General features: G+C 36.6%; 3 protein-coding genes across 15 annotated transcripts; 1 reads left to right on the top strand and 2 right to left on the bottom strand.

Annotated features, from left to right (window-relative positions):
* Nucleotides 1–32,445: 32,445 nt before the first annotated feature.
* On the bottom strand, nucleotides 32,446–50,591 carry DR1 (down-regulator of transcription 1). Its single transcript, XM_057717742.1, has 3 exons — nucleotides 49,998–50,591; nucleotides 41,671–41,834; nucleotides 32,446–34,482 (listed from the first exon to the last, which is right to left on the bottom strand). The coding sequence occupies exons 1-3, from the start codon at nucleotides 50,215–50,217 to the stop codon at nucleotides 34,336–34,338; spliced, it is 531 nt and encodes a 176-aa protein (XP_057573725.1). The 5' UTR covers nucleotides 50,218–50,591; the 3' UTR covers nucleotides 32,446–34,335.
* Nucleotides 50,592–133,275: 82,684 nt separating this feature from the next.
* On the bottom strand, nucleotides 133,276–254,682 carry CCDC18 (coiled-coil domain containing 18). Of its 12 annotated transcripts, none has more exons than XM_057717685.1 (30): nucleotides 254,502–254,682; nucleotides 253,990–254,065; nucleotides 253,160–253,295; nucleotides 252,140–252,314; nucleotides 249,740–249,898; nucleotides 245,470–245,576; nucleotides 244,098–244,226; nucleotides 221,258–221,354; nucleotides 219,368–219,489; nucleotides 217,788–218,079; nucleotides 214,979–215,103; nucleotides 213,982–214,139; nucleotides 206,715–206,935; nucleotides 205,690–205,800; nucleotides 205,099–205,230; nucleotides 187,690–187,824; nucleotides 187,442–187,519; nucleotides 182,173–182,289; nucleotides 177,554–177,721; nucleotides 174,972–175,114; nucleotides 171,858–172,021; nucleotides 171,439–171,652; nucleotides 168,029–168,128; nucleotides 164,886–165,002; nucleotides 163,711–163,854; nucleotides 161,902–162,105; nucleotides 159,777–159,914; nucleotides 154,779–154,979; nucleotides 141,291–141,758; nucleotides 133,276–133,404 (listed from the first exon to the last, which is right to left on the bottom strand). In XM_057717685.1, the coding sequence occupies exons 3-30, from the start codon at nucleotides 253,291–253,293 to the stop codon at nucleotides 133,390–133,392; spliced, it is 4,368 nt and encodes a 1,455-aa protein (XP_057573668.1). In that variant the 5' UTR covers nucleotides 253,294–253,295; nucleotides 253,990–254,065; nucleotides 254,502–254,682; the 3' UTR covers nucleotides 133,276–133,389. The 12 variants fall into 12 exon arrangements, 8 of the variants coding, with proteins under 8 accessions (XP_057573668.1, XP_057573650.1, XP_057573661.1 ...); XM_057717667.1 differs by lacking the exon at nucleotides 133,276–133,404 and adding an exon at nucleotides 134,805–134,943; XM_057717678.1 differs by lacking the exon at nucleotides 133,276–133,404 and adding an exon at nucleotides 134,805–134,943 and having other exon boundaries at nucleotides 161,926–162,105.
* Nucleotides 254,683–255,872: 1,190 nt separating this feature from the next.
* TMED5 (transmembrane p24 trafficking protein 5) lies at nucleotides 255,873–273,496 on the top strand. 2 transcript variants are annotated; one of them, XM_057717659.1, is made up of 5 exons: nucleotides 255,873–256,348; nucleotides 261,785–261,882; nucleotides 268,142–268,325; nucleotides 270,134–270,186; nucleotides 270,567–270,765. In XM_057717659.1, exons 1-5 carry the CDS (start codon nucleotides 256,169–256,171, stop codon nucleotides 270,628–270,630), a joined length of 579 nt encoding a protein of 192 aa, XP_057573642.1. In that variant the 5' UTR covers nucleotides 255,873–256,168; the 3' UTR covers nucleotides 270,631–270,765. The 2 variants fall into 2 exon arrangements, with proteins under 2 accessions (XP_057573642.1, XP_057573638.1); XM_057717655.1 differs by lacking the exon at nucleotides 270,134–270,186 and having other exon boundaries at nucleotides 270,569–273,496.
* The last annotated feature ends 14,862 nt before the right edge of the window (nucleotides 273,497–288,358 follow it).

Genomic DNA, 288,358 nt, shown 5'->3' with positions numbered 1-288,358 from the left:
AAAGGTGGGAACACAGCCCGACGCATTCGCAGACAAGAAGCAGATTAAAGAAGCAGATTAAAGTTTTACTGATCTCCACACATCCAAATCAGATTAAAGTCTTACTGAGCTCCACCCACCCAGCCCTACTCACCTTCAGTCCCTCCCATCAGGAAGCACCCACGAGCCTCCTAGATAGCTTCCTCCACAAGAGGGCAGACAGCAAGTATCAAGTAGTATCAGCAGTATTTCCTTCTGTGGAATTGAAAACCACAGCCACAGAAAGAGAAAATGAAAAAGCAGAGGACTTTGTACCAGATGAAGGGACAGGATAAAACACCAGAAAAACAACTAAACGAAGAAGAGATAGGCACCCTTCCAGAAAAAGAATTCAGAATAATGATGGTGAAGTTGATCCAGGACTTTGAAAAAAGACTGGATGCAAAGATCGAAAAGTTTACCAAAGACCTAGAAGAATTAAAGAGCAAACAAACAGAGACATGCAACACAATAACTGAAATGAAAAATACACTAGAAGGAGCCAATAGCAGATTCACTGAGGCAGAAGGGCGACTAAGTGACCTGGAAGACAGAATGGTGATAATCACTGATGCGGAAAAGAATAAAGAAAAAAGAATGAAAAAAACTGAAGACAGCCTAAGAGACCTCTGGGACAATGTTAAAACGCACCAACATTTGCATGATAGGGGTCCCAGAAGGCGAAGAGAGAGAGAAAGGACCTGAGAAGATACTGGAAGAGATTATAGTTGAAAACTTCCCTAACATGGGAAAGGAAATAGCTACCCAAGTGCAGGAAGTGCAGAGAGTCCCAGGCAGGATAAACCCAAGGAGAAACACACCAAGACATATAGTAGTCAAACTGACAAAAATTAAAGACAGAGAAAAGTTATTAAAAGCAATAAGGGAAAAATGACAAATAACTTACAAGGGAATTCCCATCAGGTTAACAGCTGATTTCTCAGCAGAAACGCTGCAAGCCAGAAGGGAGTGGCATGATACATTTAAAGTGATGACAGGGAAGAACCTACAACCAAGAATACTCTACCCAGCAAGGATCTCATTCAGATTCGACAGAGAAATCAAAAGCTTTACAGACAAGCAACAGCTAAGAGAATTCAGCACCACCAAACCAGCCCTACAACAAATGCTAAAGGAACTTCTCTAAGCGGGAAACATAAGAGAAGAAAAGGACCTACAAGAACATAAACAAAACAATTAAGAAAATGGTAATAGGAACATACATCTCGATAATTACCTTGAATGTAAATGGACTAAATGCCCCAACCAAAAGACACAGACTGGCTGAATGGATACAAAAACAAGACCCATATGTATGCTATCTACAAGAGACCCACTTCAGACCTAGGGACACATACAGACTGAAAGTGAGGGGATGGAAAAAGATATTCCATGTGAATGAAAATCAAAAGAAAGCTGGAGTAGCAATACTCATATCAGATAAAACAGACTTTAGAATAAAAAATGTTACATGAGACAAGAAAGGACACTACATAAAGATCAAGGGATCAATGCAAGAAGAAGAGATAACAATTATAAACATATATGCACCCAATATAGGAGCACCTCAATACGTAAAGCAAATGCTAACAACTATGAAAGAGGAAATCGACAGTAACACAATCATAGTAGGTGACTTTAACACCCCACTTACACCAATGGACAGATCATCCACACAGAAAATTAATAAGGAAACACAAGCTTTAAATGACGCAATAGATCAGCTTGATTTAATAGATATCTACAGGACATTACATCCAAAAACAGCAGATTACACATTCTTCTCCAGTGCACATGGAACATTCTCCAGGATAGATCACATTTTGGGTCATAAATCAAGCCTTGGTAAATTCAAGAAAATTGAAATCAAATCAAGCATCTTTTCTGACCACAATGCTATGAGATTAGAAATCAATTACAGGAAAAAAACCGTAAAAAACAAATACATGGAAGCTAAACAATACGCTACTAAGTAACCAAGAGATCACTGAAGAAATCAAAGAGGAAATCAAAAAATACCTAGAGACAAATGACAATGAAAACACAACGATCCAAAACCTATGGGATGCCGCAAAGGCAGCTCTAAGAGGGAAGTTTATAGCGACACAATCCTACCTCCAGAAACAAGAAAAATCCCAAATAAACAATCTAAACTTATACCTAAAGAAACTAGAGAAAGAAGAGCAAACAAAACCCAAAGTTAGTAGATGGAGAGAAATCATAAAGATCAGAGCAGAAATAAATGAAATAGAAACAAAGAAAACAATAGCAAAAATTAATAAAACTAAAAGCTGGTTCTTTGAGAAGATAAAATTGATAAACCTCTAGCAAGACTCATCAAGAAAAAGAGGGAGAGGACTCAAGTCATAAAATTAGAAAGGAAACAGGATAAGTTACAACAGACACCACAGAAATAAAAAGCACCATGAGAGACTACAACAAGCAACTGTATGCCAATAAAATGGACAACCTGGATGAAATGGACAGATTCTTAGAAAGGTATAACCTTCCAAGACTGAATCAGGAAGACATGGAAAATATGAACAGACCAAGCACAAGAAATGAAATTGAAACTGTGATTAAAAATCTCCCAACAAACAAAAGTCCAGGACCAGATGGATTCACAGGTGAATTTTATCAAACATTTAGAGAAGAGCTAACACTCACCCTTCTCAAACTCTTCCAAAACATTGCAGAGGAAGGAACACTCCCAAACTCATTTTATGAGGCCACCATCACCCTGATACTAAAACCAGAGAAAGAAACTACAAAAAAAGAAAACTACAGACCAATATCACTGATGAATTTGGATGCAAAAATCCTCAACCAAATACTAGCCAACAGAATCCAACAGTACATTAAAAGGATCATACACCATGATCAAGTGGGGTTTATCCCTGGAATGCAAGGATTCTTCAATATAAACAAATCAATCAATGTGATACACCATATTAACACCTTGAAGCATAAAAACCACGTGATCATCTCAATAGATGCCGAAAAACCTTTTGACAAAATTCAACATCCATTTATGATAAAAACTCTCCAGAAGGTGGGCATAGAGGGAACCTACTTCAACATAATAAAGGCCATATATGACAAACCCACAGCAAACATCCTTCTCAATGGTGAAAAACTGGAAGCATTCCCTCTAAGATCAGGAACAGGACAAGGATGTCCACTCTTGCCACTACTATTCAACATAGTTTTGGAAGTCCTTGCCACAGCAATCAGAGAAGAAAAAGAAGTAAAAGGAATCCAAATTGGAAAAGAAGAAGTCAAACTGTCACTGTTCACAGATGATATGAAAGTATACATAGAAAATCCTGAAGATGCCACCAGAAAACTACTCGAGCTAATCAATGAAGTCGGTAAAGTTGCAGGATACAAAATTAACACACAGAAATCTCTTGCATTTCTATACACTAACAATGAAAGATCAGAAAAAGATATTAAGGAAACAATCCCATTCACCATTGCAACAAAAAGAATAAAATACCTAGGAATAAACCTAACCAAGGAGGTAAAAGACCTGTACTTAGAAAACTATAAGACACTAATGAAAGAAATCAAAGAAGACACAAACAGATGGAGGGACATACCATGTTCTTGGATTGGAAGAATCAACGTTGTGAAAATGACTATGCTACCCATAGCAATTTACAGATTCAATGCAATCCCCATCAAATTACCAATGGCATTTTTCACAGAACTAGAACAAGAAATTGTACGATTTGTATGGAAATGCAAAAGACCCCGAATAGCCAAAACAATCCTGACAAGGAAAGACGGAGTTGGTGGAATCAGGCTTTCTGACTTCAGGCTATACTACAAGGCTACAGTGATCAAGACAGTATGGTACTGGCACAAAAACAGAAATATAGATCAATGGAACAGAATAAAAAGCCCAGAGATAAACTACTGTCAACTAATCTATGACAAAGGAGGCAAGGATATACAATGGAGAAAAGGCAGCCTCTTCAATAAGTGGTGCAGGGAAAACTGGGCAGCTACATGTAAAAGAATGTGATTAGAACACTCCCTAACACCATACACAAAAATAAATTCCAAATGGATTAAAGACCTAAATGTAAGGCCAGACGCTATAAAACTGCTAGAGGAAAACATAGGAAAAACACTCTTCAATGTAAGTAACAGCAAGATTTTTTTTGATCCACCCCCTAGAGTAATGGAAATAAAAACAAAAATAAATAAGTGGGACCTAATGAAACTTCAAAGCTTCTGCACAGCAAAGGAAAGTATAAGCAAGATGAAAAGACAACCCTCAGAATGGGAGAGAATATTTGCAAACAAATCAACAGACAAAGGACTAATCTCCAAAATATATAAACAGTTCATCCAGCTCAATATCAAAAAAACAAACAACCCAATGAAAAAATGGGCAGAAGAGCTAAATAGGCATTTCTCCAAAGAAGACATACAGATGGCCAAGAGGCACATGAAAAGCTGCTCAACATCACTAATTATTAGAGAAATGCAAATCAAAACAACAATGAGATATCACCTCACACCGGTCAGAATGGGCATCATCAGAAAATCTACAAACAGTAAATGCTGGAGAGGGTGTGGAGAAAAGGAAATGCTCTTGCACTGTTGGTGGGAATGTAAATTGATACAGCCAGTATGGCGGTTCCTTGCAAAACTAAAAATAGAGTTACCATATGACCCAGCAATCCCACTGCTGGGCATATACCCAGAGAACACCATAATTCAAAAAGACACATGCACTCCAATGTTTATTGCAGCACTATTTACAATAGCCAGGACATGGAAGCAACCTAAATGTCCATCAACAGATGAATGGATAAAAAAGATTTGGTACATATATACAATGGAATATTACTCAGCTGTATAAAGCAAGGAAACTGGGACATTTCTAGAGACATGGATGGACTTGGAGACTGTCATACAGAGTGAAGTGAGTCAGAAAGAGAAAAACAAATACCGTATATTAACACATATACGCGGACTATAGAAAAATGGTACAAATCAACCAGTTTGCAAGGCAGAAATAGAGACACAGACATAGAGAACAAACATATGGACACCAAGTGGAGAAAGCAGGGAGGGTTGGGGGGGGAACAAATTGGGAGATTGGGATACCAAATTGTATGCTCTAAACATATGCAGTTTATTGTATGTTAAAAAAAAAAAAAGAACATTTGTCTCTTCTCCCCCAGTTATTTATTTCAATCATTTATCTATACCACTGTGGACTCACAGATATGTAGTTTATACTTTGGGTTATAACCTAATACCACATTGTTTTGTTGCTCAAGTTGTTCCAGCTTTGGTCATTGGGAGTTCCTTCAGTTTGACTCGTGTCACTTTGACATGCCCAATTATTATTATTATTTTAGCACTTCCAGACTTTCTGGTACTACAGGATGCTCCAGGCTCATCTCATGTTTCCCTGCCCCTGCCAAGCCATTTCTCTTAGGAGTCCAGATTCCTTTTAGCAGAGAATGGTATTTAGACACTAAGATCTGGGTGTTGGCAGTGCACATTGCTATTGGTCCTTGCTCATTCTGAAGTTGATATAAAATTTTTCATCATAATTTTAAATAATTGTAAAAGACATATTTTCCATTGCATTTTAAATACTGCCTTTAGAAATAGACTGTGACTTTGCTCTTTTAATTGTACAAAAAAAATGAATCTACATATCTTAACAATTTGATACCTACCATTATATCATAGACTGATTAGCTGTTTACCCACCTACCTCCTCTTCTTCATAGGCACGAAGCATCCCTTGAAGTTAGATGTGGCCATGTAGACTGAATTCTGGACAACAGAATGTGAGTGGAAGTGATTTATGTTGCTTCCCAGTCTGCAGTAAAAACTACCAGTGCATGATCTGTAATCTGCTCTCTTCCTGCTTCCACCAGCTAGACGTTAAGTAACTACTTTGAGCAAAGATTCCTTTCTTCTTACAACTGCCCTCCCATCACCACCAGCTACTAGACTTTTAGGTCAGAAATTTCTATTTAAGCCACTGAGATTCAAAAATTGATTGAAAAAAACATGGCAGATCAATTTTTTAAAGTATTGAGGACCCAGAAATTGACTCCTTAAAAACTATCCTTCCTGTGCACCCTGAGAGTCTTGGGGTGTCCCCCACGGTAAGCATTCATGTCTTTGCAAACACTGAGAGATAGTCTCCATGTCTCTTTTGGGTAGTTGAGGGGCACTGTTCCATACTGTGAAGACAAGTAGCCTGAGTGATAAATAAATCTGTATTGTTCTGAGCCACTAAACATTTAGGGTTGTTACTGCAGCAAATTCTAGATCATCCTCATTTAAGGTGGAAATTCTTATCTAAAATGAGGTGCTGCCATAACAAAAACCTAAAATACTTAAGAGACAGATGGCGGGCAGCAAGGAAACTATTTTCAGAGGATGGAAAGATAGCAATCCATTGTATGCAGTGGTGAAACATTTCACAAAACTATTACCTACAGCTAAGCTGGAAGACAGGTCATATAATAAATTTGTAGCTTAAGGGGAAGATCAGAAAACAGAATGTTGTGTGTTCACTGCTGTTGGCTACATTTGGCAAGATATTACAAAAAAAAATGATGAAATGGAAGAGGAATTGACCAGTTTGCAAGCAAGGACGAAAGGAATAAAGACTCTACCAATTTGAGGACTTGTAGAGTTGAAATAGGCAACTACTTCTCAACCCCAAATAGTTCAAGATAGAATTGACAAATGCTTGGCATGACAAAGGATAACTAAAACTCAGCCTGGAAGCAGTGCATCAAATTAAAAGAGTGGCTGTTCTACCAATTTTCAAAAAAACTTTTAATGAATGGATTAATATGTCCCAGATCAAAGATCCAACCAACTAAAGCTGTTTGGACACTGTGGCTTAGGGAAAAGGGACTAAGAGAAAGTGACTCTCCCATCAACACTTGATAAACCTATGTCATCACTGTGGTGGGCTTGGTGGCAGGTGGGGAGAAGAGTGGGAGAGGGAGAGAGAGGAGGATGCATAGGGGCTAGAAAATAAAGAATTATATATTAAATGAGAATTATATCTTGAAAGGAAGTATAGAGCCGATGAAAACGACTAGTTTGGGGTTTTTTCCCCTCCTGATTAAGTTTCTGAGAGAGTTGTACTTCCAAAATAACCACTAGCCTAGACTAAAAGAGATCACGACTTTTCACCTTTAGACTAAAGGAGATCACCTTTTCATCTTTAGAACTCTATATGCAGAAAGCAGACTAAGAAAGCTGAGCAGCCCCTAAGGAGGGCATATTCCCCCCAATGCCCATTCGAGAAGTAACCAAGGAGGATAATGGGAAAGGAAAAATCAGCCGCAGAATCACGAATAATGGAGAGCAATGAACAAGGGAGTCACCTCCAGGCAGCAGAGTCAGGGCTTAATGAAGGAATATTCCCCACTCTCCAGGATGATAGAGGGTCCTCAGAATAGCTGCCCAACAGGATTTGAGAACTACCACAGATGAGAGTCTGCCTCCACTATGTGTCTCCTTCCAAAAGGGAATCTTTGCTATGGCTATCCTGCCCGTGGGCACAGATAACTTGTCTTTCCAGGCACAGGTCTTTAGACCAAAAGGAGGCACATCTGTATCTAATGTAGTGATTACTAACCATCACTCAGAGATTCTGAGTTTTGAACTAGATATCCTGACTAGATGGTGCTTTTGGTTTTTCTACGTTGGGAAGGAGATAAGTATTTTGCAACAAAAAGGAGAATTAAATGAATATTTGGTGACGAGAAGGGCAAGTAGCAAATATTGCTATTCCCCAATATTTCTGATTTCCTTCCTTCCAGGCACACAGTGGGACTACACTTCCTTGCCCCCTTGAAGCTAGAAGTGGCCATGTGATTTGTTTTGGCCAATAAAACTGAATAGAATTGAGGAGTGTCACTTCCAGGGGGAAGTCTTAAAGAGCCATTGCATAATTTGCCCTTATTCCTCCTCTGGTTATGGTTCTGTGATGTTTCAGATAGTGAAGCCTCTGCCAACCTGCTTCTTTTAGTGAGAAAAACATGGAGCAGAGCCCCCGAAGACGGACACACAGCATGAGTGAGAAGTACACTCCTGTTTTAAGCCACCAAGATTTTGGGGTTACTGCAGCAAAATCCAGTCTGTTCTGATTAACACAGAAACAAACAAACAAACAAGATAAATAGGAAACAGCTTGTCTTCAACTAAAAAGGAAGGAGAAGCAAATATTTTAAAATAAGAAAATCTAAAAAATAACAATCTTTAAAATTAGATTTTTTTCAAAATTTGGCTAAGTGTCCAGAAACACAGTCAATGCCTAGTAGAAAATTGGAAAACCTTCTCTTCATTTTAGACCTTAGAGCTTACAATGAATGTTTAAAGAAACTTCATAATTCTAATACTTATAGCCTGGCTAGATTACAGGCTATAGCAAAACACATTAAAAATAATTATGATCCCCAGCTTACAAGAGCCAAGGTGGACTGAGTTGTAGAGAACAGATTAAATTAAGTGACTCCTTAGAGTGATAGCTGAGGTGATATTAGTGTTGAGATTCCCACTGAGGGACTACGTCCTTTATACATACTCACCCCAGAACCTAAAATTGCCTGACATAAAATAGGCACATAGTAAATATCTGAAGCGTAAGATTCAGTTGAACCTAGTTGCTCACTTGAAAATCTAGTCTCCAAGACCAGCGTATGGAGCTGGGCTATACCCAGTGGGCTGGAGGTATTGGGGGAGATGATTCTGATATTATGGTAAAAGCAAGCTAGGTTGTTAATCCCCTGATCTTTGTTCCAGGAATAACAAATAAAAAATCCTAGTATCCTCTGTTCATATTGCTAACTACTCCTCTGTCTTTGTAATTTAGTTTAATGAGCCATGTTCTGGGACTTGCCTGGTGGTCCAGTGGTTAAGACTTCACGCTCCCAATGCAGGGGATGCAGGTTCCATCAGGGAACCAAGATCCCACATGCTGTGTGGCTCGGCCAAAAAACAAACAAAAAAACCATGTTCCATGTGTGCATGACTGAGAATTTTCTATGACTTCAGAGAGCAGCTACTAAGTTCATTTTGAACATTTTGTAGGGTAAAATAATTTTAAACAGGCTTTAACTGTTAACATCTGAAGACATGAAATTTCATGTCCTAGAACAAATCCCCAACTATTTTCTAAGGAAAACTCTGTCCCACCTAGAGAGTATTATGCTCAGTGAAATAAGTCAGAGACAGAGAAATACTATGATTTCACTTACATTCGTAATCTAAAAAATATAACAAACAAACAAAACAAAATAGAAAGACTCATAGAAAACATACTGGTGGTTGCCCGGGGTGGGGGGTAGGATGGAGAGAAATAGGTGAAAGGATTTAAGAGGTACAAACTTCCAGCTTTAATATAAATAAGTCATGGGGATATAATGCACAGCATAGGGAATGCAGTCGATAATATTGTAATAACTCTGTATGGTGACAGATACTAACTAGACTTATTGTGTGATCATTTCATAATGTATAAGAATATTGAATCTCTATGTTGCACACCTGAAACTAACACAATATTGTATTTCTTTTTAAAAATAATAATAAAAGATGGGAAAAAGATGGCGGCGAAGTAGAGGGACGTGGAATGCATCCCTCTCCACAGATGCATTGGGAACGCACCAAAGGACGCAATAATTCCCACAGAGAACCAGCTGAACACCAGCAGACGGCCTTGGACACCAGAAAGGTCCACAAGGAGCCCGACATAACTGGTAGGGAGGCATCTACGACGGCTCAAAGAGGGTGAAGCGGCGGAGCTGTGGCAGACGGGAGGGAGTGAGAAACATACGGAGGGTCCGCAGCGCAGCTTAGCGTTCCCGGACCGAGACATCGATCCACTGCTAAACAGAGGGTCCGGGAGCAGGAGCGTGGGAACCGGAGAGCTGGTTCAGGGTGAGAAACATTGTTGCCAGTAAGGTGACGGACCAAGAGGACAGGAGGGAAGAGGTCCGCGAGGAGTGCCCGTCCCTGAGAGCTGCTCGGCCATGATGGCAGCTGGAGGCTGCAGGCTCACGGGCCGGGGGGAGGAGCCACGCGCATAGCCTCTCTCTCTCTTTTTCGGCGCCTCTGCAACAGGCAGTGGAGAGACGCCCTGTGGGCCACCTAAGGCGCTCAGGAATAACAAGCACCCTCAGGCACTCGGGCGGGGCTAGATTAAAACCCCTTGGAACTCCGGCAGCATGGAGGCTGCCGAGAAAAAAAAAAACCCAAGAGAGGCCCAACTCTAAGACTTTCTGTTTATACCTAAGCCACCAGCGTCCCTCTGCAACAGGCACCTCCAAGCCCGACTGAAACAACAGTGCACCACTACTCACTCATTCCCAGGGGAAGGAGCCACTATTGTACCCTCTCACTCCCCACACACCGACGCCTACAGACGAACAATAAAAGAACCTCTGCTGGTCACAGAACAATGCAAAAAAACCCAAGGCGAGTAGAAGGACACTTAGAGCTGAGACTCTAAGGAAACAGAAATATTAGCATCAATTCCTATTGAACTGGTCCATTCTGGGATCAGTTCTGGATTTTTTTTTTTTCTTTTTTTCTCTCTCTCTCTCTTTTTTTCTTTCTTTCTTCATTAAATATGATCTTAGCCCTAAGGGATCTACAAGTTTTATAACATAATTTTTTAATGATATTTTTTATTCTTTTTTTTTTTTGCCTTTTTGCCTGTTTATATACTTCTATATCTAGCTAAGTTTTTGGTAGTATAGACAATATATCTCTCATACTTTTCTTTCATCCCTATCTTTTATACATTTCTATTCCTTTCTTTTTATTTGCATATTTCCAACCACATTACGCTCTTCTGTTCCCTTTTCTTCCAGCTATTTTTAGTTTACTTTATCTTAACACACCTATAAGCAACACTATCGGTCTGCTCAGACTCCTTCCTCTATTCTCCAGATGATGCACTGCCTTGGTATTTAATATTAGGCTTTTGTCTTTAACTTAGTTCTTAGTACAGTTGTCTAATTACATTCTGAGAATCTCCATTCTCTCTGGTGGTACTCTGGCTCTTTTTATATTTGATCCTACCTTACAAAATCTCCCTGGATTAATGTTTGTATGTGTAAGGTGTTATTTGTTTCCTTGTTTGCTTTTGCTTTTGTCTCTGATTTGTTCTGTTTCAGTTGTCAATTTCTGTTGGGTTTCTCTTTGAATATCTGATAGCACACTGGGGTTCTGTCAGGTCTTTCTAGAGCCTTATGTCCTAACGGATTCAGTAATTGTGTGTCTTATACATGTATGTGTTTCCTAGACTTCATATTCGTTTAATCCAATACTTGGACATTAGTCTGAGGCTTGGACAGTCTTCTATAAACACCTCTATCTCCAGGACAAGCAACCCCAAAAGGTTGGATACCCATGAGGAAACAAAGAAACACCATGCAGGCAAAGGAGCAGGAAAAAAACCCACAAGACCAAATAAATGAGGAGGAAATAGGAAAAATGCCTGAAAAAGAATTCAGAGTAATGATAGTAAAAATGATAAAAAATCTCGATAACAAAATAGAGAAAGTACAAGAAACAGTTCATAAGAATTCAGAAAAACAAACAGCAATGGATAACAAAATAACTGAAATTAAAAATACTCTAGATGCTATAACCAGCAGAATGATGGAGGCAGAAGAACGAATAAGTGAGTTGGAAGATAGAATGGGGTAAATAAATGCCACAGAGCAGGAAAAAGAAAAAAGAATAAAAAGATTAGAAGACAGCCGCAGAGACCTCAGTGATAACATTAAGCGTTACCAACATTCGAATTATAGGCATCCCAGAAGAAGAAGAAAACAAGAAAGGGTCTGAGAAAATACTTGAAGAGGTTATAGTGGAAAACTTCCCCAACATAGGAAAGGAAATAATTAACCAAGTCCGAGAAGCACAGAGAGTACCATACAGAATAAACCCAAGGAGAAATACACCAAGACACATATTAATCAAACTAACAACAATTAAACACAAAGAAAAAATATTAAAAGCAGCAAGAGAAAAGCAACAAACAACATATAAGGGAAAACCCATAAGGATAACAGCTGACCTCTCTACAGAAACTCTGCAGGCCAGAAGGGAATGGCAGGATATACTGAAAGTCCTGAAAGAGAGAAACCTACAGCCAAGAATACTCTACCCAGCAAGAATCTCATTCAGATTTGAGGGAGACATCAAAAGCTTTCCAGACAAGCAAAAGTTAAGAGAATTCAGCACCACCAAACCAGCCTTACAACAAGTGCTAAAGAATCTTCTCTAAGTAGGAAACACAAGAAAAGGAAAACACCTACAAATACAAACCCAAAACAATTCAGAAAATGGTAATTGGAACACACAGGTCAATAATCACCTTAAATGTAAATGGATTAAATGCTCCAACCAAAAGACACAGACTGGCTGAATGGATACAAAAACAAGACCCTTCTATATGCTGCCTACAAGAAACCCACTTCAGACCAAGGGATACATATAGACTGAAAGTAAAGGGATGGAAAAAGATATTCCATGCAAATGGAAGTCAAAAGAAAGCTGGAGTAGCAATACTCAGATCAGACAAATTAGACTTGAAAGTAAAGACTATTACAAGAGACAAGGAAGGACACTACATAATGATCAAGGGATCCATTCAAGAAGAACATATCACAATGGTAAATATCTATGCGTCCAATATAGGAGCACCTCAATACATAAGGCAAATGATAACAGCGATAAAAGGGGACATCGACAGTAACAAAATAATAGTGGGAGAATTGAACACCCCACTTACATCAATGGACAGATCATCCAAACAGAAAATCAATAAAGACACACAAGCTTTAAATGACACATTAGAACATCTCAACTTAATTGATATTCATAGGACATTCCATTCAAAAACGACAGACTACACCTTCTTCTCAAGTGCACATGGAACATTTTCCAGGATAGATCACATCTTGGGTCACAAATCAAACCTCAGCAAATTCAAGAAAATTGAAATCATATCAAGCATCTTCTCAGACCACAACGCCATGAGACTAGATATCAATTACAGGAAAAAAACTGCAAAAAATACAAACACATGGAGGCTAAACAATTCACTCTTAAACAACCAAGGAATCACTACAGAAATCAAAGAGGAAATCAAAAAATATCTAGAAACAAATGACAATGAAAACACAACAACCCAAAACCTATGGGACGCAGCAAAAGCAGTTCTAAGAGGGAAGTTTATAGCAATACAGTCCTACCTTAAGAAACAAGAAAATGATCGAATAAACAACCTAACCTTACACCTAAAACAACTAGAGAAAGAAGAACAAAGAAACCCCAAAGTGAGCAGAAGGGAAGAAATCATAAAGATCAGAGCAGAAATAAATGAAAAAGAAAGGAAGGAAGCCATAGCAAAAATAAATAAAACTAAAAGCTGGTTCTTTGAGAAGATTAACAAAATTGATAAACCATTAGCCGGACTCATCAAGAAAAAAAGGGAGAAGATGCACATCAACAGAATTAGAAATGAAAAAGGAGAAGTAACAACGGACACCTCAGAAATACAAAACATCATGAGAGACTACTACAAGCAACTATATGCCAATCAATTGGATAAGCTGGAAGAAATGGATACATTTTTAGAAAAATACAATCTTCCAAGACTGAACCAGGAAGAAATAGAAACCATGAACAGACCAATCACAAGTATGGAAATTGAGGCAGTGATTAAAAATCTCCCAACACACAAAAGCCCAGGACCAGATGGGTTCACGGGCGAATTCTATCAAACATTTCGAGAAGAGCTAACACCTATCCTTCTCAAACTCTTCCAAAATATTGCAGAAGGCGGAACACTCCCAAACTCATTCTATGAGGCTACCATCACCCTGGTACCAAAACCAGGCAAAGATGTCACAAAAAAAAGAAAACTACAGACCAATATCACTGATGAATATAGATGCAAAAATCCTCAACCAAATACTAGCTAACAGACTGCAACAGCACATTAAAAAAATCATCCACCATGATCAAGTGGGATTTATCCCTGGGATGCAAGGATTCTTCAATATACGCAAATCAATCAACGTGATACATCATATCAACAAATTGAAGGATAAAAACCATATGATCATCTCAATAGATGCAGAAAAAGCTTTTGACAAAGTTCAACATCCATTTATGATAAAAGCTCTCCAGAAAATGGGCATAGAAGGAAATTACCTCAACATAATAAAAGCCATACATGAACAACCAAAGCTAACATTGTTCTCAATGGGGAAAAACTGGAAGAATTCCCTCTAAGAACAGGAACAAGACAAGGGTGTCCACTCTCACCATTATTATTCAACATAGTTTTGGAAGTTTTAGCCACAGCAAGCAGAGAAGAAAAAGAAATAAAAGGAATCCAAATTGGAAAAGAAGAAGTAAAATTGTCACTCTTTGCAGATGACATATTATATATAGAAAACCCTAAAGACTCTACCAGAAAACTGCTAGCACTCATTGATGAGTTTAGTAAAGTAGCAGGATACAAAACTAATGCACAGAAATCTCTTGCATTCCTATACACTAACAACAGAAGAGCAGAAAGAGAAATTAAGGAAACTCTCCCATTCACCATTGCAACAAAAAGAATCAAATACCTAGGAATAAACCTGCCTAAGGAGGCAAAAGATCTGTATGCAGAAAACTTTAAGACATTGCTGAAAGAAATCAAAGACGACACAAACAGATGGAGGGACTTACCATGTTCCTGGACTGGAAGAATCAACATCGTGAAAATGACTGTACTACCCAAAGCAATTTACAGATTCAATGCAATCCCCATCAAATTACCAATGGCATTTTTCACAGAACTAGAGCAAGAAATCTTATGATTTGTATGGAAACGCAAAAGACCCCGAACAGCCAAAGCAATCTTGAGAAGGAAAAATGGAGTTGGTGGAATCAGGCTTCCTGACTTCAAACTATACTATAAGGCCACAGTGATCAAGACAGTATGGTACTGGCACAAAAATAGAAAGGACGATCAATGGAATAGAATAGAGAACTCAGAAGTAAGCCCAAACACATATGGGCACCTTATCTTTGACAAAGGAGGCACGAGTATACAATGGAAAAAAGACAGCCTCTTCAATAAGTGGTGCTGGGAAAATTGGACAGCAACATGTCAAAGAATGAAATTAGAACACTTCCTAACATCATACACAAAAATAAACTCCAAATGGATTAAAGACCTACATGTAAGGCCAGACACTATCAAACTCCTAGAGGAAAACATAGGCAGAACACTCTATGACATACATCAAAGCAAGATCCTTTTTGACCCACCTCCTAGAATCATGGAAATCAAATCAAGAATAAACGAATGGGACCTCATGAAACTGAAAAGCTTTTGCACAGGGAAAGAAACTATAAACAAGACTAAAAGGCAACCCTCAGAATGGGAAAAAATAATTGCCTATGAAACAACGGACAAAGGATTAACCTCCAAAATATACAAGCAGCTCATGAAGCTTAATACCAAAAAAGCAAATAACCCAACCCACAAATGGTCAGAAGACCTAAATAGACATTTCTCCAAAGAAGACATACAGATGGCCAACAAACACATGAAAAGAGGCTCAACATCACTCATCATCAGAGAAATGCAAGTCAAAGCCACAATGAGGTATCACCTCACACCAATCAGAATGGCCATCATCACAAAATCTGGAAACAACAAATGTTGGAGAGGGTGTGGAGAAAAGGGAACTCTCCAGCACTGTTGGTGGGAATGTAAGTTGATACAGCCACTATGGAAAACAATTTGGAGGTTCCTTAAAAAACCACAAATAGAACTACCATATGATCCAGTCATCCCATTACTGGGCATATACCCAAAGAAAACCATAATCCCAAAAGAAACTTGTACCATAATGTTTATTGCAGCACTCTTTACAATAGCCAGGACATGGAAGCAACCTAAATGCCCATCAACAAATGAATGGATAAAGAAGATGTGGCATATATATACAATGGAATATTACTCAGCTATAAAAAGGGATGAGATGGAACTATGTGTAATGAGGTGGATAGAACTACAGTCTGTCATACAGAGTGAAGTAAGTCAGAAAGAGAAAGACAAATATTGTATGCTAACTCACATATACGGAATCTAAAAATGGTACTGATGAACTCAGTGACAAGAACAAGGACGCAGATACAGAGAATGGACTGGAGAACTCGAGGTTTGGGAGCGGGCGGGGGGTGAAGGGGAAGCTGAGACGAAGCAAGAGAGTAGCACAGACATATATATACTACCAACTGTAAAATAGACAGTCAGTGGGAAGTTGTATAACAAAGGGAGTTCAACTCGAGGAGGGAAGATGCCTTAGAGGACTGGGGCGGGGAGGGTGGGGGGACTGGGGGGGGAGTCAAGGAAGGGAGGGAATACGGGGATATGTGTATAAAAACAGATGATTGAACTTGGTGTACCCCCCCCAAAAAAAAAAATAATAATAATAATAAAAAAAACTCTTGTATCTCTTGCAGCTGGGATCATAACTCAAGGCATTGTTAGACTGGGAATCAGACTCCCCTACTCCACCACACAAAGCCTCATGAATCCAGTTATTCAACAAATACTGAATACTGCCATGTGCCAGGCAATACAATAGGTACCAAGGATACAAGGGTAAGCTAATCACAGTCCTTGTCCTCAAAGAGCTTACAGTCTTGTAGGGATCTTACCAGTGATAAAATGGCAAGCACATAGTAGTGGTACCTAATTTGGAGGGAGGAGGTCATCAGGGAAGATTTCTTAGAGGAAGTGATCATCTAAGTTGAAATATACATGATTAATTTCTTAGACAGTAAGTGCCAGGAAAAGCAAAGCTTTCCTTTTTCTTGAAACTAACATGTTTCTTCTTAAAGACAACATGAATCACATTAATTGTTAACTCTTTTTGCTTTGACCCCTAATACTTTTAATTTTGCAATTTAACTCTAATTATGTAAGATCTGATAATTTGCATATCTTCATTCTGAAATTCTTCGTGGCCTTGATTTTCCTTTTATTCTCTTCCTGCGTTTTAAATGTCTATTTTCTGTTTCAAAGTATATGTATTTTTGAAGCTACCTCAAATTCCAATCTCTTCTGACTACATTTAAAAACAGGAACAAAAAATTCCCATATTGAGCTTGACCAGGAATAAATGTAACCTTGGATACCGTTATAAAAAATGTCTTAAGGAAGGCATAATTTTCATTCCTGCTCTCAGCCATTACTCCCCGAGGGGAAAGTGAAGTCAGTAAGAGATATCCTTAAATCCCAGATCTGCCACCTCCTACCAATATCACCTGAGACAAGTTACTTAATGTTAGCTTACCCAGTTTCCTACTACTTTAAGTAGTGATAACATCTAATTTACAGGGAATTATGAAAACTACGTAAATAACATATATACAATGTCCAAATAAATAAATGTCCAGCACACAGTTACTTCTTACAATCATCATTATATGTTAGGCATATGGCATTCTTTCTTGGTTGCCATTGAAGGATCTGTCATCTGTCAATTTGCTAAAACCTTTGTTGAGTCTGTATGTTGTCAACCAGATCTAAATTAATAATATAAGTTAATTTTTCATTGTGCCAAGTAGTACTTCCCAAACAGAACCCATATTATGTTAAAAAACATTTCAAAAGTATTTCTCTTATTCCAATATTTTGGGATTTAGTAAATTTTATATTTATTGTCATAATGTTCACAACTTTGAGATTGGGTTCACACCCATCCTGACAGAAGACCCTTAGACTATTCATTGTAAAGCTGTTTTTCTTGCTCTATTGTTCTCCTAATTGCTTTTCTCCAGGTTTTAATTTTACAGCTTTTCCCCAGTGTCCTTCTTAGACTGGAGATCACCCACAATATTCTAGGTATTGATACTCAATGGTTTTCCTTAATCATAAAGGCAATGCACATTTTTTTTTAAAAAAGCAAAATGCAAATACAAAAGTGTAGAAAGGGCAGTGTCTTCCTTTGCACTCTAGAAATGTTAACAATTTTAGGCCCTCTTGACCTTTCATCCTGTGCATATATGAATTTTAGGTTTGTTTTTACATATAGAAGGTCATGATATATGTTCTATTCTGCATCTTGCTTTTTCTCTCTCAAAAATAAATTGTAAATAACTTCCACATTGCTTTTCCACTTTTAAAAGGTCACATGGTACAAAACATGGAAATAAGCTAAGTGTCCATTGATGGATGAATGGATAAAGAAAATGTGATACACACACACACACACACACACACACACAGAGGAATATTATTCAGCCACAAAAAGAAGAAAATCCTGCCTTTTGCAACAACATGGGTGGATTTTGAGGGAGTTATGCTAGTAAAATAAGTTAGACAGAGAAAGACAGGTATTGTATGTTCTCACCTATATGTGGAATCTAAAAAAGCTGAACTCAAAGAAATAGAGTGTAGGATGATGGTTGCCAGGGGCTAGGAGTGTGAGAAATGGGGAGATGTTGGTCAAAGCATATAAACTTCCAGCTACAAGATAAGTAAGTTCTGGAGATCTAATGTATAGTATGGTGATTATAATTAACAATACTGTATTATATACTTGGAAATTAAGAAAGTAGATCTTAAAAGTTACCACACACACACACAAAAGATAATTATGTGAGAGAATGAAGGTGTTAACTAACCTTATTGTGGTAATCATTTCACAATATATACCTGATCAAATCATCATGTTAAACTTACATATGTTATAAACTTACATGTTATCTCAAACTTACATATGTTATACGTCTATAATATCTCAATAAAGCTGGAAAGCAAACAAAAGATCGCATGGTATTTTGTGGCACAGAGTATCATTGTTTATTTATCCAGTCTCCTACTAATAGTTAATTAGAAAAGAGAATATCTGTTAAAAATAATTAGTGCAATCACCAAATTTTTGTTATACAGATGTTTACTGCAGTAACAATATCTACATCTATCTATATCTATCCTTGTGCACTTGGTTATTTCTTTGGAATGAAATCCGAGAGGAACTGCTGTATTTTATTTGGTTTCAATAGGTATGCCGCACGGTTTTATGTAAGGGTGTGACAGTGTCTTCTGATCCCGCCACACCCAGGATACCCGAATGTTTGTATCAATCTTAGTTTTAAGTCCTATGGAAAGAATTTTCAGGGACTCTAGGATCTTTTCCTGAATTATTACCAATACCAATTATTTCATATGTTTAGTTTAAAATTTTAAAAATATCCTTACATTAATTAAGATATCTGCCTGCAACCAACAGAAGAATTGACTTACAGTTTATATTACTTCCTGAGGCTGCTTTAACAAATTAGCACAAAGTGGGTGGCTTAAAACAACAGAAATTAATTTTCTCACAGTTCTGGAGGTCAAAAGCTCAAAAGCAAGTTGTCAGCAGGACCGTTCTCCCTCTTCAGGCTGTAGAGAATCCCTCCTTGCCTCTTCCAACCTCTGGTGGCTCCAGATGTTCCTTGGATTGTCACTGCATAGTTGTAATCTCTGCCTCTGTCTTCACATTGTCTTCTTTGCGTCCATTTTCTCTTCTCCTCTGTGTATCTCCTACAGGACACTTGCCGTTGGATTTAGGGCCCACCCAGATAACCCAGAATGATCTCATCTTAAGATCCCTAACTAATTACATCTGCAAAGATCCTTTTTCCAAAGAAAAAGGTTCTGGGGGTTCGGACATAGATATATCTTTTTATCGGGGCCACCATTCAACCACATAGTGGCTTAAACAATGAAACCATTTTAACGATCTTATATAAAAAGAAGTCTGTATGTAAGAGGCAATATAGAATGATGTGGCTTAATGATCTCATCAAAGACCTAGACTCTCCATCTTTCTCCCTCCACGATTCTCAGCATGTTATTTTTGTTTTCAAGCTTGCCGCCTTATAGTTATAGGACAGCTGCCCCAGCTCCAGGCTTCACATCCCTTACAGAACAGTAAACATAGCAGGAAGGGAGAAGAGGAAAAAAAAAAGTGACTGTTTTTCCTTTCAGGGAAGAAAACCTCTCCCGGAAACCTCCACAGCTTCCCTCTACCCCCCATCATGTCCAAGCCAGATGTATTATTGGCAGAGGGGAATAGGGGATGCCATGACTGCCTTACATCTATTAAGATACATGCCCTGGGGTACTTGCCACACTGAAACCTGAGTTTTGATAACAAAAAAAGAGGAGGGAATGGCTGTTGGGTAGCAACTAACCAACATTTGCTACAATTCCTAAATGTGTTTCCTGAAGATCACTAATAAAAAAAACTCACCATCCCTTTAATCTACCAATTTACACCACTTCCTTCAATCAATATTTATAACCTATACCTTGGGTACTGTGATAGAAGTGGGAACCTCAAGATCAAGATACAGTCATCCTCAAGGAGCTCTTGGATGAGCTGAATAAAAAGATAAATACATCTATAATTCCAGTACAGCATGACAAATGCTATATTAGAGGTATGTGCATGGGGCAGTGGGGGAATAGATTGCAGTATCTTGAAAGGCAACCCTTGAGTTTTTGAGAAGCAATTAAGCAGAGAAAATGTGGGGGTGGGTAATGGCGTTTTAGATAGAGCGGGTACAAAGACAATGATGACTGGAGACCACCACCACACTTTAGCGGAACTACAAATATATTAATGAAGCTAGAATGGAGAGTTGTGTGGGTAGAAGAAAGGCAAGTCAAACCAGTGAAGTGGGTGGGAGCTAGATGGTGAAGGGCTGTGTATACTGAAATAGGAAAGTGACATGATCTTAAAATCTATTGGAAGCAACTGAAGGATTTTGATACAAGGAATGTTCAAATTAGATGGTTAGGATTACTCCTGACAATGGCTGGATGTTTCTGATTGCATGACTGGGTAAGATGGTGGTGCCATTCCTAAAGAGAGTAAGCAAAAGTGGAGGATTGAGAATTGGGAAAATGATACTGAGTTCAGGTGTGTATTCTGAAATTTGAAATACCTAACTCAAATGGATTCTTTTTTCCTTTTCTTATTCCTTCTAATTTACATGCAATCTGTCATGAGTCATGAATTTAAAGGCCTCCCTTTGGAGGTTTTATTTCCAATTAAAAATATATATATATGTCCTAGGATTAGAAAGGAATACATAAAAATGTTACCAGTGACTGTCTTTGTGGTGAGATTATATGACTTTTTCAAAATACTTTTCAGCATTTCCCAAAGTGAGCATGTTCCATACATTTAAAAACCAAAAAACCCTCAATTCTAACTGCCTGAGATGTTTCTCATTCCAGAGCCAATGTTTTCCCCTCTAGCCATGGAATCTTTTTGAGTAATTTTAAGTACAGTCCGAGTTTCTTACTGTCAATTAAAATTTAAAATTTCACCATTCAATTTTTTGGTCCTACTTCCAATTTCTTATCAACACAAATTACAATTTTGCAATCATTTGCTTACCAGTCTTTCCTATAGATTACGAGGGCCTCGTAGGGAAAAACTCTGGCCTTATTCATCTTGGTAGACACAGTACTAGTGGATGGATATTTAATAAATATTTACTGAATTAGGGTGCACCTTTGTGTTCCTAGTTCCCAACACAGTTCCAATGCCTAGTAAACCTAAGTAAAGCTGTATTTCAACTTTTGACCAGTATTCTACCAAAATCATACAGTCACTACGTGGCAAAAAAATTCTATTTTCACAAACTACAGTATTCTTTTTGTTACACGATATACTATGCATGTGTATAATCAGCATATTTATACATACACATTTATAAGTACACATAATGTTTTTCCCTAATAGACTTAAAGATTCTTCTACCTCTGTATCTTTGAAAGACTGGCAAGTCACATAGTTTTTTTTTTTTTAATTTAAGCTCTTTATTAGAATATAATTGCTTTACACTGCTGTGCCAATTTTTGAGGTACACCAAAATGAATCAGCTGTATTTATACACATATCCCCACCCTCCTGTGACTCCCTCCCTATCCTGGCCCTCTAAGTCATCACCAATCATCGAGTTTGTCTCATGTTACACAGGGACTTCCCATGAGCTATCTATTTTACATTTGGTGGTGTATATATGTTAAAGCTACTCTCTCACTTCGTCCCAGCTTCCCCTTTGCACACATAGCTTTTCTAATTTACTAGTAAGAAAGCTGAAGCTGAAAGTTACCTAAGATCACATAGTTCTCTAAAAGCATAACTAGTTCTAGATAGTGGTTCAAAAAAGCTCTTTTTTTATTGCCTCAAATATTTAAAAGCATGAGACAGAAATGCTTCTACCCTAAAATTCCAGCCTGGACAGAACTGTGGCAGCAGCTTTAATCACTATGTTCCTTTATAAGCTATGTTTATAATGCCATGTTCCAGATATTGTGATGTGCTGGGAAACCTAGAAGTTTCTTCAGACCCTCTTGGCAACAGGGTTCCTGTTTAGGGTCTGTCAACTGTGGCCAAATGCAAGAGATGGGAAAGCTAAAGGAAGACAGAAACAAATTTCTAGCTCAGGCAGTGGTGGCACCGGCAGATTGTTGTACCCTTATAACAGTTGGCTTCTGTGGCACCTGGGTAGCAGCTAGACATGAGCTCCTTGTAGTGGCTGCATTAGCGTCACTGAAGCAGAGGAGCACAATTCCTTTCAGTCATGTGTAGTATGGGTTCTTGCACGAGCTGCTTTCTGTTCTGCAAACGACTGTAGGCTCCAAGGGAAGAAGCAGCTTCCTAGTTACTCACCTTTGGGCAACATCACCTCCTTTCCGGCTTTCAGCCTTTGCAACAATTTTGCTACCTAATTTCCTGTATTAACTCCCTCTTATCCACAAGGAGCTTCCATTTTTCTGATTAATTATGTGGTATAACATTTTATCTGGTTTTCCTACAAACAGAGAATGTGCTATGCTAGGAAAAGTATTTTTGCAGATAAGTTACAAGTTTCAGGACTAAAGTACCAATTTTCCTAAAAATTTTTATTAAATGATTCATATGTGGTCCTTTCTTCCTAAATGGAATACTTGAAATGCAGTATTTTCTCCCTTTCTATTACCACCATTGAATCTTTACTGAGTATCTCCCTTGTTTTAGGCCCTACATGAAAGCTCCAGGAATAGATGGTGTGCAGTACCAGGCTAATTAGTACTGACCACAAGCATATACTTCTAAGTTTGATTGCAAAAATCTTTACTGTGACAGTTACTAGAGATAGATGATGATGATGATATGATTCCTGTACCCACGACATTCTCAAAGAAATAGATGTAGGAAAATTAATTATAGGGAATGATAGATACAAAAATAAAAATATGAACCACAGGCACAGACTGCACAGAGGAAGAGGTTACTGACTGTGCATTGGGGGCATTAGGGGAGGCCCTAGATGTGGGCTGAAATATAAGCTAGATGTGGGCTGAAAAGGAAAACAAGGCATTCCAGAGCAAAGAAACAGCATACGCAAAGACAAATGTAGCTAGTCTCCAGAGACAGCTCCCAACAATTTGTCCCTTTCCTGTATATCTTCTCCCTTTGAATATGGGCTGGCCCTGAAATTGCTGTGACCAACAGAATGTGGTGGAAGTGATGTTCTGGGAATTCTGAGCCCAGTGCTTAAGAGGACTAGCAGTTTCCACTTCCTTCCATTCTCTTCAGATTCTCCTTCTTAGAATCCCACTGTGCTCTAAGAAGTCCAAGCCACATGGAGTAGAATCAAGGAGCTGCAATTGACCACTCAGGATGAGATCTGTGCCAGCCACCAGCCATGTGCATGAGCCATCTGGACATTTCTCCCTAGTTCAGCCCCCTGATGACTATAGCCCCAGATGAAATCGTGTGAAGCATAACTACTCAGCTGAGCCCAGACAATTCACAGAACTGTGACAAATAATATGACTGTTGTTTTAAACTGCTGAGTTTTAAGTAATTTCTCATGTAGTAATGGGGCTCCTGTATGAGTGAAAGTCAGCAGATGACTGGAAGCTCTTCATCATAGAGCAATATTTGTTCTCCATCATTGGGCAATATTGCCCCTTTTTTGTTCTTCCAATAATTTTATTACCTAATTCCTTGTATTAAATCACTCTTTACTTGAAATACCTTGAATGGCCTCTGTTTTTCTGGTTAATCATGTGGTATGACATTTTGTTATCTTACATTCCTAAAACCAAAAAATGTGCTGTGCCCTGGCCGGGGGGGTGGGGTGGGGTGGGTTCTGATCATTTCCACCCTTTTAGTATTGAAATATGACTTTCCAGAAATTTTTTCCTAAATAATTTATACATGAAAATTTCTTCTTAAACAAAGCACACAAAATGTAATTTTTTCTTCTTTCCCATTATTGTCACCGTCAAATATTTACTGAGTACTTGCTGTGTATGTATTATAGCAGATGGTATGAAACATTAGGTGAAATGAGGACTGACCAAACACATATTTATAATTTCAACCTAAAAAACCTGTCCTATGTCATTGCTAGGGATACTGAGATAACGATGATATGGGTCTGTCCTCCAGGAGCTACCACAGGCTACAAATAATAGATTTGTAAACAAATTATAAGATGGTATTATGGATTCAAAAATAGAAATGTATACCACAGGCACAGATAAGAGAAAAGGTGATTACAAATGGAAGCTTCAGGGAAAACTTTTAGAAGCTAAAATTTAAGCTATATGGTTAGAAGTTTAAGAAGGGGAAATGTCATTCAGGGGGGAAGAAGTGCATGCAAATGCAGGAAAGTGGAAAAGAGATGGCATTATTCAGCTTGGATTTCAGTATAATTGAGAAAGTACAGAAAAAGTTGAAACATGTTGTGAAAGATACTTTATGTAGGAGTTTGGAATTTATACTATGATCACCAAGAAGCAGAGGAGTCTCATATTCACATCTGTATTTCAGAAAAATAACATAGGCAGCAATGTGAAGGATGGATCAGAACAAGGAGAGACTGGCAGCAAGGCCAGTTAGGAGGCTTCAGCAAGATTCAAGTGAGAACAATGATAGGGTGTGAAATGAGCTGTTCAACCCTGGAGGCACCATGACTGGAATACTGTAAAAATAAATACTATTTTTCCATATAAACTGTATAATTTTTTTGTTCTAGTTCTGTGAAAAGTGCCATTGGCAATTTGATAGGAATTGCACTGAATCTGGAGATTGCTGACTTCAGACTATACTACAAAGCTACAGTAATCAAGACAGTATGGTACTGACACAAAAAAAGAAATATAGATCAATGGAACAGGACAGAAAGTCCAAAGATAAACCCATGTACATATGGTCACCTTATCTTCAACAAAGGAGGTGAGAATATACAATAGAGAAAAGACAGCCTCTTCAATAAGTGGTGCTGGGAAAACTGGAGACAGCTACTTGTAAAAGGATGAATTTAGAACATTCCCTAACACCATACACACAAAAAAAACCTCAAAATGGATCAAAGACCTAAATGTAAGGCCTGACACTATAAAACTCTTAAAGGAAAACATAGGCAGAACACTCTATGACATAAATCAAAGCAAGATCTTTTTTGACCCACCTCCTAGAGTAAAGGAAATAAAACAAATGGGACCTAATGAAACAAAAGTTTTTGCACAGCAAAGGAAACCATAAATATGATGAAAAGACAACCCTCGGAATGGGAGAAAACATTTGTCAATGAAGCAACTAACAAAGCATTAATCTCCAAAATATATAAACAGCTCCTGCAGCTCAATATCAAAAAAAACAAACAATCCAATCCAAAAATAGGCAGAAGACCTAAATACCCATATCTCTGAAGAAGACATACAGATGGCCAACAAACACATGAAAAGATGCTCAACATCACTAATCATTAGAGAAATGCAAACCAAAATCACAATGCGGTATCACCTCACACCAGTCACACTGGCCATAATCAAAAAATCTAGGAACAATAAATGCTGGAAAGGCTGTGGAGAAAAGGGAACCCTCCTGCACGGTTGGTGGGAATGTAAAGCGATACAGCCACTATGGAAAACAGTATGGAGGTTCCTCAAAAAACTAAAAATAGAACTACCATATGACCCAGCAATCCCACTACTGGGCATACACCCAGAGAAAACCATAATTTAAAAAGATATATGTACCACAATGTTCATTGCAGCATTATTTACAATAGCCAGGACATGGAAGCAACATAAATGTCCATTCTCAGATGAATGGATAAAGATGTGGCACATATATACAATGGAAATTTACTCAGCCATAAAAAGGAGTGAAATTATTTGTAGTGAAGTGGATGAATCTAGAGTCTGTCATACAGAACGAAGTAAGTCAGAAAGAGAAAAAACAAATACCATATGCTAACACCCAGATATGGAATTTAAAAAAATGGTTCTGATGAACCCAGTGGCAGCGTAAGAATAAAGATGCAGATGTAGAGAACAGACTTGAGGACATTGTGGCAGGGTGGGGGGGGAAGCTGGGACAAAGTGAAAGAGTAGCACTGACATTTATACATTACCACATGTAAGATAGCTAGTGGGAAGCAACTGCATAACACAGGGAGATAAACTCGATGATTGGTGATGACCTAGAGGGGTGGGATAGGGAGGGTGGGAAGGAGGCTCAAGAGGGAGGGGATATGGGGATATATGTATAAATACAGCTGATTCACTTTGTCGTACAGTGGAAACTGGCACAACAGGGTGAAGCTATTATATGCCAATAAAGATCGAAAGAAAAAAATAAATACTACATTGAAGGTGGAGGCAGCACTTTCTCCAAGCGCTTCCTCATATATTAACAGCTGTTGACTTAGTACCATTAAGAACACAATCCTTAATTTTAAAATTCTAAATAACGGGCCACAGCTGCTAGATCTTGTTTCCTATTTGTATAATAGTAAGCTTGTTATTGGGATATGAATAGGGGACTTGCAATGAAAAATTTTAATCTGGACTTGTTTTTTGAGAGCTTACTCCAAAAAAATACAAAATTCTGTAACATTTAGATAAGATGAAATTGTAGAAACCTGATGCCGGGTCACATTTTCCTTTAGGCTTCCAAGTATTTTGATCAAAAGAAAAGTCCTATATAAAGCATATACCATAAATGAACTTTATTAAATAGCTTCTGTAACAATACTTCATATTCTGCATAACACTGAGTGAATCATTTGGACAACAGTGTGCAGAAAAATGATGCTAAAAATATTACCAGTAAGCTCTACAATTTTCTTGCAATAGCACACAATTTGCTATCTTCAGGCAGATTTATAATTTTTAAAATAACCTTCAAATAAAAGTATAAAGATTCCCAGAATACTTTTGTGGGGAAAGCAGAATGACTTAGTTGAAGAAACATAATCCTCAGAACTACTTAGATTGGGGTTCAAATTCTGATGCCTTCACTTGCTAGATGTTACTGTATTACTTAATTTCTTTTAACCTTAGTTTCCTTACTTATAAAATTTTATAATAAAAACAGATCAAGGACTTCCTAGGTGGTGCAGTGGTTAAGAATCCGCCTGCCAATGCAGGGGACATGGGTTCGAGCCCTGCTCTGGGAAGATCCCACATGCCGCGGAGCAACTAAGCCTGTGCACCACAACTGTTGAGCCTGTGCTCTAGAGCCTGTGAGCCACAACTATCGAGCCCGTGTACTGCAACTATTGAAGCCCATGTGCCTAGAGCCCGTGCTCTGCAACGAGAAGCCACTACAATGAGGAGCTCGTGCACCACAATGAACAGTAGCCCCCGTTCGCAGCAACTAGAGAAAGCCTGTGTGCAGCAACGAAAACCCAATGCAGCCAATAAATAAATAAAATAAATGAATACATTAAAAAAAAAGAATAGAGTCTTCTTTAAAAAAAAAAAGAAAATGTAGGTTTAAAAAAAAAAAACAGATCAAATTGTAGGGACTACAATTATATGTATGATTCAACTGCACATATAAACCTAACACTACTAGGCTTGTAAAACATACCCTATCCTATGTAATGCATGAAACAAATGCTTCTCAAGAAAATACCATTGTTGTCTCTTTTTATCTTAACTATACTGTATATTACTACACCTTACTACACACCCTAGAAATTTATTAATGACATAAATATGAAGTTAATGGTATTTTTATAGGCACAAAAAAGGCAAGAAACTATTAGAAGATAACTGGATAACCAGACAATTTTGAGTTCGCCATATTTTCCCCTAGGAGCCAGAGGAACCTTAGCTGTCTGAACGGCAAGCAGTTTCTTCTTCCATTATGAGATATATCCTTTCTGATTCTCTCCCTCCACTGTCAATCCTCAATAAAAACCTCTCAATCACACTAAAATTGTTTCTGACAAATCTTCTAGCTCCACTACTAATTCCCTATCAGTGACAAACAAGTGCTATTCATATAAAAGTATAACAAAAGCAAGAAACACACTAGATAAAATGAAATTGAAAGGAAATAACCATGGGCTGTATTATTTTCCACACTCACAACATTATGCATAAGATAAGAAATTTCAGAAATAAAATATTGCATCTTGGATGTCTACTATATTTAATGGTATAGCTGTGTTACCAGTTTACCACTCTGGACTATCGTTACCTACCTTTACAGAGGTGATAAGAAAATGAAATAACATATGTAAAGATCTAATACAAAAGTGTTGGTCCCCTTTGTTCATGCCACATTTATCACGTAAAGTTTTTTTTAAGATTTTTTTGATGCAGACCATTTTTAAAGTCTTTATTGAATTTGTTACATTATTGCTTCTGTTTTATGCTTTGCTTTTTTGGGCCACCAGGCACGTGGGATCTTAGCTCCCCGACCAGAGATCTAACCCGCACCCCCTTCACTGGAAGGCGAAGTATTAACCACTGGACCGCCAGGGAGGTCCCTATCATGTTATAAATTGTCTTTATATGTGCATTCATATTATATTGCTTTCCTTTTACTTCTCAATACATTCAGTCCACTGAAAAAAACATGCTTGTTTGGGACCAAACAGATTTGTAACCATGTTCATAGCAGCATTATTCATAGTAGCCAAAAGGTGGAAGCAACTCATTCACAGACAGATCAATAGATAAACAAAATATAGCATATACATGCAATGGAATATTATTCAGCCTTAACAAGGGATGAAGTTTTGATACATGGATGAACTTTGAAAGCATTATGCTAAGTGAAATAAGCCAGACTCAAAAGGACAAACACTGTACGACCCCATGTTTGTGCGGTACTTAGAGAAAACAGAATACTTACCAGTGGCTGGGTGGAAGGAAGAATGGGTAGTTATTGTTTAGTTGGTGCAGTGTTTCAGTCTGGGATGATGAAAAAGTTCTGGAAATACTGGTGATGGTTGTACAACAATAACAATGTACTTAATACCACTGAACTAAACACTTAAAAATGATTAAAATGGTAAATTTTATATGTATATTTAACCACAATAAAAATATTTTTTAAAAAATCATGACTTAAAAGATATATATAGTAATGAGACAGTATACCTGATCTATCTCAAACTGGGTGTGTCCAGGATCTCTGAGTGAAAAACAGCAAGGAGGTAAATTTCTAAGAACTGGACTTAGGATCCTAGGGCGTGAAGGGATCAACAGATGTGAAGTTAAGAGCCACCTTTAAGATTTGACTTTTCTGGAAATACATTTTAATCCTGGGTCTATTCTCTCCAAATCACCCTGCTTTTGTCTTTTTCTATGAACATCATGTTTTGCTTCCAACAGAGGTCCAGTTTCAGTCTTTCCCCTCTAGTACGCTATCCTAAAAGTAAAACCCTGGATGTTCTAAGGCAGTGGTTCTCAACAGGGGTGATTTTGCAACTTGAGATGACATTTGGAAATGTCTGGAGACATTTTTAGGTGGTTACAATGGGGCAGGGGGTAGTGGTTGCTACTGGCATCCAGTAGGCATAGGCCAGCGATGCTGCTAAACTTCCCACAAGACACAGGGCAAACAGCCTGGCCCAAAATGCCTATATAATGCTGGGTTGAGAATCCTGTTCTAAGATCCTGTTTTAAGGTTTTACTAAGTTGCTTGATTTCTGGTGGAAACTGATAAATTAAAATTCACCTCTTTGATTCCCTACTTTCTGTTTTCATTTACATCCTTTATAGGAAAAAAACAAACCTAAGCACATATGCTAAGGGTAGGTCTTTTATTTTGAGGAAACAGGACAAGTATCAGTGGAGACACTTTTATGACAAGTGGGGGGTAGGTGAGGGGAGGCTATTTACGCTGCCATTCTCTTCACCTTGGCCAATCCTACCCATGATACTCTATGCCATGGGGCAAGATGAAAAATAGAGGGGGACAAGGTGTTAGGGAGAGAGAAAAAGGAAAAAGAATCCAAGTGAAGCCAGGGGAAGGTAGTGCCTATTGGACAATTCTTCCCAGTGGCCATTTGGATAAGAGAAAATATCTGCGTAACCAAATAAAGGTATAACAAAAAACTGTTTAATTCAATTAAAAATTTAAATCATGGATTTTCTACAACATGCTCTTTTTATTTTATTTATTTATTTATTTATTTATATTTTATTTTTTTTGGCTGCACCACATGGCATGTGGTATGTTAGTTCCCTGACCAGGGATTGAACCCTCGGCCCCTGCACTGAGTGCAGAGTCTTAACCACTGGACCGCCAGGGAAGCCCTTCAACATAGTTTTTAAACAACATACTGTTTATGATTACCTAAAATTTGCATTTCTTCTGAGGAGCAATAATCTAATGAATGCACAATACTACTGTGTCAATAACAAGAACAAATACTTTTGCTTTTATTTTCCTCTTGTATCATACTAAATAACAGACCTGCTGTAGCAAGTATAACTCATTTGATGTAATTTAGGAATTTCAAGAAACTCATTAACATTCTCAGGCCACTAGACCATTATAGTAATTCATTATTATAGTACACATTAAAAGGGTGTCTTCTTACAAACACTTTGGAAAGCTGACTACATACTAAACACCGAATATAGGCACAACCCATGACCCAATAATTCCACTCCCAGGTATATATTCAACAGAAATGCATATATATATATATATATATATATATATACACACTCACCAAAAGACATGTAAAAGAATGTTTTCCACAGCATTATTCATAATAGCCCAGCACTAGAAACTATGCAAATGCCCATCAATGGTAGAATGGATAAATTCTGTATATAATAAAAATAGATAAATTAATGAAATACTATTCAGCAATGAGAATGAATGAACTACAAATACATACAACAATATGAATGAATCTTGCTCTGGTAGGTTGAGCAACAGCCTCCTAAGATAACCAGGATTGAAGCCCTGGAACCTGTAAATGTTACCTTATATGGCAAAAGAGACCTTGTGGATGCAATTAAATTAAGGATCTTGATGGGGGATTATCCTGGATTATCCAGGTGGGCCCTAAATGTAGATGCAGAGGAATATTTGACTATAAAAGAAGAGAACATAATGTGATGATAAAAGCAGAAGCTCTGAAACATGGAAGAAGAACCCACAAGCCAAGGCTTATAGGCAGACACTGGAAACTGAAAAACAGACAAGGAAACAGATCCTCCACTCACAATTTCCAGATTCAGGAACCAATCTTGTCTTTGGCTTAATGAAACTGACTTTGGACTTCTGATCTTCAGGACTGCAAGAGATACACCTGTGTTGTTTTAAATCACTAAGTCTGTGATACTTTGTTACAGTGGCATCAGGAAATATACTCACAAATATAATGATGAGCAAAAAAAGATGATATTATGTATGACTGCATTTACATAAAAGACAGGCAAAACTGATTTTAGAAGTCAAAATAGAAGTTAATTCTGGGAAGGAAGAAGAAGATAGTGTTGAGACGGGGCAAAAGGAGGGCTTCTGGGATGTTCATAACACTCTGTTTCTTGATCTGAGGGCTAGCAAAACGCATACATTTAATTTGTGAAAACCCTTATTTATGTACTCTTCTATATGTATAGTATACATAACTTTAAAAATTGATGCCTTTTCAACACCTATCAATCTGACAGTCTGCTGAAAAAGACATATATTCAAGGAGGTGGGGGAAATACTAAGCAATAATGTTATTTCTCAAGAACCCTAAAGATTTTGTTTCTCGAGAAGATTTTTAAAATAGTTAACAACAAACAGAATATAATAGTTAACTGCTAAAAAATAAGCTAAAAGTAAAACACTGCTTAATTAGATTCTGTTATGCCTGCACCCTAGGACTGTAAATTACAAAAATACGAGTAAAACCACCTTTTCTGAAATAACAGTAAACAAAGGAGAAAGTCAAGTACCATATACCAAATGGTCAAAATGTCTTTTGGGCCTAAGATTCTTGAAACTAGTAAAAATGGTAACAACAGAAATCTTATGCCATTAATCTATATAGATCATTAAATATAAAAACAATTTATAAAACACATCAGATTTTATTGCTTGAAGAATACAGCATATGAAAATCACAAGAATGTCAAAATGAAAAGTCACTAGGATTCAAACATATAATACATTATTATCAGATGCAGTAAAATATTAATTAACCTGAACTCTGCATCAAAAAGGAAAAAAAAAGGATGGAAAAATATCTAAGTTGTTTACTTAAGAAACAGATATACTTAAAAGAGAAAGTATAAGGATGTTACAGTACAAGTTAGAAAAGCCAACACTTATTAACTTATAATTTCTTAGACTAGACTACCTTTGGTACTTAAACTTTTAAAAAAACAGTCCCTTCTATCTTGTCCAAACGCACTTCATGGATACAATATCAACTTCAACTCAAAACATTCAGCAAGATTCATATATTTGTGGCATGGAAGAAGTGTATTTAATAAATGTATGACAATATGTCACTTTTTCTAAAACTGCAAAATATCATTAAGAAATCTAATACTTGTAAACTTTACTTATTTAGCTCTTTAATTAAAATTGGAATCCTGGCAGCCACAATCTATCTTTAGACCTGGTGAATATACAAATTTAAATGATTTGGCAACTGACATAGGAATTTAGATTACTTCATACTATCTTAAGTGGCTTTTCCAGTCTGTTTTCAAATTCCAACAATAGGCCAGTTGTTCAACACACCAGATTCCTATAAAAATCACTACCACACTTTATTTATTAGAACCAAATTAAAGCTTTTCCCTTTAATGAGCAGGTTGAAACTATATTTCATATAGGACTGATCGATTATGACACTTTCTTAAACAAAACAAAACCAATCATTTTTTAAAGCTCAATTATGATGGAGACAATGATGCCATTCCAAAAGGAAGCATTGGACACTCTAGGCCATCTAGTCAAGAAATTGTAAAAGTAATGCTAAAAACAAACAATAAGTAAACTATAACTACAAGTTAAATTACAAAAAAAATCCCTCTTATAGCAAGCATGCTCATTAACTTTCACTTCTTTCCTCCAGCAAAGGCTTGAATATTCATGAACCTTAGTTAAACCAACGGAACCTAAGCAACTGTTTCACAAGTTCCAATAAACACGGATGGACCAAGCAAGTAATACTATTAACAATTATTGGAGTGAAATACTAAGAATCATGACAGTCCTCAAAACTGGGCAGTCTTTCAAATGTAATAGTATAGCTCAAGATGAATTATGCCATAATAAAACTTTAGTCTTTACCTCTACATAAAACAAAAACAAAATCAAGAACAAAAACATAACCTACCAAATTTTACAATTACTATTGAACATATTCTTCCTAGTTTTTGAATGTCTTGTTTTGAGATTTTTTAAACAAGTATATTTACCTGAGCATATATATTTATTGCCTATATATATACTCATTTTAAAAGACAAAAAATCCAGATACTACATAACTGAACTGTTTTTTTCACCAACCTGATCTAATGTCTACTGCATCACACAACACCTCCCCCCCAATAATTTAAAATTCCCAATTTTTAGTTTAGTTAAAAGGGCAGAGGAAATGCAAATGCAGGTTTAGAGCTTCTGTATAAATTTCACTGTATTTTTATAAACTCGAAGTTTTCTGTAACACTGTTTATTGATCAAATAAAGGACTCACTGCTATCTAAAATTTCATAAACACCATTAAAAATTCAAAATTGATATTATACTGAACCTTAAATTTTCAATAGTTCAAAGAGACAGTTTTTACACGAATAGCACACAATAGATGAAACTTAACAGCAGATATCTCTAGAATACCAATGGCAAGTCCACCAAGATGCATACAAAATTACAGATAAGCATTTCTTTCACTGTTTTCTTGTGCAGGGAAAAACATTTATAGAGGAAATAGAAACTCAGCTGGTGAATTTCAGATATCATCATCATCTTCTTCATCCTGAGAAGATCCTGCCTGGTTGGATGCACTTGCTGAAGCAGCAGCAAGCTGTGCTTGTTGGGCAGCTTGCTGCATTTGAAGCCATTCCTGTTGGGCCAATTCTGCTTGTTGCTGTCTAGCCTAAACACAAAAAACATTAAAAAAAAATAATAATTTTTTAAAAAACCTACAACATGCACACTTTGTATATTAAGCCAATCGCAGTCATTTTCAAATTTGGATGTTTTCCAACTACTGTATAGTTGTTGTACATCAGAACAACATGAACTCTATAAGAAAATATGATTTAGATATTTTCCAACTACTATATAGTTGTTGTACATCAGAACAACATGAACTCTATAAGAAAATATTATTAGAGATTACTAATTAGAGATTCCAATTAGAGATTGGAAACTCTCTTAAGGAGAGTTTCCAAAAGTTTCCATAAAAGTTTTCAAAAAAAGTTTCCTTTTATGCTACATAATAGTTCAACTGAAGAACCTAAAAAAGTTTAAAGAAAAATCACAATATTCTCTCTTTGGTTCCTTTTCCCTGTGTTTCTCTCTTTTGTTTTACTTGATTCTTCTGTCCTCTCAACTTATAATTTTGATGTAAACACTTGCAATCTAAAAATTATTTCTGTGATTTAAAAGTTTGCTAGCACAATACCCCTGTTAAGGAAAAGTACTGTACATGAATGCAACAGCTACCTTGATATTTGTTTTAAGTTTCCATCTCAGTTCCCTACCCTACAGATACATCTCTCTCTGCCTCTGTCCCTCTCCTCCTCTCTATAAATACACAGGTACGTACACACACACAGGCATAGAACATACCCTTCCCACATACACACTAGTGAAAATATACTTATCCAGTACTGAATTTAAGTGGAATAGTTAAAATCCATTCATTTGAAATATCCTCTATAAAAACCACCACAGGATTGGAGAAACCAAGATGCATACATATGTATTACATGCCCTGTTGCATGAGCTAAGTTAAGGCTCCTTCCCAATTTAATTTCACCCATCAGCAGAAAAACCACACCAAGAAGAGAAAAAATGAATCTGTTTTTGAAAAGATCACATAATTTCCCATTAGAGTTTACCAAAACAATGTTGTTTCTCCATTTCTGCCTTTCCTCAGAATTAATCTTTAAGCCTGGCTCATACCCTCCTTTAAGAATGGCCAATTGCTAGTCATCATTTAAAAGACATATCAGTTTTTCTTGATCCTCCTAGATCACATTTTCGGCTCTATTTCACATTCTATAATTCTCTATGCATTCCCATATCTATCCATTTTGTTCTCTAATTACCTAAGTATACATCTTTTTTCTCCACTAGACTTGAGAATAGAAAACGTTTCCATATTTATTGTTGCATTCCCAACATATAGGCCCCCACTAATTTCTGAATGAATGAATGTTTTGTGGAAAAACAATGATGCTTAGCATAACTTTAAGATTTTACCAGACTTCCTTGGTGGCACAGTGGTTAAGAATCCACATGCTAATGCAAGGAACGGGGTTAAATCCTTGGTCTGGGAAGATACCACGTGCCGTGGAGCAACCAAGCCCATGTGCCACAACTACTGAGCCCATGTGCCACAACTACTGAGCCCACGCACCTAGAGCCTGTGCTCCACAACAAAAGAAGTCACCACAATGAGGAGCCTGAGCACGGCAATGAAGAATAGCCCTGCTCTCCACAACTAGAGAAAGCCCACATGCAGCCATGAAACCCAACACAGCCAAAAAAATAAATAATTTTTTTAAAAGATTAAGATTTTACTGTGTACATTCCTAACTTTTCTTAATAATCTGTTGTGAATTTATTATCCAAACATTCCTAGGGGAGAATTACTACGCTAAAAAAAAAAAATCATTTAATTGTTACCAATTTAGTCCAAATTTCTCAGCCTAGAGTTCAAGACCCTCCAGATTACTGTCTGCCCCAATGTATTTCTCTAATCTTCTTTCCAAACATTTATCTTGTGCTCCAAAAAACAAACCAAAAAACCCCTAGAACATAAAATGTTGCCCAAACACACATCATACCCTTCCATTTTTGCTACCTTTACTCATGCTGATGATAGTCATTCTATTTGACATCTCCTCATTTTCACCTACTGAAATTCCACTCTTTCTTTAAGTCAAACTGAAATACTACTTTCTCCATTAAGTTTGTTCCTGATTCCTTCCAGTATCATTCAGGGTCTAATCAGGAGATAGAAGTCACACTAGTTAGGGAAGCAGAAAGAATGTAATGTAAAAGATTATTAACCAAGTATAAAGTACTAGGTAACTAAAACGGCAAGAAATGAACACTAAGTTATGCGGGTGGCAACTACAGGAAGCAGCCACCAACCCTAAAACTGGGGGGAACAAGGGAAGAGGCTGGGATTTTTAAAACTTAGAAGCTTAGAGGAGCAACCCATGGAACTGAAACTCAGACTTCTAAAGAAGGGGCATGGATTGGCTGTACTACTACCTGAGGAAGGGGATGCATGTTCAGGCTGCTTCTGTAAGTGTTAGAGAAACTACAAACCAGGTTCAGTTCCTGCTACAGGAAAAAACTGATGCAGCCAGGGTGAACCATCACTGTGTTGCTCAAACGAACTTGAAGCCAACTGAAAGTAAAAGAACGGAACAAGTGCCTTCTTCCACCCAACCGTGTAATCTCCCTCTAGAGCCCCCTACTGGCAGCAGAGTCTAACAGAAGTCAGAGAGGCGGAAACGTGATTGCAGAGTACTGGGCCCAGTCTCAAAGCAGGGTTTCATGCTGAGATAATCGTTCAGTAAGTGGCACACTCCTACACCACTAAAATCTAATGTGATGTCTCTGTACTTGGGGATCTCTTTTTATCTTCCTCATGAGAGTAGTCAACCTCATGTTACAGTTGTTAATGTACCATATTATACCTCCCCTACAAGACAAAAACGTTTTTTGTTTGTTTCAGAAATTAAAGACCAGGTACTCTAGTAATTACTACTACCCATTTTTATAAAGAAATATGGAAAATATTTCCATAACACACAGGCATACTTACTTTTACCGCAGGAATACCCAGAGTTCAAAACAGACTAAGAATACTGCACAGAAAATACTTGAAAATCGTAAGGCAAACCAAATATATCAATTTAATCAACTTAAGAATACCTATTCTGTGGCCTAATCGACTATAAATAGGTCCAATTTTGTGGCACAGAAAAAATAATTGAAATAATTTCAAGTCTCTACACAGGTTTTATTGCAAAGTTGCTTTATCTTGTAGTTTACTCAATGATTTGCAAAGACATGTACCAGTTACACTTAAAATTTAACTGACTTTTAGGTCCATCACCCCATATCAGCACCCATACTTTTCTCTCTGAACATAAAAGCATTCTGGTGCTTTTAAAATCAATGTTGATTGGTAAATATTATTTGTATTCATTTCCACAAATTGAAAATTTCAGTGGTATTTGTTCTAATTTCTTTTTTCCCCTCTTGCTTCTTACCCAATCCATCCCAAGTATTTTCCTTCTAAAATGGAAGAGTGAAAGAGAAGTAAGTAGGCATATACTTCCTAATTCACTCTTCTGCAGATATTCATTATGTTTTAAGATTCCCACTTCCATATACAAAAATAACTCATTTATAATTTACAGTTATCTTTAACCTCATATTAGTGGTACCTCCTTTTCAAATATTTGCTGCTAGCAGTGAAAGACAGCTTCAAATGAGGATGCTATTGTGTTAGTATGTAAAATAAAGTCTAAATGATTAAGTGAAATGAAAGTTTTGAAAAAGATGTTATAATAATTTATCAGTTCCTTTTATATTTAAGACTAAAGTACTTTGTGCTCTAGGGAAAGTACTAAGTGGCTGCTATAATTCTACTTCTCTGCTGATTTTTCTCACAACAGCAAAGAAATACTAAGGTATTTTCACCCATAGGTCAGGGCAAGAAAGAAGGGAGATAAGGGGGAAAAAAAACCAAACAGATGACAAAGGTAGAGAGGTAAAGACAGATTTGGCAGGCAGTCAATAACTTCTTTCATTCATCTTTTTGCCCTAGAAACAATAACATGTTCATTCCACTTGAAAGTTGCAAAATAAATTTAAGCAAACAAAATGGTGGCTAGAGCATTAGCACAGTATGGTAGAAAGAGCACAGGTTCTGGAGTCAGAAGATACTTACGCATTTCATTTGTTTAAGTCAATCTTTCCCAGTAAACTAAGCTTCATAATGATAGAAACCATGTCTCTTTTTTATACTATGATAAGCCTACCACCTAGCACTATATCTGGTAAATAGGGAAGACTTTAATAAATATCTGTAGAGCAAATGATTTCATGCAAGCTTCTCCATCTCTGACTCTGTTTCTTAATGTGTAAATGGGTACAGTAAAATTTGTTATCCATTAAAAACTCTGCAAAATATATAAAGTATTCAGCAGAACATCTTCCTTTTATCAAATATTTACTTTGGCACCCTGTAGATGATATGCAATAGTAAAGACTCAATAAACAACAAGCCATTAGCTTTTTAAAAAATTTATCACTCCTTTGGTACCTCATATTCATATGGATTATAACATTGCTTGCATGTACTCATACCCTGCCTCAAAGTCCTATTTATAAATTGGACTTTTTAGCACCTATTCATAAATTGTTGTGAGGATTAAATGAAATTAATACTGGTAAATTACTTGGCAACATGATTAACACATGGTTAGAACTCAATAAATGTTGGTAAGCTTTTCTCTTCCTTACTAATTTAAATGGTATCTGGTGTCTAGTGCTTAATAACACTTAAAATTCAAATGCTTTTTAATATAAACCAAACTGGTTGTTATGACTACAAAGAGATCAGTTATGGTACTAATCTGGAAGAGATGACCTAAAATGGTATTTCCCAATTCTAATGGTAATTACAGTTAAGTGGTAGCAATTCTCACCTTTTCTATTCAAATCAAACCTGTCTTTCAATTTCAAATGAGAAGCAAGAACTATTAGGGAAAAATAGCATCATCTTCTCCCCACTTTTTTTTTTTATTTAAATAATGATGAATAGGTTCTTTAACCTCCTCAAACCTCAGAATTATAATTTGGAAGATCAAGGTTGAAAGAAATGATTTCGAAAGTCTCTTCCACCCCTAAAGTTCTGTGCTTCCTTGATTCATCAACTCAATTCAGTCATCCATTCAACAATTCATTGACTATTCCCCCTGTACTAGTTACCAAGTTAGGTCAGTGCTAGAGATAACAATTAATAATGGGTCCTGCCCTCAGGGAGCTTACAGACTAATGGCAAGGACAGATATTTATAAATGACCACACAGCTCTATTCCCATGATGAAATAATTATCTCTGTGGAACTGAAACACTCCATATTTTACATCCTTTTTGCCACAGAACCACCTCTGACCCAACGATTTAGGTCTAACTTCCAAGATCGTCCCACTGAAAAGTGAGTCAAATGCTACATTTCAAAAAAGTATTTATATACAGACAGTTTGCTTGAGCAATCTGAGCATTTTAGTAGTATCCAAAAATGGAATGGATTATTTTTTAAGCTGTTATCAAAAATTTTCAAGTTCATAATTCTTTGCCCCTACCTTTGCAGGGTAGGTAGGGAAGAGGTACAGAGAAGAGAAGTAAAAATACCATTAAGGTTCTCTCAGCCCCTGCTGATAAATTTAGCCTTGAACAGTGATTTGCATTCTTAATAATCAGGTTATTAAGCTCTCAGTCTTATGTGGAGTAAATATTCAGTCACATTCAAGAATCACTGTAGGGATTTCCCTGGTAGCACAGTGGTTAACAATCCGCCTGCCAATGCAGGGGACATGGGTTTGATCCCCGGTCCAGGAAGATTCCACATGCCATGGAGCAACTAAGCCTGTGCACCACAACTACTGAGCCTGTGCTCTAGAGCCTGCAAACCACAACTACTGAGCCCACGCACTGCAACTACTGAAGCCCACGCACCTAGAGCTTGTGCTCCACAACAAAAGCCATCACAATGAGAAGCCCGCGTACCACAACGAAGAGTAGCTCCCACGTGCCACAAGTAGAGAAAGCCGGCGTGTAGCAACAAAGACCAAACGCAGCCAAAAAAAAAAAAGAATCACTGTACGCTGTAACTGTCTTCTCCCCAGCTTCAAGGAACCTGGTAGAAAAGAAAGGAAGGCCAATTTTTCTCTCTCAACTTCTTCCTCTTGTTCTTGCCCTACATGCTTGTGGGTACTCTGGGCAACACCCAGTGCATCCCACGCTTGGGAGTGGAAAGGACTGATGGACAATTTTATTGGTCTTTGCCATCAGCATGGAGTATATGTGCATATTGATTGCGGTGTCTATTCACTCCACGTGGAAGCTGTGCAGGTGGGCTTCTGCATCCCCTAATCCTCATCCCTAGGTATTTTTATTAGGTAATAAATGCTGCCAGCCTTTAATGCCTCTGCTATAACACCAAGGCACAGTGAACCATGGGGAGGATACGATGGGTGAGAGATACTATAGCAGTCATCTTTGGAAAATATGACCTTCCACAGAGGATGACTCCAAAATGCATTACAGAGCTGGCTTCTATTTTGCCACCAAGGGAATGAAGAAGGTACCCAGGATTCTGAGGATGGGCCAAGGCAGGCCCAGAAGATGGTACAGAGGTAACGCTGGGGAAATTCTGAGAGGCTAGCCACAAACTCCACTCAATCCCAGCTCCCTGTGGTCCCTTCCTTTTTGAAAAAAATAGAGGGGGTGGGTATTAGTACTCGTTTCTAACCCTTCACAGACTGGGCATTAGAACTGTGACAAGCAAGAAAGGAGGAAAGTTTTCTCCCTTTCTCTGTTCCACTGGCCCTCCAAAGTTTTTTTAAGAGTAGAATGTTTTAAAGGTTATTAAAGACCTAATTTAACTACAAAGTAGATGTTGATCAGATTTTTCTTATATGCTATTCAGCTAAAAATTTGATGCAGTATTTTCTCACCAGTCCATCATTTTAAATCTTGAGAATGTTTAGGTAAACTTTTCATGGTTTTAAACTGTCATTCAGCCTGAAAAAAACATCAAAGTAAAATCTCAGTAGTTATTTGGAGCTGTTCTCCTCAGAAAACAGGTTGCTGCAAATATTTGCTTTTTATATAAAGTAAATAACTGGCCAAATAGAGTCAAACTGGCCAGACCTAACATCAGAGTATGATCAAATGATCAGCCACAGAAAGAAATTCTTTGGGTACATATGTTGACTTAGTAAATGCTTTTAGAAACCAGAATGATTTTGGTTAGCAAAAAGTGTTGGATTCAGATGAAAATGATTTAAAACATGTTACTTACTTTTGCAAATAATTCCTGTTGCTGTCTCAATAACTCTTCTTCAGGAATGCCAAGGTTTTCCAAACGAGAATTGGCCTTTCTTCTTTTTAACGCTACTGTCTTGCATTCTTGTAAGACTTCTTTTACTTCACTGATATAAGAGCCAAAGCCTAAACTGTCTAGTGCTGGGGAAATAAAAATATGAAAACATGAAAGTGTGATAAAACACATCTTTTCCCTCACCTATAGAACATTAAATTTTGTGAGGGTTTGGCCAGGGGTGGAGGGGAAGGTTGTTGTTTTCTAATAATTTTACTTACTTTATAGCTGCACAACAATCATCAGTATGGCTAAGACAAAATATTTTATCAACTTTCTTAATATTAGATTGCAAATCAGTTAAAACTTAAGGAAGATTTCAAGGCACTGGCCTTCACGTTTCCCTTTCTTTCTAATTTTTTAAAAACCAAAGCATTTCCTGTGAGGAAAATAAAGTCCAATGTAAGAACATGTGGTTTTAGTAAGAAAACATTTTTCCTATACCACTCATAGTAAATCTAATCATTAAGTCAGTCATTTTCTCAAAGAATACAAAAAAAAAGCAAATATTTGGAATATATTTGTTAGTAAAACATATTTTGTGCCATTTGGCTTAGAAAAAGTAGGCTGGTAACACATGCTCTAACTTTCAGTAAGATAGGATGAAAGAATAGATAAGTTCTTTTTTTGTCTAATATACCAACAGGAAACACATTTTTAACAAACATTTTTAGCAAACACGCTCAAACTGCCGAGTTTAAGAAATAATGGTGGAAATAACTTACGAAATTCAGCATTTATATTCAGCCAGTTTCCCTTGAAAATAAAACTTAACAGGAAACACTATACAAATATTTAAAGTGACGTGGCAGAAAAACTGGAATAAAGGAAGACTATAAGGATAGAAGAAACTTTAACAAAAAATTCTCTCCCTTTATTTTTTCACATTTAGAAAGAAAAATTTATAAGAAAATAATGCCTTCTGTAATCCAGAAAAACAAAGCATAAAATTTCCTTTTTGGCTCACAGTATTTAAAATTATATAGTTTTCTATATGTTGACTAATGCCCCCAAATCATATTTTGCTTTCTGAGCCAATGATGAAATACAGGTAGTGAAAAACACAGTAAATAAATCAGTTCATCAGTTCTTACAGTCTTTCAACAATTATGATGAGCCAGACTCCCTCAGTAAAGATGCCCTAAATTCTGGACTTCCCTGGTGGTGCAGTGGTTAAGACTCAGCTCCCAATGCAGGGGGCACGGGTTCGATCCCTGGTCTGGGAACTAGGATCCTGCATGCCGCATGGTATGGCCAAAAAAAAAAAACTGCCCTAAATTCTAAATTCTAACTTAGGGATTTGCTCTTCAGGGAAAACACCAAATATACCTTTAAAAGCTACATTCCCATGTAAACTGTGGTTGTTAAGGCATTTTGAAGATCTACAACTTTAATTATTTCATATATTAAGCTGTTTCATCAACTGTCTTTAAAAATAATGTGATGCCAAAAAGCAGACTGCTATTACTTGGAATTTTAATTAAGTTAACTTACAGACCATCCCCTTGTCCTCCCAAAATTTCAATAAGACATTATTCTGAGTTCTGTTTACCAACTTCACCACCACCTAATTCCTGGCCTCAAGGAGCTTGGGGTATAGTAGGAAATTAAGTGAAAATTAGGCAGCCTGAATTTTTTACTTGAATTGACAAGACATTATTTTTTAAGTGTCAATGCTAAAAGCCAAAGTTTTTGTTTTATCTTTTTTACCTTTTCTCTTTTTTAAAGTCACAAGCATAATAGTGCATTTTCAATAATACAGGCTAGAGATAATACCAAAAGAAATCAGTAAATGACTTACGGTGTCCTGCCACATTCTAAAGAAAAGTCTTATTTCCTTAGCCCTACAACAAGATCCTCCAGGATCTAGCCTCACTTTCCAGCTTTATTTCCACCATTAAATCCCTACATACTTTGCTAAACCTGACCACTCAGTGTTTCCCAACAGGCACCAGTTTCCCACATTCATCTGAGAGTAATTCATTCAAGGCCCAGATTAAATTATATTTTCAAATTAAGCTTGCCTGATCCTCCTACACAGAAGTAATCTCCCCCTTTTGAAATCAGATAGACTCAGAATTTGAAACTTGGTTGTCACTGTATTTGTATAGCCTTGGATATGTTGCTTAATACCTCTAAGCTTCAATTTTCCATCTCTAAAATGAGAATAGCATCTATTTCATAGTACCTTTCTACAACAAGAAGCACTATAGTGGTTAACCCAGCTCTGCCTCATATTAGCTGTGTGATTCAAGATAAGTTCCTTTACTTCTGTTCCTCTAAAACAAGAATAACAGTACCTACATTTCATGAGATCAGGTTGCTGTGAAGAATAAGCGAATTAATATAAACACAGAGCTAAGAATAGAGGCTGGCCCACAGAAGGAGCAAAATAAAGTATTCACTACTATATTTTTATTGCTTTAAGGACTGTAGGAATCAACAAGTAATTAATCTAAGGCATTTAACACGTAAGAGTCCCTTAACTAACTTGGATGTATTATTCATCTTTATTTTTATCTTTTTTTTAAAAAATTTTTTATCATATTTTACTTCACCTGTGTATTTTTATCTTTTTATTCATCTTTACTTTTTCTCTAACATTTAAGAGTACTCTAATAAGTGTACAGGACCTAAATAAATGTACACCTATGCATTATCACACCATTAAAATCAAGCTGAACAAGTATATTAAGTTTACAAAACTAACAAATCAATACAATGGAGAGACAACTCTTCAAAATGTCATGAGTTACTAGACTAGACATTAAAAATTTCAATCTACTTTAAACCATGAAGGGCTTGGGTTAAAAATTAAAAAAAACCAAAAAACTCACCTTTAAAAACATCTAAGATTGAGAACACTGCTTTCAAAAAAAAAACTGCAAGTAAATTCAAGGTTAATATTTAATATTATTAAAAGAGCTATACTCTCAACACTGAGTACAAACACTGTACTCTCAACAGAATGGTTCAACAGGAGCAGTCATAAATTTAATTTCAAAACTGCACTGACTTTAAACCTAATTTTAAACACATTTTGGCTAACAGATATGAGTAACTAGATATAGCATTTTCTAAATAGGGATATTTTACCTCATCTGTTATCATGTAGTAGTAATACCTCCATTTTACATAAAGGAGAATCTTAAAGGATAAGGCACATGGCTCCTAAGCAGGGCCATCAGTTAAGAGTTGTGCAGGTTGTTCAGTGCACAACAGCACGATATCTGAGCCATTCGTACTGTAAACATCAGAGATTCGTATGCTTATTATGGCACTTTTTCTGGCAGATGGTAGTAAAGGTTTTTAAGGAAGGAGTGCCTCAACACCCATTTATGATAAAAACTCTCCAGAAAGTGGGCAGAGAGGGAACCTACCTCAACATAATAAAGGCCATATGTGGCAAACCCACAGCAGACATCATTCTCAATGGTGAAAAACTGAAAGCATCTCCTCTAAGATGAGGAAGAAGACAAGGGTGTCCACTCTCACCACTATTATTCAACATAGTTTTGGAAGTCCTAGCCATGGCAATCAGAGAAGAAAAAGAAATAAAAGGAATCCAAATTGGAAAAGAAGTAAAACTGTCACTGTTTGCAGATGACATGATACCATCCATAGAAAATCCTAAAGATGCTACCAAGAAAACTACAAGAGCTAATCAATTAACTTAGTAAAGTTGCAGGATACAAAATTAGTACACAGAAGAAGTGTCTTTTTCTAATTTGTATAAAGGGATTTTATGGACCATTGATGGCCCTGGCTCTAAGGATCTCAAAGTAAACGCCAAAACATAATAAAATAAAATAAATAATAATATATATATATTGTAAATTTGTGGATAAAACACATATCGCTTGTTTCTCATAAGTCTGTCTGCTACCCTCCACCATTTATCTTAAAACTGTACCCAGAAAAGCACAGGGCATGTTAGGGGAAAAAAACAAACAAAACACATTTGAGTGTTTTTTTCAATTTGAAAGACAGATATTAACAAGACAACTGCTTTAAAAAAAAAAAAAGGTAAACATGTCCACTCAACAATTTTAATACAGGCGTATCTTGTATTTTACAAAAAATTACATCCTCCTCAAAAGTTTTGTTAAAACATGAATTTGTGTGAATTACTTTATACTTCAAATTCATAATGCATGCTTTTCATTAAAAAAAACCCAAAATATAAAAAATAACATTCTCTATTTTCTCTTGTTTGTATGTTAGGGGAGGGAGGTGATGTAGTTCACTCAAACACATTAAGAGGATGTAGGCCAAAGAGACTTTGTGGCTTACTGGCCAGACAAAGACCCTTAAGAATCATGTCCTCTATGGTATCACCACTCCTGGGAATCTGGGACAACAAAGAGAGATGGATAACAGCAAGAATCAAATATCATTCATTTTTATATCCTTAGCAGTATCTAGCACAGTGCCAAGTACACAGTAGTATTCAAAAGTAACTGTTGGGTGGCGGAAGGAAGACAAAAACAAAAGACACACTAATTTTATAGAAAACAGTAAAATCCTAACTTGAAAAGCATCTTATCATGTGATAAACTGGGCAGTGCAAATTACATGTGACCCTTCAGAAAAAAATATCAGTATGGATGGTTATTTAGGCAATACAATATCATCCTCATTATTACTACAACTTCTCTGCAATCACTCAGATCCTCTGATTTCAAACTACTTCACGTCCACTTTCCAAAAGAGACTGTGTGGCTTAAGCTTTAGAGCAAAGACACTCAAAGTGTGGTCCATGGACTTGTGCCAGAACTGCCTATAATGGTCTGCAATGAGTTAAATACGGAAATTCAAAGTAAGCATCTTAAGAACGTTCACAGCAAAACTGTAATTCTGTGAAGCGATGGCTATGTTAACTAATTTTATTGTAATTATTTCATGATACACACACACATCAAATCATTATGTTGTAAACCTTAAACTTACACAATATTATACATCAATTGTATTTCAAAAAGCTAGAAAAAAAAAGAAATTTCATAGCCATTTGACAGAGTAATTTTATTTCTACTGAATGCCAAAAATTTTCATTTTGTTTTTCTAGTGATCCATTTTTATTGCATTTTACCAAAGTACCAACGTGAGAGGGATTCAAAAAAAATTTTTAAAGCCCTTCAACAAAGATAGCTTTGAGCAATACAAGTGCTGAAGAAGTGAATCCTCAGAGACTTTTACAAACTTTCACTACTTTCAGTTACTATCCTCAAAAATATGAGAAAAAAATGTAGCAAGAGATTTAAAATGCAGCAATAAAATAATGTCACCTAAAATATTCTTATTTAACTTTGGCTTTACAAATGACATCAGGATGTAAGGTTAAACATAATAGACTTTCTGCTTTATATTTTCATCAGTATCACTATCAAGCTTTAAAATAATTACTTATTGTAGCATACTTCATGTAAGTTTCTCAATCCTGACTGATTCTCAATAATTGCTAATTATACCTGAAATCATTAAGTATTATTTATACATAAACGAGGAAACCTTAATTAACTGATTTGCCTAAGGCCAAAGACTTTCCAGTAAAGAACTTGCAGCCCTCAACTCTCAATGTCAATTCTTTCCATAATGCAACAGAACATGTTAGAACTCATTTAAGGATATGTGTTCACAGAAACCCAGCAACGAAATAAAAGGAAAACCTTTTAAGCTTAGAACTCCCTCTATTTGTGTGTATGTGAACTTCAATGCAAAGTCCATGTTCTTAAACTCAAAATAAGTAAAATATTTAAATAATTTTTTTAAAAGTTTTAACTAGGGTACATAATTTTAGATTTACTGGCAATAAAATTATTTCAACTTTAGCTTGCATAACTCAAATGCTTAATTTCCTCTGACAAGGTAAAGCAAAGTGACAAGTGAACAAGTGAAATGACCTGAAGCAAAGTCTAGTTCATTAAAGTTATTACCAAAGAAATCCAAACTTCGACATGTGAGAATCAAACCACTTTGAAACATACATTATTCCACTTGGATATATCTTATGTTCCCAAATAATCAACACTGACAGAACAGCATAAAAAATGTCATACCCAGCTTTCCAGAGTTAGCCTATAAAAACACCCTTTAAACACCAAAAAAAAAAAAAAAAAAAAAATACACATCATAAGGATTTCTTTTAAAAAAGTTTAATCACTCAAGACAAAAATTTCTTTAAATGATTAAGCAATATGAGCTCAATATGAGATTATAAATATATAAAATCTAGTCCCCTAACTGGGGAGAATTTTGGGTTAAATGTAGGTCCTATCCACTTAACAAAGGCAATGTTAAAAGAAAAAAAAAGGTAAATTTATAAGACTGTAACAGGTTAATACATTTTTTTTTAATTAATTATCCTCAGTACACAAGGAAAATGCTTTCACTGGAACTTTCTGACTCATACGTTAAACTGAATTTAGCATATTTCAAAGTTGAGCTATTTAGCATACTGCTCACTACAGCTGCACTTTTCTTCCATCATGTCAATCAGAAATCTAAATATATCTTAGAAAAGAATAAACTCTACCCAAGAAGACAGACTGTAATGTGTTATTAGGTTTTTGGAATGATCCCCACTTCTGTGGTGTAAACAAATGTTTAGCCAGATCCTTTTGAAATCTTTTGCAATTTTCATTAGAAAGGAAATGTTGATAAAAGATCCTTTTTCTCTTTTATGAGTTGTAAAAGGAAATTACAGCTATTTGTGTTGGATAATCTTGTGAAAGACTTGTGACAACAACTGCACATGCAATGTAAAAATAAAAACAGAGGAAAAATAGACAACTTGGCCTTCATTTTACTTGCCTGAGTACACTAAACAAGTAGAAGAAAATACTAGCTTTAAAGTCAAATATACTTTTTCCTAGGGACTTTTTTCTCCTTATATACTAAAATGGAAATGGCAGAGTATATTTTAAATCTACCTCCCACACATCATTAAGGATCAAAAATCAATCATTTAATCCTTTTGTCAATATTGACCGTAAAATACTGCATATGGTGAATATAAGCAGATGTGTTATCTACCTCAGAATAACAGGAAAGTCACCTTTTAAGAAGTTAAATTATAAAAATAAAATGGTAGACAACCTCCTGCCTACCAAAATTAAATTAACCATGACTTTTTTTTCTGACTTCAAAAGCAATCAAGAAATTATTAGAATTTTAATTGGGTTATTATAAAAGCCAAATTATACCTCAAATTAAATGCAACCTTTTCCATAAGAGTATATGTACAAGTCACAGAAAGTGCTGCCCAAAACATTATGACTAATAAATGTCTCCCCATCCCTGAAACAAACCATCAGAATATAGTCCCCCAAATCCCTATTAACTGAACTAAATCCTTTCCAATATAAGAGAGAAGAAACTGTTAAACTTTCAGAAGTGCTGTTTAAGAAAAGCTTAAATGTATACATTTACATGGGGATGACAGCAGGAAACAACAGGGAAATGTTCCACGAAAAAAACTCTCTCACAATCTTTCAACCCAAGTTTTAAAAATCTATCTCTATGGAACAAAGCAAGCTACAGAAAAAAGAAAGGAAGGAAGGAAGGGAAGGAAGATTAAAGAACACTGCCCCTTTTCTTACAGAATAGAGAGTGCTTTGGCAACTTGCTGATGAACGATAGGACCATGAAATCATTTTTAAAGCAGAAAACATACTCTATTCAACACTAATAAACTTTACAACGCTGAACATTCACGTTAAGAATGTTTTTACTAGTGTTCTGAAAATTCATCTTTTCCTCTACACTGGTGAAAAGGTCGGGTAGGGAAGGGGTGCCCTCTTCACTCATGCTTCAACTTCCTGTCTGAATTCTAATTCTCCAAGGCAGAACTTCTGGGTTCCTCCCTCAGTGGTCATGATCGAGGTTCCACTTTAGGGCAGGCACTTTCTCAGTTGTCACGTCTAGGTTCCAGTTCTGGCAGGAAAAATTCTTGTTGCTTGGGCTTACCTGGCTATAAACTGAGACCGCTACTACTGCTTTATTTGGGGGGGATGTTAGCTGACCAAATCGTTTGCAATCCTTATCTGCATTCGCTGTTTGAAAGGGACCACAAGAGTACTTACTACACAGGGATTTTAGGGCACCGTCTGCCTCCCTGTCCGCGTGGCTTTTTCAGTTAATAGTACTAACCATGGGACAGGACTGAAGGCTTTGACACGAACGGGTCACGCGACTAGCAGGTTGTCCCCGGCCCCTCTCTGAAACAAAATCCCACACATAGCACTTACCTTGTATGACGTGCTCTGGCGAGATGGTCTTCTTTTCCGATTTGTTGCAAATCTCATTGGCTTCAGAAGATATAAGATGAATGAATTCAGTGCAGCAGTTCACCACCAGCTCCCGGGCATCGTTGGCCACCCGGACATTGGGGAGTGTCTCTTTGATCATCTTATTGATAGCAGCTCTGGGTATAGTGAGATCATCGTCGTTGCCAGACGAGGAAGCCATCGTACCTTCCTCTCGCGCGCGCCCCGACTTTTGAAAACTCCCCAGCTCTGGTCCACTACTCCACGAAGATTTTTCAAAAGGCCGCCCTCGGAGAGCGATCCGGGGGGGCGCTCTGAGAAGAGGATGCAGAAAATTAAGGGGCGGAGGGTGGCTCGAGAGGGCGGGGGACACCCGTGTGTGTGAAAGATTTAGGGCGAGGTTGGGAGCAAATGCGGGGGGTGGGGGAGGGTCGAGGATTCTGGGGACAGCACTGCTCAGCTAGCAGAGGGGAAGGCAAGGTGGTCCGGAAATCTGAGCGCTGCAGAACCCCCTTCGTGTCTCCTCTGAGGGGCGTGCGCTGTCGCTTAACCGTTCCCCAACGGCGCCGGGGGCACTGGTCTGGCCGCGGTACAGCGCGGACACCCACCGGGCTGGGCTCTACAGAGCCGGAGCCCCCGCTGCCGCCGCCGCCAGCAGTCGCTGCCGCCGCCTCGGCCAAACCATCCTTCAGACACCCGCGCCGCCGCCTCACAACATGTCGGCCGCGGCCGCTGCCGGAACGGGGGCGGCCTCCTGGGAATAAATACGGACAGAACCAGGCACAAGGGGAGCGCCAGTGGCGGCCGCTGTGACCGTTTAGCCCGAACGCAGATCGTGGAAGCCGAAGCCGCGGTAACGGTGGTCCCTCCAGAGGCCAGAGAAGAAGGTGTGCTGGAAGCCTCTCCCGATACCCTTTGCGCTACCGGAAGCCTCGCCCCCACATGTTCCCCGCCTCCCCCCGCCCCGCTCCCTTCCAGACCGACTTCCGGGGGTGGCTGCCGCCCTTCCCCCACCCGCGCCGGCGGGAACCGCCCGACCCCTCCGCCAGCAGCTTCCGCCTGCTGCCGTCCCGGCACGCGCCCGGGGATCCCGCCCCTTCGCAGGGACAGTGGCCGGGCGCGCGCGCGCGGGCGCCTCCCGGTACTGGAGAGCCCCAGGCACGCGCCAGGGCTTCGGCGCCAGACTCGGGATGCGGTGGGTGGGTGGACCGGCGAGGGTGGATCGCCGCCTCTGCCTTCTCTCAGCCTGGTGAGGCCTCGGAACACTTTCCTAGCCACGTTTGGAGACAAAGGAGCGCTGGATTTCGTTAAAAGAACTCTCTTTTCTATCCTCAAGAAGCCCGAATTGAGATTGCAAGGAAGAGGAACGAGGCCTAGCCTCGGGAATGGGATATGGGAAAAACAGAACCCCGTGTGCCTGTGTCTGCATCGTCCGGGGGAGAAAGCTTTTGATGATATCTAACAGACTTTATTCGGGTCAAATCTCTCTGTGGTCCTCCACCCATTTTCAGGTTTTATGGGAAATGAAACATTCAGAGAAGTGACTTGCTCTCCCAGCCAATACTAATAGCTAAGCTGGAAACTAGAAATAAGATCCAGAGTAGTGGAAAGAAGTTGTGTACAAAGAGCCAAATTACAAGCTTCCAACGTAGACATTTTTCATGGTGTATTGCACGTTGGCTTCTAATGAATCGGAAAAAAAAAGTGGGTTAGAGTATCTTAAGCAACTCTGATTTTTGCTTCTTTCTAGGGAAGCAAACGTGTGTCAAGTTCTTAGCAAAAATTGCCTTATTTTTAAAAACTAAGTTTGCCATACTGTCATTTTGAAGAAGAGGCTGTGTTATAAATGGCAGGGTGTTGCAGTTTTTAAAAAGTAAATGTGATACCGTTTAAATCAGTTTGGGCACTTTAGTCGAATACGTTGTTCTTACATTGGCTTGTTTGAAATGTGTTCTTAAAGCTTTTTATTTTGGTGTAAGATCCTAGATGTGGCACCTTGAGGAGACCTTGCTTAGTTACACTTTTTTTTTTCCATTTAGCATTTTCTCCAGTACACTTGCAGGTTCTTTAATATCTGAAGTGTAGACACTTGTTTTTCAGTGTTACTAAGTTTAGTCAAAACAAAATTTCTTTGATAAGACTATTTTAAAAATTTTCTTCAAAATAGGAATGTGAAACATTTGGCTCAGATGTTGGCTCTCTACTTAAAGTGTTTTTGTAAGTCAGTTTACTGTTAATTGAAAGAGTTATAGTCTATTACCAAATGTAAAATAGATAGCTAGTGGGAAGCTACTGCCAATCACAGGGAGATCAGCTCCATGCTTTGTGACACTTTGTGAGGACCTAGAGGGGTGGAATAGCGATGGTGGGAGTGAGGCTCAAGGAGGGGATATGGGGGTATATGTATACATATAGCTGTTTCACTTCGTTGTACAGCAGAAAGGAACACAACCTTGTAAAGCAATTATATTCCAATAAAGGTGAAAAAATAAGGAGTTCTAGTGTCTCAATTTATCCTGGCCTTACCAGCTTTGTCAGTCCGAAAAAGCTAGCTAGCAAAAAATGTCCCCCAGATTATTACAGTCACTGACCCAACTCTTACTGTTCCTGAAAAAAAAGTAATAATGATAGTTTTGCTTTTCCATATAATTTTATGCTGCATAGGCTTATAGGGTTATGATACATAAACCAGTAGAGCATACGTGTTGTCATACCAGTAATATTTTATTACTACAGGGTTCTGTAGTAGCATAAGCAAGGAATGTGTAGTAAAGAAACCTACGTTCCAGTCCCAATTTTTCGTTACTTGAGACAGGCCACTCTCCAAGTTTCCTCTTCTTCAACTAGAAATGGAAATGCTATATAATTCAGAAGATTCACAGTCAAATGAGACTGTGCAAATGAGCACTTTTAAGCTTATGAATTATTATGTAGATGTGTTTATGATTGTCATCTTTACAGGTGTGGGCAGTCTTCAACCACTAATAAGCCATACATAATATAGCTGAGAGAAAATTTAATTAAATGCAAATAGTAGGGTGATACATCATGAAATACGCTAAGCTGGATCCCAAATTTAAATGATTATTTATAGAACAATATATCCCTATTATAATTAGGCTTTTGAAAACAAGGATAACATCTCTTTAATAAGCTTTAAAGATTTTAGAGAGAAAGCATATATATGAAACTTTTTCATGGTATCCCAAAATTCCCAATATGAAAAGAAGAAAAGCTGTTTCTTATGATGAGTTAGTCTAACTCTACAGTAATCTTAAAACGTGTTAATTTATAGATGCCCAGGTTTTCAACTAAAATTACTGACAATAGTCTTATACCATTTGTAATTTGAAGTTATTTGAAAATGCAACCAATACTCTCCATTATGCTCATGTGTTATTACTGACACACCAATTGCCAGCTGGTGATAATTCAAAATTTTTAAATAACATTTATGTACTTCTTTTATGCTTAGCAATATGCTAAGTACCTTTACCTGTATTTTTCCCAAGTACTTTTACCTGTATTATCTCATTTAATCCTCAAAGCAACCTTATTTGATAGATATCGTTTTAACCTCTATTTTACATATAAGGAAAGTGAAACTTGGTAAAGCTAAATTACTTCCCCGAAGTCAGTAGAGCAGTCAGGATAGGCTAGATTATGTTGCAGGAATAAATAATCCCCAAATCTCAAAAGGTTTATTTCTTGCTCATGTTATGGGTTTATCGTGGGTCGGCAAAAAAGACAACACGTAGTAATCACTCAAAAATCCACTAGAACTGTTAAGAAGTAGGAAGGAGATTTGACGTACAGGCTTTTGACTATATTTTGAGGTGGAGAGAAAAGAATAAAGTATTTGTGTTCAAAGTAACAACATGAAGTTGTGGAGATAGAAATTGTCCTGGAAATAGTGAGATTACCTTAATTGGAGTAAAGCACTGAGTTGTACAATAGTGAAAGAAAAGTAAGATAGCCAAACATATGAGGCAGCAGAAGTAATGAAGTAATAGAAGCCAAGAGGGAGAGGGAGAGGAGGGAAGCCAGTCAAGGGCGACAGAAGCAAGGAGAGAAGCCCTAGGGCCTCGAATGCTGGTGTCAGAGAACCCCCAAAATAACTATATTGCTGAAGTGTGGGTGTATTCTGCTTTCAAAAGAGACGGTAGGCCTCCATGAAACAGTTTCCTGTGTTTGTTTATTTCCTATATAGCTTCATAATATTCTAAAAATCCTATTTTTATTCTACACAACTTGAAAGAGTCCAATTCTAGGCTTTGGCTTCAGATCTGGGTTTGATCCCCACTCTGCCACTTAATTAACTGCAACCTTGAGCAAAGTATGTAAGCTGTGTCTTGATTTTTCTCATCTGCAAAATAAGAGTACCTGCTTCACAGAGGTGTCCAAGAGCTAATGAAATAATGTATATAAAATATTTAGCCCAGAACTTAAATGCTCAATAAATGGTGATAGTTTTTTTGTTTGTTTTTAAATTTTTATTTATTTATTTATGCTGCATTGGGTCTTGGTTGCTGCCCGGAGACTTTTCTCTAGTTGCAGTGAGAGGGGGCTGCTCTTTTTCACAGTGCATGGGCTTCTCATTGCAGTGGCTTCCCTTGTGGGGCACGGGCTCGTGGAGCATGGGCTCTAGGTGCACAGGCTTCAGTAGTTGTGGTGCACTGGCTCAGTAGTTGTGGCTTGCAGGCTCTAGAGCGCAGGCTCAGTAGTTGTGGCGCACGGGCTTAATTGCTCCACCACACGTGGAATCTTCCCAGACCAGGGCTCGAACCTGTGTCCCCTGCATTGGCAGGCAGATTCTTAACCACTGTGCCACCAGGGAAATCTGTGATAGTTGTTAAAAATAATGATTCATAATCCTAGGAATGGAATAGAGAAAGATGAATCCAAGAACTATTTCACAGAAAGAGCTGGAAGAACCTGATAGTTTGGCTCCTAGGTGGTCAAGGAAACAGATTAGTCCAAATACAATTCCAAGATTTTTAGCCTCAGAAACTGAGATTAGGGATTAAGGTAGTATCAAAAAACAGCAAAATTGAAAGGGAGCAGTTTAGGGAAGATGTGCTTGCTTTTGCACATGTTTGGGTTTGAGGTCACAGCAGGCATTTAAGCAAGTGATGTCCTATAGGCAGTAGAAAGAGAAAGACAGCATCCGATTCTACATTCATTCAATAACTGGGTATCTGCTGTCATAAGTATAATGTGAGAGAAATAAATATACAACATACAACATCCTTCTTGTTTTTGAGGCCCCTGCAATCTGTTGGGAGAATCAGACTACAAACCAGATTGAAAAAAAAGTACTGTAATCCAGGGGTCCCCAACCCCCAGGGACCCCCTGTTAGGAACTGGGCTGCACAGCAGGAGGTGAATAGTGGGCTAGTGAGCGAAGCTTCATCTTCGCTCCCCATCGCTTGTATTACTGCCTGAAGTATCCCTCTTCTCTTCCCAACCCCTCGCCTCTTCCCGACCCCTCCCCGCCCAGGTCTGTGGAAAAACCCCGGGTCTCTCACAAACCAGTCCATGGTGCGAGAAAGGTTGGGGACCCCTGCTGTAGTCAACATACAAGCTAAGAGTTAACTGAGGAAGGAGTGATTAACACACCAGTTGTGAGATACAGAGGGCTTTAGGGAAGACTCAACACTTTAACTGAGCTGTGAAGACTGAGTAGAATTTTAATAGAGAAGGAAAGAGTATGCAGCTGAAGAAGAAACACAAAGGTACATGATATGAATTGAGAAAATCAAGTAGCCTGGAGTGGTTTATAGGGTTCGTGAAGAGGCATAGTGGGGTATGCTGCAGGAAAAGTAAATTAGGCCCAAAAGATAATAAATCAGTGCCTATTATAAACTACACACTGCGCTAGAAGTCTTCATATTCACTATTTCATTTAATTTTCAGACAGCCACACAAAATGAGTGTTTTGACAGGTGGGAAGAGAGTTTTAGGGAGGTGTATGAATTTGTTCAAAGTCTCATAGATAATAAGTAATAGAGCTGAATTTGCAACCAGGTTGTTGTTTAACTCTGAAGCTTAGGCTATTTTCAATATGGTAACTATCTCTAAATAAACAAAGAAAAAAGAGCTATATTAATTTTAGCACTCTAAAAATATAAAGCACTTTCATGTGTATTTGATCTTTATTACTAGTCACTAATCCCATCCTACAGGCGGGCAAATCAAAATGTAGTGAGGTTATTTAAGGTCACAGAGTGAGTAAATGGCAGGTTGGAAATACAACCCAAGCTTTCTGACTCCAAAGCCTCAGGTCTTTCCAACATCATTTTAAGGAGTCTGTTGTTTCTTCTGCAGGCAGTGGAAAGAGCCAGCGAACATTTTTGAAGGGGGATGACATAAATGTTTAAAAAGATTAGTTTGGGATAGTATGTGGGATTGGCTGGAATAGAGATGAGGACACTGGTTATTCGTTATTAGGCTGCTGCAAAAACAAGTTAATAATGATGTAGACCCGAACAAAGAGAGTTTAGTGATAATAAGATAGAGGGAACAAATCAGTCACTTGGAAACAGAAATTATAGGATTTTGCTTCTAATTGCATCTGCAAGTGTGGAAGGAAAAGCAAGTACTACAGAGCCAGTGAGCATCAGATTTGTTCATCCCTGCATCCCTGGGGCCTGCACAGTTCCTGGCACATGATAGGCACTCGGTAAATATTTGTTAAATCTGGAAGTGAATGAGAACCTTCAAAAATAGCAGAGTGAAAAAGAAGTCCAAAGACAAAAAGAAGAAAGTATGTCAAGGAAGATGATAGAAACCAATAAAGCACAGTGCAAAGGAAACCGTGAGGGGAGACTTGGAAAGGTGTGAGATGCCACAGAGAGACATTGTTGGAAGGGGATCAAACAATCACTGAAGCAAAATGTGAATAGAAGAAAGCAGGACTTCACATGGAAACAGTTACGGAGAGGAATGAGGGAAAGAACTGGAGCCAAGGAGCACAGAGTACACTTTCCAAAAGTTGGGTGGTGAAGGGAAAGGGGCAATGGGATGACAACTTGGGGAAGAAGCAGGGTCAAGGAAGAATTGCAAAGGCTAGGAGACACGTGTAGTTCATAGCAAAAGAGCTGTAGATTGAAAATACAAGCAAAATAAGGCCTTAAGAAAATGGAGGTGGATGAGATTGAAAAGCACGAATATAGTAATCAGGATTAGATATACAGACCTGGGTATGTTTCACAGAGAGGAGAGGCTGAAGACAAGATTATAAGTGAGTGATTATAGACAGTGATCACAAAAGGAGATGAGCAGAGGAGAAAGGATATCTTTAGAGAACGACCACTGCCAGGGAAAAAGCGGGATCAGAGAAATAGCAAGAAAGTTGTTTAAATTCACTGTCACATAAACTGATACATGAGAGAATTTAAGAAAGAAGTAGCTGAAAGTGTCAAGAGTTGCAGAGAAGGGAATAAGAATTGAGAATAGATGGTGTTCATCTAGTGATATTTGTACAAGCAGTTCATGAATAAAAACCTTGAAATTCCTTCTTTTATCTATTCTATGGGTCAACTTTGTAACTAAGAATTTTTAAGGTGAATAACAAATTCCTTTTTCTATAGGTGATAAATTTAATATGTGATGCAAATAAGTTTTTCTTTCAAATGATATGACTTTTGAATACAATTCAATTGTGCTAATTTTAAAAGCATTTGAAGCAGATGGAACTAGGAAGCCTACTTATGTAAATCCCATTATTCATTCATGTGGTGCGTTCATTCAATGAATGTTTATTGGGTATCTACCATATAGTTTACTAGGTACTTGGGATATGGCAGTTAATAAGAAAGACACCATCTGGGCCTTCATACCTAAAGCAATAGTACCAAAGAAAGAAAAAAGCTGTATTTTGCCACCTTCTTGATAATAGGGGAAAAAAAGCAATCTAAGTAAAATAATACAGAATACAGTATATCTGTTTGAAGAATTATTATGTAGTTATTAAAATTATTATGTATGAATATAGCATTGTCCCTTTAATATTAAAGCAAAATATAACATTATTGTTATTAGAACTATATGAAAATACACATGTAAAAGGATAAAAACTGAATAGAAACATTTAAAAATTAACCTAGTTGTGTTGGAATAGAGAAATTATTGGTGATTTTACTTTTGATTATTCCTTTAAAAGTTTTTTTTAAAAAATCTTAAGTTAACCTAGTTTTTTTAATGTCTTATATTAGCAAGTAGTGAGAAACTTATTTTTCTATTGATTTATAAATGTACCCATTCTGCAGATTCACAATGGGACTTGAAAAAGCAGTCCTTGGATTTTAAATCTTCTGTTTAGCTAGCAAAGCTCTTAAGCGGATAATCCCCAGGTGAAATCTAACCCATAAATATTGTACAAATTATTTATTCCAATAAAAAATGCTGCCTAACAAACTACCCCAAAGGTCAGTGGATTAAAACACTAACCAGTTATTATTTCTTAGGAGTCTCTATGTTAGTTGGGCAGCTCTTCTGAAATGGCCAGTTTTACTCATTTTCTGGGTCAGCTGTGAGTGAGGTAAATGGCTCTACCAGTTTTGGCTGGACTCCCATGTGCTTGGGGACCAGCTGTCATCGGGTCTAGAAAGGTTCCATTGTCTCTCACATTCTTCCAGCAGGTAAACCTGAGCATGTTCTCATGATGCAAAAGCTGTTTACTCATTTATTCATTTACTCAGAGGGTCTCCTATGTGCTAGACACTGTAACGAGGAACTGGAGAAATAAAATAGAAAGTTACCCCTTCTATCCAGGAGCTTGCCATCTAATGGGCAAATAAACCAGGGACTGCAGTTCAGTGTTACCTGCCGTGATTGTGGTGTAACAGGCCTTATGGGCATAGTGGAGGATCTTGCAAATCAAAGCAGGTAAATATGGGGTGATGATGGAAAGTGTTATAGAGGAGGTAATCCTTGAAAAAGTTTTCAGGAAGGGGGGGGCGAATTTCACGCAGGGGAACAACAAAAGCTCAGTGAAGCAGAACAACATGGCATTCTGTGTTACTTTGGTGGAGGGTGTAGGGAAAGGAACATATGAAGGAGTAGCATGAGAGAAAGCTATTCAGGGAAGTGTAGTATTTAAAGTTCTTCCAGCTGCAAATAGCAACTCTAGCCATTTCAGCTGACTTTACCGGAAGGATACTGGTATATCTCACAGAATGTTGGTAATTGTTGGATAATCAGGGAAACTCAGTAGCAGAAATCCGTAAACTGTCCTCCTCACGGGCTGTAAACAATTCCTCATCTCTATGCACCTCAGTTCAAAATTCTAGTTTCCTAGGAGAGCAAGTCTGTTTGGCCAGTTTGGGTCAGATATCTACCTCCGCGTCACTAAGCCATGAGTAGACTACAAGTTACATGTGTGAATGTTGCTACTGTTCCATCCCTGTGCTGGGGAGGGAGATGTTACTGTGAGCTGTGTGTCTGGCCAAAGAGGTACCCATTATATTTCATTATTTAGTTGCCTTTCCCCACATGTACAATAATAAAAACACCTCCAGCCTACTTGATTCAGCCATTCTAGTACAACAGCCCCTCCTCTTGCCCTCTTCCAAGCCCAAAAGTACATCCAAGTGGTGCAAAAGACATCTTAGAATTGTTTTCTTAGTCCTGACCTCTGGGTGTAAAGTATCCATTCTTCTAGTTCTCACCTAGATGTAGTTCCTCATGGTCTTATAATCCAAGGACTAAATGATAAGTGTAATCACTACCACTAAACTCTATAAATAATTTTGGGGGCCAGGGACCTCAGTGTTTGCTACAGAAGGAAAGGAAGGAGATGAAAACGGTGACAGTTATTTTAAAAGGGAAAAAAAAAAGGGTAATTCTTCAGTCTTCAGACATTCCATCAATATATTCCTGCTGCTATTGAAGCCATACGTGGTATATATGACAACACATTACAAGCTTCCTTGCTTGTTGCTAATATCTCAGCTGACTGAGACCATTGCCTACTAGGGTAATGAAAGCCTTCATTTGTAGGGGTCTAAGCCTTTGGCGATCTTCGGCGCCAATTGGTCAAACTAAACGAAGGCAATGTAGCGGATTGGAGAACAACTCCGAGGTGGAATGACTGGAAACCAATGAATGTTTTTTCAATAAATGGTCTCTACTTAACAGGTTATGAAACTGAAGCATAGAAAGTTTATGAACTCTTAAGTGACAGAGTCAAAATTTAAACCCATGCTGTCTGGCTTCAGAACAACCTTTCCTCACATTTCTGTTATACTGCCGCTGCACTATTAGTGTGCAGATTGCGAGTGGGCGCTGAGCCTTCCATACCTGGGATTAGGTCACGTTTTGGCTCTTCAGCTTTTACTGGCCTTGTGACCGAGAACAAGTTATTTAATTTTTCTAAGTTTCAGTCTTTTCATCTGTAAAATGGACATATCTTTGTGCATGGCACAATGCCTGTCATTTGATAAGTAGATTTATTAAATGGTGGCTATTATTAATTTAATAAAAATATATTGAGCATTCTGTGGTAGGGACTGCATGTACAGTGGGGCACAGGATGGACATAATTCCTGTGCTCATGGACCTTTCAATTAAAAGGATGTGAACCAAGCCATAAAAGGAAAACAAGAATGTGTGGTCCACACAATTGCCTCCCTCACCTTGGATTATGAACACCGAGACTGACATATGGGAACATCACGATGACTGTGAGCTGAAGAGGACTGATCAGGGAAGACAACAAGTCTGGAACAATCAAGAGTAAAGGGAGCAAGGCAAGGATTGAACGTGAAATCAGGAAAACTCCCAAGAGAAAGAGTACCGCCTGGTTTTCTAACGCATAAATTGGGATTTTACAAGAAAAGTGGAGGAAATCGATCCAGAGGTTCTTGTCACAGAACAGGAAGTTAGAGTAGGTGAAGTGATAAATGAGAGACCTGTGGAGATGGACTGGTAGATATTCACTATACACTGTAGAAAGCATGATTAAAGAGAAGAAAATGAGAAACATTAAAAAAATATATATCCTCCAGATTTGGAGAACAGCCATACTTTGTAATATAAGCCAAGAGATAAAATCAAATTTGTCTCCCAAGGGGGGGAAAAATAAGCCTTTTTTCAGGCTAAATTCCCTGGCCACTTGGTTTGTTTTCTTCATTGTAAATGAGCACTGGGAAAAGAACAGGCTTTAGAGATTCTGAGCAAGCAATTCACAGACTGTGTTCTTGGTAATAACTATGTAGCTCTTTTTTCAGCCAGGCTCACAGGCAGGATTTAATCTTGGTTTTTGATAGGAAGTACCTTTAACATTTATCAAAGTTACCAAAATAGCTCTAAAATTGTCTTAGGAAGCATGTGGGGGAAGAAAAGTGAATTACGTATATCAATCCCTGGAGTAACCTAATATAAAATTCTGCAGATTTACCCTTATGAGCGTGGTTATGTAATTTGACCTAAATCATTGCCAGGGTTAAGGCCAGCATTCATCACAACGAGATAGGAAAAGGATTAACTGACCATGTATAGTATTTTCAGGAGCACCTAATGGTAAGTGACTTAATCTGTGGGTAAATTATAGGTAAAGTGGTTGAGAAAGTCATAGTTCCCAAGTAAACCCTAGTTTACAATGTTCACCATCAAAACTTTCATCTTTACTAAAACTAAAAATAGCGTTATCGTTTGGATTAGAAATATGTATTTTTGTGATTTTTGTTTGTTTGTTTAGGTGACAAGGACATCTAAAGCACAAAGATAAACCCATCTTTTACACAGATGCTTTCCTACATGTTTGCAGCTTCAGTTCAAAGGATAGCAAAGTTGATTTCAATTTCTGTGCTGTAGTTATGTTGATTATATTGGAAAAATATGAACCAATACTTTTAACTTTACGAACTGGTTACAGAAAGTTACCCATGTATATGAAATTTGTTAACTTTATGAACGGGTTACAGAAAGTTATCCATGTATATGAAATTTGTTGAGCATTTCATAAATTCATCATATTTATGCAGTATTAATATTTGGCTTCCAAATAATGATAATACAGATATTTATGCATATATCACATATAATACATTAAGATTATTAGCTTGTTGAGAAAAATAAGATCATAAAATATATGTCATTACAGCCCATATACACAGCAATAAAAAATTTAAAATATCTAACACCACAAGTCTATCTTAGCTATAACATTGTTATAAAATACTTACCTCATTCTTGATTTTTTTAAAAAGGCAGGGATTCATTCAGTATCTTTCTGGCAGTTGAACTAACATCTCTTCATCTTCCACACAGTTGCTGACTGAGAAGGAAAATGGTTAGATCTGTCAAGCAGCTTTATAGTTTCACATTAAATTTCAAAGTTATTGAGATCCAAGGAGAGAAATATTAACAGTGGCATTCCCAATCAGCAAAGAAAGTATAAATTATACAAAAAATGAAGGAGCCACTGGCCAATTGTTTAGAGTAAAAAAAAATACACCATGAGCCAAACTAAATTCCTGGTGGTTTAAAGATTTTAATATAAAAATCAAACCATAAAATGACTAAAAGAAAAAATAGAAAAATGCTTATACAATCTTGGAAATGGGAATTATAGCACATGAAATGTAAAGCAAAGACTGATTTTTAAAATACATGAAAAACTAAAAAGTGTTTCAGAGATCACCAAGAAATTAAAGGGCAGACACCAAACTGGAAGGGAGAAAAAGAGACAAAGGGTTAAGAAGTCTTACAAATCAGTAAGAAAAAGATAAATAGCCAAATAGAAAAATGGGCAAGTCAGAAAAGAAGGAGTAGAAAGGGTCAGTAAAGATGAGTGTTTTTTATTTTCATCAGCAATAAGAAATACAAATTAAAACAATATTAAAATGCTTTCTTTGCCTATCAAACAGATAAGGATTACGTTAAAAAGACTATCCAGTGTTAGAGAGGGTACTACAGCTGTTCTCAATAGCTCTTTGACGAAATGTATGAAAAGTGCATATCTTTTAACTAGAAATTGCGCATCAATATATTGATAAGAAAATATATGCTAAGGAAATAGTTAATGATGTATGTCACAAGGTATTTGTCGCAGTTTCCCTCCTTGCTCCCTCCTTCCACCCCATCCCCTCCTCTCCCTCTTTCTATCTCTTTTTTCTTTTCTGTTACATGTTTGGTATTGGTGAAAATTTGAAAAAATTTAAATGTCCAACAAAAAGGGGTCTGGTTAAATAAAATATGGTAAGTTTATTCAATAAAACATCTATGTTATTCAACCAATAAAAATAACGCCACAGTAACATTTGAAAAATGTTCACAAAAGTTTAAAAAAATGGGATACAGAGCAAAATGTATTGGGAAAGGGTCTCCTCTGTCTCTCTCTGTCTCTCTTTGTCTCTCTCTGTTTCTCTTTATCTTTCCCTCGCTGCCACCACCACACCCACATACACAATTACTGGAAAGGTATTGGAAAAATATAATAAACTGTGGGAAAGAGGGATTACTGGATTGTTGAATGTTCTTCCTTTTGCCTGTCATTATTTTTAAATTTTGCTACAATGAACAAGAGTTATTTTTTGATAAACAAAAATATTTTTAAATGAAATATGTAACATTACTTAGTGGTTGCCTTTTCAAAATAGGTAAGAATCATCAGTTAGCCAGCTGGTTAAGAATGTTTTAATTCCAACATCTCGATAATCGTGATGCAAAATTGAGAAAAAAGTTTTGAATCTTAAAATGCTGTAGAATTGGTAGATCTTTTTTCATTTCATAAGGTATCACTTATAATCACTAGTTTTTATTGTTCCTATGGCAATGTTTTATACACAAGAATGGCTGAGGTTAGGAATTTGTGCCCTGAAAAAAATATTGGAATATAAAATCTGAAGTAAATAATAATTTCCTCCTTTAAATATAACCAAGATGTGGGAAGAAGTAGTAGGCAAGAAGGCTCTGTGTTACCATGGGGACGATTAAGTTCTCCATGGTGCAAACCACCCCACTCCAGCTTCTGGGTCAGTGACTCACTAGCTCACAGGGAAGTCAACAAATACTTAAAGCGCATACCTACTATCTGCACAAAGTGATTTTCATTACCCAGAGAAGTACTGTAAAATGTTATTCAAACGAATAAGGAAATCTAATCTAAATTACTATTTTAAAAATTCTACTTGTGGAGTATTTAAGATGCATGAGAAGAGAAATTCTTTTTTTTTTAATTAATTAATTAATTATTTTGGCTATGTTGGGTCTTCATTGCTGTGCACGGGCTTTCTCTAGTTGTGTCAAGTGGGGGCTACTCTTGTTGTGGTGGGTGGGCTTCTCAGTGCAGTGGCTCTCTTGTTGCAGAGCACGGACTCTAGGCGCAAGGGCTTCAGTAGTTGTGATGCATGGGCTCAGTAGTTGTGGCCCATGGGCTTAGTTGCTCTGTGGCATGTGGGATGTCCCAAGACCAGAGCTCGAACCCTTGTCCCCTGCAGATTCTTACCCACTGCGTCACCTAGGAAGTCCTGAGAAGACAAATTCTTATCCCAGGTCACTCCAGAACTGTTATGTAACAAATTAAAAATTGATATCGATACTAATTAAAATCATTAAAGCAAAATTACAAAATGCTTCTATTAGTGCTTCAATTGTTTTTTTAAAAACAGCATTTCTTAAGACAATCCCCAAGGTGTCTTGTAATTTGCCAGTTTTAAGGATCTGTGTTAAACTTTGGGGCCAATCAAGGGAGCCAACAATCTAGCTGAGGAGCCAAGCTAGCCATTTATCAATTCATTCATTTGTTCAATAAAACGTATTGAGAACCTACTATATGCCAAGCAACGTGCAGAGCTTTAAGCATTAAAGAATACCTAAAACATGCCTCTGACCTGCAAAGGCTCACGTTTAGAAGGAGAGAGAGATTTATAAATAAATCATTGCTGTAGGTCAGTCTCAGTGACTGCCGTACCCATTGCTCCTTCTAGCAGAACTCTGACTGTGGTTCCTGGTGAATGAGCAGCGCAGGCTGGCCATGTTCTGCATCGAGTGACCAACCCACGTTCCCTTTTCACCTGCTTTCCCTGTCAGAGCGAGGAAAAAAAATCTTTGGCCCAAAAAGTTTCAGCCAGAGAGAGACAGAGTAGCAATCAGATTGTCTTTTTACGACTTCCAACAAGAGATACAGAGGGCTAGTTAGTAAGTTGGTAGTAGAAAGGAAGATGAAGCTGAAAGGATTCTTAGAGACTCTAACAGCCTACTGTTAGCATAACACCATCAATTAGCATGTATTTTGTGTTACCTGTACCATATACTATATTCTTTAAAAATATATATATTTATTTATTGGCTACATTGGGTCTTCGTTGCTGCACATGGGCTTTCTCTAGTTGCAGTGAGTGGGGGCTACTCTTCGTTGCAGTGTGCAGGCTTCTCACTGTGACCGCTTCTCTTGCTGCGGAGCACGGGCTCTAGGTGTGCAGGGTTCAGTAGCTGTGGCATGTGGGCTCAATAGTTGTGGCTCACAGGCTCAGAGCTCAGGCTCAGTACTGTGGCATAAGGGCGTAGCTGCTCCACGGCATGTGGGATCTTCCTGGACCAAGGGGCGAACCCATGTCCCCTGCATTGGCAAGAGGATTCTTAACTACTGCATCACCAGGGAAGTCCCTGTATTCTTACAATAAAGTAAGCTAGAGAAAAGAAAATGTATTAAGAAATTCATAAGGAAAAGAAAATACATTTACAGTATTGTACTTATTGTATTTATCAATAAGGTGAGTTTATGTCGTGTGTTTACAAGATGAGTTGTCTCTCTTGTACCTACATCAATATTGTCTTATAGGATACAAAACACTGTAGATGTTATATGTATTACTAACACTAGAGATAAAAAATGAAAAGATAATGTGGAAAAGAAGTTCATATGTATTTACAGGTATAATAATACATTTCATTGATAACTAAGAAGTGACAATATTGCTTTATGGTAGCCCTGTGTAATTGATACGATTGCTTCACAGTGGCCTAGCGTATACACCAAAAAAGGAATCCTTATTTTTATGGCATACAGAATTACAGTCATATTCATAATACAGTATTGGAAACATTGGTACTTTTTTTAAAAAAAACACTTATCTGTAATGATAGGCTTATAAGCAGTTTCTCCAATTATGAGAGAGAAAGAGGCATACTGTATGGGAATGTGTCCTTTAAAATAGCAAAGATATAAAAAGTAAGAAAACTAACTTATTACTCATTTTATAGTAAATATCACTCACCTTATGCCCATGTAGGGATAGACTAGTATCTGCACATATTTTATGCATTCATATGGCATACCTAAATTTTTTTTTAATTTTTGGCTATTTCAAGGCTACACAGTTCATCTGTGAGTTTTTCAAGTTGTCACAAATCTCCAAAAAATTTTCCAATATATTTATTGGAAAGAATTCCTATGTAAGTGGACCCACACAGTTTAAACCTGCATTGTTCAAGGGTCGACTTAATGGATTTACATTTCCACAATAAATAACCATAAAATTGGATAAAGTAAAACAGTGAGTAAATGATGTGGTTAGATTTGAATTCAGTGCTGTCCGCTTCTTCCCACTCTGCTTCACATGTGTGTCCTCATTGACTTGCCCAGCAGGGTTGACGAGTGGAGCTAAGGAAAGAGGAGCTTGAGCACCACAGGATGACTACGGGAACACTGTCTCAGCAGAGGTGTTTGTGGGGAAGGAACACCCAGTCCTTGGGATTCAACAGGGTGTTTATGTTCACAAGTAGTAGAAAGCAACTTAAACTATTTTAAGCAGAAAAATGGGACGTTATAAGAAAGGAGGGGTGTATCACTGCACCAAGGGCAGGAATGTAAGCAACGAGGCGAGAGAAGCGCTGAAATTGGAACAGGAAGGAAACAGAACTCAGACAACGGACTGTTTCTCCCTTGATTGTTTTCTCAGCATCTGGCTTTCTCAGTTATTCCAGCCATGTGGCAGCCGCAGCCCCCAAACTTACTTTTACAGTTCCAGCCACATGGAAAGGCTCATTTTCTCGCTCCTCCCATCCCTACTTCCAAATTCTCTGGGAAAGATCTCTGCTGAGCTTGAGTGAACATCTATCCGCAGGACAGTCCCCGCCAGGGCCTGGGTGATGTACACAATTCTGCCATAGGTGAGGGACCAGTTTAAGGTTCATTGTGAGCCACCAAGACATTCCAAACTGCACCGACTGAACAAGGACAGTGCTATAGATCTGTGGATGCTGGCAAGAATGATCTTCCTCCCTTGGGGAAGGCAAATGAGCTGAGGGGCAGCCAGGGATGTGACTGTCTGCAGCTACACAGACATACCTTCTTGATGCATTTCTTGACCTTGAAGGTCTGACTAAATGAGAGTTAAGAGGGGTATCAGTGACAGCATTTTTTATCTGTGACAACATTCCCTAGAAAAATAAGCAGTTATCTTTCTCTACAAGTGACAATGATCGAGTCTGTTCAAAAGAATTGATTTTACCACCTTAATATCTTGCCCAACTGATCTGGTGGTAACAAGTTTAAATACTTATAAATGGGCTGACTGAAATAATCTATTTACTAAAAAATATAGAAGTATATTCTGGTATTTTAGTACTACTTATTGAGAAGTAGTAACGGTTAGTGTCTTTATTGTTTTCCCCAGAAAGAGCTGGCATCCTTACAATGCACATTAGTCAGAAATAGCATTGGAAGAAAGACAGAGAAGGACAGTAGAGACTCAGATAGGGAAGAAGGTGGGATAGCATTTCTAGTATATATGTATTTTTAAAGTCCTTTTTAAAAAAAAATTATAAGTGCTCTACTTAAAGGACATACATAAATAATTCATTCTGAAAATTACACCACCAATAAATAGATTGTGTGGCCTAAATGAATACGGCCATAAGTGGTAAAACCTTAAAACCTTGAGCTGCTGTAACCCAGAAAGATACTGAAGAGTATTACATAGGAAGTTACATGGCGGCCGTTTTCTGTCAAATGGGAAAAAAGAATTTCCATCTTAGACTCTAATTTGAAAGTTACTCTTTTACATAAAAAGAGAAGAATTTAAAAGATCTTCCCCTCTTCATGCTATGAGAAAAACACTTTGGAGAAAGAGACAATGGCCATATTCCAAGAATTGGCAGAAAGAATTTTGCAGAGAGAATTGAATCCTACTTAGCAATACCGTTGATAAGGACTTGGTACATAAAGCTTAGGTTTCAGTTTCAACATCCCTTCTTTCAGGAAGCCTTTTCTCATCCCCTTAAACTAGGTCAAAATCTCCTGCTCTGAACTTCCATGGAGTTGCAGATTACATGAACATGCTTATACATAATAATTTATCTTCAATTCAGATTTAACTGGGCCTCCTGTATTTTATCTGACAACTCTATATTTCACCTTTTGTTTTTTGAGCACCTACCACATTCCATTGTGACTGCTTATTTAAGAGACTAAGCTCTGTAAGGGTAGAGACTATTTTTATCTGGTTTACTTTGCATCTCTATGGCCAGACATGCTGCTGGAAAACCAAAGGTATTAGATAAAATATGTTGAATGAAAGAGAAAGTTATTGCAAATAAATACAAAGTAGAGAGTGAGCATTTTGGGTAGATGGTTTTAAAGACTCAGATTCAACAAGGTACACATCTTAAGGTGGAACACTTTGAGATAAAAAGAGTGGATTATGCAGAAGAGGATTAATTGAATCTGGGTGTGATTAGGGCAAGAAAAGAAGGCATTATATTAGACTAGACTAGAAATAAGTCCCTAGGTCTACTGGCTTCTCTGTGAGGAGAAATATAGCTCTCTTACCAAATAGTAATTATGATTTATTGATATATTCTGGAATTGTGCTGAAGTTAATTGTCTAGTGAGCTGTTTACAATTCTCATTCCATAGTAGGCGCTCAGCCTGTTTGTGGTCATTTTATAAAAAGGCCCTCCTGGTATTGTGATACGTGAACAGAGGTAGCTGAATCAGACACACTTAAATGACTCCTGTGGTTGGGATTCCCACAGCTCAGAGTCGGAAGACTTGGGGAGAAGCTGACAATATGCCTTTTTATTTCAGTGTGGTATGCTACACATTTCACTTGCAACAGGCGAGTGTCAGGCTGTTTCTCAGCTTTCTGGGTGGACATTGGAGTTAAGTGAATTGCTCTGATTCCTAAAAGATTTCTTTAGCATATTTACACATCTTGTTATTCCAAGCACTCAAACTTTGTTTATACTGTTCTGTCTCCCTAAACAGAACTTTCCTTTCGTCTGTGGTTAAATTCAACTCTGACTACTGCATACTTGCATTCCCAACTGAACACGCAGCACCCTCACTGGACTCACTTTAATACCCATCCCTCAGTGCTGCCCACAGTCATACTGCATTGCCTTAATCCATTCACTACCCGACTTCTCCTCTCCGCAAACCTCCAGCACCTCCTCCCCATCCTCATTCTCAGCAGATGATCTTGCTTCCTATTTCACTGTAAAAGGAGCAACCATCAGGAGAAAACTGGCACACAAAGGAGAACACACAATGTTCTTTTCAGGCCTGATTCCTGAACCTCTTCACACATTTCCCCTCCACCTCAGCTCTTATCAGATTCCTGATCATTTTGGCCTTAATCTATTGGGTCAAAGCTATTCTGATATAGGAATAGAGAAGAAAAGTAATGAGGAACAGATAATGAAAATAATAATGCATTTGTTGTATTTGCAGTTTATTTCAAATATTCAAATAGCGATGTGGTCCCCCTGCTTCTAGGAGATTTTTTTTTTTTTTTTTTTTTTTGGCACTCGGGCTTAGTTGCTCCGCGGCATGTGGGATCTTCCTGGAGCTGGAATCGAACCCATGACCTCTGCATTGGCAGGCGGATTCTCAACCACTGCGCCACCTAGGAAGCCCTAGGAGATTTTTCTAACAGTGTTTGCAGGCCGCAAGGCGGATAGTGCCCCCATTTGAAGTATAGCAGAATTACCACTCTCATCCACCTCAATCCTGAACAGCCTCAGAGCTCTGGCTAACAGGGCCCAGGAGGCAAGCTCAAATGTCACTCTAGGACTATTAGGTAGTCTCCTTTCTACTGTAAGACACTGAATTTTGTTCATTTAGGCAGTGGCTTTCAGGCTTGTTGTTGTTGTTGTTGTTGTTCATTTCCTACATTAAGAAATACATTTTACATCAACACATAGTACACACCCATACCCACAGGCCCATATATGACTGAGACCAAAGTTTCACTAGATAGTACTTATCTTCACAAAATGCAGCGCACTCTTACATTTTCTAGTCTATTTTTCAAAATGCTAGTTGTGATGTAATAAATAGATTTCATTACTCACTAATGAATCAAAGCCCAAGGTTTGGAAAATAATTTATTGAGGGATAATTAGAGATGTTAACAGACAAAAATCTGTAAGATTTTATGAACAAATATATGAACATTAATTTAGAACCCACTCAACTATCACCTCCAAGGAAGTAGGCACACAATTAGCTGCTTAGCTAAGAATAAATGACTCATATGACTATTTGTCTATGTTGTAAAAAGCAAAGCTGACATCACAACAAGTAAGTAAAATCAATTAGGGAAGGGGAAACAGTTCCTTCCTATTATTCTTTTTTGTTCTCCATCAGCATAAAGAACACTATGCAAGCAGCCTCTGCATTACAGAGGGCTGAAAATAAAGCCCTGGATTGGGGTAAGGGACTAGATGGATTAGGCGACTTCTAAATTACTTTCTAATTCTAAGATTTTATTCCTTCAACAAGTATTTACTAATTATGCCAGGCACGATACCAGGAGATAGGGACCCAGCAGTGAACAAGACACACAGTTCTGATGCTGTGGAGAAGCTAGCATTCAAGCTGAGGAGACAGATAATGAACAAATAAATGGATAGAGAGGATACAGCTCAGTTCTGAAGGAAATAACAAAGATCAATGACAGAGAGTAAAGGGGTGACCTACTATTCTTCTTATTTATTATTATTAATCATACGACTACTACTACTGTAGAAGAAGCAGCAATATAATAATTTTCACTACCATGGTCAGGGAAGGCCCATCTGGGAAGGTGACATTTAATCTGAAATCTAAAGAATGAGGAGGAGTCAGCTATGGACTGAGCCAGGAGAACAGCCTTTCCAGGTAGTAGAACAGCAAGTACAAAGGCCCTAACACAGGAAACAGCTTGTCAGGTCCTAGCAGCTGACAAAGGACTGGCACGACTGGGCCAAGTGAGTAGGGGGAGAGTGCATGAGATGAGTTTGGAGAGGTAGGAAGATGAGGGCCTTGGAGGCCAGCGTATGGAGTTCGGATTCCATTCTATGTCAATGCGCAGCCATCAAAAGGACTTAAGCAAGGAAGTGACATGATATGATTTTGAAAGAACACTGGATATTGGGTGGAGAATGTGTTGGAAGTAGGGAAATTGTTTTAGGAGCCCAGGCAAGAGATGATAAGGCTGGATTATGGTGGTAGTGAACTCTAAAATCCTGTTTCGTTTGCAATTAATAGACAATAAGAAAGTAATCCTGTTTATTTGAAAATGTTGCTTATTTTGCCTCCAAAGCAAACATTTTCCCATCTTTGCTAAATAATTTAAATCCAAGAGCCCTAAAACTTGTATATGTATGTGTGTGTGTGCGCGCGCGTGCGCATGTGTGTGCACGTGCGTGGGGGCTGGGGTGGGGTGGCAGTGACTGTTTTTAATGTCTCAGAGCTGCTTTGTAATCATGGATGTGTAGGAGTTGGTTGCAGGGTAGAAGGACTGGAGTGAGTTGAGGCTAGTTGAAAGTAGACGCTGATGCCAAGGTGTGAGCAGAATAAGGCAGAGGCACATCCTATAGCTCCCTGGGAATCCATCAAGCTTGGGAAAGTGTGTGAGAGCTGTTGCGGATACAAGGCCCACCTTGGTGCAACAGGGGAAAAGAAAGATGTATAATCTTCAAATTCACTTGGGAAAGTCTAAGATATGAGAGTAAGGGTTTGCCTGAGGGTCTCAAAGCCTCAAAGCCTCCTGGAGGAAATGATGTAAGAATTTAAGACTGATGCTCAATCCCCTAGAATACCATGATGATATTTCCTAAGCCGTACAGTGAGAGACTTTTTGTAAGACAATTTTGGTGGGAAAAGGATGGGGCTGCCTGGGAGGGCAGGAAATTCATCTTAAGGTAGCAGAAAACCAAGACATGTGACTGTCTGCCTGTGAGGAGTTGCTTATTATGACACAGATTAATGCTTCTCTGTCCCCGTCTTTAAGGAAATTTGTTTTAAATTCTTAACAAAAAGAACAGTGAAGCTGAAAAAAAAAGCTGACTCTTGGAGGCTTAAACTATGTTAGCCCATTAGCCCAAGGGCTGGTTTACAGCTAAAAGATCTGTATTAATCACCAGAAGGAAGGGCTTGGGAACCATTACCCCAACACTTTTGAGCAGAGCCCCTGCAGGAGTAGGGAAAGGCTGTGCAGAGTCCCACCTGGAGCTCTGGCAGGAGGCTGATCCTGAGCAGGAACGATAAAGGTTCCCAGAGCCTATGAGACTACTTGGGGCCCAAGAAAATGAGAAAAACTTAGGAAGATGAATGTCCTTATAAAGAAACCAGAGTGAGAACTTAGAGCCAAATATCACTGATTTTATCATCCACTTACTAAAAAGCCCCAGGTATGGCCTAGGAAAATGAAGGTTACAATTGGTGGGTTGGAGTAAGCGTTGCTGTATCCGAAAGCAAGCTGTGGAATCTTCTTCGGAAATTCACAAGAGTTAATTAAACCATTATATAGTCTAGGAATAGTTTATATCTAGATCTCCTTAGAGGTGAGAAAATAGATCAGAGAAATTCCCAGCCCCACAACAGCTGTTCAAAAAAAGAGAACAATCACAGACACATGATCAGAGCGATATTGTGTTCTTTCCTCCTGCACATGTGGTTGACCCAATGTGAACAACTCTAAAAGTAAACTCCCTAGTCAAGATTCCAGATCAGGTGCAGGCTAAAAGAGGTCTGAGCAATCTCTAATTTCTTAGAGCCCTTTGCTCTGTAGATACACATGTGAGTAGAGGCTTGTTCTTAAAGGCCCTTGTTTGGGCTAGGTGCATGCAAGGGCCCTACAGGCATTTATCTGGCTGCTGACCCGTTATGGTTGTGTTTCCGTAACCATTCTGGTTCTCTAGTCACACTTGTAAACAGCATATAGGTTTTGCAAAAAGACAAGTCAAAAGCTTGCATGAAGTTCTTAATATGTGATATTACAAGGAAACACATTTGGCTTTCCAAAATGTCTCAGAAATTAATCACACATGCTGCTTTCTACTTTCAGAACAGACCAGAACTGGTTCAGCATGTCCAGCAGGTTGATCTGGCTTCCAAAAGCTGTGTTGCTATGTATATATGTGCATTTCTCTAAGGAAAAATAATTAACAGTGCTTTCATCTGTCAGAAGTTGTTCTCTGTTTAATTACTGTTTTTATCACCTTCATAAATTTACCTTCAGTTCACAGCATCATCCTGGAGGAGTGGTATATATGAGCTAATAAAAATGAACTAATGAAAAAACGTGATATCATTTTAAGAAAACGTTAAAAAATTGAGTCAGAAAATAAATTTTGCAGTCTAGATATACCTTGAATAGAACTTTTTGTTCAAATTAGAAAAAAATGACCAACACACATAAGAAAAACATGCCTATGTAATTCTTGCAAAAGACAGAGACTCCTGATGAAAGAGAGAGAGAGAAGCACAGATATCAAAGCATGAATTTAATTCTTGTGAAACACCTAGACTTTATTGATGGGAAGCAGAAATAGATGCATGGATGCGGGTACACACGAGGATTCGCTTCAGGTAATAAGGAAAGGTCATGAGGAAACAAAGCATTGACACTTACGCTTTCCTGAGTCTGGTCCTATATTGTCAGGGCCAGATACAACAGATCCTTTAAAGAGAGGGAAGAAAACAAAAACACAAGCAAAACAAAACCAGTGAATTAAGGGAAATCAGTTCTAGGCCAGAACTGTAAAAGATGTGAGATTGGTATTTTTGAAAGCCAATGCTATCTAAATGGGTAAAAAATTAAATTCTTTCTTCCATAAAATTACTTCTTAGGAAACATTAATCAGAATCATAACAACAAAACTCAACTATTGATTTTTTTAAGAAAAAAAGCGTACCATTTGAACAGTGAGAGAAGAATCTAGAATGATTCATTACCCTTCTGAAATTCCTGCCCCCACCTGTTTCTATCAGTCAAACACTTTATGTCCCATGTCACAGAGAAAAGAGGATTTCCTTTCCTCTTCCTACCTTCTCTCAACCTACTTGCAGAATAAAGAAAGAGCCAATTTACATGAACATTTATTGTGTATCTATTTTGTGGCCTATATTGTTCTAAGTATTGAAAAATCAGCTGTGAATAAGACAGACACTCATAGCACCCCCAGAGAGTTTATGTTGTAGTAAGGGAGGACAAGCAATAAACATATAAAAAAAATGAATAAGAACTTCAGGTACTGGTAAATATTATGAAGGAGATCTAGTGGGATACTGGGATGAAGGTGAATAGGGAGATGTAGTACCACTTCAGTTACAGTGGTCAGGGATGGACTGTCTGAGAAAGTGACATTTGAGTCATTTTTTACCATTTAAATGATAAAAAGGAGGAACCACATGAGGATCTGAAGGAGTTCTCCAAGCAGAATGAGTGATAGGTGGGATGGCCTGAGGCAGGAAAAAGCGTCCTATACTCACGGGACAGAAAGAAGATCACAGTGGTTGGAACTCAGTGAACAAGACAAAGAGTGGAGGGAGATGAGAGCAAAAGGCAGATGGAGCAAGATTTGGAGGGCCTCGCAGACCCCACTGAGAAGTTTGTAGGTTGTTCTGATTGCAATAGGAAGTCTTTAGAGGGTTTAAAGCAGGAAAATTATATTATTTGATTTGTACTTTGTAGAGATTACTTTGCTACTACATGGAGAGAGGAAAAGCAATGAGGGATCAAGAGTGCAGCAGGGAGACCACTAAGAGGTGATGATGGCATTGACTTAGATGAGAAGACTGGAGATGGAGAGAAGTGGTTGGGTTCAGGATATATTTTGGAAGTTGGAGCCAATATTGATGAATTTGAAGTAGAAACTTATTTATGGGCTGAAAGTGCTATGTGAGGAAAAGAAAAGAGCCAAGTAGGGCTCCTAGGTATGTGTCCTGAGCAATTTAGTGTTATGTTTGTTATTTACTGGGATGGGGGAGCATAGAAATCAGTGACTTTGTTTTGGCCGTGTTAAATTTCAGGTGCTTATTGGACATCTTAGTGGATATGTTGAGAAGTGGGTTGGATATATAATTCTGAAAGTCAGGTGAGAATTTGAAGGCTAGAGATATAAACTTGAAAGTCATCAGTATATGAAGGACTCTGAAGCAATAGGACTAGATGGGATCACCTAACGAGACAGTTTACAGAGAGCCAAGGACAGAGCTCTGGATACTCCAACATTTAGAAGTCCAGTAGAGGTGGTCTCCCTTCATGTCCAAGGCAAGTCTTTTATATGTTCTCTGATTTTATCCCACTCATCTCTTCTGTAGCTGAAGATTTTAAATGGCTGTAAATTCTCCGACATTCCTCTCACCAAGAGGTGGAGTTTAATTACTTTCCTTTGAATCTGAGCTGTCACTAAAGCCAGAGACTTATTTGATGAATAGAAGTCATTGGAAGTGACATTTTAGACCTTAGAAACTAGGTCTTACAGCTTCTGTCCAGGACATTTGGAATATTCTCTTTGGAAGCCTGAGCCATCATGTAAGAAGGACAATCACCCTGGGACTGCCCTGGAAAAGGCCCACCTGTAGGTGCTCTGGTTGACATTTTCAGCTCAGCCCAACCTCCTAGTCACTCTTTCCAAGGCATCAGATGTACGTTTGAAGTGATCATGTACCTTCCAGACTAATCCATCCACCAGCTTATCTGGCAAGTGACCTCATATGACATCACATGGGGCAGAAGAATTGCCCACCTTAACTCTGCCCAAATTGCTAATGCTAAAGTCATGAGATATAGTAAAAGAGTTGCTAAGTTTGTTTCACAGCAATAAAAATCTGTAACACCTTCCTTCTTCCTCTGGGACCAGATGTTGTAATCAATTCTCATCCCTTCTGGAACATCCTACCTTCTCTCACACACATTTTTTTTAAGCCCTTTATTGGAGTATAATTGCTTTACACTGTTGTGCCAGTTTCTGCTGTAAAGCAAAGTGAGTTGGCTGTATTTATACATATATTCCCATATCCCCTCTCTCCCGCTACTCACTCCCACCTCCCCATCCCAGCCCTCTAAGTCATCACCCATCATCGAGTTGTTCTCCTCATGTTATACAGCAACTTCCCACTAGCTATCTATTTTACATTTGGTCGTGTATATATGTCAATGCTACTCTCTCACTTCGCCCCAGCTTCCCCTAGGCCCCCACCCACCCCATGTCCTCAAGTCCGTTCTCTACATCTGCACCTTTATTCTTGCCCTGTCACTGGGTTCATCAGTACCATTTTTTCAGATTCCATATATATGAGTTAACATATGGTATTTGTTTTTCTCTTTCGGGCTTACTTTGCTCTGTATGACAGTCTCTAGGTCCATCCACCTCACTACAAATAATTCAATTTCATTCCTTTTTATGGCTGAGTAATATTCCATTGTATATATGTGCCACATCTTCTTTATCCATTCATCTGTTGATGGGCATTTAGGTTGCTTCCATGTCCTGGCTATTGTAAATAGTGCTGCAATGAACATTGTGGTACATGTTTTTTTTTGTTTTTGTTTTTTATCTTTTTTTAAAAAAATTATTTATTTATTTATTTTTGGCTGTGTTGGGTCTTTGTTGCTGCGCATGGGTTTTCTCTAGTTGCAGAAAGCAGGGGCTACTCTTTTTTGTGGTACGCAGCTTCTCATTGTGGTGGCTTCTCTTGTTGCGGAGCATGGGCTCTAGGCAGGTGGGCTTTAGTAGCTGTGGCATGCAGGTTCAATAGTTGTGGCTTGTGGGCTCTAGAGCACAGGCTCAGCAGGTGTGGCACACAGGCTCAGTTGCTCCGCGGCACATGAGATCTTCCCGGCCCAGGGCTCGAATCCGTGTCCCCTGCATTGGCAGGCGGACTCTTAACTACTGCGGCCACCAGGCAAGTCCCTGTGGTACATGTTTCTTTTTGGATTATGGTTTTCTCTGGGTATAGGCCCAGTAGTCACACACATTTTGTTAAAACTTTTCCTTCTGGGACTTTCCTGGTAGCTCCCACTGGAGAAAGCCCACGCACAGCAGCAAAGACTCAACACAGCCAAAAGTAAATAAACAAATTAAAAAACACACACACAAAACTTTTCCTTCCTTACTGGTTCCTTTCCTCCACCTGCAAGTATACTTAGTCTTTCCCATCCTGATAAAAATCTTCTTTAACCTTCAGCTCCCATTTATCAGCATACTGCAAAATCTGGCTTTTGCCTTCAGCACACGCCTGAAATTGATCTCACTGGATTCAACAAAGTCAACTCCTAATTGATAAATCCATCATATATTTTTCTGTCCTCAAATTGAACTGTATCTAGTTTTAAAATCTCTCATTATGATTTTTTAAGGATGATAAGAGCTGATGTGGATCGTCTGAGAAATAAGGTGAAAATCAGAACCAGTCTGCACAACCAAGGACTTCAGGATGTCAAAGCACGAGTTTCTTCTGCTGAAATATGAGAAGCACCTCAAAACCAGGAAAGCTGCTGGAGACAAGGTGGATCAGAATGAATGAACCAGGTAGAACAGAGTTGGGTAGCTTAAAGGAAAATACCAATAATGAGAAATCATCCCATCTAGAGTTTTGGTTCAGTATTTGGAAAATGAGGAGGATCAAACTCCTGAGAGTAGAGCAGCAGTTTGTTAAAAAGGAGGGTAGGCAGGCTTCCCTGATGGCACAGCGGTTAAGAATCCTCCTTCCCATGCAGGGAACACAGGTTCTATCCCTGGGCTGGGAAGATCCCACATGCCGTGGAGCAACTAAGCCCGTGCACCACACCTACTGAGACTGTGCTCTAGAGCCTGAAAGCCATAACTACTGAGCCCATGTGCCATAAGTACTGAAGCCCACATGCCTAGAGCCCGTGCTCTGCAACAAGAGAAGCCACTGCAATGAGGAGCCCGCGCACTGTGATGGAGAGTAGCCCCTGCTCACCACAACTAGAGAAAGCCAGGCACAGCAAAAAAGAGCCAATGCAGCCAGTAAATACATACATACATACATACATACATACATACATACATACATACAGATTTAAAAAAAAGAAAGAAGGAGGGTAGGCTTATAATAGTGTGGAGAATAAGCCTTAAGCCGATTCTTGAATTCTAAAGTGTTTATCAATCAACTGGGGAAGACCCATTTAAGATGTAGATTCCCCTCCCTCGCCCAAGAGTTTTTGGGGTTGGATCAAAAATTTCCCTTTCAGATAAACACCCCAGGTCATTCTGATACAGGTGGTCTTCAGGCGAGACTTTTAGAAATACTACCTAAAGCAAGAGGAAGGTCTTGGCTAGGGTGTCCCAGAATGAGGCCATTTGGTTATTTCTTCTGTACGTAGTTAATTCATCAATTTCTCATGATTGCATCATCAATGCTTGGTTAAGCTGAGACACGGGGACACTTGAGCAGGGTTTCTCTCTCTCTCCATGTAGTTTCAGGGCCTCCTCCTCTTTCCGTGGCCTCTTTATTTAGTTACTTTTGATTTTTATTTTATATTGGAGTACAGTCAATTGTGTTAGTTTCAGGTGTACAGCAAAGTGATTCAGTTATACCCATATAAGTATCCATTCTTTTTCAGAATTCTTTTCCCATTTAGGTTATTACAGAATATTGACCCAAGTTCCCTGTGCTATACAGTAGGTCCTTGTTGGTTATTTTAAATACATCTACGTGGCCTCTTTATATGGCTTCTTTCCATACGGTCTCTGCAGCAGAGTAGCCAGACTTCTTAACATGGTGATTCAAGACTCCCAATAGCACAAAATGGAAGCTCCTAGGCTCCTGAAAGTTGAGGCCTGGGACTGGCATGGTGTCACTTTTGCCACATGCTGTCAGTTAAAGCAAGTCACAGGCTTAGTCCAGATTTAAGAGACAGGGACTATACAGGCATGTGAACACTGAAAGGTGCTGTTCATTAGGGGCCATAATGTAACAGATGAACAGGGAAGAAAAAATAAGATAAAGTTGGGAATATTGGGAGCAGGAATGTGTAAGGTTAGGATATAACATGCATACCACAAGCCATGTTCACTTTTTATAGGTGAATTACAAATTGGGTTCTGAGTTTCCCAGCAGCCAAGACCAGTTAGAATTAAATGCGTTAATAAAGAATGATTATAATATTAATTACTATTAATATAATACATCAAAATAATAATTATTGCAGTAGTCTAATTAATAATGGAAATAGGAATAACACAGATGGGAATAAGATGCCTAAAAAAACTGGAGACAGATTTGGCTTCTAATTAGATATGCAAAGTAAGAGAGAGAATTATCAATTTTATTAGGTATAGAATGGCACTGGAATTATGTAGCTGTCATGTTTTTTTTTTAGCTGTCAGTTTTTTTACAGATGTATACTGAAGCATTAAGTATTCGCCATCATGATATCCATAATTTATTTAAAATGCTTTAGCAAAAAATGTAGAACAAACAAATACGGGAAAAATACTAATAATGGTTAAATCCAAATGACTGATAATTATTGGCTTATTATACTATCTTCTCTGTTTTTCTAATGTTTGAAATACTTACTAGTAAAAAGTAAACAAACAAATAAACCTCAAAGGTATTCATTGTCTTCTGTATTCTAGGTTCTGTCTTATGGGCTTGTGAACGTCAGCAAACAGAGCAGACCGAAAGCAGTGCCCTCGAGGAGCTTACGCTATATCAGAGGGAGACAGACAATAAATCATAAACAAAATAAACAAGAAGGGCAAAGTACTATGGGAAAGTAGAACAGGATTCGGAAGATGGGGAGTGCAAAGATGGGGAGCACGTACAATTTTAAAACATGGCGGCCAAGGTCAGCTTCACGGAGAAGGAGACAACTGAAGAAGGACTTAAGGGGTGTCAGGGAATTTTCATACGTATATCTGAAAAGAGCATATGAGGCCAAGGAAACAAGTGCAGCTGCACCTAGTGTGTTCACATTCTACGAACGGCAAGGAGGCCAGTGAGACCGAAGCAGAGTGAGCCAGCAGGGGAGCAGTGAAGATAATCAGGAAAGTCACAAAGGGGCCAGATCACATAGGACCTGGTGCGCCACAGTGAAGAATTTGGCTTTTACTGTGAATGAGATGGGGAGTCGCCAGAGTTTTCAATTAGGTGAATGACTGAGCTGAATTCTGTTTTTAAAGGGTCACTGTGGCTGCCGGGTTGAGAAGGGACAACAGGGAGAGCAAGGATGGAAGCAAGGAGACAAGTTAAGTGGCAGCTGCGGTCATCGGAGGGACTGATGATGGTCTTTTGAATCAGTATTGTAAAGTTAGATATGAAAACCAAAACGGTGAATGTCCTAAGAGAAAACAGGGGGGAAAGCACAGTGCCTTGGCATAGGCGAAGCTTTCTTAAACAGGACACATAAGGAATTAACCATAAACGAAAAATCTGATAAGTTTCACTTTGTCAAAAGTTAAGATTTTAGCTCATTAAAATATGTCATTAAGAAAATAAAAATGGAAACTATAACCCAGGAGAAAGTATTCATAGTACATATATCTTACAAAGGAGTCATATTCAGAGTCCCACAACTCAACAAAATAATAAGTTAAACAAAACTATAAATATAGGCAAAAATTTTAAACCATTATTTCATAAAGAAGGTATTCAAATGGCTATAAACTCTGAAAATGTGCTTGCTCAACATAATTTGTCATCAGAAAAATTCAAATTAAAACCACAATGAGATACCGCTATACACCCACCAGCATGACTGGCACATAAAAGACTGGCTCCATAACTGCCTTTGAAAGCTGTCTGGCCCTGCGGTGCAGTAGTTCACAGGGAGACTGAGGGGACGAGCTGGTGGAGCACATGGGAGGCCTGGCCTGCTCCATTAACATGTTGTGGCAAGAATATGGAAAGCTGGAACTACTGTACAATGCTGGTGGGAGTGTAAAGTGGTTCAACTGCTTTGGAAAAACTCTTTGGCAGTTTTTTATGAAGTTAAACATACACCTACCTTATGACCCAGCAATTCCACTTCCAGACACTCAAAAGAAAAGCGTATGTCAGCAAAAAGGCAAATGTTAACAGCAGCTTTATTTACAGTCGCCCAAACCAGGAAAGAACCTACTTGTCCATCAATAGAGTGAGGAAACACCTGCAGTAAGTTCATACAGTGGAATACTACTCGGCAATAAAAAAGAACAACCTACTTGTGCATGCAGCAACATGGATGGGCCTAAAAACCAAGTGGGTGAAAGAAACACATGATAAAAATAGTATATACTGTATTACACCCTTTACATGAAATTCAAGAATAGGCAAAACTTATCTTTGATGATAGAAAGTAGAAAATTGGTTGCCTTTGAGTTGGGGTGATTAGAAAGGGGCACAAAGGAACTTTCTGAGGTGATATATCTTCATTTGAGTGTTAGTTACACTGGTATATATACCTGTTAAAAATCAGGTTTGTGCATATTCCTGTTTACAAATTATAGCTTAATAAAGTATTGAAACCATAAAAGGAATGATTCCATAACTCCCTTTTAAAGTTGTCCAGCACTTCAGGCCAGTGGTTTGCATGTACCTTTTTGGTCTGGCATAGTGGCCTCGGGAAACTGGGGGGACAGAGGAATGCCACCCCTCCTTCATCTAGGGAATAAAACCAAGAGGGTGTAATGTCTCCGAAGCCAAGTGAAGAAAACATTTCAAGGAGGATGGAGAGGGCAACTGTGTGAAAGGCTGCTGGTAGGCCAAGTAAAGGAGGACTGAGGATTGACCACTGGATTTGACAATGGAGACATCAGTTGCTGGTGACCTTGACAAAACCAGGGTCAGTCAGTGGCACAGTGTAGAGAAACGCTTTATTACAGTAGGTTTAAAAGAGAAAAGGAGGAGAGGAATCAGATATGGTGAATACAGACAACTCTTTTCGATTGCCTGACTGTTCAATACTGTGTGCTCAGTGCCTAGCATAATGCCTGGCATATATTTGAAGTGTTCAGAAATATATTATTTTGAATGGTTTGATTACAGAAAAAACATGAATTGGGAGTTCCCTGGCAGTGCAGTGGTTAGGACTCAGCACTTTCACTGCCATGGCCTAGGTTCAATCCCTGGTTGGGAAATAGATCCCACAAGCTGAGCATCGCAGCCAAAAAAAAAAAAAAAAAAAAAACACACACACCAAAAAACCCCCCATGAATCCACTCTAATTTATTTAAACACCACTCTCAAACATAGGTAGTTTAGTTTGTGGCAATAATAAGTTACTCTAGACACATCTCGTAAGTAAGCATCCTTATCATACAACAAAACATTAGTATAGTTACTACTTCCATAGCTGACACCATTATCCTAGCTACTATTGTTGGACCCAAAAATATTTCTCTCTTGTTAGAACGTGGCTAAGAAGATTAAGGATTGAGTGAGATAATTAATAGGTTAAGGAAAAGAATTCTGTAGAATTCAATCTGGTGCTTTCTTACAGGAAAAAAAAAGTTTGATATATGTTTCAGCTGCTCCAGAGAATGTTCGTTTGTTTGTTGTATCTTTGATAGGCAGGGAAGATTTTTTTTATTCAGGACAGACACAGAGTAACTCCTTTCACCCTTGGCCCAGTCTACACAGAGTGGCTGAGGACTAGTTCAGCAAGGATTTCAACAAGAAGCAAAGTCCCATGAGTGAGAACTGAGGTATTGAACAAAACTAGTAGGACCTGTGGCAGTCTTGGTCAAAAATGAAGAGAGAGAGAGGTCTATCAGGAGAGGGACTATGTCTATTCCATCTTCTAACATATCCTCAGTAGCCAGGTTAATGCTTGGTCATTCAAAAGGAACAGATGAGACAAAATGGCTAAGAGCTTGGTCAGATGGAAATGATGAGCCTGAAACATATTTTCAGAAGGATTTAAGACCTAATCAATGGAAAGTTGGGAAGAACCTTGGTTTGTGAAATTTATGGGCGAGGTTAGAGCCCAGTTGAGGTCTGCATTTGGGCCTCAGAGCTCCAGAGTTAGCTTCCAGTGCGCATTGCTGCTCAGACTCTAGTCCTTTTGTTTAGAGATGCTCAGACCTGCCCCTGTGGAACTAGGTGGGACCAGACAGTTTGTATAAGCCCCAATCACCCATGCTCTTGATAGAGAGTTAAATCAAGTGTAGGATTATCCCTTTCAGCCTCAGAAGTTTCTGTATTGGAATGATCCTAATAACTGGACCAGTGACCAAATTTTGACACACCATCAGGGTATCCTCAACAAACACTGAGAAAAAAGTTACTCAGATGCCAAATTTAGGAGGCATAGTTTTGGAATTTTTTTTTCCATTTTTTAAAAACTTGAAGTATAGTCAATGTACAATATTATATGTTACAGATATACAATATAGTGATTCACAATTTTAAAGGTTATACTCCATTTATAGTTATTACAAAATATTGGCTATGTTCTTCATGTTGTACAATATATACTCTTTTTAAAGATTTTTTTTTTTTGATGTGGACCATTTTTGAAGTCTTTATGGAATTTGTTACAATACTACTTCTGTTTTATATTTCAGTTTTTTAGCCACAGGGCACATGGGATTCCAGCTCCCTGACTAGGTATTGAACTCACACCCCCTGCATTAGGAGGTGAAGTCTTAAGCACTGGACCAACAGGGAAGTCCCTATCTTTGTAGCTTGTTTTATACATAAAAGTTTTTAACTCTTAATCCCCTACCCTTATCTTGCCCCTCCCCCTTCCCTCTCCCCACTGGTAACTTCTAGTTTGTTCTCTATATCTGTGAGTCTGCTTCTTTTGTGTTATATTCACTAGTTTGTTATATTTTTTATATTCCACATATAAGTGATACATACAGTATTTGCCTTTCTCTGTCTGAATTATTTCACTAAGCATAATACCCTCCAAGTTCATCCATGTTCCTGGAAATAGCAAAAATTTCATTCTATTTTATAGCCAAGTAGTATTCCATTGTTGTATATACCACATCTTCTTCATCCATTCATCTGTTGATGGACACTTAGGTTACTTTCATGTCTTGGCAATGGTAACTAATGCTGCTATGAACCTTGGGGTGCGTGTATCTTTCAAATTAGCATTTTGGGGGTTTTAAAAATATATACCCAGAAGTGGAATTGCTGGGTCTTATGTGAGTTCTATTTTTAGTTTTCTGAGGAATCTCCATACTGTTTTTCACAGTGGCTGCACCAACATACATTCCCACCAGCCGTGTACAAGCAATGCTGAATTCTCTCCACATCCTCATAGGAGGCATAGTTTTAAATGGCCACTCCATCCATAGCTCTTGCTTATTGGCACTAGATCATGCCACTCCTTAACTCTCATCTCACCTCTGCCATTACTGATTAGACCCAGGTTAACACCTGCCCTAAGCTGGGCCCATCAGATTCCCTCTCCCAGGAATATGCAATTGGTGGTGGAGAAATCTCTGAGGACAGGGCACAAATTGAGTACATTATCTTTAGGGATAAGAAATTTAAAAAAATTTTTTTTATTGGAGTATAGTTGATTTACAGTGTTGTGTTAGTTTCTGCTGTACAGCAATCAGTTATACATATACATATACCCATTCTTTTTTAGATTATTTTCCCATATAGGTCATTACAGAGTATTGGGAAGAGTTTCCTGTGCTATATAATAGGTCCTTATTAGTTTTAATTTATATATAGTAGTGTGTATGTGTCAATCCCAATCTCCCAATTTATCTCCCCCTCCCCTCCCTGTACCCATATGTTTGTTTTCTACATCTTTGACTTTATTGACAAGAAATGTTCTAAGCACTTTACAGAAGCTGTCAATAATTTTCCACCTGAGATGAAATGCCTTTTTTTTAAATTAATTAATTAATTAATTAATTTTATTGGCTGTGTTGGGTCTTTTTTGCTGTGCGCGGGCTTTCTTTTTAGCTGCGATGAGCGGGGGCTACTCTTTGTTGTGGTGCGTGGGCTCCTCATTGCCTTGGCTTCTCTTGTTGCGCAGCATGGGCTCTGGGCACGTGGGCTTCAGTAGTTGCAGCACATGGGCTCAGTAGTTGTGGCTCACGGGCTCTAAAGCTCAGGCTCAGTAGCTGTGGCGCACAGGCTCAGTTGCTCCACGGCACGTGGGATCTTCCTGGAGCAGGGATCGAATCCATGTCCCCTGCATTGGCAGGAGGATTCTCAACCACTGCGCCACCTAGGAAGCCCAAAATGCCTTTTTTTATATCACAAATTGACATAGATCTAGGATACTTATAGGCTATTCTTCAATTCTTTAGATAATTAGTTCAACTGCAAAATATAGTAAATGCCATTATTTGTCGTTTAGTTGAGCCACAGAAGGAAGAATGAAAAAATGATCTTCCTTTGGGATAAAATTTAAGACATTCCAAAGAGGAGGATCCATTAAGATGGTCATTTCTAACTTTTTTGACCATTACTTGCAGTAAGAAATATACTTTACATTGCAACGCATACACATACAATTGAAACAAAAGTTTCACAAAACTATATTAATACTTAATATATATGATACATCTTGATACTTTGGATTCTTTTTTCTATTTTTAAAATGCTGGTCACAACATACCAAATTGATTTCACAACTCACTAATGAGTTGTATCCTTGAGTTTGAGTAACACTGCTCTAGGTTTATGTCTTTGTTTGGGCTGCTGTAACAAAATAGCATATGCTGGGTGGCTTACAAACAATAAAAATTTGTTTCTCACAGTTCTGGTGGCTGGGAAGTCCAAGATCAAGGAGCTGGCAGATTCAGTGTCTGGTGAGGGGGCCACTTTCTAGAGATGGTCCTCTTTTCACTGTAACCATACATGGCAGAAGGGTCAAGGGGTCTTTCTTATAAGAGCACTCACCCCATTCATGAGTGCCCAATGATGGTCCTCACTGGGGAGGACCCAATCATCTCCCCCAAATCCCATCTCCTAATAACTTCACCTTATGGGTTAGGATTTCAACATATGAATTGGGGGCAGGGGGACATAAACATTCAGTCTATTGTAGTGTAATAGGCAGGATACTAGTTCCGCAGATCTGCCCCTCCAAAATTTCAGCTACAAAAAGAGAAGTATCCAAAAGATTAAGCAAAATGAAAGAAATTAACTCAATGTCTTGAAAAAATGCTGCAACTCCCAAGAGAAGTAAGAAACCAATAAAAACCTGGAGAAAATATCTGCAACAGGGGAAATTAAGACACCCCCAGACCACAGACAGCTACGATTAGATGGATCACGTCTATTTTGAAGGAGATAAATGTCGTATTGAAGCCCTCAAAGGCTATGATGACAAGGCTGTGGCACCCTGGTAAATGTTGAATGAACTAAAAATAGTAGTGAAAACTACCCAGTATTTCACAAGACTTAGAGAATCCATGATGTCAGTAAAGCAAAAATATAGTGGAGATAAAACAGGACATTGAATACCGCCACTGCCGCCACCACCCTGCCCACGGCGCAGAAGACCTGAGGCCCTACTGGACATGTCCTGATTAGGAGTGAGCTTTTGGCTTCTGAGCCACAATCCTGTGGTTGTGAGCAAAGGCTTTGAAGGGAGTTGGCCCTACCACATACCAGCCATGGGACTTTCATAAACATCTCTAACACCTGTTTCCTCATGTGAAAAATGGGGATAATAACAGTCACTGCATTATGACTACGTTGCGGCTGTCACAATTAAATGAGATAATGTATTAAAAGGCTTGGCAAAGTTCCTGGCCCATAGTATTATTATGTTCTGTTATTTCTGAATCAGTCAGAAAACTGACACTGAGGAGTCTGGTAACTGAGTACAAATGTGATGGGAAGAGAAGGGAGAGCCGAGCTAGGAAATCGGGAGGCTCCAGGACATGCAGAGTCGGTGCCTCAGGGAGGGCAGCTTCCACAAGAATCACAGTTTGAGTGAGCATTTCCCACAAGAACAGGGGCTGCTGTTATGGAAAGACGATACAGCAAATGTCCACAACACCTGAGAAGCAGTGAACACAATAATTGAATCCATGTTACACCGGGTCTAAAGTTTGTGTCCTCCATTACTGTACTATTCCATCTTGAGATTTTAATTGGGACTTGAACACACAATAAAGTGTGTGAAGAGAACTAAAAAATAGATTTGTGAAATCATTCCATAGTTAAACACTATATGTGATCATGTTTCAAAGAGTTTTCAGTCTAACAAAACTTGCCGTCTATTAGATCCTTTCTAAAAACAACAACTGGGCTTCCCTGGTGGTGTAGTGGTTAGGAATCTGCCTGCCAATGCAGGGGACATGGGTTCGAGCCCTGGTCCAGGAGGATCCCACATGCAACTACTGAAGCCCTCGCGCTTAGAGCCTGTGCTCTGCAACAAGAGAAGCCACCGCAATGAGAAACCCTCGCACCATAACAAAGAGTAGCCCCCTCTCACCACAACTAGAGAAAGCTGGTGTGCAGCAACGAAGACCCAATGCAGCCATAAATAAGTAAATAAATAAGCAAACAAATAAATAATAAATCTTTAAAGACAAATAAAAACAAAGAAAAGCTCACGTCCTATGCTTTTACCTGCTCTGTTTTTTCCCCTTCAAAAGAAAACTGCATTGTATTCACGTTAGAATCCACAGGCACATAGGAGAGGCTCAATAAACATTTATATCATAAACCCAAGATGTCTTCCAGAAAAATCATATGTCAGCCTTTAATACCTCAAAATGTAGTTACCACAGAAAGATATAAAGAAATAAATATAGTGCAGTCATATAATGAAACACTACTCAGCAATAAAAAGGAACAAATTACTGATGCATGTAACAACGGCGTTATCAAAAAATCAAATGGATGGACACTATATTATTCCATTCTGGAAAAGACAAAACTATAGGAACAGAAAACAAATCAGTGGTAGACAAGGGATGGGGGAAGGTGACTGATTACAAAGATGCATGAGGAAACTTTGAGATGATGGAAATGTTCTATGTCTTGATTGTGGAGGTGGTTACGTGACTGCATGTCATTGTCAAAATTCATAGAACTGTGTATGTAAAAAGGGAGATTTTACTATATAGAAATTATGCTTCAGTAAACCTGACTGAAAAATAAAGGAAGACCTAAATAATATATGACACTCTTTCATAATTTACTTAAAATACATTTATTAATTTTGAGGTGACTATCAGAGTAGTTCACAGAAATCTTGAGAGCAATTGTCCTGCAATTAACAAAGTCCAAAACATCATTTAACTATAGCATCTCAAAGATACAGATAATCCTAACTATTCATTTGCTATTTTTTTGTGAAGAATATGTTGTATAAGCCTGAAAAGGGGATGAGAAATGAGATATGAGCCTTAATTTGGAAGAATCGAATGGAGCTGAAAAGTGGAAAGGGGTGCTTTCCTGTATGAAATGTATTTGAATATACAATGGAGAAAAGACAGTTTCTTCAATAAGTGGTGCTGGGAAAACTGGACAGCTACTGGTAAAAGAATGAACTTAGAATACTCTCTAGGGACTTCCCTGGTGGTGCAGTGGTTAAGAACCTGCCTGCCAATGCAGGGGACACAGGTTTGATTCCTGGTTTGAGAAGATCCCACATGCCGCGGAGCAACTAAGCCAGTGCACCACAACTACTGAGCCTGCACTCTAAAGCCCGCAAGCCACAACTACTGAGCCCTTGTGCTACAACTACTCGAGTCTGTGTACCTAGAGCCTGTGCTCTGCAACAAGAGAAGCCACTGCAATGAGAAGCCTGTGCACCACAACAACGAGTAGCCCTGCTCTCCACAACTAGAGAAAGCCCGCACACAGCAACAAAGACCCAATGCAGTCAAAAATAAATAAATAAATAAATAATAAATAAATAAATAAAATTATATAAAAAAAATTCTCTAACACCACATACAAAAATAAACTCAAAATGAATTAAAGACCTAAATGTAAGACCAGATACTATAAAACTCCTAGGGGAAAACATAGGCAGAACACTTTTCAACATAAATTGCAGTGATTTTTTTTTTTTTGATCCATCTCCTAAAGCAAAGGAAACAAAAGCAAAAATAAACAATGAGACCTAGTTAAACTTAAAAGCTTTTGCATAGCAAAGGAAACCATCAATAAAACAAAAAGACAACCTACTGAATGGGAGAAGACATTTGCAAATGATATGACTGATAAGGGGTTAATATGTAACATATATAAACAGCTCATACAACTCAATATCAGGAAAACAAACAACCCTATTTAAAAATGGGCAGAAGATCTGAATATACATATTCCAAATAGGAAATGCAGATGGCCAACAGGCACATGAAAAGATGCTCAATATCACTAATCATCAGGGAAATGCAAATCAAAGCCACATGAAATATCACCTCACACCTGTCAGAATGGCTATCATCAAAAAGAACAAAATAACAAATGTTGGCAAGGATGTGGAGGAAAGGAAACACTGTTGGTAGGAATGCAAATCTGGTGCAGCCACTGTAGAAAACAGTATGGAAATGTCTCAAAAAACTAAAAACAGAACTAACATATGACCCAGCAATCCCACTCCTTGGTGTATATCTGAAAAAAACAGAAATACTAATTTGAAAAGATACATGCTCCCGAAGGTTCATAGCAGCAGTATCTGCAATTGCCAAGGTATGGATGCAACCTAAGTATACATCAATAGAGCAATGGACACAGAAAATGTGGTATATCCACATGTGATGGAATACCACCCAGCCATAAAAAAGAATGAAATTTTGCCATTTGCAGCAACGTGGATGGACTTGGAGGGCATTATACTAAGTGAAATAAGTCAGACAGAGAAAGACAAATACTACATATCACTTATATGTAGAATCTAAAAACTACAACAAACTGGTGAATAAAACAAAAAAGAAGCCAATTCACAGATATAGAAAACAAGTTAGATGTTTACCAGTGGGGAGAGGGAAGCGGGGAGAAGCCATAAAGGGGTAGGAGACTAAAAAAAGGGGTTACGGTGGGATTATATGATTATATTTTGAAAACTGTAAAGCACTATAAAACTTAAAGATTCTTTCATTTAATAAAAAAAAGTTTTAAAAAAGATTTGAATAAAAAAATGCAATCTTACCTTTTCAAGGTATATTAAAACCATCCAGCAATTAGATAGCTACTTATCTTCATGGATCACTTTCTTGGTTGGTCATCTCTGTCACCGTTCATATCACTGAGGGTTGTTATATGCTGTCTTTCATGTCTTCTCATTCATTCATTCATGCAATTTCTCATTCACTTAAGAATTGTTTATTAAGCATCTCTATATACCAAACACTGGGGATGCAAGGGTGGGTAAAACACGAGACCCCTTCCTTTTGCCTTACGTTCTGGTGAGAAGAGAAACCAAAAATGCAGACAAGTAAATACTTTCAGGTGATGGTAAGCCTAATGAAAAAATAAAACAGAGTAATGGGGTATAGAATGAGTGGGTGGGCAGAATACTTTGGCTAGAGTAGTGCCGGGATATGAGGAGACAACATCTGCACTGATAACTCTGGGAAGTGAATGATAAGAAGGAGTCAGGCTTGGGAAGAGGCCTGTGGGAAGAGTGTTCCAGGAATAGGGAACAATAAGAGCTAAAGCTTGAGACAGAAATGCATTTGGCATTAAAGGAGGACTATAAAGCAAGCCCATGTGGTCAGAATGCAGTGAACAAGGTAACAGTGGTAGCAGATGAGTCTAGAAAGCTCTGCAGGTCTCAGAGGCCTTGGAAAGGAGCTTCAGTTTATTTTAAGGGCAATAGAAAGTTATCAGAGGGTTTTAAGTAAGGAAGTGATGTGATTTTCTTTTAAAGCCCCTCTGGCTTCTCTAGTGGTGGGCAAGAAGGCAAACTCAGAGAAAGGTCAGATGGCCATTGCAGTCATCTAGGGAAGAGATGAGGCTGGCTTCGGATCAAGGTGGTAGCAGTCGTGGTGGTGAGAAGTTCGAGTCAGGTTCTATTTTGCAGATAAGGCTAACCAGATTTGCTGATGGATTGCATGGGGGTTGCAAGAAGAAGTACTGGGTGAGTGGGGATGCTTTATCCAAGATGAAGAAGACTGCAAGAGGAAAAAACTCTGAAGGGAGACCAATAATTCTGTTTTGGTCTTGTTATAGTTCAGATATACTAAGAGATACAAGTGGAAATGTAAGAAGGCAGCTAGATATTCAGCTGTGGAGATCTAGGGAAAGAGCAGAAGTTGGACAGATAAGTCTGTAATTCATTAGCATATAGATTGTATTTAAGGCAATGGGACTAGATATAACTACTCACAGAGTGAGTTTAAGTGCAGAAGAAAAGAGGCCCTAGAAGAGATGGGCACTTTAATATTTAGAGGTGGAGTAAAGGTAGAGGTGACCCAGAAGAAACTCCAGTGATATAGGAGGAAAACTGAGAGCATGTGGTTGGAGCTAACACAGAACATGTCTCAAATAGGAGGAAATGGTCATCTCTGCCATGTCGCACAGAGAAGTCAAATTAGAGAGGACTGAGAACATTAGTTAGGACTGAATCTGCCAAGGTGAAGTCATTGGTGACAGATTTGACAACAGTCATTTCCACATATGCAGTGAACATAAGATTGGAATGGGTTGAGCAGAGAAAGAGAATTGAGGAGGTGGAGAGAGCAAGCATAAGCAATTGCTGATGTCTCACTGTGGAAGGAAGGGCATAATCCCGCCAGAATGTAGACTCTAGGGAGAGTTTACTTGAGGACAATACTAGGCATGATGCAGAACAGAAGTCAGATAATGGCAGGAGTGAATCTTCAACTCGGCAGGCACGCAATCCAGTGCCCTAGAGAGGACAGGGTATGCTTCTTCATCGTGAAAGGAGGGAGTACAAGTATTTGGTGGTGAGAAGGTGAAGTAATTATCGCCTGATGGCTTCTGTTCCTTCAGTGAAGTGTAAGGTGAGATCACCAGTTGAGAGTGAGGGACGATGAAGTGTTGGAGGTTTAAGAAGACAGCAGGTGTAAAATAAGCAACTTGGAGAGTCATAGGCAATGTCATATTCGTATTTGTATCCCAGCACAATGCCTGGCACGTTGTAGGCATATTGAAAAGTCGCTGAAGGTTAGAATCAGAAAAGATTATGTGCATTAAAACTTACATCTCAATAATAAAAGTGATGTATTTGTAGAGTACTTTCATTTACAAAGAGTCTGCTTGGATTTATTCTATAAATTCTAGATTATTAGAGGAAGAAAGCATCCTTGCAAAAGGTGATTTAGGACAAGATTACTACTTTATACTTTATTTATTAGGCTATCTTTCCCACTATGCTAATCTTTTCAAGTGTAAGGGGATTCTGTCTTTTCATCTTTGTATTCTTAGGAGATATATAAAAGTGCCTGGCATGAAGTAAGTGCACAGTAATGCTTTTTTAAAAAAAAATAAATAAATAAGTGACTAATAACACAAGGAGCTTCCAATCCCAAGAGGATTTATAAACTGAAATGGAAGACTAGCCAAAAGAATTTAAGTACTTAAGGGATGAAAATCTGTAGTGGATTATAAAGACAAATGGATGCTTTAGGGACATTTTGAAGGAGTCACAATATGCAACTATACTCCTCAAAACTTTCTTTGTGACATTATTTCAAGAATGAAAACTGATCTAAATGGATATTTGGTCTCACCAATGTGGCAGCTCTTATATTTACTTGAGTTTACAGACTCTTTGATCTTTTCTCCATAACGGTAATAGATTTCCTTATTTAGCTAACACTGTACATTATTGTGAACCACATTCCCAGATGCTTCAGAGCCACCCATCTTGCTTACTCTTCTCCTCTAGAAAGACTCGGAGAGATTTGTTTTCTGTCTGGATAGTGAGGTACCGCATTCACCCACGTCTGCTATGGAAGACCAGCCCCAAAGGAGGTTTCTGCCAAGCAGGCAGATTCTAGCTCCACTTCACACCTATGTGAGGCTGCTCTTACTCCTAGAGTTTTGTATAGCATGACCTCCCCATTTCTTGTAACTTTACTTTCAGGAGTAAAATATTTGAAAAATTAAAAAATAAACAGGAAAATATACTTGGGAACATATGTTGGAAGGAAAGAGAAGGTAGAAAAACAGAAACAGAAAAAGGCAGGAAAAGAAATCTACTTTAAAGTCAGTTAATATAATTACAGCCATTCAGTTGAGCAATAAAAGAATATGATAAACTTCACAGCTGAGGGGAAAAAACATGGCAGAGGGGCATGCAAAGAAAAGCTGAGAAAGAAATCTAACTCTGAACTGGTCATTCTGCCCTGTAATAAGGGACATAGAAGCTATTTTTATGCTGGGGAGAAATATAAGTGTGGCCATAACTGTCTCTGCCTTCATGTTTATATATCAGTACAAATCATAAACGACAGAATATAAACATACTTAACTAGGGCTTTTACCAAGAAGACTTGACTTGTGTAATTTAAAAATAGTTCAGAAAAAAAAAGAAAAAAAAAAAAAAGTTCAGAACAGGGAAGGAGGGGACTGGCTACTCAGTCTTTGTGTAAGTGGCTGGCGCCCTCTAGTGGCTTCTTAGACTCCCTGCATGTGGGTCCTAAAATGCACTTTTGAGGAAAAGACCTTTTAGGAAAAAAACAACTAAACATTTTAGAAAAAAACAAAAACACTGCATTTTAATGTCCTGACGTAGAAGTCTTTCAGGGTGTTCTGTCAGTAAAGCTAAAATTGGAGAACATACAATATTTGTCTGTAAAACAATTAAATTACTGAAAATAATCTGTGGTGACCTAAATGGGAAGGAAATCTAAAAAAGAGGGGATATATGTATATGTATAACTGATTCACTTTGCTGTACAGCAGAAACTAACAACACTGTAAAGCAACTATACTTCAATAAAAATTAATAAAAATTAATAAATAAATTATTGAAAATAAGCTAAGTCTGACAAAATGAAACAGCAGTGAACAAAACAATAGCAATTAGTCCCTTTCAGGGAAGGTTTCTACACACCTATAAATGAAGCCATGAGAATGGATGAGGCATTCAGATAAGCACATCAGAAAGAAAAGAAGAGGTCCAAGGAGGTCAATAACATCTAAAGCTGTTAGGGAGCCCAAGATAAGAAGAATTATCAAAGAAAGAGGAGGACCTTAGACAATGGTATTTGAGACGATCAGAGAAGAGAGACCATTAAGCCATGGTAGTGGACAGTGTCAAATGGAGCAGAAAAGTAAAGCAGACTATGAGTAAAAACTAACCAATCGGGGCTTCCTAGGTGGCGCAGTGGTTAAGAATCTGCCTGCCAATGCAGGGGACACAGGTTCGAACCCTGCTCCAGGAAGATCCCACATGCCATGGAGCAACTAAGCCCGTGTGCCAAAAAAACAAACAAACAAAAACTAACCAATGGACTTCCCTGGTGGTGCAGTGGTAAAGAATCTGCCTGCCAATGTAGGGGACACAGGTTCAAGCCCTGGTCTGGGAAGATTCCACATGCCACAGAGCAACTAAGGTGTTGTGCCACAACTACTGAGCCTGCAGTCTAGAGCCCATGCTCTGCAACAAGGGAAGCCACCACAATAAGAAGCCCGAGCACCGCAGTGAAGAGTAGCCCCCGCTCACTGCAACTAGAGAAAGCCCACGTGCAGCAACAAAGACAATAAAGACCCAATGCAGCCAAAAATAAATAAATAATAAATTTATGGGAAAAAAAAAACCCCAGCCAACGTGTGGGGGTATGGACAAAATGGCAGAGTAGGAAGACCCTGAACTCACCTCCTCCAATGGGCACCGCAAAATTACAACTACTTAGAGAGTAGCTATCTATGAGAACAACATGAAGACTGCCAGAAAAGATTAGCACAACTAAATATATTAATAAGGAACCACAACGAGATGGATAGGAGGGGCACAGATATAGAACAGTCAGGACCCCCCCCCCCCCCGCAGGTGAGCAACGCACAAGCTGGAGGAATTTCACAATCGTAGAGGTCCTCCCCAAGGAGCAAGAGGTCCCAGCCCCACTTTGGGCTCCCCCACTTGGGCGTCAAGTACTAGGAAGATGAGCTTTGAAAACTAGGCAAGGGAAACAAGAGCAAAAACAAACAAATGGAATTAAATAAAACTAAAAATATTTTGCACAGCAAAGGAAACTATCAACAAAGTAAAAGGATATTTGCGGATGATCTATCTGATAAGGGGTTAATACTGAAAACATACAAAGAACTCATACAACTCAACATAAAAAAAAACCTGATTTAAAAGCAGGCAGAGTGGCACGGGGAGGGTGGGGGGGACTCTAGGGAGGGTGGGGGGGGAGTTGAGGGAGGGAGGGAATATGGGGATATGTGTATAAAAACAGATGATTGAACTTGGTGTACCCCCCAAAAAATAATAAATAAATTAAAAAAAAAAGAAATAGATCTTCCAAGCATAACTGGGAAATCACTAATAATAACTAATGAATTGACAATAGATTTCCCAAGCACAAATATATCTGGTAACAGCTACTAATGAATGCCACAACTGAAATTTCAGATACAATTCATAACTCCATTGTTTTAGGTCATATGACATTATTCTTAGCTGAATATTTTCTAGTGTGGTTGAATGCTTTTTTGGCAAAATTTTGAAGACAATAAATAATTTTTAATTGCAATAAAAAAATTAAATAAAAGTAGGCAGAGGACCTGAATAGACATTTTTCCAAAGAAGATGGCCAACAGACACATAAAAAGATGCCAACATCCCTAATTGTCAGAGAAATGCAAATCAAAACACAAAGAGATATCACCTCACACCTGTCAGAATGGCTATCATCAAAAAGACAGTAAATAACAAGTGTTAGCGATGATGTGGGAAAAGGGAACACTGTGCGCTGTTGGTGGGATTGTAAATTGGTGCAACCAATATGGAAAACAGTATGGAGTTTTTTCAAAAAGTTAAAAATAGAATTGCCATATGATCCAGGAATTTCACTTTTGGATTTTCATCCAAAGAAAACAAAAACTCTAATTAGAAAAACATATGCAATTTTTACTGCAGCACTTTTTACAATAGCCAAAATATGGAAACAACCTACATGTCCATTGATAGTCGAAAGCATAAAGAATACATGGTGTATGTAACATTATATACATACATCTCCTATATACAATGAAATATTACTCAGCCAAACCAAAAAAAGAACGAAATCTTGCCATTTTTGACAACATAGATGGTTCTAGAGGGTATTATGCTAAGAGAAATGTCAGACAAAGACAAATACCCTAGATTCTCATATACATGTGAGTATGTAAACAACAAACAAAGTGAAAGCAGACTCATAGATACAGAGAATAGTGGGTGGTAGGCCAGGGGTGGGTAGGTGGGGGAAAACTGCTGAATTACAAACCTCCAGTTATAAAATAAATAAGCCACAGGGGTGTAATATACAAGATAAGGAATAAGGACAGCAACATTGCAATAACTTTGTGTGGGGACAGATGGTTACTAGATTTATTGTGGTGGTCATTCCATGTGTATGCAAGTGTCAAATCACTATATAGTACACCTGAAACTAACAAAATATTGTACATCAACCATATTTCAATAATAATTTTTTAATATCTCTATGCTCAAAAAAAGAAGACCAGGAAGATATAAAACAACACATTAAAAGTGATCTTTGGGTGATTAAATAAAAACAAACAGCCATTGTGCAATGAATTCAAAGGTTAAAACAAGTACCATTCAAAAACAGGCAAACAATACTGATCAGGGTAATACAATATAGCTAAAATGAAACCTAAAATATGTCAATTTTTTTTATTGTACTAGAATTTAGATATATTAAATACAGCTTGAATGGGCTCATTAGATACACACAGGGTACACACACACACTTTTCTAGTAACAAAATTTGATCTGTATTCTTGTTAAACAGCTTTTACTTCAACACGAGGAAATGGCTTCTTGAGCTCTCTATTCAAAGGAAAATGACGAACTGAAAGCTTTCTGTCTTCCTAGCTAGACAGGATCTGTTGTAAAACGCTGAGGCTATTAACTTCTCAAATGAATCACAATACATGACGATATCCAAAGTTAATGAGATAAATGGAAGTATGACTAGACTACAAAATTATTATTGAGAAATACATTTAAAGCACTAAACATTTTCCTGATTTGGTTATTAGCTCAAAATGATCCTACTGTTCTACCACTTATATTTAGTCCATTTAAAGGAGAGAGAATTAGCATGTTGTACAAGACACTACTGAAATGCCTCCCTTGCAGCAATACTGTTGGCACCTAGAGATCTGGCTCAGGTTTTAGATCTCAGATAAGTTTTGTTTTGTAGGTTTTCATCCCCTTCCTCCCAAATTTACTGACGCCATAAGGCAGAGAAGAGTTATTTTACTTACTGAAAAGTTTTTTTTTAACTAATTATAATTTAACTGTCAATAATGACCAGTGAATAAACCCAGTCAATATGCCAGGTTTATTTTACTTATTTATTTATTTATTTATGTATTTATTGGCTGTGTTGCGTCTATGTTGCTGCACACGGGCTTTCTCTAGTTGTGGTGAGCAGGGGCTACTCTTCATTGTGGTGCACGGGCTCCTCATTACCATGGCTTCTCTCGTTGTGAAGCACGGGCTCTAGGCACGTGGGCTTCAGTAGTTGTGGCATGTGGGCTCAATAGTTGTGGCTCATAGGCTCCAAAGCGCAGGCTCAATAGTTTTGGCGCACGGGCCCAGCTGCTCCATGGCATGTGGGATCCTCCCGGAGCAGGGACCGAACCCATGTCCCCTGCATTGGCAGATGGACTCGTAACCACTGCGCCACCTAGGAAGCCCTGTCAGATTTATTTTTAAAAATGAAAGTGAACAGAATAATTTTGAAGAGTTGGCAAAACTCAGATGATACAATTGAAACAGTATTTTAACACAAATTCTATACAAAACCACATTCTATACAAATACTTCCTTTATATTAATGGCACACAACTAGATTATCTATTCCTTTAAGTTAGTTGACTGTACATTTAAAATCTTCAGATCCCAGCACAGTGCCATGAGAATAGTAATGCTTGATTATTGAGATCTTTCTTGACGTGGATGATAACTGTGATAGGCAGAATTCTAAAGCTGCCATAAGATTCCTGCCCCCTGGTTATGCAATCAAACAATGCTCTAAGTACTTCAGTGAAGGACTTTGCAGATTCAATTAAGGTTATTAGTTGACCTTACGAAAGGGTGATTACCTGGGTGGATCTAACCTAACTACATAAACCCTTAAAGACAGAGAACATTCTCCAGATGCTGCAGGAAAAAAAATGGTAGGTAGACGAGGAAGGCACTTGGAAACATCAGGAGGATTGCACTCCCAGTTGCTGGCTTGAAGATGGAGGGAGACACAGGTCAAGAAAACAGAGATTCAGTCCTAGACCCACAAGGAACTAAATTCTGACAACCTGAAGAAGACTGGGAAGTAAACTCCTCTCTAAAGCCTGCAGAAAGGATCATAGCCCTACCAACACCTGGATTTTGGCCTCATAAGATCCTGAGCAGAGAAACTTACCACTGCATGTCAGACTTCTGATCTGTAGAAATATGAGATAATAAATGGGTATTGTTTTAAATTTGTAATCATTTGTGGCAATAGAAAGGTAATGCAAATATCAAATAAACATGAATTTTTTTTTACTGTGTAGGATCTTAAAATTGGGTCCTACATACAAATTCACAATGGTGCCCCTTATTTTATTTTATTTTTAAAAAATATTTACTTATTCATGTTGGCTTATTTATTACATTGGCTGTGTTGGGTCTTTGCTGCTAAACACGGGCTTTCTCTAGTGTGGCAAGTGGGGGCTACCTTTGTCGTGGTGCGCAGGCTCCTCATTGCCTTGGCTTCTCTTGTTGTGGAGCACGGGCTCTAGGCTCATGGGATTCAGTAGTTGTGGCATGTGGGCTCAATAGTTGTAGCTCATGGGCTGTAAAGCACAGGCTCAATAGTTGTGGCGCACAGGCTTAGTTGCTCCGAGGCATGTGGGACCTTCCTGGAGCAGGGATCCAACCCATGTGCCCTGCATTGCCAGGTGGATTCTTAACCACTGTGGCACCTGGGAAGCCCTGGTGCCCCTTATTTTATAGTCAAACAGTTCTCTTTGGGGAAAGAACCTAGAATTTAAAACTACAAGCCTGGTGCAAACCCAAGCATTGCTCCAGTTCATGCAGTTCTGCAAAACTACCTAGAAAGTTTCCTTTCATTGTCTTCTCAAATTGGATGCCATATTATTTGGTTTTGTTGTGTTTTCGTTTTTGTTTTTTGAGGCTGTGCTGTGCAGCATGTGAGATCTTAGTTCCCAGACCAGGGATAGAACCCTGCCCCCTGCATTGTGAGCATGGAGTCTTAACAACTGGACCACCAGGGAAGTCCATGGATGCTGTATTATTTGGACAGAGGATTTGGTTTTGGAATTTCTCATATCAATTTGTAATACTATTTCCTCCAAGAAATACTTGATCTCTCTTCCTTCTCTGAATTCCCTAGTTGTATCACATTAATGTTTCCCTATCTTAAGCCTTCTTAAATTCCATTTACATGCCTTATATTCCTTTAATTTGAAGATTTTTGAGGGACATGACTTTTTTTTATAGGCTGGGATACACAGTGTAATGCAAAATTATATGGAAGCTTTCATGTGCAGTTTAAAGAATAATGAAGTGACTAATTTGTCTACCCACCATCCAGGTCATCCTACACCCAGAAGTTCTCTGTATGCTCCTCCCTAGTTGAATTCTCTCACTACCTCTAGAGATAACCACTCTCCTGATTTTTGTGTTAAGCATTCTCTTGCTTCTCTTTATAGTTATTGCCTATGTTTACCTAAACAACATATTGTTTAGTTTTCCTTGTTTTGAACATAAAGTTTGTGAATTTCTACAAGAAAATCCTGCTGTGATTTTGATTGGGATTGTCATCCCTTCTAATCTGGAAGCCTTTATTTTATTTTTCTCCCATATTTCACTGGCTGAAACCTCCATTAAAAGTTGAAAAGAAATGGTGAGACTGGATACCCTTACCTTGTTTCTAATCTCAGGAGGATATCATTCAGTCTGTCACCATTTAATATGGTATCCGTTATAGATTTTTCATAGATGTCCTTTATCAGATTAAGGAAGTTAATCTTCTATTCCTAGATTGCCAAGAGCTTGTTTTTCATTGTGGTAAGATATACATAACAAAAAATTTTCCTGTTTCAGCCATTGTGAAGTATACAGTTCAGTGGTATTAAGTACATTCACACTGTTGTGCAGCCAGAGCCACCATCCATCTCCAGGGACCTTTTTCATCATCCCAAACTAAAACTCTGTAGCTGTTAAACAATAAATCTCTATCTCCTTCTTCCAGTTCGCAATAACCATCATTTCTACGAATCTGCCTATTCTAAGTAACTCAGATAAGTGAAACCATATAATATTTGTCCTTTTATATCTGGCTTATTTCACTTAGTATAAAGATTTCTAGGTTCATCCAGGTTGTAGCACACATTTGAATTTCTTTTCTTATTAAGGCTGAATAATATTCCATTGTTGTATGCATATACCACATTTTGTTTATCTGTTCATCCATCAATGGACACTTGGGTTCTTCCATCTTTTGGCTATCGTGAATAATGCTGAGAGGAACACTGGTGTACAAATATCTGTTCAAATTCCTGCTTTCAGTTCTTTTGAATATACTCAGAAGTGGAATTTCTGGTTAATATAGTAATTCTAGTTTTGATTTTTCAAAGAACTGCCATACTCTTTTCCATAATAGCTAAACCATTTTATGCTCAAGTGTTCTAACTTCTTCCCATCCTAGCACTTGTTATTTTCTGTTGTTTGTTTAAGTAATCACCATCCTAATGTATGTGAATTGGTATCTCATTGTGGTTTTGATTTGCATTTCTCTAACGATTAGTTAGCATCTTTTCATGTGCTTATTGGCCATCCTTATATCTTCTTTGGAGAAATATCTATTCAAGTCCTTTGCCCATTTAAAAAAAAATTTATTTTTTTGGCTGTGCTGGGTCTTCAAGTGGGGGCTACTCTTTGTTGTGGTGCACAGGCTTCTCATCGTGGTGGCTTCTCTTGTTGTGGAGCATGGGCTCTAGGCACACAGTCTTCAGTAGTTGTGGCATGCAAGCTCAGTAGTTGTGGCACACGGGCTTAGTTGCTCTGAGGTATGTGGGATCTTCCTGGACCAGGGATCAAACCCGTGTCCCCTGAATTGGCAGGCAGATTCTTAACCACTGCACCACCAGGGAAGTCCTACTTTACCCATTTTTACATTGGTGGTTATTATTGTTGTTGTTGTTGTTGTTGTTGCTGTTGTTGGGTTTTAAGAGTTCTTTCTATATTCTGGATATTAATCTCTTGTCAAATATATGATTTGAAAATATTTTTTCTCAGAGTTTTTTTCTTATCAAGAATGGATGTTGGATTTTGTCAAAAGCTTTTTCAGCATGTATTGATGATGTTTTTTAATTTTTTACATTGTTAGTATGATGAATTTCACTGACTGATTTTTAAAACGCTTTACTGAGACGTAATTCATATCCCATAAAATTCACCCATTTAAAGTACATAATTAAATGGTTTATAGCATCCACAGAATTATACAGCCATTACAATCACTTTTAGAACATTTCATTACTACAAAAATAAACCCTGTATCTAATACCATTTGCTCCCCATTTCCATCTGTATTAATCAGCTGCCATATTAATTAAGGCTGCCACAGCAAAATACCACAGGCTTGGTGGCTTGAACAACAGAAATTTATTTTCTCACAATTCTGGAGGCTGGAAGTCCAGATGGCTGTCTTTGTGTGGTATCCTCAGATGGCTTTTTTATATTTGTGTGTATCATTGGTATCTCTTCTGCCTCTTACAAGGACACCAATCCTATTGGACTAGGGTCTCATGCTCCTTAAAGTCTCTATCTCCAAATACAGTTATATTGGGAGTTAGAGCATTAACCTATGAATTTGGGGAGGATACAATTCAGCTTATAATATTCTGCTTTCTGGCCTCCCAAAATTCATTTCCTTCTTGAATGCAAAATACATTCACCCCATTTCAACAATCTCAAAAATCTCAACCCATTCCATTATCAACTCTACCTCCAAAGTCTCACCTAACATCGAAATCAGGTAAGTGTGAATCTTGAGCTATGATACATCCTGAGGCATAATTCCTCTCTAGCTGTGAACCTATAAAAGCAGACCAATTAGGTACTTCCAAAATACGAGAGTGGGACAGGCACAGGATAGACACTCCCATTCCAAAAGGAAGAAATGGGACAAAAGAAAAATGTCACAGGTCCCAAGAAAGTCCAAAACCTTGTAAGACAAATTCATTTAGACCTTTTTTTTAAAATTTTTATAAATTTATTTATTTATTTATGTGTTGGCTGTATTGGGTCTTTGTTGCTGTGCGTGGGGTTTCTTTTAGTTGCGGTGAGCAGGGGCTACTCTTTGTTGTGATGCACCGGCTCCTCACTGCCGTGGCTTCTCTTGTTGCAGAGCACGGGCTCCAGGCGTGTAGGCTTCAGCAGCTGCGGCACATGGGCTCAATAGTTGTGGCTCATGGGCTCTAGAGCACAGGCTCAATGGTTGTGGCACATGGGCTTAGTTGCTCCGCGGCATGTGGGATCCTCCTGGAGCAAGGATGGAACCCGTGTCCCCTGCATTGGCAGGCAGATTCCCAACCACTGTGCCACCCAGGAAGTCCCCATTTAGATCTTAAGGCTCTAGAATAATCCTCATTGCCACAGCTGTCCCCCTGGGCTCAGCTCAGGCAAAACACCCAGCACCTAATCTTTCTCTAGAAGCCTTAAGCTGCATACTTTCCCAGCTGCTGTCCAAGGGTCTGGCTTCTAATCAGACTGCATCTGGGTGGGATCCTCTCAGGAGCGTGAAAGAGCTTTTGGGCATATCCACTGCCTTCTCCCCCCTTCTTACTTCAAGAGTAAAACCAAGTCCCCAGCTACTTCCTGGAAGAAGATTGTCCACATATCTAACACTCTAGCTTTTACGCTGCCACCTGAGGGACTGGCTCCCAAATCAGCTAGCTCTGAGAGCCAAAAGGGCTCAGCATTCATAAGTTCCATGGGACTATATTAAACTAATAGGCAGCTTTATATAGAAATGTAAGCACTTCTCATAGCTATACCCCTAGGCTCAGCACAGAGAAAATAGGCAAAAACACAAGGTTCCCAGCTTCTCCCTGGAAGGGGTTTGACTGCATACCTTCCTAGATGCTCCCCAAGGGTCAGGCTTTTTATTAGCTTGCACCTGGGAGCTCATGGGGTACAATACGTACTTAGTAGTCATCTGGGAGCCCGAATGGGTATCGGGGACCTTCCTGCACCTCCCCGACCCCGAATCCATTAAGCCTGGTGATGAAACCAAGCCTATAGTTTCTCCTTAAAAGAGTTTGGACAAATATTTAGCAGCCCACCTTCTATGGCTGCCACCCAAGGAAGTGGCTCCTAAATCACCTACCTATGGGACATGATAGGGCTTAGCATTCTCAAGTTCTTGGGGACCACAGAGAACAAAGAGGTGGTTCTATATGAGTACACAAGCACTTCTAGGGGATGTTCCCTCTGGCTCAGCACAGATTGGTTAGGCAAAAACAACCAGCTCCTGATTTTGCCTTGATAGAAGCTAGACTGCATATCTAAAATCCTGACTTTCCCAGTTGCAGCCTGAAGATCAGGCTTCCAATTAGCCTACATTGGAGAGCTGAAGAGGCAGGTAATAAGAACAAACTCTCTGAAAAAGAAATTAAGAAAACATTTATAGTAGCATCAAAAACAATAAAATACTTAAGGATAAATTTAACCAAGGAAGTGAAAGATCTATACACTGGAAACTACAAAACATTGATGAAAGAAATCAAAGAAGACACAAATAAAAGTGAAACAGAGCAGGACCCTGTGGTCCCTGCCCCCTCCCCCACCATGTCCTCAGCCTTCCTTTCGTCTGTGGAAAAACTTTAGCCAAAGGATAAGTTTAATCAGAGAAATGAGAAAATGCAGAAATAGAACAGTCAAAGGAGACCAAATAATAATGATTTAGTCATTAAGCATAGTCAAGGACCTTTAGTTCCTTCTCAAGGGCTATAGATAGTATTCTGAGCCATATCCTGTGAGCTGTCTTATAGATACTGAAACCCCCACCAGGTGGAAGAAGTTAACTACATCATGACCAGGCTGTAGCCATCACATAAGCTGCTGCAATTCCCAGAACTGGCCTCAGAGAAATGGAAACAAACCGACCCTGGAACTGAAGATTAACAATCAAGATGACTGGGACTTCCTAGGTGGTGCAGTGGTTAAGGATCCCCCTGCCAATGCGGGGGACACAGATTCAATTCCTGCTCCAGGAAGCTCCTGCATACCATGGAGCAACTAAGCCTGTGGGCCACAACTATTGAGACTGTGTACCACAACTACTGAAGCCCACACGGCCTAGAGCCTATGCTCCGCTACAAGAGAAGCCACTGCAATGAGAAGCCCGTGCACCACAATGAAGAGTAGCCCCCGCTTACCACCTAACTAGAGAAAGCCTGTGTGCAGCAATGAAGACCCAACACAGCTAATAAATAAATTAATTAATTAAAAAAATAATCAAGATGACTATCAGAGCTGGCTGTATTGTTTCTGCGTGTGGCCCCCTCCCACTGTCTATAAATGCTCTTGGCCCCCCCAGTTGCCAGCATCCAAAATAAAGCAAATTTTCCTTTCTACCAACCTAGCCTCTTTACTGGCTTTTGAGCAGCAAGCAGCAGACCCCACCTTTGGTTACAAAAGGAAAGATATTCTGTGTTCATGGATTGGAAGAATTAATATTTGAAAATGTCCGTATTACCCAAAGTGACCTACAGATTCAGTGGAATCCCTGTCAAAATTCCAATTGCATTTTTCACAAAAATAGAAAAAACAATCCCCAAATTTATATGGAGCCACAAGAAAACTCCAAATAGCCAAAGCAATCCTGAGCAAGAAGAGCAAAGCTGAAGGCATCTCACCTCCTGATTTCAAACTACATTACAGGGACTTCCCTGGTGGTCCAGTGGGTAAGGCTCAGCACTCCCAATGCAGGGGGCCCAGGTCTGATCCCTGGTCAGGGAACTAGATCCTGCATGCTGCAACTAAGACCTGGCACAGCCAAAATAAATAATAAATAAATAAATATTTTTAAAAAACTACATTACAAAGCTATAGAAATAAAAACAGTATAGGACTGGCATAAAAATAGACAAACAATTCTGAGAAAGGATAATGAGTCCAGATATAAAACCATGCATATATGGTCAATTAATTTTCAACAAAGGCACTAAGCATACATAATGGGGAAAAGATAGTCTCTTCAATAAATTAGTGTGGAAAAACTGGATATCCACATGAAAAAGAATGAAGCTGAACCCCTATCTTACACCATACACAAATATTAACTCAACATGTATTAAAGACTTAAACCAAAACCTTGAAACCATAAAACCCCTGGAAGACAACATAGAGAAATGCTTCTTGACACTGGTCTTGGCAATGATTGTTTGGATTTGACAATAAAAGTAAAGGCAGCAAATATATTACCACTTTGTTAATTGCTTTCTGATTGTTTTGTAGATTCTTTGTTCCTCCCCTGTCTTCCTTTGCTTTTTTTCTCTTCTTTTGTAGTGGTATGCTTTAACTTTTTTCTCTTTATCTTTTGTGTATCTACTAGATATTTTTTCTTTGTGGTTCTCACAAGGGTTACATAAAACATCTTATAGTTATAACAGTAAGGCAATAACAACTTATTTTCGGTCACATACAAAAGCTACATTTTACTTCTCCTCCTCTCATATTTTATGCAATAGATGCCACACTTTAGATTTTATTATGTAGTATATCCATTAATAAGTTATTGTAGCTGTAATTGTTTTTAATACTTTTATATTAAAGTTAAAATCACCATCATTACAGTGTTAGAGTATTCTGAATTTGACTACATATTTACCTTTCCTTTTCATAAGTTTTCAAGTTACTAATTAGTAGCCTTTTCTTTCAACTTGAAGAACTTCCTTCAGCATTTCTTGTAAGGCACATTTAGTGGTGATGAACTCCCTCCCTCAGCTTTTGTTTGTCTGGGAAAATCTTTATATCTCCTTCCTTTCTGAAAGACAGTTTTGCTGTGTATAGGATTGGTTGGCAGGTTTTCTTTTTCTTTCAGTACTCTAAATATATCATCCCACACCCTTCTGGTCTGCTAGGTTTCTGCTGAGAAATCTGCTGATATTCTTATGGGGGTTCCCTGGTATGTGAGGAGTTGGTTTTCTCATGCTACTTTCAAAATTCTTTGTCTTTGACTTTTAACAACTCGATTATAATGTGTTTCAGGGTAATCTTTGAGTTGATGTTGCTTTTGGTTCTTCAAGCTTCATGTACCTGGGTGTCCATATCTTTCTCAAGATTTGGGAGGTTTTCAGCCATTAGATTTTTTTAAAATTATTTATTTATTTATTTACTTATTTATCTATTTATTTATTTTTGGCTGTGCCACATGGCATGCGGGATCTTAGTTCCCCAACCTGTGCTCCCTGCAGTGAAAGCGTGGAGTCTCAACCACTGGACCACCAGGGAAGTCCCTGGCCATTAGACTTTAAATAAGCTTTCTGCCCCTTTCTGTCTTTCTTCTCTTTCTGGAATTCCAATGATGCTTATATTCATCTGCTTGAGATTATGATATAATTCATGTAGGGTGCCTTCACTCTTTTTCACTTCACTATTTGTTCCTCTAACTAGCTAATTTCAAAGGACCTGTCTTAGAGTTTGCTTATCTGTTCTTGAAGCTCTCTATTGAACTTTTCAGTTATGTCATTTTGTTTTTCAGCTTCAGTTCTGTTTACTTTTTTCTTACCTTATTGGGTGCTGAATATTGTTTATTCCTATAAATATTGCTTATTCTTGAGATTCGTTTTTGAACATGGTTAAATTACTCAAACAATAATTTTTATTCTTTCAGGTCTCGCTTTCAGCATCTGTAGTGGTACCAGGGCAGAATTTAGTCTAGGATTTATTTCTCCATTACTGAGGCAAAGCTTTTGAGAATTTTACCTGATGCCCTGAAAATGATGAGATTTTTTTCACCCTCACTGGTGGGAACAGAAATGATTCTCAGAGCTGTCTGAGCTCTGCCCAATTAATTCAAGTAGTTCTTTCCTTGGATTTGTGGTTTCCTCACATACATTCACTGATCATTACTTACCTGAAAACTTGATGGCAATCCTCTGCAGATTTCAAGAGTTGTTTCTGTGCAGCTCCCTCCTCTATAGTACTCTGCCCTATGAACACTAGCTTCTAAGCCTGCCCAGATTCCTATCCTGTCCCTTCAACACAGGGTAACTGCTAGACTCTGCTTGGGTTCCCCCTTCTTGTGCAATGCCTAGAAACTATCTCCAAGTAACAAGCTGGTGCAAATGTGGGGTTCACTGACTTATGAGCTAATCAGAAATGTATTTCTTACTTTCAAGCATATAGGGGTTTTCTATGTATCTTTTTATTACTTAGTTTTAATATAAAAGTGTTATGGTCAAAGAACACAGATTGTATGATACCAATCATTGGAAATATGCTGAGATTTGCTTTATGGCCCACTAGGTGTTAACTTTTTATAAATGTTCTATGTATACTGGAAAAGAACATGATTTCTTCCACTGGTGAATGTTGCAGTCTACATACATGCATTAGATCGAGTGTGCTAAATGATCATTAAAATACTCTCTCTATAGTCTGCTTTTTAATTGTTTAATCTATCAAGTACTAAAAGAAGTGTGTTATCATCGTTTCTCACAAGGAAAGTAGATGTTGCTTTCTTCTTGCAGTCTGTAAATTTTTCCTATAAAGGGTTGCCTTGGTGGAGAAGGGTGAGTTTAATTCCTCTATACTTCTGAGCTTCACCTGAGAATGGATTAAACAATCTTCTGCAATGCTCTATGGAAGAAAAGCAGAGCCACCACAGCAGACACTTTAGGTGAACACTGGCAATATGAATGGATTTAGGAAGACACTGGTCACACACACTATTTTGACTGCACTGAAATCAGGTAAGCAGAGAGGATGTTGTTTAGATCCTCAAAGCATCTGCTGCATCTACCCCTTCCACTGTTGATATCACATTGTATTACACATGAAGTCCACTCTCATGCTGATTTTTCAAGATGGTGGACCATTACATCTTCTTTATCCATTTGTCTGTCGATGGACACTTAGGTTGCTTCCATATCATGGCTAATGTAAACAGCTCTGCAATGAACATAGGGAAGCATATATATTTTTTGAGTTAGTGCTTTTGTTTACTTCAGAAAAAAAAAATCAGAGGTAGACTTGCTGGATCTTATGACAGTTCTATTTTTAATTTTTTGAGGAGCTTCCATACTGTTTTCCACAGGGGCTGTACCAATTTATACTGCCACCAACAGTGCATGATGGTTTCCTTTCTCCACATCCTCTCCAACACTTGTCACTTATTGTCTTTTTGATAATTGTCATTCTGACAGGTATGAGGTGGCATCACATTGTGATTTTGATTTGCATTTCCCAAATGATTAGTGATGTTGAGCATTTTTTAATCTGTCAGTCACCTTTATGTCTTCTTTGGAAAAATGTCTTATCAGGTCTGCTGCCCATTTTTTTAAATCAAGTAGTTTGCTTTTTAAATTTGAGTTGTATGAGTTCTTTGTATATTGTTGATATAAACCCCTTATTGGATACATTGTTTGCCAATATCTTCTCCTAATCAGTGAGCTGCCTTTATATTTTGTTAATAGTTTCCATCACTGTGCAAAAGATATTTACTTGCGTTTAGTCCTATTTGTTTATTTTTGCTCTTGTTTCCCTTGCCTGAGGAGACATATCCAAAAAAATAATGCTAAGAATGATGTCAAAGTGTGTACTGTTTCCTTCTGAGAACTTTATAGTTTCAGGTCTTATATTTAAGCCTTTACTCCATTTTAAGTTTATTTTTGTATGGGATGAGGGAAAGTAGGCCAGTCTTTTTGTGTATAGCTCTCCAGTTTTCCCAACATCATTTACTGAGGAAGCTGTCCTTTCCCTTGTGTACATTTTGTCTCCTTTGTCAGAGATTAATTAACCATGTAAGTGTGGGTTGATTTCTGGGTTCTCTATTCTGTTCCATTAATCTATGTGTCTGTTTTTGCACCATAAACACAACTGTTTTGATTACCACAGTTTTGTAGTATACTTTAAAATCAAGAAGTGTGATACTTCCAGCTTTATTGTACTCAAGATTGTTTTGGCTATTGGGGATCTTTTGTGTTTCCACACAAATTTTAGAGTTATTTGTTCCATTTCTATGAAAAAGGCCATTGGTATTTTTTTAAAGAACTTTTATTGAGATACAGTTAACAGACAATAAACAGCATATATTTAGAGTGTACAATTGGGTATCCCAATCTCCCAGTTCATTCCCCCCCAACCCTCCCCGCTTTCCACACTTGGTGTAAATGTGTTTGTTCTCTACATCTGTGTCTCTATTTCTGCCTTGCATTTCCTCTTTCATAGTTGTTAGCATTTGCCTTATGTATTGAGGTGCTCCTATATTGGGTGCATATATATTTATAATTGTTATCTCCTCTTCTTGGATGGATCCCTTCATCTTTATGTAACGTCCTTTCTTGTCTCTTGTAACATTTTTTATTTTAAAGTCTATTTTAACTGATATGAGTATTGCTACACCAGCTTCTTTTGATTTTCATTCACATGGAATATCTTTTTCCATCCCCTCACTTTCCGTCTGTATGTGTCCCTAGGTCTGAAGTGGGTCTCTTGTAGACAGCGTATATATGGGTCTTGGTTTTGTATCCATTCAGCCAGTCTGTGTCTTTTGGTTGGGGCATTTAGTCCATTTACATTCAAGGTAATTATCGAGATGTATGTTCCTATTACGATTTTCTTAATTGTTTTGTTTTTGTTTTTGTAGGCCCTTTTCTTCTCTTATGTTTCCCGCTTAGAGAAGTTCCTTTAGCATTCGTTGTAGGGCTGGTTTGGTGGTGCTGAATTCTCTTAGCTGTTGCCTGCCTGTAAAGCTTTTGATTTCTCTGTCGAATCTGAATGAGATCCTTGCTGGGTAGAGTATTCTTGGTTGTAGGTTCTTCCCTGTCATCACTTGAAATGTATCATGCCACTCCCTTCTGGCTTGCAGAGTGTCTGCTGAGAAATCAGCTGTTAACCTTATGGGAGTCCCCTTGTATGTTATTTGTCATTTTTCCCTTGTTGCTTTTAATAACATTTCTCTGTCTTTAATTTTTGTCAGTTTGACTACTGTATGTCTTGGCGTGTTTCTCCTTGGGTTTATCCTGCCTGGGACTCTCTGAGCCTCCTGCACTTGGGTAGCTATTTCCTTTCCCATGTTAGGGAAGTTTTCAACTATAATCTCTTCCAGTATTTTCTCAGGTCCTTTCTCTCTCTCTTCGCCTTCTGGGACCCCTATCATGCGAATGTTGGTGCATTTTAACATTGTCCCAGAGGTCTCTTAGGCTGTCTTCAGTTCTTTTCATTCTTTTTTCCTTATTCTTTTCTGCATCAGTGATTATCACCATTCTGTCTTCCAGGTCACTTAGTCGCCCTTCTGCCTCAGTGAATCTGCTATTGGCTCCTTCTAGTGTATTTTTCATTTCCGTTATTGTGTTGCATGTCTCTGTTTGTTTGCTCTTTAATTCTTCTAGGTCTTTGGTAAACTTTTTGATCTTTGCATGCAGTCTTTTTTCAAAGTCCTGGATCATCTTCACCATCATTATTCTGAATTCTTTTTCTGGAAGGGTGCCTATCTCCACTTCGTTTAGTTGTTTTTCTGGGGTTTTATCCTGTCCCTTCATCTGGTACAAAGTCCTCTGCTTTTTCATTTTCTCTATCTTTCTGTGGTTGTGGTTTTCAGTTCCACAAGACGAAATACTGCTGATACTGCTTGATACTGCTGTCTGCCCTCTTGTGGAGGAAGCTATCTAGGAGGCTCGTGGGTGCTTCCTGATGGGAGGGACTGATGGTGGGTAGGGCTGGGTGGGCGGAGCTCAGTAAGACTTTAATCTGATTTGGTGGGTGGAGCTCAGTAAAACTTTAATCTGTTTGTCTGCTAATGGGTGGGGCTGTGTTCACACCTTGTTGGTTGTTTGGCCTGAGACTACCTAGCAGTGGAGCTTACAGGCTCTTTGCTGGGGCTAATGGCAGACTCTGGGAGGGCTCACACCAATGAGCACTTCCCAGAACCTATGCTGCCAGTGCCCCTGTCTCCTCGGTGAGTCACAGCCACCCCCCACCTCCACAGGCAACCCCCTAACACCAGCAGGTAGGTCTGATTCAGTCTCCTATGGGGTCACTGCTCCTTCGCCATGGGTCCTGGTGAGCACACTTTTTTGTGTGCCCTCCAAGAGTGGAGTCTCTGTTTCCCCCAGTCCTGTGGAGGTCCTGCAATCAAATCCCGCTGGCTTCCAGAGTCTGATTCTCTGGGGATTCCTCCTCCCATTGCTGGACTCCCAGGTTGGGAAGCCTGGCGTGGGGCTCAGAACCCTCACTTTAGTGGGTGGACTTCTGCAGTATAACTGTTCTCCAGTTTGTGAGTCACCCACCCAGCATTTATGGGATTTGATTTTAACGTGATTGCGCCCCTCCTACTGTCTCATTGCGGCTTCTCCTTTGTCTCTGGATGTGGGGTGTCTTTTTTGGTGAGTTCCAGTGTCTTTCTGTCAATGATTGTTCAGCAATTAGTTGTAATTCCAGTGCTCTTGCAAGAGGGAGTCAGGCCAGATGGTCTTTTTCTACACCTATGGTTTCCTGGGAAATTGTGACAGCTGAATTTGCATGATGAAGCTACAAATGGAATCTGAAAAATGTGTGTGGTCACGTGAGAATAATTCCTTCACCCAGTCATGTTGGGAAGAGTGAAAACATTCGCCATTGGTCTTTTGATAGGAATTGCATTGAATCTGTAGATTGCCATGGCTAGTATGGTTATTTTAACAGTATTAATTCTTCCAATCCATGAGCACAGTATATCTTTCCATTTTCTTTCATTGATGTCTTATAGGTTTTCCAAGTACAGGTCTTTTACCTGTTTGGTTAGATTTATACCTAAGTATTTTATTATTTTTGATACAATCATAAATGGGATTGTTTTCTTAATTTCTCTTTTAGATAGTTTGTTGTTAGTATATAGCAACACAACAGATTTCTGTGTATAAATATTGTATCCTGTAACTTTACTGCATTCATAGTTCTAAATAGTTTTTGCTGGCATCTTTAAATTTTTCTGTATGTAGAATATCATGTCACTTGTAAACAGTGACCGTTTTACTTCTTCCTTTCCAATTTGGATTCCTTTTATTTCTTTTTCTCTTCTGATTGCTGTGGCTAGGATGTCCAATACTATGTTGAATAAAAATCTTTGTCTTGTTCCTGATCTTAGAGGAATACCATTTGAGTAAGATGTTGGCTGTGGGTTTGTAATACATGGCCTTTATTACATTGAGGAATGTTCCTTCTATACTCAATTTGTTGAGAGTTTTTTAACAGAAATGGATGTTAAGTTTTGCCAAGCTTTTTCTGCATTGATTGAGTTAGTCCTATGATTTTTATTCAATTTGATAAGCGCACACATTGATTGATTTACAGATATTAAACCATTCTTGCATCCCTGGGATACATCCCACTTGGTCATGGTGTATGATCCTTTTCATGTATTGTTGAATTCAGTTTGCTCATAGTTAGTTGAGGATTCTTGTGTCTGTGTTCATCAGTAACATTGGCCTGTCATTTTCTTTTTTGTGTGGTGTCATTTTCTGGCTTTGGTATCAAGCTGATGCTGGCTTCATAGAATGTGTTCAGGGTTCCTCTTAAATTTTTTTTGGAATAATTTGAGAAGGATAAATGTTAACTCTTCTTTAAATGCTTGGTAGAATCCACCTGTGAAGCCTGCTGGTCCCAAACTTTTCTTTGTTGGGAGTTTTTAAAAACTTTTGCATAATCAACTTAATTCTTGATAATCTGTTTCTATTTTCTATTTCTTCTGTATTCCATCTTGGGAAATTATACATTTCCAGGGAGATTTATTCATTTCTTCTGGGTTGTCCATTTTATTAGCATATAACTGTTCATAGTAATCTCTTATGATCCTTTCTATTTCTGTGGTTTCAGCTGTAACATCTCCTCTTTCATTTCTGATTTTATTGATTTGGGACCTCTGTTTTTCTGATGAGTCTGGCTAGAGGTTTATCAATTTTGTCTATCTTTTCAAAAACACAGCTCTTAGTTTCATTGATCTTTTCTATTGCTTTTTTTTATTAGTTTCTATTCACTTATTCTGCTCTGATTTTTATTTCTCTTATTTCTATTAACTTGTGTTTTCTTTGTTCTTTTTCTAGTTCTTTTAGGTGTAAAGTTAGATTGGTAATTTGAGTTTTTCTTGTTTCCTGAGGTAGGCTTGTAGTTCATGTAACTGTGTTGTTAAAGTCCCCTAACATTATTGTGTTACTGTCAATATCTCCCTTTATGTTTGTTAATATTTGTTTTATGTATTTAGGTATTCCTATGTTGGGTGCATATACATTTACAATTGTTATATCTTCTTGTTGGATTGATCCCTTGATCATTTTGTAGTATTCTTCTTTATCTCTTATTATAGTCTTTGTTTTAAAGTTTATTTCATCTGATTTAAGCATTGCTACCCCAACTTTCTTTGCATTTTCATTTGCATGAAATACCTTTCCCCATCCCCTCATTTTCATATGTGTGTGTCTTTGGTTCTGAAGTGAGTCTCTTGTAGGCAGCATATATATGGGTATTGGTTTTTTAAATCCATTCAGCGACTCTATATTCAGCCACTCTTTCTTTTGATTTAATAGTCCATTTACATTTAAAGTAATTATAGATAGATATGTAGTTATTGCCATTTTGTCAACTGTATTCTGGTTGCTTTGTAGTTCGTTTTTGTTCCTTTCTCTTATTTTGCTCTCTTCCCTTATTATTTGATGACTATCTTTAGTGTTATGTTGGATTCTTGTCTCTTTTTTTTGTTGTGTCTGTATCTACCATGAAGGTCATGTATAACAACATATATATGTTGATAATCCCTTAAGTTTGAACACATTCTAACCTGTGTTTTTACTCCTCCACTCGTGTTTAATGTTTTTCACATCACATTTTACATCTTTTTGTTTAAAAGATGTAACCTTAACTGCTTATTGTGGATATAAATGATTTTACTACTTGTGGCTTTTAGCCTACCTACTAGCTTTGTGAAGTGGTTGATCTACTACTTTTACATGATGTTTGCTTTTACCAATGAGATTTTTCCCTTCATAATTTTCATATTTCTAGTTGTGGTCTTTTCTGCTTAGAGAAGTTCCTTTAACATTTCTTGTAAAGCCAGTTTAGTGGTGAACTTTTTAAATTTGTGTTTATCTGTTAAGCTCTTTATATCTCCTTCAAATCTGAATCATAACCTTGCTGGGTAGAGTACCCTTGGCTGTAGATCTTCTCCTTTCATCGCTGTGAATATGTCATGCCACTCCCTTCTGGCCTGCAAAGTCTCTGCTAAAAAGTCAGCTCATAGTCTTATGTGATTTCCTGTGAATGTAGCTAGTTGCTTTTCTCTTGCTGCTTTTAAGATTCTCTCTTTAATTTCGATCTTTGCCCTTTTAACTATATCGTGTCTTCGTGTGAACCTCCTTGGGTTCACCTTCTTTGGTATTCTCTGTGCCTCCTGGATCTGGATGTGTGTTTCCTTCCCCAGGTAGGGACATTTTCAAGCATTATGTCTCTACCCCTTTCTCTTGCTCTTCTCCTTCTGGCAACCCTGTGATGCAAATGATAGTATGCTTGATGTTGTCCCAGAGGTCACTTAAACTATCCTCAGTTTTTAAAAATTCTTTTTTATTTTTTCTATTCAGCTTGGGTGATTTTCACTACTCTGTCTTCCAGATAACTGATCCTTTCCCCTGTATCATCTAAAGTATTATTGATTCCTTCTAGTGTAATTTTAAATTTCAGTTATTGTATTCTTCAAGACTGTTTGGTTCTTTTTTCTATTGTCTAACTTTTGGTTGAAATTCTGTGTTCATCCATTCTCCTTCTAAGGTCTTTGAGCATCTCTATGATTATTACCTTGAACACTTTACCAGGTAGATAGCTTATCTCTATTTCACTTTGTTCTTTTCCCAGTGTTTTGTCTTGATCCTCTGTTTGGAAATTATTTCTCTGTCTTCTCACGTTCCTTAATTCTGTGTATTTCTATGTACTAGGTAGGTCAATTACATTTCCTGACCTTGGACAAGTGGACTTATGTAGGAAACATCCTGTGGGACCCAGCAGCACACTCCCCTCTGGTCACAGAGCTATATGGTTGGGGTGCCCACCTATCCAGGCCATGTGAGACTTTCTGGTGTGGAGGGGCTGACCTCTGTGGATGCACTGGTAGACTTGGCTGGCCCTTAGCCTGGTTGGCTGCCAGACCTTGCCTCATGTGGTGGCTGCCAGCCCACTGGTGGCTGGGGCAGGGTCATGGGGTAGCTGGCTGTGTGACCTGGGTGAGAGGGGCAGGGCAATTGCCAGCCCACTGGTGGTAGTGGCCAGGTCCCTGTTGGCTGCAGGTATGGGGCAGGGGGAGGCAGGACTGTCTCCATGTGGCTGGCTTTGGGGTCTAGCTGAACCTGGGGCTGGTAGTGGCCTGTTGGTGGGTGGGTAAGCCCCAATTACTAACAGGCTAGAAGGAGGATTCTAAAACAGCTCCTGCCAGCATGAGTGTCCTTGTGTTAGAATGAGCTCCCCTAAATGGCTGCTGCCAGCATCTATATCCCCAGGGAGAGTCCTAGTTGCCTCCTACCTCTTTGGTAGGCTCTCCAAGATCAGCAAGTGTGTCTGACCCTTTCAAATTACTGTCTCTGCACTGAGTATGAGAACATGTGAGATTTTGTGTGTGCCCTTTAAGAGTGGAGTCTTTGTTTTCTATAGCCCCCTGGCTCTCCTGTATACAAGCCCAGTTGGGCTTCAAAGCCTGACATTCTGGAGGCTTGTCTTTCTAGTGAAGGACTGCTGGATTGGGGAGTGCCACGTGGGGTTCAGACCCCTTGCTTCTTTGGGAGAAATTCTGCAATTGTGATTATCATCCTGTTTATGTGTTACCTACCCAGGGGTGTGGGTCTTGACTATACTGCATCTCCACCCCTCCTACCTGTCACGTTCGGGTTCCCTCTCTATAACTCTAGTTGTGGAAAATCTTTTCTGTTAGTCATCAGGTCATTCTCATAGATAGTTGCTCTGTAAATAGCTGTAATTTTGGTGTGCCCATGGGAAGAGGTGAACTCAAGGTCTTCCTACTCTGCCATCTTGGCCATACCTCACCTCACTAATCCACTTTTTTTGTGGAACTTAAGAATTATATGGAAGACCCATGTGCCACAACTAATGAAGCCCACACACCTAGAGCCTGTGCTCCACAACAAGAGAAACCATTGTGCTGAGAAGCCTGTGCACCACAACAAAGAGTAGCCCCTGCTCGCTGCAACTAGAGAAAGCCTGTGTGCAGCAACAAAGATCCAATGCAGCCAATAAATAAATAAATAAATAAATATTTATTTATTTATTTTAAAAAAAGAATCATATGGAAGAATCAAGGCCTATAATTAGCAGTTTCATATTGTACTTTGTTATTGTAAATCAGTTGCTTGACTTCTCCTCACTGTATTATTTAAAAAGAATACTTAAAATAGGATTTAGAAGAACATAATTTAATTGATAATTTAATTTATAAATTGTCATAATAGATGAATTGATATTCATCCTCTTCCTCTTCTGCCATCCAATCTAGATTTTCCATACTCTTCTCGCAATCTAGAATAGCCCAGATTTTTATTCCTGAAAGGTCTGAGGCCTTGATTAGCATGCCCATTCTAGACTGTGCATGCTGTAATTACCCATTCACTGTCTCCAGTGGCTTGAAAGCACCAAGAGATGCCCTAGTGAATTTCCCCAATTTTAGACATAGTCCTTGCCTTCATCATATAAAAATAAGCCTTTTATTTATGATACAATAGGATTGATTACTCTCTCCAGTAATTATTTTTGTTGTTAGTCCACTATTGGCTAGCAACTATTGGTTGTTTAGTCCACTGGCATAAGGAGTCCAGAGTTACAAGGCAGTATTCACAAGTTTTAGATTCAGTGAAATGATTACTATATCTCTGGTAACAGCACTCCTCTCAGACTTCCCTGGTGGCAGAGTGGTTAAGAACCCACCTGCCAATGCAGCAGACACGGGTTCGAGCCCTGGTCTGGGAAGATCCCACATGCTCTGAAGTAACTAAGCCTGTGTGCCACATCTACTGCGCCTGTGCTCTAGAGCCCATAAGCCACAACTACTGAGCCTGCATGCCACAACTACTGAAGCCCGTGGACCTAGAGCCCATGATCTGCAACAAGAGAAGCCACTGCAATGAGAAGCCCATGCACTGCAACAAAGAGTAGCCCCTGCTTGCCACATCTAGGGGAAGACCGTGTGCAGCAGTGAAGACCCAATGTAGCCAATAAATAAATTGAAAAAACAGCACTCCTCTCATTCACCACCCAAGAATGCAGAATTCTTCATCCAACAAAGCCTAGAATTGTGGGAATGGGAAGTATAAACTTTGCAATGGCTTACTGGTGATGGTGAGAGGGAGGGGCCAATTCTACTTCTACCCTTTAGCTCCTGGACCTGTATATTCTAGCTACTGGGGCTAGAGGGAAATATACCAGCCATTGCATATAGTGCGTTCTGGAAGGCAGTGCTCTACTGAATGGTGGCCTCAAGCTGGTGCCTTAGCTGACTGTTTAAGAGGCCATTCTGATGTCCTATTAGTATGGTTGCTTTCGGGTGATGTAGTATATGGTATAAACAGTGGATCCTGAGATCATTTGCACATCGGTGCATGCACCTCCTTTGCCATAGAATAGGACACTTGTTCCAAAGGGCTGTTATGTGGAATCTAATATTGATGTCAGATACTCTCTAAGTCCTCAGACAGCGGGGCTGTGAAAGTATGGTGAGCAGGGAAGGCAAACCCACATATATAGTTATCCATTCCAGAAAGGATGGGTGTAATCAGCTGTCACCTAAAGGCTAGTTCTTCCTTAAGGAAAGGTACCATATCAAGGGCTCAGCACTGGTATCTGCTGCTGATGAGCTGGACATCCAGCTGTGGCAGTAGCTAGATCAGCCTTGGTGAGAGGGAGTCCAGGGATAAACTACATCTTTCTACCATGGCTACTCCATTCAGGGGCACAAGCATCAAAGTGGCTGAGAAGATGAAACTAGACACTGGGTGATATCCGCCTGATCTATCTTGTTGAGTTGTTGAGTGTCTCCTCCATGCTGGATGTTCTGTGGTGGGCAATGACATGAGAACACAAAGAGCTACACATCTTGTACTCATTGTCATAAATTGATTTACATGGTTTCCCCCCAAACTTCCTTGTCTCCAATTCTCTATTACTGATGCTTTCAAGTCCCCTTGCAAACTAGCTAAGTCATCTGCCACTGTCTTGGAGTCCATGTATATTCTTACCTCAGGCCATCTCTCCCTTCAAAGTTGATGTCCAGGCTCTTCTCACAGTTCTGTCCACTTAGAAGACTTTCCCTCACCACTGCTGTAGTTTAGCATCATTCCATATTTTGGCTCATGCAACATATGGATTCAATTCCTCTTTAAACCAAGCCTAAGCTTTTTCCTCCTCTACTAGCCATCTTACAGACCATTCCCCCAATAAAGCCATGTAGGTGTGAGCTAAAGGAGACATGCTACTGTAAAAGAGATGGTGACATGGTGGGGGGGGGGTCTCGATCCCTTTTTTGTGTAGCTTACTTGTGCCTTCCGAACCTCCCCAAGCTCAGTCTCTGACCTATTGTCTTCATTGCATAATAGATTACTGCTAAATTAGCTAATAATGGACAGCTCTTGTCACATAGTCACTTGATGGCTCGTAGACATGTGCTCAGTAGCATGGTAGGAAATGCTTTTCAAATGCATGTAGTTCTCTGCTGCAAAAAGTATGACCTTGTTCCAGAACCCTAGAGGTCTGTGCTACAGCTCTCTCATTAGGGCTTGTGAGAGATTCCTCTTATACTGCTTTTATCTACCATGGATCCTGTATTACCAAAAGGTCTGCCAAATCATATGATCTGAGCAGCAGGGCAATTTGCATTGCAGCCTGGACCTACAGCAGAATCATCCTCACTCAAATCTGACAACCTTCTAAATTCCCTAATAAATGGTTTGCTGCAGTATATACTGTTTGCAAAATCCAAATAGACCAGTCAAGTGTTGTGCCTCCTTCTCAGTGGTATGGAGTGAAAGGTATAATAACTTAGAAGGGTTGTTTCATCAATACCTAGACCACCAGAATCTTGAGGATGTCAATGATGTGACAGGTGTCCGAATCTTTACAGGACTTATCTTCCACTCTTTGGCTAGTAGGTATCTTACTAGAGCATCAAAAGTATTTGTCATTTCCTGCTTGCCAAATCTGACTAGTATGTCATCAATATACTATATATACAGTATCATAGACCAGCATGATGATTTTATGGGCTGTCAAGACAATCGAGGTCGCTGCAGATTATTTTGACAAAATTCAGCATTAGCATACACTCAAGATAGCTTGTATGTACTGCTGACCGTACTATTTTTTTTTAATTGAACTATAGTTGATTTATAATGTTGTATTAGTTTCTGGTGTACAGCAAAGTGATACAGATATATATATGTGTGTGTGTGTGTATATATATATTTTTCATATTCTTTTCCATTATGGTTTATTACATGATATTGAATATAGTTCCCTGTGCTATATGGTAGGACCTTGTTGTTTATCTATTTTATATATAGTAGTTTGTATCTGCTAATCCCAAACTCCATATGTATCCCTCCCCGCCTCCCTTTGGTAGCCATAAGTTTGTTTTCTAAGTCTGTGGGTCTGTTCCTGTTTCATAAATAAGTTCACTTGTGTTATATTTTAGATTCCACATATAAGTGATATCATATGATATCTGTCTTTCTCTTTCTGACTTACTTTACTTAGTATGATAATCTGTAGGTCCATCCATGTTGCTGCAAATGGCATTATTTCTTTTTTTTTTTTTTTTTATGGCTGAGTAGTAGTTCATCACGTAAATATACCACAACTTCTTTATTCATTCATCTGTTGATGAACATTCCATGTCTTGGTTATTGTAAGTAGTGCTGCTATGAACATTGGGGTGCATGTATCTTTTCAAATTAGTTTTCACTGGATATATGCCCAGGAGTGGGATTGCTGGATCATGTGGCAACTCTAGTTTTTTAAGGATCCTCCAACCTGTTCTCCATAGCAACTGCACCAATTTACATTCCCACCACCAGTGTATGAGGGTTCCCTTTTCTCCATACCCTCTCCAGCATTTGTTATTTGTAGACTTTTTAATGATGACTATTCTGACCAGTGTAAGGAGGTATCTCATTGTAATTTTGATTTGCATTTCTCTAATAATTAGCAATGTTGAGCATCTTTTCATGAACCTGTTGGCCATCTGTATGTCTTCTTTGGAGAAATGTCTATTTATGTCTTCTGCCCATTTTTTGATTGGGTTGTTTTTTTGTGTGTTATTTTGTTGTATGAGCCATATGTACACTTTGGAAATTAAGCCCTTGTCAGTTACATTATTTGCAAATATTTTCTCCCAGTCTGTAGTTTGTCTTTTCGTTTTGTTTATGGTTTCCTTCACTATGGAAAAGTTTATAAGTTTGATTAGGTCCCATATGTTTATTTTTGCTTTTATTTCTATTGCCTTGGGAGACTGACCTAAGAAAACACTGGTACAATTTATTGATGATCCTGCTTTTGATCCTCTTTTGCTTATGACAATTGATAGAATGGTTTTGTAGATCAATAGCTGAATATAAAGTGCCAGGCTACATTGATTTTTAAATAAAGACAGCACATCTGGCATAGCAGCCATTTGTTTAGTCAAAAATCATCTGCTACAATCCATCTGGGATCACTCAAGTTAAGTGAATAAAAACATAACGTATCCTTTAGATTGTTCATGTTGGCACTAATCTCAGTAATTCCACCTAGGTTGCAGTAAAGCTTTTGACATACTCTATTGGCTGGAAGAGGGGACAGGTACAGAGGCTTCTATTTGAACTTTCATACCTTAGTGGTTCTTGGTCAACTACTAAGTATATGCATCCCAACTGTGTACACAGAAGCCAGAGAAATGACCACCAGGTGGATGTGTGGATCTTTGGACCCACTATGACTGTGCTTGCGCCATGGCTCCATTTATCACCTGGCTTTCATGAGCCTCCACTTTAACTGAAGAGTTAGTGATGGCATTTTGGGTCTCTAGTAATAATGTTACTTCATACCCTGTATCTAACAATGCTAGAAAGGTCTAACTCCCAGTGAATAAAAGTGTTTTAAAATGTTGGCATTCAGTCTCACAGTACTCTGTTATTATGTCTTCATAATTTTTAGAGCTTTCCATGCCTCTCAGGATATACTATATTGTTGATTCATGAGATGATGTCGTTTTTCTCCTAAGTTTTGAAATATTTTTTCCTAAAATTGAAGGTACATTTTGTGTGTGTGTGTGTGGCTGTGCTGCACTGCTTGTGGGATCTTAGTTCCCCAACCAGGAATTGAACCCGGGCCCATGGCAGTGAAAGGCAACATCCTAACCATTGGACTGCCAGGGAATTCCTTGAAAGTACATTTCGGACCATGTCCAGCAGGCCCAGATTTTTACTAATTTCAAGCTGAAATGCTCACTTCTTCCATCATTTTTCAAATCTACTGTCAATCAGAATAAAACCTAAAGTAGCAGTTCTCTACATTGTTTACATTATCTGGTATTCAGCCTGCTTTTTAATCAACTGCACTATTTTTAGCAGAATAGAATGTCCAGTAGCTGACTGGAGACTTGAAATCATTCATTGCTACTGTACCATGCCTTTGTGCCAATTTCCTGATCAGTATTAAGAAAGACTTGTCCACAAGTAGTTGCTATGGCTTATAGCATCTCCTACAGTTAAATAACTTGTTTCTCTCTTCTTTAATCCTCACTCAATTGTGTCATCATGCTTCCTCTCCCAGGTTTCATTTAGTACAACTTCTTAACTACATTTAATTAATTAATTAATTAATTAATTTTATTGGCTGTGTTGGGTCTTTTTTTGCTGTGTGCAGGCTTTCTTTAGTTGCAGTGAGTAGGGGCTACTCTTCATTGTGGTGTGCGGGCTCCTCATTGCCGTGGCTTCTCTTGTTGTGGAGCACAGGCTCTAGGCATGTGGGCTTCAGTAGTTGCGGCTCATAGGCTCTAAAGCACAGGCTCGATAGTTGTGGCGCACGGGCTTAGTTGCTCCGCGGCATGTGAGATCTTCCTGGAGCAGGGATCGAACCCGTGTACCCTGCATTGGCAGGCGGATTCTTAACCACTGCGCCAGCTAGGAAGCCTACTACATTTATTTTTGTACAACTATTCTTGAACAAAGGATTCAATAATCACCCACTGCTGTTATTTCACAGATGAGTCTTATTCCCCCAAGCCTCAGTGAAACTTCTTGTACAAACTGTTCTCTTAAGAAAAAGATCAAAATGTTCCTTAGAAGTTTAATCACGAGTAACAAAAAAGGTCCCCAGAATCTTAGGCTGTCAGAATACCTTATATCCAACTTCCTTCATCTTCCTAGTTCTCCACAGCCCTACATGTCAGTAGGAACAGAGAACAAAAGCAGATATTACAAAATTCTTTCAGTAAGCTCATCACCATTTTGTTTAAGAAGCTTTTACTAATCTCCTAAGTAAACTTTAAGCTTTAATAGAGGCAATGGTGTATTTTACATGACAGAGAGTAATAAAATGAAATTTTAATATTTTCATTACTATATGTATACTTTTTCATTTTGATTAAATATCTTCCTTAGAGCTGAAGTTTGTTTTCTTTCAAGCGGGGCTTAATTTCTTTTAGACTTGAGCTTATGAGTCATGTTGGTTTTCATTACTTGGGTAAATAGTCACAGCCACTGATTGTAGTGTTTGAAATAATGCACCCAGCTCTAACAATAGCTTGACCTAATTTACATTATATTAATTGTAAAAATTTTTCAGTACTCCTTCATCTTTAAATTATACCTTGCTTTTGCTATAGTTGTTCTGCCAATCAGTTAAGTACAAAATGAGTTTGGCACCTCCTATGTCTTAAAAATCTTCCCTTGAGAGAGCACAGATTTAAGAACAATACCCCTTTTCTCTGACAAAAAAAGTTGTTTCATATGTCCTGAGTAAAACTGCAGTGTGTTCACTCTGCTTAAGTGTATACTTTTTTTTTTTTTTTTTACTTTATGTGTATAGCAAGCGGTAGGGCTTTATCTTCACACAGCAGACTGACTCCTCAAAAGAGAGCCATGTCATGGTATTCCCTCATGAAGCTACTGTGGCTTATGGCTTGATCTTCAGCTTTGTAGGTAGCAAAATCTAGTCATTCAGAAAATCTGATTCATGGCACTCATTCATGAAAGACTGATATTTAACCCAAATGCTAATTTGCAATATAAATGAAATTTACTAGATAGTTGTACTGGTGCACTATTATATTCTCATTTTACTAATAAAAAGTTGCATGGGAAGCAAATGTATAATTACAAGGTTACACAGTAACCATGGAATCAGAGCAAAGTGGAATTAATTGGACATCTACTGGGCTTTCCCTGGTGGCAGAGTGGTTAAGAATCTGCCTGCCAATGCAGGGGACATAGGTTCGAGCCCTGGTCTGGGAAGATGCCACATGCCGTGGAGCAACTAAGCCTGTGTGCCACAACTACTCAGTCTGTGCGCTAAAGTCCGTGAGCCACAACTATTGAGCCCGCATGACACAAATACTGAAGCCCATGCACCTAAAGCCTGTGCTCAGCAACAAGAAGACACTGCAATGAGAAGCCCATGTACCATGACGGAGGGTAGCCCCCACTTGCTGCAATTAGAGAAAGCCTGCGCGCAGCAACTAAGACCCAACTCAGCCAATAAATAACTTACTTAAAAAATTGGACATGTACTGAAAACAAAATAATATGGTCTCATGTATTATGCATGCATCTCTTGAACAGTTTTAAAGTAAATCAAATGTTTAGAATATCGAGTTAAGGTATTTATACAGTTAGTTTTGCCTCTCTGGCTAAGGTGACAGCTAACAACCAGGGTAAATTAAAAGGACATAAAGCATTCATGGGGGCGTTCTGGGATATGCCTGGGAAATGACCAAAAAAGCTGGATTTCTTGCAGGCACACGAGAAGGGAGGGGAAATGAAATGGAGACAGCTAGTTTAATGAACTCTTTCAAGCATCTGGGCCATGTAAGTGCAGGACAAGATGGGTAGCTAGACTGAGGATGTGAGATTAAGGAAAAGATTTTTCTTTTTTAGATTAGGTGAGACTTGGATATGTTTAATGGTGATGCAAAAAAGCTAGTACACAGGAAAAGACTGACAACAGAGATATGAGGAAATAACTGATGAAGGAAAAGTCCCTGAGGATACAGAAAGGGATCCAAAATACAGGTAAACAGATTATCCTAGAGGGAAGCCCAGACTTCATTCAGATGACAGAGGTAAACTGAGTGCAGATTAAGTTTATAAATGTAGGAACAGGAAATTGTAGGAATTCTCTTCTGATGACTGCCATTCTTTCTTTGAAGCAGGAGGTAAAGCCACCTGCTAAATATGTATCTGTGTGTGGGTGTCATGACAGACTTAAGAGAAGTAGTGAAGAATTTCACCCAGGTGGAGATAAAGATTAATACAAAGAATTTTTAGGCAATGGTGTAAAATTAGGGTACAGTGAAGCTACTTTACAAAGAGATCCTCAAAATTCAGTGGCTTAAAAAGACAATTTTATTTCTCTCTCATGTAATAGTTCACGGAGAATGCTCCAGGTTACATAGGCACCCAGGTTCTTTCTATTTTGTTTTTCTGCCATCTCCTATGGTGTTTTCCTCATCTACATGATTGAAGTTGGGTTGCAGGCAATTCCAGCTCTAGAGAAAGGAAAAGACCTTGGAGGAACACGTAGGTAATATTTTAATGCCCAGGTTTGAAGTTTTACACTTCATTTCTGCTTGTAGTCTTCTGGTGAGAACATAGTCACTGGAGAGGCTAGGAAATATAGTGTCTGGCCACTGGCCCAGCTAAAACTGTGTAATTATAGAAAAAGGAAAAGAACTAATTTTGGTGAAAAATTAGTAGTCTTCACCACAGCATGGTTGTATGCTTTTCTCAAACAATATATAACAGTTTAAATATGGGGGGGAAAAGGATAGTTAATGAATTCAGTAAAGCTTTTCCATGTAACTAAAGAACTAGAAATTTCAGGATAATGGTAAGGGAGTGATTTGAAGTGACAGACCATCATAATATCTAGGTTGAATAAGAAAATGAATAACAGCAGGTGATAAGTTAGCATTTACTGATCACTTGCTATGTACCAGGGATTATTCTAAGCACTCTAAGTGTATTTGACTTGTTTAATACTCATAATAACCATTTAAGGTATGTGCCATTATTCTGTTTTATAACTGAGGAAACAAAGGCACAGAGACATTAAATAACTTGCCCAAAGTGACACAGTAAATTGATGGCAAAGCCAGGCTCTGAACTTGTTCAGAAGTAATCTGGTCCAAAGCCCATACTCTTGACCCCATCCTTACACTGCCTCAATGATAGCAGTTATTGTCTATGGAGTAATCACTCCATTCAAGTAGTATACTAGTATTTCATGTGCATTATCCAATTTTATCCTCACTAAAAGCTTCTGAGGTAGCTATTGCTTCTATTTTACATTTAAGGAGACTAAAGCTCAGTCATTCAATAACTAGCTCAAGGTCATGTACTTATAAAAGTGAAGAAACCAGGATCAAATCCAGATCTATATGATCCCAAAGCCCATTTCTTCTCTCTAAATATCTAAATTTTTATTATTAACATAAAAGTTATGAACAGTGAAATTCACCTATTGTAAGCATATAAGTCAATGAATTTTGTCAAATGTGTATGCCTGTGTAGCAAACAACCTAATCAAGATAGAATATTTCTATTATCCCAGAAAGTTTCCTCCTGTACCTTTACTATTCAATTCCCTATCTCAAAGCAGAGAGGCAAGCACTGTTTTGATTTCTACATGTCAGTTTTGTTTGTTCTTAAAATTCATATAAATGGAGTTACACAGCAGTTTTATGTATAGCTTTTTTCACTCAGCATATTTTTGAGATTTATCCATGTTATTCTGTGTAACAGTGGTTTATTCTTTTTATAGTATTTAAATGTATGAATGTATCAAGTTGCCTATTCATTTTTTTTTATTTTTAATTTTATTTATTTATTTATTATTTTTTTGGGGGGTACACCAGGTTCAATCATTTGTTTTTATACACATATCCCTGGTAATCCCCCCCTCCCTCGACTTCCCCCCCCACCCTCCCCGGCCTATTCATTCTTATACTCATGGACATTGAGTTTTTCTAGTTTCGGGCTATAAATGAGAAATGGTACTATGAACATTAATGTACAAGGCTTCTGGTGGACATACATTTTCATTTCTTTTGGCTAAATAGCTAGAAGTGGTATTGCTGGATCATATATTAGATGTATGTAGAAATTAAAAGGAACTGCCAAAGAATTTTCCAAAGCGATTCTATATGTTCCACATAATTTGGTGTTACCAGTTATTTTAATATTAGCTATACTTTTTTGTTTATTTGTTAATATTAGCTATTCTAATGGGTACCCTGTTGTGGTTTTACTTTCACTTTTTTAATGACTAAAGATGTTGAACACTTTTAAATGTGCACATGACCACTCACATATATTATTCTGTGAAGTACCTAAGTCGTCTACCTTTTTTTTTTTTGGCCACGCTGTATGGCATGTGGAATCTTGGTTCCCGGACCAGGGACTGAGTCTGGGCTCCCTTCATTGGGAGCATGGAGTCTTAACCACTGGACCGCGAGGGAAATCCCCTTACCTATTTTTCTTTTTTAAGAACTTGTATTGAGATACAGTTGACATACAATAAACTGCATAGATTTAAAGTGTACAATTTGATTTTTTTTTCTTATTAGTAATGTATATATGGCAATCCCAATCTCCCAATTCATTCCCCCCAAGCCCCCCAGCTTTCCCCACTTGGTGTCCATATGTTTGTTCTCTACACCTGTGTCTCTATTTCTGCCTTGCAGACCGGTTGATTTGTACCATTTTTCTGTATTCCGCATATATGTGTTAATATACAATATTTGTTTTCCTCTTTCTGACTCACTTCACTCTGTATAACAGTCTCTGCGTCCATCCATGTCTCTACAAATGTCCCAACTTTGTTCCTTTTTATAGCTGAGTAATATTCCATTGTATATATGTACCACATCTTCTTTATCCATTCATCTGTTGGATGGACATTGAGGTTGCTTCCATGGCCTGGCTATTGTAAATAGTGCTGCAATGAACATTGGAGTGCGTGTGTCTTTTTGAATTATGGTGTTCTCTGGGTATATGCCCAGGAGTGGGATTACTGGGTCATATGGTAATTCTATTTTTAGTTTTGCAAGGAACCTCCATACTGTTCTCCATAGTGGCTGTATCAATTGACATTCCCACCAACAGTGCAAGAGCGTTCCCTTTTCTCCACACCCTCTCCAGCATTTACTGTTTGTAGATTTTCTGATGATGCCCATTCTAACTGGTGTGAGGTGATACCTCACTGTATGTTTGATTTGCATTTCTCTAATAATTAGTGATGCTGAGCAGCTTTTCATGTGCCTCTTGGCCATCTGTATGTCTTCTTTGGAGAAACGCCTATTTAGGTCTTTTGCCCATTTTTTCATTGGGTTGTTTGTTTTTTCGATATTGAGCTGGATGAACTGTTTATATATTTTGGAGATTAACCCTTTGTCTGTTGATTCATTTGCAAATATTTTCTCCCATTCTGAGGGTTGTCTTTTCATCTTGCTTATAGTTTCCTTTGCTGTGCAGAAGCTTTGACGTTTCATTAGGTCCCACTTATTTATTTTTGTTTTTATTTCCATTACTCTAGGGGGTGGATCAAAAAAGATCTTGCTGTGGTTTATGTCAAAGAGTATTCTTCCTATGTTTTCCTCTAGGAGTTTTATAGTGTCTGGCGTTACATTTAGGTCTTTTATCCATTTTGAGTTTATTTTTGTGTATGGTGTTAGGAAAGGTTCTAATTTCATTCTTTTACATGTAGCTGTCCAGTTTTCCCAGCACCACTTATTGAAGAGGCTGCCTTTTCTCCATTGTATACCCTTGCCTCTTCTGTGATAGATTAGTTGACCACAGTTTATCTCTGGGCTTTCTATCTCGTTCCATTGATCTATATTTCTGTTTTTGTGCCAGTACCATACTGTCTTGATCACTGTAGCCTTGTAGTATAGCCTGAAGTCAGGAAGCCTGATTCCACCAACTCTGTCTTTCCTTCTCAAGATTGCTTTGGCTATTCGGGGTCTTTTGCGTTTCCATACAAATCATAAAATTTCTTGTTCTAGTTCTGTAAAAAATGCCATTGGTAATTTGATAGGGATTGCATTGAATCTGTAAATTGCTTTGGGTAGTATAGTCATTTTCACAATGTTAATTCTTCCAATCCAAGAACATGGTATATCTCTCCATCTGTTTGTGTTGTCTTTGATTTCTTTCATTAGTGTCTTATAGTTTTCTGAGTACAGGTATTTTACCTCCTTAGTTAGGTTTATTCCTAGGTATTTTCTTCTTTTTGTTGCAATGGTGAATGGGATTGTTTCCTTAATGTCTTTTTCTGATCTTTTATCGTTAGTGTATAGAAATGCAAGAGATTTCTGTGTGTTAATTTTGTATCCTGCAACTTTACCGAATTCATTGATTAGCTCAAGTAGTTTTCTGGTTGCATCTTTAGGATTTTCTATGTTATAGTATCATGTCATCTGCGAACAGTGACAGTTTTACTTCTTTTCCAATTTGGATTCCTTTTATTTCTTTTTCTTCTCTGATTGCTTTCGCAAGGACTTCCAAAACTATGTTGAATAGGAGTGACGAGAGTGGACATCCTTGTCCTGTTCCTGATCTTAGAGGGAATGCTTCCAGTTTTTCACCATTGAGAAGGATGTTTGCTGCGGGTTTGTCATATATGGCCTTTATTATGTTGAGGTAGGTTCCCTCTATGCCCACCTTCTGGAGAGTTTTTATCATAAATGGATGTTGAATTTTGTCAAAAGCTTTTTCTGCATCTATTGAGATGATCATGTGGTTTTTATCCTTCAGTTTGTTAATATGATGTAACACATTGATTGATTTGCATATATTGAAGAATCCTTGCATTCCAGGGATAAACCCCACTTGATCATGGTGTATGATCCTTTTAATGTGTTGTTGGATTCTGTTGGCTAGTATCTGGTTGAGGATTTTTGCATCTAAATTCATCAGTGATATTGGTCTGTAGTCTTCTTTTTTTGTAGTTTGTCTGGTTTTAGTATCAGGGTGATGCTGGCCTCATAAAATGAATTTGGGAGTGTTCCTTCCTCTGCAATGTTTTGGAAGAGTTTGAGAAGGATGGGTGTTAGCTCTTCTCTAAATGTTTGATAAAATTCACCTGTGAATCCATCTGGTCCTGGACTTTTGTTTGCTGGAAGATTTTTAATCACAGTTTCAATTTCATTCCTTGTGATTGGTCTGTTCATATTTTCTATGTCTTCCTGATGCAGTCTTGGAAGGTTAACCCTTTCTAAGAATCTGTCCATTTCATCCAGGTTGTCCATTTTACTGGCATATAGTTGCTTGTAGTAGTCTCTCATGGTGCTTTTTATTTCTGCAGTGTCCGTTGTAACTTCTCCTGTTTCATTTTTAGTTTTATTGATTTGATGAGTCTTGCTAGAGGTTTATCAATTTTATTTATCTTCTCAAAGAACCAACTTTTAGTTTTATTAATTTTTGCTATTGTTTTGTTTCTATTTCATTTATTTCTGCTCTGATCTTTATGATTTCTCTCCATCTACTAACTTTGGATTTTGTTTGCTCTTCTTTCTCTAGTTTCTTTCCCCTTACCTATTTTTAAATGGGCATTAAAATTTTTTTTTATTTATAGTGAATTTTTTACAAATTTTGAATGCAAGATTTCTGTCTCACGTGTTTATAGCTCATGCTCTGTAGCATGTGTTTTCATTTTCTTAATGGTGAGAGTTGAGAGAAGTTTTTAATTTTGACCAAGTCATTTATTAACTTTTATAATTAGTCCTTTTTGGGTCCTAAGAAATCTCTACATACTTCAAAATCATGAAGTTATTCTCTTATGTTTCTTCTAGAATCTTTTAGTTTTAGCTTTTACATTTAGGTCTATGATCCACCCTGACAATTTAAAAATATAATGTGAGGTAGAGATTGATATTATTTTTTCCCCTTAAGTTTCTCCAACAGTTCCATCATTATTTGTTGAGGACTTTCCTTTCAACATTGAATTACTTTGGGCCTTGCTGAAAATCAATTAAATATATACCTTTACATATTTATATATGTAAATATATATTAAATCAGATAAATATATAAATACATAATCTGTTCTGTCCCACTGATATATTTATGAACTCTTTTTAGCTCTACTGAATTGTAACTTTATAATTCTTGAAATGAGGTAGTATAGTGTAAGTCCTCCAACTTTGTTCTTTTTCAAGATTATTTGTCTACTCTAGGTCCTTAACATTTTCAATTAACTGTTAGAATTAGCTTGTCGACTTCTTTTAAAAAAAACCTATTGGAATTTTGTTTGGGTCTGCACTGAATCTGTACATCAATTTGAGAGAGAAGTGACATCTTTGCAATACTGAACACCATGAATGCGGTATATATTCTCTATCTCTTTAAATCTTTGTCTTGGAAGTGTTTTGAACTTTTTTAATATACAGGTCTTGATGTGTTACATTAAATTTTTTCCTAGGTATTTTATGTTACTTATTGTCGATATTAAAAAGGTTTTAGTGATTTGAACAGAAGATCAAACCAGCCACAACATTCCCTTAAGCCAAAGCCGAATCAAGGCCCTAACTCTCTTCAATTCTGTGGAGGCTGAGAGGGTGAGGAAGCTGCAGAAGAAAAGTCTGAAGCTAGCAGAGGCTGGTTCATGAGGTTTAAGGAAAGATGCTGCCTCCCAACATCCAAGTACAAGGTGAAGCAGCAAGTGCTGATGTAGAAGCTGCAGCAAGTTATTCAAAAGGTCTGGCTAAGACAATTAATGAAAGTGGCTACACTAAACAACAGACTTTCAATGTAGACTAAACAGCCTTCTATTGGAAGAAGATGCCTCCAGGACTTTCATAGCTAGAGAGGAGAAGTCAATACCTGGCTTCAAAACTTCAAAGAAAGGCTGACTTTCATGTCAGGGGCTAATGCAGCTGGTGACTTGAAGTTGAAGCCAATGCTCATTTACCATTCTGAAAATCCTATGGCCCTTAAGAATTATGCTATATCTATTTTGCCTGTGCTCTGTAAATGCAACAATAAATCCTAGATGACAGTACATCTGTCTACAACATGGTTTACTGAATATTTGAATCCCACTGTTAAAACCTACTGCTCAGAAAAAAGATTCCTTTCAAAATACTACTGCTCGTTGACAACACACTTGGTTAACAAGAGCTTCGATGGAGGTGTACAATGAGATTAATGTTGCTTCCACGCCTGCTTAACACAACATCCACTCTGCAGCCCACGGATCAAGGAGCAATTTCCACTTTCAAGTGTTATTATTTGAGAAATAAATTTTGTAAGGCTATAGCTACCATAGTTAGTGATTCCTCTGATGGATCTGAGCAACGTAAACTGAAACCCTTCTGGAAAGGATTCACCATGTTAAATGCCATTAAGAACAAGTGTGATACATGAGAGGTCAAAATATCAACATTCGCAGGAATTTGGAAGAAGTTAATCCCAACCCTCCTGGATGACTTGGAGGGGTTTAAGACTTAGTGGAGGAAGTAGCAAGAGAACTAGAATTAGAATTGAAGCCTGAAGTTTTGACTGAATTGCAGCAATCTCATGATAAAACTTGAATGAATGAGGGGTTACTTCTTATGGATGAGCAAAGAGAGTAATTTCTTGGGATGGAATCTACTGGTGAAGATGTTGTAAAGACTGATGAAACAACAACAAGGGATTTAGAATATTACATAAACTCAGTTGATAAAGCAGGATTTGAGAGGATTGACTCCAATTTGGAAACAAGTCCTCCTGTGGGCAAAATGTTATCAAACAGCACTGTATGTTACAGAGAATTGTTTGTTAAAGAAAGAGTCAATTGATGCAGAAATCTTCATTATTATCTTATTTTAAGATATTGCCACAGCCACCCCAATCTTCAGCAACCACCAAGACAAAGGCAAGATCCTCCACCAGAAAAAAGATTATGACTTGCTGAAGGCTCAGATAATGGTTAGCATTTTTTAGTAATAAAGCATTTTAAAATTAAGGCATGTACACTGATTTTGTTTTAGACATAATGCTACACAGTGTAACATACATAGTTATGTAAACATAACTTTGATTATGTTTGATTTGTTTATTGTGATATTCACTTTATTGCAGTGGTCTGGAACTGAAGCTGAAATTACTCTGAGGTATGCCTACTTCACAAGACTGTTATATGGATTAAATGAGCTAAAAAAAGTGCCTAAAATAGTGCTTGATAAATGGTAAACATTCAACAGAAACTAGCCATTATTAGTACAATTATGAACCTGTGGCAGAATGAGCTCTAAATTCATACTACTTGTTTTAAAAATAAAGTATTAGTAGAAAAATAAGCAAATAATATGGTAGTCTGATTGAAAATATAAACTACTCAATGTAATTATTCATTTTAACAATGATTTCTACATAAAAAATAAAGACAAGGAAAGTAGCAAGTTTAAACCAAAATAACGAATAAAGTGAATTAATTTTCACAAAAAGTATACACTTCAGAAGAAAGAATTCTTTAAAAATCTTAGAATATAAGATTTATTCAAAAGCAATACAATAAGTTTCTATGAAGTATGAACTATATATAACAAGTAAACACAGCACAGTACCAAAAATTCCATTTTTCATCACATCAGCATCTTCTTTTAATTACAAATTTTCTCCCTGGAATAATGCAAAATAATGGATTATTATCTGAAATACTGATTTAGCATTCAAAGTCCACTATAGTAGTCAGGGGCATAATTTAAAGCAAGAGTGGAAAATATTTAGTCAGTTGAAAAACATGAATCAGAAAGTCAGTAACAGACCACATCAACAGAAAAAGCAAATAAATCTGATTAGGGGATTAGGAGGGAGTGCAAGGTTAAATTAAATTGATTTAAAAACAAAAAAGGTGACATAATAAAAATATGATATTTATACACTGGTGGTGTTTTATGTCTTCAGCTGAAGGTACAGTAAGAAAGATAGATGAAGGGCTACATAAAAAAAGTCAATGGAAAAGAGACAGGAGAAAAAAAAATCGAGCAGAAAAGGAAAAACATAAGAGAGAAATGTTTGCACAAAGAAGTAGCACAACATAGAGAAGTAGAAAAATAGAGGGAAAAGTCTCAGGAGATTCTAAGACTATAAGTCAAATATTCTTGTCATATCTTGGTCTTTACTTGGGCCAGGAATTTGAAAATGTTATCATGTCTCTAGGTATTTACCTGTATTCCCACTTCATCGTTTTTCTTTTTTTTTTTCACTTTAATTGTTACCCAATCACTGATTTTCTCAATTCTTATTTTTCATCTTGTTGCATGGTATACAGACCATATTTTGTGAACTACTTTTCTTTTTGAAAATAAGATGGATAAATAGTACTTCTTTCAACTTCCCAATAAACTATGAATTAGCTAATTAACTCACAACACTTCCACTGCTCTAATCTAAAACAGGAGTTCTTAACTTGAAGTCTGTGAACTCCTTGAAATTGTGTTCAAAATGTGTGCATGTGTAACTTTTTGTGAGTTTTGAAGCTTCTATCAGAGTCTGAAAGCAAAATACTACTGTGTTAGAGGCTTTATTGTGTGTGGAATTGCCAGCATAGTTAACCATTAAGAAAATCAATATTTGGGCTGATTTTCTTGTTCCAAGAAAGGAAGCTAACACTTTTTAAATGCTTCTCACATACTAATTTCTATGTTCTTTCTGCTGCACCAGTAGACTTTTAAGATTGCACTCTCTGGAGCAGGGCTGCATTAAGGCTAATGGATGTCCTAAGCACTGTCCAACAGTGACACCCCCCGGCCCTTCCAGAGCTTTATTCTATACCTTTACATATATTAGCTGAAGAGTTGAATGCTATCAGGACTCAGCCATCTGGTTTCTACTCTGTACAGAAATGAAACTCGCACCATGAGTTGGAAACAAATGTAAATATCTGATGACACCTTCAAATCAAATTTTAGTCATTCACCATACCAAAAAAAGATTTTTTAACAGTGTAGACTAAATTAGAATATGGCAGATAAAGATAATTACAAAAAAGTCTACTACAGTGAAGTGTGGCAGTGAAAGGGTTAAGGGCATGATAGGTAGGGCAAAAATTCTGGTGCTCACCTACCCCTGGTGCCCTAAGCTGGTGCTTATTTACCTTAAAAGTTTATCCAAGACAGCTCTGTAGTTTTTGCAGCCATGAAAGAAGTGAGCAAGTAACTGGGTAACAAAAGACACAACCCACCCTCAATCAGATAAATTATCTTTGTATCTGACTGACATATTTGTGTTTCTTCATAATATTTCATTCAAACAATAGTCTCCTTGGCTTTTTAGAAGAGTTTAAAAAGTCTGCTTTTAAATCAGAGATCAATCCAATGTCTACTTTATTGATGGGTGAAATAAGCTGAGGACCAGAACTAGCCTGTACATCAAGGTTCTACACCCCAATTTAAAATACTTCATGTCAAATTTTACAAAGTGGTATAGTTATTAATGCAATGCACATGTAAATAATCATGAAAGTAGTTAAACAGTAAAACCATAGCAAGTCAAAGTTTCTTTCAACAGTAGCAGTCTTAGCTCTGAATTTTCTTATCTTCCATTAGAAAAAAACAGTGAGAGACTTCCCTGGTGGCACAGTGGTTAAGATTCCGTGCTTCCAATGCAGGCGGCCTGGATTTGATGCCTGGTCAGGGAACTAGATCTCACACACATGCCGTAACTAAGAGTTTGCATGCCACAACTAAGGAGCCCTTGAGCCACAACTAAGAAGCCCATGTACCGCAACTAAGACCTGGCACAACCAAATAAACAAACAAATAAATGAATGAATAAATAAGTAATTTGAGGTTAAATACACATGACATACAATCATTAAAAAAAAGAAAGAAAAAGAAAAAAAACCAGTGAAATTAGAAAAGAAAAAAAAAATGGAGGCCCTACAGAGAAAGCATTAAGAAGACATCTTCAGCTACCTTTTCCTCAAGATTAAGGTATAATACACAAGTAATGACCATTGGAGAATTGAAGAAAACCCACAGATGAGCATTTGTCCAGCATGGGTTCCAAAGGACACTGAATATTGTTCTGAGCAACCCAAAGAGTCAGTCTTTTCTGTCCAAGATAAAATTAAGCCAACACAGATAATGCAAATGAGGCTCAAGAACTGTAGGAGTCCAAGTTATCTTAAAGTCACGATGAGTATTGACAGTGAAACTGAGCAGGACCCTGGGGGGCTCCTGGGCATGGAAGCCTTTCTGTGTTTATTGTTTGTAGGAAATGGGCTTCAGCCTCCAGGACCTTCCCTGATTTCCAAATGGCAGGTTCAAAACTGTTGTTAATCAGGAAAGGGAGGGAACACAGAGACAAGGGAGGAGCAGTCAAAAAATAATAGTGCAGCCTTGGGGCAAGGTCCTGATTCTGCCTCAAGGGATACACAGAACAATATCTTGGAGCTCTTCTACAGAACTAAAACCCCCAACAAATGGAAGATGTTAACTACTTGATGAAGCATTCTTCATTCCAGAGAGAAGGTCACAGTTTAATAATCCTGAGAACCACAGAAACTCATCAGGAGACCACCTGAGGACAGGTTAAAGGTATACAGGCCCTGCATACACCCTGATCCTTATCAGCAACCCTACCCTTGAACCACTGCTATAAAATTCCTCACCAAACCCCCTGGATTGGGACACATAGTTTTTGAGGATATGAGCCTGCTGTATTCCTCTTTGCCTGGCAAAACAATAAAGCTATTCTTTTCTACTTCACCCAAAGCTCTGTCTCCAAGATTCTGTTCGGCAACAGTGCACAGAGGTCAAGTTTTTGGCATTAACAGTGGTGAATGCATTTAAAACTGAGCAGAGTATCAATAATGCTAAAAAAACAAAATTCAACCAAGTATATCTGCAGACCTAACTGGCTTTATGAATAATGCATGAATCAGATATCATTTCATTTAGTAAATACAGTGGTGCTCAGAGGAGCTGTACAATATAGAAGGCTTTAATATGTAGAATCTAACATAGTTATATAGCAAAAGAAAACAAAGGATTGTTTCAGTCAAGGTCACCTTTCTTTGGCAGAAGGGTGGTAGGGATCTTATCAGGCAGATTACCTCACTAAGGCTGATCAGAAAATTCCAATAATTGACTTAAAACTCCACTCCTAGGAGAGGCTGCAATTAGATCTTGGTTTGCTGTTCTAGGGGTAAGTGACTCCACTTTGTGCTCCACTTTTCTTTTTTTTATAAACACTAGCAATAAACAAAACTGTGTGTGTACAGAATTTAACTTTGTCTTAATTTTCTTAAGAACCGAGTATAGTGTTTTGCACTGAGTTTCCATGATAATAGAAGAGGCAAAATGATCTGAAATATTCAAATCCATCTATCTTTCCCAATGACCTATAGAGTGAGAAATATTCTATCAGTTGTGTAGTAACCCTTAAGTCCCACAACCTAAATCTCTAACTGACTAAGCAGTTGTAAGACCAAACTATATAATTAGACAGTACTGAAGAAAATATAATTGTGTAAATAGTATCATCAACAGTGGTTAAAATAAAGACTTAGTTGCCTCATCTATATGGTGAGAATAATAATACCTACTAAAATAGAAGAACTATTTGGTATTGTTAGGATAATAATAGTACCTATCACAAGGTTGTTAATGAAAATTGAATAAGTTAATCTATGTGAAGCATTTAGAACAGTAAATCTATGATCCATCATAAATTTATCCTATATAGATTAAATTCTATTCTACCAAAAATAAGACTCTTGTATATCCATGACTGTAAGGGCCACTAGAATATAGCAGAGGTTCTTAAAGAGAGCAGTACTGAAACCATGCATCTCAGATTGTGACCCATGTGTAGGGACTCAAGCCTGGCCAAAACCCTGACTGGGACTTGAACCCATGGTCTTTTAAATTAGGAGCATTCACCTGGTGTCTGGACTCACTGAGGCTCAGGTTCTTGATGTCTCATCGCATAAAGAATTCGGTGAGAGACAAAGTGATAGGTAAGAAGTGGACTTATTTAGAGAGAAACACACTCCACAGAGTGTGGGCCATCTCAGAAGGTGAGAAAAGGCACCAGGGTGTGGGGTTGTCAGTTTTTATAAAGGTAAGTAATTTCATACGCTAATGAGTGGGAGGAGTATTCCAGCTATTTTGAGAAGGGGCAGGGATTTCCAGGAATTGGGCCACCACCCACTTTTTGATCTTTATGGTCTGCCTGAGAACTGTCACGGCACCTGTGGGAGTGTCATTTAGTTTGCAGATGTGTTACAGTGAGTGTATACTGAGGATTAAGGTCTAGTAGAAGTTGACTTGTCCACCATCTCGGACCCATTTGGTTCTAACCAGTTTATGTCATGTCCTCGGGCTATATCATAATTTCAAAGGTTGTGCCCTGCCCCCTTCCCTTCTGTTTCAGTACTCTCCCCTAGGGAACATTCTGGAAATTTGTGAGAGTACTTTTTGGTTGTCACTATGATGGGGAAAAAGGGACATCCTGTTGCTGGTACAGGATAGATGAGGACAAAAGAGGTCAGATGTCTTATGGTTTGCATGGCCGTTCTACACAACAAAACTATCTCCCTGGCAATCCTACTAGATTTTCCTAGTCCATTTATATTTTCCCACTCTACAAGATAACTATTTCATATAGCTCCCCTCTTCTTAAACCTCTAATACCTTACCCTGCCTTAGCTGAAAACCCTGCTTCTTATTTCACTAAGAAAATAAAGGCAAATAATAATGGAATTCCTCCACTCACACCATGTGTTTCTTCCACTCCATGTGTTTCTGTACCCTCAGTCTGCATTCCTTCCCAGCACAGTGGATAAACTGTCCCTTCTTTTATTCAAGGCCAATCCTACTTCTCTACTGGATCCTGTCTCCTTCAGCCTACATTAAGGATTTTACTCCTTCCACTCCCTGTCTTGAATTATCAGTTTCCCTGTCTACTGGATCATTCCAATGTACAAAATGCTGTTTTATCTCTTATCCTAAAAAACAAAATAAAAAATTCTCCCTTGACATCACATTCCCCTCATTTCTCTGCTCTGCTGTATATCAAAAGAGTTTTTTATTCTTGGTGTTTCCATTTCTTCTCCTCCCGTTCTCTGCTGATCCGGCTCTAATCAGGCTTTTATCCTCACTATTATTTTGAAGCCATTCTTAAAAAGGTTGTTAACAGCTTCCACATTACCAAATATGGTATCAATTATCAATCCTCACTTTATTTAGATTTCACCCTCCTTCCTGAAGCACATATTTACTTGGCTTATGGAATATCTCCTATCTTTTTCTCCTCTCTCACTGTTTATTTCCTAGTTAGCTTTAATTTAAATTATCAATACTTGAATGCTAAAAGTAATTTAGCCTTACTAAATTAGGCTTAGTTTTTGGACTTTTTTTTTAACCTCCACTAGTTTCCTCGATTTAATCCATCATTATGGCTATAACCACCATCTATATACTGATGATACCCAAATTTAAAATTTCAGTCTCTTAAACTCAACAACTGGTTATCTCTACCTGGACATGTAATAGAACTCTCAAATTTACTATATCTAAAATCAAACTCTTGATTTTCTCTGTGCCTCCAAATCTGCTCATCTCCTAAGTATTCCTCATCTCAGTAAATGCTCAGTTACTCTGGACAAACTCTTTGGAGTCTTCTGTGACTTCTATGTCACTCAAAACCCTTATCAAACACTGTTGGCTCTATCTTCAAAATATATCCAGAAATCAAACCATTCTCAACACTTCCGTATCTATCTTCCTGCCTATCCAAAATCATACAAGTAGCCTCCTAGACAGTCTCTGTTCTTGTCCCTTTATCATCCACTCTTCATAAAGCAATGAGAGTGATCCTATAAAAACATAAATCAGATCATGTCACTTTTTTAAGCAGAACCCTCCAATGTCTTCCCAACACACTTCAAAAAGAGATACAAGATCACTATGGCACCCCCACTTCCACTACCCCACCCTTGGCGTTATCTCTTATTTCATCTCTTCCCTCTTATTTATACCAAACCACCCACATACCTCCTAGCAGTTTTTTTGAACATGCCAGGCATGCTACCGCCTCAGGATGTTAGCACCTGTTGTTCCCTTTCCTTCAAGCGCTCTTCCTTCATACTGAGGTAGTTTAATTCCTTACTTCCTAAAGGGCTCTGATCAAATGTCACCTTCTCATGAGACCTTCCCTGATCACCCTATCTAAAACAGCTCCTGAGTCACATTATATCCTCTTGGCAGTTTTTCTTCATAACACTTCTTTCCACCCAGCATTAGAGCATAAGTTTATATTTACTTGTTTATTGATGATCTCCCCACAAAAATGTAACCTCTGTTTGGACAGGGTCTTGATCATTTTTGTTTTGTTTATTTCTATAATCCCAGTGCCTGGTGTATAGTGGGTGCTCAATAAATCCTAAATGACTCAAATGGCTAAATAAATGATATACAATGAACATAACTGTAGTTTTAAAGGCTAGATGAAAACTAATCTTTTCAGGCTTTACAGAAGTTTGCCTTGTTTATTTTACCATCTAACTTATTTGCTATACATTTGACATTTCATAACGGGTAAATTTTGTTTTACCAATGCCATTATATTTCTACAGTCTGCTGCTTTTAAATAATAAATTAAGCTCTTTTTTTTTTTTTTTTTTTTTTTGGCCGTGCCACGTGGCTTGTGGGATCTTAGTTCCCCGACCAGGGACTGAACCCAGACCACAGCAGTGAAAGCCTGGAATCCTAACTTTACTAGGCCACTAGGGAACTCCCCAAATTAAGCTCTTTTTAATGTAAGGAAGGATGTGGACAAATGAATAGAAGCTCCAACAGTCTTTGTCTTGGATCCATTCTAAAAACACTTTTAAAACTTTTTAGGCCACCAAACCTATTTGGTATGTTTGAAATGAGGCAAACGGGCATTTGAAAAAAGCTGAAACTCCCTGCAAGATATTCTTTATTTCTATGTGCAATCTATAGATTAACTGCTTATAGACAATGTCGAGTGTCTATAAGGTATGTGTAGCAGGGATAAAGTTGCCTTTTCAGTATGATGTGCTCAAGGAAAAATGGGAGTAGAAAAATCATGTGAATGAGATATTCCGAGCCATTGTGGAAGTTTATGACCAAGACAAAGGCTACATTAATAATCTTCACTAGAATGGTTTCTAGGAAGTCTAGGAACACAACTAAGTTTGGACCTCCAAAAAACATTCTCCAGTACTCTGAAGATCAAAACACTTTCCTAATTTGAGGTAGAATTAGTCTTCAGTCAAATACAGAGATTATATTAATCAAATACATAGGTGATTTTAACAAAAGTTAATTTTCAAAGCTAAATAGTCAACCCTATTTGTCTGGGGTAAAAGTATTCTAAACTTACAATGAATTTTTTCATACTTTCAATATTTGCACACATCACCTTATGGCATGAGTACTTCATTTAAATGTATGGGTTTTTTTTCCTACCAAAAATAAAATGATACTCATTGGAGACAAATAATTGTAACTTCTAATCTATGAAATACATACCTGAGTTGAACCAGCACCTGTTTGCATAGAAGATTTTTTTAACAGTCTCACTTCTTTGTTTATATATCTTAGCATTCCGCTAAGAGTACTGAAGTCATTATTCTCAGAATTATCATCTTCCAGGTTATATGGGAGAGGTTTAAATGAGTCTGACTGGGTATAAGTCAGATCCTTCTGGCTTTTTTCTAATGTTGAAGGTTGTTCCAACTGCATTTTTTTTAAGTCCTGAAGTAATTCTTCAGAAAGATCTTCATCGCTACGAGTTCTGAAACTAAGGTCACTGGCACTAATAGAGCGACGTAGTTTTCTACACTTGAAAAAAGCTGTGTGAGAATGCTTAGCAAATTTTGAATCTTGAATATCAGGCATGATTTCTATTGGAGATGTAAATGGGGCTGGTAGAAACTTGATGTCTTCTGCCCTTTCATGTCCAGAAATTTTGGCTTGTAATTTGGTTAATTCTGATTCCTGTAGAAAAATTGGTACATAGTAGGTGCTGATTACATATGTGTTAAATAAATGAATTACTTAGAAAATCATAGACTCTTAGAAGTCATCTAAGTTAAACTTCGTCCCAGTACAGAAATTCATTTTATAACAACTCACAAGAGTTGTCCAAGCTCTGTTAAAACCCTTCATTTTGGGACCATTATCTATATTCACTAGAAATATGTTTAAACTATACTAAGGAATTTCATGAAAGCTATATTTTCTTAGCATTGATGACAATATAAACTTCTACACAAGACTGAAATCTTACATCTAAAAAATTTTCTGCAAAAGTATAAAAAGGCATACAATTATTTGTTAATCTAACAAATATACACACAAAAACAACATCCTCCAGAATTTCTAATAGGAAATATATGTATATCAGCTACTCTGCTTTATATGCCATCATCACAAGAAACTTTTACTAGAAAATTTTCAAAGGAAAACCTTTAAATGATTAATAATGTTTAATAAATCAATCCTTATTAAATAAACTTTTCATTTCTGTTTTTCCATGTCCTTCCTTTGGGTCCTCTGACCCAACTGTGGGATCCTAAGAATGAGACTGCATACACTGCAAAGTGATAAAGCCAAAAAAAAGAAAAAAAAAAAGGGAAGACATTTTAACTTCAAAAGTTAAATACGTGTAGTCTCCGGTTCAAATACATTCTCCTTTTCTTACAGGTATCCATAAGATGTATATTTCTAAACCAGTCACTTTTGGACTTCCCAGGTGGCACAGTGGTTAAGAATCCGCCTGCCAATGCAGGGGACACAGGTTCAAGCCCTGGTCCAGGAAGATTCCACATGCTGCGCAGCAACTAAGCCCATGTGCCACAATTACTGAGCCTGTGCTCTAGAGCCTGTGAGCCACAACTACTGAGCCTGTAAGCCACAACTACTGAAGCCCGCGTGCCTAAAGCCTGTGCTCCGTAACAAGAGAAGCCACCGCAATGAGAAGCCTGAGTACCACAACAAAGAGTAGCCCACGCTCTCTGCAATAGAGAAGGCCTGCATGCAGCAATGAAGACCCTACACAGCCAAAAATAAATAAATAAATAAATTTAAAAAATAAACCAGTCACTCTTAAACTGATAGTTTATATTCTTTCTAAAAATACTATGCTTATAACTAAAACTGTCATAACCACAGTGTGCATTACAAAATGAAAGTTTAACATGCATATTTCAGTTCTTTGATGTCTTTATACTACTTTATCTAGATAAACTTGATTTACAAGTGGCAGAAGTGCCAGTTTTTTCTAGTAAATCTTGCATTCAAATTGTTATAATCACAATTAATGAAGTAACTATAAAACTGACACATATAAGGTTGCATGCAGTTTTTTTTAAACTTCTGTGCATTATCTAGCCAAACTGAGAAATGTGGTATCTCAGATAAGTAGGATTCCATTTAACTTACAGTTCAACACCTAACTTTTACAAAGAAATGTAGTATATTGAATATATTAAACATAATTCAACATTTTCTTAAGACTCAAAGAAGCTCACTGTTATGATCATTATTGTAGTCTGCAATCATAAAGCAATGTCTGTAGGGCTCTCAGAAAATGGATTTAGCTTTGCCCTTACTCCCTCAAATAATAGGGTACTTGTTAGGGTACTAAAAGAAGTGAACTGGATAGGATCAAGATGGCGGAGTAGGAGGACATGCGCTCACTCCCTCTTGCAAGAGCACCGAAATTACAACTAACTGCTGAACAATCATTGACAGAAAGACACTGAAACTCACCAAAAAAGACATCCCACATTCAAAGGAGAAGCCACAATGAGATGGTAGAAGGGTGCAATGGCGTCAAAATCAAATCCCATAAATGCTGGGTGGGTGACTCACAAACTGGAGAACAGTTATACTGCAGAAGTCCACCCACTAAAGTGAGGGTTCTGAGCCCCACGCCAGGCTTCCCAACCTGGGAGTCCAGCAATGGGAGGAGGAATCCCCAGAGAATCAGACTCTGGAAGCCAGCGGGATTTGATTGCAGGACCTCCACAGGACTGGGGGAAACAGAGACTCCACTCTTGGAGGGCACACAAAAAAGTGTGCTCACCAGGAGCCAGGGCGAAGGAGCAGTGACCCCATAGGAGACTGAACCAGACCTACCTGCTGGTGTTAGGGGGTTGCCTGTGGAGGTGGGGGGGTTGGCTGTGGCTCACTGAGGAGACAGGGGCACTGGCAGCAGGGGTTCTGGGAAGTGCTCATTGGTGTGAGCCCTCCCAGAGTCTGCCATTAGCCCCAGCAAAGAGCCTGTAAGCTCCACTGCTAGGTAGTCTCAGGCCAAACAACCAACAAGGTGTGAACACAGCCCCACCCATTAGCAGACAAACAGATTAAAGTTTTACTGAGCTCCACCCACCAAATCAGATTAAAGTCTTACTGAGCTCCGCCCACCCAGCCCTACCCACCATCAGTCCCTCCCATCAGGAAGCACCCACGAGCCTCCTAGATAGCTTCCTCCACAAGAGGGCAGACAGCAGTATCAAGCAGTATCAGCAGTATTTCGTCTTGTGGAACTGAAAACCACAACCACAGAAAGATAGAGAAAATGAAAAAGCAGAGGACTTTGTACCAGATGAAGGGACAGGATAAAACCCCAGAAAAACAACTAAACGAAGTGGAGATAGGCACCCTTCCAGAAAAAGAATTCAGAATAATGATGGTGAAGATGATCCAGGACTTTGAAAAAAGACTGCATGCAAAGATCAAAAAGTTTACCAAAGACCTAGAAGAATTAAAGAGCAAACAAACAGAGACATGCAACACAATAACGGAAATGAAAAATACACTAGAAGGAGCCAATAGCAGATTCACTGAGGCAGAAGGGCGACTAAGTGACCTGGAAGACAGAATGGTGATAATCACTGATGCAGAAAAGAATAAGGAAAAAAGAATGAAAAGAACTGAAGACAGCCTAAGAGACCTCTGGGACAATGTTAAAATGCACCAACATTCGCATGATAGGGGTCCCAGAAGGCGAAGAGAGAGAGAAAGGACCTGAGAAAATACTGGAAGAGATTATAGTTGAAAACTTCCCTAACATGGGAAAGGAAATAGCTACCCAAGTGCAGGAGGCTCAGAGAGTCCCAGGCAGGATAAACCCAAGGAGAAACACGCCAAGACATACAGTAGTCAAACTGACAAAAATTAAAGACAGAGAAATGTTATTAAAAGCAACAAGGGAAAAATGACAAATAACATACAAGGGGACTCCCATAAGGTTAACAGCTGATTTCTCAGCAGACACTCTGCAAGCCAGAAGGGAGTGGCATGATACATTTCAAGTGATGACAGGGAAGAACCTACAACCAAGAATACTCTACCCAGCAAGGATCTCATTCAGATTCGACAGAGAAATCAAAAGCTTTACAGGCAGGCAACAGCTAAGAGAATTCAGCACCACCAAACCAGCCCTACAACGAATGCTAAAGGAACTTCTCTAAGCGGGAAACATAAGAGAAGAAAAGGGCCTACAAAAACAAAAACAAAACAATTAAGAAAATCGTAATAGGAACATACATCTCGATAATTACCTTGAATGTAAATGGACTAAATGCCCCAACCAAAAGACACAGACTGGCTGAATGGATACAAAACCAAGACCCATATATATGCTGTCTACAAGAGACCCACTTCAGACCTAGGGACACATACAGACGGAAAGTGAGGGGATGGAAAAAGATATTCCATGTGAATGAAAATCAAAAGAAGCTGGTGTAGCAATACTCATATCAGATAAAATAGACTTTAAAATAAAAAATGTTACAAGAGACAAGAAAGGACGTTACATAAAGATGAAGGGATCCATCCAAGAAGAGGAGATAACAATTATAAATATATATGCACCCAATATAGGAGCACCTCAATACATAAGGCAAATGCTAACAACTATGAAAGAGGAAATGCAAGGCAGAAATAGAGACACAGATGTAGAGAACAAACATACGGACACCAAGTGTGGAAAGCGGGGAGGGTTGGAGGGGAATGAATTGGGAGATTGGGATACCCAATTGTACACTCTAAATATATGCTGTTTATTGTCTGTTAACTGTATCTCAATAAAAGTTCTTAAAAAAAAAAGTGAACTGGAGAGATCAGTTGCCTCAAACAGTGTTCTATCTTCTCTTCTCCCTCACTTCTGTTTCTGTTCTTTGTTATTTACTGCTGCTGTAAATGAACTGTTCTCTATTATTTATAGTTACTTCTAATTGTTACATTTATGCTAGCTTCTGCTCTTCTATTAGCTTTTCTTCTTTCTTTCTCTCTTATCCTCCTTGACTTCTCTCCAATCTAGACTTTACAGTCAGCTGACGTTGACTTAGAGAGCTACTGTCAGAAAAGAAAGAAATTCTACCTTCTGTCTGGTATACTGGCTAATCATGGTACATGTTCTAAGATCCCTGTATCTATGGTTTATTTAAGAATTGCTGCTATTTTGACAATATTTTGACAACCTCCTAAGTAGCTGAACTTGAAAACTTCTGAATAATTGATGAGTGCAGTACAATTGTATTTATCTCACTGGTAATATCTAACAAGTGAAGAGATAAGTACTGTGGCAAGGGATATACAATGCAGAATCTTTAAAATTTTTAGTCAATTTATGCAATGAAGTTTTATAATTTTGTATAAATGTTGTAAACCCCCAGAACACTAAGTATATTAATATTTCAATAAACACAGAGTGTTCAACTGAAACATAATTTTAGATTCCGTCTATTCAGCTTTCCTCTAGTACTGTGAAAAACAAGTATTTTATAAGAGCAATTTAAGTGTTCAGCTTAATAATTACAAATATTTCTAAGATATTAATTGATTGGGTTCTTTTGCTTTTCAACAACTTACATTTTGCTCTAAAATCAATTATTGCTTTACAACTATCAGTGAAGGTGGTCTTTTCTTAAGGTCTTAGCTGACAATGTTAATCATACATATTGGCAGTTTGAACTAACATTAAATTTTTTATCTCTATGCATCAATACCGATATTAAATCCAAGTTCCAGAGTAAACTGTCATGATCAATAAGGGTGAAAAAGTAGCAAGTGGCTATGTGAAAAATAACATGTACTCAAAACCAGTAAAACAATGTTTAAATATAATCTTGCATTTTCTACTTTATGATTTTTAGAGGAACTTGCCTGATTTTTAAAAATGCTCCTACTTTTAAAGTACATCAAATATAAAACTCTCTAAAGTAAACATTATGATTAAGCTGGTATTTGTACACGTTCCAGGCAAAGATGGCAATACAGGCTCCTCTCATATCTCCTTTCACACACAAAACACCAAATCCACAGCTACACAAGGAACAATTCCTTTTGAAAGAAACTGGCTGAGAAATATCTACACATTGGGTGAACGAGAAAATTCCCACACCAAAACTAGTAGGAAAGCTGAGCATGCTATAAACCCCACGCCAAGCACAGGGCCATACAACGGGAGGGAGCACATGACTTCCAGTTTCTTCCTTAAAAGCAAAGGGCTTGGATTCCATATCTAGTGCTCCAACTTTTAAGACTCCCACCTGAGTGTTGGGCCCTCAAAACACTTAGCTGTGAAAGCCAACAGGGCTTGCTTGCATGAGACCCACAAGATTACAGCAAACAAAGCATTTCTTAAGAGGCTTACAAGGATGTACCATGGTTATCCCCTTAGAACTCAGTACAGAAGGAGCAGGCAAAAAATGCCCATCTCCCAGTCTTTCCCCAAAAGAGGTTTATTTTCATACTTTAAAAGTTGCTGTGTGAGGGTCAGGCTTCTATTTTAGTATGCATCTAGGGGCAGGCCTGAGAGACCGGGAAAGCAAGCAGACACTTTCTCCACCTTCTCCCTCAAGCCTACTCCAAATTACAAGTGTCTCCCTGGAAAAAGCTTGCACAGATGTTTGGTGCCTAAGCTCTTGAAGCTGCCACCCAAAGGACAGGCCCCTGAACTGCATGGCTCTGATAGCCAACAAGGCTTGCATTCATAAGTCCAATAGGACTAGCAAACAAAGAAGCAATTCTTAATGGGTACAGGAGCAACGCTTGCGGCTATACACCCAAGCCCAGTGCTGAGGGAACTGTCAATAAAGCCTGTCTCCCAGTTTCTCCATGGAAGGGCCCTAACTACATACTTTCCCAGTTGTTGCCTGAGGGTCCAGCTCCAATAAGCCTGATTCTAAGTTTTGACTGAGATTCTCCCTTTTGAGATACTGACGGGTCTTTGCATACCCTCAACTACTGAGAGCTACTAAGAACAAAGACAGCTGCTTGGACAATCACAAATGTTTGAAAGACAACAGGAGCTCAGGCCAGGCTGATTGCTAAGGCACATCTACATGAGACCACTCAATCAAGACAGGGGAAGGTGGCTGTTTTATCTAACGTACAGAAACCAATCCAGAGAGTAGAGAAAAATGAAGAAACAAAGGAATGTGTTACAAACAAAAGAAGCTAAAATGCCAGAAACATACTTTAATAAAACAGAGACAGATGATTACCTAAAGTAGACTTCAAAACAACCATCATAAAGATATTCATCGAGGTCAAGAGAATAATGCATGAACACAGTGAGAATATAAACAAAGAGAAAGAAAATATAAGAAAATCTAATTAGCATCCTTTTACTTCAGTTTGAAGAAATCACAAAGTAACTGAACTGAAAAATTCAACAGAGGGTTTCAACAGCAGACTAGATCAAGAGGAAGAAAGGACCAGCAAACTTGAAGAGAGGACAGCAGAATTCATCCAACCATAGAAGCAAAAAGAAAAAAGAATGAAAGTGAAGAAAGCTAAGGGACTAAAGGGACATCATCAAATGCAACAGTATACATGTTATAGTGGTCTTAGAAGGAGAAGAGAGAGAGAAAGGGAAACAAAGCTTATTCAAAGAAATAATGGCTGAAAACATCCCTAATTTGAGGAAAGAAACAGACAACCAGATTCAAAAATCCCAGAGTTTCAAACAGGATATGGGTGGGTAAATTACTTATAACTATAGTATAAAGGTTAAAAGACAAAAGTATTAAAAATACTATAACTACAATAATTTGTTAATGGGTACACTAATTAAAAAGAAGTAAACTTTTGACACCAAAAACAAAATAAAGGGGGGGAGAGAGTAAAAATGTAAAGCTTTAGTATACATTTGAAGTTAAGTTTTTATCTACTTAAAATAGACTATTATATATATATAAGATATTTTATATAAGCCTCAAGAAAACTACAAAGCAAAACTTATTGTAGATACACAAAAGGTAAAGGAAGCTAAACATTCCACTACAGAAAATCATCAAATTATAACGAAAGAGAGCAACAGAAGATGAAAGGAACACAGGAATTAAAAACAGCCAGAAAACAATGAACAAAATGGCAATAGTAGGTTCACATGTATCAGTATTTACTTTAAAATGCAGATGGACTAAATTCTCTAACCAAATGACAGAGTGGCTTAATAAAAAAATAAGACCTAACTATATACTGCCTAGAAAGACTCATTTCAGTTTTAAGGACACACACAGACAAAGTGAAAGGATGTAAAAATACATTCCACGTAAATGGAAACCAAAAGAAAGCTAAGATAGCTCCACTTATTTAAAAACAACCAGACTTTAGGCCAAAAGTGTAACAAGAGACAAAGAGGGTCATTATATAATGATAAAGAGGTCAATCCAACAAAAGACTATAACATCTGTAAATATTCTGCACCTTAAAAAACAAACAAGCACCTAAATATATAAAGCAAGTATTAACAGACAGCAATACATTAATGTAGGGGACTTCAATAGCCCAGTTTCATCAATGGATAGATCACACAGACAGAAAAGAAGAAAACATTGGACTTGAACCACAAGTTAGACCAAATGAACATAACACTTACAGAATATTCCATCCAACACAGGACAGGAGTATACGTGTTCTTCTCAAGTGCATATGGGACATTCTCCAGGACAGATCATATGTTAGGTCACAAAACAAGCCTTAACAAATTTAAGAAGATTAAAATCATATCAAGCATCTTCCAACCACAATGGTATAAAACTAGATATCAGTTACAAGAAGAAAACTGGAAAATTCACAGTTAGGTGGCGATTAAACAACATGCTACAGAACAATCAATGTGTCAAAGAATAAATCAAAAAAGCAGATATGAGAGAAGTTTATAGCAATAAATGCTTACATTAAGAAACAAGAAAGATACCAAATAAAACAACCTAAATTTTTACCTTAGGAAATACAAAAGGAAGAACAAACTAAGCCCAAAGTTAGTAAAAGGAAGGAAATAAAGATCAGAGTGGAAATAAACAGAGACTAAAATGACACAGAAAAGATCAATGAAACTAAAAGTGGAGCTTTTAAAAAGATAAAAACAACAGACAAACCTTTAGCTAGGATTAACAAGAAAAAAAGAGAGAGAACTTAAATAAATAAAATCAGAAATGAAAGAGGAGATGTTACAACTTGACACCAAAGAAATACTTAAGGATCAAAAGGGAATGCTATGAACAATTATACACTAACAAATTGGTCAGATAAGAAAAAAATAGACCAAATCTTAGAAACATACAACCTACCATGACTGAATCATGAGGAATATAAAATGAGATCTCAATAGACCAATTATCAATAAGGAGACTGAATCAGTAATAGTAATAAAAAATTCCCAACAACAAAAGTCCAGGACCAAATGACTTTATTGGCAAATTCTAACAAACATTTAAGAATTAATACCAACCATTCTCAAACTCTTCTAAAAAAAGAGGAGGGAACATTTCCAAACTCATTTTATGAGACCAGCATTACCCTGATACCAAAACCAGACAAGGACACCACAAAAAAAGAAAATTATAGGCCAATATCACGCATGAATATAGACACAAAAATCTTCAAAAAATATTAGCAAACTGAATGGCCATCATCAAAAAATCTACAAACAATAAATGCTGGAGGGGGTATGGAGAAAAAGGAATGCTGGTGGAAATGTAAGTTGGTACAGCCACTATGGAGAACAGTATGGAAGTTCCTTAAAAAACTAAAAACAGAGCTACCATATGATCCAGCAATCCCACTCCTGGGCATATATCTGGAGAAAACCATAATTTGAAAGGATGCATGCACCCTGATGAGGACACGGAAGAAACTTAAATGTCCATTGACAGAGGAATAGATAAAGAAGATGTGGTACATATATACAATGGAATATTACTCAGCCATAAAAAGGAACACAATAATGCCATTTGCAGCAACATGGATGGACCTAGAGATTGTCATACAGAGTGAAGTAAGTCAGAAAGAGAAAGACAAAGTATAATATCACTTATTAGCGGAATCTAGAAAAATGGTACAGTGTTGGGCAAGTTAGTAATATAGCACTGTTCAGGCCTCAAAGACAGAAACAGCCCTCTGACTGACCTGTGTCCTTGCCTGGACTGTGTGCTTGCTTACACACCTAACAATTGTTGCTAGCAAGTCAAACGGCACTTATGATAAGAAAGGGAGTGGGTCTTGGAATTTCTTGAGACCTGGGCACCTGGCCAGTGTTCTCGGGTCTGGAGAATCTTGGGACTCACATGATGAAACCAAAAACATTGTTAAAGTAAATCCAGAGCTGCATTTTTACACACAAACTGATGATATCAGTTTGCTGCCTGGAATTGTAAGCAGGAGCCCCCAGAACTCCAATATGAAGTCTCACCTGTGAAGTGGACACACTGCCCAGGACCCTTCCCAACTGGGACTCCAGATTGCTGTTCCAGGGACTTTCCAGTGCTGCTTGGATCTGGATGTAGGTGCTTCCCCAATTTGGTGATGTATGAACCTCTGTCTTTACTATTCTTTCTTAGCTAATTATTCTCTTAATTAGTATACTGTGATCTTTGTTAATTTAATAAATTCTCTCTAAACTCTTGTTTAGCTGAGTGTAGAGTGGTTATTTTGCCAATGAATCCTACGAACCTTGAAACTGAAAGTAAGGCTTTTGGCAAAACATACAGATGAACTTATTTGTAAAAAGCAGAAGTAGAGTCACAGATGTAGAAAACAAACTATGGTTGTCAAGGGGTGAAGGTGGGGGAGGGTGGAATGAATTGGGAAACTGGGATTGACATATATACACTACTATATATAAAATAGATAACTAATGAGAACCTACTGTGTAGCACAGGGAACTCTACTCAGTGCTCTGTGGTGACCTGGATTGGAAGGGAATCTAAAAAATAGTGGATATATGTATATGTATAACTGATTCACTTTGCTATACAGCAGAAACTAACACATTGTGAAGCAACTATACTCCAATATTAATTAATAAAAAAAGAAAAAAAAGTATTTTAAAATAACTATTTTTTAAAAAATTAGCAAACTGAATTCATTATTCATTTTTTCCTATGATATTATTCATTATTATTGTATATCACAATACATTAAAAGAATCATATACCATGATCAAGTGGGATTAGCTCCAGGGATGTAAGGATGGTTCAACATCTGTAAATCAATGTTATACCACATTAAGAAAATGAAGGGTAAAAATCATATGATCATCTCAATAGACATAGAAAAGGCATTTGACAAAATTCAATATCCATTCATGATGAAAACGCACAAGTGGGCATAGGGGGAATGTACCTCAACATAATAAAGGTCATATATGACAAGCCCACGATACTCAACAATGAAAAACTGAAAGCACTTCCTTTAAGATCAGGAACAAGACAAGGATGACCACTTTCACCACTTCTATTCGACATAGTACTGGGAGTCCCAGCCAAAGAAATTAGGGGAAAAAAAAGAAATAAAAGGAATCCAAATTGGAAAGGAAGAAGTATACCTGTAACTGTAAATGACATGATATTATATATAGAAAACCCTAACGACAACATCAAAAAACCATTAGTACTAGTAAATGAATTCAGTGAACAGCAGCATACAAAATCAGCATATAAAAATCTGTTGCACTTCTATATATTAATAATGAACCATCAGAAAGAGAAATCAGTAAAATAATCCCATTTACAATTTCATCAAAAAGAATAAAATGCCTAGGAATACATTTAACCAAGGAGGTGAAAGACCTGTACACTGGAAACTCTAAGACATTGATGAAAGAAATCGAAGAAGATACACGTAAGTGGAAAGATATCCTGTACTTATGAACTGGAAGAATTAATACTGTGAAAATGTCCTTATTATCCTAAGTGATCTATAGATTCAATTCAACCCCCATCAAAATTCCAATTGCATTTTTCACAGAAATAGAACAAGCTATCCTAAAATCTGTATGGAAACACAAAAGACCCCAAAATAGCCAAAGCAATCTTGAAGAAGAACAAAGCTGGAGGCATCACATTTCCTGATTTCAAACCATATTACAAAGCTATAGTAATAAAAACAGTATGGTACATATTAGCATAGAAATGGACACATAGATAAATGGAACAGAATAGACAGCCCAGAAATAAACCCATGCATGTATAGCCAACTAATTTATGACAAAGGAGCTAAGAATATACAATGGGGGAAGAACAGTATGAATGGTGCTGGGAAAACTGGAGAGCCAGATGCAAAAGAATGAAACTGGACCCCAATCCTACACCATACATAAAAATCAACTCAAACTGGATTAAAAACTTAAATTTATGACCTGAAACCATAAAACTCTTAGAAAAAAAAAAAAGGGGGTAAGCACCTTGATATCATGTGTGGCAATCATTTTTTGGATTTGACACCAAAAGCAACAAAAGCAAAAACAAAAAAGAAGGTCTATATAAACTAAGAAGCTTCTGCACACCAATGGAAACCAATAAAATGAAAAAGCAACCGAAAGAATGGGAGAAAATATTTGCAAATCATTTATCTGATAAGGAGTTAATACCTAAAATACATAAAGAACTCATACAACTGAATAGCAAAGAAACAATCTAATTAAAAAACAGGCAGAGGAACTGCATATACATTTCTTCAAAGAAGATATACAAAGGGCCAATAGGTACATGAAAAGGTGCTCAATATCACCTCTGCATCTGGGAAATGCAAATCAAAATCAAGTGAGATATCACCTTATACCTGTTAGAATGGGTGTCATCAAAAAGACAAGAGATGAGTGTTGGGAAGGGTGTGGAGAAAAGGGATCCCTTGTGTACTATTGGTGGGCATGTAAACCAGTACAGCCATTATGGAAAATAGCATGGAGGTTCCTCCATAAATTAAAAATAGAACTAGCATATGATCCAGCAATACACTTCTGCATAAATATTCAAAGAGAATGAAAACAGGTTATCAAACAGATATCTGTACTCCTATGTTCATTGCAATACTATTCACAATAGCTCAGATAAGGAAGAAACCTAAGTGCCCATTAACAAATGAATAGATAAAGAAGATGTGGTAAATATACACGCAATGGAATATACAACGTGCCCTTTGGAACAACATGAATGGACCTTGAGGGCATTATGCTAAGTGAAATAAAACAGAGAAAGATAAATACTGCATGATATCACTTATATGTGGAATCTTAAAAACAAACAAACAAACAAACAAACAAACAAACAAAAAGAGTCAAACTCATAGAAATACTGAGCAGTAAAGTGGTTGCCAGAGGCTGGGGAGGTGGGGGAAATAGGAGAGGTTGCTGAAGGGTACAACCTTTCAAGTATAAGATGACTAAAGTTTGAGGGTCTAATGTATAACATGATGACTATAGTTGGTAACACTAGTGTATAACTGAAATTTACTGAAAGAGTAGAACTTACATGTTCTCACCAAAAATTAAAAAATTAAAAAAAGTTCATGTTAGAATGTAAATTATTTCTCCTGTGATAATATGACACATATCATATTAATAATTTCCAAATTCAGTGTTTTCTAAATAAAGTGCTTTTTACTCAAACAGGTCAATTTTTGGTTATTTAGTCCTCTATAAACTACAAGGATGGGAAAATAAGTCATAAATTCACTTCATTATAGTTCTGCTTTATGTACTTTTCTATGTTTACTTACTTTAATAAGTAATGCTTCATTTGTAGCTTCAATAACTTCATTTCCGTCTTGGACTTGCTGATGCAAATTGCTTACAGTGTCCTGAGCTTCTTCTAATTCTAGTTTTGCTTTCTCTAACTGTTCATTTAGTTGCTGAACAGAAGTCTTTTGAGAATCAGCAGTAATCTTCCACTTTGCATGGTTCTCCTGATGTGAAATCATCTGCATAGCCCCAAAATTGTAAAGAAAAGGAAGAAAGAAAATAAGGTGAAGCTGGTTTCAACAACATTCTAATACTTTTCATTTCCACTTAAATGAAAGTAAATTCTGTTTATAGTTACAAACATGATTTCTCAACAAATAACATACTATAGAGAAAAAGGGGAAGAAGGAACCCACAGTCTTAAATTTACTTAAGAACAGTTAACTAAATACAATGGACTGCTTTTGGTTCCTGATTTGAACAAATCAGCTATAAAGATATTTTTGTGATAACTGAGGAAATCTGAACAATGACTGAATGTCTGATGATATTAAGGAATTACAGTCAAATTTTAGGTGTGATAATGGCATTGTGGTTATGTTTTTTAAAATAGCCATTATCTCTTAGAGATACTTACTGAAATGTTTACTGAGGAAACAATCATGTTTGGGATTCACTTCAAAAAACAAAACAAAACAGTGATATGTGGGGGAATGTCTGGGAGGGAAGAAAGGGAACTGAGTGAGGTTAAAGACATGGTGACCACACTTTCCAGTTTGCTTACAAATGTCTAGGTTTTATGCCTGGTATCCTGGTGTAGTTACTAATAGCACCCTTTTTCATTCTCAAAAGTATTTCCTTTTAGATAAAAAAAATGGTCAACATACTTAGAGATTAAATCAAACTGGCCATGAGTTGATAATTATTAAAGCTGAACAATATATAGGAAGATTTATATCATTCTCTTTTTGGATATGTTAAACATTTTCCATAATAAAGTTTTAAACAATCTCATTCTCGTTGAAAAAAAAATCAGTTTTGCAATTAAGCGATTTTTCTGACAAATCTGAAACCTGTATTTTAAAAATTACAATTAAAAATTATTGATCCCCTTTCCTATTACTTTAATGACATTTTTATATTCTCATTTTTATATTCAAACATACACTTTAAAAAATCTTTAAGAACAACAACAAAAAACCTATACATATATTTTTAACCTGAAAGTATTTATTTCAATTATTCCTTAATATTTAAAGGTCCTTATTTTTGGAAAATAGCAGAGCATTTTATTTTCCACTCTTTCCATTCCCTAAAGGCTTCCACAGGTTTTGGCAAATTCACATTATTCTCATGACTATGTCTTGGAGGCAATCTAGGTGTGTCAGCAGATTCATCTTCAATCTACCTCACCAGTACTTTATACCCTTCTATAATGATGCAACCAACAGCATGCTGTAACTTATGTAAACAGACAGGGCAAAGGTTTTGTGGGCACTGGTCAGTTTCTTCCAAATGTTTGGAAACTTGCATTAGATGTTCAAGCCACTGGCAGTGTCAAAGTCCAAATATGTGTCCAATCCCATGGGTTAAAGTCTTACAGGATTGAAGTGGAAAAACACTAGTCATTTCAGGAATGTAAGTTATCAAAAACAGAATAGTCATTTGAAGATGTTTTCTGCAGCTTCTTTACCTTGCCTTCATAAGGTAAACTATAAAAATACCTACCATACCTGGCAAAGCTGAATATCCCCATACCACCTGTCAAAGAGGGAGGCCTGTCCAAACGCAACATTCCAGGGCATCTCTTGACTAAAGTTCAACTATTGTTATTCCCACGACACAGAAGGCATCTTTAGGTTTCTAATTTTTTAGAACTTTAGAGTGTGCCCTGAGTGAATTTGTAGGTTTTGTATGTTATCACTGACTCTAAAGGAACACCTTGCAGAGACAGGAGCTGATTCTAGGAATTTTACTGTCAAGCCATAGAAAAATGCTTCACAGTAGCCCCCGAGTAATTTATTGGGTTGGCCAAAAGCTTCCTTTGGTTTTTAAGTAAAAATAAAAACCACATTTTTCATTTTCATGGAGAACTTTATTGAACAGTGTATTCACCCTTTTGTTCCACTACCTTCTGCTATTTTTCAGGCAACTTCATAATTCCATCTTCCCAAAACTTCTTATCTTTTTGAGCAAAAACTGTTTCAGGTGCCTTTTACAGTCTTCCAGGGAATTGAAATATTTTCTATTAAGAGAATTTTGTAAAGACCAAAACAAATGGAAATCCAAAGGTGATAATCTCTGGTGAAGACAGCAGATGAATCAGAACTTCTCAGCCAAGCTGTTAACAGTTTTTGCTTGGTCATCAAAGAAACGTGTTCTTGCATTATCTTCGTGGAAGATTATGTGCTTTCTGCTGACTAATTCTCGACGCTTTTCGTCAAGTGCTGCTTTCAGTTGATCTAATTGGGAGCAGTACTTGTCAGAATGTTTGGTTTTCTGGAAGGAGCTCATAATAGAGACTCCCTTCCAATCCCACCATATACACAACATCACCTTCTTTGGATGAAGACCAGCCTTTGGTGTGGTTGGTAGTGGTTCATTTCATTTGCCCCATGATCTCTTCTGTTCCACATTGTTGTACAGTATCCACTTTTCATCCTGTTACAATTTGTTTTAAAAACAGAATGTTTTCATTACGTTTCAGTAGAGAACTGCATGCAGAAATATGGTCAAGAAGGTTTTTTTTGCTTAACTTATGTGGAACTCAAACATCAAAGCAATGAACATAACCAAGCTCATGTGAATGATTTTCAATGCTTGATTTGGATATTTTGAGTATATCAGCTATCTCCTGCATGGTGTAACACTGATTGTTCTCAATTAATGTCTCAATTTGATCCCTATCAACTTCAACTGGCCTACCTCACCGTGGAGCACCATCCAGCAAGAACTCTCCAGCATGAAACTTCACAAACCACTTTTGACATGTTCAGTCACAGCACCTTCTCCATACACTGCACAAATCTATTTTTGTATTTCAGTTGCATTTTGACCTTTCTTGAAATAATAAAGCAAAAAATGCTGAAAACGTTTCTTTTTTCCTTCCATCTTCAATATTAAAATGGCTACACAAAAATTCACCCATTTTGATAAATTTTTTTCTAAATGTACGCTGACATGACAGCTGTCACATAAATCTAACAAAATTGTTTCGAATGAAGTTACAGACAACCAAGTGCTAAGAGAACCATCTTACGGAAAAAACCGAACCTTCTGGCCAACCCAGTAACATATGCTTCACTGATAACTCTGGTGTTTCCTAGAGATCCAATGCACTGTGTATAAATATTGCATTTCTCTGGAGAGGGTATGTTTCTGTAAGGATCACTGAAAAGCTGTTCAAAGTCTTGGGAGTCTCAGGATGGGAGTGATCTAATCTGATGATGAATGCAAGGTAACGGGTCCAAAGGGATCACCGTCTGGCTGGAAGGCTTCATTTATCAAAAGCTGTTCCACCAGCATCTAACTTATACTGTGACATAGTTGCTGGGTTCTTTGAGATAAGAACTGTTTTTAGTGTCTATTTAGAATGCTATACTGTTGGCATAATGAAAGGTCTCTTTCATTCACATCGTGTTGCTATGTAGAGCTTTCATCCTTCTGTTTGAATGCGTTTAACATCTGTTCCACCATGAAACTTAAAAGGACCAGCATGTCTGGGAACTGACCAGAAAAGCATTGTGTTAGGTGCCTTCATCTCTGACAGGCTTCAGAGTCACCAGTGGCAGCCCCTGTGTGAATGCCCATATTAGGTATTTTTATATTATGCATATAAAATATCAATATTAATACCAGATATTAAACAGCAATACTAGAAACAATTTTTACAATTCATTTTATGTATTATCTGCTTATAAATAATTTCAGGAGGCTTATAAAACTGAAAGTAAAAAATCAGATAATGAAAAACAAAATAGAAATACAGACCATGTAATAAAAGCATACTGAGCAGTAACAAATACTTAAGATGGGCCAATTATTACTGATGGTCACTAAGTTGACCAGCTAATATCAAATAATTATGTTGAACTCATCAGCATTCACACTTGTCTCTAAAGACCAAAGGCTGTAATCTATTGGCCTGAGGACTGGACTCAGCTTGCAAATGGGTTCTGTTTGGCAGACACTATGTTTTCAGAGATTTGACTCTAAATGAATTTAAACCAAGACATGGTTTAACTCATGGTTTAACATGGTTTAAACTCAACTTATCCCTCACAAAGATGTTACCAAACTCCCTCGAAACAAGTTTAAGTATTTGCAACTACTGCCATACAGAAAAATGCTTTAGTAGAACTTCATAAGTAATTGATTCATATCTTAAACCTAAATTCTGGGTATCTTCAAATATAGCTTTTAAAAAGACCAGAAATGCTATTCTAATTTATAACACTGCCCATTTCTATAAAGGCTCAGGACATACTGATGGATTAAAAAGCAAAGTATCGTACTTCCTCTCAAACTTACTATCAGAGCAAATGTTGAAACTTACAACACGTTAATAGATCTACATCACAAGAAACTGCTTATATTGGTTATTAAATACCTCCAGTTTGTTTCGGCAAATGCTAGTTTACAACCAATGATGACAATGACAATGATGTTCCAGGCTCTGGTATAAGATCGTTAACACATTAATTCATTTAATTCTCAACACAGTTCTATGAAACAGATAGCATTATTATATCCACTTTAGTCAGAGATGTTAAGTTAGTTGCCCAAGGTTACATAAGTGCCAAGCAATGAGCTGAGATTTAGAACCAGGATGCCTGGCTAAAGAATTCAAGCTCTTAAACGCCACAGAATATTAGTTCACTGGATATGAAGTGAAAGTTGTATGTATAGGCTACTAGAAACGGAAGACCACAATGTGTTACTCTATAATGAACATTTAAGAGCTAGACTTATACTTTGTTCAGACAGATCAACACACTCTAGCAGGGAGTAACAGAACAAACTAAATTTTTCTTTACCTCTAGATGATAAGCTTCTTTGAGAGATTCTACTTCTGCTGACAATTTCTTGATTTCTGTTTGCATTCTTGCTTCTAACTGAGCTTCACGTACTTGAGAAGCCCCCAATTCTTCAGCTAAATGTTTTCCATGAGTTTCCTTACAAATGACATATTAAGTAAAGGTTACACTACTTGTTTATTTGGTTATTATAGCTAAATATTTCAGCACATTTATGGAAGTACTTTATTTTTTAAATAGGTATAGACTTTTTTTTAGCTCTTTATTGGATTATAATTGCTTTACACTGCTGTGCCAGTTTCTGCTATACAACAAAGTGAATCAGCTGTATTTATATATATATCCCCATATCTCCTCCCTCCCAAGCCTCCTTTCCCATCGTCCCTATCCCACCCCGCTAAGTCATCACCAATCATCGAGTTGATCTCTCTATGGAAGTACTTTAATCTTTTATAATATTATATACTCATACACAAAGTTACCTTATTAAATGTACACTTTAAAAAATGTATTAATCTAGATTTTAATCTAGATATTTAAGAGAGTACTAATGGGAAAGTATCAGTAATATTGTTTGTTATCATAATAGAAGTTCACTAACCAATGCTTTTCGTAAAATAAACTAATAACCACAGGAAACTGAACTTTGGCAGATAATAGTCTACTCTTAGGTATGGCTATGTATTTTTGCTCACCAGATGTGCTGTTTGCTTATCTATAGTCAGTTGTGTGTTTACTGAAACTTATTTATGCTAGTTGTGTTTATGACAATTATGTAATTTTATTATGTTATGAACACTGATGAAATATACATGCAAAAGGAATGTATTTATATGAAAACTAAGTTATATGCTTTGAGACAATTCAAAGAGTGAGTCACAAATATTTGCTACCCAATTAGAAGCAGTCAAGATAGTTGTAAAATACGGTAGGAAATCCCATAAAAAATATGAGATGCTATCCTCTGACTGATTTACAAATGTCTTTTAATTCTTTTTCCATTTTAAGAAACCAAAATTGGAAACTATAGATGATTGAATATGAGTATGGTTTATGTAAGAAAGACCAGGTGGAACTGTAATCAAGGGACTATACTCAAACACAAAGAACCAAAATTTGGTCCCACATTAAAAGTTTAACACATGAATGTAAACTCAAGAGTTCTGGGTTAAAATATAATATTTAAACTGTCATTTTTAATAATTCCCCACTTTTACTTATTTGATTAATTGAACTTAGTTTATCAGATAAAATCAATTATACCACATTTAGATACTATTATTGATAACGACAGAAATGAGATAAAAGTAGATAGCTTTCCCTTTTCCTAGCAGACTCCCATGTGTCCCCCAACATACTCTAATAAAAATTCCCTATATATCTTTTATTAGTCTACCCATCCAGAAATGTGAATAAAAATATCATTAGGTTAACCAAAACTAAATGTAAAAACTTTCACTCAATTCCCATACTGAATTAGAAATCATAATAGAAGGCAGAAAAATCACAAGTACTTTTCTAGAATACCAATAAATATATTTTTCTCAAAGTCTAAGTAATTAACCCAAGTGTATCAATCTAAATATTTTTAAGCCAAGTTGTTAACTTTATACCTAAAAGGGGAAATACAATTTCTATTAGTGCTCTTGCTATTTAAAAGTACTTTTCCTCCCCAATGGTTCTGGACTGCAGGTTTTTAACAGTTATAAATTTAGATGGTCAGTTTTCATTTATGAATGGTTACAAATGTAAAAATTTTTACTTAAAAAAGATTTATTAGATTTTTTCAAATGATAGCTCAAATTTACTTGAAAGTCTGAAAGTGCTTTATAATTCATTTTATTGAAAACTAATTAGTTTGACTAAACTCAGTTCTGAGAGACTCCCTAGTTACACTACAAAGCTATGCTAAATATAACAGTTTTTTTTTTTTTTTAATTTGGATAAAAGAAGATAAAATTTACCACCTTAACCATTTTTAAGTGTAAAATTTGGTGGCATTTAAATACATTCACATTGTTGTGGAACACCATATACTTTTGTAAGAACTATATTCTATAGTCAAAAAAAGTGAATGTTAAAAACTTTAAGATTTTCAGTAAGTTAAAATTAGAACAGGGATTACTTTCTCTTTAGAAAGTTGCTTTACTTTCTCCAGTTCACTTGAGAGCCTTTCTATTTCTCTCTGTGCTTGGACTTGTTGACGACGAGCCTCTACCAATTCTGTATGAGAGTTCTGCATCTGCTCCCGAGTTAGCCTCAGTTCTTGCTCCAAATCTACGGCCTCCTTGTATTGAGTTGCAATGTACTGTTCCTGCTCTTTCATAACCTGAAATGCACAAGATATTTGTAGGTTTCAAAATAAAATGATACAGATAACCTACTTCTTACTCTGATTTTGCTTTTAATAAATGACTTACCCCCCCCAACTAAACCTCTATATAATTTAACATATGATGAATATCATCCACTGTAAAACTGATATTCTTAAAATGTCTTTTTTCTTTTTTAATGATGAGAAAATGACAAAAGCACTCTAATAAATCTGGGACTCACTGGTGTATTTTACACGACTTCAATATGCAAACTGCATAAACCTTCAACATGATGAGGCAAGATAACAGAATACATAATAATATAAAGAGAAGAGAGAAGTTAATATTTGATTATCCATGTCAAAGATGGAGAATATACTGGCATGAATAATCAAACCCTACCATTAATCCACATAACTGGGTTAACGATGATCTTATTCTTTGCAAAAGTGAAGTCTGTTACTGGGACTGCTACTCCCTCTGAAATACTTTCACATTCCTCAGTTAAATCCCTAGTAAAGTATTATTTCTTAGAGAAAAAAAAATCAGTAAAAAGTAAATTAGTTCTACATCATCTCAGTGAAGCAGATTAGATGACAGGTAATGACACTTGACTTTAGGGCTGATAAGAAGCAAACCAGTACAAATCACTAGGACCCTGATGTCTAGAATGGGGGTCTAAGGTCCAACTGTATTGTATATCAGTATAAATCTCATGAAAATATTTTTAGCCAGCCTTTGTTAAGGAACACGAAATGACTGAGACAATTATGTTTCTTTCTTTTTTTTTCCCCTCACTGGCGCCCAAATTTGCTCTCAGAGACCTTGCCTAACTTATGTATTGATATATAATTCAACAAATATTTACTTATGCTTACTATGTGATATGTACTATTCTAGGTGTTGAGGATAAAGGAGGGAACAGAGGAGACAAAGTGGGTACCCTTGTGGAGTTTATATTCAACTGGAGGAGACAGAAAATCAGTTAATCAAACACAATAAAGAGCTACATATTAAGTTTTAAAGTTGAGTATAGTATTTAAAAACAAGAAAAAGTTACATCCACTAGAGCTCTTAGAAGCAAATTTACTGTTTAAAAAGGCAAGTGGGTGGAATGAGTTCAGTAGTCAACACACATGCAAACTGATTATATGAAGTCATCAAACTTTATCTGGCAACTCAATGTACTTGGCCTCAATAATATACAACTATCTGTTAATTCATTCTCTGGACAGAGTTCCTCAAGGACAAAGGAGTGCACCCTATTAATATCTGATCTTCAGTTCTATTAATAGCAGGTTCTCAATTAAAATATACATATATTTATTGACCAAGTGAGCATATATCATGGATCTACTTTGTGAGAGCTATTATACCAATACCTAAAAGGAATATATAGACAAATAAGATGATAACCTCACCTATAATTAGAACATCAGAATAAAGTAATTTAATAAGATAAGGAAAATAACAGGTATCCGGCACAAATAATTAGCCTAAAAATACTTATGGCACAGTTTCTGTGCATACTAAATACCAATCACATACTAAAAGCAATTAGTTTAAAACATAAAGATTTATATCAACCTTGTTCCTTAGGAGGAAAATAATTTGCTTACACTTTCCATTTCTTTCATATTTTGTTGTGTCCGTTCAGATTCTTTTTTCAGTTGACTTATCTCCTGTTCATTTTGTAATGTTATAAACTCTTTTTCTCGAAGCTGTTCTTTGGCATTTTGCAATTTTTCATTCAAACTTTCTACCTGAGTTTTAAACAGAGCAATGCTAATGTAACCAAAGAAAAATAATTCTTTAATCATAACTGCAATCCAAGTGGGTCAAGCTTTAAACATATATACCCAAAATAGCAAAATTTAAAAATGTGCTTTTCTTAAGACAATCATAACTTTGACATAAACATCAGAATTTTTGTGCCTAATAAGATGCTTACATGTATACCTAAAATATACTAAAAGAGATGAAAGTATCAAACACATTTGTATAAGAAAGAAAAATAAGGGTATGTTAAAACAATACACATTACATGGCCTTCAAAATAATTTTATAGGTAATACCTGCATGAGGTGAAAAATACAATTAGTGAAAACGAACTCCCCTTCTTACTATGTTCCTTCCTTAGAAGCAACCACAGTTAACAGAATTACCTGCAAATCCTTCCAGAGATATTTTATACATATTCATACATGAACACATTATAATAAATATGTGATCACATTGAGACACAAAAAAACTATATTCAAAATAACATTAAAAGGGTAAGCACCAGAAGCTAGGGAGTGGAAGAAAAGGAGAAATGTTGGTCTAAGGGCACAAAGGTTCAGTTATACAGGATGAATAAATTCTGGAGATACAATGTATGGCAGAACGAACGACTGCAGTTAGTAATACTATGTAGTATACTTCATAAGTGTTCTCATTGAAAAAAAAAGTAACTATATGAGGTTGCAGACATGTTAATTAACTTAATCGTGGTAATTATTGCATAATGTATATTTTCATTAAAACATCACAGGGACTTCCCTGGTGGTCCAGTGGTTAAGATACTGCCTTCCAATGCAGGGGATGCGGGTTCAATCCCTGGTTGGGGAACTAAGATCCCACATGCTGTGATGCAACTAAATATAAATAAAGTAAAAATAAAATAAAAAATTTTTAAAGCAGCATTTTTATTATATGTATTCTATTACAAAGCCATATTATGTGAATAACAGATGCTTACAGTTAAGGAATTTTTTCTTAAACAATCTAAGACATGTAATTTTTAATAATTTACCTGTTTGTTGCTTTCTTTAAGTTCCAGTTCTGATTTTTCCAGAGTACCCTCTAATTTAATTATTTTCTGTTCCATTTCTCCCCTGTGCTCACGAATAGTCATATCCAAATATGTAACCTAAATACAAAAGCAACATTAAGTTACCATTCAATTTTGTTCTAACATGGAAAATTGTGTGCTTGGAATGTGATTTAGAATTGTTTATAGTGAGTATAACAAGAATAAATGCATCTCAAATAAATTATTAAAAAGAATGAGAAAAAGAATCACTGCTTAATAATACTGGATCTTGAGCCCAATATATGATTATGTTCACATAAGTGACAAAATGATTCAAACTTCATTTTATGCTTGATAAAAGCTGCTAAATACAATGTGACATGAGAGGAACATCTATAGCATTGAATGCATACATTAAAAATGAAAAAGGCCTAAAAACAATCATCTAAGCTTCCACCTTGGGAAACTAGAAAAGGAAGAGCAAATTAAATCCAAACTAAGCAGAAGAAAAAAACAATAAAAATTAGAGCAGAATTCAATGAAATCGAAATTGGGAAATCAATAGAGAAAACCAACAAAGCCAAAAGCTGGTTCTTCAAAAAGGTCAATAATATCAATAAGCCTCTAGCCAGACTAACAAAAAAAAAAAAGGATATAAATTGCTAATATGAGAAATGAAATAGGAGATATTACTACAAATCTCAAGGACATTAAAAGGATAATAGAGAAATATTATGAACAACTCTCTGTCCATGAATTTAATAAAATCAGATGAAATAGACCAGTTACTTGAAAGGCACAATCTGCCAAAACTCACACAATAAGAAATAGACAATCTAAATAAGCCTATATCTATTATAAAGAAATTGAATCAATGATTAATAACTTTCCAAAACAGAAAGCACCAGGCTCACACGGGTTCATTGGTGAATTCTACCAAACATTTAAGGAAGAAATTATACCAATTCTCTACACTCTTGCTTAGAAGCTAGAAGCAGAGGAAATACTAACTCATTCTCCGAGGCCAGCATTACTCTAATACCAAAATCAGACAGAGACATTATAAAGAAAGAAAACTACAAAATAATATCTTTCATGAACACAGATGTAAAAATTCTCAACAAGATATACTGAATCATACCCAACAATGTATAAAAGAACTACACACCACAACAAGTAGGATTTTTTCTAGGCATGAAAGGCTTTTTCAACATTTGAAAGTTAATTAATGTAACTGATCACATCAATACACTAAAGGAAAAAAAATCACATGATCATATTAAAAACAGAAAAACCACTTGACAAGATCCAACATCAATTCATGATAAAAACTCTTGGTAAACTAGGAATACAGAGCAACTTCCTCATCTTGATAAAGAATATTTAAAAAAACCAACAGCTAACATCATACTTAACAGTGAGAAACTTAAGTTTTCCCGTTAAGATCAGATATAAGGCAAAGATATTCCATCTCACCACTTCTTTTCAACATTGTACAGGATGTCCTAGCTAATGCAGTAAGGCAAGAAAAGGAAATAAAAGGTATACACATTTGGAAGGAAGACATAAAACTGTCTTTGTTTGCAGATGACATAATGATCTAGGCAGAAAATCCAAAGGATGTGACAAAAAAATTCCTGAAATTAATAAGTGATTATAGCAGGGTTGCAGGATACAAGGTTAATACACAAAAATCAACTGCTTTCCTATGTAACCAGCAATGAAAAAGAGAAATTTGAAGTTAAAAACAAAATTATCATTTACATTAGCATTCCCCAAAATGAAATAGTCATAAATTTAACAAAATATATACAAGATCTATATATGGAAAACTATAAAAGTCCAATAAAAGAAATCAAAGAATTATATAAATGGAGAGAGAGTTCTTGTTCATGGATAGGAAGACTTAATATTGTCAAGATGTCAGTTCTTCTCAACTTGATATATAAATTCAAGGCAATCCCAATCAAAATCCAGGCAAGTTATTTTGTGGATATCAACAAACTAGTTCTAAAGTTTATAGGGAGAGGCAAAAGACCCAGAATAACCAACATAATTTTGAAAGAGAAGAACTAAGTTGGAAAACTGACATCACCCAACTTCAAGACTTACTTCAAGATAGTGTGGTACTGATGAAAGAATAGATGAATGGATCAATGGAACAGGAGAGAGAGACCAGAAACAAACCCATGTAAATACAGTCAACTGATCTTTGACAAAGGAGCAAAGGCAATACAGGATGTCCTTCAATAGGTGAATGAATAAATAAATCATAATATATCCAGGCAATGAAATATTATTCCATGCTAAAAAGAAATAGCTTTGAAAAGACATGAAGGAAACTTAAGTGCATATTACTAAGTTACAGAAGCCAATCTGAAAAGGCTGTAATACAATATGATTCCAACTGTATGACATTCTGGAAAAGGCAAAACTATAGAGACAACAAAAAGAGTGGTTGCCAGGGCTGGGAGAAGAGGGAGAGGGATAAATAGATGGGGCACAGAGGATTTTTAGGGCAGTGAAAATATTCTGAATGATACCATAATGATGGATACCTGTCCAAACTCATAGAATGTATAACACAAAAGTGAACTGTAATGTAAACTATGGACTTTGGGTGATTATGAAGTGTCAATGTATCAATAGGTTCACCAGCTTTAACAAATGTACCATTCTGGGGGAAAATGATAATGGGGAAGGCTGTGCATCTGTGGGGGCCAGGGGTATGTGGGAAATCTCTGTACCTGCTGCTCAATTTTGCTGTGAACCTAAAGCTGCTCTAAAAAATAAAGTCTTTTTAAAAAAGATGCTGTTAAATAATGCCTTCTGAATGTTTTGTTCCTCCAATAAATACTAGCTGAGCAAGTAACTCCTTTAATCCTCTTTTCTTCTGATATGCAATATTGTAAGAGATCAAAAGGTTCAGATACTAAGCTAACCTTCATTCCCCAAAATCCACCTGCTGTAAAAATTGCACGATAAAGAGGTGACACAGTTCTAATTTTAAAAATATTTATGTACACAGAAAAAAGAAACAGGTATAAAAATGTCTATTTTACCAAAAAGGAAGGGACCTTTGAAACCTTGTATGATTGTATTTTAACAGAAAATTTCATTAAAATATAGTTAAGAAAACTAACTTGAGCTGCTCTTTGCTTTAGCTCCCAATTTCTCTCCTTAAGTGCCTGATCCATTTCAAGGAGTTCTTGCTTTTTGTCTTCAATCTCCATCTTGCATTCCCTGCAATTTATCAAAGTGAAAAAGATCTAAGCAAATAAGCAGGAATATTATAGCTTTAAAAAATTAAATCAATTGGGTTATCTTTCCTGTAAGTTAAAATTGATAGGGTATACTGAATTATTTCAGATGAGAGAGCTCAAATTAAAGGAATAATGTATAAAGAAAATGACTGATATCAACACAACTACTTTTAATACAGTGTTCTAAGGGGCCTTAAAAGCACTCCCAGGGAATAAGACTGAATCAGTATAAGAATTTTAAAAATATATCTATTTCATCTATAGATGAAAGGAGTGTTTGAGAGTCCTTTTTATATAACAGCTGTGAGTTCATCATAACTGAAAGGCATTTGTCTCATGGTTGATGCCTCTGAGATCCACAGCTCAGTAGACAACCACTGTATTTCTTATTGGAATTTAACTCAAAATGACACTTTATATTTAGCAAAGTATTGAAGTCTAATATAGAAATATTTTAAGTGTATTTTGAAATAAATTCTAGCCCTCTTAAAACACTAACCAATGAATAATTTTATATTATAACAATGCTTAAAATGACACAATTTTAATATTTATACCACTCTGAAGCTTGTGATCAGAGAATTTTAATTATAAACTCTTAAATTCTGACATGACAAAGGATGAAAATGTTGTTGACCTTGAATCTTCATATGATTTTCCAGTCTTAAATATGAAACAATATAAAAAAGGTACTGACTTTAAAAAGCAGATTCTGAACTTCTTTAATGAATTGTTTACTGTTCTCCTAAAAGCCTGAAGAGTTAATACAAGGCTAAACTAATATTCTAAAACTAATAAGAAATGAATTCTAAAGATAACTCTAACTGCTGTCTATACAAGTAGCTGTGCATCCAAAATTCAGCTACTAGCTAGAATTTTAAGATTTTGTTTTTACTTCTTTTATTCATTCATTCCCTTAATCATTCAGCAAGTATTTACTTGATGTTTTCTATATGTCAAGGTTCTATGTACTGTGGATTTAATAGTCAACAGGATAGGTGTCCTGCATCACATGGAGCTTACATTCTACTAGGTCCAGGAGAGATGGACTATACAATAATAAACAACTCAATATGAAAAATATAAAGTGCTATGTTAGAGCATTAAATACAGTAATGTGATTGTGACTGGGAGGCTACGTTAGAATAGGTGGTCAGGGAAGGGCCCTTTGAGGTAATGTGAAGTGTATGAAGAAGCTGGCCATACAACCATTGTTTCAGGCCAAAGAAACAGCTATGGCAAAAGTCCTAAGGTGGGAAAAAACTTGGTAAGCTTTACGTACAATAAAAAGGCCAGGAGCAAGGAGAACAATATGAAATGAGGCCAGAGAAGTAGGCAGGAACCTTGTTATGCAGGGCTTTGTATTCCAGGAAAAGGAGCTTGGATTTTTTTTCGATTGTGGTAAAATACATGTAACATAAGATTTACCATTTTAACCACTTTAAAGTGTACAATGCAGTTACACTAAGTACATTCACAATGTTATGTAACCGTTACCACTACCTACTTCCAGTACTTTTTCATCAGTCTGAATGGAAACCCCATACCATTAACAGTTTTTTTTTCTATTTTCCCTTCCCCCAGTCCCTGGCAACAATTAATCCACTTTCTATCTCTATGGATTTGCAAATTCTGGATATTTCTTATAAGGGAATTATGCAACATGTATGTGGTTTCTTTCACTCAGCATAATATTTTCAAGGTGCATCCATGCTGTAGCATGTATCAGTACTCTATGCCTTGTCATGGCTGATTAATATTCCTTGTATGGATGTACCACACTGTGTTTATCCATCCACAACTATCACTGTCCATTTGGGTTGTTTCCACTTAGTGGCTACTGGGAATAGAGGTGCTATGAACATCTGTGCACAATTTTTGTTTGAACACCTGTTTTCAATTCTTTTTGGTACTTACTTAGGAGTGGAATTAGTGAGTTATACAGTTAATGTATGTTTAACTTAGTGAGGAACTGCTACACTGTTTTCCACAGAGGCTGTAACAATTTTAGTTTCCCATTTGTTACTTTCCTTTTGGGTTTTTTGGTTTGTTTGTTTGTTTTCATTATGGCCACCTTAGTGGGTTTGAAGTGGTATCTCATTGTGGTTTTGGTTTACATTTCCCAAGGAGCTTAGTTATTATTCTGAATCTTTTGGGAAACCATTAGAAAGCTTAAGCAGGGAAGCAATATGATCTGATGATGGCTTGTGTGAAGGCAGTGGTAGAAAAAACAAGAAATCAAGATTTCAGAATATGCTTTGGAATAAAGTTGACATGACTTGCTAATAGACTGGATGAAAAAAAGGGAGGGAAAGAGATAAAAACAATCATATATTTCTGGTTTAAGCAACTGCATAACAATGAGATGGAGGAAGGGCAGGGTTATGAGTAAAAAAAATGAATTATTTTAGCCAAGTTTAAGATGCCTCTTTAAAATACTTAAGTGAAGATAACAAGTAAGTCATTAGATAGGGTTTGACAACAGTATTTGAAGCTACATGAAATTTACTAAGAATGAGTTTGTGGGCAACAAAGAGAAGAGGTCCTGCACTGAATCACAGCATACAACATCTAAGTTTCTGGGTCACCTTACTGCTCTCTATCCTGTTCTTTCATTACACATTTCACATCTTGGTCTGTTTTCCTTTTCAGAATCTATTTCCCACACTTTGGCTCTGCTCTAGCTCTCCACCCATACTTACCACATATGTGTACTGGAACAGCATTTTATGCTATGGCCGCTAATCTAAGAGCCCAGATTTTAGGGTTGGACAGACTTGTGTTTCACTCCCCTGTCTGGACGCTACTATCTGAGCATTTTACTTAATTTTCTCAAGCCTCAGTTTTTCTCAAGTGTAAAAAGGTGATAATATGCAACTCAAAGGTTTGTTGTAAAGAAATGACTGAGATCGTATATGAAGTCTCTGGCTTAGTCCTGGCATAAAATAAGGGCTTAACACAAAGAACAATATTGTTATTGTCAGTATTATTTTGCTATTAACCACTGCTGTATGATGGTCCAATTATTTTTTACCACTATGGGATACAGGAGAGGGCTAATGTAAAATAGTCCAAAGACAAAGGATGGAAGTATTAGCCAACAGCAACACCTGAATTAGTAAGATGGAGCATGGCATGAACTGCCTAAGATGAGCCACAGTGAGCTAAAGGCAGTTGAGAAGTTTAGACATCTAGAATTCAACAACAAACTCTATAGTATGACCCAAGGACTAAGGGTAATAAAGTGAAATATTTGTAATTGTGATATAATTTCTCAGTATTTAACTCACCTAAGTTCAGCTGTGAGATCCTTTATAGTAGTGTATTTTTCCTCTAACGATAATTGAGCTTTCTGTAGAACATCTCTCAATTCCTGGAGTTGTCTTAAAGTACTCTTTAATTCTCCATGAGCATTTTGTAGTTCAGTCTCTAATGTTTCCTGTTTCTGCAAGGCTTCTGTTAGCTCAGTTTCAGTGTGGTGCTGTAACTTTTCTAACTCCTTCACTGTTAAAAGTAGAGAATAATTTTAGAATTATAAACTAATTGTTATTCAGAACTTCGTAAATAATTAAGAATATCCAATTTGATTCATCTATAAGAGGCAAAATACCACTGATTGTCCCTCCCCTCTCATCTCAAATTCTTACTGTAGTCCATTTCTTTAAATATACAAATGCAGGCAGCTAAGCTGAGCTAACCCGTTGCTTACCAACATTTGTCTTCTTATCTAGTTCTGTCTTTGTCTGTTCTAATATCATGTCTAACTGAGAGAGATGCATTGCTTTATTTTCTCCATCTCGTTTTAGGTGCATTATTTCTTTTTCCATTTTAGACAGTTCTTCTTTGTACTGATCCATTTCGAGTTTTACTTGCCTAATTGAAAACAAAAAATAAAACAAATAATAAATAATAATTTGGAAACTTTAAAATCAACTGACTTTTCTCCGACCGAACAAAGTCTACAAGTTATATAAGGACAAATATCAGCAAAATGTCTAGTCAGAATCTTAAACCACCTATTATTAAAAATGCTCCAACTAATAGATTGTAATTCTGTACCAACTACATACCACTAAATACAACTATATGATGCGCTTACCTAGGTACACTGCCTGACATACAAAAGGTGCCCAATGAATTTGTTTTCTTTCTATTTGGAGATATTTTAATTTTAAAACAGATCCAAGGAGATATACAACAGATATATTTTAACTCTAATACCTTTTGGGAGAGAAAAAGTTTTACAAATTACAGTTTCAGAAGTGAAAGAAGCAATAGTTGGAACAGAGAAAAACCCTGCTTCATGAAGAGAAGATCTTGGAACTAGGATATATATATCTTATGAAGTTTATTCATCTAGTTCATAAGCTTCCTAGTAGTAACTAAAATTTATTTTTCCCACTGAATGTGCCTATTAGCTATAATTAAGAAGAGTTTTTGTCTAGAAGTCTAAGGTGGGAGTAAGAAAAGAAAGAAGCAATTATTTCAATTTTCTTAGTGAAACAAAAGCAAGATCATCAGTGAGAGCAAGGATTGGGGAGGGGTTGTTAGTTTTGAAAGAAAAGGCAAAGGTATAAAAGAGTCTCTACAAGAGTAAGTAATATTGTGATTGCCAGACAGCATTAAGTAAATGCTTAAGGTTTTGAAGCTATGGATTTAAAGTAAGATTGGTCGGTATGGTTATATTTTTCTCCAGCCTCTGTAAAGATGAAAACATGAATTAGTCTGAGTTGGATTTTTAGTTCTGTGTACCACAAAGTAAGAGAGAAGTAAAGGAGCTGTGGGTATATGTAAATCAGTGATTTTAATAACTAGAATTTAAGCTAGGTAAAGAAGGGAGAAAGGGCATTAGGGAATGAGACTGATAGAACTGAAGTTAAATCAAAGAATTACTAAATTTGGGGTATTAAAGAGAATGAGGTAATAATATAGAGGTAAATGCATAGTATTCAGATTATGCTGAAATAATGGAGATATTGGGGATAATAAGATCTAGTGTAAATCATGTGAGTGAAGATCAGCTAAATAGATGTATATTGAAATCCCCAAGAATAAAGATAGGCGTAGTGTCGGAGAGAGCCTATGTTAAGTCAGGTGGCGTGTAGGTGTCAGCAACGAGGGATGATCTGATTTGATGACATGAAGTTCATGGCATAGGTTATACTACTCCACATCTCAACTCTGTGGTATAAGAACCATGGGGAAAAGTTTTTCCTTTATGGGGCTGCAGGGGAAGAAGCAATGTCCTCAGGGGAGAGTCACATTTGTTACAGCAAAAGAAAAGTAGAGATAGAGAATATAGATGTCTCTCAGGATGGACTGTGAATTCCAGAGGATAAAGTGAAAGTCTTTCAGAAGTTCGGATGGGGTGGAAAAGGGAAGAAAATACACAAGGAGATTTTGGGGACTTAGTAAGAGAGAGGAGGGTAAATCTAATGCCTGGAAATCTGATGCTTCTCATGGCACCTGGCACAAGCCAAGATAAAGTTATAATGTTGATTAGTCTTTGTGGAATTGAGGTACATACTGGTGGTGAGGCTGTGTTAGTGGATAAACAACTATCGATGGAAGAAAGAAGGTCTGAAGAACTGTTCTTAGTCTTAAACATAGGATATCTTCTTGACTCCACTGAGAGAGTTGAGGACATCTGGGGAAGCAAGTTGCTACTCAAAGCACAAAGGCCTTATCTTTATTCCTGTCAGAAGGGAAAGGGAGTCTGAGGATGTTGTGGTTTAAGTTCGAATGCATGTTAACCCTTATTCCTGTTGGTAGAATGTGGGCTAATTGAGTTTATTTTTATGTCAACTCTTGTCGACAAACTATAGGAGGTCTGGAGAAGTTAGGTATAGTTTTCAGCTCAATAGTTCTCTTTCTTGACCTATTAACTACCGATGTCTTAGCCCGGCCCAGCCACATTAAATCAGGATCTTCAGAGGTGGGACTGAGGGATCAATACTCTTTAAAGCTCCTTGGGTGCTTTTAATGTTCAGTCAATGGTTTGGTTTTTGTTTTGTTTTTTTTAAAGATTTATTTTATTATTTATTTATTCATTTATGGCTGCACTAGGTCTTCGTTGCTGCGGGTGGGCTTCCTCTAGTTGCGGCAAGCGGGGGCTACTCTTCATTGCGGTGCACGGGTTTCTCGTTATGGTGGCTTCTCTTCTGGTGGAGCACGGGCTCTAGGCATCTGGATTCAGTAGTTGTGGCGCATGGGCTCAGTAGTTGTGGCTCTCAGGCTCCAGAGCTCAGGCTCAGTAGCTGTGGCACATGCACTTAGCTGCTCCACGGCATGTGGGATCTTTCCAGCCCAGGGATCAAACCCGTGTCCCTTGCATTAGCAGGTGGATTCTTAACAACTGCGGCACCAGTGAAGCCCCTCAGTCAATACTGAGACCACTGTTTTCTTCTATTAAGTTACTCCCTGCCATGAACAATTAGAACTCATAAAAGTTCCTCTATTATGAGTACATCTTTGTCTGCCATTTTTATTATTACTCACAATTCAATTTAATAAAACAGTTGCTGAGTGCCTATGACGTACAGGAACAACGCTGATTGTTATGGGAGGACCCTTAAAATAAACCATATATTATCTTGGCCTTAAGGAACTTACAATATAGTAGGAGGGTACAGGATATTAGACTATAATACAAAAAGGCATAATGAGGGATATGATAGAGGTGCAAACAGTGCTATAGGAACACAGACCATGGAGAAATTAATTCCTCAAGCAAATGCTTCACTGAACATTATTTGATATTGAAACTCAAATACGACTGATATTAAAGCAGGAAGATAAATAAAAACTAACATATTCATTTTACCTGGCAGTACCAGTAAGCTCAATAACTCTTTGCCTTTTTAAATCTGCTTCATATGTGGCCGCTTCACATTTTTCCTCCATTTTTCTCAACTTTTCAGCTGAACTTTCCCTTTGTTTCTGAAGTTCTTGTTCCAGTTTTGATACCTTGTAAAGCAATTTTCAGTAAGTATTTTAAATTCAAACACAGCTGAACATTCTTCGGAAGAAAAATATTTATATATATTTGTAGCCTAGCTTATCATTCAGTTTCAAGAGGTTATTACAAAAATCAAAGTATAGACGAAACGACATTTTGAAAATATGAAAACAAAACAATTTTTAATAAGAAAGATATTTCATTCATACACATATTTACAGGCGTGACTACATCATGACACTAAAATAGGACTTAAAAGAATTGTACAGAATAATGGTAAATGTTCCTGTTTTCATCATCCTCATCTGAAGTGTTCTTTCTTCTTTTGTCAAACTATGTTCCTTTCCTTCTTCACAAATTGGCTCATACAGTGAAGGATTCCTGGATTCCCATCTGCCCTCAAACACTACAACTTGCATTTGCTCCTATTCATTCCTCCTCCTGTTTTACTACATTGAAGGAGTTATTCTTTCTCCTAAATAAGTCAAACTGCTTCATAGGTGTTCCGGATTCAATTCTTATCCACTTTGTAAGGAATCTCATACTACTGACTACCTCTACTCTCTGCTGTATCATTAATCTCTCTTTCTTCTGGTTTCTTTACATTAGCATTTAAAGATGTTCAAGACCTTCCCATCATAAAAAACTTTCCTCTATACATCTACCTCCCTCCAATTACTATCATTTCTTTCCTCCTCTTTATAGCCCAACTTCTCAGATTTTTTTCTATGCTTGTTGCATCATTTTTTCTCACTTCTCATTCATTACTTAACCCATAGCAATCTGGCCACGCTATAGACGTTACACTGTGTCACGAATGGGTTCCATGCAGCTAATTCCAATGGACATTTCTCAACCCTCAATTTACTTGGCAGTGACTGTAGAAGCCCATGACACAATTATCATCCCTTACGTCATGAAATACTTCCTTTGGCTTCCATGTATTGCATCCCTTAGAGCTCTGTCGAAGTTAATCATCTCACCCATCATTCTATACTCTTTCCCTTTATATTTTCAATGAACATAACTTTGAGTGATCTCAAAGTTAATATCTGCCTAATGACTTTAATATACTCCCTGCTCTTCTAAAACCTCTCACTGAAGTACAGATTATAAGTCATTAATATCCACAGCCCCAACTCAAGTTCCAAGTATAAAATTAAAATTGTACCCAAGTAAAAAGGGAAGGGAACCATGGAAAATCTACCCACTCTGTGACTGATCAAATGGCATGCTCATAAGCAGAAAGAATCTAAAGATAAGTAATAATCTGAATAAATCCAACATGGAACCTGTGCATAGTGGAACATGAATAAAAAGTAGAAAAAGTATATACTGGAAAATTTATTCCAAATTCTGAAGGAATTTTTAGATAAAGTTTCTTTAGGTCCTCAAAGAAATTAGAGAAGACATAAAAACCTCTTAAAGCAAAGATCAAAAAGAAATAAAATCACCAAATGAAAAATACAAATGAATTGATCGACATAAGGGAAAAAAAAAACTCAGAAGAAAACCATAAGACCATTATAGAAATGAAAACAATTTCAGAAAGAACAAGAACTATAATCAATCCTACAAAAACCAGAGTCAATGACAAGGGATTTAGTAAGTGGGAATCAAATACAGATGAGATGAAGAAATGCTTCAGGATGAAGCTGTACGTCAGGCAAAACAAACAGTACGTCTAGACTTAAACAAAAGGGATGGAGAGCCACAGGAAAGATAGCTCTAAAAAAGAAAATACAGAATACATGTCTGGTATGTTTGAACGTACAGAGAGGAGATTCTTTAGCTCCACTGGAGAAGCTGAGATTGAATTTACAATACACAGATTAAAAAGTCATAAATGACAAAAAGGTGAGGTGTAGTGAGGTTTCTGGGAACTATCATTTTCTAATTTATACTTTTCTATAAAGTTTGATGTGAGAAAAACAAAAGAAAAAGTGTGAAATATCTGTCAGAATAATTCAGATGAATTTGGCTATGAATGAAAGAGAAAAGATTAGATTCTAGTATACAATTTCCTAGGACTCTTTCTTTGGAGTAAAAACATTTTTCAAAATGAGTAGTTTCCTTTGAGATTTTTCTTTTAGACCATTGCTTGGCATTTCTTTAGGGATTATCACACATCTCCTGATCCAAAAAGAAGAAATTGAAAGCTATAATGATTCAGATAGGTATTATATTCAGATCCCCAAAGAAGAAATTGAATAAAGTAGACTAAATTATAAGTAAGTTGTATGGGGTGACAAAAATGTACCCATGGTATTACATGGTCACATTACACAGGAATAAAACTTTATCCATTTTACAATGTTAATTTAGAATATTTCTTACAATATGGTATCTTTGAGATTAAACAGCAATTTATATAACTAGCAAAAAACCACTATTATCAATTGAAAAAATTTCTATTTCATAAAACCATTCTGACCAATAATATATACCTGCTTTTCAAGTTTGGTTTGAATGTCTTCTAGCTCTCCATTTCTAATTGTCTCTTGTTGTAACATTTGCTGCTGTTGTTGAAGAGTATGCTGCAGAATAACATTTTGCTCGGTAGTCTCTTGAAGACTGTGATTTTTAATCTTCAGCTCTTTCTGTAAACAATATACCTAACAAATATAAACACTTCTCATTATAAAGACATATTTCAAACAAAAAACAATAAAATGTCCATGCTGTCTACCTTATTAGATAATTACACTCACTTGTCATGTGGGACAATTGTATTCATTGCTATAATTTATTATGTGTAAGGGCAGGGCTCATTTTTCTGATGGGGAGATATGTTAGAAGGGCTTGTTAATAGGGTTGGTTCTTGGCTGATGTCTGGGAATGTGGCTTTTGAAGCAGTCCTTAAGTGATGAGATTGTTTTTCCTGGCTAGAGCACCAAATCATGCTTTCCTTCTGGAAGTCTGGAATTCTGATACTTATGGCTGTTTTTATGTGACCAGTCCCCAATAAAAAACCTTGAACTTTGAGTCCTAAGTAGGCTTCCCTGGGCAGAAGCACTGGACATGTGTTGCCACATTTCACTGCTACAGAAAGAGCATATTCTGTGTGACTTCTCCCAGAACGAGAGAGAGAACATAAGAAGCCATGGATTTCTTCATGCTCCATCTGATCTATCTTTTTCCCTTATTGATAGTAAACTATAGCCATGAAAACACTGCACAAATGTTAGGTGCTATTTAGTATATTATCGTTGCTATCATTGCCACTGTTCGTAAAATAATATCCCAGCAAAGCACTCTTGAATATTCATGATCCAAAAACTTAAAGGAATAACAACACCAACTAAGGAAGTGCACTCATTCACTCCAAATATTTAGGACTTGAATATGCTGGTCTGCCAAATTGCTTTAAATGATACCTGTAGAGTTATCTGGGAGAACCTACTAAGAAGGAAAAAAAAAAAGCCCTTTGTCCAAGTAATCCAAATCCTAAAAAGTGCCAAAAGAAATCATTTAAAAATTATATAAATAATACAGCATAATTTAATGTATATTTTATAATATGTTACCTGTTCCCTAAAATAAAGGGAAAGTTTACTAAATGATGATATATAAATCTGATTTTAAAAGATGCAACCATTTAAAATCATAGTTTAGGGAGTTCCCTGGTGGCCTAGTGGCCAGGGTTCAATCCCTGGTCTGGGAACTGAGATCCTGCAAGCTGTGTGGCACAGACCAAAAATAAAGAAAAAAAAAAAATCATAATTTAAAGGACAGTTGCAAATGTAAAATTTTACAAAATAAAGTTAAAAAAAAAACCCTCCAACATTTCATTAATATGAAAAACACTCAGGTAAATAGAAAAGTGAAAAGTATTAGAGAGTATTAGTATTAGAGAGTGGATTGTGGATTATATGTAAATCTTCAAAAGATTTCTTATTGTTGCTTATGTAATAACTTTTTAAAATGAAGGAAAATAAACCTATCCCTTTAAAGCAAACAATCTTTCCAATAAACATCAATCCAGAAGAAAGAAATTTTAAACGCCTAAGAAACAGTGAAGATGAATCCTGACTTGGTTCTTTTTTCTAATTATCCAGCAGTGGAACATTTTACAGCATCATGAAAGGCTTAGGGGCCAAACAGTCTTCGCTTATGACAAGAAGCTCTTAAATTTCAAACTTCATTATATGATGACACTGTAAACTTGGAGAACCTTAGATATAACAGGCAACTATCCATTTCTAATGTTATTAATTCTTTTTAATGCTAATCTACTTTACTTAATGTTGTCTGTATGAAAATAATTTATTTAGTGTAAATATGTATCAGTAACATCTGTTTTGTTTTTCCTGCTAGCTCCTGAGAAAACTATAGATTACACCTCTGTAGTTTATTTTATATAGAACAAACTTGCCTGTAAGATAAGCTTATATACTATTATTTGCTTTACTGGAACATTCTGTCTTATACCTACTTTCCTATTCAAAGAAAAAAAAATGGACAAAGTATTAAAATAAGACAAAATAGTAGAAAAAAGGCCTAACCAAATCACTAAGAAAGTCATAACACATAAGAATAATTGAAAAATTTATTTCAGTAATCTAGCCACTAGCAAAATAGTTACAATTAAAAATACTGAAGTATCTAACAATTAGTTGTATCACAAATATTAACTCAAAAAACCTATATCTATCAAATTTATATTGGCATTTCACTCTATCCTTTAATTTTCACTTGACTTTAAAAGTAAATATAAGACAAATAGTTTTGACATTATATTCTGCACTAAGTTATCATATTCAGAGAATAAAGTTTACCTAAACAATTCATTATTTTATAATTAACGTCAAGAAGAAAGTAGAATTTACATTATAAAATCTACTCTACAATTAGCTTTATCTAGTATTAATGTATATCCAAAAACACTCTCATGGTTATTACTAAAATATAAAATATAACCCAGAAAAGTTACTGACATAATGCCAACTTCACAGAATTTAAGTCCATCAATTTGAATAAAGGTATTTATCAATGAAATTATTAATTCTGCTGAATAAATGCTTTATGCAGGAACTCTTTAGGCTTACTCACATCTATTTTGTGTTTATTTTCTTCCATCATGTTGACAATGTAATTCTGCATGAACATATACATTATTACTTTTTAAAGCATTTTAATACAAATTAAAATATTTTCAAAATAATTTGGGACCCCAAAGTCACTATTATTTTCATTATAAAAGAATTTATTTCAATATATGGAAAAGAATATTTGCCTGAGGCAAACACTCAGAGGAGTATTTATTAGCTGTGTGTGGTGGATTATTAACATGTAGTTTTTTCAACTAGCTTTCTATCAATAAGCTCTGGGACCATTTAATTATTCAGCTAGTATGTGATTTGGGAATATTCACTGATTTGGTAAAATATCTTTATAACATCACCTATTACTAACAGAATGGATGCATTATGAATCAAATCATATTTTCTAAAACTTAGCTACATATGATGAAAATCTCATAACTCTGCTGTTATACAATATTAATTCTATTAGCTAGCATTAGAAAAAGTTTCCTCCGTAAGATATTATAATTTGCTCTAAAGACAAATAAGTCAAAAGTAAATAAATGTATGGATTGGTACCTAAAAAAAAAAGGAAAAAAAGGTAAGTAGTAATTGGATTTTTCTCCACATTTCTTATCAACACACATGAAGAAGTGAGAGATGATCTTTTAAGTAAGTGAACGCACATGCAGTTGAGTTAATAATTAGGCAGCAATAAAAGGGCTGCAAATCTTTCTAATTTACTTACTTACTCTCTAGTATGGTTGTACAAACCTGACTACCACTTCTGATTTCTACTTTAATTCCAGACTAGGTTTATACTTCCCACTGTTGTGGAAAAGGTTCTAAGTTCATTTTGGGTAAATGCCTCTTGCATACACCCAAGTCTCTGATGCTATTTCTAAGAACACAAATTCTAAATCTCAACAAACTCTCTTATTATAAACACTGTCTAACTCCAGATTCCATCTCTGCCAAGTCCATTTATGTTGGAGGATAGTGAGGGCCTTAGAATTTAAATGCCTAAATAGGGATTTCCCTGGCAGTCCAGTGCTTAAGACTCTGAGCTCCCACTGCAGGGAGCATGGGTTTTATCCTTGGTCGGGGAACTAACATCCCGCATGCCACAGGGTGTGGCCGAAAAATAAATAAATAAAAATAAATAAATGCCTAAACAATGTTTTAAAGAAGATCACGGTGAAAAAAAAATGAGCACCTATTCTAAAAAGTCTAAGTATCTATAGTTTAGGTTGTTTAATTTTCATATATTGGAGTACAGAAATATACGCCCATCTATGAAAGATGCTATAAAAACCTTCACAAAGGGAAGTGGGAGGAAGACAGGACCATATAAAACACACACAAAAATTTTTTAACCTCTACAGTTATATAATTATGTGATGCATCTTTGATGAAAATTTGCTGACTATTTCAAAACATGAATTTAAGGTTCAAGTATATGTATTATAAATTCTAACAAAGAAATAAAGGAATCCTTCACTAAGATTATTCCTTTGAGCAAATATTTAGTGACTACCTATTATGTTGAAAGCAAAGTGGTTGACAATGAGTGCACAGAGACGAATAAGGAAAGTCTTGTATTAGGTATTCGAGAAATTCATCTTAAAGTTAAAAAAAAAAGAAAGTTGAATTTATAAACCTAATTTTCGATTATTCAGACAAACAGAGGGCGCAAAAACAAAATGGAAAAAATCTGAAGAATTTTATACCTTTAAATCTAAAACAATGTTCTAAGTGTTAATCATTTTACATTAGAATTATGCTGTGATCAACAATAATTTAATCTCCTGATTCCCTAAAAATAGATAAAAGAATCAGAATTTTAAGGTGTCATCTTTTGTTTTATATGTCATACAATGTTTGTTTCTTAAAGAATATAAAATTGGAGTTGCATTTTACTGGAAAGATTTTTTTCTACCAGGTATATAAAAATGTACTTTTAAAGTATCTTGAAAATAAACAATATCTCAAAAAGAAATCATTTGAAAAACACGCTATATTTAAAGGAAACGTGAATTTACCTCTTCAGATTTCTTCTTTAGCTGTTTTTCAAACTTTTCTTTATTTCCTTCTAATTGGTTCAAATGCAAAGCAAGTTCTTCCTTACAAATTTCCAATGCTGAATCTAGCTGTCTGACCTAAGCAGAGAAAAAGCAAAAAAGGAAAATCAACTAATATTGAGTGCTTATTATGTGTTCAATGTTTTACAGAGTCATCTCCTAATGTTACCTCACTGCTTCAACCAGTGAATATACAATCCAAATTAGGGTATAAAATGCTATTAAAGAAGAGATTTATTTAGAAAACTAATTATTACTGAAAACTAGGAAACCAAAGAGGAAACCAGAGCCCGGAGTCCTGAAGAATAAATGGACATGAACAAGTGAAGAAGGGCACTCTAGGAAGACGGAAGTACATTGAGAGACAAGGCACTGTGAAAAGGAATGGTAAAAGTTGGCAGGAGCTTAAGGTACCAAAACCATGAATTTGTATGAGATAGGTATTGGAGAGATGAGATTGGCAAGAGAGACTGGGGCTAACTGTCAAGAACCTGTAGGCCAGACACCCTAAAATATTTACCTAAAAAGGTAAGCAGTATTTAAATCTATTCCTTAAGTTCCCTTGATCAAGAAAAATAATAACGTGAGTACAAACTAGTGTATTGTGCTAAAAATGCTATGGTGTGAATACTCTTAACATGCTGAAGTCACTAAGAAAATGAATTGGGCGATTTGGAATGCCATATATACATTACTAATAAAAAAATATCAAATTGTACACTTTAAATATATGCAGTTTATTGTAGGTCAACTGTATCTCAATAAAAGCTCTTAAAGAAAAAAAATCAAAAAAAACAAAAAATTGTTTTTATCAGCTGGGGGGGGGGGAAGACTTCATTAAGAAGAAGGCTGCTTTTGCTTTGAATCAGTGAAAACATTTTCAGAGAGGCAGCAATGTAACTTGGTTCAAGTGTTCACAAAGCTGCAAATGCTTCACACTACCTCAACAGTAAAGAGCAAATGAGCAAAGAGCAACTCAAATTTAGTAAATTTTTTTCAGAATTTGGATACATGCTCTATATCCCATCTGTTAACTGGATTCATTCTTGTCTTGGTCTTTTCTTTTCCTTATTGTAATTCTGAGCTTCTTGGCAGTGTTTTTTGTTTTTGTTTTCTCAGTGCTAACAGCATTCTAATAAGTAGTCACCAAAGTGTGAAAAATTTCAATATAAGGAGAAAAAGAAAAATGTTCCCTCTTGCAAATACTATTCTACATCATGAAATTATCTTTGCAACTCTTATTTCTAAAGAAGAATCCTAAAAGACACACAGTTTTCAAAGCCTGTCCCTATAGCCTGTGAATATAACCATTAACAGTTAAAAAGTTTGTAATTTTGATTAACTTTGTTAATAAACTGTTGCCTTAATAATAATTTTTTTAGTGTAAACATAACTTTTATTTTATTTATTTTTTTATTAATAATAATTTTTAAAGTGTATTATGAAAGGTATAAATATTTACAAGTTTTCTTTCTTAAGCATTGGTACTTGTATCATCTTCCACACAAGAAAAAAAAAATCTATGACTGTCAGAATATCACATCTGATAAAAATTAACAACGTAAAAACTCATTCAGGCAAGATTCATCGCTAGATGTTAAAACCATTGGTTATCAGTTTGTTGAGGGACAGGACCTTGAACATGGCCTCAAAGATTCACCCCACATATTGCTTATTCATTATAAAGGAAAATTTATGCCCTTAAAATGGTGAGATTTGGCAGTAACCACCTCAAATGAGGTGTGAAGATTGGCAATGCCAATAATGGGGTGGCGTGACATTATGTGCCTCCTGATGTGAAGCAGTGGGAAGAACACAGTATAACCCGCTGTGTGGGTTTACGTTTGTGGTATGTGTGTGATATTATGGTTGACCTAGACTATGTCAAAAATTCAGTGTCACAAAGAATAGGAGACAGTGAGTTTAGGGGAATCTAAAAAGCCGAAAGCAAAACATGAGTTATGATTACATTCTAAACTGGGGAAAGAAAAGGAACAAGTTAAAGTAGTGTTTCTCACAGTTTTAATGTGCATACAAATCACCTGGACACCTTAATGAAATACAGATTCTGATTCAGTACCACAGCCAGGTCTAGGATGAGACAAAGGAGGTGTCTAGGGCTCAAAGTTTAAGGAGGTACTCACTCTCAGGATCATGCAAATGCCTACCCTTCACTTGTACAACCCTGAGAGTAAACGTCTCCCTAAACTGTGTACCAGAGGCACCTCCCTTGTTTCACTTTAGTCCCAGCTCTGTTCAGTAGGTCTGAGACATTCTGCAAGTCAAACAAGCTCCCAGGTGATGCTGATGCTGCTAGACCATGCTTTGAATAGCAAGATTATTAAGAACATTTTTAAATAATTGGGAAATTTTCAGTATGGACAGTGTGTTGAATGATGTTACTGAATTAATGTTGACTTTCTGTGGTATACAGAGATGGTGTAATCAAGTAGGAGAAAGTTTCTATTCATAGGAGATGCAAGTTTAAGTGTTAAGGGTATAAAGTATCATGACATGTGCAATCTTCTCGCAGGTGGACTAGCAAAAAGGAAATGTGTGAGTTGGGATGGGAATGGGTGGGTGCATGCACAAGACAGCACATGCATGTGTGTGCAGAAAGAGAGGAAGTGAGTATGGCTAGAGTTTAAAAGACAGTAAATCTAAACGAAAGGTACACAGATCCTCTCTGTTCTATTCTTTCATTTTTCTTGTAGGTTTGAAATTTTTCAAAATAAAATTTAATTAAAAATAAGTTAATTAAAGCTAATAAATAATAAAAACCAAAAAATCTACTACCCTGTTGGATTTCTTATTTGAACAGAGACTAAATCTCATACAAATAAACATCATTCACTGTGTACAAACCACTCAAAAATATACATGTATATACATATATATATGCATATGAACGAATGGAATCAAAACAAAGACACTGCTCTGCTGAACCAAAGAACCTCCTCGGGGGCACATTCTGGGGGCAACAACATAGGGGCTCTAGGCTACCTATTTGCAACAGAAGCACCTAAGCTAGTCTTTTTTTTTTTTTCCCACTTATAACTTTCTTTACGGAAAAAAAAACAAAAAAAAATCTAGAGTGGAAAATAAAAGCAATGCTAAACAAAATAAAATAAAATCTCTAAATCTAATAAGCACCTTCTCACTTTTCTACTTAATAGCAGGTAACATAATTGCTTTAATTTACTGGTTTTTTGTTACCAATATAAATGTCCTACCAATCTTCCAGCTCTGATTAATCATACTTTTATAAGTGATAAGACTTTAAACGGATTCTTATAACTCTTCTGCAGATACAAAATTCACATTTTTTAACGCAAAGAACAAACTGAGGCATCCAGAGGGACATGACCAAAAGTCAGGAAAGAAGGTGATAATGACATAACCAAGAAAAGAGGACTAGATTTCAAACTTCTATTTTGTTGCTACAAATATCTGATATGTAAAAATCATTTAGGAAATTCCATGGCAGTCAAGTGGTTAGGACTCAGTGCTTCTGCTGCCTAGGGCCCGGGTTCCATCCCTGGTTGGGGAACTAAGATCACACAAGTTATGTGGCACACCTTCTCCGCCCCACCCACCCCCACCCCCAAATCATTTAGTATAGCTTCAATGAAAGCAAATCTATTAAAGGTACCAAAGGAATAAAACCCAACATCATAATTCACTCTTTAGCCAATTTCCTTCTTGTCTCATATCTGATTATTAACAAATGAAAATGACTTACCAGATGACTGGCTAGACGTGTTAGGTAATTTAATGAGAAACAAGAGTTAAGTGGCAATATAGATTTTATTTAATGAAATTATATCATGCCTACAACCTTTGTACAATAATGATTTTTTAAATATTAATGATCTTAGAGATTATTTTTACCTGAGGAAATGAACTGACATGGCATTAAATGTTAAAAGTTTTGGAGAATACTTTTGGAAAGTTATGGATAAACATATAATTGTGTTTACGTGGGTATACATGCTCACAAAATGGATTAAAATCAGAGTACTAGGCAAAAAGTAAATAATGGATTTTTAAAATATTCTTTATATTTAATCCATATATGACAGAATGAAGGTCATAGCATGTTTGAAACTATTTTTTAGCACTAAAAATGCAAAGAAAATACTGAATACATAGTAATTACTTAGCAAACTCTGAGAAACTTAGTAATTTATTCAGCTAAGTATTTTATGTACCTCATTTCATTTAATCCTCAAACCCACCCTGTTCTAGGGCATTGTGATCCTTATTTTACAGATGAAAATATTAAAGTTCAGAGAGTTTAAATAACTCAGCCAAGGTTACAGTCAGTTAATAAGTACACTGAAGCCAGAACTGAAATCTAAGTCAGTTTAGCTCCAAAGCCCATGCTTTTAATCATAAGGCTATATATTAGGCACAAAACTGTATTTTGCCCAGAAATTCTGGATTTATTCCCTAATTAATCAAATAGCAGAACTGGTAAAAAAAAAAAAAAAGCAAAACGTTACTGTTTGTAGTTTCATCTCTCTTCACTTCCTTTGTTATTTTTTACTGGTAATGTTAGTAAGAAACTACAGTTTAAAAAACACATTTTTTTGCTAAAAAACAAACTTTTCTTAAGGTATCAATAAAAAGGACTGAGCTTAGATAATCTACAAATGAGATTATCAACTATCAAATAATTAAGATCATAATTCACAACAAAAAATACACTACTTAAAGAAATTAAGCTCATTGACATAGGTAAAATTTTTACCACTTAATTTATTTTTATGTAAATGCTTTTTACAATTTATAAAGAAAACTAAAAAAGCCACAGGAATGTCTCCATTAAGGGAAAAAAAAAAAGAAAATAGGGACTTCCCTGGTGGTGCAGTGGTTAAGAATCCGCCTGCCAATGCAGGGGACACGGGTTCAATCCCTGGTCTGGGAAGATTCCACATGCTGCAGAGCAACTAAGCCTGTGTGTCACAACTACCGAGCCTGTGCTCTAAAGCCCGCAAGCCACAACTACTGAGCTCATGTGCCCAACTGCTGAAGGCTGCATGTCTAGAGCCTGTGCTCTGCAACAAGAGAAGCTACTGCAATGAGAGGCCCAAGCACCTCCCCCCACTCACCGCAACTAGAGAAAGTCCACAGGCATCAACGAAGACCCAACACAGCCTAAATAAATAAGTAAACAAATAATTTTTAAAAAAGAAAAAACATTTTTTAAAAATATTAGCATACTAGCCTTGATTGTTTCTTCAGATACTTGGTTCTGTAATGCTTTCAAAGCTTCATCTTTCTTCATATTTTCCTTTTCCATTTCCTGAAAACATACAGATTGGTAGCAAAAATATACGTATGTGTATAAATATTTTAGCATTAGTAACAGGTTGTTAAACAACTGATTCGATCAGAATTAAAGGTATATTAAAGAAACATAAACTTAAAATATTGGTCAGCTTTTAAACAGCACTTTTATAAAGATAATTTTACCCCTTTGCTTTCCGTCAAGAGTCTGTCTAGTGATTCAAGATGATGTTGTTTACATATTATATCTTGCTGCAACATGGACATAGTCTTCTCTTGTTCTTTAAATTGTTGTTCTTTTTTCTCTAGTTGCGATTCAAGCTAAACACAGAAACAGGATTATTAACTTTCATATTAATTTTCTAAAAAATTTGAAACATTTAAAATACAGTCAACCCTTGAACAAGACAGATTTAAACTGCCTGAGTCCACTTATACATGGATTCTTTTCAATAGTATGTACTACAGTACTGTACCATCAGCAGTTGGTTGAATCCACGGATGGGAACTGTGGATAAGAAGGGCTGGCTGTAAAGTTATACGTGGATTTTCAACTGCGCAGTTGCCACCCCTAACTCTCACGTTGTTCAAGGGTCAACTGTACACAGAAAAATTATAATACATGTTAAATTACTATTGAAATTACAGATTATTGCATTTTGTCAAGTTTCCTTCAGTTTCTCTCCTTTTAGAGAAGAAATGAAATCACAAGTCCATGTCTTATCCTTCTCCTCCCTCACCAATACTATGTTGAAATTGTTCTGTATCATTCTCTGGTGCATTTCATTCTCATACAAGTTTTTTTTTTTTTTTTAATAAATTTATTTATTTATTTTATTTATTTATTAGCTGCATTGGGGCTTTGTTGCTGCACACGGGCTTTCTCTAGTTGCAGCGAGCGAGGGCTACTCTTCATTGTGGTGCACAGGCTCCTCATTGTAGTGGTTTCTCTTGTTGTGGAGCACGGGCCCTAGGCGCGTGGGCTTCAATAGTTGCAGCACGTGGGCTCAATAGTTGTGGCTCACAGGCTTAGTTGCTCCGTGGCATGTGGAATCTTCCCAGAGCAGGGCTTGAACCCGTGTCCCCTGCATTGGCAGGCAGATTCTTAACCACTGCGCCACCTAGGAAGTCCCTCATACATGCTTTTAGTGCTTTTAACTACATATGTAGACCCAAGCACAATATGTAATTTTCTGTTTTGGAAATTCACAGACATAATCAATACTTCTGCAACTTTCAGCAACTTGCTTTTTTTCACTTAATATTGTTTTTTTTTGTTTTTTTTTTTAAGGGATCTTCCTGGAGCAGGGATCGAACCCGTGTCCCCTGTGTTGGCAGGCGGATTCGCAACCACTGCGCCACCTAGGAAGCCCATTCACTTAATATTGTTTTAAATATTTATCCATGTATCCATATGTGGGTCTAGTTCATTTTTTTATGACCATACAGAATTCCACTGTAACAACAAACTACAGTTTGTTCACTCTTCTACTCGGAAACAGATATTCTGCTTTTTCACTATTATGATAATGATACAATAACATTTTTTGTACATGTCTCTTTATGCACATGTATTAGAGTTTCTAAAAGTGGACTTCCTGGTTGTAGGATATGCACATTTCTAACTTCATTAGAAACTTCTCTTCAGAGTGCATCAAAATTTATTATACTTTCATTAGAAACGTGTAAGTCTCACTCCTTACAACTTCACCACTAATTGATTGGTGTTATCAAATGTCCAAAAAGCTTTTGTGAGGACAAAATATGAATAAACTGATATGTTTACATGTATACCTGTGTGTATTATATACACAAGTATATAAAAATTATGCATGTGATATATAGCACACATATATATAGTAAAAATATAGCAGCAACAGATTAACTAGAAAATATTAAAGCCAAAGTACTGTAAAATGAAAACACTCGTATGAAAATGAATAACATGGGCTTCCCTGGTAGCTCAGTGGTTAAGAATCCACCTGCGAATGCAGGGGACACGGGTTTGATTCCTGGTCCGGGAAGATCCCATATGATGCAGAGCAACTAAGCCCGTGTGCCACAACTACTGAGCTTGTACTCTAGAGCCCATGAACCACAACTATTGAGCCCATGTGCCGCAGCTACTGAAGCCTGCATGCCTAGAGCTTGTGCTCTGCAACAAGAGAAGCCACCACAATAAGCCAACGCACTGCAAAGAGTAGCCCCTGCTCTCTGCAACTACAGAAAGCCCACGCATAGCAATGAAGTCCCAATGCAGCCACTAAATTAAAAAAATAAAAAATTAAAAAAAAAAGGAAATGATAACAAATCAGAAATTAGAGGAACAGAAAGAAAAAAGACTGAAGAAAAGTGAACAGAACATAAGGGACCTGTTGGACACCATCAAGCAGACCAATATGCACATCATGGAAGTCCAGAAGAAAGGGAGAGAGAAAAAGAGACAGAGAGAATATCTGAAGAAAAATGAATGAAAATGTCCCAAATGTGATAAAATACATGAATATAAACATCCAAAAATCTTAACAAGGAAAAAAAAAGTTACTAGTGCAGAAGTTAGTATTATTGTAATTTTAGTTAGTGACTCCAAATCTTATTTTCTACAAAAGAGACTAATCCATTTGAAGGAATTACCAGTTTGTGTTTTGGGGCACACAATGTATAAAGATGTAACTTTGTGACATCAACAACCAAAAGGTGTGGAGATGAAGTTATAAAGGAACAGATTTTGTATGTTACTGAAATTATGCTGGCATAAATTCAAATTAGAGTGTTGTAACTTTAGGATGTTAAATCCCCATGGTAACCACAGAGAAAGTAGCTATAAAATATTCACAAATGGAAAGGAGAGTGTAGTTTTAAAATTTCACTGCAAAAAAATCAACTAAATTCAAAAGAAGACAGTAATGTAGGAAATGAGGGATAAAAAAGCTATAAGGCATATAGAAATCAAAGAGCAACATGACAGAAGTCCCTCCTTATCAGTAGTTACTTTAACTACAAATGGATTAAACTCCCCGAAAGACACAGATTAGTAAAATGGAGAAAAACACACATCCACCTGTATGTTGTTTACAAGAGACTCATTTTAGATCCAATGATACAAATAGATAGAAAACAAAAGGATGGGAAAAGATATTCCATGCAAATAGTAACCAAAAGGGAGCTGAGGTAGCTAACATACTTTAATCAGGCAAATTATCAGGCAAATCATACTTTAAATTTAAAAAGATTATGAGACAAAGACAGATAACATATATTAATAAAAGGTTGTTACAATATAGCAATGACATAACAATTACAAACACTTATACACCAAAGACAGACTTTCAAAATATATGACATAAAAACAGACAGAATTGAAGTGAAGAATAGATAGTTCTATAATAATACTTGGAGACTTCAATAGCCTATTCTCAATAATATATAGAACAACCAGAGAGACTATAAGTAAGAAAATAGAGGATTCAATCATATATTTTTTATTATTTTTATTATTTTTATTTTTTTATTTTTTTTTGGGGGGGGGTACACCAGGTTCAATCATCTGTTTTTATACACATATCCCCGTATTCCCTCCCTTCCTTGACTCCCCCCACCCTCAAGTGCCCGCCACCCTCCCTGCCCCAGTCTTCTAAGGCATCTTCCATCCTCAAGTTGGACTCCCTTTGTTATACAACAACTTCCCACTGACTATCTATTTTACACTTGGTAGTATATATATGTCTGTGCTACTCTCTCGCTTAGTCTCAGCTTCCCCTTCACCCCCTGCCCCCTCCCATACCTCGAGTTCTCCAGTCCATTCTCTGTATCTGCATCCTTGTCACTGAGTTCATCAGTACCATTTTTAGATTCCGTATATGTGAGTTAGCATACAATATTTGTCCTTCTCTTTCTGACTTACTTCACTATGTATGACAGATTGTAGTTCTATCCACCTCATTACATATAGCTCCATCTCATCCCTTTTTATAGCTGAGTAATATTCCATTGTATATATATGCCACATCTTCTGTATCCATTCCTTTGTTGATGGGCATTTAGGTTGCTTCCATGTCCTGGCTATTGTAAATAGTGCTGCAATAAACATTATGGTACATGTTTCTTTTGGGATTATGGTTTTCTTTGGATATATGCCCAGAAGTGGGATTACTGGATCATATGGTAGTTCTATTTGTAGTTTTTTAAGGAACCTCCAAATTGTTTTCCATAGTGGCTGTACCAACTTACATTCCCACCAACAGTGTAGGAGAGTTCCCTTTTCTCCACACCCTCTCCAACATTAGTGGTTTCCAGACTTTGTGATGATGGCCATTCTGATTGGTGTGAGGTGATACCTCATTGTGGCTTTGACTTGCATTTCTCTGATGATGAGTGATGTTGAGCATCTTTTCATGTGTTTGTTGGCCATCTGTATGTCTTCTTTGGAGAAATGTCTATTTAGGTCTTCCGCCCATTTGTGGATTGGGTTATTTGCTTTTTTGGTGTTAAGCTTCATGAGCTGCTTGTATATTTTGGAGGTTAATCCTTTGTCCGTTGTTTCATAGGCAATTATTTTTTCCCATTCTGAGGGTTGCCTTTTAGTCTTGTTTATGGTTTCTTTTGCTGTGCAAAAGCTTTTAAGTTTCATGAGGTCCCATTCGTTTATTCTTGATTTTATTTCCCTGATTCTAGGAGGTGGGTCCAAAAGGATCTTGCTTTGATGGATGTCATAGAGTGTTCTGCCTATGTTTTCCTCTAGGAGTTTTATAGTGTCTGGCCTTACATGTAGGTCTTTAATCCATTTGGAGTTTATTTTTGTGTATGGTGTTAGGAAGTGTTCTAATTTCATTCTGTTACATGTTGCTGTCCAATTTTCCCAGCACCACTTATTGAACAGGCTGTCTTTTTTCCACTGTATACTCTTGCCCCCTTTTGTGTGTTGGGAGATATTTAATCACTGCCTCAATTTCTGTACTTGTGATTGGTCTGTTCATGGTTTCTATTTCTTTCTGGTTCAGTCTTGGAAGATTGTATTTTTCTAAGAATGTATCCATTTCTTCCAGGTTATCCAATTGATTGGCATATAGTTGCTTGTAGTAGTCTCTCATGATGTTTTGTATTTCTGAGGTGTCCATTGTTACTTCTCCTTTTTCATTTCTAATTCTGTTGATGTGCATCTTCTCCCTTTTTTTCTTGATGAGTCTGGCTAATGGTTTATCAATTTTGTTAATCTTCTCAAAGAACCAACTTTTAGTTTTATTTATTTTTCTTATGGTTTCTTTCCTTTCTTTTTCATTTATTTCTGCTCTGATCTTTATGATTTCTTTCCTTCTGCTCATTTTGGGGTTTCTTTGTTCTTCTTTCTCTAGTTGTTTTAGGTGTAAGGTTAGGTTGTTTATTCGATCATTTTCTTGTTTCTTCAGGTAGGACTGTATTGCTATAAACTTCCCTCTTAGAACTGCTTTTGCTGCGTCCCATAGGTTTTGGGTTGTTGTGTTTTCGTTGTCATTTGTTTCTAGATATTTTTTGATTTCCTCTTTGATTTCTGTAGTGATTCCTTGGTTGTTTAAGAGTGAATTGTTTAGCCTCCATGTGTTTGTATTTTTTGCAGTGTTTTTCCTGTAATTGATATCTAGTCTCATGGCACTGTGGTCTGAGAAGATGCTTGATATGATTTCAATTTTCTTGAATTTGCTGAGGTTTGATTTGTGACCCAAGATGTGATCTATCCTGGAAAATGTTCTGTGTGCACTTGAGAAGAAAGTGTAGTCTGTCGTTTTTGGATGGAATGTCCTATAAATATCAATTAAGTCGAGATGGTCTAATGTGTCATTTAAAGCTTGTGTGTCTTTGTTTATTTTCTGTTTGGATGATCTGTCCATTGATGTAAGTGGGGTGTTCAAGTCTCCCACTATTATTGTGTTACTGTCGATGTCCCCTTTTATAGCTGTTAGCATTTGCCTTATGTATTGAGGTGCTCCTATATTGGGGGCATAGATATTTACCATTGTGATATGTTCTTCTTGAATGGATCCCTTGATCATTAGGTAGTGTCCTTCCTTGTCTCTTGTAATAGTCTTTACTTTCAAGTCTAATTTGTCTGATCTGAGTATTGCTACTCCAGCTTTCTTTTGACTTCCATTTGCATGGAATATCTTTTTCCATCCCTTTACTTTCAGTCTATATGTATCCCTTGGTCTGAAGTGGGTTTCCTGTAGGCAGCATATAGAAGGGTCTTGTTTTTGTATCCATTCAGCCAGTCTGTGTCTTTTGGTTGGAGCATTTAATCCATTTACATTTAAAGTGATTATTGACATGTGTGTTCCAATTACCATTTTCTTAATTGTTTTGGGTTTGTATTTGTAGGTGTTTTCCTTTTCTTGTGTTTCCTACTTAGAGAAGTTCCTTTAGCACTTGTTGTAAGGCTGGTTTGGTGGTGCTGAATTCTCTTAACTTTTGCTTGTCTGGAAAGCTTTTGATTTCTCCCTCAAATCTGAATGAGATTCTTGCTGGGTAGAGTATTCTTGGCTGTAGGTTTCTCTCTCTCAGGACTTTCAGTATATCCTGCCATTCCCTTCTGGCCTGCAGAGTTTCTGTAGAAAGGTCAGCTGTTATCCTGATGGGTTTTCCCTTATATGTTGTTTGTTGCTTTTCTCTTGCTGCTTTTAATATTTTTTCTTTGTGTTTAATTGTTGTTAGTTTGATTAATATGTGTCTTGGTGTATTTCTCCTTGGGTTTCTTCTGTATGGGACTCTCTGTGCTTCTTGGACTTGGTTAATTATTTCCTTTCCCATGTTGGGGAAGTTTTCCACTATCACCTCTTCAAATATTTTCTCAGACCCTTTCTTGTTTTCTTCTTCTTCTGGGATGCCTATAATTCGAATGTTGGTACGTTTAAGGTTATCACTGAGGTCTCTGAGACTGTCTTCTATTCTTTTTATTCTTTTTTCTTTTTCCTGCTCTGTGGCAGTTATTTCCCCCATTCTATCTTCCAACTCACTTATTCGTTCTTCTGCCTCAGTCATTCTGCTGGTTATAGCATCTAGAGTGTTTTTAATTTCAGTTATTTTGTTATCCATTGCTGTTTGTTTTTCTGAGTTCTTATGAACTGTTTCTTGTACTTTCTCTATTTTGTTATCGAGATTTTGTATCATTTTTACTATCATTACTCTAAATTCTTTTTCAGGCATTTTTCCTATTTCCTCTTCATTTATTTGGTCTTGTGGGTTTTTCTCCTGCTCCTTTGCCTGCATGGTGTTTCTTTGTTTCCTCATGGTTGTGCAAACTTTTGGGGTTGCTTATCCTGGCGATAGAGGTGTTTATAGAAGACTGTCCAAGCCTCAGACTAATGTTACTATTTCTATTTCCTTAGCGTCTCAGCTGTAAGTGTCTTCCTTGCCTTGGGTTTTTTTCGCGTTATTCTGTGACCAGCAGAGGTTCCTTTATTGTTCGTCTGTAAGAGTCGGTGTGTGGGGAGGGAGAGGGTACAATAGTGGCTCCTTCTCCTGGGAGTGAGTGAGCAGTGGCGCACTGTTGTTTCAGTCAGGCTTGGAGGTGCCTGTTGCAGAGGGCGCTGGTGGCTCAGGCGTAAACAGAAAGTCTTAGAGTTGGGCCTCTCTTGGGGTTTTTTTCTTTTTGATGCTATTGTTTTTTTTGTTTGTTTGTTTGTTTTTTTTCTCTCGGCAGCCTCCCTGCTGCTGGCGTTGCAAGGGGTTTTAATCTAGCCCCGCCCGAGCCCCTGAGGGTGCTTGTTATCCCTGAGTGCCTTAGGTGGCCCGCAGGGCGTCTCTCCACTGCCTGTTGCAGAGGCACCGAAAGAGAGGGAGAGGCTACGTGGGCGGCTCCTCCCCCCCCCCGCCCGTGAGCCTGCAGCCTCCAGCCGCCATCATGGCTGGGCAGCTCTCAGGGACGGGCACTCCTCTCCGCGGACCTCCTCCCTCCTGTGCTCTCGGTCCGTCACCCTACCGGCAACAACGTTTCCCACCCTGAACCAGCTCTCCGGTTCCCACACTCCTGCTCCTGGACCCTCCGTTCAGCCGCGGATCAATGTCTCGGTCTGGGAACGCTGAGCTGCGCTGCGGACCCTCCGTATGTTTCTCACTCCCTCCCGTCTGCCACAGCTCCGCCGCTTCACCCTCTTTGAGCCCTCATAGATGCCTCCCTACCGGCTATGTCGGGCTCCCTGCAGCCCTTTCTGGTGTCCGAGGCCGTCTGCTGGTGTTCAGCTGGTTCTCTGTGGGAATTACTGCGTCCTTCCATGCATTCCCAATGCATATGATTATGGAGACTGAGAAGTCCCAAGAGCTGTAGTTGCCAAGCTGGGGACCCAGGAGAGCCAATGGTGTAGTTCCAGTCCGAGTCTGAAGACCTGAGAACCAGCAGACTCAATGGTATAAGTTCCTGCCCAAGTCCAAGTCCATAGGCAGGAGAAGACCAATGTCCAAGCTTATTCTAGGGCTTTCGGCTCAGCTTCCTTCCATGCTACAGGAAAAGCCGCCACAACCATGCCGGGTCCGCCACAGACCTCAATCATATTTAATAGACATACATCGCCCTGACCCAAAACAACAGAATATACATTCTTCTCAAAGTACACATGGGATATTTTTCAGGACAGACAACATGTTAGACTACAAATTTAAGTCTCAATAAATTTTTTTAAATAAATTTATTTATTTATTTTATTGGCTGTGTTGGGTCTTTGTTGCTGTGCGCAGGCTTTCTCTTAGTTGCGGTGAGTGGGGGCTACTCTTCGCTGTGGTGTGCAGGCTTCTCCATTGCCGTGGCTTCTCTTGTTGCGGAGCACAGGCTCTAAGCGCATGGGCTTCAGTAGTTGTAGCACATGGGCTCAATAGTTGTGGCTCATGGGCTCTAGAGTGCAGGCTCAATAGTTGTGGCGCACGGGCTTAGTTGTTCCGCGGCATGTGGGATCTTCCTGGAGCAGGGATTGAACCCGTGTCTCCTGCATTGGCAGGTGGATTCTTAACCACTGCGCCACCTAGGAAGCCCAAGTCTCAATAAATTTTAAAAGATAGATATCATACAAAGTATATTCTCCAATCACAATGAGATGAAGTTAGAAATCAATAACAAAAGGGAAACTGGAAAATTCACAAAACTGTGATATTTATTAAACAATGCATTTTAAAACAACCAGTGAATCAAAGAAGAATTCACAAGGGAAATCAGAAACTACTTAGAAATGAATAAAAACAAAACTTACCAAAACTTACAGGATTCAGCAAAAGCAATGTTAAGGGATAATTTATAGCTATAAATACTTACGTTAAAAAACAAGGAAGATCTCAAGTCAATAACCTAACCTTAAAACATAAGAAACTAGAAAAAGAAAAACAAAATAAGCCCAAAGCTAGCAGAAGGAAGGAATAATAAAGATTACAGTAAAAATCAACAAAATAGAGAACAGGAAAACAATGAAGAGTAACAATGAAATGAAAAAATTGGCTCTTCAAAAAAATAAATAAAATTGACAAATCTTTAGCTAAGTGGTCAAAAGAAAGAGGACTCAATATTACTAAAATCAGAAATGTAAGTAGGACTATTACTACCAATTCTACAAAACAAAAAAAAAGATCATAAAGTACACTGAATAAGTACACCAACAAATTAGATAATCTAGATGAAGTGGACAATTCCTAGAAACACAAAACTTACAACAACTCTATCATGAAGAAATAGATAATCTGAACAGACCTATAACTAGTAAGGAGACTGAATGGGAAATCAAAAACCTCTCAACTAAGAAAAGCCCTAAACCTGATGGCTTTATTGATGAATTCTACAAAGCACATAAAAAGGAACTAATACCAATCCTTCTCAAATGTTTCCAAAAAATTAAGAGAGAATACTCCCTAACCCCGTAAGACCAGCATTAACCTGATACCAAACCCAGACATTACGAGAAAACTGCAGACAAATATCTGTTATGAGCACTGACGCAAAAATCCTCAATAAAATACTAACAATCCAAATTTAGCGGCATAGTAAAAGAATTAAACAACAAGACCAAGGGGAATTTATTCCTGGAATGCAATGGAAATTGATCAATGTTATACGCAATATCAACAGGATGAAAGAAAAAAAAAATACATGAGCATCTCAATTGATGCAGAAAAAAACATGACAAATTTCAACACCCTTTCATGATAAAAACACTCAACAAATTAGGAATGGAAGGAAACTACCGTCACATAATAAAAGCTTTATATGAAAAACCTACAGCTAACATACTCAATGGTTAAACACTGAAAGCTTCCCCTCTATGCTCAGAAACAAGAAAAGGATGCCCCTCTCACCACTTCTATTCAGCGTAATACTGGAAGTTCCAGCCAATTAGGCAAGAAAAAGAAATGAGACATCCAAATTGGAATGGAAGAAGTAAAATTATCTATTGGCAGATGATATGATCTTTTTTTTTTTTTTTTTTTTTTGGCACACTGGCTTAGTTGCTCCGTGGCATGTGGGATCTTCCTGGAGCTGGGATTGAACCCGTGACCTCTGCATTGGCAGGCAGATTCTTAACCACTGCGCCACCTAGGAAGCCCAGATGATATGATCTTATATACAGAAAACTCTAAAGATTTCACACAATAAAACTATTAGAACCGATAAATGAAATCAGAAAACTGGAGGATACAATTCAACACCCCAAAATCAGTTGCATTCCTATACATGAACAATGAACAATCTGAAAAGAAAATTACAAAAACAATTTCATTTACAATACTATCAAAAAGAATAAAATACTTAGGAATTAACGAAGGAGGTGAAAGACTTGTACAATGAAAATTACAAAATACTGATGAAATGAATTAAAGAAAACATAAATAGAAACATATTCCATGTTCATGTCAATATTACCCAATGCAATACAATCCCTAGCAAAATCCCAAAGACATTTTTTGCTGAAACAGAAAAACCTATCCTAAAATTCATATGAAATCTCAAGGGACCCTAAACAGCCAAAGCAATCTTGAAAATGAACAAAACTGGTGGACCTTTACTTTCTGATTTTAAATCTATTACAAAGCTACAGTAATAAAAACAGTGTGATTTGGCATAAGATAGACACATAGACCAATGGAATAGAATCAAGAGCCCAGAAATAAGTCCTCGCATATATGGTCAAATGATTTTGACAAGGGCACCAAGATCATTCAGTGGGGGAAAGGACAGTCCATTTCACACATGGTGCTGAGAAAACTGGATATCCACATGCAAAAGAATGAAGCTGGACCCACACCTAGTACCACGTATAAAAAGTAACTCAAAATGGATCAAAGACCTAAATGTAAGACATAAAAAAATATAACTCTTAGAAGGAAACAGAACAAAAGCTTCTCGACATCAGATTTGGTAATAATTTCTTAAATATGACATCAAACGTACAGGCAACAAAAGAAAAAATAGACAAACTGGACTTCATGAAAATTCTAATGTTCTGTGCATCCATAGGCACTCTCAACAGAGTAAAAGGGAAACCCACAGAATGGGAGAGAATATTTGCATATCATATACCTGTTAAGGGATCAATATCCAGAATATACCGAGAAGTCCTAAAACTCAACAACTACATGAAAATAATCCTGTTAAAAAATGGGCAAAGGATATGAACAGACATTTCTCCAAAGAAGATATATGACTGACCAACAAACACATGAAAAGATTCTCAACATCACTATCATTAGGGAAATGCAAATCAAAACTACAATGAGATACCACCTCAAACTCATTAGGATGGCTACTATCAAAAAAACAGAAAACAAGTGTTTACAAGAATGTGGAGAAACTGGAACACTAGAGCTTCTGTTGGTGGGAATGTAAAACGGTATAGTTGTTGTAGAAAACAGTATGGTGGTTCCTCAAACATTTTAAAACAGAATTACCATATTATCAGCAATTCCACTTGTGGATGTATACTCAAAATAATTTAAAGCAGGTTCTCAAAGAGATATCTGTACACCCACATGATCAGAGCAGCATTATTCACAACAGCTAAAATATGGAAACAAACCAACTGTCCATCAACAGATGAATGGATAAGCAAAATGTGCTATACACATACAACAGAATATTTTTCAGCCTTACAAAGGAAGGAAATTCTGCAATATGCTACAGCATGGATGAACCTTGAGGACATTATGCTAAGTGAAACAAATCAGTCCTAGAAAGACAAACACTATATGATTCCACTTACATGAGGTACTTAGAGAAGGCAAAATCATAGAGACAGAAAGTAGCTTAGAGTGGTGGTTGCTAAGGGTTGGGGGGAGAGGAGAATAGAGAGTTATTATTTACTCTGAGTATAGAGATTCAGCTCTACAAGATGAGAAGAATTATGAGGATAAACGGTGATGGCTGCACAACAATGTTAATGTATTTAATACTATTGTACATTTAAAAATGGTTAAGATGACATACATTATAATACCAATAATACTAATATAAATAATACTAACCACAATAAAAAGAAGTTTGATAAATATTAAATAACTTCAGGATTTTTTCTTAAAACATGAATATATTAAAATTAATTTCCTTAGTAAACAAGATTAAATGATATTATATCCACAGATTTTCATAGAAGCTGACCCATCAATTATCAGGGAGGCCCTCAGACAGACCTACCATGCCAATTCTCTGCAACAGTTCAGTATTTGAGATATCAAATATAATATCTTCCTAGAATTTTTATCATTTTCAAATTAAACTTTGAATACATAAACTAAGCTTGTAACAATGATTCTATGGTGGAAGACTTTTTAAAACTTCATCTACATTCATTTTTTGGGTGTATGACTCTAAGTTTTTTTAATACATGAACAGATTCATGAAACTCCCATCACAATCAGGATATAGAATGATTCCTTCGCTCTCAAGATTCCTCATGTTAATCCTTTATAGTCAAACTCTCTACCCTCCCCAGCACCTGGCAACCAATAAACTGATCTTCATCCTTTAGTGTTTGACTTTATCAAGAATGTGAAAGAAATACAACTGTATACAACATTTTGCAATTGGCTTCTTTCCATCAGCATAATGCCTTGGAGAATCACCCATGTTTTCACCTGAATCAATAGATTATTCCTTGTTATTAATGAGTAGTATTCCATTGTATCAAGGTACCATAGTTTACGCATTTATTCATTGAAAGACATTAGGTTGTTTCCAGTTTTCTGTTGAATCATATGTAAAGCATATAAGAAGATGTTAAATTGTTTTAGTAGTTTTACTACTTTGCATTCCCCCCAGCAATATATGAGAAATCCAGTTATTTTACATCCTGGGAGGCATTTGCTATGGTCAGATCTTCCTCCCATCCTCCCTTTCTACCTTTCCCTCTCCCAGTATTCTAAGAGGAATGCAGTAGTATTTTATTGTGCATTTAATTTGCATTTCCCTAATGATGAATCAAGTTCAACATATTTTCATACACTTATTTGCCATCTGTATAACTTTTCTGATGAAGTATCTATTCAAATCTTTGTCCATTAAAAAAAATTGGGTTATTTCCTTATTGATGAATTTTGAGAATTCTTTATATATGTTGGGTAAAAGTTCTTTGTTGGATATGTGATTTACAAGTAGTTTCTCCCAGTTTATAGCTTGTCTTTTCATTCTCTTAGTAATGTCTTTCACAGAGCACATATTTTAATTTTGATGAATCCCAATTTATCAAATTTTCCCAGTGTTTTGGTTTTCTATCTAAGAACTCTTTGCCTAACCTGTCATAAAGATTTTCTCCTATGTTTTCTTCTGAGTTTTATAGCTTTTTATTTTATATTTAGATATGAGATTCACTTTGAATTAATTTTTATATAAGTATATATTGAAGTTTCATCTTTTTTGCATATGGATGTCCAATTGCTGCAGCACCAGGTATTCAAAAACTATTCTTCCTCTATTCTGAATTGGTTTTGTACCTTTGTTAAAAATCAATTGACCATATTTGCCAGGTCTATTTCTAGACCCTATATTTTGTTCCTTTCATCTATGTGTCTATCATTTTGCTAATACCTCACTGTCTTGATTTATAGTATATTTTTATATACTATACTAATATTAGTATTAGTCTTGTCGATTTATAGCTTGATAGTAAGTCAAAATATGGTGGCATAAATCCACTAACTTTGTTCTTTTTCGAACTTCTTTTGGCTATTCTAGTTTCTTTGCCTTTTCATTACAAAATTTAAAATCAGCTATCTATGTACACAAAAAAATTTTACTGGGATTTTGATTGGAAATGCATTAAATTGAGAAATCTATTTAAGGTGAATTGCCATCCTAAATATGCTGAAACTTCCAATCCACAGAAATGGTATTTCTTTCCATTTATTTAGGTCTTTGATTTCTTTCATTTAACATTTTGCAGTTTTCAGCACACAGATAGTCCACATATTTTGTTTTATTTATATCTATGTATTATCACTTTGGAGCTTTATAAATAGTAGTATTTTTAAAATTTTAGCTTCTAATTGTTCACTGCTAGGACAGTTGACCCTTGAACAACGTGAGGGTTAGTGGCACCAACCCCTCCTTTCAGTCGAAAATCTGTGAATAACTTTGCAGTCTGCCCTCCATATTTGCAGTTCTATACCCAACGATTCAACCAACTGCAGACTGTGCAGTATTACATAAACTGAAAAAAATGTGAGGATAAGTGGACCCATACAGTTCAAACCAGTGTTGTTCAAGGGTCAGCTATATACAGAAATACAACTGATCTGGATGTTAACTGTGCATCCTATGACCTTGCTCACACATTAGTTTTAAGGTAGTTTTGTAGATTACTTGGGATTTTCTACATAGACAATCATGTTGTCTGAAAACAGGGATAGCTTTGTTTCCTCCTGATTGAAATGGGCTTTTTAATATGATGTTAAATAGAAGTGATGAGAGCAGATACTCTTGCTCTGTTCCCAATCTCATAGGAAAGTATTAAGTGTTTCACCAATAAGATATATTATCTATAGGATTTTTTGGGAAGATGCCCTTTATCAGGTTTGTGAAGCTCCCTTCTATTTCTAGTTGGCTGAGAGTTTTTATCATGACAGAATGTTGAATTTTATCAAAAGCTTTTTCTGCATCTATTGATATGACCATGTAGGGTTTTTTTCGTTTGTTTTTTGGTATGCTAATATGGTAGATTACAGTGATTTTTCTCTGAATGTTGAACCAGCCTTCCATTCCCAGGATAAACCTCTCCTTTATTAACCTTTAATATCTGTGAGGTCTCTGGTGAGACCCTTACACACTCCTGACACAAGTAATTTGTGTTTTCTCTCTTTTTTTAAAATTTCATCAGACTGGCTAAAGGTTTATAAATTTTACTGACCTTGACTTTCTTTACTAATGTTCTTTTTTTACATTCCAATTCCTTTCAATTATGCTTTTTATTATCTCCATCTTTCTGTTTCTTATGAATTGATTTTGCTCTTCTTTTCCTAGTTTCTTAATGTGGAAGTTTAGATTATTGATTTTTCTTTATTTTCTTCTAATATATGCATTTAACACTATAAAGCTCTATGAATTGCTCTAGCTGCATTCCACAAATACAGACATATTGTGTTTTCATTTTCATTGTTTAAAATACTTTAAATTTCCCTTGAGACTTATTCATTGATCCACAGATTATTTGAAAGTGTGTTGTTTAACTTCCAAATATTTGGGGATTTTCCAGGTATCTTTCCATTAATCGTTTCTAGTTTAATTCCATTACGGTCAGAAAACATACTACAGTTGATCCTTGAACAACATGAGTTTGAACTGTGCAGGTCCACTTACATGCAGATTTTTTTCAAAAAGTACATACAATACTAAATGATCGGAGGTTGGTTAAATCCACAGATGTGGAACTGCAGATATGGAGGGATGACTATGGGACTTGAGCATCCACAGATCTTCTACAGTGGGTCCTGGAACCAATCATCCATGGATACCGAGAAACAACTGTATATATGGTTTCAATTCTTGGAAATTTGATAAGGCTTATTTTATAATGCAGGGTATGGTATATCTTGGTGGATATTTCAGGTGTACTGAAGAAAAATGTATATTCTGTTGTTAGTCCAATGGTTAAGACTCTGCACTTCCACTGCAGGGGGCACAGGTTTGATCCCTGGTCAGGGAACTAAGATCCCACATGCCACATGGCACAGCCAAAAATTTTTACTTTAATTTTTTTTTACTAAAAATTTTTAAATAAAAAAATTTTTTTCTGGTATTATTTCTCTTTTGCCTTAAGAACTTTATCACTTATTTTAGAACAAGTCTGTTCATGACAACTTCTCTAAATTGTCTTTAATCTAAGAATGTCTTTATATATCCTAAAGAATATTATTGCTGGTCATAAAATTCTAGGTTGACAAGTTTTCTCTTTCAGCACTTAATAAAAAAGTTCTTCAGTTTTCTAACTGCCACAGTTTTTGATTTTTTGGATGAGAAATCTGCAGTAAATTTTAATCTTTGTTCCTCTATATGTAGTATGTTATTTATCTCTGGCTGCTTTCAAGATTTTATCCTCAAGCTTGTTTTGAATTTGTAAATTTATTTCCTTCACAAATTTGCAAAGTTTTCAGTCATTATTCCTTCAAACAGTTTTTGTACCAGTCTCATTCTCTTCTTCTCTGGTACTCTAATGATATCAATGCTAGACATGCTGATACTGTTCAACAGGTCTCTGAGGCTCTGTTCATTTTTTTTCCAAATCTTTTTTTCTCTCTATTGCTCAGACCAAATAATTTCTATTGCCCTATATTCCAAATGTATATTTGTGTGTGTTAACTGCATTCTGCTGTTAAACCCATTCAAGCTATCTATTTTTTATTTAGTATTGTGCTTCTGGTCTTCCAATTTCTCCTTTAATTTTGTTTTTATTTTTACTCTTCACTCTTAACCCAAGATCAAGAAAGCTTCTACTCTTAACCAATATTCAAGCAAATGATATTCCTAGTGAAAAAGAGTCAACAGAATCATTTAGTTTGATAATGTCAAAAAATAATGATCAGAGCTTCCTAGGTGGCACAGTGGTTGAGAATCCGCCTGCCAATGCAGGGGACACGGGTTCAATCCTTGCTCCAGGAAGATCCCACATGCTGCGGAGCAACTAAGCCCATGTGTCACAACTATTGAGACTGCGCTTTAGAGCCTGTGAGCCACAACTATTGAGCCCATGTGCTGCAACTACTGAAGCCCACGTGCCTAGAGCCTGTGCTCCACAACAAGAGAAGCCATGACAATGAGGAGCCCACGCACCACAGCGAAGAGTAGCCCCCACTCACCACAACTAAAAAAGAAAGCCTGCACACAGCAAAAAAGACCCAACACAGCCAATAAAATAAATAAATAAATAAATTGAAAAAAAAAAAAAGATCAAAGCTAAAATGGCACGAGTCCTAAAGGAGAGCACATAGTAAAATGATCCAGAAGTAATGAGAGTCTAATTATAGTACTTGCCACTAATTTTTCTATGTCTTTGTTTCCTCATTTATTAAAATAAAGAAAGCTGGCCTAGTAATATTTAAGGTTCTTTTTAGCATTCATATTCTAAATATGTATTACATTTACTTATAAAAACATAATTAATATCTTACTCTTTCTATCTGCTTTTCCATTTCTTTATGCTGGTCAAGATGAATTTTCTTTGCCTTTTCAAATGCTAAACAAATTTTCTCATGCTCTGTATTGATATTGGTTTCTAGACTTCTAATCTTTTCATTCTTTTCCTAGAAATACAAAAACACTTTAAAAGAACATAATTAAGAACTAGTTTTACATAAAAGTACATTAGTAAAGCATAAAATTTATCATACTCTATTCTTCAAAGAATCATAGTAGTTAATATGTCAACTTCAAAAATATTTAAATATTTATAAAAAATACAAAGTGGTTATTTTAAAAATTGTATCAAAATGATAAAACTACTTAAAAATACTGTGAAGCGTATCAAAGAACTACTACCACTTCCTTCAATTCTACTAAAATAAAAATGAGAACTTTAGATAACAACCTGCCATATTAACTTAAAAATACAGAAATAAAAATTGAATAATCTGAAGAGTTTGGTAGAATTTATATTTTCCTATATGGTATATTTGAGAATAATGATACTAAAACAAACCTGTTGTTACAAATTAAGTTCCTTAAAGCCACAGTAAACTTATAACAAAAAAAGTAATTTTTACCATAAGTTCCTGTTCTAGTTCTGCATTTTTTGCAGCAATAGAGGAATAAGCAACTATTTTTTCTTCCAGCTGTTTCTCTAGAGTTAAAAGCTGAGAACATTTCTTTGTCATCTGAAAATACATTGAAAAAAATTATTTTTTAAAAATAAGTGACAATTCAGAAGAAAAATAGTGAAGGAAAGACCAGAAATATGACATAACTTATTTCATCTGTGTAATACCTAAGTATTTAATTCAGACCTCTATGTTCAAATAGGACTGCACCCCAACCCATCACGTAAAAGTAGCTGTTAAAGACTGAAACAGTATAATAAAATGTTAACAGTAGTAATTTCTTATGGCAGAACTATCAATGTTATATTTTCTTCTTTGTCCCTTCTTGTATTTTCAACAAGACTGTGCTAATATTTTAATTTTAAAAAGTTATTACCTGGTTCACAATCACCTAATTCTTGTTCTGTCCTCAGTGGAAATGAAGATCAGATATTCATGAAACATATACACTGTCCCCCTTTCAAAATATAACCCACAAAATATCTGCATCAGATTCATATGTATTTTGTTTAAAAATTCAGATTCCTTAGCATTATATGTACTGAATAAATCACTGGAATAGGACCCAAAACCTGCATGTTTAACAGGCTTTCCAGGTGTTTCTACTGTTTGTTAAAATGTGAAATCCTCTATTACTACCCCTTTTTTTTCCAATTACATAATCCAAGTTTTTCACTTGTAATACAATTCTTTTAATATGTATTAGCCATATTAACTTACACTTGGAAGAAATAATAGAATGCAGTACAGTTTGTTTTATCAAATTTAGCCACTATTTCCCTACTTTTAACACATGTGAAAACCCGAAAGTTTTCAAATATAATTTTGAAAGAAGTTATAACTCATGTGGTACCATTAATTTTTTTTTAGTGTATAAATCTGGACTTCAACATACAATTTTTACAAGAACCCTACAACACTTTTCTCTTCTCTCAAAATACAGTACATATAAATAGCTAATTCAAGCTTACTTCACTTTCAAGTTTGCTAGAGTTTGAAGCTTTCTCTAGCAGCTCCTCTTGAATCAGTTGAAACTGACTAGTTCTGTGGGCCATGTTAACCTTCAAATCAGAATTCTCAGCTTCTATTTGCATCAACTTATCACGTAATTCTTCTATTCCAGAAGCAAGTCTTTGCCTTTCTCTTTCATATTGCTTGTTCACAGTATGTTGATTTTGATCTTTTATACTTTCTGTTAATAAACATAAAAGGAAAATTGTTTTGTATACAACTTAAAGAATAAAACCCCATTTCAATGTTGAAAGATTTTATCATAAGTTTAGTTTCTGATCTAAGGAATACCAAAGTGGATGGAGAATAAAACATACATTAAGGAAAATATAACGAAAGAACATGGTAGGCAAGGTACTTCCTATTATTAAACATAACAAAGTAGGTTTTTTTCCACAAAGAGCCCTTTCTGCACCTTCAAAAATCCCATTGTTTAGATACAAATCATTGTTTGAAAAAAAAAACCAAACACACAAACACTGTCTCCTTAAACCAAAGTTTATCATAAATTTCTTTAGATAACTTGAGATCATTAATAATATTTTGATATTGTATATGCCAATAGATTCAGGTTCAAAAGCCAAAAACAGTGAATCCTTCTTATTCCAAACTAGCTGATAAGAACTCAGTGATGCTTTTTAAAACTACTGAAGACTATCAGGGGTAGGTGTTTGAACACACCTTTTCTCCATTATAAACGTGCACAACTATGCCCACCCAAAGGTAAACAAGCTTTCAGGAGTGCTTTAAAGTAGATGCATAACGTAGATGACTACATGAGAATACACAGATGTGGAAACAAGTACAGATGTACTGTGCCTTCAAGGGCTGCATAAGTACCATTTCCTATCAATTCTCCATATCCCTAATAATTCACTTTCTAAGCAATCTATCATTATCTCTATTCTTCTTTGACACTAGAGAATATATGACATATACTATTACCACCTCTAATAACTAGCATTCCCTCTGCTGATCCCATCATTCTCTTCTGTATTTCCTCTAATTACTTAGATATCTAATTTTCTCTGCTGTCATTTCTGCTACTAGCCACCCACTGTCCTTGAAGATAGAGCATGACAAGTTAAAGATGCATATATTAACCACTAGGGCAACCACTAAAAAAATAAAGAGATATAATTAATTACTCAATAGAGAACATTAAAAATGGAATACTATAATTCACTTGAAAGACGGCAAGAAAGATGAACAATTGCCAATAGAATAGAAAGCAAACAAATACCAAGATGGTAGATTTAAACCCAAAAAGATCAATAGTGACATTAAATGTAAGTAATCTAAACCTTCCAATAAAAGAGCAAAAATGACTGGTCATAAAACCAAGAATCAATTATATGCTTTCTATCAGGAAGTCACATATATAAAGATAGTGGTTAAAAGGATGGGAAAAGTTTTACCAGGCAAACACTAATAAAAAGCTGGAGTAATTACTTATCAGATTATGACAGTTGAAAGAAAAAATAACATTGTCTAATGAGGTTTTCAGTGTATGTTGGTGTAATAAATTGAACAATTACAATATAAAATAGGAATGGTAAAGAGACCTATAATCTTGTGAAGTTTCTACATTTCACTTCAAGTGGAAAAATCTTAATTCTGAGTAAATTATGAACTACCAGAAAGAAATTTACTCCATCAGTCTGGAAGGACGTCTTTGTTGAGCTGTTGAGAAGAAAAACTACCATGGCTTCCAGTTCTTTGACAAAACCTCAGATGTGTGGCCTCTGACCAAGCGTCTGTGATTTCATATTGTTGGAGCATTCACTGTCTCTCTGGAAGTTGCAACTTTCTATAAGTTTGTTGTGGCTGAACCAAGAAAGAAAGCATATGCAGATATCTACAGAAACTGTGATTCTATAAAAGATTTTGAAGAGATGAGGAAGGTTGGTATCTTTCAGAGTGCAAAGTAATTTTGGAATGTAAATAATTTCTTTGGTTGAGTTCCATGGAAGTGTGTTACTTACCTATGTTCCTGAACTATGAAACTATGAACTATGACTATCTGGGCTAAGGAATAGTTTTTCTTGATAAATAAACAATTAACAAATAAAAAGAGAGAGAGAGAGAAATTTAGAGAACAATCCCATTTACAACTGAACCAAAAAGAATGAAATACTTAGGAAATAAATATAACCAAGTAGGTAAAAGATCTGTATACTGAAAACTGTAAGACACTGAAGAAAGAAACTGAAGACACAAATAAATGGAAAGACATTTCATCCTCATGGATTAAAAAAATTAACACTGTGAAAATGACCATAGTACCCAAAGTGACCTACTGATTCAATTCAACCCCTATCAAAATTCCAATGGAATTTTTCACAGAAACTGAACAAACAATCCTAAAATTTATATGGAATCACAAAAGAGAAAGAAGAACAAAACTGGAGGCATTACACTCCTGGTTTCAAAATATATTACAAAGTTATAGTAATCAAAAAAGAGTATGGTACTGGCATAAAAACAAACACATAGACCAATGGAACAAAATAGAAAGACCATAAATAAATACATGTATATACGGTCAATTAACTTACAACAAAGGAGTGAAGAATATTCCTCAGGGAAAGGACAGTCCCTTCAATAAATGGTGTCGGGAAAACAGGACAGCAACATACAAAAGAATGAAACTGGACCATTATCTTACACCACACACAGAAATTAACTTAAAAATGGACTAAAGATGTGAACATAAGACCTGAAGCCATAAAACTCCTAGGGGAAAAATATCCACAGACTGTAAGCTACTAGACATCAGTCTTAGCAATGACTTTTTTGGATTTTACACTCAAAGCAAAAACGAACGAGTGGAACTATATCAAATAAAAAGCTCCTGTGCAGCAAAAGAAAATGAAAAGCCAAACTATGAAATGGGAGGAAATATTTACAAATCATATAGCTGATAAGAGGTTAATATTCAAAACATATTTAAAAACTCATATAACCCAACAGCAAAAAAAAAAAAAAAAAAAAAAAAGGCAGAGTATCTGAATAGACATTTTTCCAAAGAAGACACCAATAGCCAACAGGTACATGAAAAGGTGCTTAATGACACTAAGCATCATGGAAATCTAAATCAAAACCATAATGAGATATCACTTCATACCTGTTAGGAAGGCTATTATCAAAAAGACAAGAAATAACAACAGTTGGTGAGGATGCTGAGAAAAGGGGACTCTTGTACACTGCTGGTGGGAATGTGTATTGGTGGAATGACTATAAAGAACAGTACAGAAGTTCCTCAAAAAATTAAAAACAGAACTACCATATGATCTAGCAATTCCACATCTGAATGTTATCCGAAGGAAACAAATCTGTATGGAAAAACAAAAGATCCTAAATAGCTAAAACAGTCTTGAAAAAGAAGAACAAAAATGGAGGTATCAGGCTTCCTGATTTGAAACTATTCTACAAGTCTACAGTAATCAAAATAATACGGCACTAGCACAAAAATAGACATAATTCAATGGAACAAAGTAGACAGCCCAGAAATAAACACACACATATGTTCAATTAATCTATGACAAAGGAGGCAAGAACATACAATGGGGTGACTTCCTTGGTGGTCCAGTGGTTAAGACTCTGTGCTCTCAATGCAGGAGGCATGGGCTCAACCCTTGGTCAGAGAACTAAGATCCTGCATGTCACACAGTGTGGCCAAAAAAAAAAAAAAAAAGGACATACAATGGGGAAAAGACAACACCACTAATAAATTGTGTTGGAAAAGCTGGACAAAGATATATATATGCAAAAGAATCTAACTGGACTACCTTCTTAAATCATATACAAAAATAAACTCAAAATGGGTTAAAGACAAATGTAAGACCTGAAACCATAACATTCCTAGAAGAAAACATAGGCAGTAAGCTCTCTGACATCAGTCTTAGCAATATTTTGGGGGTCTTGTTTCCTCAGGCAAGTGAAACAAGGGCAAAAGTAAACAAACAGGATTACATCAAACTAAAATGCTTTTGCACAATGAATGAAACTATCAACAAAATAAGGCAGCCTACTGACTGGGAGGAGATATCTGCATATGATACAATCTGATAAGAAGTTAATATCCAAAATATACAAAGAACTAATATAGCTCCATATCAATAAAACAACCTGATTAAAAAATGGGCAGAGGGCATGAATAGACATTTTTCAAACTAGACATACACATGGCCAACAGGCATATGAAACAATGCTCAACAATACCAATAATCAGGGAAATGCAAATCAAATTAGATACTACCTCACACCTGTCAGAATGGCTATTATCAAAAAGACAACAAACAACAAGCGTTGATGAGAATGTGGAGAAAAAGGAATCCTGGTGCAGGAATGTAAATTGGTACATCTACTGTGGAAAACAGTATGGGGGTTTCTCCAAAATTAAAAATAGAACTACCATATGACCCAACAATTCCACTTCTGGGTACTTTTCTTAAGAAAACAAAATACTAATTAAAAAAGATATTTGTATTCCCATGTTCACTGCAACATTATTTACAATAGCCAAAATACGGTAGCAACCTAAGTGCCCATCAAGTGATGAATGGATAAAGAAGATGTGTATGTAGAATGTATTTATTTATACAACACAATATTAGTCAGTCATAAAACAGAATGAAATCCTGCCATTTGCAACAACATTGATTGATCTATAGGGTATTATGCTAGAGTGAAATAAGCTAAACAAAGACAAATACTGTATGATTTCATTTACATATGAAATCTAAAAAACAAAACAAATGGACAAACATAACAAAACAGAAACAGACTCAGAGATACAGAGAACAAACTGGTGGCTGCAGTTGGGGAGGGAGAAGGAGGAAGAAATAAATAAAATAGGTGAGAGAGATTAAGAGGCACAAACTTCCAGTTACAAAATAAATGAGTCATGGGGATGAAAGGTACAGTATGGGGAATACAATCAATAATATTGTAATAACACTGTGTGGTGACTAGACTTATTGTGGTGATTTTATAATGTCCAATCATTATGTTGTGCACCTGGAACTAACACAGTGCTGTAGGTCAATTATACTTTAATAACAAAGAAAGAAAAAGGAAGGAAGAAAGAAAGGGCAACATTCAAATTTATAAAAGCAACAAGCAAATAAACAAAACCTAAAGAGTCTTAAAAAAGACTACCTAATAACCTGGATAATCATATATAAGGTATCCAAGTGATTTGCTATTATTACAAATACTGCAAGTTTTCTTCTACACAGTGGCTTCTTCATGTTAATTATTGGCTAAGAACTAAATATGTTAAAAGTAAAAGTGGGCCCTAATGTACAACGTGATGATAATAGGTTACACTGTTGTAGAGTATATTTGAAAGTTGCTAAGAGAGTAGATCTTAAAACTTTTTTCCTTTTTTTTGATATGTAACTGGGATGATGGATGTTAACCAAATTTGCTGTGGAAATCATTTCATAAGTCATTATGTGATAAACAAACTTACACAGTACTGTATGTCAACTACATCTCAAAAAACTGCAAAAAGAAAAATTTCACCCAATAATTACAGAATACAGAATTTTTTCAAGTGAATTTGGAATATTCATCACGACAGACCACATGCTGGTAAATAAACTGAGTCTCAAAATATTTAAAAAATTGAAATCAGGTTTATTTGTGAATTCATTCGTTTAATGAAAACAATCTAATGTCCACCATTAATAACGCAGATATATCTGGAAAATGACTAAATATTTGGAAATGAACACACAAAAGAGATATTATATTTTGAACTGAATAAAATGAAAACATAACATAAAATTAATGGGATGCCCCCAAAGCACTGCATAAAGGGAAGTTTATGCCCTTAAATACTTACATTTGAAAAGAAGAAAGGTTTAAAGTCAATAATCTAAGCTTTCATTTTAAGAAAATTTTAAAAAGAAGAGAAACTGGGAAGGAGTCTATGGATCCTGAGGGAAATGTTATACAGTAGTCCTCTCTTATCCTCAGTTTTTGCATTCCACGGTTTCTGTTACCTGCTGTTAACCGAGGCTCAAAAATAATAAATGGAAAATTTCAGAAATAAACAATTCATAAGTTTTAAACTGTGTGCCATTCTGAGTAGTGTGATGAAGTCTCACACTGTCCCTTGCTGTCCAGCTCCGTCCTGCCTAGGATGTGAATAATAATCTCTTTGTCTGGGTATCCCACCTGTTAGTCACTTAGTGGCCAACTAGGTTATCAAATCAACTGCCACAGTATTGCAGTGCATGTGTTCAAATAATCCTTATTTTACTTAATAATGGTCCCAAAGTGCAAGAGTAGTGATGCTACCAACTTGAATATCCCAAGGAGAAGCCGTAACATGCTCCCTTCAAGTGAAAAGGTGAAAGTTCTAGACTTAATAAGGAAAAAAAAAAAGTTGTATGCTGAGGTTGCTAAGATCTATAGTAAGAATCTTCTATCCATGAAATTGTGAAAAAAAAAGAAATTTGTGCTAGTTTTGCTATCACCTGTCAAATTGCAAAAGTGATAGCCACAATGTGTGAAGATGGAAAAGGCATTAAATCTGTACAATAAGATACTTTGAAGGAAAGACAGAGGCCACATTCACGTAACTTTTATTATAGTATACTGTTATAGTTGTTCTATTTTATTAGTAGTAGTTGTTAATCTCTCACTGTGCCTAATTTACAAATTAAACTTTATCATAGGTATGTATGTACAGGAAAAAAACATAGTAGTATATAAGGGTTCAGTACTATCTGTAGCTTCAGGCATCTACTGGGGGTCTTGGAATGCATCCTGGGAGGACAGGCAGGGACTACTGTATGTCCTCATTGTAGTGATGGTAACAAGGGTATAAACATATGAAAAAAACAAACATTTGACAAGATGCATTGAATTTTATATTTTAAATGGATGCATCTTATTGCAAGTAAATTTTACTTCAAAAAAGTATATTTTTAAAGAATGATGCAAAATTCAAGAATTTTGAAATAATTTTTACTGTCTTATCAACATATAACTAGTAATAACAGATTATCAAGTATGTTTGATAATAGAAACCAAACAGTTGACAATCTGTTTACTTGTTTGTTTTGCCATGCCACACAGCTTGTGGGATCTTAGTTCTCTGACCAGAGATTGAATCTGAGCCCTCGGCAGTGGAAGCTTGGATTCCTAACCACTGGCCATCATAAAGAACTGATTACAATTTATAATAAGAACTGAATATAATATACTCACCTATTTGATTACCTCCTAATTTTACAGGTTCTGTTTCTAAATTATTTAATTTTCCACTCTCTTGGTTGTTGTTAGAAGCAAGATTGTAAGATAACTGATTAGCAGTCAGGTTTGCCTGAAGCTTCTGAATTTCTGCCTCTTTTATTGCAAGCTTAATCCTGGCACAAAAGAAAATAAACCAAAAATTATTAGAAAGATTCTGTATAAATACCACATACCACTTTCCCCTTTCAAATTAAAAATTTTTAATTCAAAAAAATTTCAACTCTCATACTATGAGTCAACTATTGACCAAGATACAGAAAGTCTTATTTACAACTGATTATGTTGTAAACTAGTTCACCTACTTTAGAAACTTAGTACATAGTCAGCAATTTTACTTTTAGAAATATCTGTTAGAGAAACTCTAGCATATTGTACAGGAAACGTGTATGTCCTTTGTAGCATTATTTGTAATAGAGGAAAACCAGAAATAAGATAACAACTATCAATAAAGGAACAAATAAACTGTGATGTAGCTGTAGGAGAGACTCTTATACAGCTATTAAAATAAAACTAACCACACTAATCCATCCACTGATCAACCATTCTATCTACCTCAACATGCCTGAATTTTAAAAATGATACTGAGTGAAAAAGCAAAATTACAAACCATATTAAAACAGTATATTATGTGTGTGAGTATAAACATATGCAAATGAACTGAAGAACAGATACCCAACTCATGATGGCAGATACTTAAGAATGGGACTAGTGTTAAGGATCAAAGGACATTATCCACCCTGTAATGTTTCCTTTTTTTATTTAAAGAAACAGATTTGAAAAAAATATCAAAAAATGTTAAGAAAAATCAACTCTTAGTTGCAGAAATATGGATATTTGTTATAATACTCTCTACACTTCTCTGTATATTTTTCAACTTCTCAATTAAAGATTTTAAATATCAATTTTTAAAAAACACTGTATTTGCTACAACTTCAGCATCTGAAAACCATACCTCAATTCTGAAATCACCATTTTATTCGTTTCACAGCAGCCAATGTAACTGTCTTCCTTGCTTGACAAACTATTCATCTGGTGCTTAGAAAGAGATGATTTAAAACCAAACATTTCTCTTTTTAACTGCAAGTTTAAAAACAAACATATATAAACTTAAAATATCTATGATATAATTCTTCTTTTTGTGGAACTCCAAGTTTGAAAAACTGTGTGAATTTAATAGAAACAATCTAACAGCCATGAATAGAATGTATAAATTCATTATGAACTATTAACATAATGGGAAAATTACGAGAGTTAAAATAAACCTGCCTTATATAAATCGTTATGGAGAAATCACATAACACTGAGTGAAAAACAACAGAGGCACATATCATACTTTTAAAAAAAGCACTAAACCATATATATATTTTCTGGATACATATGTATGTGGCAATATTTAAAATATGGGCAAGAAGGATACATATGAATTTCAGAATGGTGGCTACCTCTGAGGAGAGAGGAAGAGAATGGGGATCTAACAGTATATAATGAGGCTTTATTTCCCTATAAAATTTTATTCTAAAAATGTCTGAAGTAGATATCACAATATTATCCAGATACAGCAAATGTGCTACATTGGTCTCGGTATGTATTCTGTATGTTCTGAATAATAGAGAATTTTAAAAATTAGTTATGAAAAGGGGCAAGGTAAGCACTTAACGACTATAACCTTCAAACTATAACCAAATCACACTTTTTAGAAATAGAAAAATTCACATTTCCAAACCATGTAACATATATGGATCAGGCATATATTACCATACCACTTTCAGAATCACATATCAAGTAATTCTTGATATTGAGTCAAAGGAAAGTATCAATTTAAAATGAATACTACCTGCATTTGATTACTATCAAATCTCAAAAGCAAACAGTACATTAAAAATCGAAGGTACATTAAAAATATAAGGACTTCCCTGGTAGTCCAGTGGTGAAGACTCTGTGCTACCAATGCAGGGGCCAGGTTTGATCCCTGTTCAGGGAACTAGATCCTACATGCCGCAACTAAAGATCCTGCATGCTGAAACTAAAAAGATCCCACAGGCCATGATGAAGATCTCACACGCAGCAACGAAGATCCTGCGTGCCCCAACTAAGACCCAGCGCAGCCAAATAAATAAATAAATTAATTAATTAAAAAAAAATTCTAAGAGGGACTTCCCTGGCAGTCCAGTGGTTAAGACTCCGCATTTACGCTGTACGGGGACAGCTTCGATCCCAGGCGGGGGAACAAAGATCCCACATGCCACACAACTCGGCCAAATAAATAAATAAATAAATAAATTAAAAATAAAAAAAATAATCTAAGCAAATAATCAGCATCCTAAGAAAGTAGATATTGCAGGGGAATGGGAACCAAGAATCATACATTCTGGTTTTAATTCTGCCAAATTCTGCCACTAGCTAGGTGAACAAATTATTTACTTCCTTGGGTACATTTCTTCATCAATAAAATGACGGTATTGAATTAGATGATTACTAAGGTCCCTTTCAGCTTCATAATTCCATGACAGTTTAAAATTGGTAAAAGTCTACCAACCATCCACATGTGAAATCAATCATGACAAATTTATCTACACCTTTCTCTTGATCTCACCTTTATTTTGTACCTATCAATAACGAATTCCTGACACAAGTATACTTACTTTCTTCCTAATCTCACTTATAAATACAGTCATATATATAACTCATAGAGAAAAGGTGGCTAAATGCTACCATAAAAACAATTTAATGTTCTGTGCAATTCTAATAGGTATATGAAAAGTTGCTCAACAGAGTCAACAGGCAAATGGAAATTAAAACCACAATGTGATACCAATTAATACTCATTAAGACGGCTATAATCAAAAAGACAGACAATAACAAATGTTGGCTAAGATGTACAGAAACAGAAATCCTCATATTTTGCTGGTGAGAATGTAAAACGTTACGGCCACTTTGGAAAACAGTTTGGCACAAATTTACCATGTGACTCAGCAATCCTACTTCTAAGTATCTACTCATGAGAAATGTTTGGACACAGACTTGTAAGCAAATGTCATAACAGCATCATTCATAATAGTTCTAAAGTGGAAACAACCCAAATATCCATCTATTAGTGGATGAATGAATAAGTTGTGGCATATCCATACAAAGGAATATTAAATAGTACAAAGAAATGAAATATTGATACATATCACAATGAAAGATCCTCAAAAACATTAAGAATGCATAAGGCAAAAAACAGATTGAACTTGGTGTACCCCCCCCAAAAAAAAAAAAAAAAAAAAGAATGCATAAGGCCATATAATGTACAATTCATTCATATGAAATGTCAAGAAAAGACAAATCTCTAGAAGCAGAAAGTAGATTAGCAGTTCTCTAGGAGTGGGGATGGGTACAGGGACTAATTATACTTGGGCACAAGGGACCTTTGGGAGATAAAAGTGTTTGAAAACTGGATTGTGGTGATTGTTCCAAAACTTGTAAATTTACTAAATATCATTGAACAATATACTTAAAAGGGGTGAATACTGTGGTACATAAACCTTCCTTTAATAAAACTGTTGTTTAAAAATATTCTGTGCCATTTGTATACGTGGCATCTGAGAGAATGAGAAAGTAGAATAGCAGAAAGGTAAGTTCAGAAAAGAAAAAAGGATTAGATAGAAAAGAACTGATGACTGAAAGCAGACATGTAAGGAAAAAAATAGAATAAAGCAACAACAAAACTATGATCTCATATAAAGCACTTTGGTAAAATTTTCCTTGTCACAAATACTTACTGGTAACTGGGACATAATTTTTTCCAAATTTCTCAGTTCCACCCTTGAACTTTCTATTTCTTGCTGACATAAATCCAGTCTCTCATTCTGTGTTGCAATACGAACTTTTAATTCTCGGTTTTCATTCATTAGAGAAAACTTTTCTCTAAGTATTTCATCTTTGTCCTCTAACTCACTCTCTAGCTTCAGAATACTTTGTCTAGATTCAGTTAGTTGTGCCATGACTTCTGAATTTTTCACTGCCATGATCCTTAATTTCTCCTTTCCATTATTATTTTCTTCTTTTAACTGCCTATGAAGAAAAAAGCATAAATATGAAAACAGAATATACATTTACTTTCAATAATCATATTTAGTTAACCTCACTTTTAAAATATTTTAAAGCTTAATTCTGAAATAATAATACCTGTGCACATTTACTGAGTGCCTACCTTCTGCATGCTAGGCACTCACAACTTTATGTGGCTGGCACCATTATTACTCCCTGCTTAAAGACGAGAAAAACAAGGCAAAGAAATGTTACGAAACTTGCCCAGTATCTCACGATAAGTAGTTTGGCAGAATAATTCCACTATCTTGGAGGCATTTCTGCTCCCTCTTAAAAAGTGTATGACAGGAGAGTTAACTCCAAAATTCTGACACAATATTTTGCAGCATCAAGCAAGTTTTAGATAGTATAAGGAAAAATTGTGAACTATTAGCCACAACTCTAAAAGATAAAGTCTAATTAACCATTAACAGCTTACCATGCAGCAATATTTTTAAATATATATATACCTATAAAAACACGTCAAACATTAAAAGAATCTAATGTTTAGAACTATTATTGTATTTCATCAGTTCCCTTCTTCACGTTTTTAACATCTCTGAAATGAGGTTAGACTAGGTGAAGCTTCATGATTTGAAGAATACATATTTTACTAACTAGCTAATGTGGTCACACTACAAGGACATTATGTCTGTGTTAATTTTTTCTAAATGTATGCAAAGCAAGTATGTTGACTGTATTACTCTGTAAGTATATTAGCAACACATGTTTTATTCATTTAAAATCCTAACTTCGGGCTTCCTAGGTGGCGCAGTGGTTGAGAATCCACCTACCAATGCAGGGGATATGGGTTCAATCCCTGCTCCAGGAATATCCCACATGCCACAGAACAACTAAGCCCATACGCCACAACTATTGAGCCTGTGCTTTAGAGCCCATGAGCCACAACTATTGAGCCCATGTGCTGCAACTATTGAAGCCCACAGGCCAAGAGCCTGTGCTTCGCAACAAGAGAAGCCACGACAATGAGGAGCATGCACACCACAACGAAGAATAGCCCCCACTCACTGCAACTAAAAAGAAAGCTCACGCACAGCAAAAAAGACCCAACACAGCCAATAAAATAAATAAATAAATAAATAAATTTATAAAATCCTAACTTCACAAGTAGAAAACAATTTTAGTCATGGATGCCTATCTTTCTACATAATTTAAGGCCATAATTAGAGTACAAAATATTCTATTTTTTAAATGTTTCAGTTTTTTCTCTATTTCTACACAAAAATTCTTATTCTACAATAGGATACTGTACCTTAATTTCTCTTTCAGAATTTCAAGCTCACTTTTATATAGACCACACTTTTCCTGTAGCCTTTTATTTTCTTTTTCACAGTTAATTAGATTTTTCTCTAATATTTCTTCTTCAGCCTGAACCTAAAACAATAATTTGTTTTAAGTGGACACACTAATGGAGTCATAAGTTTTAGATATTTCAAACTAAAATGTAGTCATTTCAGAAAGAAACAGAAGAGTGGAATAAGTACTCCACAAGTTTAAATCCCCAGTCTTGCATTAAAAGGAGCAAAGTGAACTTTCAGCAACAAAGAACAGGGAGGGGGAATGCTACCACCTGTCCAGAAATGGTTAAGAGCCTACAGAGGGATAACAGCACTATTACCTGAAAGCAGAATTGTCCTGGTCTTATGTGGACAAGGCAAGCAACTCATGTAGGCATGCTGCACCAAGTTACTACATGCTAACTTTAGTGCAAATGTTCCAGAGAAGTAGTTTTTGAAATTTCAGCCAGAAAATACTCCCGAGGAAATCACAGCCCCAAATTTAAAACAATAAAAGTCAAGCACCCAGGTTTGAATAGTGAGAATGGAGGACTGGACAGATCTGCCCCACTTCCTTTGTTATATCTATCTAACTGTAGGGCTCTGTTGATCAGTTTGAAATTCATAATCCTAAGAAGAGATGTGAAAAAAAATCATCTCTTACATTTTCGTTTCTTTCCTCTATAGAGTTCTCCCCCTCCAGGTGGATATTCCCCCTAATAAGAATTCTACCTCCCCTCTTCAGATTACCTTATTAAAAATCCCTTCTACAATATTTCATTCCCACAGGGACCTTTTCCAAAGCTTTCAAAAACAGTGATCTTATCAATTCATACTTAAGACTTCAGTACCTAATGAGATCTTTTTTTTTTTATTTTTATTTTTTATTTATTATTTTTTTTGGGGTACACCAAGTTCAATCATTTGTTTTTATACACATATCCCCGTATTCCCTCCCTTCCTTGACTCCCCCGCCTCGAGTCCCCCCCCCCCCCCGTCCCAGTCCTCTAAGGCATCTTCCATCCTCGAGTTGAACTCCCTTTGTTATACAACAACTTCCCACTGACTATCTATTTTACAGTTGGTAGTATATATATGTCTGTGCTACTCTCTCGCTTCGTCTCAGATTCCCCTTCACCCCCCACCCCCTCCCAAACCTCGAGTTCTCCAGTCCATTCTCTGTATCTGCGTCCTTGTTCTTGTCACTGAGTTCATCAGTACCATTGAAGCTAATGAGATCTTAATTCTTTTATTTTTAATATTTCTTTTATCCTTCTACCTTTCTTTGAACAGAATTTATAAATATTAGTTAAGGATATAAAGAATTTATCTGAATGTCCAATATGTGGCCTCCCTCAAAACATGTATATTATCATACGGTATTACTTGAAGATATTCAATGAATGTAATTAAGCCACTATATTACTATGCACAACCTATTCAAGGCAGCTTCCCTCTGAGCAGAAGAGAGCTCCTCTCAGGGTGTTATGTCTAGGGAGACCAATTAAAGGCTACATAATCTATTCTGCTTTCATTTTCACTGAGGTGATGGGAACAAATTTCCTGCTTTTACTTCTATAGCTCCAAACTGCTCACTCACCCCACCTTTCTCTACATTTTGTTCCTTCTCTTGTCTCCACTCTATTGCTTCTCTAGGTAAGAAAGCTTCTGATCATTATAAGAAGATTGTAAATATTATACTTAACTAATTAATTATAAATTCTTCATTTTCAATGATTTTATTATGAATGAGATCATAAAAATTACGCCCCGCTTTAACCATAAAGATATTCTATTTATGTCTATCTTTATTTTCAGAATTGGACAGTAATACAAAACACTGAATTTGCACAAGTGCCTCTTACCTTTTCCAGTTTTTCAGCCACTTTTTCTTTATAATGTTGGAAAGCTTTACTTAGCTCTTCAGCATTATATAGTGCCTCATTCCTTTGTCGTTCAGCTCTAAAATTTAAAGAGGGTTAATTAATAAAAGGAAAGAATGCTCTGTATTTGCGTATTTAAGTTCCAAAACCTATATCTAACCTATATCTAATTATAAGGAACAACTAGAGAGAAGTAGATCTCTGTGTTAAAAAAAAAAAAAGAGTATAAGGCTTAAAATGGCAAAATGAAAAATGAAGATTAGACTATAATAATTTCTTCACTATAAAATACCTATGAAAAATAAAATAGAACATAAAAATACTTATAAACTTTGAAACACATACATTCTTTTTTTAAAAATTAATTTATTTTTATTTATTGGCTGCATTGGGTCTTCGTTGCTGCACACAGGCTTTCTGTAGTTGCGGAAAGCAAGAGCTACCCTTCGTTGTGCGTGGGATGCTCTTTGTGGTGGTTTCTCTTGTTGTGGAGCACGGGCTCTAGGCACACAGGCTTCAGCAGTTGTGGCATGTGGGTTCAACAGTTGTGGCTCACAGGCTCACAGACCAGGGCTCGAATCCGTGTCCCCTGCATTGTCAGGCGGATTCTTAACCACTATGTTACCAGGGAAGCCCCATACATACGTTCTAATGTGTTGGCAATTTTTTCTCTGTCTGGAAAAGACAAATTAGGGAAGTTGCCTGAGCCTGTATGATAAATTTTCAAATATCAGGTACTACAGAATCAATCCACTATCTAGTATATTAAAAATACTCAGTAAATCCTGTGATCTTTGCAAAAGCAAAGTAAATTTTCAAAATGTATTTCAAATGACAGTAACTTCTACTGATACAAGATATAAAATCTGAATAACAAAATCCAACCACTACCAAGCACTGTCTTAAGCCTAACCATTCTGTCTCATCTCTTAGTTCATCCTGACCTTTGCTCATACCTCTCACAATGAATTGAGACTACTGGGCTGAAACTTGGTCAATTTCATACCCACAACTAAAAATTTTTCTATAGTCAAACTTATTTTTATTACATTATTTTGAAGTTAGTATCTCTTCTCTTATTCAAGGTGAATTCCTTTATCTATACTCTGGATCTTAGTTCTTCACTTTCAGGAACTTACTCTTCCATATTTTCAATCTCTTCTCTATTGGCTTTCAAATTCAAGTGAAAGTATCTCTTACTTCCTGAATATATGTGGTTCTTAAGTTTGGATAGCAGCTGTGGATATCAGAGATGTCTATTTGGTTCCAAGTTTCAAACAAAAAAATAAAGTGTAAACAATAAAGGATTTATCTGAAAATCTAAAAGAATATATTCCATTCCTTAGTTGGCATAGCTAGAACTGAGAAACAAAGGATACCTGTATTTCTCACTTAAACAAACAAAAACCCTCTGTCATCTTTCCTTTCAAGCCAAACTTATCCATTTTATACTTAACTACTCTTCCTCATCACCAATTTTTTTTAAAAAGGTCAAAACATTTTCAGCCACACAGAAAAGAATGGATAAATATATACATGTACTCCTAACCCAACTTTCATGAATCTTAACTCTTTGCTATTTTTGTTTCATGTAGCCTTTCGTATTTTAAGCAAACAAAACATTATAGACATTACAGAGCTGAGGTCCTTGTGTTTCCCTCCAAATCCCATTCCCCTGCCTTCTTCCACAGAGGTAACCATAGTCTGACTTTGTTTTATTATTATCATACATTTTGAACATTCACACGTTAACCAAAAAATCCACAAACAGTACATCATAGTTCATCTATTCTAAGAGGCACATTTTTAACATCTCTAAAATTGGTATGTACTTTACGACTGATGACAGCATACTATAGTTTCATGATGATATTTTTTCTAATGATTACTAAAATAATGGTACATATTAAAATCTGTGAAATCTCACATTCAGTGAAATATCATAGTTTTTTTCATGTTTTTGTACTTTATATGAATGGCACCACAACATATATATCCTTCTACAGACTACTTTTGTTCATTATCATTCAAGTTATATCTATGTTCACTCATATGACTATAGTTCATTAAAAAATCTACTATATACTATTCTGTTGTATAAAAATAGTATAATTTATTCATCCATATTTTTAGCTGATAGACATTGAGGTTGCTTCCAGCTAACACGATGTTGCAAGGAACACCTTGGTGCATAGCTCCTTGGCAATGTGTGTGAGAGTTTCTTTAAGATAAATAACTAGGAGCTGAATTGCTGGATACTTTCCAAAAGGTATTTCAAAGCTGAAGGTACTATGTAGGTACACCATCAATTTATTAAATCCTTTAAAAAAAAAAAGTAGTACAGCGGCTGTACCAATTTACTCTCCCAATCAGAAATGTGTATGAATTTATTATACCACACCTTCACCCACACTTAAAGAAGCAGTATAGAATAAAAATAAATAAAATAGTAACCTATTTAAGCCTCCCAAGGACCCATGATAAAGATAAGTGCTAAAAATGAGGAACTGAGAGGTTAAGTTATTTGCCCAAGATGTCACAGGTTACTGGGAAATGTAACCTGTTTCCATAATCTTTCTACCTAAGCACTTTGCACTACTACCTCTGTCATGGTACTCAATTCATTGTGCCCTAGAGCCACAGTGTTTGGGTCAAATTCTACCTCTACCATTTTCTAAATGGGTGACCTTAACTTCTAATTCAGTTTCTTCATCTATAAAATGAGGATATTATCAATCTCATATGATTGTGTGAGGAATAATGTACGTTATATACCTAAAGCACTTAGAAAAGTATTTACACATAATAAATGCTAAGTTACTATAATTATCATCAAATTTAAAACTTTCGCCAATCTAATAGTGTGAAATGATTGTAGCTTTACAACCTCACTGTAGTTTTAATTTACATTTCTGATGACAGTGTGGTTAAGCAACTTTCATGTTTCATTGGCTATTTGAGTTGTCTGTCCTTTACCGCTTCAGAGTCTTTGTCTTTTATTACTGAATACCCTGCCCCGGACCCTGCCTTTTCTTATTGATTTGTGAGAGTTCTTTACAAATTCCAGATGCTAATCTTTGTGAATTATATTATTTGCAAGCATTATTTATTATTATATTATTTCCCCAAGCATTAGGTTTGTCTTTTTCACGTCTTAATTGAGGTGTTTTATAGAACAGAAGGTTCTTATTTTAACAAAATTTAGCAGTCTTTTCCTATAACATTCATGCTTTTTTGCTCTCATTTTAAAACACTCTTCCCTACCATGAGAAACACAGAAACTATTCCTCTGTATTTTCTCTAAAAGTTTAACTTTTTGCAACTGGGCCTTTAATGCATCTGGAATTTTTTTTTAATGCAGGTACAGTATGAGTCAGGAAACTAATTTAATTTTTTAACCAATACTCAATTCTCCCAGAATCATTTTTTGAAGTTTTTGTTTTTAAAAGTTTAAATCAGCATACCCTTATGTGGATTCACCACTTTTTGAAATTTTGCTACCAGTGCTTTATGTCTCTCACTTCAGAGATTTTTTTGCACTGAACTACATATTCCACAGTAATTAGTAACCTTCACTCCTAAATACTTTAGCACATATCTCCTAAGAATATGAACATTATTTCATATAACCACAAGTAACTATTAAATTTAAGAAATCTAAAATTGATACAATATTACTGTATAATATATAATTCATATATGAATTTTATTAATTGTTCCAAAAATTTCATTATGGAATTTCCTTTTTTCTGATCCAGGATCACTTACTGCTTTTAGTTATCATGTCTCTTTAGTCTCCTTAATCTGGAACATCTTCTCAGCTTTTCTTAGTCTTTCATGACACTGACACTTTTGAGGAATAAACAGTTGTTTTATAGAAGACCAACCTGAGCTTGTCTGATGTTTCCTCACGACTGGTTTCAGGTTATTCATTCTTGAGAGGCACACCACATAAATGGTGTCGTACCCTTCTCACTATATCACATATGAAACACATGATGTCAGTTTGGCACCTTAATTATTGATTCTTCCATCCTCTGCCCTGATTGCAATGCCACCTCTTACACACCAAGATTCCACTGTATGTGTGTTTGCTTAAGAGTCTCTGTTCTGTACCACTGATCTTTTTGTTTATTCCTATACCAATATCACATTGACTTAATTAGTATAACTTTAGAAGTTTTGTTAACTATAGACATGTTCTCCACCTTGGTCTATAGCTTCAAAAGTGGCTTGTTTGTTCTTGGGCATTGGTTCTTCCACATGATTTTCAGGGTTAGTTCATTAAGTTGTACCAAAAATTTTGTTGGGATATTGAGTGAAATTGTACTGAATGTACAAATTATTTTGGGCAAAACTGACACCTTTACGTTAGGTTCCCTTCCAGAAAAATGGTATATACTTCATTTGTTAAATCTTCTCTTAAGACTTTCGAAGAAGTTTTATTATTTTCTCCACTATTAATTATGTCTTTTTAGTCTGATGTTTTGACATCTGGGGCCTTACTGACCCTAGGAAGATTGGCCCTCCCAAGGCTAGCCAATTCTCAGAGACTAGTGAACTACGCACATGGGAGTACACCTTTCATACACAAAGTAAGTAATCCAGAGCCCACTCCCCATTCCTCTATCTGGCTCTTACACTTTGGGCCAACATTCTCCTGTCCTAATCACCCCAGGACCAGGTATTAGACAGCTCAGGACAGCCTTACACTCCAGGCCATGGAAATTATTCATACTAGCCAATCCGAAGGCTGAATACCCTACCTCAACTGTTTCTTCCCACAGAAACCACAGTAACATCTCTTGTTCATGTTTTCTTCCCAACTCTCTCTGCTTTCTGACCAACCCTGACACTTCCCTGTGTGGCCCCTCTGCATGACATATCATGTTTTCTACTTCTAGTAATCTGTGAGTTTAAAAACTTCTTCCTTTATGACAGCCATTTCCATGTCTGTGCATCCTGCCATATCTGATTAAGACAAATCCTGAGTACACACATATATATATATATTTTTGGCTGCATTGGGTCTTCGTTGCTGCATGTGGGCTTTCTTTAGTTGTGGCAAGCAGGGGCTACTCTTCGTTGTGGTGCACAGGCTTCTCATTGTGGTGACTTCTCTTGCTGTGGAGCACGGGCTCTAGGCGTGTGGGCTTCAGTGGTTGCAGCACACGGGCTCAGCAGTTGCAGCATGAGGGCCCTAGAGCACACGGGCTTCAGTAGTTGTGGCATGGGGACTCAGTAGTTGCTGTGCATGGGCTTAGTTGCTCTGTGGCATGTGGGATCTTCCTGGACCAGCGATCAAATCCATGTCTCCTGCATTGGCAGGTGGATTCTCAACCACTGCACAACCAGGTAAGTCCCTTGAGAACATTTTTTAAACCTCCATTCAGATTGTACTTATTGAGGGGAGAAGAAAGATGGCAGCGAAGTAGAAGGACATGGAATGCATCCCTCTCCACAGATGCATCAGGAATACATCAAAAGATGCAATAATTTCCACAGAGAACCAGCTGAACACCAGCAGATGACCTCAGACACCAGAAAGGACTGCAAAGATCCTGATATAATTGGGTAGGACAGAGGGGGAAAAGAAAAGGAGAAAGAGGAGGAGAAGAAAGGAAAGGGACAGGTCCCACCCTGCAGTGGGGCGATCTGAAACAGAGATGAGATTGCTGAATTTGGCGAAAAATCCCTTATCTGACAGGGAAACCCCTTCTCCAACGGGGAATTTCCCTGGGTCAGAAGGGAGGCATTTGGGACTGTTCAAAGAGGGTGAAGAAGCTGATCTGTGGCAGACGGGAAAGAGTGAGAAACACACAGGGTGTCTGTACCACAGCTCAGCGTGTCCATACTGAGACGTCAGTTCACAGATGAACAGGGGTCTGGGAGCTGGAACTTGGGAACCTGAGAACTGGTTCAGGGTGAGAAACATTGTTGGCAGTGGAGAGCCGTACTGAGAGGACAGGAGGGAAGAAATCCACAGTGGAGAATGCCTACTGCGGAAAGCTGGGTGGCCATGGCGGCGGCTCGATACTGTTGACTCATAAGCAGTGGGGAGGAGCCACGGGTGCAGCCTCCCTCTTGGCACCTGCAACGGACAAAGGAAGGACCCCTCTGGGCCTGGCTAACGCATTCAGGGATAAAAAAGGCCCGCGGGCGGGGCTGGCCTAGAGTGCCTGCAGCCGAGAGCCAGAAGTCCGCAGTGGCCCAACTCTGGAGACATTCTGTTTACACCTGAGCTGCTGGCGTCCCTCTGCAACAGGCACTGCCACGGCCGACTGAGCAGCCATGACCCAGGCAGGGTGCCCCAACAGAGTCGTAGCAGGGAGGAGGAACTGCGGCTGTAGTTGCTCTCTAAGCCTGAGCCGCCGCAACCTAGGCAGGGTGCCACTGCTCACTCACTCCCAGGGGAAGGAGCCACTATTGTACCCTCTCTCTCCCTACACACCGGTGCTTACAGAAGAACAATAAAGGAAGCTCTATTGGTTGCAGAGTAACACAAAAAGCCCAAGGCAGGTAGAAGGACACTTACAGCTGAGACCACAAGGAAACAGAAATATTATTATTAATACTCTTGATCTGGTCCATTCTGGGGTCAGTTCTACCCTTTTTTTAAAAATTAATTACGACCTTAGTCCTAAGTGATCTCAACGTTTTATAACATATTTTTTAGTCTATTTTTTATTCTATTTTTGTTTTTAGCCTTTTTATATATTTCTATTTCTAGTTAAGTTTTTTGTAGTGCAGACTGCATCTCTCCTACCTTCTTTCCATCTCTATCTTTTATACATTTCTATTTTTTTCTTTTTCTTTTCCTATTTCCAGTCACACTACAATCTTCTGTTGTCCTGTCTTCCATCCTTTTTTAGTTTCTTTTATCTTAATATACTTATAAGCAATATTATCAGTCTGCTCTGTTTCCTTGCTTTATTCTCCAGATGACACGCTGCTTTGGTTTTTATTGTTAGCTTCTGTCTTTATCTTAGTTCTAAGTATAACTGTCTGATTTTGTTCTGAGAATCTTCAGTCTGTCTGGTGGTACTCTTGCTCTTTATTATTTTTGGTCCCAGCTTTCAAAACCTCCTTGGATTTGTATTTGTGTGTGTGTGGTGTTTTGTTTTTTTGTTTGTTTGTTTGTTTGCCTTTTGGTTTTGAATTTCTGTTGGTTTTCTCTTTGACTGTCTGATGGCATACTGGGGTTCTTCTGTCAGGTCTTTCTAGTGCCTTATGTTCTACTGGATTCAGTATTTGTGTGTCTTGTACATGCATGTGTTTCCTTGATTTAGTATTTGTTTGACTCAACACTCAGCCATTAGTCTGGGGCTTGGACAGTCTTCTTTAAACCCCTTTATTGCCAGGACAAGCAACCTCTGAAACCTGGATTACTCCATCAGAAGTCAAGTAGGAGGCTCTGGGGAGGGAGAATTCAATCCAGGATGCTAGACTACTAGGGAGTCCTCAGACACAGGGGAGATTAACTGCAGAGAACTCTCACAGAGCCCTGTATCAGAGTCTAAGACCCAGCTTCGTCCGACTGTCTGCAACTGCCAGTGCTGGATACCTCACACCAAACTACAAACAAGACAGGAACACAAACCCACCCATCAGCATAGAGACTACCTAAAGCCATATTAAGCTCACAGATACCCTAAAACACACCACCTGATAAGGCCCTGCTCATCAGAGAGAAAAGACACAGAGCCACACACCGGAAAGCAGACACCAGACCCCCCCCACCAGGAAGCCTACTCAAGACAATGGACAAACCCCACCACAGGGGGCAGAGGGCAGAAACAAGAGGAATTACTACTAGGAAGCATAGGGAAAGGAGACAGCAAATCCTATAAATAAGACAAAATGAGAAAACAAAGAAACGCCATGCAGGCAAGGGAGAAGGAAAAAACCCCACAAGACCAAATAAATAGGCAGAAGAACGAATAAGTGAGTTGGAAGATAGAATGGGGGAAATAACTGCCACAGAGAAGGAAAGAGAAAAAAAGAATAAAAAGAATAGAAGACAGTCTCAGAGATCTTGGTGACAACATTAAGCACACAAACATTCGAATCATAGGCATCCCAGAAGAGGAAGAAAAAAAGAAAGGGTCTGAGATAATATTTGAAGAGGTTATAGTAGAAAACTTTCCCAACATGGGAAAGGAAATAATTAATCAAGTGCAAGAAGCACAGAGAGTCCCATACAGAATAAACCCAAGGAGAAATACACCAAGACACATATTAATCAAACTTACAACAACTAAACATAAAGAGAAAATATTAAAAGCAGCAAGAGAAAAGCAACAAATAAGATATAAGGGAAAACCCATAAGGATAACAGCTGATCTTTCTGCAGAAACTCTGTAAGCCAGAAGGGAGTGGCAAGATATAGTGAAAGTCCTGAGAGAGAAAAACCTACAGCCAAGAATAATCTACCCAGCAAGAATCTCATTCCGATTCGACAGAGAAATCAAAAGCTTTACAGACAAACAAAAGTTAAGAGAATTCAGCACCACCAAATCAGCCTTACAACTGCTTAAGGAACTTTTCTAAGTAGGAAACACAAGAGAAGGAATAGACCTACAAAAACAAACCCAAAACAATTAAGAAAATGGTAATAGGAACACACATGTCAATAACCACCTTAAATGTAAATGGATTAAATGCTCCAACCAAAAGACATAGACTGGCTGAATGGATACCAAAACAAGACCCTTCTATATGCTGCCTACAAGAAACCCACTTCAGACCAAGGGATACATATAGACTGAAAGTAAAGGGATGGAAAAAGATATTCCATGCAAATGGAAGTCAAAAGAAAGCTGGAGTAGCAATACTCAGATCAGACAAATTAGACTTGAAAGTGAAGACTATTACAAGAGACAAGGAAGGACACTACATAATGATCAAGGGATCCATCCAAGAAGAACATATAACAATTGTAAATACCTATGCACCCAACATAGGAGCACCTCAATACATAAGGCAAATGCTAACAGCCATAAAAGGGGACATCGACAGGAACACAATAATAGTAGGAGACTTTAATACCCACTTACGTCAATGGACAGATCATCCAAACAGAAAATAAGTAAGGACACACAAGCTTTAAATGACACATTAGACCATCTCGACTTAATTGATATTTATAGGACATTCCATCCAAACTACAGCATACACTTTCTTCTCAAGTTCACATGGAACGTTTTCCAGGATAGATCACATTTTGGGTCACAAATCAAGCCTCGGTAAATGCAAGAAAACTGAAATTGTATCAAGCATCTTCTCTGACTACAATGCCATGAGACTAGATATCAATTACAGGGAAAAAAAACTGTAAATATGGGGATATGTGTATAAAAACAGATGATTGAACTTGGTGTACCCACCCAAAAAAAAAAATTAAAAAAAAAAAAATTTTTTTTTTAAATTAAAAAAAAAAAATCACACACACAAATAAAAACAACTGTAAAAAATACAAACACATGGAGGCTAAACAATATGCTATTAAACAAGCAAGAAATTACTAAAGAAATCAAAGAGGAAATCAAAAAATAGCTAAAAACAAATGACAATGAAAACACAACAACCCAAAACCTATGGGATGCAGCAAAAGCAGTTCTAACAGGGAAGTTTATAGCAATGCAGTCCTACCTCAAGAAACAAGAAGAATGTCAAATAGACATCCTAACCTTACAACTAAAACAATTAGAAAAAGAAGAACAAAGAAACCCCAAAGCGAGCAGAAGGAAAGAAATCATAAAAATCAGATCAGAAATAAATGAAAAAGAAATGAAGGAAATAATAGCAAAGATCAATGAAACTAAAAGTTGGTTCTTTGATAAGATAAACAAAATTGATAAACCATTAGCCAGACTCATCAGAAAAAAAGGGAAGATGCAAATCAATAGAATTAGACATGAAAAAGGAGAAGTAACAACTGACACTGCAGAAATACAAAAGATTTTGAGAGACTACTACAAGCAACTATATGCCAATCAATTGGATAACCTGAAAGAAATGGATAAATACTTAGAAAAATACAATCTTCCAAGACTGAACCAGGAAGAAATACAAAATATGAACTGACCAATCACAAGTATGGAAATTGAGACTGTGATTAAAAATCTCCCAACAAACAAAAGCCCAGGGCCAGATGGCTTTACAGGTGAATTCTATCAAACATTTAGAGAAGAGCATACACCTATTCTCAAACTCTTCCAAAATATGGCAGAAGGAGGAACGCTCCCAAACTCATTCTATGAGGCCACCATCACCCTGATACCAAAACCAGGCAAAGATGTCACAATAAAAGAAAATTACAGGCCGATATCACTGATGAATATAGATGCAAAAATCCTCAACAAAATACTAGCTAACAGAATCCAACAGCACATTGAAAAGATCTTACACCATGATCAAGTGGGGTTTATCCCTGGAATGCAAGGATTCTTCAATATATGCAAATCATATCAACAAAATGAAGGATAAAAAACATATGATAATCTCAAGAGATGCAGAAAAAGCTTTTGACAAAACTCAACATCCATTTATAATAAAAAAAAACTCTCCAGAAAATGGGCATAGAAGGAAATTACCTCAACATAATAAAAGCCATATATGAGAAACCAAAAGCCAACATCATTCTAAATGGTGAAAAACTGAAAGAATTCCCTCTAAGAACAGGAACAAGACAAGGGTATCCACTCTCACCATTATTATTCAACATAGTTTTGAAAGTTTTAGCCACAGCAATCAGAGAAGAAAATGAAACAAAAGGAATCCAAACTGGAAAAGAAGTAAAATTGTCACTCTTTGCAGATGACATGATATTATACATAGAAAACCCTAAAGATTATACCAGAAAACTGCTAGCCCTAATCGATGAATTTAGTAAAGTAGTAGGATACAAAATTAATGCACAGAAATCTCTTGCATTCGTATACACTAACAACGAAAAAGCAGAAAGAGAAATTAAGGAAACTCTCCCAGTTACTATTGCAACAAAAAGAATAACATACCTAGGAATAAACCTGCCTAAGGAGGCAAAAGACCTGTACTCAGAAAACTATAAGGCACTGATGAAAGAAATCAAAGATGATACAAACAGATGGAGAGACATGCCATGTTCTTGGATTGGAAGAGTCAGCATTGTGAAAATGACTATCCTACCCAAAACAATTTAAAGATTCAGTGCAATCCCTATCAAATTACCAATGGCAATTTTCACAGAACTAGAAAAAGAAATCTTACGATTTGTATGGAAAACGCAAAAGACCCTGAATAGCCAAAGCTATCTTGAGAAGGAAAGACAGAGTTGGTGGAATCAGGCTTCCTGACTTCAAACTATACTACAAGGCCACAGTGATACTGGCACAAAAATGGAAAGGAAGATCAGTGGAACAGAATAGAGAACCCAGAGACAAACCCAAGTACGTATGGGAACCTTATCTTTGACAAAGGAGGCACGAGTATACAATGGAAAAAAGACAGCCTCTTCAATAAGTGGTGCTGGGAAAACTGGACAGCAACATGTAAAAGAATAAAATTGGAACACTTCCTAACACCATACACAAAAATAAACTCAAAATGGATTAAAGACCTACATGTAAGGCCAGACACTATCAAACTCCTAGAGGAAAACATAGGCAGAACACTCTATGACGTACAATCAAAGCAGGATCCTTTTTGACCCACCTCCTAGAATAATAGAAATAAAATTAAGAATAAACAAATGGGACCTAATGAAACTTAAAAGTTTTTGCACAGCGAAAGTAACCATAAACAAGACAAGAAGACAATCCTTAGAATGGGAGAAAATACTTGCCAACAAAGCAATGGACAAAGGATTAATCTCCAAAATATACAAGCAGATCATGCAGCTTAATACCAAAAAAGAAAATTACCCAATCCACAAATGGGCAGGAGACCTAAATAGAGACTTCTCCAAAGAAGACATACAGATGGCCAACAAACACATGAAAAGATGCTCAACATCACTACTCATTAGAGAAATGCAAGTCCAAACCACAATGAGGTATCACCTCACACTGGTCAGAATGGCCATCATCACAAAATCTAGAAACAATAAATGTTGGAGAGGGTGTGGAGAGAAGGGAACTCTCCTGCACTGTTGGTGGGAATGTAAGTTGGTACAGCCACTATGGAAGACAGTTTGGAGGTTCCTTAAACAACTGAAAATAGAAATAACATATGATTCAGTAATCCCACTACTAGGCATATACCCAGAGAAAACCAAAATCCAAAAAGAAACATGTACCATAATTTTCACTGCAGCACTATTTACAATCACCAGGACGTGGAAGCAACCTAAATGCCCATCAACAGATGAACGGATAAAGAAGATGTGGCACATATATACAATGGAATATTACTCAGCCACAAAAAGGAATGAAATGGAGCTATATGTAATGAGGTGGATAGATCTAGAGTCTGTCATACAGAGTGAAGTAAGCCAGAAAGAGAAAAACAAATACTGTATGCTAACTCATATATACGGAATCTAAAAAAAAAAAATGGTACTGATGAACTCAGTGACAGGCGAGAATAACGATGCAAATGCAGAGAATGGACTGGAGGACACAGGGATGGGGGGGCGGGGGGCAAAGTGGAAGCTGGGATGAAGTGAGAGAGTAGCATAGACATATATACAGTACCAATTGTAAAATAGATAGTGGGAAGTTGCTGTATAACAAAGGGAGATCAACTCGATGATGGGTGATGCCTTAGAGGGCCAGGACAGGGAGGGTGGGATGTAGTCATGTGAGGGAGGGGTTATGGGGATATATATATAAATACAGCTGATTCACTTTGGCATACCTCAAAAGCTGGTATGAAAGTGTAAAGCAATTATATTCCAATAAAGAGCTTAAAAAAAGAGTAATAAAATGGAAAGATAAAGTACAAAAAAAAATATTGTACCTATCTACTGTAGATTTTTTCATATTTAACCTATAGTTATTACTTTAATTTTTTATTAAGTGCTCAAGTCTTAAGTGAATAAATTTGTATATATGTATGTACCCACATAACTACTATTCAGATCAAATATAGAACATTTCCAGGAGTCAAAAGGCTGCCTTGTGCACCCTCCCAGTCAATACTCTTCACCCAAAAAGGTAAGCAGTATTTGGACTTTCAACACCACATATTAATTTTGCCTATTCTTGATTTCTTAAGCAAATAATCGTTTGCATCTGGCTTCCTTTGCTTAACCTATCTGTGATATTCATCCCTGCTGTTAAATAGCTATAGTTGCTCTTTTTCACTGATGCACATATTTCTGAATGCAAATATATTTATTAATTCTATTGCTGATGAACACTTAGCAATTATGAACAAAGCTACTTTTAGCATCCTCACACGTCTTATGATAGATACAGGTCTTCATTTTTCTAGGAGTGGATGCTGGATCATAGGGTGACTTACGTTTAGATTTAGTAGATACTGGCAGTTTTCCAATGTCCTTTTACCAATATATACTCCCACTAGGAATACATTAGAATTCCAGTTGCTCTACAACATTCAAAACTTAATACTGTGAGTCTTTTTCATTTTAGCCACCATGGAACTGTTTCCTTTCATGATCATCGTTTTAATTATTTTACTTTCTTTGGGGAAATTTCTAATGATTGATTCAATAACTTTAATGGCTAAACGACTATTAAGGTTTTCAATTTATTCTTGTTAGTTTTGTTAAACTTAATTTTGTTGGTAAATCATTTATTTAGTCTAAGTTTTCAAATGTAGTATCCTAAAATGCTTCATAGTACTTTTTCTTATTTCTTAAATCATAGATAAGTCTGTAATTTAGGAGTCTCTTTCCAATTCCAATATTGGTTTTTGTGCCTCTTCTCCTGCATTAATCTTGTCTGATGCCCATTACCTTGGTCACTGTGAAAAGAACCAGATTTAGGTTCTGGGAATTCTCTATTGTTTCTTTGTTTTCTATTTACTCATTTCATCCTTATCTTTATTATTTAATTACTTCTATTTTTCTTTTGGTCAAGCCCTTTCTTTTATGTCCTTTTCCTGATTACATAAATTCAATGTTTTAGCTCATTCATATACTAATTTTAACATATGCACAGGAGAGTAAAAATTTTCTTCTAACAATGTCTTTGGCTACAGCCCACAAGCTGCAGTATTTTTTATATCATTCAGTTTGAAGTCTTCTAATTTTCAGCACAATTTCTTTTTTATTTATTTATTTATTTATTTATTTATTTATTTATTTATTTATTTATTTTTTAAGAACTTTTATTGAGATGCATTTAACAGACAATAAACAGCACATATTTAGAGTGTACAATTGGGTATCCCAATCTCCCAATTCACTTCTCCCCCAACCCTCCCTGCTTTCCCCACTTGGTGTCCATGTGTTTGTTCTCTACACCTGTGTCTCTATTTCTGCCTTGCATTTCCTCTTTCATAGTTGTTAGCATTTGCCTTATGTATTGAGGTGCTCCTATATTGGGAGCATATATATTTATAATTGTTATCTCCTCTTCTTGGATTGATCCCTTGATCTTTATGTAATGTCCTTTCTTGTCTCTTGTAACATTTTTTATTTTAAAGTCTATTTTATCTGATGTGAGTATTGCTACTCCAGCTTTCTTTTGATTTCCATTTGCATGGAATATCTTTTTCCATCCCCTCACTTTCAGTCTGTATGTGTGCCTAGGTCTGAAGTGGGTCTCTTCTAGACAGCATATGTATGGGTCTTGTTTTTGTATCCATTCAGCCAGTCTGTGTCTTCTGGTTGGTGCATTTATTCCATTTACATTCAAGGTAATTGTCGATATGTATGTTTCTATGATCATTTTCTTAATTGTTTTGTTGTTGGTTTTGTAGGTCCTTTTCTTCTCTTATGTTTCCCGCTTAGAGAAGTTCCTTTAGCATTCGTTGTAGGGCTGGTTTGGTGGTGCTGAATTCTCTTAGCTGTTGCCTGTCTGTAAAGCTTTTGATTTCTCTGTCGAATCTGAATGAGATCCTTGCTGGGTAGAGTATTCTTGGTTGTAGGTCCTTCCCTTTCATCACCTGAAATATATCATGCCACTCCCTTCTGGCTTGCAAAGTCTCTGCTGAGAAATCAGCTGTTAACCTTATGGGAGTCCCCTTGTATGTTATTTGTCATTTTTCCCTTGTTGCTTTTAATAACATTTCTCTATCTTTAATTTTTGTCAACTTTACTATATGTCTTGGCGTGTTTCTCCTTGGGTTTATCCTGCCTGGGACTCTCTGTGCTTCCTGGACTTGGGTAGCTATTTCCTTTCCCATGTTAGGGAAGTTTTCAACTATAATCTCTTCCAATATTTTCTCAGGTCCTTTCTCTCCCTCGTCTCCTTCTGGGGCCCCTATAATGCGAATGTTGGTGCGTTTAACATTGTCCCAGAGGTCTCTTAGGCTGTCTTCAGTTCTTTTCATTCTTTTTTCCTTATTCTTTTCTGCATCAGTGATTATCATCATTCTGTCTTCCAGGTCACTTAGTCGCCCTTCTGCCTCAATGAATCTGCTATTGGTTCCTTCTAGTGTATTTTTCATTTCAGTTATTGTGTTGCATATCTCTGTTTGTTTGCTCTTTAATTCTTCTAGATCTTTGGTAAACTTTTTGATCTTTGCATCCAGTCTTTTTTCAAAGTCCTGGATCATCTTCACTATCATTATTCTGAATTCTTTTTCTGTAAGGGTGCCTATCTCCTCTTCATTTAGTTGTTTTTCTGGGGTTTTATCCTGTCCCTTCATCTGGTACAAAGTCCTCTGCTTTTTCATCTTCTCTATCTTTCTATGGCTGTGGTTTTCAGTTCCACAAGACGGGATACTGCTGATACTGCTTGATACTGCTGTCTGCCCTCTTGTGGAGGAAGCTATCTAGGAGGCTCATGGGTGCTTCCTGATGGGAGGGACTGATGGTGGGTAGGGCTGGGTGGGTGGAGCTCAGTAAGACTTTAATCCAATTTGGTGGGTGGAGCTCAGTAAAACTTTAATCTGCTTGTCTGCTAATGGGTGGGGCTGTGTTCACACCTTGTTGGTTGTTTGGCCTGAGGCCACCTAGTGCTGGAGCCCACAGGCTCTGTGGTGGGGCTAATGGCGGACTCTGGGAGGGCTCACACCAATGAGCACTTCCCAAAACCCCTGCTGCCAGTGCCCCTGCCTCCTCGGTGAGCCACAGCTGCCCCCCACCTCTGCAGGCAACCCTCCAACACCAGCAGGTAGGTCTGGTTCAGTCTCCTATGGGGTCACTGCTCCTTCCCCCTGGGTCCTGGTGAGCACATTTTTGTGTGTGCCCTCCAAGAGTGGAGTCTCTGTTTCCACAAGTCCTGTGGCGGTCCTGCAATCAAATCTCGCTGGCTTTCAGAGTCTGATTCTCTGGGGATTCCTCCTCCCGTTGCTGGACTCCCAGGTTGGGAAGCCTGATGTGGGGCTCAGAACCCTCACTTTAGCAGGTGGACTTCTGCCCGTATAACTGTTCTCCAGTTTGTGAGTCACCCACCCAGAATTTATGGGATTTGATTTTAATGCGATTGCGCCCCTCCTACCATCTCATTGCAGCTTCTCCTTTGTCTCTGGATGTGGGGTGTCTTTTTTGGCAAGTTCCAGTGTCTTTCTGTCGATGATTGTTCAGTAGTTAGTTGTAATTCTGGTGCTCTTGCAAGAGGGTGTGTGCGTAAGTCCTTCTACTCCGCCATCTTAATCCAGCACAATTTCCTCAATGGTCCATGAGTAGCAAGAAGATTGATTTCAAATTTTCAAACATACATGATTTTGGGGGTGGGTTGTTATATATAATTTAATTATACTGTGGTCTGAGGTGATATGTATGACAAATATTTTTATCTTTGTTAAAATTCATGCTTTCTGGCAGAGTGAGGTAACAAATTATAAATGTTCCAGGAGTGCCTGAAAAAATGTAAATTCTCAAATTGTTGGCTCCATACATACATCTATTAGTTCAAAGTTATTAGTCACTCAACTCTTCAGCTTCTTACTTTTTGTTGCTTAATCTAACAATTCTAGTAAATGTGTAAAAATGTTCCCTGAATGATTACAGATTTGTTCATTTCTATTTGAAATTCTGTTATTTTCTTTATGTATTTTGGAACTAAATTATTAAATAAATATAAGTTTACAATCTTTATAGCTTCCTGCTTAAGTGTTACCTAAACACATATATAAGTTCTTTTTTAACTCTAGTAATGCTTGTTGCACTTAAATCTATTCTGTGTGATATTAATACAGCCATTTCTTTGTTTTGGTGACTATTTGCTTGAAATATTTCTTTTCATCCTTTTGCATTCATCTTTTCTGTGTCCTTAATGATGTTGTGCTTTTTTTTATTTTGACTTACAATTTTGTATTTAGTTTCTGCTGTACAGCACAGTGACTCTGTTATACATATATACATATATTTTCATATTATTTACCATTATGGTTTATCACAGGGTATTGAGCATAGTTTCCTGTCCTATACAGTAGGACCCTGTTCTTTATCCTGTGCCCTTATGTTTTAAGTAAGTCTCATTAACAGCATAAAACTAAACAATCTCTGACTTTATCCTGGCTTTTTAATCCATTATGATTAATTATCACCCCAAAAAATAAGTCTTTGCAAAGGTTTTGATCTTTCAATACCCAAATGCCAATCTTCATTCTAGTTCTTCAAAAATCTCCAAGAGTCTTCATTTCACATCCCTACCTAAAAATCTCAATTGCCTATTTATGCTCTCTAGGTTAAAATACAAATCTTTTGGGACTTCCCTGGTGGCGCAGTGGTTAAGAATCCACCTGCCAGTGCAGGGTACATGGGTTTGATCCCTACTCCAAGAAGATCTCACATGCCATGGAGCAACTAAGCCCATGTGCCACAACTACTGAGCCTGCGCTCTAGAGCCCATGAGCCACAACTACTGAAGCCTGCTTGCTTAAAGCCCGTGCCCCGCAACAAGAAGCTCGTGTCCCGCAATAAAGAGTAGCCCCCACTAGCCACAACTAGAGAAAACCCGCACCCAGCAATGAAGACCGAACACAGCCAAAAAGAAATTAAAAAATAAAAGTTACTTAAAAAAAAAACAAAACAGGTTTGTAAGGCAGAAATAGAGACACAGATGCAGAGAACAAACATATGGACACCAAGGGGGTTGGGGGGGGGTGGTTAGGGTGGGATGAATTGGGAGATTTGGATTGCCACATATACATTACTAATAAGAAAAAAATATCAAATTGTACACTTTAAACATATGCAGTTTATTGTATGTCAACTGTATCTCAATAAAAGTTCTTAAAAAAATAAACAAATAAAAAAACAAATCTTTTGGCATGAAACACAAAGCTATTTACCATTTACAGTCAATACTAAGCCTATCTTTTCCTCATATCCTACTACACCTGTCTATTTATAAGAACACAAAACTCCTAGCTTTCTTCAGATATGATGTTCTTTTATACTTCTACAGCTTTGCACATCCTGTCCAGAACGTGTCCATCCCTACTTATTCACCTTATGACAGCAAAGTCAATACCCTACCCTAAAAATCGTCTCTTATCTAAGTTCTACAGAGAGAATGAGTCACTCTTTCTTTGTACTCTTCTTAGTTATATTATAAGGCTGGTCTTCATGTATTATTATCTTGTTATTTTAAATAATCATGTATAAAAAGCTCATCTGAGTAAGTAAAATCTGAATTTCAGAATATTTAACCACACCATTTACATTTACAATAGCTACATTTGTTAGTGTTTATTATTTAGCACCTTACATTTCTTTTTTCACTTATTTGTCACATCAAGACAATATCATCTTGACTTAAGAGATTAACAAACTGAGGCTCAAGAACTCAGAGGAAAATATAGGAAAAACACTCTTTGACATAAATCACAACAAGATCTTTTTTGACCCACCTCCTAGTGTAATGAAAATGAAAACAAAAATAAACAAATGGGACCTAATTAAACTTAAAAGCTTTTGCACAGCAAAGGAAACCATAAACATGATGAAAAGCCAAACCTCAGAATGGGAGAAAATATTTGCAAACAAAGCAATGGAAAAAGGATTAACCTCCAAAATATACAAACAGCTAATGCCCCTCAATATAAAAAAAAATAACCCAATCAAAAAATGGGTGGAATACTTAAATAGACATTTCTCCAAAGAAGACATACAGATGGCCAAGATGAAAAGATGCTCAATGTCACTAAATATTAGAGAAATGCAAATCAAAACAACAATGGGGTACAACCTCACACTGGTCAGAATGGCCATCATCAAAAAAATCTACAAATAATAAATGTTAGAGAGGGTGTGGAGAAAAGGGAACCCTTTTGCACTGTTGTTCGGAATGTAAATTGATAACAGGATGGAGGTTCCTTAAAAAACTAAAAGTACAACTACTGTATGACCCAGCAACCCCATTACTGGGCATATACCCTGAGGAAACCATAATTCAAAAAGACACATGTATCCCAGTGTTCACTGTAGCACTATTTACAATAGCCAGGACATGGAAACAACCTTAGTGTCCAACGACAGATGAATGGATAAAGATGTGGTGGGACTTCCCTGGTGGTCCAGTGGGTAAGACTCCATGCTCCCAATGCGGGATGCCTGGGTTCGATCCAGGCTGGGGAACTAGATCTCACATGAATGCCATAACTAAGAAGCCTGCATGCCACAACTCATAAGTCTGAATGCTACAACTAAAAGATCCCATGAGCCTCAACGAAGATTTCATGTGCCACAACTAAGATCCAATCCAGCCAAAATAATTGAATAAATGAATAAATAAATAAATAAGTTTTTAACTTTAAAAAAAAAAAAAGAAGATGTGGTACATATATACAATGAAATATTACTCGGCCATGAAAAGGAATGAAATTGGATCATTTGTAAAGATGTGGATGGACCCAGAGTCTGTCATAGAGTGAAATAAGCCAGAAAGAGGAAAACAAATATTGCATATTAACACATGTGGAATCTAGAAAAATGGTACAGATGAACCTAGTTCCAGGGCAGGAATAGAGATGTAGACGCAGAGAACGGACATGTGGACACCAGAGAGTGGGGGTGGGTGGGAATGAACTGGAAGATTAGATTTGACATAAATGCACTACCATGTGTAAAACAGATAGCTAGTGGGAACCTGCAGTATAGCACAGGAAGCTCAGCTTGGTGCTTTGTGATGACCTAGATCGATGGGATGGCGGTGGGGGTGGGGAGGGGAGTTTGTGGGAGGAACGTCGAAGAGGGAGGGGATATATATATACACACATATAACTGATTCACTTCATTTGTACAGCAGAAACTAACACAATATTGCAAAGCACTTATACTCCAATAAAAAACAAAGTTATAGAGAAGATTTAAATTAGTAAAAAAAAAAAAAAAGGTTAAATAGTTTCCCCAAGGTAACAAAGTCACTGAGAGGTAAAAGCTGGCTGTTTGACTCCAAAACCTAAATATTTCCACTAAGTAATAGTGCCTACCACATATATATTGTAACTGGAACTATGCTAATATGCTGAAAAAATGTTCTTTCAAACCCATTTTAATGAAAAAACGACATACATGGGTTTTGAGCAGTTTTTAGAAGTTTACATGCACACCCAAACAAATATTTATCTATTTATGACAACTTTTCAAAAAACACTTTCTTCATAACATTATTTATATCATAGTATAAATTTTTAAAACAAATATTTGTTGCTAGAGAAGATAAAAATGCAGATTATGATTTTACCCTGTGCAAAAGCTGTTATAGGGGCTTCCCGCTAGCACAGTGGTTAAGAATCCTCCTGCCAATGCAATGGACACGGGTTTGATCCCCTGGCCGGGAAGATTCCACATGCCTCGGAGCAACGAAGCCAGTGCGCCACAACTACTGAGCCTGCGCTCTAGAGCCTGTGAGTCACAACTAATGGGCCCAATGCTCCGCAACTACTGAAGCCTGCACACCTAGAGCCCATGCTCTGCAACAAGAGAAGCCACCACAATGAGAAGCCCACGCACCACAAAGAAGAGTAGCCCTGCTCTTTGCAACTACAAAAAGCCCGTGTGCAGCAACGAAGACCCAATGCAGCCAAAAATAAATAAATAATAAATAAATAATAAGCCTTAAAAAAATTAATGGACAAAAAGGAACATTAAATTTTATACTGCCAAATTTCTGAAAATTTTTCACTTCAAAAACTAGGTAGAGGGACATCCCTGGTGGTGGACTGGTTAGGACTTCTCCTTCCAATGCAGGGGGTGTGGATTTGATCCCCGGTCAGGTAGCTAGGATCCCACATGCCTTGCAGCCAAAAAGACAAGACATAAAACAGAAGCAATATTGTAACAAATTCAGCTAAGACTTTAAAAATGGTCCACATCAAAAAGAAATCTAAAAAAACAAACAAAAAAATCCTAGGTAGAATTTTTTTTTAAAGCCAAAAAAAGGTGGGGGGGGAGGTGGCGAAGATCTAAATAGACATTTCTCCAAAGAAGACATACAGATGGCCAACAGGCACATGAAAAGATGCTCAACACTGCTAATTATTAGAGAAATAAAAATTAAAACTACAATGAGGTATCACCTCACACCAGTCAAAATTGCCATCATCAAAATGTCTACAAGTAATAAATGCTGGAGAGGGCATGGAGAAAAGGGAACCCTCCTATACTATTGCTGGGAATGTGAACTGGTATAGCCACCATGGAGAACACTAAGGAGGTTCCTTAAAAAACTAAAACAGAGCTACCATATGATCCAGCAATCCTAGTCCTGGGCATATATCCAGAGAAAACCATAATTTGAAAAGATACACACACCCCAATATTCACCACAACACTATTTACAATAGCCAAGACATGGAAGCAACCTAAATGTCCACGACAAATGAATGCATAAAGAAGATGTGGTGTATATATATACAATGGAATACTATTCAGCCATAAAAAAGAATCAGATAATGCTATTTGCAGCAACATGGATGGACCTAGAGATAATCCTATTAAGTGAAGTAAATTATCAGAGAAAAACAAATATCATATGACATCACTTGTCTGTGGAACCTAAAAAATTGATACAAATGAACTTATTTACCAAACAGAAATAGACTCATAGACACAGAAAATAAACTCATGGTTACCAAAGAGGAAATGTTAAGCAGAGGGACAAATCAGGAGCTTGGGATGAACATACACACACTACTATTTATAAGACAGATGACCAACAAGGACATACTGTACAGCACAGGGAACTCTACTCAATATTCTGTGATAACCTTTAAGAGGACAGAATCTAAAAAACAATGAATACATATACATGTATAACTGAATAACTTTGCTGTACACCTGAAACTTAATACAACATTACAGATCAACTATACTTCAATACAAAATAAATTAAAAAAAAAAGAAAAAAGGGACTTCCCTGGTGGCGCAGTGGTTTAGAATTCACCTGCCAAAGTAGGGCACACGGGTTTGATACCTGGTCTGGGAAAGATCCCACAGGGCCACGGAGCAACTAAGCCCATGTGCCACAACTACTGAGCCTGTGCTCTATAGCCCACGAGCCACAGCTTCTGAAGCCCAAGCTCCTAGAGCCTGTGCTCCGCAACAACAAGCGAAGCCACTGTAATGAGAAGCAAGCACACTGCAACAAAGAGTAGCCCCCGCTCGCTGCAATGAGAAAGCCCATGCACAGCAACGAAGACCCAGCGCAGCCAATAAATAAATAAACTAAAAAAAAAAGAAAAAAGAATTTTAAATAAGTACTATATTCTTTGTTTTTCCCCTACAAAAACAATTATTTGCTTTAAAAACACTTACCTCTTTCCTTGTTTACTTTGCTCAAGTAAGTCCACCTTCAACTTTATACATTCCTCTTGGGACTTCTGCAAACTCTGTTCTTTTTCAATCACCATTTTCTGACTCTGCTCTAATTTATCTTCTGCCTCTCTATAAAACAAAGATTCTTTTAAAGGTTGTTGAAGAGATTATTCCAGGTGTACAAGAATAGTTCAACATCAGAAATTCTATTAGTTTAAATCACTGAGTTAAATTCTATTAGTTAAATCACTAAAAGAAACAAATATTTAACAAGAGATAGAGAAAAGGCATATTTATCACTTGTGAAATACTAGTTTTTATAAGGAATAAAAGAATATTTCCATCAAATGATAAATATATCTGAAGTAAAAGCTTATATCACATTTAATGACCAGATACTAAAAGCATTAGATATATTTCAGGAACTAGACAAGATGACTGTTATCACCACTATATCCAATGATTTTTCTGACAGCTGCAAAAAACGAAAATGAAAAAGTAATAAGTATAAATTTTGGAAAAGAAAGACAAAATTCTTTTTTTTTTTTTTGCAGATATTATCATTAGCTACCTGGAAAATTCCAGGAGAATCAAAATAAAAATTGGAATTAATTAGAGGTATGACAATAGTCCAATTACAAAATAATTATAGTATTATACAAAAAGCAGTAGCCTTCCCATATACTATCAATGAACAGAACAAAAACAAATTTACAACAACCAAAAATATAAAATAGCTAGGAATAAACTTAATATATGTATTACAAAGAAAATTACAAAATTCTGATGGTCACTAGAGATGACTTTAGTGTGAATCATAATCATCTGTAGGACTTGTTAAAACACAAATTGCTGGGTCCCACCTCCCAGAGTTTGTGACTCAGTAAGTCTGAGTCAGGAACTGAGGTTTGTATTTCTTACAGGTTCCCAGATGAGCTCACACTGCTGGCCCCAGAACTACTCTGCGAGAATCACTAAAATGGAGCAATATGCTATTTAGTATGCATATATTTCTCATTTTATTCAAAGCAGCAGCAGAAGATAAATTATAAAGTGTCTGATTCCCTGTATTTTATTTCTTGAATGCCCATCAAAGTACTGAGTATATATTACCATGTAGGGCAACAAGCAAACTAGTTCATGTTAATGAAAACATATAAATAAGCATCTCAGCTTAGATTTAGTCTTTTTTAGCCCCATATACTGCATGTATCCTGCAGCCAAGAGGAGTTAAGATGAACTGAAAACAGATTCAACAAGTTCTAAGGCAGTCTACAGGCCACTATAGATTTACTGGGGTGGGGGATAAAATTTAACAAGATATGCCAAAAAGTAAAAGTAGAAAATAAATATTTTAAGCTATAAGTTTTACCTCAAAACTTTATCTTGGGCTGAAACTTCTGCTTCCAAATTTATAATCTGTTCTTCTAAGATTGGTACATTGGCTGCCTGTTGTTGAGCAGATTCAAGCATAGAAACCTAAAACAAAAAAACTTTTAACGTACTTTCTTCACAAAATAAATTAATCTACTTGGTCCTTAGTTTCTTTTACCATCTGACAGGGGTTCAATAGAACTCCCTGATCATTGTTCAATTGTGAAGTTCATCCTATCTGTCAATTTACATGGGCATGTCATCATCACAAGCTAGTCTCAGCATGTAAGCTCCTGCCATTACCCTCAACTTAATATCCCAAGGTAACTGGTTAGTTATCTGGGGAGAAAAAGAGAATCTTTATGGACACCATATAAAAAGATAAATTTCACATAAATTAGAAAATTAAATTTCAAAGACCAAATCATTTTAAATTACATAAAAATACTTATTGAATCTTATTATTTAAAACCTAATTTTAGAACACATGCTTACTAGAGAAAACCTAGAAAACACAAAAAAAATAGTAATCCTACAACTTGGACTTTGAAGAGTGTAGGACAGTGGAAATCCACAACCTAAATACTGTCTGGAAAAGAATACCAGTAAGAAAACAAATTATCCCCCCAAAAAGGAAGCATGAGGTATACAGTACAGGGCAGCGATGAGGTCCAGGATAGAAAATTTGGAATATAGTTCAAAATCTGTTAATAAGTCCCTCCTTTTCCCACTCTCAGAACACCAAGAGTCACATGATGGCCTACCAAGAAGAGATACAAAGTTTATTATCTGGAGACACTGAACAGGAAAGGTTTGAGACTCTTGAGACATTGTGTGGAATGATGAGCAGGGATGAGGAAGAGTTAAAAACAAAGAGATTAATACAGAACAGTCAGCTTCCAGCTTCCTACCCCACCTCACAAGGCTACCCCACAGGTAAGAAATCAAAGAATTCTTTGCTGGAGAAAAACTCAACAGCTCCAAAGAAAAAGACCTCATATATGGATACTGGATGGGGGGAAGGGAGATGTCTCCCTACGAAAGACCCATCTTCTCAACCATCACCAACAAGTGAAGCCCACTGGACAACAAACTTCACCTTTGCACAGACAGCTTCCAAACAGCATTTCAGTGCCTTCTCTTAACTGTCAATACAAATAGCCAAAACACCAATGTCTGAAAGCTTCTATCACAAAAGTCAGACGTCAAAACAAAAGAAAAAAGCAACAGGCAGCAGCAAGGCAAACACACACACACACGAAAATCATTAAATCTTCAGAGAGCTATGAGAGGATACTGTATCAGGATTGTATTAAATACAAAACCATCAGAGAACACAAAAAAGCTCTGGAAAATGAAAAATTTTGAGAGTCAAAATAAAAGATTCAGTAGGATGACAATGTTGAGGAAATCTCAGAAAAAAGTATCACAGGAAGACAGATGGAAAATACCAGGAAAAAACTTGAAAGATTTAGAGGACCAATCCTGGTTAGGAAAGCTGGAAGAAAGAAAACATAGGAAAGAAAATCATGAAAGATTACATAAGAAAAATTTCAGGGATCAAAGGACAAAAGATTTCAGCCTAAAAGGGTCTTCATGTACCCAGCACAATAAATAACAGGTCTATTCAAAGACACATCATTGTGAAATTTTAAAACACCAAGGAAAGAAGGAAAATCCTAAAAACTACCATATATGGAAAAACAAATTTAAAAATATATTACACCTTGGAAAAGTAATTCACAATGGCAGCAGACGTTTTAGAGACACACTGGAGGATAGAAGACAAGAAAGCAATGTCCTAAAAATTCTGAGGTAAAATAATTTTCAACCTAGAATTCAATCAAGTGTGGAGAAGAAATTAAGACATTTCAGACAGACAAGGAAGCTACTGGAAAACCTGCTCCAACTAAAGAAAGATTAAACCAAGAAAGACGACGTGGGATCAAGGAAACAGTGGGCAGCAGATCTGAGGGGCAATAAGCTCAGAAAGTACAAGACACCAGGCTCCAGAAGTGTAACTACCACACAGACATTGCTAAAAGGTAAAATATGAATATGCTGATCGGTACAATGGGGAATTTCAGCAAAAGATTTCCCATAGTGGCACATATGCAGCATCAAAGCTGAGACCTGCCCTGGAAAAGGCAGCCTCTCTAAAAAATATTTTATTAGGCAATTTAGAAAATGCTGAGATGCGAAGTAAAATACAAATATCTGTCTGACTGCCTAGAATAACCACTAGTGTATTTACATGATCAAAGAAAGGAACAAAACGCTAATAGTTCAGTAATTATTAGTAAAACTTTTAATATCTCTTACACTTTAAATAATTATGCAGCTGTGACTTTAAAAAGAATCTAGCTGATTAAAGAATTAAAATATAATTAAGAAGGTGAACAGACACATCAAAAGAAACCTAAATGGCAAACAAATACACTGAAAAGGTAAACCTCACGAGAAAACAAGAAAAACAAAATATTTTCCTTCAAAGAAATTAAAAAATATAGATATGTTTAAGAAAAAAAAAACAAAAAACTAGAATACTGAATGCAGACAGAGTGCAGTAAATGTCTGAAAAAATTCTTTCCCTGTGATTTGACCACTCTGGATACCTAGCACAGAAATAATCCCAAATATCAAGAAAGTTTTATGTTCACTGCAGCATTTTTTCTCCTTAAACTCAATAGTATTTTGTTTTGTTTGAAAAGTACAAAAGAAAAATAAACACCTCTCATAACTCTACTACATAAAACAATATGTGTAAAAAGTAAACAGTGAGTCTCATTCCCAAAGTTATCAACAATACTGTGGAGCATAGTCCCTCTATCCTTATATTGATATACGTCATATGTATATCTATATACATACAAACACACAAACATATAGACACGTGCTCATTTTATAAAAAACAAAACAGATTATTGTGTGTGTGTTGTTCTGTAACGTTTCTCTACCACCAAATATTTTAGGTAAGGTTTTGAGTGCTGACTGTGCAGATACCATTCTAAGTGCCTCTACGTACATCATTTAAAACCTTACGAAGTTCTATAAAGTCAAACAACTTTACATTTTAGTACTGATATATTTACCTTAAAAAAAAATGCTTTGTAGCAATCCATTATATGGATATATTACAATTTACTTTACCATGCCTCTATTATTAGACATTTTGGTTTCTTCTAATTTTTTGTATAATACCAATCATATAGAAAAATACAGGAAACCACTTAAACAGGGGAGTTATTAATTAAATTATGGTAAACTCACATAAGGAAACATAATGCTACCATAAAAAACGATCATTGGGGGCTTCCCTGGTGGTGCAGTCGTTAAGAAACTGCCTGCCAATGCAGGGGACATGGGTTCGATCCCCAGGCCAGGAAGATCCCACATGCCGCAGAGCAACTAAGCCCATGCGCCAAAACAACTGAGCCTGTGCTCTACAGCCCACAAGCCACAGCTATTGAGCACACATGCCACAACTACTAAAGCCCACGTGCCTAGAGCCCGTGCTCTGCAACAAGAGAAGCCACCGCAATAAGAAGCCCGAGCACCACAATGACAAGTAGCCCCTGCTCACCACAACCAGAGAAAGCCTGTGCGCAGCAACAAAGACCCGACGCAGCCAATAAACAAATAAATATTTAAAAAATAAAAAATATAAGATCGTTGCAAAAGCTAGGTAAATGCAACCAAAAACGCTTAGACTATGTAAGAAGTATAAAACACAGGAAAAACGAAAACTATTCAAACATGTAATATTCAACTATGTAATAAACCAATAAAGCAGTTTCTAGGTAGGTGAAACTGGGTTATCTTTCTCCTTTTTTTTTTTCTATTTTTGAAGTTTTCAACAATGAGATTGTATATTTTAAAAAGGAAGATAGTAAACTATGAGGGTGAGTCAAAAATTATTCACATTCTGGCTGTAGTTATAGAAGCGTTAATATAATCAGAGTGTGGATAATTTTTGACTCACCCTTATATATATTTCCTTTGTACAAGAAGTAAAACCACACAAACTGATAATCTTAAGATTTTAACAAGCTCTGGCTTATCTAAATGCATACTATATACAAGTTCTAAATAATTCTCAGATATTAAATTCACATAAAATTGATTCTATAACATTGATACTATATGATCATAATAAAAATTATTATACATAACACATTAAGGCAATACAAGGAATATTTCTTCAATTTTAAATCCAAGATGATTACAATTATTTTCTGTTGGCATAGTCACCCCTTCAAGAAACATACTTTTGCTCTTGACTGTGTCAATTCAAAGTGGACAGACTCTATTTTAGTCATTAAAGAATGATTCTGTGAGACCAAACAAGCATTCTGCTGCCTAAGTTTATTAAGTTTCTCTCGAAGACTTTTGATTTCCTGATCCACAGGGGTAGATGAAAAAGACATCTGAAAAATGAAAAAGAACAATCTATTTTGAATTAGGTTACTAAGCATTACATGTAATTAATGAAAATAGTGAACAATTATCAACAAAATGACTTTAGTAGCTCAGAAAAATGAATTCAGATATTTAGTCAGTGTTGGTGAGGATATGAGAAAATCAGCACTCTCTCCTCCACTGCTGGTGAACATGTACATAAATAAGTTCAGCTTGGAAAAAAGTGGTACACTTTGGAAAAGTTCTTGGTATTATCCAGTAAAGTTGAACTTCACAAGACTCAACAATATTACTCCTGGATATAAATCTTATAGAAACTATTGGACTTTTGCACCTGAAGATTAAAGATATAAAAATAAGAACTGAAATGCCCACAAACAACAAAATGGATAAATTATTCTTTAACTATACATACATCTCTAGTATACTCTTTTGAATATATATTTTACAATAAATTATTTTAATTTTTGAGTTGAGCTTTTCAAAACATGATTTAATTCTTTTTAATAAATAATATATTTATGCAATTCAAAAGCCAGAACTATATAGGAAAAAAAGTACATACAGAAGTATCATTCCCATCTTTAGTTGATAGGTAACCATTTTTACAAGTTTCTTGTTTATAAATTTCTATATAACACCAATCGGCAAAAAAAAAAAAAAAAAAAAGGAAACTCCTTATATAGGAGAGTCATTAATTAAGATCTTAAACCTAGTCTTCTAATGTTTCCATACACATATACAAGCAATACAAATTATCCATACCCACAAGAGCTCCTTATGCAAAACCAGAATAGTATGTATGTTGTTCTGCACCTTGCATTTTTCACTTGAACAATATATCCTGGCAATCTCTCCACAATCAATTCAGTGAGAAACCCCTATTCTTTTTTTTTAACCCCCTTAGCTGCAGTTTCCATTGCATGTTTATTCAACCAATCCCCTATTACTAGACAATTGAGCTATTTGTAGTCTTCTGTTATAACAAACAAGGCCTCATTTTGTACTTACATAGGTAGTTTTCCAGAAAAAGGATTTCCAAGTTAAGGGTAAATGCATTTGTGGTTTTGGTAAATATTACCAAATGCCTCTCCATTGAGGTTGTACCACTTTGCATTTCTACCAGCAATGTACAAGAATGTCTGTTTCCCTCTCAGTATCACCAACAAAATACAGTACCAAATATCTGGATGTTTAATAATCTTTTTCTTTTATTATGACTGAGATTGAATATCTTTTTATTTGTTTTAATTTCCTTTTCCATTCATGTCTTTTGCTCATATTTCCACTGGGTTGATGATTTTTCCTTATTTCTAGGAGCTCTTCATATATTAAAGAGATTAGTCTTTTGTCTTTAATAGGCATTACCAATATTTTCCCCCTCCAATTTGTCATGTAACTTTTGATTTTGCTTAGGATAAAACACAGTGATTTCAATGAAGGCATATATATATATATAAAATTTTAAAAAATCAGCAATTTTAATTAGGATAGAGATCAAATTTCCCCAAATTACAAAATCTTTGTAGACATGGAATTTGAATTCATTTTCTAAAATGTAGGCTCAGATAGCTTCATCGAACAGCTTCCTTACAAAAAGAAAATCTTCAGTTGCTGGCTTTCTAAAGTAGGAAGAACCAATTTTTATCAAAAAAGATTATGATGTACATATGCAACCATATGTATACATGCATGCTCGCAGTGGGGTAATGAAAAACAGAAAGAAGAGAGTGGAAAAGGAGATGAAAGGGTTGAGTAAGGAAGAGGAGTATACACAGGGAGACAGATAATACGACTGAATAAAAAAGAAGAAGACAGAGTGAGTTCCAGACCAGGAAAGACATCTAACATTATCCACAAAATTTAGAGATAATGAATGGAGCACCTGATCCAGACTAAACAGTGAGAATACTTTAACCACTTAATAAGCCATGATTACCTATTACTATGTACATGGTACAGTACTAAAATCAAGTGGATTACAATGTACTTGAGAAAACAAGATATTTAATTGCAAAAAGGTAACAAATATTGAAGTTTAAAATAGAGTAATACACCAAAATAACTACTCTCTTGTTAGGACAAAACAAGAACCATTATACTTAAATTCAGAGTCTTGAGCATTATAGTAAAAGACTATGGAAAACATGAATAAGGCATTTGAAGAAAAAACTCAAAGAAAAAGTATTTTAAGTAGATAGGTCTAAAACTAAAATTACTTTTAAGTAGGTAGGTCTAAAAATAACAACCTTATCTCTTGGCTTTTTTTGAAAATCAGTACCACTATTGGGCATTTTACAAACTTTTTTATAAGGTGAGTAATTCAGAAGTTCAAGCTGGCTAGGCTGAGAAAGATCTTCCAGAATAAGCCTTTCAGACCTTGAAAGATTAGAGGCATAATCGGAGTTTTCACTTGGACTAACACTAGAAAAAAAAGAAAAAAATACATTTTAGTTCTTGGATATTTTAAGTATTCACTCTTAATTTCTATACATTAAGGACTTCCCTGGTGGCGCAGTGGTTAAGAATACGCCTGCCAATTCAGGGGACATGGGTTCAAGTCCTGGTCCAGGAAGATTTCTCATGCCTCGGAGCAACTAAGCCTGTGCGCTACAACTACTAAGTCTGCGCTCTAGAGTCTGCGAGCCACAATTACTGAGCCCACGCACCTAGAGCCTGTGCTCCGCAACAAGAGAAGCCACTGTAATGAGAAGCCCACACACTGCAATAAAGAGTAGCTCCTGCTCTCTGCAACTAGAGAAAAACCGTATGCAGCAGTGAAGACCCAATGCAGCCAATAAATAAATAAATAAATAACAGATAAATACATGTCTATACATTAAATAAGAAAATAGAAAGAAAAGCACCTGAAATGTTGTTGGAAGTCAGGTTCCAGAAATGAACTTAAGGCATTTTAACTAAATTTTTAAATAAACTGTAATTAGTTTTAAACTAGCAATCTATGTTTCTGGAGGCTCTATGCTAGGATTACTTAAGATTCAAAAACTAGTCACAATAATAAGCCTACACATACATTTTACACTCTGAGTCCTAGTACAGTAAAAGTTTCAATATGTAAATGCTTCTCTAATAGTTCTATTCTTTTTCCTAAACTAAAAGTTATATTCAAAATTATTTCTTAAAAAATTACACATTATTCCCTATTCTGGACAAATCAGAAACAAAATATATAATAATGATATTCATACATTTCACATTCATAAGTTAAAGTTCTACTCAGGATTCTATATGTAATTTTACTCACTCACCTAGATAACGCGTCTCCTAAACTCTGCAAACTCCATTCTGTAATCTTCAGTTCATGTCTTAAGGAAGCAACATTCGCCAGCAAACTTTCTTCTTCATTGTCTTTATTGTAGTAGTCTGATGAACCAGATTCCATTTCTTAAAAAAGGAAATGAATTTCTTGTACCTTGCCTGAAAGAATCTGTGGTGTCAGTCAAAATACTCTCACACTAATAAAATTTAACTCATTATTTTTCTACTTCAAATGCTGTGAAATCTTTCATGGTAATTTAAAACAAAACAAAACAAAACACCCAGCAACAATGAATTTCTCTGCAGGGTAAAGCCATAACGGAAAGCTGAACAGAATTTCAATGAATCAATTTTTCATTATAGCCAAGGACTAGTTATTATAGTTTCTCTTTTCAAAGCATCTTTAATTTTTCTAACAATTGTCTAAACTAAGTGTTTTTATTCCATGTTAAAGATTAATAAATTAAGAATGAGACAAATAACTTGCTCAAGGTCACACACACTGTAAATGGTAGAATCAAGGTTTGAACCTAGGTCATCAGGATCCAAAGATCTTTTAATCATGTCACACTGCAGTTTTCTTATTTATTATAGATTAACTTCAATATAAAGTGTTTGAACTTACATAATCATGTTACAAGCTCTGAACATCTGTCAAAATTAGTATCATTAGTCATTCAAATTTTCTTAAAGGTAATTTATTACTAGATAAAGGTTATCCCCTTCTCCCATTCATTATGGTTTTAAAATTCAAAAATCACACACTCACAATTCACATCACAACCACAGAGATCAAAATGACATTAACAGGTTAACTCACAGAAATACATGAAGAAAAGCGTTTGTTTCTTCAACTGATGAGTATCTCAACGGTTGCGAAATTCTCTACTAAGTAGCTTTGCACATAAAAAATCATGATAAAGTACATTTTATTGTTAATAATTAATATACATAATTATTACATATTAAGACACATATTATTAATAATAATACAACCTAAATGAAGGCTTTATAATCTCTACTACTCTTACATGCCTTCCTGCATAATCTTAAAATGACATTCCTCTTTCAGATCTTATTTACCTTTGTCATTGTAGCATCTCTTTCACCACCCTTCTAGAATTCTGACCACATCTCAAGCTCCAAAAGGTTAGGAGTCCCGTGTATTATATTCAGGACTCTAAGGTATTTAGAGAAACTCGGTATTTTCAGTGAATAAATGATGATTACTAAACCGCCCTTCCTTTCCCTCACCTAGCTAAAATAATACGACAAATTTATTCCACATTCAAAATCTCTCAGATGTAGGAAGATTAAAAAGAAAACTCTCACCTTATTGGAAGAAACTGTGGCAGGAAATTACATGAGAGGCTATGGAATCTTAGCAGAGAAAATGTTCCTACTATCCTCCTTCCTCTTTTGTCTCCACAAATTTGCTTCTGCTTAAATGAGAAGACTCCCCCAAACAAAAGTCAGTGGTTCAGGTCCCCATTCTTCTTTCTTTTCGACATCTCTAGTTCCCTACTGGAAGGAAAGGAAAGGGTAAAGAAAATTTGGGCAAACTCTAAAATACCATTTGACATTATGTTTCAACTAAGTCAGGTTTATGTCCAACATCTGTATAGTTTAAGAATTCTCTAACCCTTAAGTAGCAATGAAAACGTTTGATATGCAAATATATTTTCATTTTCCAAATGGGTCATTTATTATCTTCAAATAAAGATTCCTGGGACTTCTCTGGCGTCCAGTGGTTAAGACTCAGCGCTTCCACTACCGGGTTGCGTGGTTCAAACCCTGGTGCGTGAACTAAGATCCCAGAAGATGCATGACCAAAAAAAAAAAACCAACCAGCCAACCAACCAACCAACCAAACAAACAAAAAACAAAGAGTCTTCCTCCCTTCAACTTACAGTAGTTAGAAAAGTCTAGCTTCACTGCCTGTACATACGTGGAAGAGCACATCATGCTATCTACAGGCCTTGCCATCTTGTGGCCCTAATAATAATGCTTTTGTAGGTATACACACGCACACCCATCACACCGAAGAACAAGGGTTCAGTACACTCCCTGTATGTAAAACGATTGGCTGTAGTCGAAAAAGGATCCTCATTTTGCAAGGAGGTCATGATTTATATTATAGTATTGTCCTGTGTCAAGAACGCTCAATTTGACAGAAGAAGCGGAGGAAAATTTGACACCTTCCTTTCCGATATTTCCTCAACTACAATACAGCCCTGCAGAGCAGCGTCCGCAGCGAGGGCGAGGACCAGACGAAACGCATCCGAGGGTACCGACAGAGAAAGGAACGGAACTCCCTCAGGTAGTTTCCGCCCTCTAGGGTCAGTCGCTCACCACCCAAAGCGTAGCTGTGAAAGAGACCCACCGACGACTGTGCACGCCGCGCTCTACGCTGCGTTCGGAAACCTCGGACCCTCTCCCGCGCCCCAAGCGTGGAACTCCAGACACACCACGAGGGAAACCAGCGAACCCCAGCTGCCACTAGCTCGAACCGCCGCGGGAGCCGTTGAAGACGCACCTCCCCGGCCGCAGCCCCGCCCCTCGCGCAGACTCTGCGCGGAACGACGCCGGAGGCGCGGGGCCTGTCGGGGATTGTGGTCTGCGAGCGCCCCCGAGCCGCACCCCTCCCCCCCGAACTACATTTCCCACAGTTACGGTCACGACGCCCATTGGTGTGAGGGAAGCCATGGGAAGCTGCGGCCGCCTGAGTGTCAAGCGGGCTGCGCTCACGCGGGGCCTGAGGAAGCCAAAACCGAGGAGGGTGTGAAAAAGGACTTTGGCTCCGCCCTTAGTCCCTACCCTTTGTAGGCCGGCTTTTACCCCTCGGAGAAACGCCCTTCCACCCTGGCCTTCACCTGGAGTTTCCTCAGGCTCCAGGTTTCCCTGCCAACCACGGGGAATCCAGCGAGGAAAAGCGGAGGTTAGGTGCCAATAACCCACGCCTGCTACGCCTCTTTCAGTCGGAGATCGCCCAGGCAGGCATGGGCGACAAGATCTGGCAGCTCTTCCCGGTGGTCCTCTTGGCCGCTGTGCTGCTGCCTGGGGCGGCTGGCTTCACGCCCTCGTTAGACAGCGACTTCACGTTCACTCTTCCGGCTGGCCAGAAGGAGTGTTTCTACCAGCCCATGCCCCTGAAGGCCTCGCTGGAGATCGAGTACCAAGTAAGTGCAGAGGTTGAGCCAGCCTCCTTCCTTTAGTCTCGCTGCAAGTCGTCGCCTCTCACCCGCTTAGAAACTTCCTGTGGACGACCCGGGTGCTGGAGAGGCGAGGGCCGCCCGGAAGCGGGCCAGCTCCGCGCCGGCGCGCGGGGCGAGGCTCTCGCTGGGGCTGGGGACAGAGAAGTTAGCGGGAACCTGGAATTGACTACCCGCCCTCTCCCCATTCCTCTAGTCGGAAAGAGGCCAGCTCTGGGTGATGGTGGGTTTTCCTCTTTGTTCTATAATTCGCCCATGTCTTTTCTAGCCAGTACATGCTTCAGTGCTGGGAATTTCAGAATACAGGCCTAATACACGTTCTCCTTAATCATTGGACGAGATGATGACACTTGCTTTAATCACCCCCCCCCACTCAATTCCGGTATCATAAATCTATACTGTCATTGCTTCAGTTAAGGATTTTCTAATTGTGACCACGTGATTATCACTAAATCCTATTTTGGAATATTTTGTAAGGAACTATTGATGTGTTTAATGGTACATTTCCCTCTCAGTTATATACCCATTATTTAAAAACCAAATAAGATCTAATTGTATATTAAAACTGTAATCTTTCGTTCAGCATTCTAAGCATTTCTCCCATATCGTTTTCTTTTTAGTATCTGCATAATATAGGGAATTGCCTTAATTTATGTGGTCATTCTGATAGTAATTTCTTAGAAGAAATCTTGTTAGCTCCAGTGCAGCAAATTTCGATGTTTCTAGGTAGCAGTGCGGGGAAGAAAAAAAGCTTTGGTATGGTTTTTCTATCAATTTTTTTACAAGTTACCTAATTTTTAACCAGATGTTAATTTTCATAGTTGATGTAGAGAATCTTTTTCTATAATAGGTACTGTCACATATAGAGCTCAATAAAGTTATTTAGAATTTTCATCTGAAGGAACTTTAGATTATTTATAGATGCATAAGGTAAGCACAGAGAGTAAAGAATCTAAAGTCACACAGTTAGTGAGCAAAACTGAGGCAGGAACTCAGCATTTCTTGGTTTCCATTTCAGTTCAAAAGTTCATTTACTGAACAGTTACCATGTGCCAGTAATGGAGGAGTGGAGGCGAGGACATGGAGGGAAGGGACAAACAAAAGAAAGAGCCCTTTTCAAGGATCTTAATATTTAAAGGTTACTGGCTCATAAACAACTAATTTCAGTAAAGTATAGTTAGATGCTGTTGGAGGACGGCTTCTTCTCTGAGGTTTCAGAAAAGAATTCGTAGAGAGAAAATAAACTGGAATCTAGAAAGATGCTTAGGTGAAACAGGAATACAAGGAAGAGGCATTTTAGGAAAAGGAACAAAATGAATAGACAGTTCTGAAAATGCATAGTGTTAATGTTCTAGCAGTGGGCAGTATGAAGTGGACACTCCCAAGTGCTGAGTTTTTGTTGGACCTTTTAAAGTCTAGGGTGGGAGTAGAAGAAAAAGAGGCTGGAGAGGTCAGGAGGCTGGATCATGGATCATGAATCTTAGCTTGTGTGCCATGCTGAGTAGCTTTGACCTTTGTCAAAGGGCCACTGAAGATTAAGCAGTGTGGTAACAGCCAAAAATGTTTTACAGTGTGGAAGATGGATTTAAGGAGTGCAAAATTAGAGGTAAGGAAACCAACTATGGGGTTAGAGAAATTGTCTAGATAAGAAAGTTTTTATTATTCAAAATTCATCACTATTTACTCAGGTATTAGGAAAGAAATCTGTTTCAAACTCCTGACCTGTTATTATTAAGAACTCCCAACGGTAGAGAAAAAAACGCCTGGGTTGAATTCCTGACTCTGGGACTTACTACCTGTGTGATGTTGAACAAGCTACTTAACCCCATGCTTGTAAAATAGAGATAATAATAGTTAAGAGTTGATTTGAAACAATTAGGTAATAAGTTTTCATGTACCATCCCTGACACATAGTAAATATTCAACATATGTTAGTTTTTTTTCATTTACACCTATGGAGTTATATGGATGATATGGCTTAGCTTTATACTTTGCATCTTTAATCACTCAAAGGGACTATTCCCCTAAAGAATTCTGCCTAACTAATTTGTTTTGATTGAGGAAAAAAGTAAAATCATTAAATGTCTGTAGTCCTAGACAATGTTAGAAGGGTTTGTAGGGTAGAGATCATCTTCAGCCCTTTGTTTGCATTTTCCAACTCTGATTAATTTTCCAATAACTACAAGCTACTGGGTTTTGCCTTAGTTTTTAAAATGTCAGGGAACAGGCTTTCTAGACATTGCCCTTGGCTTACTGTGACATATGGAAAAATTTTAACCATTTTACACTTTTCAGGTTTAAGAGGACACTTTTAGGATAATTGACCAGCCCCACAATATATTAAGTTCTTGAAATTTTTAAATGTCAATATATATATATATATCTTATGAATAAAATTGATTGTTTAAATTTTTAAATCATTATTTAGTGCTTAATTTGTGTAAGCTTTATGCTAGGTACGACAGATACAATGGTGAGTAAAAATATAGTCCGTAAACTCATGCATTCTAGTAAGGGGATAGACATTAATCAAATTATTACACAAATAAGTGTGATATTAGAACTCTAATAAGTACTATGAAGCTAAGTGCATAAACTATGAGGGAGTTTAATAGGAGGACTTGATTTCATCTGGAAATTGAGAGAAAACATCCCAGAAGAAGTGGAGTTCAGATCTGCAGAAGAATCAGGCTTACTAGGAATGAGGGGGTGGAACAAGGTGATGGGTAAAAGGAACAGCATGTGGCAATCCAAGGCTTTGAGGAAGAAAACTGAAGACTGAAGAATACCTTTGAGGGTTGAAAGACTATGATAGAGAGGGTCTGATAGAGAGGGTAAGGTAGAACTCGTCCATCATGATCCATTGAAATCATAGGGAAGTTTAGCTGTAGATTTATGGTATTGTTTTAGTTTATATTTTAAATAGATGTTTTGTGTATTTTAAAATTAGCTTCTGTATTTTTAAATACCATTTTTAATGATTTCATTAAGCCTGACAGTTACTACCAATAATATCTTTTGTTTTACTCAAGTCTTTGCTTAGTATTGTCATATCACCTATTTTTTGATTTAATGGATATGGCTTTTGGCTTTTGGCTTTTGGAGGAGAACCTTGAGTAATTCTTTTAGAATGCTTTGAGTCCTTAGATACCTGAAAATGGAAATGGCTTTACCTTTTGCTTTCTCTTCAGTAAATATAATATTTTTACCTGGGAACATTGAAGACATGGCTCCTTTGTGCTTTTTTACATCTAGTGTATATGCAAGAATGCTGATGCCATCGAAGTTCTTATTATTTCGTAGTTCTCTACTACTTCTCTTTGGAATTTTCTAGGTTGTTCTTTTTAAATCTTTTGGAAAAGTCAGTAGGATTTTTGGATCTTTTTTTCATTTATCCGGCTTCACATCTATTAGACTCTTGCAGTCTAAAGATTTTTATCTTTTGGAGCAGGAATTTTTATTCTCATATTTGATATCTTCCTTTCCATTTTTCATGGTTCTCTCTTTTTGAAATGCTTGTTAGGTGGGTATTTGAAATCTTCACCTCTGTCCTTCAAAAGATCTTACCATTTCCCTCATACTTTTCATCTATACTTTTTTGTCTTGTTCTGAGAATTAGTTGGCTTCTTTCAGAGCTCTGATTTTTAGCCTCCATCCATGTCCATTCTGCTGTCATTACATTAAGGCTTTATTTGGGCAATTACATTTTTGGTTTATCTAAGAACTTTTTCATATCGGCATCTTCATTTTTTGTAGATTTTTACATTCTTGAATTTCTCTGAGGATGCATATTACATTTATCTGATAAAAAATATTTTTAAGTCTTTTTACATTATTTTTTCAGAATTTGATTCTCTGAGAAAAACCAATAACATGAAAAAGAGGGCATCAGTTTCAACAAATATTTGGTGTTTCTCTAGTCTGTTTTGAGAATTTTGAGATTGATAGATATTGGTAGCTAGATGTATTCTTTGCTCAATGGAATATTTTCCAGAAATTCCTTACTCTTCAAATCTGTTAACAGCTTTCCTAGGTTTTCAGTGTTGTTATGGATTATTTGTATTGTTATGTTTTCTTCATTTCATTGGGATTTAAAAAGAAAAAAACTATGTATATTTAGCTAGCCATTTGAAACCAGTTCTGTTGATCAGTAAATAGAGCACAAGAATAGGTAATCTATCATTCCATTAAAGCCACCAAGAAAAATAAAACGGAATTATATAAGAAAAAGAGTAGCCTTTGAAGGCAGATTGGATTGCTGAGTTCAGATTTTGACCATGCCACTTATTTACCGTATCACCTTAGGCAACCTTCTCTGTGCCTCAGTTTTTTGTGGGCGTTTTTTGTTTTGTTTTGGGGGTGGGGTGTTTGTTTTGGTTTGGTTTTTGGCTAAAATGAAAACAATAATAGAACCTACCTTTTAGAGTTGTGAGGAATAAATTAATCCACATAAAGCACTTTTTTTTTTCTACATCAATTATTTATTGGCTGTATTGGGCGGGCTTTCTCTAGTTGCAGTGAGCGGGGGCTACTCTTCATTGCGGTGCTTGGGCTTCTCATTGCAGTGGCTTCTCTTGTTGCAGAGCATGGGCTTTAGGTATGTGGGCTTCAATAGTTGCAGCTTGCAGCCTCTAGAGCACAGGCTCAGTAGTTGTGGTGCATGGGCTTAGCAGCTCCGCGGCATGTGGGATCTTCTCAGACCAGGGCTTGAACCCATGTCCCCTGAATTGTTGGGCAGATTCTTAACCACTGCGCCACTAGGGAAGTCCCCACATAAAGCTCTTAAAACAATGTGTGACATAAACTGTAATTGTTAGCTGCCATCATCATCATCATCATCATCATCATCAGGACATTTTGAGATTGTAAAAGAACAGGTTGTATTTTTTGGCTAATAAGTAAGTGGCCTACTTAGAATATATAGTTCATATTGGGAAATAATAGGTGATGCATTGAAGAAGTCAGTTGGAATCAGACCATAGAGGCTTTGAGTTCCAGGCTAAGACGTAGCTAATTATTTTATTGAGCAGGAAACGAACTCAGAAAAGTTATATACCAAGCCCAAAATTGCCCAAGGAAAAGAATCTACCAATTGAACTCCCTTCTGTATTTCTTTTACTCTACAGGGCATCTCAATGAAGGCACTGTTTTAGGAAGATTATTTCAGTAATACCCATAAGACCTAAATTTAAGTGATGGCAACAGGAATTGGCAATAAAGGGACAAGTTCCAAAATTGAATAGAACTGAATCAAATGGTCTTTCTGCTCCTTCCTATCCCTAACATGAGTCTGTTGACTTTCTTATCCCTCTAGGTTCAGAAATGAAATCTTTTCATTATATGATCTACTTTTTATTTTCAGAATTTGTAAAATGTGCTCTTCTCTTCTTTGCCTTGCTACAGGTTTTAGATGGAGCAGGATTAGATATTGATTTCCATCTTGCCTCTCCAGAAGGAAGAACCTTAGTTTTTGAACAAAGAAAATCAGATGGAGTTCACACGTGAGTATTCTCTTAGTTGGGTTCCTTGATCTCAATACCAGTGGGCTATCTGCAGAACAGGGAAATTTAACACATTTGATACTAAATATTAGCATTAAATGATGCCGTATGAACATTTTAAACAGTCCTTGTTAGTGATCTATCTTAAACTAAAATGTTATCCATTAATCTTATCTTTTTGTTTAGGCATTTTCTTTTGCTCTTGACTAATTTTTTTTTTTTTTTTTTTGCTTTGGTTAATGAGATAAGTATTCCATAGGTACTGCATTCAATCTGTTGTGGCATTTTAAACCTGCCTTTGTGGCTAACACAGGCCTTTTCTAGTTTAACTGTAAGTTACTGTTCCAGGTATATATCTTAAAGTTTCTTGAACTACTAGCTGTATCATTTTTGCTCATTGTTTTCTTAAAACAACAGTACAGTAATACATCTGTGTGTGTGTGTGTGTGTGTGTAAATTTTTATTTTACTTGACGCTCACTCTTTTTATATAATTAGAAGACCTGAAAGTAAAAGATCTGACCATAGGAAACCATATAGAAAGAAAATACTTTTTATAACTCTGAGTTTAGAGTTTGATAAAAGGCCATATATTGTATCTCTCATATCTCATTTCTCTTTTTTCATATCTCATTGGTGTTTCCCTGTTTCATTCTATTATTTTACTGCAGCACTTTGTTTACTCAGTATTGTTATTGTATTTAAACTGTGAGTATATAGGAATAAGAAGATCAAATATGGAGTGTCTAATATTTGCCATAAACTAGACTTTGCATTGTATATGCTTCTAAATTAATCATTCCAACACATTATGAGAGATAGATTCTTTGATTCCCCAATTCCCATTTTAAAGACAAGGAGGCTCAGAGAAGCTAAATAAGTCTATAGGGATACACATTTATTAAGAGGAGGAGGCAGGATGAACCCAAATTCTTGCTTTCTCCCATATGATGCTTAGAATATCTCCGGCACATAGCACTGTGTAAGTACTAGCTATTTATAATCATTGCTCTTTGTTAACCAAAGTACCTGCCATGTAATTGATACTCAGTAAATACTGAGTACATGTATGAGTGAACACGGTGGGGAAAAGGTTTCAACCATAATTTTTTAAGATATTCAAGGTAAACTGCTTTTGAAAATGGCATTTTATCTATGAAGAGCTCTAAAAAAGAATTTGCTTAAACTATTGATAAATAATATCAGAAGTGGTAATTTTAAGTTAGTTAAGATTGATATACCAGAATTAACTATGCTTTCTCTTTGATAGATGTATGAACAAGAACTAAAAATGTTCATCTTTAAATTTCAGAATATAGAAAATGTATAGAATTTATGTCAATTTTAATTTCTCTCCATTTTTCTGCTTTCATTTAGAGATAAATTAACTGTTGCGGGGAAGGTATCTTACTGCTTTCTTGCATAGAATTACCTCTCATTAAGCCATTGGGAGAAAAGAATGAGTTTATAGGCGTTCACATTTATTGAGTTCTTTTGATGGGCCAGGTCACTGTTCTAAGCACCTCACATGTATTAATTTTTTAAAATTCTTTCCCACAGTCCTATGAGGTACATGATATTATTATCATCTTACCAATGAAGAAATTGAGGCATAGAGCGGTTAAGTAAGTTGCTGAAGGTTACACAGCTAATGAACAGCAAAGCCAGAATTTAAAACCAGTCCGACTCACTCTTAATCACTATACCAGATTTACAAATCTACTTTCTAAAAATTAGATTTAAACAAAAATTTTATCTTTAGCTATATTAACTTTTAAAAAATATTATTTATTTATTTATTTATTGGGTGCATTGGGTCTTCGTTGCTGCACATGGGCTTTCTCTAGTTGTGGCAAGCAGGGGCTACTCTTCATTGTGGTGTGTGGGCTCCTCATTGTGGTGGCTTCTCTTGTTGTGGAGCATGGGCTTTAGGCTCATGGGCTTCAGTAGTTGCTGCTCACGGGCTCTAGAGTGCAGGCTCAATAGTTGTGGCACATGGGCTTAGTTGCTCCGCAGCATGTGGTATCTTCCTGGGGCAGGGATCAAATCTGTGTCCCCTGCATTGGCAGGCAGATTCTTAACCACTGCACCACCTAGGAAGTTCCTAGCTATATTAACTTTTTAAAGGCAGTTAAAAGCTCAGTTATACCACTGAAACACTTATTTTCTTAAATTAAATCTTTAAAACAAATACTGTCCTTCCAGAAGTCAGGGTTAGTAAAAATGTCTCCAGACAGAGCCTTAAACAGCTTAAGTAATACCTCTTTGTCCAGCACTGTCATATATAAAAGCAGTTTTCTAGGCCACAGAATTAATATTACCCTAACTCACACCAGAACTTATCAATTTTGGAGTACTTATGCTACTTCTTTTTCTACTTGAAAGGAAAATTTACTTTATATAGTTTTCTTTGGATAACATTTTATATCATTTGTAGTAATAATACTCCTTTCTACTAAAGGTAGTCAACGCAAATTTAGAAAGAAATTAATATAGAAATGACTATAAAGTAGTAAGCATCTTTTTTTTGTATACACATGTTGAAGCTCATACATCTGAATCAGTGCTTCTCAATTTTTTTTCCTTTTTACTCCTGTCCCCATGCAACCTTTTTAGGCATTTTTTTCCTCATCATCCCCAATGAAATTTTAATACCAAAGATATACTACATGCCCCCTTTTTTTAAAACTGTATGTATATCTGTGCTTTTTATGTAAAAAGAATAGGTACAGAGCTTACCCTTTTTTTCCAATTCAGGGTTAAGAATGGCTAAATAAACTTGGGTTAAATAAAATTAAGACTAAACAAAATTAAAAGTTAGATTAAAAAGTTATTAACATTAAATTTAACTATATTTTCTCAATAACTTTTAATATCATTTACCTTATATCATGTCAATTACATATGCAAATTAGCAATTTATATAAATATATAATAGCAATGTAATTAAAAATTTCTTAATCATTCAATTTTTCAAGAAAAGTAGGATGATTAAAAAAATTACATTAACTTCTTAAAAAGTACTTTTAGTGACCTTTTAACTTTTGCTTGATGTGGGAGAATAACTTCACTCAGTAGTCATTCAGATATTACTGACTTTTTTCCCCTGTATTTGGCATAATTAATGATGGGCTGAATAACCTTTGTAAAATTAAATAATAAAATAAAAACTAGTTTTATTCAAATCTCCCCCTAAAATGCAAAGATAGAAAGAGATAAGGTGTATGAAAGCAGTTTGTAAATTATGAAGGGATATACAAGTATTGGCTATTTTTATTTATAGTGTATATGCTAAAATCCAGTCACATCGCTGAGTAGTTATCTCTTATGTTTAAACACAAACAGTAAGTCACAAATGGGGGAAGAAAAAGATGGGCTTAAAAGAGGAGGATCACAGAAGGCTATGAAAATAACTCAAGGCACTCAAAAATTGAAGATCAAACATACACATCCACAAGGGAACCAGTGGCATCATTAGACGCATGTAGGCGACCTCTTGCCACATGACTTCTAGATGGAGCAAGCAGTTAATCAAACATCCTCCAATCACAGCTGTCTATCTGCTAGCATTCTGTAGCACTGTTCCTGCACACATTTTGTGTATCTTCCATGAGCTCATGCTGCTTGTGATATGCCCAAGAAAACCCAATGAGAGAAAATTAAATACTAAGGAAATAAGGTAGGATTGGGCTTTGGAGGGGCACAATCTATAGCTAAGATTTTTTTTTTTAACCCATCTTGAACTAATTTTCACCCCTAGGGGGCAGTATCTCCTCATTGAGATTGCATAGTCTAAGTGAATAGTCACATTTTGTGGTTATACGCTTACTGTATCAGTGATGCCATTAATCAGAATATGCTGGAAATTTTTCCTCAGAAAATGCCCCACATCTAGGTCATATTACATTATAGTCACAACATTTAATTTTGTTTTGATCCTTTTAATATTGTTCCCCCTATATCCATACCAGTGTTTGCTTCAGGCTCCTTCCAAAGGTTAAGTGCATCCCCAAGACAAACGTTTGTCATGACTGAGGAGGTTGCAAAGAATACAGACAGGATCCAGGCAGTATTATAGAAAGATCAATTAACTTGAGAGTCAGAAATCCAAGCTTCATGTATGCCTATAACAGGCTATGTAATCACGGGCAAGTATCTTAATCTTTATGAACATTATTTTACATGCCTTGAAAAGGTTGATTATGCTTACTTTCAAATATGATAAGGATTAAAAGAGATAAAATGTGTGAAAGCAGTATATAAATTATAGAGGTGTACAAGTACTGGCTATTTTCATTTATGTGAGGGTGAGTCAAAAATTATCCGTACTCCAGTTATATTAAAACTTTTATTGGCCACGCTGTCTTATCAGCACTTTCCGTTCAAGTCTACTGTCTCGCCAGTCACTGCTGTGTGAACGTGTTACATCAGTTCATTTATCTGCAGTGCGAGCAAAAATGGATGCCCCACTTGTGATTTGCACGAAAGAAGAGCAGCGTGCAGTGATTTGTTTTTTGTGGTCCGAGAGTACCTGGTGCCGTTATTTATCAAAGGCTGTGTGTGCGGTGTGGAGAAAGTGTTTTGTCGCAAAGAAGTGTGTATGAATGGATAGAGAAGTTCAAGGAAGGTCACACAAGTGTAAGCCATCAAGGAGCTGGACACCCATCCACGTCTGATGACAACATTGAACATACACATGAAATGATTCTGTTGAATAGACAAGTGACAGTGGATTATGTGGCAAATCATTTGCAAATCAGCCATGGCTCAAAGGCTCAACAATCAACAGTGCTCATTACAGTGAGATGCTTATTGAAGAGCTGAAGCCTAAACTTTGGATTAAATGCAGAGGACCGCTATCCAAGGGCACTGTGATCTTCCATGACAGTGCACACCCGCACACTTCTGCCCACACTGTTGACACTGCAAAAACTTTTGTTTTGAGGTGTTAAAGCATTCTCCCTACGGTCCTGATCTTGCTCCATCGGACCTTCACCTGTTTGGTCCCCTGAAAGCAGCCCTACGAGGACAGATTCACTACTGATGAAGAAGTGAAGACAGAGGTGCATTCGTGGCTCACAGCTCAGCCTAAAACAATTTTTAGTGAGGGAATACAAAAACTTGTTGACAGATGGACAAAGTGTATTGAAAAGCAAGGAGATTATGTTGAAAAATGATGTATTAGTCTTTTCTAAAAGTTAATTAAAATAAATTCTACAGCCAGAGTACGGATAATTTTTGACTCAATCTCATATATGCTAAAATCAAATCCCATTGCTGAGTAGTTATCTATTATGCTTAAACAAAACAGGTCAGAAATAAGGGGAATAAAAGATGGATATTGACTTAAAAGATGAGAATCACATGTTGTTCAGAAGGTTATAGGAAATAATATAAGCTGACCCAAAATTTAAACAATCCAACATATTGCAGATAAGGCAACTTCAAAATCATTTAGACCAATCTTCGTGAATAGTCACAACAAAAACTAAAACACAGGTTGAACTTTGTTTTTTGTGGCCAACAGTAGTAAATGTCATCAGCCCATGCAATATTTTGTTCGTCTCTCTCCACAAAAAATTATTAGAAAACTATTTTGCTAAATTAACTCTGCCCAGGCCAATTATGTTGAATGTGAAGACCCAGATCATAAGTTCAGTTAGAAGTGGCATTTATTCAGTAAAGGTAATGCCACTGCAAGTAAAGCTCTGGTTCTTGGGCACTAAACTCATTCCTAATCTTTGTAAACTGTATTATAAAGATGTGCTTAATCCAAAGGGGCCTAGAAGAAAGCGTTTAGGACAATCCATCACTGCTTTTGAAAACAAAACTCACTTTACAGATTAATCTCAATTAAAGGGGAGGTTTGTAGTGATATTCATATGGCGATCATATGGATATGATATCCATATGAATTAAACTCATTATAAATTACTTTTAATAACATATTTAAGTATTAAGGTTCATTGTGAGGTATCATGCATCTAGGATTTTAATCCTGTTCTCTTCCAAAAGCTAGGTCAAGCTCATTTACCACAATTTACTAAACTAAGTAAATGCCAAGCACATCTAAGTTACAAGTACTTGAATATATATTTCCAGGTTGCTGCTTTCCCAAGAAATTGTAAATTTCAGTACTAAGGAAGACTATCAATAAGTTGTCCCGTTATTATAAAATGTTATTTTTCTCTTTTACAGTTTTTCCTTTGATCCCAGATGGAAGTACAGATAACTAAAGACATGTCTTTTTCTTAATACAGGATAGAGACTGAAGGCGGTGACTACATGTTCTGCTTTGATAATACATTCAGCACCATTTCTGAGAAGGTGATTTTCTTTGAATTAATCCTGGATAATATGGGAGAACAGGAGCAAGAACAAGAGGACTGGAAGAAATACATTACTGGCACAGATATGTTGGATATGAAACTGGAAGACATTCTGGTATGGTTTTTTAATAAAGTAATAAAAATTACTAACATCTAGAGACCTTACTATTTGATAGGCACTGAGCTAGGCATTTTATCTGCATTATCTCACCTAATCCTTTCTTAACTCTATGAGGATTATTATCTCCATCTTCCCAATAAGGAAAATTATGGATTAGGGATATTTGGTAACATATCTGACACAGGACTAGAGAGAGAACTAGAATTTGAACACAGACTCTTACTACAAAACTCCCTTCGAATGTTCACAAACAAAAGACTGTGATAATGATCCGCAGCATACTTGCACACTGAATAAAACTGAGTAATTTGTAAACACTTAAGATGTACAGGCATTTTTTTCCCACAGCATAGTTTTTATAGCATGAAATTTAATGTTACTTGACTGATTAATTTTGGGAACACTTAACATTACTCAGACAAACCTAGCAGTTATCAGAAACTAGCACTACACTCAGGAGTAAAAGCTTTTAGATATGGCTTCTTGGCTTGAATTGCTTTATGCCTTATTTATCATAAGCATGCATAATGAAATGTGCATGTATAGGAACCTATTTGCTAATAATAGTACTGCCAGTGATGGGGAGAAAGGTCATTACCCTTCGGCCACAGCTAGGTGTTAATAAAATGATAGAATTTACTCAGTGATATTTATAAATAGCATATATACCTGTGTTATAGAACTTTCTGCAGGAGAAATATGATTATTCCAAGTTTGAAACTATATAACCTCTAATACTCTTATAACCTGAACTTTTTTTTATGACATCATATACTGATCACCTTGCAGTTTCTTAGGAAAGCAACTATCAAAGAAGAGACATGTTGAAGATCAGTTAGCTTAAGAAGTCGGAAAATTAAATGATCACATCACATGTGTAATTCCTTAGTGACTGAGCTCTCTGAGCCTTCGTTTCCTATTATCCTTGGGGATAATACCTTTAGAGTTGTGAGGATGAAATGTGATATGTCATGTATATAAATGCTTTAAACAGTGTCTGGCACACAGTGTTAGTTTTCTTACCTTTTCCATTGGTGTTACTGTGAATACAGGCTGAAAGGAATTAAGCTTGATTGGCATAAATTTTTACCATGACAATGTTTGATCTCATCATTTCATATGTACTAAACTTAGTTGAATTTTAGAATGAGAAGACGACTTAGTTATCATTAGTACAGCTCCAAACTCCCTTTCCCGTTTCATTCCATTTCATAGATAAGGAATTGGCTTAAAATGAAAATGATGTATCCATAGTTTCACTACTAGTCCAGTCTTCTTCCCACTCTTTTTTAAAATCTCAATAGTATTAATATATTCTTCCATTTTAAATTTATATTTCCAACAAGAGCAAAATACAAGTAGCTATAAATTTTATTAGTACTTCACTGAGTTCTCAAGAGATTGACTTCATTCACAATTAAACTAAATCACCAGAAAGTTCAGATTTAAATATGGCTTAAAATACTTAGTCTTTTTAAAGTAAAATAAAATGTCTTTCAGGAGTTTTTCTATTTACCCCACCCTCAGAATTTTTTATCACAACAGCAAACTTGAATAAATAATTTTATACTTGACTATCATCATTATATATTGAAAAGAACCCCATATTTTTCTGGAAAATATACCATTGCTTTACAAATGTGCCCATATGATAAATATTATACTTTGTAGTTTTGTAGGTTTAATTTGAAATTTGTGTATATTTTTTGCATTTAAATGAGGATTTTGACATCATTTCAAATCTCAAATTTTACCTTATATTCATGTAAAGCTTTTATAGTTTTTATATCACTTCTCACAAGGACCCTACCATAAAAATAGTTTTTTCAGAAAATGTGCAACTTAGAATGCATCTTGATAAGCTTGTTTTATGAATGTGATATTGGAACATTTTTGTATTAAAAATAGGTTATATTTTTTATGGTTGTTAGGGCTAAGAAGATAATGTATATAAAATTACTGGCACTGTAGCACTCAATGTATTTTCATATTTATTTTCAATTCATAATAGCTTTGTTCATTTTTAAAATAATTATAAACAATAATTTAAATATATCATGAGAATTATTACGTAAACTTTTGTAATAAAGATCTTTAGGTAATCTAAGTAGTACCCACCCCTTAATTAAAACTGTGTTTGGATATTAAACTAATAAGAGTACTGTGAAACACAGTTTTAAATTAACTTAAAATTACTCAGCATTCTTTTACAATAAAATTATTTTATTTATCTCCAGGAGTCCATCAACAGTATCAAGTCCAGACTAAGCAAAAGCGGTCATATCCAAACTCTGCTTAGAGCATTTGAAGCTCGTGATCGAAACATACAAGAAAGCAACTTTGACAGAGTCAATTTCTGGTCTATGGTTAATTTAGTGGTAATGGTGGTAGTGTCAGCCATTCAAGTATATACACTGAAGAGTCTATTTGAAGATAAGAGGAAAAGTAGAACTTAAAACTCCGAAGTAGAGTACTTAACATTCAAAAAAAGGGACAGAAAAATGCAATAAACTGTTACAGTCAAGACCATTAATAGTCTTTCCAAAACGTTTTCAGGCATTACCATAAGTGTGAAATAAGTATAATTTTAATGTGAAAGGAAAGTCTTCACTTTCATCTGTGCAACAAATCTCATTGTTCCAGTTGTACTTAAGTGTAACAAATATTTTGCAGGTATAAATGAATGAAGCCATATTAATAACAGCAGTTTCCTAAGCTTGAAAAAATTTTGCAAATGTCATAAGGTGATTTAAATAAAGGAACTTTGGCCTAAATATAACACTGAACAGTGCTTAAAAGATTGTTACCCAGAAGTTTCTTTGTAAATGTGGCAATTACAAATTAATTGTAGAAGTTTTTCAATATAAGTTGTAAAGCATCTGAAAATTACCTAATCATGGATATCTTTAGAAGATAGAGACTCAACTTTTCTCTTTTTACATATGTCTCCTAAATGTAAATAGAAGCATAGCTGTGAAAAACAAATATGTGGGATTTTTATAACCAAATATATTTCATTTTAAAATATTAGCAAAAAGTATTGTTTTATATATACCTAATCTACATTCCCAAAAGCTGACATTTTGAATAATTCTTAAAAATGCTAAGTCATACTTATTAAAATTAGGACAGATTTTCTCTCTGTAGAATAAAGATTGCTTTCAGTCTCCATAAGGATACATTCTGTCTAATCCTTAACTAAAATACAGGATTTTAAAATTAAATGTGAGGGAAAATCATTTTTATATTATCAACAGTGTTATGTTAGTTTTAACATGTTTACTGACTTGGATCATCCATTAATACCAGCAGTTGTGAAGGAAATACTGCTAAAAGGATTTGGACCTAATGTAAGTAAATATCTCCTTTTTTGAGTTCTCAAAATCAATTAAAAAAAAGAATAAAGTCAATATAAAAGAATTTAGAGAATATCCATCAAAATAAAGTTCACTTAAGCTATAAGTAAAGTTTCTGGCATCTCACTGGCTCATCAATAATGACTCAATCCTAATATAAATCGTGAGATTAATTTCCAGTTAACTAGAAGAAACTGTGGGTTTTATTTTTTTACAGTTGTTTTATTCTGTTTTGAATTATCATTTATAAGTATTCAGGTACATTTTACAAAACATAAGCCCTGCTGGGTATAAATATTTATTACAGTTTTTATTACAACGTTCATAAAATGACCTTTCTTATCACTTTATTGACATTCAAATAAGGATTGGAAACCCACAGGAGTTTAAACACTCAATATGTGAATAACCCTATAGTCTCTGCCATCCTCTCTTAAGTACTAGTAATTTAATGAATTAAATAGAATTTTTAGGTTAAGCCCATTTATAATAATGTTTATGACATATACAAGTTAGAAACTATCAACTTATAAACTTGAGTATAGAACCACCTCTGTGGGTTAGTACTGCTAGAATTCTTAATAAGCAATAATGATATCCAGAGAGTATGCTTTCATCTATAATTTACACTCAAGAGGGGTACAAAAAAAGAGAGATTTCCCTCCTTCTTACATCTTTCCCTGTATTCTTCAGAGAAAAACAGAAGCTTAGATTTCCCAACTCTGAAGCTTTTTAAAAATGAGATAAATACCATCCTTAGATGACTACCTTAATTGGTCAAGAAAATGCTTTTAAGTGCCCAGGAATAGCCCCTATAACACATGCAAAACAAGGGTCAATAAGATTTTTGCCTATGAAGAGCCCTCCCTTTTCTCCTGATACACTCACAATGAGAAGCAAACTTAAAGTACTATACTAATAAAACAGTACAGATATAAACTACTGCATCTTTTCTATAAAACTGTGATTAAGAATTCTACCTCTTACGTATGGCTGGTTACTGTACTGTACTCTGATTCTTTAACAATGAATTTGTTACATCATCTTCTATATATGATTTGTGCCGCTGATTTTAAACCTTTGTTTCAGTAACTTCTTACTATATAATAATGGACTTATGTGGAAAACAAAGAACTTAAGAATATTGAGGACAATTTTATTTTTATAGACAAAGTGAAAAGATTATTTAAGAAGCATGTAACCTGTGTAAAATGTGTAAGCAAAGAACTAAATTCTTTAGTATTTCTAAAGGCATATTGTTTATCTGCCTCATATGGTTTTTCTTTAATGTCAGTATTCAGTTTTGAAATTAAAATTATGCTAAAACTGAGTAAGCTACAACTTAACAGCTTATTGTGTCTTTAGTTTTTAATCATATAAGCTTTTAAAATGCTACAATATTTAACCTAAGGCCTAGAGTTTCACTATGATTTGCATTTGGATCATTAATGATTGTTCTTTCATATGAATATCAAGACACAAAGGATAAGTGGTTGAAATAGCACTGAAATAAATTATAACTGAAATGTAATTTTATGTTAGGTATGTTTATTCTTCTTAAGCATTGTTATTATGTCCTAAAATAGACAAAAATTGAGTACCTATAATTGTATGCCTCCCCAAAGAAAATTCTTTATCTGAAATTTTCAAAGATATTGATTCAGCATGTAATGGTTTTTCAGTTGAAGTATAATAATGCACAATCAGTGTTGCTCAAATTGCTTCATAGTTATGAACAGACACAGCCATATTAAATAAGCATTGAATACTGTGCTGAGTATATATAATAAAAATTAAAATCAAAGAGTATCTGTTTATCTACCAGTCATTGTAAATGCTGTCTAATCCTTAAAGCCTTCACTGATTTCATCTTAACCAAGTGTGCTCTCCCTTCCATTTGAAAACCCATACTTCTCTGTACTTTTGTTTATCATTCTACCCTGCATTAGAGTTCTGTTTATGTAAGTACTTACTCTTCTGTTGCCCAAACACACATTGTAACTAAAAGGTGGTCAAAATACAGAGGCAAAAATCATCAGTTCTAAATTCTGGAATGCTAAATAAGCACCCAGGGAGCTTGTTCCACTCTTCTATCCCATTGCAGAAACTGACTGTTTAGGACTGGAATTTGGCTCCAGAATCTTAATTTTTAACCAACGCAATTTGGGATTCTGATGTCCACATTATCCTTGGACCATTTGCTAACTGGGTGAACTTGGGAAATCAAAACTCCTTTGAACCTATTTCTTCATTTGTAGAAGTATTTTAAGTAACACCTTAAAACTCAGTTAAGAGTCTAGTGCTTGGTGAAGGTTGGTATGTTACTGGTGATTTCCTTTATACCATTTAGACAAGCCACTGTTCCCCTACAGCTGGTAGAATTCCTTAGGCAACTTTCTGGTTCTGCACATCACTTTCAGGTGTTTGAGCTTCTGGAAGGCTTGTGTCATTAGACACCGGATATACACTAATGTATTTCTGGGGAAATGACCCAGAATAAAGAATCCAGACCTAAGATGATGTCATCTGAGAACGAGCATATCATGATGCTAGATCCCTGCATCCAGAAGAAAAGGTGAGAAAATGCAGGGCAAGGAAAAAAATTAGAGGTCTTCAATGACCATAAGTCAACAGCAAAATGAACAATGAGAATCAGTTATCCAACAGTGAAATGAAATCCCTTATATATAAAGAAAGCAACTACTCCTCAGTCCTGGACATTTTCAAGTGGCAATAATGATTAGACATAAAAGGGATTATTTCTACATCTGGTGTAAAATGGAAGAATGGACTAATAAAACTAAACTTCCTACTCATTTCAATTTTAAAAGCACTAAGTAATACTACTGGTAGGAGACAGCTGAAAGAAAAGGCAAGAGTTCAAAAGAATTCTATTTTACTGAATTCTAGCTTGGTGTTAAAAAACAAATTGGAGGACTTCCTAGGTGGCACAGTGGGTAAGAATCCGCCTGCCAAGGCAGCAGACATGGGTTTGAGCCCTGCCCTGGGAAGATTCCACATGCCACGGAGCAACTAAGCCCGCACGCCACAACTATTGATCCTGCGAGCCACAACTACTGAGCCCATGTGCCACAACTACTGAAGCCCACGCACCTGGAGGCCATGCTCTGCAACAAGAGAGGCCACCACAATGAGAATCCCACACACCACAAGAAGAGTAGCCCCCACTCGCCGCAACCAGAGAAAGCCCGTGTGCAGCAACGAAGACCCAACACAGCCAATAAAATAAAAAAACAAAAAACAAAACCAAAAAAACAAAAAACAAATCAGAAACAAAATTTAAAACAATACCATTTATAATCACTCCAAAGAAAAAAACATACTTAGGTATAAATCTAACAAAACATGTACAGGGTCAGTATGATAAAATTATCAAATGGCTGGTAAAAGAGAGACCTAAATAAATGGAGAAACATACCACGTTCAAAGGCTGGAAGTCTCAACATAGTAAAAAGATCAATTCTTCCTAAACTGATGTATGAATTTAACATAATTCTTATGTTAAATTCTCAAAATCCAGCGAGGTTTTTTGTAGACAAGGACAAAATTATTCTAAAATTTATATGGAATGAAAAGGCAAAAGAATAAGACAATTTTGAAAAAGCATAAAGTCTACCTATATTGAGGCTTACCTTATATCTATAGTAATCATGGTGTACTGGTAGAGGGATAGACACATACCAATAGAACAGACATTTAGAATACACCAAGTCTTAACTTTTAACAAAGGTGCAAAAGCAATTCAATAGGGAAAAGAGAGCCTTTGAAAACAAATGGTGCTGGAGCAACTGGAACAAACACAGGTAAAAACATGAACTTAAATGTTAAAATGATAAAGCTTTTTGAAAAAAATGAGAAAATCTTCAGGACTTAGGGCTAGATAAAGAGCTTCCACAGTTGACACCAAATACATGACACATAAAAGGAAAAACTGATAAACTGGACCTCATCAAAAGTAAAACTTTTGCTCCATTAAGAACCCTATTAAGGTTGCTTCCATGTCCTGGCTATTGTAAACAGTGCTGCAATGAACATTATGGTACATGTTTCTTTTGGGATTATTGGGTTTTCTCTGGGTATATGCCTAGCAGTGGGATAACTGGATCATATGGTAGTTCTATTTTTAGTTTTTTAAGGAACCTCCAAACTGTTTTCCATAGTGGCTGTACCAACTTACATTCCCACCAACAGTGCAGGAGAGTTCCCTTTTCTCCACACCCTCTCCAACATTTATTGTTTTTTGATGTTTTGATGATGGCCATTATGACCAGTGTGAGGTGATACCTCATTGTGGCTTGGACTTGCATTTCTCTAATGATTAGTGATGTTGAGCATCTTTTCATGTGTTTGTTGGCCATCTGTATGTCTTCTCTGGAGAAATGTTTAGGTCTTCCACCCATTTGTGGATTGGATTATTTGCTTTTTTGGTATTAAGCTGCATGATCTGCTTGTATATTTTGGAGATTAATCCTTTGTCCATTGCTTTGTTGGCAAGTATTTTCTCCCATTCTGAGGGTTGCCTTCTAGTCTTGTTTATGGTTTCTTTTGCCGTGCAAAAGCTAGATGAATGGATAAAGGAGATGTGACACATATGTACAATGGAATATTACTCTGCCATAAAAAGGAATGAAATGGAGCTATATGTAATGAGGTGGATAGACCTAGAGTCTGTCATACAGAGTGAAGTAAGCCAGAAAGAGAAAAACAAATACTGTAGGCTAACTCGTATATATGGAATCTAAAAAAAAAAAAAAAATGGTACTGATGAACCCAGTGACAGGCAAGAATAAGGATGCAGATGCAGAGAATGGACTGGAGGACACAGGGATGAGGGGGCAGGGGGCAAAGGAGAAGCTGGGACAAAGTGAGAGAGTAGCATAGACATATATACACTACCAACTGTAAAACAGATAGCAAGTGGGAAGCTGCTATATAACAAAGGGAGATCAACTCGATGATGGGTGATGCCTTAGAGGGCCAGGACAGGGAGAGCAGGAGGGAGGGGATATGGGGATATATGTATAAATACAGCTGATTCACTTTGGTGTACCTCAAAAGCTGGTACAAGAGTGTAAAGCAATTATTTTCCAATAAAAAGGTTAAAAAAAAAACCCATATTAAGGGGATGAAAAAATAAACTACTGATGGGGAGAAAACAGATGCAAACCACATATCCAAAAGAGGACTACACTATATACAGAATTCTCAAAGCCCAACAACAGTTTAAAAAAAAAAATTAGAAAATGGGCAAATGACATGAACAGACATTTCACTGAAGAAAATATGTGGATGGCAAATAAACACATGAAAACAAGATTCAACATCATTAGCCATTAGGATAATTCAAGTTAAAACCTTAATGAGGTATCATACACACCTACCAGAAAGGCTAAAATTAAAAAATAGTTACAATACCAAATGCTGGCAAGGATGCAAGAGAAATTGAATCACACTTTTACACTGCCACTGGGATATAAAATAGTAGTCATTCTGGAAAATATTTTGGCAGTTTCTTATAAAACTACACATGCACTTACCATGCAACCCAACATTTATGATCTTGGACACATCCCTGAGAAATTGTACACATATTATACACAGCAGCTTCATCTGTAATAGCCCAAACCTGGAAATAACCCAAATTTAAAGAGTGAATAATCTTTGGTACATCCATACTATGGAATACTGAGCAGCAATAAAAAGAATAAACTATTGATACATGCAACAATTTGGATAGACCTCAAAGGAATTATGGTTAGTGGGAGAAAAAAATCGTAAAAGGTCACACCATACAATTTCTTTTATGTAACATTCTTGAAATAAAATTACAGAGATAGAAAACAAATTAGTGGTTGCCAGGTGTTAGGAATGGAGGAAAGAAAGGGAATGTGGCTAAAAAAGGAAGTCTCGTGGTGGAACAAGTCAGTCTTGTGATGGTTATACATCTACACATAAAATTTACAGAACTATATACACATACAAATGAGTGCTTGTAAAATTGGTGAAATCTGAATAAACTCTGTGGATTGTACCAACATCAGTTTTCTGGATTTAATGTTGTACTGTATGCAAGATGGGCAAACTGTGAAGAGTACACAGGAATTCCCTGTACTTTTTTCTTTTGCATTTCTTATGAATCTGTAATTCTTTCAAAATAAAAATTTAGAACAAGAGAGAGCAAGTGAATTTTATACCTGAAACAGACATTACTGTGTTGTAATATACATATTTCTGAATTAGTCCAGGAATAAGTAAAATAATTTAACTTCATGTTAAATAAAAACAAAATATTCTCATTGAAAAAACAATTGTCATTTTACATATTGGTGCAATTCTTAAGAATTTAGTTATCAGTAAAAAGGTGAAACACTGTATTTTTCAAGGCTCTTAAGGAACTGAGCCTGATCGTTTTGACATGAAATATGAAAGAAGAGTCAAAAGTCAACATTTTTCTTTTTTAGAGCAATTCCATATTTCAAAATATTGTCCACAGGTTATACTATGATGAAGTGGTTATTAGAATACTGCCATGTGAAGACTACACCTACTTTCCAAATGTTGCAAAATCATTATTATGTGAATCTCAACAGAGAAACTATCCTTGACTTTTTCAAATGCTAATTTTTCAGTGGACAATCATGACATAGAGGTATAAGGAAAATCTTCAACAGTGGATGACTGACTCCTTCAACTATAAAGGTAACAATGTCTTTTTGCTGTAAAGAATCTTAGAATTAAGGCATATACAGGACATGCAGCTGGAGAAGCAACTTATTAAGTATAATATAAACCACTGTAAACTCTTAAATGCCAAAGGGACAAATGTGCTGGCAATTACTACTTCACTATCCCTTGGACAAACAGCAAAGGAGCAAAGAATGAAAAAGGTCACTTTGTTTAGAATGAGGAACAGGGAAAGGCTAGAAAACATTGTGCAGACGGCCCATACTCTCCTTTGATAATATACTTCCTTTCTGGCATCCAAGGGAAGATCGGGATGCAATACTTTTATATCCCCATAGCCTCTAATACAAGTTACATTCATCACAATATACCCAAGGCAAGGTTTAATATTTCAGAATAAGAAAAATTTGAGCATTACTATATCCAGTACTTCAGAGAATAGAAAAGCAAAGAATCTGCCTTTAAAGAGTGGACGGTTTACCTGAGGAGGAAGACTAGTTAGTATTCAGGAATTATCAGCTACTCATTTTCCCCAGTCAGCTTTGTCCTTCATTGCTCCAAGAACTTTTGCCAGATCCCTCAAATTTATGTTGTGTCCCTCTTATGTGCAGCCTCTACACTTCCCTTTCAAATCACTCTACACACCGTAGCAGAATTAACTCATACAAACCCTCTACAAGACTCTAATCTCTGAAGGCAGAGAACATGTCTTTTCTATCCACTGCACCCAACACAATGCCTAGAACACAGTATTTGCTGATGCAAAGATAAGGCACATTAAGTAAAAAGCTAAATTTCAAAACAAGGTGAACAATCCTCTTTCAGTAAAAACAGAAATAGATAAAAAGTCTTGAAGGCTAATAAGGCTTACATACCATTCTTTCTGGATTGTAGAACTTGAAGGAGTTTCAGAACTATAAAGTTTTGTGTTATCTGAATTTTTCACTGAAATATTTTTATATCATAGAAAACAGTAAACCTTTTTCACTTGGGGAAAAAAATAACAGTTGATAAAGATTTCCTCCTCTGTTTTTCTTATCTACTACCTCCATCCTTCCCAATCATTGCCCCTTTCTTCTAAACGACATCTTCATTTTCTTGGAACCACCTCACTAATTCTCCTTTTTGTTGCCAGCTAATACACAGCAACGTGAAGGTAAGCAGAAAAGCAATACATGATAAACAAATTAGCATTATTTCCTCCAAGTCAGATTTAGATGAAGACAAGGAGTACTTTTAACCCCAGATGTGAGTAATTTCTATTACAAGAAAATCCATAATTGGAGAAAACTGCAGCTTCCTTATGAAGGGAATGAAAACTGCCTATTGATTGTAATATTTAACTAGTTTTCAATTATTACTGCTACTAGACTATAGCAAATGCTCATTTTCTAAAGCTAAATTTTTATTTCTCAATATCAAAAACACAAGTATAATTTTTTAAAGAGGTCACTTTCAGTTACTACCTGAAATATTTTAAGGCTGCTTTCCAGAGTTAGCCAAGAAAACCATCTGACATTTTTACTCACCACTCTGAATACCTTATAAATATTCTAAGTATTATTGACTCTGTTCTCTTCCCAGAAAAGTCTTTACCTTATTCTTTTTAAAACTCAAACTACTTTCACATTAGTTTTTTTCAATATTTCTTTTTAAAAAATATTTTCAGGTTTGATTTTTATTATAATCTGTTTTTTGTGCAATACCATTCAAAAGCATGGACTCTTGAATCCCCAGTATAGAATATCCACCTGGAAAGCCCCAGAAAGTATTCTTTTGAAAACACTTTCAAGTGCTTTTGCTTCAGAATAAGCTTTTAAATAAAACAACACAGTAGTTTCCCATTACGTAGGTATTACTTCCAAATACATCTTTTGTTCAACTAATACCTTAAATCTGCTCTAATTATTATTTTTATTCTATGATAGCAGGTAAGGCACATTTTTATTGAAAATTTTCTACATACCTGCCACAGTACCACCATGAAGAAATTTGAATGTTCTAGATCTTTGCTTAAAGAATGGTGATGAGCAGGTGTTTAATAATAAAGAGCAGAAGCTTCTGGGAAATGCCTGGCAGAAGCAGTAACTATTAAAAACTAGTCTTGTTCCATAATCCCATCCTACTCCACTTATTTCCTTATTCCACTACTTCCAAGCATCAACCTTTTCTTCTGATCAAGCCTATCTTCCTTACTGCTCTCTGAAGAGGGCTGCTCTATTTAATGACATCACTAGCCTCTCAGGTCCTCGAACCTTGAAGACCCATGACCTGCTCAGTCAAGTACTGTCAGCTAATCTCTCTAACCTCTCTCGTAAGTATTCCAAACACCTCCCCCACCCCCCCACCCCCACTTCTACTACCTCAGATTTACCTAGATTTAGATTAGCCCTGAGCTCTGTACCTCATCATTCCCCTCTAATTCATCCTACAGCCCAGTGCCAAATTAATTGTAAAACACACCTTATAGCAGTCCCATCGGAATCCAGATCATTTCCAGCCTCAAGTATGCCACACACTACCCAAACTCTAGTATCCTTTTTTGTGTGGAGGCTTAATGCCTTTGCTTACTCTTCCTACACTGTGGAATGCCCTAGTGTGTCCCCTTCCTGATGCTCTAGTTTAAATTCCTTTTGAAATCTTCCCTAATAAATTCCTTTTGCCCAAATGTCCTCCACAGCCAAGCCCCAGAGAAAAGTACTCTCTCCCTTCCCTTAAGTGCTCTTGCCAAGTAAAGAGGAGAAGATAATTGTATCTACTTCACATTTTCCTCCCAGTAGTATCTTGGAAAACATTAGGCCCTCAAATATTGTGTGAGATGTTCATTCTCAACTCCAGGCCTATTCTTACCGGCTCCCTCATTTTGAACTTAGCTTTTCTCTCCCTTAGCCTCTATTTAACCCATCCTTCAAGGTACAGCCTAAAAAATATCACATCCAAATTAATCTCATTTCTCCAGCAATATAGCACATATTTGGATACCTGTAGTCATATGTTGTTTCCAAATGTTGCTTAATTCTCATGTTAATGTCCTACACTCCCCAAGACTGTACCATTCTCTAAAGTATGCCCACTGAACTCCTACTGCCCCCCACCAAAATTCCATCTCTTTGAATTTACTTATGCTGTTTCTTATCCTACCCCATTTTTGCCCATCAAAATCCTATCATCCTTGGAGGAGGGATGGATTGTGAGTCTGGGATTAGCATAGGCAATCTGCTACATGGAATGGATAAACAACAAGGTCCTACTGCAGAGCACAGGGAGCTATACTCAATATCCTGTAATAAAGCATAATGGAAAAGAACATGAAAGAATATATATAACTGAATCACTTTACTGTACAGAAATTAACACAACATTGTAAATCAACTATATTTGAATAAAATTTTTAAAAAATCCTATCATCCTTCAAAGCCAAATTCAAATGAGATTCCTTTCAATAAGTCCTTCCCTAATGCCTCTTTTAGATTAACTTTAAGTTCCTATGGAACTCTGTACCAATATTCCATAGTACCTACCATGTTTCACCTCAAATTTAGTTCCATTTATGTCTGCATCCTCCATAATTTAAGAATTCAGAAGAGGACTCCTAATATTTCAATTTTCTCTTATAAGCAACTCATAGGTATTCAAAAATATAACTGCTGCATTTAAATAAATAATACAAAATGGTTTGAAAAACTATTTTCAGGAACTGAGGCATACAAAAAATCCTGTAATAATACTGAAGTAGGTTCAATCGAGTCCCCCAAGAAGACAGAAGTCCAAACAAAGTACTTGTGAATGTGAACCTACTTGGAAATAGGGCTTTGCAGATGTAATTAAGTTAAGGATCTTGAGATAAGATCATCTTGGATTTGGTGTGGGACCTTAATCAAATTACTGGTGTCTTTATAAGAGAAATGAGAGAGAGGTCTGATACAAAGTAAGGTTGTAAAAATTGAAGGCATTAAATGGAATATGTGTACAGCCAAAGAATGTCAAGCACTGCTGCCTGATACCAGAAGCTAAGAGAGAGGCATAGAATAGATTCTGCATCAGAGGATCCAGAAAGAAGCAACCTTGTCATCACCTTGAGTTCAGACTTCTAGCCTCAAGAACCATGAGAGAGAAACTGCTATTGTTTTATGCCAAGTTTGTGGTAATTTGTTATGGAAACCTCCAGGAAACCAATATATATAGCTTTTTAAACATCCAGAAAAATAAACTTATCTTCAAAAATAAGAGCAATAATGAAGTTCTTAAGAAATAAACAGATTTCTTTGAGTTTTATTTATTTAACTAAAACCAAATTTTACCTAAACTTATTGTAAGGTAGATAAGCAATGGCTTATCTTAAACTGAGTTTAGGGCAACCTCTCAATATGAGATGTCTTATGTTAAAAGTTTATAGTTTTAAAAGATGTAAAATCAAAGTTATACCTCCATATAGTATAATTTGAAAAATTCACTACTTCCCTGGTGGTGCAGTGGTTAAGAATCCCCAATGCAGGGGACACAAGTTCAATCCCAGGTCTGGGAAGATCCCATGTGCCACGAAGTAATTAAGCCTCTGCACCACAACTGCGGAGCCTGCAATCTAGAGCCCGCAAACCACAACTACTGAGCCCATATGCCACAACTACTGAAGCCCGCACGCCCAGAGCCCATGCTCTGCAACAAGAGAAGCCACCACAATGAGGAGCCCATGCACTGCAGCGAAGAGTAGCCCTTGCTCACTAGAGAAAGCAACTAGAGAAAGCCCGTATGCAGCAACGAAGACCCAATGCAGCCAATAAATAAATAAATAAATAAATAAATAAATAAATAAATAAATAAAATTTATTAAAAATAAATAAAAATTCATGCTACTTCTCAATACAATAATCATGATGAATAGATGAAGTTTTGTTTTATGAAGTTATTTTCACTACAATATAAATCAATGTTCTTAATGGTGAGGGTTCAAATTTTCAATATAACTATTAGGTATGAGTCAATATTTTGTTTATTCTCTATTTAAAAAATTTAATCCAGCACTACCTTTTAAGTCTCATATCATGTTTCTAAGTTATCCAACCTTTGCTTTTCTAAGTCAGAGTGTGCTTAGGTAACATAAAAAGTATTTCAATGATCCTAAAACAATAACGAAGCCCTCAAATTCAAAATACAATATAAATAATTGCATACTTTGTTAATCTGCTTACCTATAACACAGGCATTTTCAATTAGATAAAATTTTATTGTAACAAGGCTAACAACACAGTTTCTCTAGAAAGGGCCCCCAAATAAATGTAAATTATACTTTAAAACACGAGTCTTTATATTAACTACTATTTTTTAAGTACAAACTTTTTAAAAAATATTCTCAAACCTTAAAAAATAATTTCAAAAATAATTTCAAAAAATCAAGAGTTTGACCCTACTGAGACACTTTAAATTATACCTTCCACATAAAGGCAATTAACAGCATAGGTAACTTAATTTTACACATTTTCCTGACTTATTTAGCCAAGAGAATAAAACAAATCAAATTTAGCTGACATACAATTAAATGAATTTGGTAAAACAACTATTTTCTTAGAAATTGAGATCCCCTGAAGCTTGACATTATCAAGTTTAATTGCAATCACACAATTTCACCACTTAAAGTAATAAAAAGTTAAATTACTATGATTCAATTCTTGTATTCATTTAACCTATAAAGTCATTAGTATGGAATTATTGCTCTGAAATCTCTCTTCTCTATTCCTTTAGATTACTTTTGTGACTATTTAATATGTGCAAGCAATAACAACCATGTCAATTTGCTATTATCTAAAATAATACTGTTCTTATATGTCCAAACTAGAGAAAAAACTTATTTTCTCTTTCCATAATTCACAGAGGGCATGAGCCAAGTCTAACACCTTGTTGGAAAGGAAAAGCCTATCGGCTCATTTACTTTTATGGAGGAACAGTTTCGATTCCTGCAGCCCTTTATCACCAAATCTCTTCCTTAATCCAAGAGCACATCTATAACATATCTATACTGTACATTGATTTTGGGGGTGGGGGTGGGGGGGGTGGAGGTATGCAGTTTTTACTATCTTAAGATAATCTGAAGATCAATTAGAGAGCCACAAAATAATCAAACTACTCTAGCCTATATTAGTCTTATTTCACTTATCCAGGAGACAAGATTTCAAAAAAGTTCAACCACTTACGTATTTTAAAATAGGAAGCATGAAAAATAAAAACTTGTTCATTACTCAAAACAAGAATGTTGACTGAAAAAAAGTGCACAACATAAAAGTTGAGAATTGTGTTTTATTCAGTGGACTTACTGAGGACTTATGTCCAGGATACAGCCTCTCAGATACCTCCAAGGGACTGTTGTGAAGAGTCAGATGTCCAAAACAAGGAAATGGAATAGGACTAATAAGGTGCCAGGTGAAGACTTCATCTCAAGAACAATGACACTTCTTTGGTCTTAAAAAGAAAAAGACGATGAAATGTCTTTCTTCTCATCATAGATCAAAGTTATTTTCATCATTGCCTAGGCATTTCCTCTCTATTCTGACACTGCTTTTGCATCTTCAGGAGACACATGCAAAATGCCAGACTCTAATGTACACACAGATGAATTACATTTTTGCACCAGAGAAATGAATCCAATCTGTACCACCAATGGCCAAACTTACTCAAATAAATGCGTTTTCTGCAGTGAAAAGCTAGAAAACAGTAGAAAACTTGAAATTTAGTCATTATGGTAGTTGCTGGCTCTGCCTCAACTACATAGAAGTCTATGGCTTTTATTGCAACCCTATTTTGCCATGGAGTCTACAACCAATTTAAGTCTTCTCAATAAGGGCTTCAAATTCCTAGATGAACAGACAAAGCCTATGTTACACAAGTTGGAATACAGAATGTTGAAGAATTTTTCCAACTCTAAGTACCTGCAAATGAAAGATTTTTATTTTCTACGTTCAATTATTCAATAACAGCTAAAAACCTATCTTAATTGTTTGATAATAGAAAACAATGCAATTTATGATCATAAACATTTCAATCAATAAAATGTTAAATAGTAAAAAACAAAAAAAACCCTTGTTTTGAGTAATGAAAATATAAAAGCCATTTACTTTTTCTCAAAGGAAATCACTCTTGAGCCATTACTCAAGAATCTAAAAATCAGAATTTTATGGGTTAAAAAAAGGTTTAAATTTTTATTTAAGTGGTTATCAATTTTTTCCAGAAAACCTCACTTAAATTCTTCCCAATCTACTGTAAATTAATAATGTTTAGAAACTAGATGGGCAAGAACAGAAAGGGAGAAAGGTGCTCAATATACTGTGAATAAATATGGATTATTAACACGGGACTGACACAAAAGAAGCACCACCTAGCCTAAGTCATTAAGAGTAAGGACTAGATTCCCCTACCCACATCCAGATGCCTGAGAGTACCACCATATCACATCAACACACAATAAATGAATGCTCACAATCTCTCAGTAATTAGGAAAAGGTTGGCATGCTGAGAATGGTGTTTTTAAAAACATGAAGTACTTAACCAGAAAATTTTCAATAAAGTGGCATTTTAAACGTTTCTGGTCTTTAATGGTTTAAAAGTTGCTTGAAGAGCAAACTATGGTTTACAAAGAGGTATCAAGAATGGGTTTCTAATGACACAATTCTTCATCGGAAAATTTATATCCAGAGGTAAGAAAAACACAGGAAGTCTAAGATACATGGTTATGCAAAATTGTAATACCAAAGGGGAAAAAAAGCAATGGAACTGTTAAGATATGCTCTTGGGTTCTAGAAGAGCTTTAGCAATATAGGGATATAGGAACCAAAACTGTGCCTCCATCTAAAATGAACCAATAGGCTTTCACTCCCAAAACTCTCTCCAAAAAGCTTCATTTCCTTAAACATGGATGTCTCCTTGAAGAAGTTTAACTTTAGGGATATCTACGCAAGCTTTACATATTTTCAAAGGGGACCCAAATTGTCACAAAATCTTGTTTTTGTCTCAAATTCTGTGTAGGAAAAATTTCCTCACATTCCACTAATTATGTATAGGAAATTCTAATCCTTCACTAAGTATGTACAATATTAGTAGTACTGGATGCTGACACAGTAAACTTCATTTTGAGTAACTTTCAATGTAATTTATTTACTTATATAAATTGATTCTAAAATTACATGTGCAATTTTTATAAACTCATAACAATAGCAATGTAGTTAAATATTTAAAAATCTTTCTTTCAAAAGCGGTACTGCTCCATCAAACGTAAAACATCTGAAAAACTTAATTTCTTAGAAAAATTGTTTTTGGTGAGCTAACTTTGAACTTCTGCTTAATATGAAAAAATTACTTTTAAGTAGCTGGTAGATACATTCAGATATCATCAACATTTTTTTCTTCTCAGCACCTAACATAGTTAATGATGGGTTAAATAACATAGAACTAAATAACAAAATATAAACTAGTTTTATTTAATTCTCCAAGCCCAGGTCACACACAAGAGTACTTAGGATCAAACATAAATGACATCCACAAGGGAGTCAGTGGAAGCCAATAGATGCAGACCCACCTCTCACAATGTGAGTTCAAGATGGAACAAAGCCCTCCAGAACATAGCTATACATTTACAATGGTTTCACGGCACTGATCTTAAAATTATTTTGTGTATATTCTATTAACTCAGTGTCAGTTCTGCTCTTGTGATATTCAAGAAGACTCAACGAAAGTAATTAAATCTAAGGAACAAGATTTTTGTCAGGTAGAGCTGAGCTCTGGAGGGCCACAGACTGTTATCTAAGATTTTTTCTGGCCCCCCTCCTCCCCACCGCATAAACCAATTTGTGCCCATATTCCCCCACTGGGAACGCATGTTATAGGGTGGGGGGAGAAAAGGATCGAATACCTTTTGGTAAATACAAGGAACAGAACTCAGACTGACGATTTTAAACAGGATATAGTTTCGCGTTATGCAGTAAGTACATTTTAGCATCTGTGAAGGTTTTATTCGTTTGCTTGCTTAAATCCAGTGGAAAATTTTCTTGAACGAGAAATCACATTTCTTGAAGGTACTGCAAAAGTGAGGAGTTATTACTAAGTATCCATGCATCATCTCCAACAAAGAGAAAACGCAAGGATAAAACGCAAATGGGGACTTCCCTGGCTGTCCAGTGGTTTAATTCTCTCCCTCCGCTCCCAATCAGGGAACTAAGATCCCGCATACAGCAAGGCACAGCCAAGAAAAAAAAAAACGTGAAGAGGGATTTTGTTGGGTAGACATGAGGCAAGGGGAGAAAAAAAGAGTGAGCTGGTTAATCTGCAGTCTTATTCTAATTTTAAATATAAAGACAGCACAATATTTTGATCTAGTTATTGCTCCAAGATATTCTGATATTACAAATTAAAAGTTACTTGCTTCCTTGTTATTTAGAGAGCCAATCAGTTTACTTTCACAGCCTCTCCCACGTCCAAATTTATATTAGACAGATACCCAGTTTCTTAACTGCTACTAATTATTAAAAAATCCCATGATAAAGTTCTCACTTCACATTTAACTGTCAAGTTTTTATTTCTCTTAGGAAAGAATATGACTAATCAACTGCCACAGAAGAAACTGAAGGGGACTTTTGGGAGTATATTCATAGAGGTACTCAAATATAATTAAAAAGGAAAACTTACCTACGCAAAGAAGGCATTTTTACTATTTCCCAACATTGCACAGACATCTTCCTTAGCCATTACATTCTCATTTAAACAACTCTAGAACCAGATTATAAAAGTCTGCTATAGGGCTTCCTAGGTGGCGCAGTGGTTAAGAATCCGCTTGCCAATGCAGGGGACACGGGTTCAATCCCTGCTCCAGGAAGATCCCACATGCAGCGGAGCAACTAAGCCCGTGTGCCAATAAAAAAAAAAAAAAAAAAAAAATAAAAGTCTGCTATAACTATATATCAGATCAGGTTCCAACAAAAACTT

Source organism: Hippopotamus amphibius, chromosome 1, assembly GCF_030028045.1.
Source record: "Hippopotamus amphibius kiboko isolate mHipAmp2 chromosome 1, mHipAmp2.hap2, whole genome shotgun sequence".
Classification (NCBI taxonomy): domain Eukaryota; kingdom Metazoa; phylum Chordata; class Mammalia; order Artiodactyla; family Hippopotamidae; genus Hippopotamus; species Hippopotamus amphibius.
The sequence above is the reverse complement of the archived record's forward strand: the minus strand, read 5'-3'. Positions and strand labels throughout refer to the sequence as shown.

What these genes read in the sequence shown, in the direction of transcription:
- TMED5 (XM_057717655.1), top strand. Translation starts at nt 256,169, where the DNA reads ATGGGCGACAAGATCTGGCAGCTCTTCCCGGTGGTCCTCTTGGCCGCT. An exon ending in AAATCAGATGGAGTTCACAC is followed by an intron (nt 261,883 to 268,141) that starts GTGAGTATTCTC and finishes TTCTTAATACAG; the next exon opens with GATAGAGACTGAAGGCGGTG. An exon ending in TGAAACTGGAAGACATTCTG is followed by an intron (nt 268,326 to 270,568) that starts GTATGGTTTTTT and finishes ATTTATCTCCAG; the next exon opens with GAGTCCATCAACAGTATCAA.
- DR1 (XM_057717742.1), bottom strand. Translation starts at nt 50,217, where the DNA reads ATGGCTTCCTCGTCTGGCAACGACGATGATCTCACTATACCCAGAGCT. An exon ending in GCCAGAGCACGTCATACAAG is followed by an intron (nt 41,835 to 49,997) that starts GTAAGTGCTATG and finishes TTATTTCCCCAG; the next exon opens with CACTAGACAGTTTAGGCTTT. An exon ending in AACAGGAATTATTTGCAAAA is followed by an intron (nt 34,483 to 41,670) that starts GTAAGTAACATG and finishes TTTTGTGTTTAG; the next exon opens with GCTAGACAGCAACAAGCAGA.
- CCDC18 (XM_057717667.1), bottom strand. Translation starts at nt 253,293, where the DNA reads ATGGAATCTGGTTCATCAGACTACTACAATAAAGACAATGAAGAAGAA. An exon ending in ATTCTGAAAGAGAAATTAAG is followed by an intron (nt 218,080 to 219,367) that starts GTACAGTATCCT and finishes TTTTCTTCATAG; the next exon opens with GCAGTTAAAAGAAGAAAATA. An exon ending in ATGAAGCATTACTTATTAAA is followed by an intron (nt 141,759 to 154,778) that starts GTAAGTAAACAT and finishes ATTTTTCTACAG; the next exon opens with GAATCAGAATTAACCAAATT.